Raw genomic sequence first — 288,358 nt, 5'->3', positions numbered from 1 at the left:
AACGGTTATTTCAACTCTGATTTTGATGATTTTTTACAGCTACACTCCTTGACCCTATATGAATACAATGACTGCATTCGATCGTCAATTTAAAATATTTACACTAGTGGATACCACAAAATCTTATGTTATATTTAATAAAAGTATAAATAAACTCTTGATTGTTAGTGAATATATTGTTTTGATGGCATACGCATTCTACGAAACTAGTTTCAACGATCCAACCGTCAAATTTGTTTGTTTACACTTCGAGATCATATACGCCAAAAATCGGAAAAAATAAACATTCAGAGATTAAGTAATAGGACAAAACTTTTCGACGGTTATAAACGAAAAATCACGATTTAACGGTTATTTCAACTCTGATTTTGATGATTTTTTACAGCTACACTCCTTGACCCTATATGAATACAATGAACCAATTCGATCGTCAATTTAAAATATTTACACTAGTTATATTTAATAAAAGTATAAATAAACTCTTAATTGTTAGTGAATATATTGTTTTGATGGCATACGCATTCTACAAAACTAATTTCAACGATCGAACCGTCAAACTTGTTTGTTTACACATCGAGATCATATACGCCAAAAATCGGAAAAAACAATAAATCAGAGATTAAGTAACGGGACAAAATATTTCGACGGTTATAAACGAAAAATCAAGATTTAACGGTTATTTTAACTCCGATTTTGATGATTTTTTACAGCTACACTCCTTGACCCTATATGAATACAATGACTCAATTTGATCTTCAATTTAAAATATTTACACTAGTGGATACCACAAAATCTTATGTTGTATTTAATGAAAGTATAAATAAAACAGGGTCGTCTATTGTGAAGTAAAGATGACGGTTTTTTAAAAAAAAAGGGTCGTCTATTGTGAAGTAAAGATGACGCTTTTTTTTAAAAAAGGTCGTTTATTGTGAAGTAAAAATAACGGTTTTTTAAAAAAAGAGTCGCCTATTATGAAGTAAAGACGACCCTTTTTATATAAAAATGGTCGTCTATTATATGTAAAGACAACTCTTTTTATATGAAAATTAAAAAGGGTTGTCTATTATGAAGTAAAGACGAACCTTTTTATATGAAAATGGTCGTCTATTATGAAGTAAAGACGACCCTTTTTGTATAAAAAGGGTCGTCTATTATATGTTAAGATGAAGGTTTTTTTTTTAAAGCGTCGTCTTTTAAAACACGCTAAAAAATGGCCGCTTAAGTGAATTCGCGCTCGACAAATTTTCAAATTTTCACCCGTCTTTGAAAACCTTATCTCTCATTAACAAGCGTCGTCTTTTAAAACATGCTAAAAAAAGGCTACTTAAGTGAATTCGCGCGCGACAAATTTTCAGATTTTCCCCCGTCTCTGAAAACCTTATCTCTCCCTCCTTGAAATCCTCCTGCACTCTATAAACACCCTCATGAAACTCTCTACAAAATCATCAAAAAATCGATATCAATGAAGGAGTTGAGAGATTGAGGTCTTCGCAGATTCATAAGATGTAGAGGGAGGTTCTGTATTTGAGAATCAAAGCTGGTTGAAAGGTTTGATTTGAAAGATCTCGACCTTCACTTTTTTCAAAGAAGATCTCGCTCTCAGGCACTCAACTCGCTCATCAAACTCATCGACTCGATCTAGAAAGACTTATGGAAATCGGTCTATATATATATATATGTTTGTTCATGTATTGTGCTAATTTCGTGGGATTTAAGTGAGTTTCTCATTTGGGTTTTTTATAAATATGCACAGCCGTCCCACAAGGCCTTCGTAATCAAGAAGAAGCTGACGAAGAAGATGAGGCAAAACATACCCATCCCTCACTAGATCCGTTTGTTTTTGGACCGACAACATCATCAGGTCCAAAATACTTTTTGTTTTTGTTGTTTACTTTAATTATTTTGGAATTTCATTGTTAATTTTCTGAATCTCTGATTTTTCATTTGTTATGGTGCCACCACAAGAACAGGTTATGGTGCCACCACAAGAACAGGTACTTTGCCAATTATGCCAATTGTGTTCTGCTGTCATTCTAGAGCTGCATAGATCTTTTTGCTAAGGTTACTGTTGCGTAGATACAGCTGCACCAAAATGGATTCAGTTGCATCCTCAACTTGTGATACTCGCAAGTGCACGAACCGTTGGTAGTTTAGCGTATGTAAGTGCGAGGTCGATTCCACAGGGATTGGTGATTGAATTATCCAATTTAGTTTCCCTACACAAAATAGAAACAAAAACAAAGAACATAAAACAAGGAAGAAAGAAATAAGTAACTCAAGCAAATAAGTTCCCAAGTTCAATTTAGATTAATGGATTGATTCTAGCTAAAGTATGATTAAGCCATGGTGTGTGGTCATAACCTTGTGTTCCTAATTCCCTAATTTGATCATTTGTTGTCTAACCTAAAATTAAGCATTAGGAACCCATTAAGCATAGAAGAACAATTTAAACAACCAAGCATGTATCTAATCCCTGTTGTCGAATGTCCATACATACTCTTCCTATTCATAGTTCAATTCGAATTAAAGTATGGTGTCTACTCTTAATTCAAACCAAGATAGCTAACATGCAAGCCTAAATGGTGATCAATCATTCAAACTAGCATATTAACTTATAAGCATAATGAATAAGAACAAAAATCATAATTGAAACTTGGAAACTAATCAAACTTGAAACTAAAGAAAAGAATTTACATAACAATGAAAATTAAAGTAGAACTTGGAAAGACTTAAAGGAAAATTTCAGCACAAAGATCTCATTATAACAATTGAAAACTAGAAAGAGAAACTAAGAGAATTTGAGGGAGAGAAGGGAAGGGAGCTCTAGAGAAGTGTTTGAGAGCTCCCCCCCTTGGGGTGTGTTTACAAGCTTAGAGAACTTCCCTATTTATAGGCCTAGGGGAAGTGAAAATCTGAATTCAATATGGCTAATGCATACAACACTTGTTTTATAAAATCTGAAATGGTTGATGCACTTGTATTAGAAAATCTAAATTGGGTGATGCACTTGTATTAGAAAATCTTGAATTGGTTGATGCACTTCACCAATAGATCCCACCAGCAGCCCTAGCTCATCTTCATGTCACCATGACCAAGCTTCCAACCAGAAATGATAGCTCATACCTAGCTCACCATGACCAAGCATCCAACCAGCACATGCTGAGGTTAGCATGACCAGCAACTTTAAGGGCTTACAACTTGGGCTTCTCTTAATCAAATTAGGACTTTAAACACTCACACTTGAAGTTTAGAATGTCTTCTTTCCAGCCATATATCATTTGGGCCAATCCAAGGTCGGAGGAGGAAGTTAAGGCCAAAACAAATTGCTAACTCATTTTGCGCGCTGATAAAATCCATCATGAGCATGGCTCTGTGTTTGCTAGGTAACAGACTCCATATTTATCCAATGGGGCTGAATTTTGGATATGTTATAGTACACACCCATTGGAACAACCTTTATGAAGAATTCTGCCTCATCCGAGCTGTGTAGGTTGCTGAAACAAAGCTTGCAATATGACCTACGGAACTGGACTGGCAGGGGGCTGTAGCCAAAATGAGTTTGTCTTTTAAGCTCTTCATCCATTCATCCAAATTAGGCCTTAACATGCTTGAATTGCATGAATTATGCTCTCTTGCTCTATTTGCCTACAAAAAACACAAAGGGAGGCAAATAACTTAGAAATCTAAGAAACTAAGCAAAAGAAGTAAGTAAATAGGGCATGTATATGTATGAAATTATGAGCTTAACAGTTACTGCTAAACAAGTTTATGTTTAAGAGTATTGGGGTCTCTTTCGTGCAGGTCTTTCCTTTTCCGACACCAACAACTTGGAAAATGTGCAAGAAGGCAGAGCTAAGTCAACCCAAGAACAAATTGATGAAGTTAAAATCAAATTAGTAGAATTTGTGAGCTCCGTTATTTCTAATTATAGGTAGGAAGTATGTATGTAATAGAATAAAGATTGGTTGACTATGTAATAACTATTGACTCTTCAAAAAACTAAAGATAATAAAACGATGGTTTTATTGGAAAAACCGTCATCTGTACATGACCTCTTTTAACACCATAACGTCTTTTTATATACAATCAACGACGGTTTTACTAAAAAATCGTTGTCTTAGAGTTAATAGACGACAATATTTCAAGAAATCGTCGTCTTCACATTTAATAGATGATGGCTTTTTAACAAAACTGACGTCTTTGGATATAATAAAACATAGTTCTTTACTTAATAATAGACGACCCTTTTTATAAAAAAACCGTCGTCTTTACATATAATAGACGACCCTTTTTATATGAAAAGGGTCGTCTTTACTTCATAATAGACGACCATTTTCATATAAAAAGGGTTGTCTTTACTTCATAATAGACGACCCTTTTTATAAAAAAACCGTCGTCTTTACATATAATAGACGATGGTTTTTTTATAAAAAGGGTCGTCTTTACATATAATAGACGACGGTTTTTATATAAAAAGGGTCGTCTTTACTTCATAATAGACGACCATTTTCATATAAAAGGGTCGTCTTTACTTCATAATAGACGACGGTTTTGAGTAAAAGCGTCGTCTATTTACATATAATAGACGACGGTTTTGAGTAAAAGCGTCGTCTTTACAAATAATAGACGACGGAGATTTACCGTCGTGGTTTTATGCATCAAAAGATGTCGCTCGATTTCACGACAGTTGAAAAACCGAATACATGACGGTGGATTACCGTCGTCTATTTCAATTTTTGTAGTAGTGACCCCTTGTGGGTTCCGAAACCATCGTTGTTCCTAGCAAGAGCAGGACTCATTTGCCATACATGGGATACATGAACTTTTTCCTCAAGCAATAATTGTAGCTATCCTTATGGAATGGTAGATAATGGGTTTTCAACCCTTTGTGCAGGTCAAATATAGATTGGTAAGCTACACAACCCACCTTAGAATGACTCTCGATGTGTCGCAAGTATGAGAATGTATCCTGGGTATCCTCAAAGGTATAAAAGATACTTTTCATTTTGTAGGCGAATCAAATTTGTAATCAATTATCAAATGAAATTTTTTAATATATATGCATGATTAAGGAAATGAGTACAAACTAAATTTTATGCTTTAAGGGTTTTTGTTATTTAGGGTGGGACACACACATACACAGAGAGAGAGAGAGAGAGAGAGAGAGAGAGAGAGAGAGAGAGAGAGAGAGAGAGAGATCAAATGGGTAAGAATTAGAAATTGCGGCATTGTAAGTGGAAGAGACACAAAAATAGCGAATACGACTAGCTATCTATGAGACAATAAGCAAAACAGTGAGAAGTTAAGTGAAAGATTTTTCATGTGTTTGACTACAAATTAGAAATCTTATCTTGAAAAAATGGGAAGTCTAAATTAAATGTTGTTTTATGTTTACATATTGCATAACCCATTTTTCTTTTTGTGTAAAAGTACTAGAAAATGGAGGTACATGATTTATGCATAAGAAATGACAACTTATTAGTTACACTACGATCAAACGTAAGAAACATGAACAAACTAATTGAGCAATGAATAACTAGTAATTAAATACATGAGAAAAATTCCAAATAGAGCAGAAGCTAAAGTGTCAAATTAAACTTCTGCATAGAAATCAAATTAGAATGATCTACATATTGAGCTGATATGAAACAAGAGTTGTTATCTAGTCTTATGGCTTATATCCAAAACTTTGGTATGATAACTATTTGATTAAATCTAATAGGTGAAATTAAGTTAGGCTTAAATTACAAATCAGATTAAACAACCACCCACAACTCGTTTTGATCACCTAACTAGTGCGCCACTGTCAATTTACACAAAAATTTCGAAATTGAAATGAAAATTCATGACAAAATAGAGCATTCATGCAACAAAATAGAAAAACATACTCTAAGGACCAGCCGGTTATGCTTGGTATTTAGAGGAAAAAGTCTCCATGCAAAGCTTGATGATAATGGAATTGCAAGTCCCAAAAAGTGTACCTAAAACCAAGCTCGGAGACTACAAACTTACTGATGATGAGGAAATTCAAGAAGCACTTAATGGCTTTTTTGCACTAAAACTTCCCTAATCAACCGATTACCAAAAATTCCAGAAATAGTATGTGAGGTATAGGCATTACTAAACTGTGTACTTGAAGCTATGTTTTACCAATGATAATTTCCCTTCATTATATCATTATGTCCTGAAAACAAACTTTGTTTCACTGGATTTTAACTACACAAAACATGGAAGATGTAGCGACTTTAGTGGCCTTTGGTGTTTAACATGAAGGTCTTGTTGGAAAAGTTGTGAGTGTCACTAGTAGTGTTGAACATAGTAACAATAAAATTGATGATGGGAATGATTAGGGCTCCCCAAATGGGACCGAAAACTAGCCAAACTTGACCGATCGGTCTGGTTTGGTTTGGTTTTTTATTTTTTATTTAATTTTCTCAATTATAAACCGAACCAACCAGGCCAATTTGATCCGATTCACAGTTTGAAAAATGCCAAACAGTCGGTTCATTGGAATCGAAGTAGCTTGCATTAATGGTTAAATATCCAGACATGTGTAGGCTAGGGAGTTCGAACCTCAAACCTCTGTATGGAACTACAAGAAACAACAAGTCAGTTTGTGATATTATTACATAACAAATATATATAAATGCTTTCAAGCATAACGAAATTTTAAATAAATAAAAAATCATAACTAATAGGGCTTTAACCCTAACACCCTTATACCACATTCGTCCGGATTGTTTCAACCCATATAGTGAACGTCTCAACTTAATGGAGTACATGTTCCGTGATTTAGTGTTTGATTCTGTCAACATGAGTACTTCTGGGACTTTCATATAAATATTAGCGTCGAACTCCCCATACAAGTATGCAGTAACAACGTCCATAAGACGCATGTCAAGTTTTTCTGAAACTGCAAGACTTATTAAATAACGGAACGTAATTGCATCCATAACAGGAGAATATGTTTCTTCATAATCAATCCCAGGCCTTTGAGAAAAACCTTGCGCAATGAGTCGTGCCTTATACCTTGCAATCTCATTTTTCTCATTACGCTTTCTTGTGAACACCCATTTATATCCCACAGGTTTTACACCTTGTGGTGTTTGAACCACAAGTCCGAATACACCACGTTTTTCTAAGGAATTTAACTCAACTTGGATTGCGTCTTTCCACTTTGGCCAATCATACCTCCCTTTACATTCATCAATAGATCGTGGTTCAATATCTTCATGACCTTTTATAATTTCAGCAGCTACTGCGAAAGAAAAAATATCATCGATAACCATTTCACTACGGTCCCATAATTCATCATTGCATGCGAAATTTACAGAATTTTCTGTATTAGGTATCTTTTCCTCTTCAATGGCTTGTGTGTTTTCAATGACACTTTCATTCTCCGGATGAATTGTAGATTCAAGGTGAATCTCTTTCCCAATAATATATTCATTAGCGTTTTCATTGGGATTGGGATATGCTTTCAACTTTCGCTTTCTAGGAGCTGAGTCCTTGGAACCAATGGGTCTACCTCGCTTCAGGCGTGCAGTAGATGATGCATTTGCTGCAACATTGGTTAATCCGATTGGGATATCAATCCTTGCTGGTGTATTTGCTATAGGTATATGTGATTTTTTCACTTTTTCTGTATCAGTGAATACATCAGGCATTTGATTAACAATTTGCTGAAGGTGGACAATTTTTCGTACTTCATTTTCACTTTGAGTTGTACAAGGGTCAAGATGAGACATAATGGATATGTTCCAACCCAATTCCCGCCGTTCTTCAAGAATGGTCTTTTCTCCCCCTAACGGCGGGAAGAATGTCTCATCATAGTGACAATTTGTAAAACGTGCTGTAAAAGTATCTCCTGTCATAGGTTCGAGATAGCGAATGATAGTTGGTGAATCAAAACCAATGTAAATTCCCAATCGACGTTGAGGACCCATTTTAGTGCGTTGTTGGGGTGCAATTGGCACATAAACTGCACAACCAAAAACCCTTAAATGTGATATATTGGGTTGTCTCCCAAAGGCAAGTTATAAAGGGGAGAATTGGTGGTGGGTAATGGGCCTCAAGCGAACTAAGGATGCTCCATGTAAAATTGCATGTCCCCAAGCAGAAATTGGCAACTTTGTCTTCAACAGCAAAGTGCGAGCAATAAGCTGGAGACGCTTAATAAAAGCTTCAGCTAATCCATTTTGAGTATGGACATGGGGAACTGGGTGCTCAACATCAATCCCAAGTGACATGCAATAGGCATCAAAAGTTTGGGAGGTAAACTCACCAGCGTTACCAAGTCGAATTGACTTTATTGGATAATCAGGGAATTGTGCTCGTAATTTAATTGTTTGTGCCTAAGAAATCACGGCCATGAGCTGGCCGAAGGAGCGCCTTTTCTCGGCCCTGGCACTTCCTCGTAAAACTGAAACGCAGCGTTTCAACAGGGTGCTTTGCCTTCCTGAAGACAAAAGAAAAATGCTAAGGCATGATCATCTCGGCCTCGAGTGCAGGCCGAGACCGAGCAAAATCACGGCCAAAGGCATTAAAGGCGAATCATCACGTGACAACAGGGTCCCAGGCTTCATTTAATGAAGTAGTGCCTCTGTTTATTGCAGCAAACCCACTGACCACGAATAAGCATTTAATGCACGAGGGAAGGTGGGAAGTGATTGAAGTCAGGATTTGGTGATGAGGATCAGAGTGATTAGACGTAGACATTTTCACAAGAATTCTGGCAGCTTGAGATATTAGGTCACCAGCTATCAAGGCCATAAATGCGTCTCCATGGCTAGAAGCGCAGAGTCCATGATCGGGGCGGCGGCCGAGATTCACCAGGATTTATGGGGTCACACCACCATACTTCACGATCCCAAATGTAGATTGGACTACCCACTTGCTCTAATCAGGCTCCACCATACATATTTTCAGCCTCGATTACTCCTCCAGGAACTCTTCCTGTAAATACAAGGCTCAAGCTACATTCAAAGGGTTCAAACACCAAACCAAAGCCTCCCACGGAGCAACTTATTTTTTCCTGTAATGCACTTTCAATATCTTTACTTGCTTTCCTAGGAGTAGTGTTAGACTGTAAGGAAAATTCATTCATCAATATATCATACGACCCTTGATTTTCAAGGCGCCGGAGCACCATCCTTGTTGTTCGTTCACTCACCCCATATATCATACGACCGTCGCTCCCCGAGCAACGCGTCGGAGCACCGCCCAAAACCCACCACCAACACCATCACTCAACGGCCTTGTAGTTCAGGCCGTGAACCTAACAGCCGAGACTAGTTCCTCTCTCGGCTACAATCGTTTGATTAGAAGACGAGTTCAAACAGGCGCACCACTTATCCATCATACACTCATCAACATCTCGACGCACGGTAGACCGTGCTGGCACGCCCGCGCACAACCGCACCGCACCCAAAAGCAGGAAGCCGCGTGTCAACGCATATCCCCTCGACTCGGAACTCCAGGCCGTGAGATTTGCGCGGCAGACATTAATTATTTGAGCAAGGAGCCTAGCAAAAGCAACATTACGAGTTGACAATAGGCAAACGTGTGACCATCTTGTAGATGCATCAATTAAAACCATAAAATAACGAAATGGTCCACAAGATGGGTGAATTGGCCCACAAATATCCCCTTGAATTCTCTGTAAGAAAGATGGACATTCAAAGTCAAGTTTTGACGGAGAAGGTCTGATGATCAATTTCCCTTGGGAGCAAGCTTTGCAAGACTGGTCAATGGACAAAGTACTATGGTAAGGTTTTAAAGGATGTCCATTTGAATTTGAAATAATCCTACGCATCATTGTGGATCCAGGATGCCCAAGACGATCATGCCAAAGCATGAAGGTCGTTGGGTCAATGAACTTCTGGTTCATGATAGCATGGACTTCAACTGCTTTGATGGTTGTATAATACAATCCAGAAGAGAAAGCAGGAAGTGTTTCCAATATATGCCTTTGGCTGTTGATATTGGTGGTAATGCAAAGATACTCCACATTATGATCATTTCTAGTTTCAATATGGTACCCGTTCATTCGAATGTCTTTAAAGCTGAGTAAATTTCTTTTCGATCTCAGAGAGTACAAAGCATTATCAATGGAGAATTGAGTCCCATTGGGTAACAAAATTTGAGCTCTTCCAGAACCGTCAATTAGGTTTGCAGAACCTAGTATGGTAGTTACCTTTGCTTTTGATAAATGTAAATTGTCAAAATATTTTTTATCTCGAAGAATTGTGTGCGTAGTTGCACTATCCGCAGGACAAATATCTTCGTCATTTCTCCCAAGATGAGAGGATCCATGATTGTTTTCCATGCCTTCAAATTTATAAGAAAATATATATGTATTAAAATGTTATTCGAAGAAAAATAATAATAATAATAATAATAAGTAAATAAATAAAATCAAATGAAGTCTTTAATTTGATTTTATTCAATGAAAAATATCCAAACTAACATGTGAAAAAGGGAAAAGAAAAAAAACAGGAATTAAACTTAGCTCAAACAACATAAAGTGAAAAAAAAATTTCAACAAAATTAATTGGGGAGCATCCCATCATTAATCATAGGATCAAAAGATTTGCCATCAGTACCAACAAAGAAGTCTGAAATATCAAGGTGAGTTGCATGCACTGGTTCTAACTCTGTTGGATCAGCATCCATCCAATATGTTTCAACCTTTTTTCCTTTGCCCTTGATTGAGGCTTGGTAAAGATCAACCAAATGTTTTGGTGTGCGGCATACACGTGCCTAATGCCCATTTGTACCACACCTATGACATGCTCCCTCAATCACCCTGTCATCTGAAGGTTGGGAGCCATTTTCCTTGTCTTGTTTGTTCCACTTCTGGTGGTTATGAGATGCTTGGGTATTTCTTGGACCCAAGCGGTGGCTATTACTATGTTGGACTTGACCATTACGGGTACTCCTACCACGACCACGTCCTCGATGACGGTCGCCATGTGATGAGGTAACATATGCCTCATGAGATGGTGCCAAGGCAGCATTCACTTCATGGAATGGTGCAGATCCAGTTGGACGGGACTGATGGTTCTGCATCAGAAGATCATTATTCTGTTCAGCTAGAAGTAGACAAGATATGAGGTCTAAATACTTCTGGAAACCTCGCTCTCGATATTGTTGTTGCAAAACCACATTGGAGGCATGAAATGTGATGAAAGTTTTCTCCAATAGGTTTGCATAAGTTATATTCTCTCCACAAAGTCGTAACTTGGAGCTAATTCTGAACAAAGCAGAATTATAGTCAGCCACTGATTTGAAATCTTGTAAACACAAGGGCATCCAGTCATGGCGAGCCTTAGGAAGAATAACTGTCCTCTGATGGTCATATCTTTCCTTGAGATTTCCCCAAAGGGCCAACAGATCCTTGACAGTAAGGTATTCACACTTCAATTCTTCATGGATGTGGCGTCTGAGAAAAATCATGGCTTTCGCTCGATCCACAGAGGATGCCTCATTGCCATCCTTAATGGTTTCCCCTAGGTTCATAGCCTCAAGATGAACCTCATTGATCCATGAAAGGTAGTTCTTTCCAGATATGTCAAGTGCAACAAATTCGAGATTTGCCAAGTTCGACATTTTCTATATAAAAGAAAATGGAATGTGTTAGAGCTGAAGAAAAATTGTTGATATAGTAAACATAAATATAATCACCAAAACTTCTGGTTTGGGATGTTTAGACAATTAGATTGAGGAACTTCATGCCTTCAATTATTTTGAATCACAGAAACTTAGGTTTTGATTTGATAAAAGAACTTCAGGTCCTTATCTATTATGAGGATCGAGGAACTTCAGGCCCTGATCTCTTGTTAATAAACAAAAATAAAAAACTCATCATAACATATTGTGTTTAAATAAGATAAAAATAAAAACTTAAAAGGAGAAAAGAAAGAAAGAAAGATAATAATAATAATTGCATACTACTCGTGTTATTAGCTACAACATGCATGCAACCAAGTTTTCAATGAATAGTGGTCATATAACAATAACAACAATAAAAAAAACTACATGTTCATGCATTCTTTGGAGGATACTCTTGGCAATTTAAATCATGTCAAAAACATGATTTCACAAAAAAAAACAGCCATCATCGAATTTTGTATATAAAAGAATATATATATATATATGGATGAACTAAGCTATAGAGAATAACATTACCAAGAGCTTTCGTGCTGATAACGTGTTGTGAAACTAGGGAATTTGTAGGGAGAAATAAGAGGAAGAAAGAGAAAGTATAATTTGCTCAAATCAACTTATCTTTCATTCATATTTGGTGCCACTATATATAGGGGTAGAGAGACCTAAATCACCTACCACCCATAGGTTACAAATACATTGGTAGGTTACAAATACATAATGATGGATATTATGATAGGTTAATGTTGCGTCGATTCAGCTGCATCCTCAACTTGTGATACTCGCAAGTGCACGAGTCGTTCAGTAGTATAGCATATGTAAGTGTGAGGTTGATTCCACAGGGATTGGTGATTGAATAATCCAATTTAGTTTTCCTACACAAAACAGAAAAAACAAGAAAGAAAATAAATAAAACAAGAAAGAAAGAAAAGAAAATAACTCAAGCAGATAAGTTCCCAAGTTCAATTAGATTAACGGATTGATTCTAGTTAAAGTATGATTAAGCCATGGTGTTTGGTCCTAACCTTGTATTCCTAATTCCCTAATTTGATCATCTGTTGTCTAACCTAAACTAAGCATTAGGAATCCATTAAGCATAGAAGAACATTTTAAACAACCCAGTATGTATCTAATCCCTGTTGTCGAATGTCCATACATACTCTTCCTATTCATAGTTCAATTCGAATTAAAGCATGGTGTCTACTCTTAATTCAAACCAAGATAGCTAACATGCAAGCCTAAATGGTGATCAATTATTCAAACTAGCAAATTAACTTATAAGCATAATGAATAAGAACAAAAACCATAATTGAAACTTGGAAACTAATCAAACTTGAAACTAAAGAAAAGAATTTACATAACAATGAAAAGTAAAGTGGAACTAAGAAAAACTTAAGGAGAATTTCAGCACAAAGATTTCATTACAACAATTGAAAACTAGAAAGAGAAACTAAGAAAATTTGAGGGAGAGAAGGGAGGGGAGCTCTAGAGAAGTGTTTGAGAGCTCCCCCCTTTGGGGGTGTTTTATGAAGCTTGAAGACTTCTCTATTTATAGGGCTAAGAGGGAGAAACATCATGATGAATTCCAACACCACCATTCCTCTTTTAATACAATCCATAACTCCCACTTCATCTTGTCTATGTTAGTGTGGTTGGAATCAATTCCATCCCATACTTCTTTTGCTGCACCTCAAGCTTTCTTCACATGGGTTTTCAAAGGTGTTCAATTGTGGCTGCCTTTCGCTACCAACCCATGTGGGTTTTCTTTTGGTTGCTGGAAAAAACGATTCTTCCGAACCAGGCTTGGTGTAGGAAGGCCTGAGGTTTCAATATGTATCCAATAAGGCTCAAATTTGGATATTTCATAATAGACACCCATAGGAATAACCTTTATGAAGAATGTATTCCCATCTGAGTAGTACAAGTGTACGTTTTGGGCCTTGCAAGTTGACTGCTGAAAATAGACTAGAATTGACAATGCATTGCAGTCAGCTTGTGGGCTTGTTTTGGGCTTGATCTTCCCTCCTACAAAATCTGGAAAAATCTGGATCTTCAAACCCTTTGAATTATATTTCCAAGCATATGCAGCCCAACTCAAGAAAAAATCGGAAAGACCTTCAAATGTCATTTTTGGCCCAGTAACGCAGATGCTGCCGAATTTGACCTTAAGCTGCCAAAACTTGCATAACTTCCTCTAGGAGACTCGGAATCATGAAACGTAAAATGCTCCAAAAACTAGATTTCTGTATCTTTCTAATGATATAGGGATCAGCATCTGGTTCATCCTGAGCAAGTACAGTTTAATTCGTGAAATTGACTTATCTGCAGACACCATTTTGAGCTAACTTGTCTCCAAAATGCATTTAATGAGTCTCAAGCTTATTACACTGAAATAAACACAAAATTTATTAAAAGCACAAGTTTAACTCAAAAACATAATCAAATCATAAGTTAGAATGGTACAAAATGATATATAAATATGCACCGATCAGTTAATAGTGGCTGTTATTGTGGGCATCCATAACCTATAAACCCATAACGTATGAATTTATAACAATATATATATATATGTATGTATGTATGTATTATATCTATCTTATTCTATTTTTATTTGTATATTCATTAGTAAAATGATTCTTGAATGGGTAGTTAGGTGTCAACAAGGCATGCTAGTAGCCTTATCATGACAAGACCCGCCCCGACATCCAACTGATGCCAGGCCCACTTACTAACGATATAGCCTCTTTTCCAAAACAAGGAAAAGAGGGACGAGACTTTCTGCCAAAATTTCGACAGAGTCTCCCCTGAAATACGGATTATACCAAGTTTTTCAACATGACAAAAATGCAGTTAATAATCTCCAAACATCAACATGCACAAAGTACGTTACACACTACAAACAAACAGGCTTCCGGCCTCATAACCAAACATTTTCTAAAACATTCTAGCATTTGAACTCATTTGTAAATTCATACACCCATAGCACTTAATGTAATAGCAATCAGAGAAGATCTTTCTTCTTCCAAAATTCATTTCCCCACTTAGAACTAGGCCTGTAAAACGGGCCGGGCCGGGCCAGCCCGGCCCTAAGAGGTGTGAGCCCAGGCCCTAACTAGTAACGGGCCTTTTCAGCCCTAAGGAATTATCGGGCCGGGCCGGGCCAGCCCTATATCAAATATACAAAGCCCAGGCCCTACCCATGGGCCTAACATTTTCGGGCTTATGATCGTGCCAATGAGTCGGGCCTATTTAGCCCTATAAAATGGGCCATTATTTTATGCTTTATTAAACTCCATTTGTTTCTATGTTTGAAAACTTCATCCATAATTATATAATAACAACAATACATTGAAATTTTGAAATAATGTTGAAACAAAATTGAAATAGACTACAAAACAATAAAAATGAAAATATTTATTCTGCATCTTGGACAAACCACTCAGGCCATTCTTGTTCATCTTGTACAATCATTTTCTTCTTGACTTTCTTTTTTTCTTGTTTAATCCAATCACTTCCACAAATGCACGCTTCAACACTATTTGGAGCCAAACTTGCTCGATGGTCACTTATAACACGTCCACCTTTGCTAAAAGCTGATTCAGAAGCAACTGAAGACACCGAAATGGTTAAAATATCACGGGCTATGGTGGAAAGCACAGGGTAATTTTTTTGCTGTGATTTCCACCATGCCAAAATATTTAAAGGATTATTTTCATCATCATCCATTTCTGTGTGTGAATCAAGATAGCGTGATAATTCATTAGATGAAAAATTGCTTGTGTAGAGTTCATTAAAGGAATCTCAATACGCTGGCTTTGAGTAGAGTCCATTTTAAAATTTCTAATTAACAAGAAAATTCGAACAGCACAAGCACAAGTTGAAAACAGATATTTAAATAGAGATCAAATACCAAGGGAAATCAACTAATATGCTTCAATAAATTGTATATAAAATACCGCAAACTTGAGGAACTGCATAAGTGTGAGAGACGAGAGTCCCCCGAAGTCTTGCTCCTTCTGTCGTATGAGAGGCCACAGCCTAGATGAATGCAAAGCCAGACCTGTGCTAAATAAAGGCAAAGAACCTTTGCAGGATGATACTACGAACCCTAATGGAGCCAAGGAGAAAGCAGTTGCAGGCCAGGGTGAGACTTCGAAAGCTGCTGAGAGTGTAAAGCCAAGCCAGTCTCTGGATGACCAAAAAATTCTCTGGTTTGAAAGAAAGATAGCTACTCCATCTTAAAGAAAGAAAAGTTATATTAGATAGCCGTTTCTTTGTCAGCTTTCAATCAACCAAAGAATTTTTTTGATGAGACAAAGCAAAGCATGCTTTCAACTTTCAAGGAAGAAAGTTGCCGACAAAGCATGCATGAACTTTCTATTTTTTAATGAGACAAAGCATGCTTTAACTTTCAACAAAGAAAGTTGTCGACAGAATAATATTAATATTACATATAATATAATTATATTAATTAAATTAAATAATTATAGTCGGGCCGGGCCGGGTTTTTAAAGGGCTTAAAAATAAGGCCCAAGCCCTGCTCATTAGACTTCGGGCCGGGCCAAGCCCGCCCATTACTTCGGGCCGGGTAAGCCCATGCATTAAAAAATAGGGCCGAGTTCGGGCCAGCCCATCGGGCCCGGGCTTTTTTTACAGGCCTACTTAGAACAATACAAGCACAGCTCAAACAGTTTATTTTGCGGCTGCACCTAGGTTAAACCCCAGATTACCTACGTGCCCTTTTGTGAGGGATCAAGCCACACGTAGTTCTTAAAACAATAATCACGATTTCAGATGATATACAATTATTTAAAGTAAAACCAATGATTAATTTTAGATTCATCTACGACTTCAAATCCGAAAAGGCACACACTGAACACATTAAAAATTCCTTCCCTTATGTCAGTTCACCCCGCAACCATACCCTATCCAAGGCGTATGTTGCCGAACAACACTTTCCAATCCATGACTTAAACATTCATATGATAGTTTGGCTATGACAAGTCCTACACAGGAATCGTTTGGCTAAACCACACGGAGGAATCCTCAATAATCGTGTGGCCAGGGATAAGCCGTCCAACCGGGGGACTAAGCTCACCAGCACGCACAACAGAATCCTCTATACTCGTGCGCCTGTGACAAGTCCTACGCGTGCATACTACCCCACTAAGGGTCTACGAAACATCCCCGTCAAGGGTGCCCAAGTTCCGATCATATCCAAACCATAACCATAGTTTCCAAGTATTCATTATCCATCCATTCCAATATCAGTATCCAAAGAGGGAGGGGGGGGGGGGGGGGGGGGGGGGTTACTTGAGATGTCGTGTCATCGCCAAGCTCCAAAATCTATTTTCATTGACTACTATATAATAAAGATAATGTTCTCAAAATCCAATTTCCAAAACAAATCGTTTCCATATAAGCATAAATATATATAATAAAATAATACCCGTACTTCCTTTTTTAACACCATATTAAAACCATAATCAAGAAAGACATCAAGACTAAATGAGCCCATTTGAATTTATAAATATTCAAAACACTATTCACATACCTAGGAAATATACAACCTCTAAAAATCCCATCAGACAAGATAATAAGATCCAAAACACCATAATTCCTTATAAATAATATTAATAGCACCAATAATAATAGTAATATTAATAAGCATTCCCATAATCACATATTCCATCCTCAGAATTCACTAGATCGAATTAGATCACCCATGACTTCCAACATCCATTCTCAAACCAATTCCACATACATATAATATGCCAATAAGCAAACCAGACTTCATAACCCTTATTATTCACTTTCCAAGTCGACCTTTTAAAACCCGCACCGATATCCAATGTACTCACAACCCAAACACATAGACATATATTTGAGTGTAAACATTTAATCGGCATTTAATTAGGCCCATATTGACACCACACCCCTCTATCAACCATAAGTGAATTATAATATCCATCATCATAGTAATAATAATAATAATAATAATAATATAAACGGAAAGTCTCGTATCGCATGATAACGGCCGAAATTGAACCAATAACCCGCCTTTATAACCTCATTAACCAAAATACCCATTACCAAACAAATCAATTTTCCACCGATATCACTACTACACCCAATATCACCACCAAAACCAAATCAAGTTTCCAACAATGCACCCTAGCCCATACTTCCTAGAAACTTAATGTGTACACACAACCTTGGAAAAGTCCTAAAGCCATTCTAGTACCTTTACAAAGGATGAGATGGTCTCAAAAGACCCGTGGTCGACAGTTGGTCAAACTTCTCATTTTTGGTCAACCGGGCCCACAGGGCCCATGACCTCCGATTTCCGATTCGAAAGTTTCTATAGGTTCCACAAGGTTATACATGTCTTGCAAGTTTGGTCTGAATCGAACGGTCGGATTGCTCGCGATCGGACGGTTACCATTTAACCTAATCTTCGAATCATTGAATCAGGGCATCCGGGGCTCAAATTCACGATCTGCGAATTCATACACAATCCTAGAGATGCCTGGATCAACATATTTGAAAATGGAGTCAATCCAACTGTTCGAACATATCGAACCCGAATAATGCCAAATATGCGTAATCCGATCGACAGTAAGACGATAACCAAATTCAAATCCGAGCATACCGTCGTGCTCGAGACGACATAGGGAACATTTTAGGACAAAAAGGGTCACCCAAATAGTGCCCACGCTCTGCCGGCGAGTGGGTGCCCAGAAAAATTCTGACGATCGGCAAATCTCCAAACCGGCCCTGTCAAAAACGGCAGTTGGCTGCGGTGGTTATTCGCCAAAGAATGGCCAACCTGTTCGTGCTATTGGGGGGGGGGGGGGGGCGGCGTCGGGGGAGAAGAGAGAGAGAGAGAGAGAGAGAGAGAGTGAGAGAAAGAGAGAGAGAAAAAGAATCTGGTTTTGGGTTTTTAAAAATTGAACTTCAAAATATTTACATTTGTGCCACTGCACTTCCGTTGATCATAACTTCTTTGTTACAGCTCCACTTTGAGCCCACTATGTGTCTACCAACTGGTATCGACACACTCTATGCAATGATGCTATTTAATTCCCAAAAATCCTACCAGATTAAAAAGTGACCAATATGACCCTATCTCAAGGACAAAATTGTTATTTCATAATTTAAATAAATTTAACAATTTAATGAATAATTAAAATTGGGGTTGGGGTGTTACATGTCAACTCACCATGAAGAATTTAGAATAGATTTGGAATCACAACATGTCTATAGGTAAAACTTTCTTATCTACAAGACCATAATATATATATATATATATATATATATACTTTACTTGGGTAAAAAGTACATAAACCACCAATGGTAGGCGACCTATCTTTTATACATATAAGTTATATTATATTTGAATTAAGATTTAGTAGCAAGAAAAGTTGGAGTAACTTTTTACTACTAGTTGGCATCAGTTAAGCATAAGGTGGCAAGTTAGTTTTCATTTTATTGACACCTGCACCCATATGCAAGTATTAAAACATTAAATAGAGTAGATATTCTTCCTTGGAGGATAAGTAGGCAAGTTCTCCTTTTTGTTTAAACTTATCCATAGTTGTTGCCAATTCTCAGCACTAGTAGGAACCGACATTCTCTAAGTATAAATAGGTCCCTCTATTATTGTTGAAAACACTAGATAACAACCTTGTGTAAGATTAGAGGTTGCACACAAGAAGGAGAGAAAGAGAAAGAGAGAGTGGTAATAATATTCTTGGAGGAGTTTGAGGTAGGGGTTTTTTGGTGGTCTTTACGGGGATTGATTTAATTAAATTATGTGAGCACTATATTATGCATGATATTATAATTTGATGGATGTTCTTGATATTATAATGTTCTTGATATTGGGTGTTTACGGGTTGTTAATTATTTAATTAATGTTGGCATGATTATATGTACATTGGTGATATTGAAATGATTACATTATTTTTATGAGATATGTGAAAAAGAACTATATCATGTCATGGAAATTATTTGGAGTTCTTGGATTGAGAAAATAATGGTGGAAAAGAGGGTGATGTGAGTGATCTTTTGTGTAGTTAAGTCTAACTCTTGGTAGGTACCAGGTCTCAAGGATCCCAATGTGCACGTGGTTTTTATTAGGTGATTCGAGACTGGCGACAGGGAGTTAGACAAGATGACTAACAAAAGGAGAATTATGGGATGATTGAGATGGGTGTTAGTTCATATAAATGGGCATTCAGGATCAAGTGGTATTATGGGACGTGCAAGTCTGCTTGTCCAGTTATATGAATTAATGGGAGTAGATGAAGAGCATTCATGCATTAATATTATTAATGTGATATTTGGCTATGTGATTGCATATTACTTAATTTAGTTATATCAATCTACTGTGGTAAGGTCTCATGTCCCAACTGAGCGGTGGTTGCTCACCCCTCACCCTGTTTAATTTTTTAGATGAATTAGTGGGCAAGAAAAGTACTAAACCAGTTGAGGCTGAATTAGATGAGAGTGATAGAGCTTTATTTATTAATTGTAAAGTTGTAAGATTTTGGAGCTATTTTTATAAGAGAAGTTTATTTTAAACCCTGTTTTAGCTTTCTTTTTATTTTATTTTACTTTTATTTTCTCACGCACCGAGTGTGGGGTTTCCACCGACCCCTGGGTCCGAGCCGTGACAGGCCCCTGATAATTGCCCATTGAGCTTGAAGGATTCCAAAGGCTCTTTCAACATCCTTCCTATAAGCCTCTTATTTTTTGGCAAAGAGTCTTTTTTGGAGTATCGGGTTGGGAAATCTTCTTCACCAATGTGGCCCAACGAGGGTAGATCCCATCAGCCAAGTAATAACCCATATTGTATACATTTCCATTGACAACATATTGGATTTGGGGAGCCACTCCATTGACTACATCATTGAACATTGGGGAACGAGCTAAGATATTGATATCATTGTTGGATCTGGCAGCTCCAAAAAAGGCATGCCATATCTAAGTGTCATACGACGCCACAACCTCTAGAACGACAGTTAGCTTATGCTTGTGGCCGGTAAACTGGCCTGCCCAAGCAGTGGGGCAATTCTTCCATTCTCAATACATGCAATCAAGACTGCCAAACATGCTTGGTAATCCTCTGTGATTAGCCTTGTGCAAGAGCTTGTAAAGGTCGGCTGGATTTGTAGATTGGAGGTACCATTGGTTATACAAGGTTTCAATAGCAGAACAAAACTTCCGTAAACATTCAAGGGCTGTAGATTCACCCAATCTACAGTACTCGTCAGTGGAGTCTGCCGAGCCCCCATATGCAAGCATTCGAAAGACGGCCGTTAGCTTATGTTATGGAGATTGAAGGAGATTGTGTGTTTGATTGGGTAGAATAATTCCTCTTAAATAGACAAAAGGATAAGGAGGAAGAAAGGAAATAATGGCAAGATGACAAAATGAAAACCCATTTTCATGTCTGATCATAATTGAATGAAAATGGGAAAAGATAGAGAAAGATAAGGGAATCCAATAAAGGGAGATGGACAAAGATGAGCAATAGTTTAGAACATAATTGAAACATGACAATACTAGATGGGAAAGGGTTCAGAAAATAATTAAAGAAGACAATGGGAGGTGGGCATGAGTTCAGAGCATTATTGAATCCAATGAAGTAAAAGTAAAAGTAAAAAACCAATATACCCAAAGTCTATGAAATAAAATGTTGTAGTCATTTTTTTTAAGTGAAATTATAAAATGTTTTGGATTTTTAATTTTTTTAGGTTAAAATGTTCAGAAGATTAAATCACGAATGTTGAAACAAAAATAATGTCAAGAAAAATTAACAACAAAAAAAAAATAGAGAAAAACCATTCTTAACCAATTTAATAAATTTGAGGACTCAAATTATGAGTCTACATGGTTGGAGGATAAAACATTTTGAGTCCGGGCAATAAATGAATAGTTGTATATTAGAGGGTGGAAATTTGAGTTAAGCCCCAACATGGTTGGAGATGGCCTAAAATGGTCCAAGTTCAAGTAAAAAATTGAATTGCATAGGTATTTGGATGAGGAAAGACTAGATAGAAAGCAAGACATAGATGTTCTTTCTTTGTGGCAAATGGAGCATGTTCATTTGCTGATACTTTCACATTTAGCTCGTAAAGTGTTAAAAATTCCTATTTCTATGGTTGCATCAGAATCCAATTTTAGTATTGGTGGAAGAGTACTAAATCAATACCATAGTTCATTACTGCCCGAAACTTTTCAAGTTTTGTTGTGTACTCGTGATTGGCCTTTTGGCAAGGGAGATAATATTTATATAATTTAAAACTAGTATTTTATTTTATGTTTTTTTAATTATGTGCATACTTTGTAACTTTTGTTTTTTCAATGCTTAGCTACAAAGGAAGGGAGTGCCACAGTGGAAAGTCTTATTGACTATATCTTCAAACTTACTTATGAATATACTAGATCAAGACAATGCTCCAACAGTATTTCTCTTGATGATTGATGATTAATTGATATTTTATCAATAATTTTATACTTTCTCATCTATGGTTTTTTTTTTCTACCAAGAAAATAGCACAATTGGTGAAATATTGAAGTTTGGGTCATGTTTATAGATGCTACTTCATACTTGTTCTTTTTCTCCATGAGCTTTTGTTATCTCAAGCTTAATGTTTGTGTTTAAATGTTTAATACATTTTATCAACAATTTTAGCTTTTCTTCGGAATGGTCATTATTGATCTTTTTAGGCATGTATTTCTTAGAGATTTTTTATTTCAAGATTTAAACTTCATTTTTATATTGTCCAATATGATGTGTTTGCATTTCACAATTTGTTCACAAATATATTTTATTTTCCAAATTGGTGAATCGGGTCATGTAGGCTAAAACAAATGAAACATGTTATGTAGGTTAAAGCAACCCACTATTCTTAAGGGGTAAAACGAGTCATGTCTTGTCATTTGTTATTTTAACAGGTCGTGTTCGTGTTATACCCATTAAGAAAAGCTGGTTGAAACAAATACAACAAACACGATCCGTTTGTCATGTCTACGTTGGACATAGCAAAAGACATAGAGGAAACAACGCTAAACCAACTTTAAAAAAGTTACCCACCCCTTTTGCCTCCACCACCATCTGCTTAAACATACTAGTCATTAAAAACTTCTTAACTGCAACACAAGTATTTCGCAGCTCTATAATGTATTAGTCATTCATAGATTCGATCAAATTAACTCGCCCCTCCATCCTTAATACTCATTGACTTGCTACTATGAATGTCACGCCCCTAAACGAGGTTCTTAAAGTTGTCATATGTCCTAAGGCTCAAAATAGTACAACATCTAATCCTAAGACATTGTATTTCCATGCCACTTAAAATACACAAGATTTTTTTTGTAAAAATAAGAAATTGAATTTAGTAAATCATAGTACAAGTAGGCAACATAAGTTTGAATACATTAAGGACAAAAAGAAAAAAATATATATATACATTCCAACATCCGCGAATAGAGTCAACAAATAGATGATGAGTTGATAAGTAACAAGCAGCGCTCGTCCTGCCTTCAATGCATATTCTTTATATATGCTTCACCGTTGCTCAAATAAAGTAGATCACTCGAGTTCATCTCCCCCACCGCCGCCGCCCCCCCCCCCCCCCCCCCCCCCCCCCGCGAAAACACCCACCCCTCGGAGGATCACCCCAGATAGGTTTGGAAATAGCATATAATGATATATATATCGGTTAGGATTTGGGGACACACATTTTTGTCACATCTCGACACACTTCTTTATTAACCATTAAATTAAAGTGCTTTTAATGGCTGAGATTGCGTCTATAATACATTATTATTTTCTTTTCTAAACAATTAATACACGTCTTGGAGTTAACGTTTTAAACTTTAAAAAATTTCTTTCTCTCTTCAATATATATCATCTTTGTTCCTCAAGGCCACTCTGCCCGTCCTCCCCCAAACACACTTCATCTTCTTCTCTAAGTAAACTCTCTTCACTCCATAAAATTTCCCTTAAATTTCAATATGGTGATTCATTATGTGGCTCACAAACGATTTTGTGTTGTTAACACTTCAAGTCTTTAAGAAAAAAAAAACAAAGAGAAACTTGGAGTCTTTGTTTATGTACGTAGGGGAAGAAGATTGGAAATCTTAAAAATTCACTATCTCATCTAGCTCTACATACAAGTTTCTATTTTTTTTCTTTCCTTTTAGCTACTCTTTTTGTTTAGATTTTGACAAATCTCATTTATCTAAAAAAATTAGTTAATGTACTGGGTTTCTCCTTGTTTTGATTAAAGTTGCATTCAATGGTCTCATAGTCACTCTTCGACTCAATTAAGGGATGATGTGAGAGCCGTTCAGCAGGTATTGGCCTAACAGATAATTGTCCACTGACCACCTAAACTTGGTCATGAATCATGATCATGAACAATATAATCAAATCACAAATATGAGAGTTTAAACATGTCGAGTTTGATTTTAAAATTGTTTCAGATTTTTCGGTGGGTGGGTTCCGAAGACAAAGAGGTGAAAGAGAAGGAAGAGTGAGAGAGAAAGAAGTGATGAGATTATTGTCATTTTCTTCATCTTCAATATCTGGTACTTAATTTATTCATAATTTTAGCTTTCTTTTTCGAATTAGAGGTTTAGAAGAAGGGAGGGTGAGGAGATAGAGTTTATAAAGAAAGAGAACAATGGGGAGTGCAAAAGAGGAAGACTATGTCTTGTTTAATGTGCAATGAGTTAATGCTATTAATAAAATAGTGAAATCATTTTGTTGTCAGATACATTTCAACCGTTGGATGGTAGCATACCTAAAGGTTGAGAAAGTGTGTCAAAATGTGTGATTTTTTGTGTGTCCCCTGATGCCACACTTTTTGACACACTTGTCCATCCAATTAGGGCATTAGATATTGAAGATGAGCAAAATGACAAGGAATCTGAATACATCTTCAAAGCAATTTATATATTAAAGACGAACAAAATGACATAAATTTCAGCATTTCTCCATCACCCTTCTTTCTCCTTCCCCTCTTTGCTGTCGTAACCCATCAGAAAATCCCGAAGCAATTTTAAACCCGAATTGTGCATGTCCAAAGACTCATTGTTTTAATTTGATTGTATGGTTCATGACCACAAAAAGAAATGATTTCATAGTCTTTGCCAGTTATGGATTGAAGACTTGTGGAAAGAAGAGAGAAAAATGAGATAGAGCAGAGAAAGAAAGTGAGAAATAAGGTAGCCCTATAGAGTACTTGTAGAATTCTATGTAAAATTATCTCTTGTAATTATCTGCATTATCTTTCCAAAGTTCTAGTTGTATATGATCTCTTGTATTGCCTCATTATATAATTAATATATCACTACATCATGCATATCTCTAAATCATGGAGGTAGTTTTATATCTTCACTCTTTGTTGCTATTCTTTTATCATATGGGCTCACAAGCCAATAACAATGGTATTCTGGTGGTGGTGGGGAAAGGCTACGGTCGGATAGGGGGAGGACCCTGGTCCGGGAGGGGGAGAAGGGTGTGCAGTTGTTGGGTTTTTTATTTTCATTTCTTCTGGTTTCTAAAGTGTTTTTAAGAGAAATAAAAAAGGGAAGGTGTGGGTGATGGCCGTAGAGAAGGGAACGGTGGGGACAAAGAAACCATAGCGAAGCTGCCATGAGAAGGAAGACAATGAAGAAGGGATGAATAAAATAATTTAATAAATTAAAAGAGAGAGAGAGAGAGAGAGAGAGAGAGAGAGAGAGAGAGAGAGAGAGAAAGAGTTCACATAATTAAATATATTTGTGTTTTCAATAAACTTTTAATAAAATAATAAAATAAATACATTCCTCTTAAATGTTGAATGATTTTCAACCCTTAGATGATGATTCATCCAAAAGTTAAAAATGTTATGTGTCCCCGATCCTGACCCTATTATATATATATATATATAAGAAAATGATGCACACCAAAAAACAATGTTGTGTCTTCAAAACGAAATATATGGGATACACCAACATTGTTATCTTGTATTGAGATGTGTGTATATGAACATTTAAACAGGAACATACATTACCTCAACCTCACAATGAACAAATAAGCAAACTTTCACTCAAGTTTTGTTATTGTAGCCCATATTCTTGAAATCCAAAACTCCTTAAAATGATATGTCCTGTTAGAATCAATGACTCTAAGCATTGACAAAAATCTCACTAGCTGACATATTGGAAAAAGGGTAAGTGGACGAGAATGAAAGAATATAACTATAGGGGAGATTAATGTCATTTGACAATTATTATTATTATTATTTCTGTCACAAGCCTATCTCTTAGCAACATATTATCTACTTTGGGCCTCGCACGAACAGATTTGTTCTTGGGCCCTCAAGCCCAAAACACGTCTTACTAAGGGAGATGAATTCTGCACATATAAGGCACTTTACTTAACCTCACTTAAACAATGTAGGACTGTGGCACCACTCCGGGTAGTCACAATCCACCCCCTTGGAGGCCTGACGTCCTCGTTGGCACACTTTTAGTTGGGTCAAGAACTAATATCAAATTGTCACAGCCTACTATCTTAGATTTTGTCGCTTTGGACCCTACCCGCATAAATTTTTTCTTGGGCCCTCAAGCCAAAAACGGGTCTTACTAAACGAGATCAACTCTACACATAAGGCACTTTACCTAACTTCACCCAATTAATGTGAGATTGTGGCACCACTTTTGATCGTCACAATATCAAATTTTAAAAGGTTGATAAACTTTATTTTATTTGCTTGTATATGTGACATTAATGAATACACACGGTGCAACATAAAAGTCAAATAAAGAGAAAAAAGGGTCCACATTCGCAGCGTAAGCAAGAAGAAGAACTGAAAAAGGTGAAGAGAAGATCGAGGTAGGAGTTACATTTTTTTTTTGGGTTACTTTGCTATTTTTATTTAGATTTTGTTTTAATTGTTTTAAAAGTTAATAAATTCTATATTGTTTTCTTTTTATGTTGTATTAATAAATCCAAATAACATAGAAGAGAAGTCCAAATAAGAATTAAAAAAAAGGACCGACATTTAACGGTCAGACTGACAGATGATCTAACAGCTATTGATTTTGGAAAATGATAGATAAAATTTGTAATTTAATAAAAATTAAATTATAATCAATTAAAAATAAGCCCCACAATCTTTCTTCCTTCCTTTGTGAAAATAGACCTTACATGGAGAGAGCTTAACACAATAAGAATTTTTGACATCATATAACGATTGTTACTTACTTGTGTAGTGTTGCAGGCGCGCGCAAGGATAGAGTCAACATGCATTGAGACATCATAATTATTTAATTTATTCAATTTCTTATTTTTATAAACCCCAAGATATTTAAAAATAAATAAATGTCTTGAAAGAGCTTTGTTGTGTAGTCTCTGAAAATAAAACACAAGAAAGGTCTCAAAATTACAAATAGGCAAAATAGCATGGAGTGCCACGTGTCCACTGTCTGCTGCATTTCAATTTTTAATTTGATTTTGTGCCTACAAAGCATATATCCCACTTCCACAGCGTTTCACTATTGGACAAAACTCTCGTTAGTTGGGTTCACTCCATACACTCTTGCTCCCCTGCCTGCCTGCCCACGCTTATTTGTGTAGACATCTCTACACACACCAAAAAGAAAATTAAAATATTACAATAAAAATAAATAAAACTCCCACATTAATTATAAGTGCTAATAATACAAGTATTATTACCCTCATTAAAATCCTCCTACTTATTTCAGAAAATCTAACACAATGAATTTAATATGCTTATTATTAGAGCTTTTTTAAATACAAATGATAGTTTAAATTATAAGAATGATGACGTTTCTCACACACACAATACCAAAGTGTGGTGGAAGTTCGACTTTGAGACCAATGTCTACGTGTCAAGGCCCTTTTTTACTAGACTAAACTCAGTTAGTTATTAAATTTTGATTTTAAAAGACTAAAAAATTACTATCATTATGAAGAAATTAATAAACAATTTGAATTATTAATTGGTTGCATACAAGTGGACCAAACAAATTGGGAAGTCCATAATGAACCCATGAGGGCGCAGGCAGAGGACTGTCTACCAAGGGAGAAAAAAAGAATTAAATTTTGGGTACAATAAATAATATAAAAAAAAATGAATTTTGGGAATTTTTGGTTTTTGCAGAAAGCCAGAAACCTCTCTCTCTCTCTCAACTGCGCTTTTTGAGTTTTGTTTGTCTCTCTGCAAATTGGATGCATTGAACAAATAGATACAGTGGGTAGGTGTATTTGTACAAGTGTGCTTCTGCTGATGATTTCAACCTCCACACTCAAAACACACAACAATCTCTCAACCCCAAATTCTTCCTTCGATTCAGATCGGACTGTTAAAAGTGAGTGCTTTCTTTCTCTCTGATTCTCTTGCTTTTCCATTTCTCTTAGATACGGACCTCTCACTCATTCTTCTTCTTCTCTGTTTTTTCTATTTTTAATTTGTTGCAAGTTTTTTTTTTCTCTGAGGAAAACATTCTTGCATTTGGAAGTTGGGTCAGTGATGTTTTTTCTAATTATTAAAAATAGATATTTTGTGAAAAAGACTGATTTTTTTGTTGCATGCAAATCTAAGCTTTTGGATTTGGGTTTTTTTCTTTATTTTTGCGGTGAGGTAATGTTGTTACTTTTTGGTCCTGTCCTGTTTGAGGAAATAATGTAATTTTATTTTTCATGCTTCATTGTGTTGCTCTTTGATTTTCTCTTTGATTTTCTGGGAAAATGGGATTTTGGGTTTTTGTTCTTCAGAGTTTGATTGTGGGTTTAGGGTCTGAAAGCATTGGCTCAAATAGAGGCTGTAGAAGTCCTTTAATCACTTGCATGCAAGAGACTAAACTTCCTTGACCCTTGTTCACATCCTTTCTGGCTATTCCTTTTGTTTTATTTTCTATTGTATATATGTATATTTGGTTAGATTTAGGCTTCAATAGCTTATAGCATCTGATTTATTAGTCTTGTTATTGTTTAAATATTTTTTTTTCTCTGGATATATGGGTTCATTATTGTCGAGTTGAATTTGCAAGTTGGTAATCTGTTGATTTTTGTTTTTTTTTTCAAAGAAATTGGACTATTCTTATACATTCAAGCGATTTTAAGCTGTAATTTTATGGGTATTATTTTTGCCCTTTTTTAATTATAAATTGGTATCCTTCTTTTTAATTGCAGCTTATGTATCTACCCTTTGCATGCCTACATGTTCTGTTGTCTGGAATTGATGAATCATTCTAACCCCCATTCAAATCTATATGTGCATGCTTCAGTGTTGGTTTGCAAGTCAAGTTGATATCTACTAACCATCATTCTCATTCTTCTTTTAGTTACTTTTGGTATTCGTAGCATGCATGGTCTTGTTCAATACTGGAGAATTCTATGTTTGAAATTTCAATGTTTTCTTGTTAGGTTTCTGATTTTTGGGTCTGAGTTTGAAGATTGCCTGGAGTGGTTATAAGGCTGAACTATGGTATGGGTTGATATATTTGGTAATAGGCCTTCTGTAATCACAATTTCTTATTGAGATTTGGTGAATGGGGATACAGACAATGGGTTCTCAAGGTGGGGCTGATGGTAATTGCAAACAGTCGCAGTTCCAGCCTTTGGCACGACAAAACTCAATTTACAGTCTCACGCTCGATGAGGTACAAAATCAGTTAGGTGACTTGGGGAAGCCACTCAGCAGCATGAACCTTGACGAGCTTCTAAAAAATGTATGGAGTGCTGAGGCCAACCAGACCATGGGTATGGACATTGAAGGCACTACACTGGTCAATCAAGCTACACTGCAGCGTCAGGCAAGCCTGTCATTAACTAGTGCATTGAGCAAGAAGACAGTTGATGAGGTTTGGAGAGATATTCAACAAAGCAAAAATAATGAGGAAAAGAAATCTCAAGAACGACAACGTACTTTGGGAGAGATGACCTTAGAGGATTTCTTGGTAAAAGCGGGAGTTGTTGCTGAAGCTGAAGCATCTTCAGACAAAAAGTGTTCTGCTCCTCTAGCCGTGGTTGATGCGAATGTGGCATCTCAGTTTCCACAAGGTCAGTGGCTGCAGTACCAACAACCACAATATCAGCATCCACAACAAAGTATGATGGGGGTATACATGCCAAGCCAACCTATACCACCACCACTGCACATAGGGGCTGGTGCTATAATGGAAGTGCCGTATCCTGACAACCAAGTTGCGTTGCCTTCACCCTTAATGGGTACATTGTCAGATACACAGACACCTGGGAGGAAAAGGGGCAACCCAGAGGACATAGTTGAGAAGACCGTTGAACGGAGACAGAAAAGAATGATAAAGAACCGAGAATCTGCTGCTCGTTCACGAGCACGAAAGCAGGTCAATTTTCATTTCTTTCGGTTGGTTTATAAATCCACCGCAAGGTTTTCTTTTGCAAAATAGCTGAAAATAGAAAACTGTAACAGGCTTATACAAATGAACTGGAGAACAAAGTTTCACGTCTAGAGGAGGAAAATGAAAGGCTAAGGAAACAGAAGGTTAGGGTTTCTTTTAATATGATGTCTTTTTGTATTTGTTTCATTTGATTTCCCCAGTACACCTTGCATTGTTGAATGATATTTGTAGTTGGGTTTGATACAACTGCAATGAGTAAAACTCTTTTTTTCCCCATCATTAGAAAAGAGATAATTGTAGTTGGCTTTATTTTCTTTCATTTGGTATTAGGCAGTTATTTGTACTGCAGTAGATTTATTTTGTTTTCAGATACAAGCCTGTTGCAGGTAACTGAGACATGCACACACAGGCATCACTCACATAATTTTGTGACAATTAGAACTGTGGTTCAGATGGAGGATTATTATATTTCTTGAATTTGGATACTGCTGGGATCTGATTGATCTGATACGTCATTGGTTCTGGAAAAATATAGATGTAGTAGAGATTCTTGTATAAATGCTTTAGTCGGTAACTTGGTAGATTGAGTTTGCTAAAATCACGGATTGGGTCTTGGATGGTGGAAAAGCATGATCTGTTTTTCGTAGTAGAAAATTCTATAGAAGGAATAAAGGATGCTAAGGGGCGTTATCCGAACACTCAAGCAGTATACAACAAATTTAAAAAATTAAAACAAAAACATAACTCATGAAAGAAAAGGAAACAGGGAGAGCATTAATTGTTCATTCACAAATACAATCTTATAAGCTGCATTCTTGCCCCCCTTAAGGAGTGTTTTGTACCTTGAATAGCTGTACTATTCCTTTCCCGTCATAAACATTACAAGATGCATGGAGGGGTCATTCAGCAAATTACTTATTAACATTTTGTTTTGTTTTGGTTTTTTGTTTTCTGGGTGAAGTTGCCATGCCATCCTGCAAGTAATCTCCAAACTTGTCTGCTGCTTGATGTCATTGCCAGTAACACAACTTATCACCTGTGGTACATATTGCTAAGCATATGGGCTTGTAATAGTGCCAGTGAGTCAACTCAATTCACACACAACGGTCATTCCCTAAGTTTGAGGTTGGAAGTTAGAATATGGTCTACCAGGATATTATGTTATCAGTAGCTCTAGATTTATTAGTGCGTAACACCATACTAACAAAACAAAAACAGCTCAATAAATGAAAGTAAAATTGTATGTATGCCATAAGAAAGTGATCGTAAAGCTTATGTTGAGATAGTGGACAAAAATGTTTCACCGATTTGCTTGCATTACAATATATAAGGTCTGCATTGATGCTTTAAGGAATCTGACTTTAGTTGGGTCTACACAAAGAATGATAATGTGGTGTTGTAAAAGATGTTGGACATAATGTGAATTGTGCTTTTTCCCTTCTTTTTGGGGGCGAGTTTTGTGTTTGTTTAGAACCTAATGCACCGTTTCCTGGTTCCCAGAAAAGAGTAGAATCCCAATTCTGTTCTGGGACCTACCAGATTGTGATTATGATCCTTTCTATTCAATAGGCCAACACAGTCTCGTGATCTCAGGAATGAAACTTCATATCAAGGTGATATTTGACCATGGGTTTTGATAATGCCCTTGACATATGTTCAAAGTTAAAGGAATCTTTCCTTGTTAGATGCTAAGGCTAAGCAAATCTGATTCTACTACCAGTCCCTCCACTGGTTGGGGTGCTATGAAATAAGTCTTTCACACTGAAGCATGACTTTACATAACCCACCATATGGAATACCGCACAGTATTCCTTAGTAGAGCAACCATATGCAGTTACCATGTGTGCACAGATTGGGTTTAGAGTTGTGTCGGAAATTTTTATGTATGTTTAAGGAGGAACTGTGAGGGTCCTAGGCTGAGAGTTGTTTTAAAAGTTCTTTTGGTACTCTTACTAGAACATCTCAATGTACCTGTTCAGGTTTGATAATTTGAGATAGCATGTACTCATTAATTTACATTTACATGTATAAAATCACTAAATAAGACAATAAATGGACTCCGAGGTATAAATTCTAAATATTAATGGAATTTGATGATATTCGACTTGAGGACAAAAAAAAAACATATGTAATAGTGCATGTAACAAAACATACAACAATTATTATAGTACTTAGTTTGAATATAAAAGAAACGGGATTTGGTTTGTTTGTATTATGAACTTTAAAAGAATTAATTCCTTAAAAGAAATAAAGTAAATAGCAGAAAACTCATATCAGCCAACCTAAGCCGGTACTAGTTGGTATTTGCCTGTCCTACAGACTAGCACATGTGATAAAATGAAAAACAGTTTGGTATGCCAAATGGATTTGACAAGGATGGTGCCCACTCCTGTTTCCTTTTAAACCAGCATGTACAGGTCGGGATAGCTGATACATTACATTATTGGCAATGATCGGTTGGGCGTTTAAGCTTTTCTATTATATAACCTCAAAGGGGCTGGGCCTTATTCCTTTTGAGACTCTTTTACATGTGTCTATAAGGTAGCTAACTTATTCAAATTTTCCAATAAAAAATAAGAGTTTGATTTAAATGTAACCACCCAGTAAAAGCTAATCTACTAATTAATTTTATATTTTAAAAATATAGGAGCCATCACACATGGACGTACTGCATGTTGTGAGGCTAGTAACAAGGATAACCAATACAATTTTGTATGGCAATTGCCTGTAGATGATGTGTTTTTCAGAGTAAAGAGGATGTTTCTCAAGCAGTGTTAATTCTAAAAGGAAATACCATTTCTTAAGGCAGTTATTTTATGAATGAAGAGGATTTTCCTGGTGGATTCTCATGAGCAGTTTTGTAAGGATTTTCACTCAAGGATAGTTATGAACAGTTTTATAAGGAGCTTTATTAGTAGAGACCTAAAGTTTTTAGTTTGTCAGGGATTAGTATTAAGGAGACTAGTGTCTTTGAATGCCGTAGATGAGGTTTGAGCTGTGCTTAGATACATTATCAGGCTTTAGCTCCGGATAATTTCCCTGTGGCTATTTAAATTGGAGTTGTGTCACAGATGATGTCAGGAACTTCTATTGGTACCCTACAGTTTGTAACTAGACCCACCTACTTTTTTGTAAACTCCAAAACCCAAGTTTATACTTTGAACACTTTTTTAATTTAAAAAAAAAAAGAACTGAAAAAAATGAAGTTACTTTGGGCCTTGCCTGCTACTCCTGCTGGCTCTAGTGCCAGTGTGCCTCCCGGGTGACAGGTCCCCTCTCCCCCTGACTCCTCTCCCTCTCTTCCCCTGCAACCCTAATGCTTTTGTTGCGGGGGACAGGAGTTGGGGTTGAGGGGACTCACAGCCAGGCTGGCTTACTGGCAGGGAATACTCTTCTTTTAATTTTTCTTTCTGTTTCTTATTTTCTTTTTTTAAAATTTTATTCAAAGGGTAAAATGGGAAGTTTTGGGAAAAAATTAGGTGTGTGGGTAAACTGTAGTGTACCTATAGAATTTCCCATCATGTTATGACTATGTTATTGCCAATGTTATGTTTATATTCTACATGCTTTGAAGACTTCTGATTTGGATTAGTAATTTAGAGTTTTAGCCTTCCAAGTTTAGTTGGTAGGGTGTATAATGTTCATACTATTAGTGCCACCTGAAAGATTAGAATAGTTTCTTGCCCCCCGAATTCTTTTGTTGTTGACAATAAGATATTCCTTTCAGTTATAATTGCTAACGAATGTTTGGGTTTTTGGACAAGATTGACAGTGTCATGATTATCAGGAAAGTGGTGATAGATTGTGTAGTGCCGTGTGGAACTTGTGAATATCGTTTTGAATGATGCTAGACTGAAAATGAATTCATATTGGGTGTTGTTTTCAAGTTTCCTTTAGGTTTGGGGAATGGGTGTTAGTATTTGGCATCGCTATATGTCTAGTGATATCCCTTTGAGGAGCACCTGTTTCTCTTTAAGTTTGGCTAATAACAAGATTGCATTTCTAAGTTCTTATGGGTTCTAACTTTTAACAGGATTGCATCATAGTTTCTGAAAGGTTTAGGGTTTCAAAGTTCTTCTTGAAGTGGCATATCAATGATTGATCGGGCACCAGTTTATAATTTCTCAATATGTCTGAATACCCATATATTCAGGGGTCGTGGTGTACCTGTTGTCAGAACTGCAGCTCATTCTGACGTGTTAGTTTCTTCTCAGAAAAAAATTATTATAATAAATTGTTGCTTAGCTGTCCCGGTTTATAATTTTCATTGGTAGTTTGGACTCCATTATCTTCTGCTTTTGTTCTGCAGGATCCACTTCCTCCTTTAGTGAGTTACCTTCACCTTTTATTGATGTTTCATTTTATTTTTCAAAGCCGGTGACTGTGTAGAAGACTTCTTACCTAGTTTGTTTGACTTTGCATGATATTGAGATAACAGCATGATTAAATAATCATTTTCTGTCTTGTGTGATTTGGGTCTAAAAGCTATTTGGATTAGCTACTAAAGATATCTTATTTATATCGCATGTGTTGCCGTTGCAGGAGCTAGAGAAGGTGTTGCCAAGTGCACCACCTCCCGAGCCAAAGTATCAGCTTCGTAGAACGACGTCAGCTCCATTCTAAAATTTGTATCTATATGCATCAGCTGCTTGTGCTTTGCTTATATCCCTGTGATGAGGTTTTCCTTTTATTCACTTCTTTGTGACATCAGTCGCATTAGGAATTTTCATGGGACCATTGTGTAATCTCACTATTGTCTGTAAGACTTGTCCAGAAAATTTTAGCGTTGCGTTTTTTCAACATTTGTTCAGTTTATGCTCTTTCTGCATGCTGCAAATCATGCCACCATTTAGATCTAGTTCATGCTCGCTTCTTAAAACAATATAACTCAACTAAAATCTAAATAGCAGATGAACCTTTCAGGCGAGAAATTTTTATTTTTATTTTTTGTCTCCTGCTGTACGAGTGATGAAAGTGATACATTACCGTTTGGAGCCTAGGATTGGATTTTATTGGATAACTCAATAGATTTAAGGTTTCATCACCGTTTGGAGCCTAGGATTGAATTTTATTGGATAACTCAATAGATTTAAGGCATGTTGACGGAAGAAATGAAGAAACTTTGTTAAAGGTAGAACATGAATTACTCATGAAAAAAGCATATCTCATTCAATCTAGAACATGGTAGGATATATCAACAACTTATATTTTATCCTTTCTCATCCTCAAAATTAAAAATCCTCTACCTTCATTTCCTCCTCTAATATATCTTGAATCAAGTGAGTTATCTAATCTAATCCAATCCTAGGCACTGAACAAGCCGAATAGTTTAATAACAAACCAGACAATGTGATGATATTTTAATTCTACTTCTTAAGTGACATGGATGTTACAAGGCAGAAACAACTTACATCTACTCTGTGCAGGGCTCATCACTTGTGATTTTGCACTCCATATTAAAGGGGGAAATTCGGATTCTTAGGTTTTTAAGAATCCTCTTGGCCTAGTATGAAATAAAAAAGCTCAAACTCATCAACAAAGTCATAAGGATGCAATCTGGTATCAACTTTTTGGTTCTGCACGAGGAAGTTCAGAACGGGACCTGGTTTTATGACCACTTTAGTGGATACATCTGCATTTTCAAGCAAGGATAGTGATTAGCTTGGCAGTAGAATGACAAAAGTAAACCACGTCTTCTGTCTCTTAGAAACTTAACCGTGTTCAGAGGCAGACACCCTTGGATGGCTCGGAAACTTGAATGGAAACCCTGGTAGCTTGACATAACTTCTCCCAACTCTATGAAGTTCATTGGATTCTATAGAAAAGAGACTGCCGGATTGTATGGAAGAAAGAGTAGTGGACAAAGATAATACATTGTTGGCCCTTTCTTTGACAACTTAAGCTTTTGGGGTTAGCGGTTGTCTAACATGGTATCAGAGCCTTTCTTTTCAAGTGGTCCTCAGTTCGACTCATGATGTATAAGTCCCACATCGGAGATATACAATATAGTTCAAATATAGTGAAACATCACACCTAGAGATCCATTGAGCTTAACCTCACCCAAAGTATTATCTTTTTGTTTTTTCACAAACGGAGACTCATGTCCAAACTCTTCTGGTTCTTCCTATCACCACAAAAACACAAACAGAGAAACTCAAAGATCTCATGACCACGACGAAATGAAATTGATTTAATTCCTTCTTCTAAAGTCAAAATCAAAATGGCATTTTAATTTTGCTTTAGCTTTAGATTTAATACTTCTCTTTTCTAAGAATGAGATAACTTTGAACGGAAATTGAACCCAAATCGGGAGAAGGACCATAATTCCAACGGTACTTGTCCCCTGTTGGTTGTTATGTTCTTTTGGATAGTTGAGATATTGGTGAAGTGTAAAACTATTGAAAAAGAAAATAAGCATCCACAATAGTAGATGGAGGAAATTGAAAAATAGAGGCAGCAGTATCAGTATGTGGGTATTTTTTGTTCAGGAAGCAATGATTATTTTTGCCTTTGTCACAAAGACAATCTACTCAAATCAAAATTGTATTTGTATTTTTGTTTTCATATCTGAATTCTGTTTTGACAACATTTTGCATACTATCATATAAGGATTAATTCTTAAAAACAGAAATCATCAATACATGATTTCTGAAATGTTTCAGCTTTAGATAATTTCAACTACAAAAGATATACACGCTAGTGAAATTCCTATTCAAATCCGTAAACTCAAAACAGTTGGTTCACAAAAACTTCATATGCTATTATGAAGTCATCCACCATGGGATATGAAATTGAAACCAAATCTTCAGCAGAAGAACATGGAGTTGATCACATTAGCATGAAGCCGGGGTAACTCGGGCACGGCCACACCACCAGCAACAGTCACACCACCACCATGGCTTGAGGAAGTCTCAGACATATCATCAAACTTGATGAACTGTGAAATCTGAGCGGCAGCTAGATGGGCGTAGCAGATTGGAGCAACTGCAGCAAAGAGAAAACGGCAAAGGTAAACACTAAAAAAACAGAGCAAAAAAATAAAAATAAAGACTAAAGATGTGACTTAAAAAATCAACTTTTACTCTTTAAATGTCAAGCCATTTATAACTCTACAATTGTTCAGACAGCGATTTCAAATAGGGTATGATTTTCTATACAGAAAATAGGCTGTCAAGTGACAAATCATATTACTAGTGCAGCTACAAAAAATTCAAGCAGGCTCATGGCATCAGTATAAGTGTAGAAAGTAGCAAGAATGAAATCATAATTTATTGGCTTCCTAAGGGCCCGTTTGATAACCATTTCAACATTAGTTGTTAGTTTTCATTTTTCATTTTTTGTGCTAGATTATAGAGGAAAAAGAAGAAGAATGAAAGTGAGAATGAGAGTGAAGATGAGATTGAGATGGAAGATGAGAGGGGAAGATGGGAGGGAGGGGTAACAAAAGTGAAAACAAAATATAAAACTCATCCTCTCTCAATCTCATCCTCACTCTCATTTTCCTCTATACTCTTGCATAAAAAATAAAAACTAAAAACTAAAAATGAAATGGTTATCAAACGGGCCCTAAATTTTTCTAAGCAGTCTATAAGTTGAAGTCAATTACATAACGGACTACAAATCAGGATTATGTATATTACCTACAGAGATGGCTGTAGTGCTCCTTTGGTACCTGTACAGAATTCAAAGCAAGGTTGTCAGGTTTGAATTTCACTCCAATAACCTATTTTTCCCCAGGTATTTGGATCTTGGGACGTAGTTGACTATTCCTCTCTTTTTACTTACTAAATCTGAAAGACGAGTATACTACTTACACATAAGATAGAGAATGAACAAGTTCTTGCAAATCATCTGCTGAAAACCCAAGTTCATCGTAGAGAACATGATAATGAGTAGGTCGAGTAGTCCCCTACATAAACAATCCAAAGTCGGTTGAATTTCCATTCAAAGTAGCTCAATAAGATAATACCGTCTAAAACAATTCAGCAGGCATGACAATGTCCAAGCACTTAAGACTTAAGTATTTCTTTATTCCTTTCCTTAATAAACAACATATCTTCAACAAAAAAGCAACAGGTTTTGGTTTAGAATACTCACAATCATCCCAGCATGAGAACACAAGTAGAAATCATTGTTCTTGGGATGGCAAACTTTGTTGTCAATAATTGTGCCTGAGTTTAAGTAATCAAAAGATAAACATGATTTAGAAACAGAAGCACAGTTTTATGTTCTTTTCTATTCTGAAAATTTAACTGATGGTAAAATGACTAACCAGCTGGCACATTTTCAGTAGAACTAGTCTGGAAAAATTTTGTATGATGATTCTTCTGAGCAACAATAACCGTGAACTTTGGAGACCAGCTCTCATCAAGGAATTTGCAGGCCTGCAAAACATAAAAAACCCCCACAAAAGTACAGTTAGAGATTTACCCTTACAATAAAGCATATAGAAAGTAAAATGTAGATTGGCCACCTGAATAATCTGATCCAGTTCCACATTCAAGACTTGGTTGAACTGTGATTCACTCACTCCATCCCTAAATAAGAGAAAAAACAAGAGATAGGAAAATCAACAAGGGTTACGCATGATCTCACATACTTTGCAAAACTATGATAAATGATACAATACAACGTTGTTAATCACTGAAACCAGTTGTTTTTAGTGTATAAATTCTTCTATTTGTTGAAAAAATATATCACATTGACTAGCCTGTTTCAAACTACATAGCAAAAAATCAGTAAGATGTTGACAAAATGGTATAGAAAAGAATACACAGCCATATCAATACTGTTGGGTGTGAAACACTAGCCTTTCAAGATATGAGATTAATAACAAACTGCAGATCGTTAAGATATTTTAGCTTAAACTCATCAATGAAAAACTCAAGATCACTTCCTTTTTTTTTTCTTTTTACTGAAAAAAGAAAGATAGTACTGGGAGCTAATTACATCGACAGAAGGGCCAACATATAGATTGTATTCTAAAGCTTTTAAGTAACCGTATATATGCGGCTCATTGATCTAATAAAAAAGGGCCAATGTATGACATTCTAATAATTTGCGTAATTTACACATAAAACATTCAAAGAGTTCAAAATGAATTTTATAACTCTAACGCAAGTACCGTATTGAATATATTAGTAATACCACACCTGAAAATAATTATCTGATCAGGCTTCCTGCTATTTGAAGTAGCATAAAAGTCTAGCAACAATTCCCTGCAAAGAGCACATACGTTAAATGTCGCAGAATTGTTAATAATTACATAACAGAAAAAGGGATGCAATATATAAGAGTTTCAGAGTACATGTAAGTGGCGAGAGGAGTCAACCTGATTATGCCCGCATCTTCTTTATCTGATACAGGCTTGAACAGAGAAGCAATCATTTCTACTTTTGGCGATTGAGTACGAACAGCAGCTCGGTACCGAGAAATCAAGGGCCAGTTCCTGGAACTCACCACCTACAAAACATAGAACATGATATAGCAGCAACTCCCACGGTGACCGAGTATGGAGTAAAATTTATGGAAAATAACATGTTTACGAAATGTTCAGTTTAAGGGACTAGTGTTACCGCTGCAATAGAAGGTACATCTGAACGCCCAGGTGAGCCGTGTGACACATCCATTCCCAAAATCAGAGTGGGGCACTTAGAAACCAAAGGTATAGAAGGCGAATGCTCCACTTGTAGCAAGGAATTCATTCCACCCAGCTACACAAGTGCAGACAAAACAAGGGAAGACCAAAATCAATGCATGAAACGTTAAACACAAATAGTAGACAACACAAGACAATTTCCACAAATGATATTATTGTAACTGAAACATACCTTTGCATTGATTTTCAGGAGCACATTTGTGATGTACTGATCATTAAGTTTTGCAGGAGCAATGCACTGTGTTACAATCCCAAGCTCAGAAAGATTTCTCCTTTTCCATGGACCTGGAGAGTTTGGAGATTTGTCAACACATACATCCTCAACATAAAGTGTGGATAAAAATAATAGAGGAAAAGAATCATGAGCTGACCATATATGTCAGAATTCTTCCTCTCTGGAAGAATACACAACAGAAGCTGTGGTGGTCCTGGAAGTTTGGACTTTATGTATTCAATCATCTTGTCCACTCTAACAGGAGCTGGGTCACGTCTGTTCTGGTTGTTCTCTTCAAATACAAAAAATGGATCATTTATGACCTACAATAAAGAATTTTCTTTTAGAATAACAAATAATCAAATGCATAGATGTACATTATAGAAGTAGCTTTTTTTCTCTATAATTCAGAGAGAGAGTAATCTCACAATTCCTTTCATCTCTCCACACTTCAACATATTATTGACCAGGTACCGAGTGTCACAGCGAGCAGAGAAATTGACAATAGCCCAGCGCTCTATTTTCACAGGTTGTATCAATTTCTACACATAGGTAATTGAGTTAAATTCAACATAAAAAATTCAAAGCTTGATGCCAGTGAAACAGAAAATACTTAAGAAGAACAGCACCTTGTTGTTAAAATTCCAACGCCCGTTCCGAGGGAAAAAATCTTGTCCCTCGCCAACTTTTAGCTGCAGGAAAGGATCAATATACAGAGAAAATGAGAACACGCGAATTTCTACAGAACCAAAGAAACTAACCAGATCAATTAAGAAGCAACCAAAAAGGACTATGACGATGTTTTACCTTTGGGGCTGACAAAACACGGCCTTCAACCTGCACAAAGTCAGCACCGATTGATATTCCAGATGAACGAAGCATCAGGTCAGCATCATATTTACTAGTCTTCAGTGCCTGAGAGAATCAAAAATTTGAGGTGTCAGTAAGTTTAAGAGGCAAAGATAAAACTACATCAAATAAACGGCATAACTTACATCACGCAGAACTGACATCCGCTCTTGGGGCTTTTGCCGAGACTTCTCCACTAGCGAAGCCCTTTGCATACTGGATAAAGCTTTGGTATAGCGTTGCAATGAAATCAAGTTGCAGAGCTACAGGAGCAAAGAAGAATGAAAAAGAAAATTCTAATATTAACCTAAACAATAAATTATTGACGTAATTGTATCACCTCAAGTGGAAAGTAAGATGGACTCTTTGGTTTCCCAACATTGATGCATGGAAAATCTGCTGAATCGCGCACTGGTAAGTGTTTATATTGAGCAAAATAATTAGAAACCGTGATTTCCTCTCCATCACCATCCTGTCCTTTCTTTGTTTTCAGAAAGAACCTAGACACAAATGTAGAGTGGTAAGATCATTGCAAAGAAGCACTAATAGATTATATCAGAAAGCAGAAAATGAGATGACAGTTTAAGTCTACTTCTTAGATTGCATAGATATTATAAGGCCGAAATAAATTACCTCTGCTCCTTGCATGGTTTGTCACTCAATCCAGTGATTTTGTACTCCATCTTAGAGGAATAGGTCGTTATTCTTAGATTCTTTAGCATCCTTTTAGCCTAGTATAAAATGAAAAAGCTCAGATCATCTGCGATGCACAACCAATGTAATGTCAAAATTGAAGGAAACCACAATTACCTTAATCCAATCAATCTGGTAAGGAGTCTTAACATTTTGGTTCTCCATGAGGAAGTTGAGAACAGGACCAGGTTTCACGATCATTGTAGTAGATACATCTGCATGAAGACAAGGACAGTGATTAACTTGGCAGTAGAATCCCGAAATAAACAAGCCTTCTATTTCTTAGCAACTTACCCATGTTCAGAGACAGACCCCCTTGGGTAGCTCGAAAGCTTGAATGGAAACCCCTGCAGCCTAATACACCTGCTCCCAACTCTGCGAAGTTCCTCGGATTGTTATGGAAGAAAGACTGTCGGACAAGGAGACAACCCCTGCAGACAAAAAGTGTATGATGCGCCAAATAAGAGTGGACTGCCTGAGGAAAGATACAACAGTCAAATACTTACTGCTTTGCTGCATTCTGCCTTAGTATGATATCAAGAACCCTCACTGCTTCCTGAAAATTCTCTGAGTCCTGACCTCGTAATGCATTTACAATTGCTTGCATTGGGATTTTAGTAGCAAAATTGACCTGCACCTTTAAAGTTTTGGATTGAAATTGTTTCTTAACTCTCTTCATATCCCCCGCACTCTCACCTGGGTTGGAACTACCTCCAGGGCTCCCAGTCCTCCTATATATGTGTGCGAAATAGCCAATGTGATTAGCAAATACGAGAAAGCAAGGAAAATTTATTATGAACCCCAGGATAGTACCTGGTTGATGAGATGTCATCCAATACGACCAAGAAATCGAGTCTGTTACGAGGAAGAGGGCCAACAGTAAACAAGCTTTTCTCTCCATCATAAGCAAATTCTTTATGTTCCAGCTCCGAGCCATATGTTTCTTTAACTTTGTCAAGAACTTTTCTGCCAATGCCTTTTCCATCAACTGGGGTTCCATCCTCATAAAGCATCGCAATCTGTATGTATCATCATTTAGCACCAAATATTATTATACAAACATCTATTCCTGCAAATGATAGGGCAAGAGAAAGAGCAGGGAAATTACACTATAATGGAAGAAGTATCCATCAGACTTGTTCACTGCAACTTTGAAATGGTTGGTTAGAAGTGGAATCCTTTGCCCTTTAGATCCAATACCAGGCCTTGCCATGGGAACACGCTTTGGAGTAGATGCTTTTTTAATTAAGTCGAAAGATTTTTCTTCTGCTACAATGGGGACAACATTTGGAGGGATAATGGGTGGTGGAGGAGGAAGTCCATCGCCTTCGGGATTTGAAGACTCCATTTCTTACGACCTACTCAACCACAAGAGTCATAAATAACGTAGTTAGGTAAAATGCATGCAACGTAAAAGAGATTATAAAATCGTCAAACTTGGAAACCATTATCTCTAGCAAATTAAACAACTTTGCAAATCGCCACATTATGCTTTAGTTAGGCTGCAAGTTTACTACTAGAGGTACCATTTACCACTTAGGATGAATTGGATGAAAAGCACTAAATATTTAATATCATATTGTATAGAATTGGAAAGAAAAGAACACAAGAACGAATACAATCAACGCAAGCAAAGCAGGAAGAAAATGATGATTCCAACCATTTATTATATATATATGCAGAAATATATACCACCATAACTATAAATATGATCTTGGGACCAACATAACACCTAACACTTAGGCACTAAAATTAACAAATCGCAATTCAATTCCATCAAAGTGTCTTTGCTACATAAAACTGCTATATAATGTGAAAAAAATGTAAGTTCTGGCCTATATAACTTATTCAATACATCACAACTTTCTAAGATGCAGAAGATAATAGGAAAGTAGTTGACAGATCTTATTTCTCCAATTATATAACCTCAACAAGTTATATGAAGAAACTAGGAGGTAAATTCTGAATTGTACCAATAGTTAAAAGTTAAACCAGCCTTTATAGAAATGATGCTACTAGTAATACATAATAATCTGCTTTTAAAGGGATATCCAAGAAAGGAAGGGAAAAACAAAAGGTTAGAGAATCAGGAAATAGGGCTATATTTGACCACCATTTCACATGGCATATTGACAGTAAAATTTTATTATAAAAAAAACAATAAAAATAGGAAAACTGTTAATGCTTACGGCTTCTTAAATGGGTACAGTAAATTGTTAAATACAATTCCTAAAAGAAACACTGGAATTTATTTTATTTGTTAAACAAAAATCAATGGCATGCTCAGTCGTTAACAAATATATAAAAGCTAAAAATATTCTGCCATCAAAACAGAGCATAAAGAAAAAGGACAGGAAAACAGAAATAACCCATCTATCAAATCTAAACCAAACCAAAAGTAAATAGTGCATTTTAAGGAAGAAAAGAAAAGAAACATATATATGGGGTTTTTTAATCCAATAAAAAATGTCATCAAGGGGAAAAACTAAAACACAGTCACCAAGAACAATAGTATTATAGAAACAGTAGTTAAGCACAAGCTATAATAAATAAAATAAAATCCAATGAAAGCATGAAAATCGCAGTATTGAAAACAACACTCAAATAGAATTCTGTAAACAACATCCAAACAAACTGTTGCAGAAAAGCACTTTAGAAATTTGTACTGTAACACAAATATAAAAAGATTAAGAAAAGGACCTTTCTATTTGCTGACAGAAAGATCTTATTACAAAAGAAAAAAATAAACCAGGAAACCTAGCAACAGCTGCTGCCGGAAAAAAATTGCATTGTGGAAGATGGCATAAATTTTGAACGACACCTGCTTTCGGATGCCAAAGTTTACAAAGCAAAATACCCAACCAAAAAAAAAAAGGCCCAAGCAAAAACAGATATATTTATATCGGCACACACATGCAAACACGCAAATATGCACTCTTTGTACTCCTACCTAGTCGTCAGAAACCAAAAGGCAAACCTACCCACTAGTAACACCAGCGTCAGAGTTCCAAAAATGGCGGTCAAAGAAGAAAAAAATTAAACGGAGAGAGAGAAAAGACATGTGAGAGCTGTACCACCAAAAATGTGAAAACCCACAAACACAGAAGAGGAAACAAAAGACAAATCCACAAACGCAGAATAGGAAAATCCAAGAAAGCGAAGCAACCCACCACAAAAACAATGTCTGGCTTTCACGAATCAAGCATAGATAATAAAGACCTGCAAGACTATAAAATAGTAACAATAACCACAACTTTAAAAACCCAAAAGAAATTTTTAAAAAATGAGAGAAAAACTGAAAAGCAAATCCGATTCTTCAGAAACCAAAATCTAACACACAAACACAGGCTCACAAAATTAAAGCAAGTAAAAACAAGCCTCATAGCTCTAAACAAAGGCTCCTTCACGTAGTAAACGGACAAACAAAATCAAACAAAACGAATCGACCCACTACTCAAACAGAACATCAGAGCTCTAAAAATAGCTGTAAGCATATATACTGATCAGAAGCCAAACACAGCAGGAAAAAAAATGGCGAGAGAGAGAGAGAGAGAGGGAGACCTGTGAAAACCCAAAAGAATTTTTTTTTTTTTTAATGAGAGAAACTCAAAAGCAAATCCCATTCTTCAGAAACCAAAATCTAACACACAAGCACAGGCTCACAAAATCAAAAGAAGCTAAAACGACCCACTACTAAAACAAGCCTCGTAGCTTTAAAACAATGGCGCTTTCACGTAGTAAACGGACGAACAAAATCAAACAAAGCATCAGGGCTCTAAAACTAGCTTTTTTCACGTATGGTTAGCAGAATATACTGATCAGAGGCCAAACCCAGCAGCAAAAACAAAAAATGGCAAGAAAGAAGAGGAGAGAGAGAGAGACCTGTGAGGCTTTGAGAGCACACAGCAGCACCACACCAAGAGAGAAAAACTCAAAAACCCAAAACGCAAAGGCAAAATCCCAGAGCGCCTTAGGGTTTTTCGTTCTTCTTTTGGTGGTGGGTTTTGGGTTTTTGATTAGGAAATATTGTACGGTATTTATATACAAATGGAATCCCAACGGTGTAGGCAAACGAGCGAGAGAGAGAGAGGGTATCAGCAAAAGGCTGCTGCTTGCTTGCTTGCCTGCCTTTCCTGCTGCGTTTTTCTTGTGACGCGGTAGCTGTACGGACGCGAAAGGCCAGTAATATAATGACGCGTGTCTGCTGCGCCCTCGGATGCCCCAGCTCCTAAATTCTAGTTTCCGGTCTTGACCCTGCCCTTTCAATTTTATTCCAAGTTTTGTCTCCTTAACGACGTTATGACGCGGTTAAGCAGCTCTCCGGTTTTGTCCTCATCCTCATTTCTTGAGAAAGGAGCAACAATTTTCCTTCTAGAAATAAAATGTAAATGGATATAATATTTAAAATTCCAAACTTTTATTACGAGATTTTTTTTTTTTGAGAATCAAATCATTCTGTTTGTCCTAACAAAGTTTAATTAATTTTCTTGTTAAAAGTTTAATTAGGTTTTTGGTTGCATGTTTGTGAGGATTGAACTTATGAAACTTTCCTTTAATGAAGAGCAATAATGGATGCGGGCTTGTTTTAAATGTTGAGTTTAGGCAGAAGATCCGGATCCATTCTAATTTTATTGTTCTTAGAGTTTGATTTTTCCACTAAATCTTTGATAAATCAAACAATTAAAGACATGGAATGGAAGAAATCCATGACAATAAGGAAAACGTGAAGAAGAAAAAAAATCTAAATTTGAATCTTTTATTTTAAATTTATGTGTACAAGTACAATAACATAGTGCTTTTAGTGTAAGTGGCACTATAACACCATCCCAATCGAGAAATGGTCGACCACAGTATCAACTATCCATAACAGCCCACTACACTAAATTGAAAGGGCTCTGGGATGAACTTTGCGGTGGTGCCGTGAAGGAGATCATGGAGTTTGTGGAGCAAGAAAAGATTATACAATATCTAATGGAAGTCGTTGATGCATTCATGATAGAAATTCAGTTCATGCCATGAATGTGAGTCGAGACCGTGATAATAAAACGAACATGTCACATGATCACCATATTGTTTCATCATATTTTCTCCCATCTTTTGTATTTTCCAAGATATTGCAACGAAGAAGATGATTGGATCAGGGAAGGAGCGTGATGGCTTGTACTACCTTGTTCCCAGCACATCGACGTATGAAATTCAAGTAAGAAACACAGGGTCTATTGTAAGCACCCAATTTTAGTGTATTGTCAAACAAATTAGAGCCGGCAATGGAGCTAAATTGACCTCTATGCATGTGGATGGTTTGCTAAACTTGGAATGATTTTTCAACATTCTTGCCCTAATACCTCCCAACAAAATGGAGTCGTAATGCAAAAGCATCGCGGCAGCTTACTCAATGTTGGACGTGCTCTATAATAATGCTATTCTTACCACATTTGTATACTACATTCTCATATCACCTTATGTGATAGATGAGGTGGACAGCCACATCAATTAAAATTAATTTAATATTTCCATCTTGAGAATCATTCATTATTTATAAATTAAAAAAATGTTCTTAGTTAATGAAAACAAAAACAAAATGAGATTGTTGGCGCTAAATCTTGAATAGATAGAGATGAGTGCAACTTACAAGTGGGATGGACGATCAAGAGATCGATTGGGTGTTGGATGCCGATTCTTCCTGTCCTTGGATGCTGATCCTGAATAGAAGATAAGCGAAGCTCGTAAAGTCTATGGAACCGGTGTGGAACCAGCCTAAGACCCTCCGATGCTCGAGTAAGATTGTTTTTAAGAGCTCTTGCTGTTGACTATATAGTAGTATAAAAGTCAAGCTGAAAAGTCTTACCCCTGTATTGTAGTGAAGGGGCTTATTTATAGGAGGCATCTTGTATGATCTTAGTACTCATTTCCGATGTGGGACTCGTGGGAGGGCCCTATGAGGTTGACACGAGTATTTAGATATTTCTGGCAGGTGCTTCGAGGCTAATTCTGTAGAATCGGTATGGGATACTGATTGTAGGCTGTGTTGGGCCTGTAGCGGCTGTATGTGGCTTTGAGACAATGCCATCGGTAGCCGATGCCGATTGTTCGAGGCCTTGGGTACTTGGGTGAGCTGAAGTGATCCACGTGTCGTTGTATGAGTGGAGGGTCAGATATGGTACAAACAGTAGTCCCCCAAGTTACCGATTGAGAAGCTTCTCGGTTGGGGACTTGAATCTGTCCTCGGCATTCTGATCCGGACTCGATGGTCTCAATGCTGCCGATGGTGGTATGTAGTCCCCCAAGTGCCCGAGCGAGTGAGCTTGGAAAAGGAAACGGCACGAATGATGATAAGGTGCCGAAGGCATCGCTTCTGCCGAATGATGACAGGGTACCGAAGGCTCCACTCCTGCCTAATGATGACAGGGTCCCGAAGGCATCGCTCGTGTCAAATGCTGACGGGGTGCCGTAGGCAACGCTCGCGTCGTATGGCTATTGCCGATGGCTAATTGTCTTCAGCACATGGGTGCCCAACATGGTGGATTAGCGGAGCTTTGTGGTTGTTTGAGCATGGGTGGTGCCGAACGGCAGCTGGATTTGCTAATGATGATTTCATCCTTGACTTGGGTCTTTGGGTGCCTTGAAGGAATCACTGACATGGATGCCGATCAGTAATTGTCATCTTCAATATGCATGTTGGGCTTGGGTGCCGTTTGGTTCCCTTTGAAAGATTTTCCAAGCAATGAGTGTAGAATGCAAAAAGACACGGTAGCAATCAAAAGCTTCCAAACGACAGATAAAGGGCCAAGTCCCCCAGTGGGTCGATAGGGAAAGGCTACCGAACGGTATGAAGGTGGTCTCTTTAAGCCTCTTGGGTGCCGTGAGCAATCTCATGGTTTGGCCAGTCAATTTGTTTGGAGGATGCGGTGCCGATGGCTACCTTGGAGTTTTCCATTCTGTGCTTTGCCATTCAGCCTTAGTGTGAGGCATGTGGGATTGCCGAACGGTTGGGTGTCTAGAGCAATTCATCGGCATGGTGTACACAGCCAGAGGCATTGATTCTGTACAAGTGCATGGACTTCGATAGCCATGGGAGATTTTATTGCTCCGGTGGGATGACTTGCCATAAGAAATTCAGTCAAGTTGAGTTGGTGCTGAACGACATGATGCCGATCCCTTGACTCATTGTCCACTGCATGGGTATTCCATTGAATTGCCGAATGGCAATTGACAGCTCATGGTGTGGTGGGGATGCACGTGGGCATCCGTTAGATTGGAATAGATTTCTGCTCCGTTTGCCATGCAACGTGACAGCCATATTTGGTTTGAACGGAAGCTGCTCCCACAGTCATGGAAGCCATGCGAAGCGAGGTGCCGAACGGTAAGGGCTCATGATTTGAATGTGTCTGGAGTTCATTTAATGGCTTGACAAATTTTGGTAGAGAAGAGAACCAGTGCCGAACGGTAGTTTGATGTGCGAGCCGTGAACGGGGGCTTTCATCCTGTGGGGCACCGATCGGAAGCTACCGAGCATTGGATTTCCGATCAGCTAGAGGTCTAGGAATATCAGTTGGTTCAATTCTTTCCTACCGAACGGTAGGATGATTTGTCCCATTGGGAAGGTGGCTTCCTGGTGACATGCCCAGCATTACCGTTCGACAAAATTTTCTGCTCCTTGCGCCATGTGCATCATGACAGCCATATTTGGTTTAGAAGGTGGCTGCTCCCACAGCGTGGAAGCCATGCGAAGCGGGATGCCGAACAGTAAGGTCTTGCGATTTGAAGACGCACAGTGCACTTCGAGGGGTTGAATATTGACATGCGCTACAGGAGCTATTTATTTGCCGTTCAGAATCTTTGACCAAGTGGATGTCTTGAGAAAGCTATTGGCATGGCTACCGTTCGGTAGCTAGTTGGGGGCATGTAGATGGTGGTTTCACTCTTGGTCACGCAAGCCATGCAAGCCATGCAAATTGAGTCACTTTCTGATTGGCTTTTCCTATATAGCCAATAGGACAAAATAGTATTAAAATAAGAAGAATTGAAGGTGACTGGGTCACCGATTGAGCCCATGGTTTATGTCAGCCACTTGAATAATATATGGAATTATTGAATCCCATGCTTATAAATATATTAAAGTATAAGATAAGAAAATGTGTTTTTATCTCTTGGAAATAATGCACGTGGCTTTTCTTGACCCCAAGAATAATAAGTTTCTCCAATAATGCTTTCCAAGGAATATGCCGAACGGTAAGGCATGTCAAGAAAAGATAGGGTGGCCCATGTGTTTCTTCTTCTTCTTAATATTATATTGCAAGGATTTATCTTCTACATGTCGCTGCTTTAGCATTCATGGTTGCTCCAGCATGGTAAGGCTGGTGGCCGAAGGCTGATGGCGCCGTAATGGAGAACTGTCTCTTGGAAGGTGCCGTTCGGCATGGCTGAAGACTGATGGCTGATGCCGAAGGTTGATGGTGCCGAAGGCTGATCCCGATGGCCGAAGGCTGATGGCGCCGTAATGGAGAAGTGTCTCTTGGAATGTGCCGTTCGGCATGGCTGAAGGCTGATGGCTGATGCCGAAGGTTGATGCCAATGGCCGAATGCTGAATCATTGAGGGGATGTGAAGACATCGCACACGCCGAATGATGCAAAGGGTGTCGAAGGCCGATGGCAAATGGCAGATGGCAGATGCCGAATCATTGGGGGGATGTGAAGACATCGCACGCGCCGGATGATGCAAGGGCGCCGAAGGCCGAAGGCAGATACCGAATCATTGGGGGGATGTGAAGACATCGCACGCGCCGAATGATGCAAGGGCGCCGAAGGCCGAAGGCAGATACCGGATCATTGGGGGGATGTGAAGACATCGCACGCGCCGAATGATGCAAGGGCGCCGAAGGCCGAAGGCAGATACCGAATCATTGGGGGGATGTGAAGACATCGCACGCGCCGAATGATGCAAGGGCGCCGAAGGCCGATTGTAGATACCGGATCATTGGGGGGATGTGAAGACATCGCACGCGCCGAATGATGCAAGGGCGCCGAAGGCCGAAGGCAGATGCCGGATCATTGGGGGGATGTGAAGACATCGCACGCGCCGAATGATGCAGGGGCGCCGAAGGCCGAAGGCAGATACCGAATCATTGGGGGGATGTGAAGACATCGTACGCGCCGAATGATGCAAGGGCGCCGAAGGCCGAAGGCAGATGCCGAATCATTGGGGGGATGTGAAGACATCGCACGCGCCGAATGATGCAAGGGCGCCGAAGGCCGATTATAGGAGGTGCCGAGGGCATGGCTCAAAAGGGTGCCGAGAGCACTCGTGAAGGAGAACGACATAGCGTTTTGTGTCGTTTCCCACAGACGGCGCCAATCTGTTGGCGCTAAATCTTGAATAGATAGAGATGAGTGCAACTTACAAGTGGGATGGACGATCAAGAGATCGATTGGGTGTTGGATGCCGATTATTCCTGTCCTTGGATGCTGATCCTGAATAGAAGATAAGCGAAGCTCGTAAAGTCTATGGAACCGGTGTGGAACCAGCCTAAGACCCTCCGATGCTCGAGTAAGATTGTTTTTAAGAGCTCTTGCTGTTGACTATATAGTAGTATAAAAGTCAAGCTGAAAAGTCTTACCCCTGTATTGTAGTGAAGGGGCTTATTTATAGGAGGCATCTTGTATGATCTTAGTACTCATTTCCGATGTGGGACTCGTGGGAGGGCCCTATGAGGTTGACACGACTATTTAGATATTTCTGGCAGGTGCTTCGAGGCTAATTCTGTAGAATCGGTATGGGATACTGATTGTAGGCTGTGTTGGGCCTGTAGCGGCTGTATGTGGCTTTGAGACAATGCCATCCGTAGCCAATGCCGATTGTTCGAGGCCTTGGGTACTTGGGTGAGCTGAAGTGATCCACGTGTCGTTGTATGAGTGGAGGGTCAGATATGGTACAAACAGAGATCATGACTAATTTTCATGAGACACAAGCGTAAATATTTTATTTTTCTAAATACTAAAATAAAAAATAAAATAAAAACTAAATGGCACACACGTGGCAAGGAGTTGGTGTAGATTAAAGGCCAAAGAAATTAGGGAGGGAGAGAGACCCTGTAAGACTGTGAAAGGGAAAATACTACCACAATTGTGAAAGGCCCCAAAACCAAAACACCTGCTGCGTCACGTGCCTCTGGTGTTACTTGCGTAATAAGGTAAGAGTATCTGAATAGGCGTGATGCTACAAATGTCATGTCCAGTAGTCTACTGCCGCGTGTCTCTCCTGCCCGTTTGCTTCCCCAACAACCTGTATTCTAGCTTCCCATTTTTAACCCTACTTTTTAATCCTATTGGCTGGCTCTGCCACTGTACCTACGTTTACTGTTCAGCTGCGTTTCCATTATTAAAATATTTTAATTTGCCTTATTTTCGAAGGATCTGGATCTTTGAATTTCTCTGTTAGTATCTATTTACTTTTGTTCTGAATATACCAACTCAAGGAGAAGCAATGTTGATTTGATAGGTCACATAGGATAAAAGCCCCTCCAATGGAAGTAGCAGCCCATGTAGCAAATTTAAAAATTAGAATCATAACATGTAAGTTACTTCATAGTAAATTGTTACAAAAAAAATTATGATTTTCCTCTTTTCGTAAAAGCCAAAAACAAAATCCTTATATATAAACCAAATTGAAAATTTTTTAAGGTAAAGCAAAACTAAAGAAGCAAATAATAGATAACATGAACATATTTAGTTTTTAACATGTAGTTTTTGAATGCTTATCTATCTTTCATACTAGTATTTTATATAACGGCCCCTTAACCTTATATTAACTGGTGGACCTACACATGAGTAAGGAGGAGTAGCTACACCTCTCGTTGCCGAAAAATCCTTTGGGGTGGCCGGAATTTGCCCATATGTTGTGCCCATCATGTTGATTAAATATCTGAAAGAGACTTTGTAATATTCAATTTGATTTCTGCTTCACATAAAATTGTTGTCTCCTAAAATTCTCTTAATGGTGTATTTCTATTTATTAAATATCCATGAGCTTTAATCCCCCTTATTTGGCATCTTCCTTTCTTAGTTTCTCAACTTATAATTTAATTTTGTTTTATGCAGATGTCATGTTTGTTTATTCGAAGTTTCTCTCTTCCCTGTCGACAAATGTAGATGGGTTCATGGACTCCTTGAACTTGAATTTCCCTCACATACTTTTAGCTATTTAAATGTTGCCTCTCTCCTGAAAAATTCTTGAGTCCACCGGTGCTAATAATTCTATCTCTGCCCCTGATTGGAGGGACAAAGTTTTACACTATAGCAAATGTTAGTATCAAAGTGCCACAAAGGTTAACAAATGACACTTTTAAAGAAAACATTTGCTTCCTCCATTGGAGATGCTCTGAGGGCTAAAACCTTAACAAAATACCCTCTTTTTTTTCCTTCACTTTTTTTCTCCAATTTAGATTCAGACAATTCTCTACGCCATGGCCTCCCTTCTTCTCCATTTTTACAGCGAATCTTGTTCCTTCATTCTTCTCCATTTTTACTTCAGACAACATAATTTATTTTCTCTCACAAAACCCAACAACTCATCTCAGTTTAATCACTTTTATTCTCCATAAAGACCAGACTTTATCATTTGGGTAGAAAAAGAGAGTCAAATTTGTGAGGGCAACAAAATCTCAAAATAGAATAGTGACATCAAGTATGGCTGAGAAGAAAATTAAAAACACATCGGCTTCATTCGTAATTTGAGCAAGACAATTGCGAAGGCCCACACACAATTTAAAAGCACAAGAGATGTTAGATGGGGTTGAGATTCAACAAAACCATTAGATGTTGGAATCTTATTATAGTAAGTCTGAAAATCGAAACCTTAACGCCATCTACAATAATGCAAAACTCATCAACCATGGGCTAAATTTTTTTTGTTGCCACATTTGGCTCTTTAGCCCTCCAATTAGGCCAAATTTTTTTGTGGGCCCAGCACATGTACTTTTCAAGAAGAGAAAGTACCACGTATGTGCAAGAGTACGAAACATCTTGTGCAACTGCAAATCCAACAGCCAATATTAAAGGTGCGTTGATGTCATTGATGATGTCAACTAGCCATTAGGTTTTTTATTTTATTTTTAATAACCTTTTTAAATGTTTTTAAATTCAATATATATATATATATATATATACAGAGAGCTTCCATTGAGGGATCCCTCAAATAAGCTTATTTGAGGGACACTCCTTGTAGGCCATACTCCGGATTATATTTCACTAATTCAAACTGTCTATTTTGTAGATACTCATTCAAAGATCATCTCTACAAAAAATCACTTGAATCCGATATCATTTGACCACTCAATTGTGTTATTGAAATTTGAGTACTTTCTTGATGCACCGTTGTTCGTTGATTTTGTAGGACACAATTGAATATCGAAACGGTTTCCGATTTGTCTAATTTTTTGTAAGGATGATCTATGAATGAAGACCTAAAAAATAGATGGTTTGGATCATTGAGAAAAAAATTGTAGGGTACCCTAAAGGGCGTCCCTCAAATAAAATTATTTGAGGGATCCCTCAATAGAAGGGGACTGTATATATATATATAATTGGTTTATGATCGTTGGAGGTCAGAACCATTGATTGAAAAATTATTTTTTATTGAAAACCTTTTTAAATGTTTTAAATTCATTTTGTTTAAAAAATTATATAAATTAAAAAATATTATCTCTAAATCGTAGTTTAATTAAATTAAACAATACATAGTTGTGAGTGTTGTACCATAATTTTTCTCAAAATAATAAAATATGAAGGGCCCTAAAATAGCCATGCATAGCTAGAGATGGAAAAATTTTGCCCTGCACTATTCTTTAAAAAATTAATATTTTGGGGGCTAAATTTTTAGTCATAGACTACATTTAGCCTTATGACTGGAGATGACCTGGAAAATGTGGAAGGGAAACGTAGCTAGTATTTCCCATCATATTTTCAAACACATCCCAGTTGTTATTAACATAATAATTACTTCACCATTCCATTCTTAAACTCAATTAGAAACCGTGTCAGTTTGTTAATAAATATCCATGAGCTTTAATCCCCCTTATTTGGCATCTTCCTTAGTTTCTCAACTTATAATTTAATTTTGTTTTATGCAGATATCACGTTTGTTTATTCAAAGTTTCTCTCTTCCCTGTTGACAAATATAGATGGGTTCATGGACTCCTTGCACTTGGATTTCTCTCACATACTTTTAGCTATTTAAATGTTGCCTCTCTCCTGAAAAATTCTTGAGTCCACCGATGCTTATAATTCTATCTCTACCCCTGATTGGAGGGACAAAGTTTTACACTATAGCAAATGTTAGTACCAAAGTGCCACAAAGGTTAACAAATGACACGTTTAAAGAAAACATTTGCTTCCTCCATTGGAGATGCTCTAAGGGCTAAAACCTTAACAACATACCCTTTTTTTTTTCCTTCACTTGTTTTCTCCAATTTAGATTCAGACAATTCTCTACGCCCATGGCCTCTCTTCTTCTCCATTTTTACTTTAGACAACATAATTTATTTTCTCTCACAAAACCCAACAACCCATCTCAGTTTAATCACTTTTATTCTCCATAAAGACCAGACTTTATCATTTGGGTAGAAAAAGAGAGTCAAATTTGTGAGGGCAACAAAATCTCAAAATAGAATAGTGACATCAAGTATGGCTTAGACGAAAATTAAAAACACATCGGCTTCATTCATAATTTTTTTTTAAATGACGAGCAAGGCAATTGCGAAGGCCCACACACAATTTAAAAGTACAAGAGAGGTTAGATGGGGTTGAGATTCAACAAAACCATTAGATGTTGGAATCTTATTATAGCAAGTCTGAAAATCGAAACCTTAACGCCATTTGCCACATTTGGCTCTTTAGCCCTCCAATTAGGCCAAATGTAGCATAGCTTAGGCCTAGACATTGTGGGCCTAGCACATGTACTTTTCAAAAAGAGAAAGTACCACGTATGTGCAAGAGTACGAAACATCTTGTGCAACTGCAAATTCAACAGCCAATATTAAAGGTGCGTTGACATCATCGATGATGTCAGCTAGCTGTTAGGTTGTTTATTTTATTTTTAATAACCTTTTTAAATGTTTTTAAATTCAAATTTTTTAATATATATATTTTAATTGGTTTATAATCGTTGGAGGTCAAAACCATTGATTGAAAAGTTATTTTTTATTTAAAACCTTTTTAAATGTTTTAAATTCATTTTGTTTAAAAAATTATATAAATTAAAAAATATTGTCTCTAAATCGTAGTTTAATTAAATTAAAAAATACATAGTTGTGGAATATATGAGTGTTGTACCATAATTTTTCTCAAAATAATAAAATATGAAGGGCCCTAAAATAGCCATGCATGGTTGGAGATGGAAAAATTTAACCTTGCACTATTCTTTAAAAAATTAATATTTTGAAGGGCTAAATTTTTAATCGTGGACTACATTTAGCCTTGTAACTGGAGATGGCCTGAAAAATGTGGAAGGGAACGTAGCTAGTATTTCCCATAATATTTTCAAACACATCCCAGTTGTTATTAACATAATAATTACTTCACCATTCCATTCTTAAACTCAATTAGAAACCGTGTCAGTTTGTTATTTACTAAAGTTATAATAAGCTTTGTATTTCGACCAACAACAACAAAAAGTTATGAGCTTGTAGCTCAAGGGAGTGCGTGTCGATTGAGGATTTTTTTTTCTTCTTCATTTTATAATTAGGAAAGAGAGCATGGATCGAGTTGTGTCTCATGAAAACAGGACTTATGTTCTTTTTTTATTTTTTAATCTTTTAAATATGAAAATTGTTAATTTACTATATTATCCTTATATAATAACTAATTTAATTTCTTAATATTTTCATTACTTGACATTTGAATGTTTCATCATTCTCTTATGCCTTTATATATATATATATATATATATATATAGATATCAACTAATACTTCAAGCTTCTACATCAAAATTTTGAAATAATAATTTGAGATTATATAAATGTAAAGGACAATTGATCATTTGATCCAATCGCATTAAGTCCAAAAAATGCACCCACAAAACATACATTGAAGAGAATGCTACTTTACCAACCAAAACAGAACTATACTTGTTGTACGCCTTTTGCCACACATGCTTTATGGATTTTATGCCATCCTTAGGAGAAATACTTTTATGAAACGGGAATACCACTATTTTGCTATTCTCGACCAATAACGCTATGACACATAAATGTCCGACATTGGAGAAACCAAAAGGTTCCACATGCTTTATAGGCATGAAACCTTAACACTAATTAAATAAGGATTGGTGGGCTAATGGGCTTGGATGGTTGGCTTGCTTGATTAATAATAATATTTAAATAATCAAGACTTGGGCCTTGGGCCTTGGGGCTCTACTTACTTTGTATTTACATATTCATACAATTTTCATATCTATTGTTGTCTACAATTTATAATCTGTGTATTAACATAGTGATCCTATAATATGAGTTATTTACTGATTTTTCCTAACACGTGACACACACTTCCACATGTCATAGCATTATTGGCCACGGATAGCGCTATCTCTGTTGCAACTAAGTTTTTCTCCATGCGCTCAGGCTTTATGGAAAGCAATGATTATTATTTTAGCCCTTACCCTAAAGAAAACCTACTCAAATCAAAACTATATCTGTATTTTTGTTTTCATATCTGAAATATTTTGACAACATTTTACACACCAGATATTGTGATTAGGATTAATTCTTAGACATGGATATACGTACCATCATAAGGCCAAATATTAGTTCTTAGAAACATATATGAAATTGAAGCCAAATCTTCAACAAAAGTACATGGAATTGATCACATTTGGAGCAAGCCTGGGTAACTCAGGCACGGCCGCACTACCAGCAACAGTCACACCACCAGCATGGCTTGAGGAAGTCTCAGACATATCATCAAACTTGATGAACTGTGAAATCTGGGCTGCAGCAAGATGGGCGTAGCAGATTGGAGCAACTGCAATATACAGAAAACGGCAAACTCTCAAGAATCTCCAAAAAACACAATGCAAAGAAACAGGGCAAAAGAGGAAAAATATAGACTAAAGAGACGTAACTTCAAAAACCAACTTTTAATGTTTAATTTTCTTCCAATTTATTGACCTTTTGTTCAGACAACTACAAGCTCACTACAAGAAAGAGGGTGTGACGTGACTAGCAAGAAAAATAAATCATAATTTATTGGTTCCCAAATTTTTCTAAGTGATCCATAAGTTGAAAGACAAATCAGACTACAAAACAGGATCCTACCTACAGATACAGCTGTAGTGCTCCTTTGGTACCTGTACAAAATTCAAAGTACGGCGTCAGGTTTGAAAATCATGCATAAATAAACAGAGCCCATTCTTATCCAGGTAGACGTATTTGTACAGATTTTCCTTACTACATGTGAAAGATGAGTATACTTACACATATGAAAGCGAATGAACAAGTTCTTGCACGTTATCGGCTGAAAAGCCAAGTTCATCATATAGAACATGATAATGAGCAGGCCGAGTAGTCCCCTACATAAACAATCCAAAGTCGGTTGAATTTCAGTCTAAAACAATAGACGCAACCATTTTGCTTATTCATTTCCTTCAAAAGCAATAACATCTCAAAAACATGGAGAAACGTATCCAAAAAAAAAGCAACAGGCTTTGGTTTAGAATACTCACAATCATCCCAGCATGAGCACACAAGTAGAAATCATTGTTCTTGGGATGGCAAACTTTGTTGTCGATAATCGTCCCTAAGTGTAAGTAATCAAAAGATAAGCGTGATTTCGAAACAGAAGCACAGTTTTTCTTTTCTATTCTGAACATTTAGCTGGTGGTAAAATGACTAACCAGGTGGCACATTTTCAGGAGATCTAGTCTGGAAAAATTTTGTATGATGATTCTTCTGAGCAACAATAACCATGAACTTAGGAGACCAGCTCTCATCAAGGAATTTGCACGCCTGCAAAACAGAAAACACCTCACAAAGTACAGTTAGAAATTTTCTCTTACAGATAAAGCAAGTAGAAAACAAAATGTAGATTGGCCACAAGAAAACCTGAATAATCTGATCCAGTTCCACATTCAAGACTTGGTTGAACTGTGATTCACTCACGCCATCCCTAAATAAGAGAAAATCCAAGTAATAGGAAGATCAACAATCGTTTGTATGAACGCTAAACCTTGGCAAAACTAAAGTGCTTTGATACAACATTTTGCAAAACTAGAGTAATTTGATACAACATTGTTAATCATTGAAACCAGTAGTTTGTTAGTTTATAAATTCTTCTTCTACTTGATGAAAAACATATCACATTGACTAGCCTGTTTCAAACTAAAAAGGAAAATATCAATAAGATGCTGACAAAATGGTATAGAAAAAAGGCATACAAAACCATATCCATACTATTATCATTTCAAGATATGAGATTAATAACAAACCGCAGATTGTTAAGGATTAAATGCATGTTTTAGCTTACAGTCACCAATAAAAAAACTCTAGATCACTTTTTTCTTCTCTCTTGTTACTGGATGTCGTGGGAGAATGCAAAATAGGAAGAAAAAAAAACACATAACAGTGGGAGCTAGTTACATCACGAAAAGATGAAATTATAAACTTATTTACTAAGTGTATTCTAAACCTTGTAAGTAAAGATCAAACATAATGAACTTGTTTATATGTGGCTCATTGATCTAATAATGTATGAAATTTAAAATACATGTGCTGTATTACTAATGCGCTTGTTCATATGTGGCTCATTTTAGTACTCTATTGAATATATTAGTAATAGTTAACCTGAAAATAATTATCTGATCAGGCTTCCTGCCCTTTGAAGAACCATAAAAGTCTTTTAACAGTTCCCTGAAAAGAGCACATATGTTACAAAATTGTGTGAAACAAAACAAAGAGGTAACTTTTAATAATATGACAGAAAAATGGATGCATAAAAATCAAAGTGGCAGAGTATATGTAAGTGTCGAGAGGAGCCAACCTGATTATGCCCTCATCATCTTTATCTGATACAGGCTTGAACAGAGAAGCAATCATTTCTACTCTTGGTGATTGAGTACGAACTGCAGCTCGATAATGAGAAATTGAGGGCCAGTTCCTGGAACTCACCACCTGCAAAATTCCCAAGTATATCATACAAATACAAAGAACATGATAAAGCAGCAATTCTCACGGTGTGTGGAGTAAAATTTATAAAAAGACCATGATTACGAAATGTTCAGTTTAGGGGAGAAATGTTACTGCTGCAATAGAAGGCACATCTGACCGCCCAGGTGAGCCATGTGACACATCCATTCCCAAAATCAGAGTGGGGCACTTAGAAACCAAGTGTATAGAAGGAGAATGCTCAACTGTTAGCAAGGAATTCATTCCACCCAACTGCACAAGTGCAGACAAAAGGGAAGACCAAAATCAATGCATGAAACGTAAAACACAAATAGTAGCACAAGACAATTTCCACAAATGATATTATTGTAAAAAAAAAAAAACATACCTTTGCATTGATTTTCAGGAGCACATTTGTGATGTACTGATCATTCAGTTTTGTAGGAGCAATGCACTGTGTTACAATCCCAAGCTCAGAAAGATTTTTCCTTTTCCATGGACCTAGAGAGTTTGGAGAATTCTCAACACATATACATCCTCAACATAAAGTGTAGAAAAAAATAATAGTGGAAAAGAATCATGAGCTGACCATATATGTCAGAATTCTTCTTCTCTGGAAGAATACACAACAGAAGCTGTGGTTCTGGTTTGGAAGAAATGTCGTCAATCATCTTTTCCACTCTAACATGAGCTGGGTAACGTCTATTCTGGTAATTCTCTTCAAATACGAACAATGGATCTTCTATGGTCTGCAATAAAGAATTTACTTTTAGAATAACAAATAATCAAATCAAAAGACTTACATTATAGAAGTAGCTTTTGTTCTCTATAGTTTAGTAAATCTCACAATTCCTTTCATCTCTGCACACTTTAACATACTATTGACGAGGTACCGAATGTCGCAGCGAGCAGAGAAGTTGACAATAGCCCAGTGCCTTATTTTCACAGGTTCTACCAATGTCTACACACAGGTATTGAGTAAAGTTCAACATAAAATTTTCAAAGCTATACGCCGGTGAAACAGAAAATACTTGAAAAGAACAGCACCTTGTTATTGAAATTCCAACGCCCATTCCGAGGGAAAAATTCCTGTCCATTGCCAACTTGTAGCTGCAAGAAAGTATCAATAAACAGAGAAAATGAAAACAAACCAATTTCTACTGCACGGTCTGCACCCAAAAAACTAGCCAGATCAACTAAGAAGGGACAAAAAAGGACTATGAAGATGTTTTACCTTTGGGGCTGGCAAAACACGGCCTTCAACCTGCAAAAATTCAGCACCAATTGATATTCCAGATGAACGAAGCATCAGGTCAGCATCATATTTACTAGTCTTCAGTGCCTGAGAGGATCAACATTTGAGGTGTCAGTAGGTTTTAGACGCAAAGATAAAACTAAATCACATAGAGGGCATAACTTACATTACGCAGAACTGTCATCTGCTCTTGGGGGTTCTTCCTAGACTGCTCAACTAGCAAAGCCCGTTGCGTACTGGATAAAGCTTTTGTATAGCGTTGCAGTGAAACCAAGTCACAGAACTGCAAGGGCAAAGAAGAATGAAAAAGAAAAATTCTAATATTAACCTTAACAAAAAATTTAAAAAGAAAATTCATCACCTCAACTGGAAAGTAAGACGGCCTCTTTGGTTTCCCAACATTGATGCATGGAAAATCTGCTGACTCGCGCACTGGTAAGTGTTTATAGACAGCAAAATAATCGAAAACCGTAATTTCCTCTCCATCACCATCCTGCCCGTTTTTTGTTTTCAGAAAGAACCTAGACACAAATGTAGAGTGGTAAGATTATTGCAAAGCAGTACTTCTTAGATGGCATGATTCTTATAAGGCAGATATTAATTACCTCTGCTCTTTGCATGGTTTTTCACTCAATCCAGTGATTCTGTACTCCATGTTAGAGGGATGGGCCGTGATTCTTAGATTTTTTAGCATCCTCTTGGCCTAGTATAAAATAAAAAAGCTCAGATCATGACCGTTGCACAACCAATGTAATGTCCAAATTGAAGGAAACCACGATTACCTTAATCCAATCAATCTGATCATTACTCTTAACATTTTGGTTCTCCGAGAGGAAGTCGAGAACACGACCAGGTTTCACGATCATTGTGGTGGATACATCTGCATTAAAACAAGGACAGTGATGAACTTGGCAGTAGAATCACAAAACAAACAAGCCTTCTATTTCTTAGAAACTTACCCATGTTCAGAGACAGACCCCCTTGGGTAGCTCGAAAACTTGAGTGGAAACCACTGCAGCTTTGTACACCTCCTCCCAACCTTTTGAAGCTCTGATTGTTATGGAAGAAAGACTGTCGGACAAGGAGACAACCCCTGCAGACAAACAGAATATGATGCACCTAATAAAAAAGTGGACTGCCAGAGGAAAGATACAACAGTGAAATACTTACTGCTTTGCTGCATTCTGCCTTAGTATGATATCAAGTACCCTCACTGCTTCCTGAAAATGCTCCGAGTCCTGACCTCGTAATGCATTCACAATTGCTTGCATTGGGATTTTAGTAGCAAAGTTGATCTGCACCTTTAATGTTTTGGATTGATACTGCTTCTTAACTCTCTTCCTATCCCCTGCACTATCAGTTAGGTTGGAACTGCCTACGGCGCTCGAAGTCCTCCTATAGGTGTGTGCAAATAGCCAATATCAAATATAAGAGCAAGGGATATTCATTATCAACCACATGATAGTACCTGATTGATGAGATGTCATCCAATACGATCACGAAATCGAGTCTGTTACGAGGCAGAGAGCCAACTGTAAACAAGCTTTTTTCTCCATCATAAGCAAATTCTTTATGTCCCAGCTCCGAGCCATATGTTTCTTTAACTTTGTCAAGAACTTTTCGTCCAATGCCTTTCTCACCAACTGGGGTTCCATCCTCATAAAGCATATCAATCTGTATCATCATAATAACACCAATACAATGATACAAACATCACTATTCCTGCAAATGATAGGGCAAGAGAGAGAGAGTACAGGGAATTACACTATAATGGAAGAAATATCCATCAGACTTGTTCACTCCCACTTTGAAATGGTTAGTTAGAAGTGGAATCCTTTGCCCTTTAGATCCAATACCGGGCCTTGCCATAGGAACACGTTTTGGATTTTATGCTTTCTTCATTAATTCGAGACGTTTTTCTTCGGATACAATGGGGGCAACATTTGGAGGGACAATGGCCGGAGGAGGAGGAAGTGCAACTCCTTCTGGATTTGAAGACTCCATTTCCTAATACCTGCTCAACTACAAGAGTCATAAATAACGTCATCAGTTAAAACTTTGCCAAACTTGGAAACAATAATCTCGAGCACACCAACTTTGCCAATCTCCACATTATGCTTTAGTCAGGGAGCAATAAATACTTAACATAAGATGATGCTATTAATACATCATAAGCTGCTTTCAAAGGTAAATGTAAGAAATGAAGGGAAAAACGAAAGGTTAGAGAACCAAGAAGTAGGCTATATCTGACCAACATTTCATAGCGGACACTACTAGAAAATTGAGTAGAAGCCACTGTTTTCTTAGTCACTGCATCTAAATGGTGGCCATTGCTGATGTAATAGCCACAATTACTGTACATCTGTGACACCAAACACATGGCCCCGGGGGACTGTAAAAATGCCAGAGTTGTAGTAGAGCCTATTGACAGTCAATTGTTAAATACAAATAGGATAACTGTTATAACAAAAATGGGTGCATGCAATTTTTTTATTTTTATACTAGCGATATTCTACTTTAATCTAACTACGGGGAGGGGGATTCGAATTCGGGTGCAAAGTGGGGAGCATATCCTCTCTAGCCAACTTGGCTAAGCCCATGTTTGCGAGTGCATGCAATTGTTAAATACAAGCCTTTAAAGAAACACAGGAAGCTATTTAATTATTCAACAAGAATCAATGACATTGACAGGCTCAGTAGACTACATATATAAAGGCTAAAAATGTTCTGCGGTCAAAACAGAGCATAAAGAACACGGAAAGGAAAAAGGAAATAACTCATCTAATCAAATTTAAGCCACAGCAAAAGTGCATCGTGCATTTTTAAAGAAAAAAAAAACATATATAATTGGGGCTTCTGAATCCAAAGAAACGGGATCTTTAGGGGAAAATCTATGGTATTAATTAAGATTTGGACGCTTTCAACTTAAATAGTTTACACACAAAGTCACTTAGTTTTTTACTTCAAACAAAAACCCAAATCCCATATTTCATTTTCCCTTTAAAATCCCTTTTTTAGCCTTTTTTTTATAGTCTTTTTATTTTTTTGCCATCACCTTTTTTATAGTGTAAATTATTCTAATTTACGGGAAATGGAACTCAAACTTGCTTGCAATTTACGAGGGAAAAGTTAAATTTTCTGAAAAAACGAACCAGAAAACCTACTAACAGCTGCTGCTGAGGAGCAACAAAAAACAATTGCATTATGAAGATCTTGAACGACACAGCTGCTTTCGGATGCCAAGAAAATAAAGCAAAAATACAAAAAGTACAAATAGAAAAAAACAAAAACAAAGCCCAAGTTAAATAATTTTATTGAGGGACACCCTTTAGGGTTCCCTACGAATTTTTTTCAACGATTCAAATGATCTATTTTTTAAGTCTACATTCATAGACCATTTTTGCAAAAATTTAGACAATTCGGAAACTATTTGTGTCCTACAAAATCAATGAACACGGTTCTTCAAGAAAGTACTAAAATTTTAATAACTCAATTGAATGGTCAAATAATATCTAATTCAAGTGATTTTTTATAGAGGTGATCTTTGAATGATTATCTAAAAAATAGACGGTTTGGATTAGCGAAATACAATGCGGTGAGCCCTACAAAGATGATCCTCAAATAAGCTTATTTGAAGAATATTTGATGGAAGATATATATTATATATATATACACACATACAACACGCAAAATATGATCTCTGTATACTCAGATCTAGTTGTCAGAAACCAAACAGGAAACCTAGATGCACAGACCAAGAAGGCAAAGGCAAACCGACCCACTAGTAACACCAGCGTCAGAGCTCTAAAACAATGGCGGTCGCAGAAGAAAAAAAATAAAAAGAGACCTGTGAGAGTTGTACAACCAAAACTGTGAAAACCCAAGACCCAGCGCCATTTGTCAGAAGTGAAAGACAAACCCACAAACATAGAACAGGAAAATCCAAGAAACCGAAGCAACTCACCGAAAAAGCAATGCCTGGCTAAGGCTTTCACGTATCAAGCATAGACAATAAAGACCTATGAGACTATAAAATAGTAACAATTACCACAAATTTATGAAAACCCAAAGAAATTTAGAAAAAAAATGGTTTTTTTTTTCTTTAAAACAGAGAGAAGATAGTGATGACCATCACAAGTGTGAAAAAACTAAAAAGAAAATCCCATGCTTCAGAAACCAAAATCTTTTCTTTTTTTCTTTTTTTTTGGGTAAGAAACCAAAAATCTAGAACAATGGCTGGCTCTTTCATGTGTAGTAGACGGACTAACAAAATGAAAAAAAACAAATCGACCCATTACTCAAAACAAAGCATCATAGCTTTAAAACTTTATCTTTTCACGTATGGTAAGCATATAATGATCAGAGGCCAAACTGAACAGAAAAAAAAATAGAGAAAGAGAGAGAGAGAGACCTATGAGGCTTTGAGAGCACAAAACAGCACCCAAAAGAGAAAACTCAAAAACCCAGAACACAAAAGCAAATCCCAGAACTCCTAAAGATATATAATTTTCTTTCTTTTTTGGGTGTGAATTTGGTGAAGTCTTTTTTATTACGCGGTATTAAAAATGGAATCCCTACTACCTGCTCTTGTTGCATTTGCTCTCTCTCTCTCTCTCTCTCCGCGGTAACTGTACGGACGCAAGGAAAGAAGGGCATGTCCAGTAGTGTAGTGACACGTGTCGCGGTCCCCTCAGCTGCCCATCCCCTTAAATTCTAGTTTCCGGTTTTGACCGCTTTTCAATTCTATTACCACCTTTGTCTGCTTAACGACGTTATGACGAGGTTCATCCTCATTTTTTGAGAAAAGGAGCAAAATATTAAAACATTTCTTTTTTCTTCATGTTTTTTCTTGGGGGTAAATTTAATTTTATCATTTTTATTGGAAAACAGGAATACTAGTTAGAGCATCTCCAACCGATATATCAAATTACGACATAGATATGAAATGACAAAAACTGAAGATTAAAGTTACTCCAACCGAGTAGTCAAATTCTACACGGATGTGAAGGCTAGAAGAGATATGTCAATAATATATCAAAAAGCTTGATGTCAAATATTAATTTAATATTTTTTTAGTCATGGTCCCCACTATCATTTACTCTTTTTTAAAATTTTATGCATTATATAGGCCCCATTTGCTTTTAAAAATATAATAAAATAAGGAAAATGCTTAACAACCTTCTCTCTAACCTTCTTTTTTGGATCTTTTATCTTCTTCTCATGCTATGTATCACTTTCTTTATACTAAAACAATATCATTAATGCATAGCTTTTGTTTTCCAAGATTACCCTTAATAAATATATTGACTTTCATATTACCTTTAATTTATCTAAATTTCTTTTACAAATTGAAAAAATAAAAATAGAAATTAATAAAATAATATTTTGTTTTACCCACCAGCCCCAGCCATACGCCCCATCTCCATCTTTCAAAATATGTTGCTTCTCTTGCCAGCCACCCGTCACTACGTAACATCTTCCTCCCGCCCCTTGTGGCTGGGTTGTTTTTTCAATGTTTTCATATTTCCTTTTTAATGTTTTAATTATTAATATCCTAAAACTGATTTTTTTAATTTTTTTTAATTGAACTTTGAATTTTTTGTAGGAACTGAGGGGGTATTTTATATCATTCAAAATTTGAAATGCTACCAAACTACAAAAGGGTTATCTACTAATGTTTCGGAAATTCATATTGTCAAAATTTTGTGTTTGTTAAATGATTAAACTTTTTTTAAAATAATTTTTTTTTTTTTAATAGTAATCAAAAGAAAGTTATAATACATTCAATAAAGGTAATTTTGGAAAACAATTGCTATGCACTAATGACATTGTTTTAAGTGTAAAGAAAGTGACACATAGCGTGAGGAAAAGGGAGAAAGTCCAAAAGAGAAGGTTAGTGAAAAGGTTGCTAGCATTCTCCATAAAATAATATGGTATTTGGCATTTCGGGTGGAGTTAAATTTTTTCCAAAGTGTCAAATTGTCACATAAGCCATCAAATTCAAATTTAACATTTTGCATTTAACATCTCCCTTGGAGATACTCTTATAAGTTTTACATAAATTTGTATCTTTTCTTAAATTTCAAAGAGACGGATCAATAGCTCATTACTAATAACATCGATATTATCCACAATTTAACCATCTACAAAGCTCAGTAAGTGTAGGGTTTTATCACAAAAGGCCCTGATACTATTAGACTCGGTGTTTTGTATTTATTTGGGTTTGTTTGATTGTTTGATTTGGGTTGGCCCACCACTAGTAACACCGATATTGTCCCCAACTTAACCACATGTTTAGTAATTGTGAGAATTTATTTGAAAGGCCTCTATAGTATTATTAAGAGTGGAACCATTCATTATATGTTGTAATTTATTTGATCAAGTTCTCAATATGGGAATTTATACTCTGCAACACGCTCCCTCACGTGGGACCACTACATAGTGGGCCACACGTGGAGCCACGTCTACATCGGAGTCAAACATTAAAGTCCAACTAGGGTTGATTTTTGGACGGATCGAAATCAGGGGATTCCAATTCCATTCCAAAAAAATTCGAAATTTCTACTTCCATTCCAATTTGGAAAACTCAGAATTTTCGGAAAACTTTGGAATTTACCTATTTCATATATTTATTTGGAAAATTTAGGAAAATCATAGAAAATTTTAAACATAAAATAATTTTGACTAGATACTTTATCATCCATTTCGACAAGATATTACTAATATCAGCATGTGATCAAAATCTGGTTTGTTCTTTTTGATCGGAAATTGGATTTATTTATTTTTTTAAAAGGTGCTTCTTATTAAGAAATAAATATGAAAACCCTAAAAGAAGGCATCACACAAGTGTTTTATCAAACCAAACCAAAAATATGAGAACCGTGGGTGCTCCTGTCTACTTTTCTTTCAAACTCTCTTAGGCTCCGTTTGGATGAGGGAAAATAATTTGGAATTTAACTAAAAGTCGGGAATTTAAGAGGAGAAATTGACAATTCCCTTGTTTGGCAACTTAAGTGCGGAATTTATTATGACACATAGAAAAAATCGTGAAAATTGAGGCATCAAATTCCTGAGTTTAATTTCCACCAAAATAGGCGTCATTTCACAATTTCCATAGTGCGGGAATTCATATTTTCCAGTGCGCCAAAACTTATATAAAAAAAAAAGCACCAAACTTTTCATTAAAAAAAAAAAAAAAACTGCCCCAAACTTAAAAAAAATACAGGGCCAAAAACCTATGATAAAACCCTGGAAAACAGAGATTGCGAGTCTTGTCGCTTAAAGGCATCATAAAAAAGCTACGAGCCAGAGAAGTAAGGAGAAGGAGTTCTTCTTAAAGGTAAATATATTAAAAGCTATTTTTTTTCTTTTCTGTTTAAAAAAAAAATACTTATAAGATTTTTATTTAACTTTGATTATTTATTTGGTAGTCTCATGATGATAGTAGAGGTTTTCGATTTAAAGTTATAGAAAATTGGGATGATATAATAGATTTGTGTGGCAAAGATAGAGCTATTGGAGATGGCTCTGAAACGGGTGCATGTGCAATTGAGGTTATGACTCCTACTAATGAAGTTGATCATGTTGACTTGGATGGTGTTACAAAAGATTTAGAAGATATTCATGTTATTGATGATATTTCACCAACCTCAACAAATGGTCAAAAGAGAAGAAATCATGCATCAAGTTCTTCTAATATTCTTCCTACAAAGAAAAGAGGTGATGTCAAAGATGTTACTGTTGATTCAATTGCTAGAATGGTTTTATCATTTGAAGAGTTTATCCGTGCTGATACTAAGAACCTTGATCTAGTAGAGGTATATGTTAAGCAGTACCATGTCTTAGTGAAAATGAACAACTCAAAGCATGTGCTTGGCTGATAAAAAATGACAAACAATTTCAGATGTTGAAGGCATATGTTGCTGATGTTTATTGCACGTAGGGAGTGATTTGGTTTACTAATATACTCTGTTTATTTAAGTTGAGTTATTTAGTTCATCAAACGATAAGTTATTTTATACTTCGAGGAATACCTTCTATGTCGGTTATTAGTTTTTTTTTCTTTTGAAATATTTAATTTCTGTGTCAATTACAATTTACATGAGCTATCCAAACATTGAAATTTTCAATTTCTGTCATTTACAAAATTCGATAGACATAAATCCAAATACTGAAATCTTCAATTGCCAGAAATTGAAATGACGGAAATCTAAATTCCGTCATTTTACAATTCTATGTAATTTGCAATTCCTTCATCCAAACGGAGGGTTAGGGTTTGTGTTGGGAGTGATTCTGGAAATGCCAATAATCACTTTTATAGATAATCACTTCTCCAAATAATCACTTTAAGTGATTTTATAAAGAATCACATGGGAGGTGTTTCTCCCCAAATCACTTAAAATCACTAAAAGTTATTTTTTTTAAAAAAAATAAGCACGAGGGAAATGCTTCTTCCTATAAGTGATTCTGGCTTTTTTAGATTTTTTTTTTTTTTAGACGAAGGCCTATCTAGAATCACTCCCAAACGAGCCCTTAATTAATAGCTAACTTCGAACAATCTTTGGAAGGCATTATACATGTGCTTTCACACTTTCGTTAGGTTTTTCTAATGTATTTTTTGGGGCACCATTGTCGAGTTTATTTGTGAGAATTGGGCCCAACAAATTGGTGGTTTCATAGAGAGCCAATCATGCTTAAGAAAGAATCGTTTTTAACTATGATCAGCTCTACAACCACTTGATGGAAATCTATCAATTTTCATGTGAAAAATGAATTTTTTAGATTTATTAAATAATATTTGTAATCAATGCTATTTGTCAAATAAAAAATAATTTTCTATTTTATTACTGTGATTGGTAGAAATTGATCATGGACATAACTAGGAGTGCTTAACTAGGAAACGGGTCATCTCTGCGTTTAATAATAGTGCGCAAACCTATTTAATGTGCACACTAATTAAACATGTATTAGGTTTTTATATTGTACACTAATAAAAGGCTAGATAGATAGAGAATTATCATGATCCCCTTTCTGTCTATATCATCATGGATCAAGATACACATGTTGTGTGTTGAATTTTGGCATTAAGTCCTTGCTAAAATCATGAAGTTCGTGATCTTTGTTATGATTGAGTCTAATGGGTCAACTTAATATTATACTTACATGTGATATCAGAGGATAGTTGAGAACTCTCATAATTTTCCATTACGCATTATAGAGGATAGTTGAGAACTCTCATAATTTTCCATTACGCATTATACAGTTTGATTTATTAAATTGATCGAACCTTAAAAATTTTGATTTCTTGGTTATGAATAATCGATAATATGTTTTCACTTTGGGTATTGATTGGTATACGTTACGTAGGCTCGGCAATTAAAAGATGTAATATAAGCCCTTATAATCATTCGTATTATTGCATCTTTTTTTAAATGTGGGACTTTACAATAAGCCATCATTAGGACACCCCAGTATATCTTGCCCGTTACTCCACTGGGGAATGAGTAGCCATGAAGGGGTTAAGTAGAGGAAGTGCATCCCTTTCGGGATGAATTGTTTCATTAACAAGTTAACGGCCCAAATAAATTATTAATTAAATCCATGTATATATTATTCATCCATATTACTTATATATACAGGAAAACACAAAAGAGTAGCTACCAAATTAGTGGGATCATTTCCGGCGCAGCTTTCTTAATACATATGCCTTCCATGTATATGCATCCATATATACTATAAAAACATTTTCTTTAAATCTACACCATGTATATAATAATATAATATCATATACAAACATCCCTTATATTTATATCAACCTAGTTACTTACTGCATGCATGTATCATCAAGACTACAAATACCCGACAATGTTCAAGTTTTCTCCATCAACAACCTCTTAATTCCTACAGCTTCTTCTCATTCCAACAACATTCAACTTCACTTGCTACCATCGACATCATCGTTTTACTTCTCTCTCTCTCTCTCTCTCTCTCTCTCTCTCTCTCTCTCTCTCTCTCTCTCAAACAGAAAAGAAAAGAAAAGAAAAGGAGAAAATGGCTGAGGTTACAAGTTGTTTTAGCAGCGTAGCACTACTCATGATCCTATATATCTTACACCAATCATGTGTTGCTGAGAGTACATTAATTTACAGTGTCCTAAGCTTTGGAGCTAAACCTAATGGTGTAATAGATTCTACCCAAGCTTTTCTAGATGCATGGACTGCAGCATGTGCCTCCTCTGATTCAACCACTATACATGTACCCAAAGGGAGGTATTTGCTTCGCAATGCTATGGTTTTTAAAGGCGATAACTGCAAAAGCACAGATATTACTTTTCGGATTGATGGAACATTGATAGCTTCGTCGGATTACCAAATCCTTGGCCAAGCTAGCAACTGGCTAAGCTTCGAAGGAGTTACTGGTGTCTCCATAATCGGAGGTGCCCTTGATGCTAAGGGTACCGCCTTATGGGCATGCAAGTTAGCTGGAAGCACCGATTGCCCCAAAGGAGGAGCCACGGTTAGTAATTTACGCTTTCTTGTCGATCAAGTGAAATCTTGTTTAAATTTGTTGTCTAACTTACCCTACCAGTCTCTTCGTGTTCTATTGTTCCTAAATTCTGACATTTTTGTTCCCACCGATACGCAGAGTCTGAGTTTTACAAACTCCAAAAACATTAACATCAATGGACTAATGTCATTGAACAGCCAGATGTTCCACATTGTGATAAACGGCTGCCAAGATGTTCGCATCCAAGGGGTCAAAGTCAGTGCAGCAGGCAATAGCCCAAACACTGATGGCATCCATGTCCAATTGTCAAGAAATGTTGCAATTTTCAACACATCCATCAAAACTGGAGATGACTGTGTCTCGATTGGCCCCGGAACAAAGAACTTGTGGATCGAGCAAATAACTTGTGGTCCTGGCCATGGCATTAGGTCAGATTTTATAGCTCTTGCATTGCATTGCATTGCAATGCTTATATATGAAGTTTTATTATAGTTGGCTTATGCATACATGGGTGTGGTGAGTGCAGTATAGGGAGTTTGGCCAAAGACTTGGAAGAGGAAGGGGTCCAAAATGTGACAGTGAAAAATGCAATTTTCAAGGGCACTCAAAATGGTTTGAGGATTAAGTCTTGGGCGAGGCCGAGCAACGGGTTTGTTGAAGGTGTTCAATTCCTTGATGTCCTAATGTTTAATGTCCAAAATCCTATTGTAATAGACCAAAACTACTGCCCGCACAGCATCAACTGCCCCGCTCAGGTAATAAATTTATAATCGCAATATAGTAATTGAGCATGTACTTATCATAAAGATATGTCTTGACTAAATGTCTCATGCACATTTCATATTGTTCCAATATTATAGGTGTCGGGTGTGAAAATCAGTGATGTCGTGTACCAGAACATTCAAGGAACATCAGCTTCAGCAGTTGCAATAAAATTTGATTGTAGCGCAACAAACCCGTGCAGTGGAATAAGACTCGAAAACGTGAGTTTAACCTTCAGGAATCAAAAGGTTCAGTCACATTGTGCCAATGCAAATGGAAAGATTGTTGGCACTGCTCAAGCAAATAGTTGTTTGTAATACTGAGGCATGAAATACACGTACATATGCTCTACACACATAATGCTAGCGAGTATAGGTGCATTAATATTCTTTTTGTTGTATTTCTATTATAAAAGCAGGAATGTTATGTACATAAATATTTTTCTGAAATGAGAACTCAATTATATTTTTCTGAAATGAATTCAATACATTGGAAATCACTTCATTTTTTCCCCTGGATTTTTAATATGGATGGTTTAATTTACTTAGATTAACTATTTGGTTTAAACTTGTCTGCAAAAGCTAGTACACTCCACAAAAATCCCCTCATCTAAGTCATAAAATGAAAACGAAAACAATAACCGAAAATCATTGTACGAGAAAACCAACCTCCTTTGTAATAGAATTAATCATTTAGTCAGACCCTGATTCCAAGTTTAAGCCTGATTTCATATTCCATTCTTTCTAGTAAGTGGTTGTCGCTTGCTTACATGGAATGGAAATTAAAACAATAGCTAAATTATTGCTTTCTAGTAAGTAGTTGTTGGTTACAGATATACATTTTGAGGGTTAGAAATTAAAACAAAAGGTTTATTTAATAAGATTTCAAAAAACGCAAATTGTTGTTTTCCATCTATCTTTGGTTTACTTCTTATCAATCCCCTGAACTCAAGCTTGAAAAGCTCCAGCAGCACAAATCAAACCATCCATAATGTCACCCCATGCACACATGCGACTAAGAATCACATGAAGAGAAGCAACTTGGAATACAATTATATTACCTGAAGTGAAAGCTCTCTTGTGGGAATAATAACAAGTGCCTATAAAAGTCCTTTTGGAGCCAACTTTTTCTTCTTCCTCCCCCTTTTCTTCAAGCATCTTCATAGGCTATTCTCCTTCCTCCAACAAGCATTGCAAAATGGGCAAACCAAAGGCTAGTTTCTTCCCAGACCCTGTTTCCACAGCACCACCAACATACTGTCACATGAAACAATTATAATAACCATCAAACCTCCTGTCATATGAAACAATTATATAACCATCAAACCAAATATAATCATGACCTGTCCAAAGCCTTACATGAAAACCTTAATCAACCATCCCTCGATGAGAAGCAGCAGGCATACAAGCTTTATGGATTTGCGCAGCATAATATTCAACTTCACCAAACTAAGTTAACATTGTAAAACAGTTCTCTAATATCCACAATCATTAATACAGTTAATAAATATACATGAAGTGATGTTGGCAGTAACCTTGGATTCAAATTACCACCAATTCATCAACATATTGAGGGCCAATCCACTGATGTGTTCATTTTTTTTGTTATATAATCATACCAACTCAGAGAATAATCTTTGTTTGGGCAACATACACATATACAAACTATTTGAAGCTTTCTAGCTCATCAGATTATCAACAACGTCACACCAAAAAATACAAGTCACCTAATTAACTGTGAAAGAAAATTCTGCCATCAAACAAATAAAATAACATATGATTAACTGTACACAGTATGCATTGCTGGACAATACCAAGAAATAAGGGTAATTTGTCAGCATGAAAAAGTAATTGAACAAAAATAAGAAAGCACTTCCAAACTTTTGACCCTCACTGATTCACTGGCTTTTGATATTGTGAAGTAGTTGCAGAGCAGCAATTGGAAAACATAACCTAAGAGCATTAGCAATACTATTTTGATGCCAATAGAAAAAGAATTCTCTTTACATATCTCCACTCATAGATCAATTAACCTCCAGAATAACTCTTTCCATTATCATAAGACTTCATTCAGACATTACAAATGGATTAAGAGTTTGGTTTCATCTGAGAAGCAAATGCATCTTCCATATCTTCGCTGTTGCAAAACCCTCAAATAGGAAACTTGCAGCTGTAGAAGGTAATTGGTTTAGGGCAATGGGAATCGCAATGCACCATAAATGGCTTTTCTTTTCTATGTGCAGATACATTAGTGAATCTAATTTACCCTCATATTCACTTCTTAGCTCTCCTCTATTTACGTCAGAGCAGCAAGAATCTTGCAGTAAATCATCCCAGTTCATATTGAACTTCTCTTGGAACTTCAATCAACTCCTGCCCATTTTTTAAATGCCTCAACATATTTAAGTCGTTTTCTTTGAGCTTCAGTTCTGGCCTCTGATGCCTTTAAATTCCTATAAAGATTCTTATGAAGTTTTGCAAACTCACTCCTGTACAACCACTTGTCAGTGCACATACCATGTTCCTTCATAAAGTCAATGACCTCCATCACTCTCTCAAAGTAGCTACCACGAAGAAAGTTCAGCAGTAAATACTCATAGAGATCTCTGCTTACCACCAAATTTCCACTCTCCATATTCCTCTTAATGTCCCCCCACAAGATCGTGATAGTACGAAACATTCCCAGAGAAGAATACCCATATAACAGATAGGTCAATGTTTGCTCAGTGGGTTGAATTTTCATCTCTTGCATTCTTCTGTACGTCTTCAAAGCATCATCCATCATTTTGGCCTTGCAGAAAAAGTTGATGGAAGAATTGAACTGGTAAACAACAGAAGGGATTTCCTTATGCTCATCTCTCATTTCCTGAACCAGAGCATTTGCCAAATCTGATTTACTAGTCGAGCTTGAAATATTTGTACACGTGGCACTTATATCTAGTATTGGTTGACATTTGGAGACAACCACCTTATCAGATAAATTCGGAAGCAAACCAGCCTTTCTTATTTGTTTAAGCAAAGCCTTTGCTTCCCGAAACATCTTTCCTCTGTAATAAGCTTCCAAGAGTGACATAAAAGGTAGTAAGGCCCATGGGAGCCCCAGCTGCATCCATGTCATCCAAAAGGTCATGAGCAGTTTCCAGCCAACCTAAATGAATGCAAGCATCAATTACATCAGAACACAAATCAGATCCTCTTAATGAACATAACTCCTTTTGTATTTTAAGTAACAGTTCTGAAAGCTTACAAGTATCCCCGCCCTTTTTGTATCCATTTATGAGCTTGGCCAGAGCCCTGTTACTAAGGACAAGTTTCCCATTCCAATAAAGAACAAGCTCTTGTTTACCCTCTATTTTGAGGACAGAATTGTTCTGCAACAGCTCAGGCAAAATCTGCATATTCAACCCAGACTTGAGATTATGAGATCCAATTGGAACAAGATAAGACCTCTGTGAAATCTTTCTCTATCTTTGAATAGAAAGAGACTCATGGTAGTCACACATTTGTAAGACAAGCTCAGTGGCTGCCTCAATGTCATTATACTTGAAATGCAAGCTCAACAAACTATCATAGAACTGCCGATAATGTCGCATCAACGGAGCTGAAACTTGATCAATGTGACTTTTATATTTCTTTATCTCGTCTCTCTGACCATTCAGCTCATGGATCTGGGCAATAATGATAATAGAGTGCACATCAGCAACAACTCCTGTTTGAGGCATCAATTCCATTATCTGTTGGCCTTTGAATGATAATTTAAACCTCACACAAGCATCAAGGACAAGGTTAAAAATCATTGTATCTGGTTGCATCAGCTTTGCATGGTCGCTCTTGTTTACACTTGAGCGTTGGAAACAATGACAAATCTGAACTAAGAAATTGGATGCAAGTAGTGTCCCAACCTCAGTCTTTACCATATGCAGTACAACCAAGCACAATACATTCATGGCGGGCAAGTTCTGTTTGTCCTAGTATTCTAAGAATCATTGTAGCAGGTTTAGGCATTTGACTTCGCGCTAAGGAGAGGGAGAGCTTTGCCAAGACATCAGACTGTAGTAAGTCTGATCGCTCTTTCAAAATTACCAAGACTATATCACATGCTTTTAGTAGCCAGTGAGGGTCAGACGAATAGCAAAGTTCAGTGATTAGCTTACGGATAACAAAATCCTCAGGAAACCCATGCAGCCTTTTAAAATCAATAAAGGACTCCCATGCTTCATTCACTTGGTGTTCCTTTAAGGCTTTTTCGAGCCTTTTCAACACAACTGCTTGAGAGGAACCTTCCCAGCATAGCCTTTCAGGCTGAATGCTAGCACAAAAATCTCGGGTAGATGAAATTTGATGCTGTTCATATCTTACAGTTGATACCACAGGCTTTTCATATCTTATACTCAGAACTGATTCTCTGTCATAATTTGATATTAAGGCTGTCCTCCGAATAGCTGAAGCCACACAAAAACACAAAGGACACCTCTTGATGAAGCGGTTATGCATTAGAACCTCTTTTGTCACTATTAGGGCCATAGATATATCATCATAACAATGAAAAAAACACCAAGAAAAGATAATCACCATGACATACCACTGCTAAACTTTGGGCTAGGTGAAAAAACATGCAGCATACTCATTTATGTGAGCCATAAACAGAAACCGATATTTGCTAAGACAATTCCTTGAGGATCCAGCATGATCTCCTTATGCCCACATGCCCAACTAATAATATCTGCCAACAGAACCTGACTGAATCAAATGCACAAAGTAACACACACACACACACAAACACACACATGAGAAAATAAACTGAAACCAAAGCCAGCCAGGTAATCATACCACAACGACTACAATCAATTGCGAACTGGGTCTCACAAAACCAGTTCCCCGTTTTTTCATAGGACTGGCTTGGACAGGACTAACTATGAGAACTGTCTAGGATAGGCTTGGCTTGGACTAAGTTATGTCCTATGTTTGATGGGGCGCTGGGCTAAGGGGGGCTAAGGGGCTGGATAGTCAAACACTATCCCGTGTTTGGAACAATTCAGGACAGGACTATAATTCTAAACAATGAAAAATAATCATTTCAAACATTAATATATATTTTTTTTTTGTTCTCAAATACGCATCATCAAAAATCACAAACTTAACTAAATAGTACAGCCATAAAAACTATATTTAGGCTTAAATGAATATTACAGCCAGTTTTTCAATTAAAACTTTATAAATATTATAAAGTTACCTCACTAGACACTGTAATTCATGTCTCGTAAAGCCTCACTACATACATCAAACTAATGTAATTACACACAAGGAAAGAAAAAAAAAGGCAAACTGAAAATGTAAAATAAAAAATACATGTAACATAGGCAGAGTTCTTTGAAAGGAAAATCTAAGTTTGGAATTGACCCACATAATATAGATTACCACTAAGCCGAACTAAATTAGTACACCAAAACTATAAAAAAAAAAGAAAAAAAGAAAAGCAGAAACAAGCCAGCAGATTTTGAAATTAACACTACAAGCAGTCTTGGCTGAAAAACCAATCTAGACAAAGAAAAGGGTACCTCAGATTTTGGCTGCCGCTCCTCTTCAGAGAAGAAAAAAACACAAATTGGAAAACATTAAAAAGCAAAATCAGTGAAACAGAGAAACAAAGAGAAGTGGTTTTCGAGTGTTGGCTTACCATCACACTTGGATTTGAAGAAGAGTTCTGGAAGCTGTTCAAAGCTTGCGTTTTTCTTCTTTTCCCTCTCCTCTGAAAGATTTCCTAAATAATTCTAACAGGTTTTTTGTTTTGTGATACAACAAAGAGAGAATGAACAAAAGTTCTTAAGCTCCTGACATGGTGCCCACTGCACACAAAAATGTCATTTCCATTAGTGAGAATGTTAAGATAAAACAGGTCTTAAAAACCAAAACACGCTCTGGTCCAAGGATGCACACGTATTTTGATGAATGTAAAAGGACAAGAATTCACAAAAACCCCGCGCCGCCAACCCCCCCCCCCCTCCTCCTCCTCCTCCTCCTCCTCCTCCTCCTCCTCCTCCTCCTCTTGTCTATAAGTAAAAGCTTTTTACTTGAATTAGAAGTAGAATTTAACAAACCAATGGCACATCAGTCCATGCATTATGCTCCCAAATGAAATTCAATTCTGTGTCAACAAAATCTACAAAATTCAATGCTTCTAACAAGGAACATCTAAACATTATATAAAAAAAGAAAGTAACCTTGTTAACCAATATGTACATAATTATTCTACATCTTCTAATTGCATGCCTTTTCATGTCAACTTCATCAGCATGTCATAGAAAATGACAGGGCGAAAAACGCCAAGCACAAAACCAACAGTAATAATTCAAGACTCTACCAAGACAGATATTTTATCAGGAAGTTAGAGGCATCGCATAGACCAACATTATGGCCGTTCTTCTTAATACAGCATCCAACAACAAGTGTTACAAAACTCAACACCAAATTAATACAACAATGGAAAAGTATAAAGACCACTCAACATTCCAAAGATATCATCTATCAATATTTTAAAAAAATAATAAGAATTATTCTGCTTAATGTTAGTACTCAATCAAAAACTGAAAACCTATGAATGAAAACAGGGACACTTAATTTTAGTTAGCTACAAAAAAAGCTATTCCCCCCAAAATATAAAACAAAAAAAATAAAAAAATGTAAGGAGCTATGTGTTTAACCTCCTAATGTAGCAGCCCCAAATTAGCTCCAAAAAGAATAATTTTTCACGAGCAAATAAAGTTGCGAGGTGTGCTTATTTTCATTCATAATGTGCTGAATAACTACTCATTTGTATGGAACACAATTTATTTTGGTTATGCTATCTTTTAATATGTTCTTATCATTTCGTAAGTTTTTCTTTTTGGTTTTCAAGCTATTATGTTTTTCGAGTTCTGTTCTCAGTAATGTTGTACAAATATAGTCTTTATATACGTAGGTAGATAGGTATGTATGCATATATGCTGTAGCAGTTTAGGTGGGATCGTAGGGAGATGAACCTCATGCAATGAGTGCCAAACAAACTGGAGACCTTGTTGTTTTGCTTAAATCCTTTTTAATTACTTGTTTCTGTTTTCTTTCATTTCAAACCCTTTCAATTACTTGGATAATTATAGTGGCGAGGCTGTTATTTTTGGGGTTCTCATAACTCATCCACAACTTTTGTATCAGTGATGTCTCTCCTTTCAATAATGATTTTGGGGTAGTCATGGCTGGTAATATATTATAGCCTCTTTTCATGTTCTGTAGTTATTTTTATTATAAAGGTTTGATTATGGCTGCTTGTTTACTTATCATATTGTCTGGCTAGCTTCATATTGGTCTGTTTCCTGAGATTTATTTAGAATTGAGCTTCATAAGGTTTTGGGTTTCTGGATTGTCAGAGAGCACCTTTGCTTCTATGAAATCTGTAGCTAGTAATTTCAACTTACACCCAAGTGGGGTCAATTTGTTTAGCTTTAATGCCAATGTAAATCTGTTAAGTTATTTGGCTAGAAAGATATAATTGTGTCAAACGAGAAATTAGGAACATAGAAAAGGTATAATGCGGATCTTATTGGTTAACAAAATTGGCGGGCTGGGTCTTCTTGCAAGGTCGCAACATCAAACTAAATCAAGGCAGCGAACCCAAAATTCACAAAAACCAAACAAACACATGTATAGAAAAATTAAAACTTGGAACCCACAACAAACAATACTCACAAACATATATAGAAATCCAGATAAAACAGAAAAACTAATAAAATTACCTTCTTCAAGCAGCTATGGTCTGACTGAGGAAAGAGAGGAATTTGAAGGAGAACTGAGTTATGAAGATAGATGGGTGGTGAAATGAGTTTTCACAGGAGGGAGATGACTGGCGACGCTGGAGGGGCTGGGTGGCGAACAGAACAGACCTTGTAATCTTGGCTATCAGACGATGGAAGTTTAAGGGGGAATGAGTGCGAGAGAGGAGGGAGCTCAGTGAGCCGGGTTCAGATTTAAAAATGAATTTTTTGGAGGGTATAAAGGGTCATTTATATGAAGGGTAATTTAGTATTTTTCATGTTGAAAAATGGGTATTTGCTCTCTCAGATTTCACCCTTCCTCTCTCTCTCCCCTCTGAGAAGGGATCCATCATGTCCCTTCGTGTTTTTTGTATAATTTTTTGACACGTGTTCAACAATTTAACCCTAACATAACATTGTTAATTTGAATAAATTAGAAAAATAAAAACTAAACATTAAAAGAATGCCTCGTTTGGGATTGCTTTTTTTCGCCAAAAACCTGCTTCACTTTAAAGTTAAGCAGTTTAAGGTGTTTGGTAAAAAGAAAATATCCTAATTATTGACAGCAGCTTTTAAAAGCAGGCTCTGGGTTGCTTTTCAAAGCTGCTTTTAAAATAAACAAAGATGAACATTTAATGAATTTTTTTAATTCCCAAAATACCATCATTCATTTTAAAAAATGACACCACCTCCACTTCCACATCCAACTCCACCACTTGCACCACCACATTCACTACCTCCACAACCATCACCACCACCACCACCACCACCATACCCTCCTCCTCCTCATCCTCCACTACCACCACCACAACCACCACCTCCAAATCCACCACCTCCTCCAAAACCTCCAAATCCACCACCACCACCACTACATCCTCCTCCTCCTCATCCTCTGTCACCACCCCCACCACCACCTCCTCCTCCTCCAAAACCTCCAAATCCACCACCACCTCCACCACCTTCATCCCCACCACCACCAACTCCACCTTCATCATCACCACCACCTCCACTCCATCACTACAACTACCACCACATGATTAGTACATAACATTTTTAACATCATGTCTATTTTAGTCATTATTCACAATTACAACAATTTTATATTAAAATTTACCAAACGTTTTTTACACTACTTTTTGTACTAACAGCACTTTAAAAATATTGTTTACCAAACATGGAGCTGCTTTACTTTACAGCTAATTATTTTCAAAGCACAGCATAAGCAACTTTTTTTAAAAGTGACAGCAATCCCAAACTGGGCCTAAATATAACCAACCAGCCACCAGTCTAAGCGCCCACCACCTCACCCGCCACAACCCCCTTGTCCTCTTTACTGCATACTAGCCCTTTCCCCCGAGTCTCTCTCAATCTCCTATCTATTGCAACCTCACAGGTCTCACATCTTGGAAGGCTTAGGGAAAATGTTAGGATATTGCAATCCTTATTAAAGCAATTTGTGGGTTGATCTTCCCCATTGGACCCTTCACAAAGCCATCACTCTTTGAAGAAAAGTGGTACCTCGCCTCCCTCCTTCGCGTGGCCATGAATTCCGGTTTAAGAGTTTAGAAAGTACTTATCTCCCATACTATACAATCAATAATTAATTACACTAGAGGAAAATTAGAAACCCTAAAACCTCCCTTTTCTTGAGATCAACGGTGAAAATTATGTCATCAAATCCAATTTCTCCAATTCCACTCAAAATATCAAAGGAAAAAGTGGTGAATTTTTCGGACTTTAGAGAAGGTGGAAGGGTTGAGTGCGAAGTTGATCTGATAGACAAGTCCCATCTTTGTGATTTCTTTAATAGCATCGATGTTCAAGTGCTCTATCATCAGCTCCAACGAGCTTGACATAGGGGAGGAGGAGGGGATAAGGTTGGCCGACAATGAGGAGGAGAGGCAAATCCCGTCGGTCAGATGGATGTTGGTGGCTGTCAGGAGTTGGGTTGGCTGTTGAGATTAGCAGCTGCTAGGTTATTTTTGTTTGTTTTGTTTTTTCATTTCAATATTAAGTTTTATTTTAAAGTTTTATTCAAGTTTGTTGATGGAACGTACCATCACTATGAGCCGAGCCCATTAGAAGACCACGCGACCTTGTACATATCGACCCGACCCCAGGTTGCGACCAGTGATCGGTTGTTTTCTCCCCGACCCGATCACTGTGACTTACAAATATCTGTTTTACAAATGCATTAATTGGGACAACCTGGCAAAGAGTAAGATCGAGTAAATGCACCGCCCACTCTTGACCATGTGTTGTCTTGCCCTTCAAACTCCATGAAAAACAAGTTAATGATAGGAAGAGAGCATTCAATACACTTCCCATCCCTGATATCCTGCCACTTCATCCTCTGACCCCTGTCAAGGATATAGGTGAAACAAAAGCACAACATTAAATGAAACTCAGTCAGGAAGATAGAGGAGGATGATCTCATTTAATGTCAAGATCTTTATGACCATTCTCCTCCTATAAATACCCCCCACCAATCTCTGGACAAAGGTAATAACTATTCTAAATAGAAAAGACCCCATTTCCATTATCTTCAAACTGGAACAATACCTAACTTAGCCATCGGAGAGGGTTCAACTGGGACTAACCCCAGTCTGCCCAACCTTTGACCTTGTTCTATGTGCGCAGGTTTACCTCCAGGTTCATACACCAATCAGTGTAGGATCAGCCCAAGCTACCTACTAGAAGGGAAATCCAAGGGATCAACATTGCACATAGCTCCCTTTCTTGACCACTCGGATCGGCTCCTGAAAATCGGTTCTCAACTCAGGCCAACGGTCCGCCAGCAACTGGTTAGGTTCTTGTCAAGGAATATGGACATCTTTGCCTGGTCCCACGAGGATATGCGCGGGATCAGCCCCGACATAATCACCCACCGCTTCAGCATTGACCTGCAACACCGGCCTGTCCGTCAGAAACGTCGGGCATACGACGTTGTCCGGTACGCAGCAATGAAGATAGAGGTCGACAAGTTACAGAAAAACAACTTCATCCGCCCGGTGGACTACCTTAGATGGCTATCCAACGCCGTTATGGTTAGGAAGACGGAGGATAAATGGCGGATGTGTGTGGATTTCACAAATCTCAACAAAGCCTGCCCCAAAGATAGTTTCCCCCTACCAAGAATAGACCAGCTGGTTGACGCCACAGCAAGACACGAGTTGCTAAGCTTCATGGATGCATACTCCGGGTATAATCAAATTCGTATGCACCCAGCCGACCAAGAAAGTACCTCTTTCATCACCGACCGCGGCACATACTGCTATCAGGTCATGCCATTTAGGCTCAAGAACGTCGAGGCAACATACCAGCGACTGGTCAACAGAATGTTCGCTGACCAGATAGGCAAAAGCATGGAAGTTTATGTCGACGATATGCTCGTCAAAAGCGTCCTAGCCGACCAACATGTCACCGACTTGGAAGCCACATTCGCCATCCTAAGGGCGTACGACATGAAACTGAATCCAGCAAAGTGTGTGTTCGGGGTCGGCTCAGGCAAATTTTTATGTTTTCTCGTCAGCCACAGAGGCATTGAAGCCAACCCAGAAAAAATTCAGGCTCTTATCGGCATGGCCCAACCCAGAACGAGGAAAGAAGTCCAAAGCCTGACAGGACGCGTTGCCGCATTAAACCGGTTTATTTCCAAGGCCACTGACCGTTGCCTCCCCTTTTTTAAGGCACTTAAGGGAAATAAGAAGATAGTCGATCGGACACACGAGTGCGCAGCAGCTTTTGAGAGCTTAAAGATACACCTGGGACAAGCTCCGATCTTGTCCAAACCTGAGGTCGGCGATATCCTATCCCTATATTTGTCAGTCTCTTCGTCCACAGTCAGCTCGGTGCTCACCCGAGACCAGGACAGCATGCAGCACCCAGTTTATTATGTTAGCAAGGCATTACTCGAGGCGGAGACCCAATACCCAGAAATTGAAAAACTAGCCCTCGCCCTGATAACCTCGACTCGGAAGTTACGCCCATATTTTCAAGCTCACTCTATCTAGGTCCTCACCGACCAACCACTGCACTTGGTCTTAAGGAAACCAGAAACCTCAGGGCGCCTTATCAAGTGGTCAGTAGAACTAGGTGAGTTCGATATCACCTACCAGCCGCGCACGGCTCTGAAAGCACAGGCCATCGCTGACTTCATCTCCGAATTTACCATCCGAGAACAAAATCTTGTAATGCCGCGAACATCGGAACCGGTTCATATTCCAGCACGGCTCGGCACGGGCGTTGTCCTAACCACAAACCCGACCAGACCACGGTGGACCTTATTTGTCGATGGTGCTTCCAACTTACAAGGATGTGGTGCATGCCTAGTGTTGGTATCTTCGGGCGGCGTCACTATAGAATACGCTCTCCGGTTCCGATTCCGAGCGTCGAACAATGAGGCAGAATACGAGGCGCTCCTTGTAGGACTACGTCTGGCGAAAGAGCTGGGGCTGAGCACATCAGTATTCATAGTTATTCCCAACTGGTCGTTAATCAAGTCACGGACGAATACCAAACTCGGGAGCGGCACATAACCGCCTATGTTTGCAAGGTCAAGGAACTCCTCTCGCATTTCCTCTCACACTCGATCACCCAGATCCCTCGCACTCAGAACACCCGAGCCGATGCCTTGGCTCGCCTAGCCTCGGCCCTCGATACCGAGCTCACTAGAAGCATTCCGATCGAGTACCTAGCCGAGAAGAGTATCGACCAAACAGAGTGCACCACCATGGCGGTTGACGAATTACCAAATTGGATGACCCCTATATGGGCATTCCTCACTAATGGCACGCTCCCCCAGGATAAGGTCCAGGCTCGACATATTAAAACCAGGGCCACACGCTATACTATCATAAGTCAGAAGCTGTACAAACGAGGTCATTCCCTATCCCTCCTCCTTTGTATTACCCCCAAGAAGGGACTTGAGGCTCTCTAAGAAATTCATGAGGGTATATGTGGTGACCATGCCGCGGCTCAGTCCATGACGAACAAGGTGGTCCGGCGAGGGTACTTTTGGCCGACCATGGGTACCGACGCCAAACGCCTCGCTACATCTTGTCGCCCTTGCCAATATTTCGCCAATATACCTCACCAGCCGCCCGAGCGACTTACTACCATGACCAGCCCTTGGCCATTCGCCCAGTGGGGGCTAGATTTGATTGGACCAATGCCAAAAGGAAAGGGACAGACAACCCACGCGGTTGTCGTTGTCGATTATTTCACAAAATGGGCAGAGGCAGAACCATTGGCCACCATCATGGCTGCAAAAGTGCAAAGCTTCGTCTGGAAAAATATAATATGTCGTTTTGGCATTCCCCACACCATCATTACAGATAATGGAAGGCAGTTTGATTGCACGAAGTTTCAGGACTTCTGCCCGGGCCTCAAAATTAACCTCCAATACTCCTCCCCAGCCCACCCGCAAGCCAATGGTTAAGTAGAGGCTATAAATAAACTCATCAAGCGCACTCTTAAAAAGAAGTTGGGAGCTAAGAAGGGAGCTTGGTCGGAACTCTTACCAGAGGTTCTATGAGCATATAACTGCACCGAGCGCACATCTACAGGAGAAACCCCATATTCTCTCGCATTCGGCACTGAGGCAGTCATTCCCATCGAGGTCGGCATACCTACACATAGGATCACCCACTACATGCCCGAGCAGAATGTCGAACAGCTCCACCTTAGCATGGATCTGCTAGAAGAGCATCGACTCCGCGCAGCACTTCATCTCGCCACATATCAACAACGAACGGCTCGGTACTATGACCAGCACGTTCGCGAGCGTACTTTTCGCCCTGGTGATTTAGTTCTCCGGAAGATACTGCTGGGAACCAGAGATCGGACCGCTGGCACACTAGGGGCTAATTGGGAATGGCCTTATCAAGTCCTCGATGTTGCCCGACCATGCCCATATCGGCTCGCCGAACTGAACGGCAAGAAATTGCCTCATCCATGGAACGTCGAGCACCTCAGGAAATACTATCCTTAGGTGCCACAACCACCTATTTTGTCATGTATCGCCTATTAGTATACTCCCCCGAGCATTAGCACGGTATCGAAACCACCCCAGCTAGTGATGTGCTCGGCTAGGCGTCTTTTTGTAACCAAACCTTTTGAAGTTATTACATTCCCTTGTTTATTTAAAAGCCTTGTTTGTTGTGAGTACTTTGTTCATTTATTTTTGTAGTTTCTCAGGTTACCTCTGGTCGGCTCTGCTTACACCAACCGCGCACATGCATGATTACACAAAGTTCAGAAGCGGTAAAAATAACAAAAGTACCTTCAAAGTAAATTAATAAAAACCAAAACCAAAGTTTAAAACAAAGTACAAAACGGTTGAGCACGTACACCATACACTGAGCCCATCATAGGTTCAAATATTTTAAACAAACTGCTTGTATTGCCCACAAAACCAAGTACAAAAAGTACACCTAAACCTATCAAACGCTATCAGGGACGGCCGTCACCGCCTCATGAGCCTCGGCTGAAATGGTCAGAACAGACACTACGGCGATACCACTCTCACTCTGGCTCGGGGGCTCGGCTACTTGAATCACCGGCTCGGAACCAGAGCCCACCACTGCATCAGCCCTCCCATCCTGATCGGCTCCAGCATCGGCTTCACCCACTTCACCGCCGAGAAAACCCCAGTCGAGGGATGGATGCTTCTCCCCAACCTTTTCGATTAAGTCGAAGTATCCCTCAACTCGCTGTGCAGCCAGTTTCTCTTGGTACTCATCCGACCCTACATAGTCCTTCACTGCATCATCATAGCAACACTTCAGCTCTGATGCAAACGCCTCCATCTTGCAATTGGCCTCACCTAGTTCCTCTTGAGACTTGGACAGTTCTGCGCCTAGGCTACGCTTGTCTGCAGTCAGCTTATTCAACAATGACAGAAGCTCGGCGTTCTTCCTCATCTCTGCGTCTAGCCGACACTGTACCAGCGATAGCTCCTCCTCCACCTTGGTCTTCTCCCCAATGGTCCTGTTCAGCTCAGCAAGAGTCACGGCCTGCTCATCCCTCTTGCCTCGGTCAAAATCTCGATGAGCAGCAACATTTTGAGCGATGACGAAAAGCTTGAAGGTAGCCTGCATCAAGACGGTAAAAATGACATCTCTGCAGGCCTACAAACAAACTAGGAAGAGGTCAGAACACGTTACCTTCAGTTGGTCCTCCAGAGCCGACATGGTCATACCGCTATAGCCCATCTCCTCAGTAAACATGCTCTCCACCACCTCCACCTTCAATACCCGCTTCGCTGCTTCTTGATAGGACCGGAGTGCTAGCTCACCATCCACCCAAGGCTCCAGTGGGCCAGTTATAGGGTCCACACTTACCCTCTTACCCGACTCAGGAACTGTCGAGCTCACTGGTCGCTTACCCATGTCCCGTCTCGGCTCACCCTCGGCACGCCGTTTTCCCATATCCCGGTTCGGCTCATCCTCAGCTCGCCTCTTCTACCCTGCTCGGCCAGGCGAAGCAACCACATTGGCACCTTGGCTTCTAGCCATAGACATATGAGGCGACCCTCCTGCCCGAGGCAGATGTGATCCCCCAGCCGACCCGCTCACCATTTCCTTCGCCATCTTCATCATCCTTGCTTGCATAGCGGGGTCGTTTCTGTTTGGCCTCATCCATGGGCACACAAATAAAGTTAGTCACCACTTCGTCGCCCCTAACCGTACGCAAATGGAAGAGCAGTTAGTTACCTATTGAGTCGCTTAACCCTTCACTCACTAAAAGAATGTCCGCCGCTCTCTCGGTGCTTGGCAAACGCAAGCACTACCTCAACCTGCTCCTGCTCGGTAGCAGACAGATCGGCTCGCTCCAATTCTACTGCATTAGTCATGTGTTAGCTGTCTTCCAAAAAAGTAATAATATATCTATATAGTAAGGTACATATGTATAAAGTACGACAGGGACAGAGAGAAGAAGGGGCACGCAAAAAAAAAAAAAAAAAAAAAACCCCCTAAGGAAGGAGATCCGACACACCAACCAGACCTGGCGTTCTGAACCGCCTCTGCACTCTGGGTTGCCTCGGCTTGGAACCTTCCGGGAACTCCCACGCCCCCGAGGCGTAGAACCAGTGTGGTTTCCATGTCTTTTGGGATGAGGGGTTGCTCTCTATCATTTTCCCCACTGCACTCTGAAGGTAGCAGAAGCCGGCCTGATACGGACTCCTCTTCAGTAGGAAGCAATGCAACATTTGATTTACGGTCGACTCTGACCCATGCACCCGTCGCCACAACACCTGGACGCTTACCATAGTCCTGTACACATTGGGGTTCATCTGATGGGGGGCCACACCAAGCCGAGCAATCCACTCCTGCAAGAATGGAGAGAGTGGTAGCCGAACCCCTTGCTTCAACATATCAACACACAATGTCACCCAGCCAAGGGGGGGTGTGCTCGGGTTCTCATTCCTGGTCGGTGCTCGGAGTCTCACACTACTTGGAATGCCATATTCCTCTCTTAACTGTTGATCGGTTCATAATTGTATATCATTTTGTACCCTTCTAGCTTATGATTTGGTTATGTTTTTGAGTTAAACTTGTGCTTTTAATCCTTTTTGTGTTTATCTTTCAGTTCATTGAGCTTTAGGTAATAATGATGGCTTTAGAGAGCATAATTCATGCAATTCAAGCATGTTAAGGCCTAATTTGGATGAATGGATGAAGAGCTTAAAGACAAACTCATTTTGGCTACAGCCCCCTGCCAGTCCAGTTCCGTAGGTCATATTGCAAGCTTTGTTTCAACAACCTACATAGCTCGAATGAGGCCACATTCTTCATGAAAGTTGTTCCAATTGGTGTGTACTATAACATATCCAAAATTCAGCCCCATTGGATAAATCTGGAGTCCGTTACCTAGCAAACACAGAACCATGCTCAGGATGGATCTTATCAGCGCGGAAAATGAGTTAGCAATTTGTTTTGGCCTTAACTTCCTCCTCCGACTTTGGATTGGCCCAAATAACATATGGCTGGAAATAAGACATTCTGAACTTCAATTTCGAGTGCTTAAAGTCCTAATTTGATTAAGAGAAGCCCAAGTTGTAAGCCCTTGAAGTTGCTGGTCATGCTGACCTCAGCATGTGCTGGTTGGATGCTTGGTCATGGTGAGCTAGGTATGAGCTATCATTTCTGGTTGGAAGCTTGGTCATGGTGACATGAAGATGAGCTAGGGCTGCTGGTGGGATCTATTGGTGAAGTGCATCAACCAATTCAAGATTTTCTAATACAAGTGCATCACCCAATTTAGATTTTCTAATACAAGTGCATCAACCATTTCAGATTTTATAAAACAAGTGTTGTATGCATTAGCCATATTGAATTCAGATTTTCACTTCCCTTAGGCCTATAAATAGGGAGGTTCTCTAAGCTTGTAAACACACCCCAAGGGGGGGGGAGCTCTCAAACACTTCTCTAGAGCTCCCTTCCCTTCTCTCCCTCAAATTCTCTTAGTTTTCCTTTCTAGTTTTCAATTGTTATAATGAGATCTTTGTGCTAAAATTCTCCTTAAGTTTTTCTTAGTTCCACTTTACTTTTCATTATGTAAATTCTTTTCTTTAGTTTCAAGTTTGATTAGTTTCCAAGTTTCAATTATGGTTTTTGTTCTTATTCATTATGCTTATAAGTTAATATGCTAGTTTGAATGATTGATCACCATTTAGGCTTGCATGTTAGCTATCTTGGTTTGAATTAAGAGTATACACCATGCTTTAATTCGAATTGAACTATGAATAGGAAGAGTATGTATGGACATTCGACAACAGGGATTAGATACATACTTGGTTGTTTAAATTGTTCTTCTATGCTTAATGGGTTCCTAATGCTTAATTTTAGGTTAGACAACAAATGATCAAATTAGGGAATTAGGAACACAAGGTTATGACCACACACCATGGCTTAATCATACTTTAGCTAGAATCAATCCATTAATCTAATTGAACTTGGGAACTTATTTGCTTGAGGTATTTCCTTTTTCTTGTTTTATTTATTTCCTTTTTTTTCATTTCTGTTTTGTGTAGGAGAAATGAATGGGATCATTCAATCACCAATCCTCGTGGGATCGACCTCGCACTTACATACGCTATACTACCGAACGGCTCGTGCACTTGCGAGTATCACAAGTTGAGGATGCAACTGAATCCATTTTGGTGCAGCTGTATCTACACAACAAGTTTTTGGCGCCGTTGCCGGGGATTGGCAACATAGTTTGGTTCTATTTCTTTTCCCTACTTGTTTTATTTTTATTTTTCATTTTCATTTTTTTCTAGACAATTTCAAGTTTTAAAGTTAATGACGTTAATGGACAAGTTGTGTTTGTAGTCCAACAGAAAAGGACAATTGCCCAACAAGCAAGAGAACTGGGTTTAAGTCCCAGCTTACACAACCCATTGGCGCTTGTTGCTTTGAAGCATGGAATTGGATGTGTGTTGATTTTCCTTTTCATTTTAGTTTTTATTTCCTAATCCTTTTAATTCCATTTCAAGTTTGCGTGTTTGTTTTAGCAATTGATGACAGCTTAATAAAAATGGAGAGAGATGGCAACTTCAAAGATAGGAAGTGTGGAGTAGTGGGAGAAGTCGCGACCTCCAAGTGCATCACACTCGACCTAATCGCTTCAAGAGGGAGCATTTCAATCCTTTCTCTTTACTTGTTATTATTTTAAATTTCTGTTTCTTTTTTTTATAAAAATTTAAAAAAAATAAAAAATTTAAAAATTTAAAAAGATTTTTCATATGAGCTGACTTATGGTAACTCCAGTGAGCACTTCCGTCAATACAGTGTCTAGGAGTTCTTTAGGCGACACCTTCGGTGTCTAAGAAGTTTGGGTTTTAAGCGGGACCATTGTGACCCCTCCAACCTTCCCGGATCCCCTGGCTGTGTTTTCTGAGGCCCTTAACTGGTCATCCGTGAGTTGCTTATATATTCATTTTTATTTTATTTTTTTCTTTCTAAACCTTCTTCTTAACTTTTCCCCTTATCATTTACATGTTCTCAATCATCTTTACTTTGCTTTAACATTGAGGACAATGTTTCATTTAAGTTTAGGGGTGCTGGAAAGTTTTTAGCTTTTGTGTTTGTGTCTGAAAACGTAGGCTTCTTCATTGCTACAATTTTTTTTTTCTGCTACTGTTTTGAAAGTTTGGTCCACGTTGTGTTCTTCATTTTTTCATGCTGAATCCAACGACATAAAAAACGTTAAATTTGACCAAGTGGTTTGAAAGTTACATGTCAAAACAGATTATATGTTGAAATTGAGCAAAACAGCAATTTGAAACCTCACGTTTTTCTTTCTGTTTCTTTTCTTTGAGTCATTTTCAGTTTTCCTTCCCACACCAATGATAAATCATGAGTCTAACTTCTAATATGGCTCTTAGGAATTTGATAAGCATTGTGTTAGGTCTGAATCTTATTCTTTTGCTAGCTAAGTCTCACATAATTATGCTTGAGCTTTCTATGCACTTTAGCCATGATTATACAACTCTTGCATGTCTTACCCAATTGTATGCATTTTTGCTTGTGTGATTCACTGGAATGTTAAGTTATAACTAAGATATGATTTAGGCCATCTTTGTTAAGCCTATTTCTTTTTCCTCCATCAACCCATACAATACATATTCCATTGTAAACCCTTTTGTGCCCAAACACTTAGCCATTTCTTTCTATCACCTTATCATCCATTAAACATCCTACCATCTAGGGGACATGTAGAGTATGATTGTATTTCAGATTGTATTCAAGGCAATAAATGAGCTAAAGAAAAAAAAAATCAAAAGAAAAAGAGAAAAGAAGTGTGGCCAAGTCACGACCCTAGGGTGATATAAGGAGAAATAAAGGTGATCTAGGGTAAAGAGCCGCAAAATTGGGCCAAATATTATACAAAGTGTGTAAATGTCAAAATCAAATTGTGAAGTGATTCAATTGCAAAATATGGTGTTGTGAGCTTTTCAATTTTTGTGCCTTACATTTCAAATGTCAATAATCTTGTTTACATGTCATGCTCTACTTTGTTCTTTAGACCTTGTGTTTCCATAACCATTCTTTGTCTAACCATTATCATAACCCCATTACATCCATAAGTAAAGTCCTATTGATCTTGGTTTAGCTTGGCAAACTTGTGTTCATTCTTGCAGGAATTCATATCGTTGTTTGAGAAGCATGAGTTGTATCTTCATGGCTACTTCACACACACACCTTGAGCATGATTTTTGTGAGATTGTGGTAGCACTTGAATAATGTTTAGAACTTCCTTAGTGCTTGTTTTGTTCCTTGTTGAGCCATGTCTATGAAGTTTAACATTTTTGTCCGGTTGGAAGGTTAACGTTTTTGTATTTTGTTTTGTTTTGTTTTGCTTAAGGACTAACAAATCTAATAAGTTTTCTAACCATTTTGTTTTGTAGAGTTAGAAAAACGTTTGTGGGTATCGTATCTGTTAAACCCTCAGGAGACACAACTCCTCCTACTAGGGACGCCTAGAGGTTTAAAGGCTTGTTGCATACGCTCAATGCAATCGAGTTACCTACGAAAGTGGTCTAGTTAAACTTCTTGTTTTGTTTTTCTTGTTGTTTTGCTCGAGGACTAGCAAAATCTAGGTTTGGGGGTATTTGATCGGTTCATAATTGTATATCATTTTGTACCCTTCTAGCTTATGATTTGGTTATGTTTTTGAGTTAAACTTGTGCTTTTAATCCTTTTTGTGTTTATCTTTCAGTTCATTGAGCTTTAGGTAATAATGATGGCTTTAGAGAGCATAATTCATGCAATTCAAGCATGTTAAGGCCTAATTTGGATGAATGGATGAAGAGCTTAAAGACAAACTCATTTTGGCTACAGCCCCCTGCCAGTCCAGTTCCGTAGGTCATATTGCAAGCTTTGTTTCAACAACCTACATAGCTCGAATGAGGCCACATTCTTCATGAAAGTTGTTCCAATTGGTGTGTACTATAACATATCCAAAATTCAGCCTCATTGGATAAATCTGGAGTCCGTTACCTAGCAAACACAGAACCATGCTCAGGATGGATCTTATCAGCGCGGAAAATGAGTTAGCAATTTGTTTTGGCCTTAACTTCCTCCTCCGACCTTGGATTGGCCCAAATAACATATGGCTGGAAATAAGACATTCTGAACTTCAATTTCGAGTGCTTAAAGTCCTAATTTGATTAAGAGAAGCCCAAGTTGTAAGCCCTTGAAGTTGCTGGTCATGCTGACCTCAGCATGTGCTGGTTGGATGCTTGGTCATGGTGAGCTAGGTATGAGCTATCATTTCTGGTTGGAAGCTTGGTCATGGTGACATGAAGATGAGCTAGGGCTGCTGGTGGGATCTATTGGTGAAGTGCATCAACCAATTCAAGATTTTCTAATACAAGTGCATCACCCAATTTAGATTTTCTAATACAAGTGCATCAACCATTTCAGATTTTATAAAACAAGTGTTGTATGCATTAGCCATATTGAATTCAGATTTTCACTTCCCTTAGGCCTATAAATAGGGAGGTTCTCTAAGCTTGTAAACACACCCCAAGGGGGGGGAGCTCTCAAACACTTCTCTAGAGCTCCCTTCCCTTCTCTCCCTCAAATTCTCTTAGTTTTCCTTTCTAGTTTTCAATTGTTATAATGAGATCTTTGTGCTAAAATTCTCCTTAAGTTTTTCTTAGTTCCACTTTACTTTTCATTATGTAAATTCTTTTCTTTAGTTTCAAGTTTGATTAGTTTCCAAGTTTCAATTATGGTTTTTGTTCTTATTCATTATGCTTATAAGTTAATATGCTAGTTTGAATGATTGATCACCATTTAGGCTTGCATGTTAGCTATCTTGGTTTGAATTAAGAGTATACACCATGCTTTAATTCGAATTGAACTATGAATAGGAAGAGTATGTATGGACATTCGACAACAGGGATTAGATACATACTTGGTTGTTTAAATTGTTCTTCTATGCTTAATGGGTTCCTAATGCTTAATTTTAGGTTAGACAACAAATGATCAAATTAGGGAATTAGGAACACAAGGTTATGACCACACACCATGGCTTAATCATACTTTAGCTAGAATCAATCCATTAATCTAATTGAACTTGGGAACTTATTTGCTTGAGGTATTTCCTTTTTCTTGTTTTATTTATTTCCTTTTTTTTCATTTCTGTTTTGTGTAGGAGAAATGAATGGGATCATTCAATCACCAATCCTCGTGGGATCGACCTCGCACTTACATACGCTATACTACCGAACGGCTCGTGCACTTGCGAGTATCACAAGTTGAGGATGCAACTGAATCCATTTTGGTGCAGCTGTATCTACACAACAACTGTCGTAACTTTTGTCGGGTCATTGTGCTCGGATACTCATCAGACGACCACCCATCCGCGATCTCTTCTAAACCCCCATGACTGCCTACCCCGCCACTAGAACCAGGTACAGCCACTGTGACTACCTCTCTGACTCCTCCCTCACCTCCTACATTGCCTTGCTCGGCACCTCCTACATCGCTTTGGTCAGCAGTACCTACTTCTTGCTCAGCAGTACTTACTTCGCCTCGGTTGCCCTCCCCCACTCGACGATACTCAAATCCCCCACCAAGACCAATGGGCATGTCTTCCCCCATCTGGTCGACTGCCTCATACATCTGTTCCACCACATCATCCTCCCTGTCACCCCTAAAAACCGACCCACTACTCCGCGTCTCTTGCGAATCAGACATGTCAGATCGGCTTGACATCGTTCCACTGATTCCACTTCAAACACAACCAGGTGGGGCCACAGTTGGAATCTAAGAATCAAACCATACCAAAAACAAGGAAAAAATCGACGAACACTAAAACTAGACCTAGAGAAAACCAACCCCAAAAAATAAATTCTGAGAAAGAAAGAAGGATGAAGAAGGAAAGCAGAGAAAGAAGAAGGAACACAGAACTTACCAGGAATTATGCTCGCCAGAAAGAAAACAAATGACACAAACTCGTTCCTTCACAAAAAAAACTCGCTCAGAGCTTTCGCACGGCAGTAATGGCAGAAAAATGGATGCTGCAACTTCCCCTTCCATTTATATCAAACCACCCGATCATCCTGACCATACGTTTTTTAGCACTTCGCCACGATGCCTACACATGCTCACACCACACGAGCCGTCAGGTGAAGCGACGGCAAGATGGAGCGACGCGACCCTTCGACAAGCCCACTGACAGGGGCCATTAAATGCACTCATGGACAGCCAATCGACAGCCGCCACGCCACTCCTACTCAAGTGTCTCCAAAAATTCAAAAACCCTGGCGCCTCCAAGGAGCTTGCTCGGTTACGGAATTGGGGGCTATACGACCCAATCCGAAAGGAAATAAGAAGAATGAACATAGGCTCGGCTCATCTGAAAAAGATAAACTCCCCAACCAAAATCGGCTCCTTCAGCTGAGGAGTTGGGGGGCTACTGTTGATGGAACGTAACATCACTATGAGCCGAGCCCATTAGAAGACCACGCGACCTTGTACATACCGACCCGACCCCAGGTTGCGACCAGTGATCGGTTGTCTTGTCACCGACCCGATCACTGTGACTTACAAATATCTGTTTTACAAAGGCATTAATTGGGACAACCTGGCAAAGAGTAAGATCGAGTAAATGCACCGCCCACTCTTGACCAGGTGTCGTCTTGCCCTTCAAACTCCATGTAAAAACAAGTTAATGATAGGAAGAGAGCATTCAATACACTTCCCATCCCTGATATCCTTCCACTTCATCCTCTGACCCCTGTCAAGGATATAGGTGAAACAAAAGCACAACATTAAATGAAACTCAGTCAGGAAGATAAAGGAGGATGATCTCATTTAATGTCAAGATCTTTATGACCATTCTCCTCCTATAAATACCCCCCACCAATCTCTGGACAAAGGTAATAACTATTCTAAATAGAAAAGACCCCATTTCCATTATCTTCAAACTGGAACAATACCTAACTTAGCCATCGGAGAGGGTTCAACTGGGACTTACCCCAATCTGCCCAACCTTTGAACTTGTTCTATGTGCGCAGGTTTACCTCCAGGTTCATACACCAATCAGTGTAGGATCAGCCTAGGCTACCTACTAGAAGGGAAATCCAAGGGGTCAACAAAGTTGACAATGTTAGACCATCTCCAACCATGTTAGGGCTAAACTCAAATTTTCACCCTCCAAAATACAACTATTCATGTATTTTTAGGACTCAAATTTTTTTTCCCTCCAACCTTGCAGACTCATAATTTGAGTCCGCAACTTTATTAAATTGTTTAAGAATGATTAACCCCTAAAAAATTAAAATTCCAAAACATAATAGAATTTCACTTAAAAATAAAAACAAGTACAACACCATAGTATGCCCGGAATAAGTTTTGGGGTTGGATCTGACTTAGATTAATTATAAATATTAATTTGACCGTTGGATTTAAATTTGAGCCATTGTATGTGAAATTTTACCGTTGAGATTGCCTAAAATGAATCAGAATCGTTGATTTTATAGCTGTTGGAATATATAAATAAATAAATAAATAAATAACAGCATAACATTTGAAGTGAAAAACTAGCCGTTGGTGCGCAATAAAGGAATGGCAATATGCTTTTCCCACTTGTCAGCGGGCCCCGCATCAATTGCCCATCACGTGGGTTTCTAGCACTCAATAAAAAAATAAAAATTAAAGCAGATTTTGGGCCCACAAATTTATCAGTCCATGCAGAAAGTAGACTGGAATTCTAGTCCAGTTTTGAGATTTCTCAAATTTTCACCTCCCAAAATACATGGGTTGGAGAAGCTTTTTGAAGGCTAAACTCAAAATTTGAGTTTCCACCCCTTGGGTTGGAGATGGTCTTATGTTGGGGTTAAGTATAGACACGTGTCAAAAAATTATACATGGGACACAAAGGGACATGGAAAATGAAGACAGCGGATCCCGTCCCCTCTTCTATGTAGCTCTCTTTTGATGGGCGTGGTCTGGTTTGGTTCGGTTTCTACTTTACACTGGAATTGGAATCAATACTATTCAACCCTTACGGTTTGGTTTGGTTTAGGTGAAAAAAAATTGAGATAACTATAAAGAAACCCATTTTTAGCTATAGAAGCATAGAGAAACCCTACATGAAATTGACTTTATAAACACACCCTATCCTACATGAAATAGACTTTAGGCCATCTCCAATCATAGGGCTGTGGGGACTTTTTTCTTCCGGCAGCTACAAATGGGCTGGGCTGCTGTAAAGAGCAAAATGGCTGAAATTTCCCCCTTGTGTCTGAGTTCAAAGATCATACCCCAAAATGTTTCGAAAGGGTTGTAAAGCCTTAGGAAACACCTTGGTTACCTTCACCAACAAAAATAATGGCTGCTTACAGATAAATTCTTGGCTTGGCATGAGAAGCTTATGGCATGGGAGCAAAATCGACATGAGTTTAGCACCGAAGAGAAAATTATGCGTACTTGGGGGAAAATGGGAGTGTTAAGGTAAGAAAGGGAAGGTTTGCAAGATGATTTGGCTGAGAAAGGAGGGAGAGAAAGGGATGGGTGGCTTGATTGTTTCTTCCGGCAGCTTGACAAAGACTCTGTCAAGTGTTGGAACAATCTTCCAGAAGAATAAAAATGGGGGAGATGGGCAAGCAAAGCACGAAATTACTGAGTTTTGCAGGTGAGAGAGGAAGCTTGCTCTCCAGATGTGTGTTGTTATGATGGGTAGGAAATGCCTCTTTTTATAGGCGCTGGAAGCTACCATTTTCCAAGAAACCCTAATGGCTTCTATTCAATTTGGCCAAGTCTTTTCCTTCCTTTCTCCCCTCATCCCTTCAATCATCCTATTTTGGTGAAATCCACTCTGCCCAATCCCACAAAATCAGGGATTTTTGGGAGCTCAAGGCCCTTTCCCGCAGCTGCCTCAGTGGAGAACTTCTATTTTCAGCCATCCTTCTTCCTTCTTTTCTCCCCTCTTCTATGGCTAGATCTGATGGGGGGAAAGAAATGGGTATGTACACTGGTTTGAAGGGTGTTTTGCTCAAGTATCCCTTGGTTTTTTGGATGTTTTTGCTTGAAACTTGTTCCCCCCTCCCAGCAGCTCTGCATAGTGGACCTCTAGACTTCCCTTCATGGCTTCTATTTTTTCAGTAAGGGGCTGAGGCTTTTGCTACTTCTCATTTCTAATTGTATGGGCCTTCTAAGATAATGGGTTGGTTTGTCAAAATAAATGGGCTAACCTCAACAAGTGTTGGCCTATTTTTTATTGAGGTGTTGGGCTAATTTGGTTAAGCTAATGGGCTATTTCAGTTGGGCTTTTTGGTTGGGATATTTTCTCTTTGTGCTCACCCACATGTTTGGGCCTAAGAAATGGGCCTGAGTTCCGAGGCTCCCAAGCAACCCCGGGACTTCCATTTCTTGGCCCATCAATGGGCCTCATGTCAACTTATTACCATCCATACCACAACCCACTCAAGCAAGCCTCAGGCATCTTGCATGGCTTGGGCCCACTTAAGATTGTAGCGTGGCGTGTTGCTTATTTGCTTGGTGTGGCATGTGTGCAAGCGCATATGACGAACTTTCGCGTGCCCAAATCTGGTTTCTTCTCGGTAAGGTATTGCATTGGGCCGATAATTTATTTGGGGCGAACCATGGATTTTTTGGGCCTCAACAAGGGCTAAATGTAGTCCAGGGCTAAAAATTTAGCCCTCCAAAATATTAATTTTTTAAAGAATAGTGCAGGGCTAAATTTTTCCATCTCTAGCCATGCAGGGCTATATTTTAGGGTCCTTCATATTTTATTATGTTGAGAAAAACTATAGTATAACACTAATACATTCCACAACTACATATTGTTTAATTTAATTAAACTACTATTTAGAGACAATATTCCATATATGACACATATACGTTGATAAGAACAAGATTTCTGATAAGATTTTGTGTCCACGTGGCACGTCTTATCCTGAAGGAGTCTTAATAATTTTCGGGCTATGATTTTCGAGTGACACATGTTGGTTTGGAAATAACTATCCAGATTTCAGATTAGATTTTTGTTGACGTGGCACCTCTTATCTTCATCTTCATATGTCAATAAATGGAGTGTTTTCGATTCAATATCTCACAACTTCATCTCATACCTTTGTAATTCCTATATTTTTCTACACTTTTTCAACCAATTCTACAATGGATTCCAATTGGGGTTCAAGTTCCAACTTGAATTCCAAATGGGAGGAGCGTAGATACCAAATGATGGGAGAAGATGAAGAAGATGATGCTTGAATGCGCACAAATACACAACTTGCGGCTACTGCAGCAACATTATGGACTTAGGAGCAAATACAACAACAAGGCCCGTGGGGTGGCTCCGTTGTTGGTCGCAGTAACAAATGCAGGGGACGAGCTCTTGGACATAAAAAATTAATGATGGACTACTTTGTCCCAAATCCTGCTACACTCCTGAGGACTTCAAACGTCGATTCCGGATGAGGCGTCATGTTTTCCTTCGTTTGGTAAATGATATCCCAAATGTCAACCCCTACTTCAGACAGACAACTGATGTCATCGGTAATCTCAGTTTCTCACCCCACCAAAAGCTTACGAGTGCACTCTGAATGTTGGCATATGCAAGCTCAGCAGATCAAATCCATGAATCCATGAATCCATGAATCCATGAGGATGTCTGAGTCAAATCGATGAATCCGGTGGTTTTGATGGCTCGATGTCATAGGTTGCAGCTCGGATAGATGTGCTTCTTCCATATGCTAGCACAACTCTCATGGTTTCTGAAAATTGAAGAATTGATGATGTCTTCTATAGACTCTATGTATTTTTGTGAGATACGTTCCCAAAGCCCAGTGCTTTTTTGGTTAGTACCCACAATGCTATCTTCAGAGACTTTTATGAAAGCCTTGCAAAGATGTTCATCTTTCACTCGTGACCAATTTCGTCCCTTCAAAGTCCGGGACATTTTTCAAACAAGAAAGAGTGTGGAGAGTATTTGACAACAAGAAAGAGTGTAAAGAAAATAAATTTGTAGGAAATGAGTGTAGAAAATATTTGACAACAAGAAAGAGTGTGGAAAGTTGTGAATAAGTAGAGAATGTGATAGAATTTGTAAGAAATGTGGAATGAAAGGAGTGGGAGAGGTGTTTATAGACAAATTTTAGGTTTTTATTATTATTATTTTTTAAATAAAGCCAACAAAGGTAATTTATAAATAAATAAAATAAAATAAAAAGATGGGTTTCAGAGGTCTCCAATAGTCATGATCAATAATTTTTTATAATTTTTTTTAAACAACACTTGAAAACACCACATTTATTTTTAAAAAAGAATAAAGAAAAAAAGTGACAATGGGTTTCAATGGACTGACCTCAACGGTCATGACCATTAATATTTTATACTTTTGTCTTCAAGAACATGAATTGAAATAGAGGTTGTTAAAAAAAAAATTATATATATATCCAGCTATGACATTAGCTTGCTTTACTGTTGGCTGTTAAAACGCAAATACATGGGGCCCACAAAAATTTGGCCTAGGCCAAAGCTGAGCTATATGTGGCCCAGTTGGAGGGCTAAAGGGCCAAATATGGCCCTCCAAATTTGACCAAAATTTTGTTTAGCCCATGGCTAGAGATGAGTTTTGCATTATTTTAGGGCTATATTTGGAATATAGCCCATGGCTGGAGATGGCCTTATAAATACACCCAATTATTGCAAGCTATCTTCTTTTGGGTTTACTTAATATCTGATTTTCGATTTTACCCTTTGGTGTTGAATTCATATTGAAAAACCCAAAGCGAGCATATGACCTCTCTGACATGTTCTCTCCCCACCACCAACTCTCAACACTAAACTCCCAAGTTCCCAACCCTTTCTCTCTCTTTTCAAGCCTCAAACCCTCAAAACCCCCAAATTGTCTATGATTGAACAAAACGAAAATGCAAGCAGTTTCGGCGTTGTCTTTGTCTCAGAGCTTCAATTCGTACTATTCAAAGAAAGAATTTGAATACGTGCACCTCTTTGCAAATTTCAGCTCCAAGCTCATAGTTGTTGGTTCCGATAGCAATTTTGAATTCAATGACCCTAAAACTGCAGTTTTAGATAACGAGAAGGAGAAGCCAGAAATGGAAACGAACGAAGGTGTTCATAACATTGATGCCGGTGGTGATTGCGAGAAGAATGAAGATGAAGATGATTTCTCTTTCACCTGCGCCAACCTCGACGAATCGCTAATTTCTGCAGACGATATATTCCAAAATGGCCAGATCCGTCCGGTTGTTCCTGATTTTCAACCGGGATCTCTTGTTTGCCAATGTCGACGACGGCGATTCTTCTAGAGCCAGATGTTGCATACCGTACATCTGGAGACATGTGCAAGGTACAAACCTTCAACCTCCAAACTCATTCTTAATCTTATTGTGCTCTCAAATGTCAAATTGGCTAGTTGAAACCGTATAGTCTTGATCTTCTATTGTTATCCAATTTCTTGAATTGAATTGGAAGTGATCTGTTCAAACATCTTCAACTACATTGTTGCCTAGAATTTCTTTTTTCTTCCTTTGCTCTAATTGTTGACTCTATCATAGCTTTTGGTTCCTCTTTTGAGCACTTACCGATACGAGGGAGATGAAATCAATGTGCCCTTGGCAAAGAAAGAGGCTAAGATACTTCATGAAAAAATCTCAGGCAAAGCCTGTGATGATGTGGAGCTCATCAGGATCCTTTCTACCAAGAGTAAAGCACAACTGAATGCAACCTTGAATTACTACAACAATGAGTTTGGCAATGCCATTAACAAGAATTTGAAGGCTAATAAAGATGATGAGTTCCTCCAGTTACTGAGGCAAACAATTACAAGCTTGACCGCCCCTGAAAAAAATTTGAGAATGTTCTGCACCTGGCTATCAACAACCTTGTGTTATTTGTGTTTGGCTTGTGAACGTTTTAAATTCAACGATTTAGTTTGTATGGCTTAGGTTAGAGATCTGAACATGTTAACTTTTATGTTGTGGTTTATGATTGTTTCAATATAGAAGGAAATTAATTTATTTATTCTTTAGTCATCGTTAGTTTTTTAGTTAAAAGTTTGAGAATATTAGGGGTTTTTGATTTAGTTGTTCTCTTATTGCTTCAAAACATTGTAGCTTATCTGCTTATGGATCTCTTGGTTTTGATTTCACATTAGTGTTTTGATTAGTGCTTTGGGTATTTGTTTCATTTTAATGATAATGATAGTGACAATGAATGTCAATTGGGTATTTGAGTTTCTCATACTATCAGAAGTTTGCTATTCATGTTTGCCTATTAAAAGAGATGTGTTAAAACGTTTGTAAGTTGAATATAAGAAGGGTTTTTTTTAATGTTTATGTCGCATGCATGCTTTTCAAATTTCTTTATATAAAGTATTTGGTGTTCATGTCTCTTGCTGAATTGATGTGGAAAAGCTATGTAGAGAATAAGTTTTTTCAATAATGTTTTTGTTTGAATTGAATTTCATTTGGCTCATTATGTCATGCTTTGTTGGTAGGCTCTTGACAAGATTAGATTTGAGAGTTTGGCTGACAAGAGCAAGCTCAATGGTCAGCCAGAGCTCTTCATCCACTTCATCCCCGACAAAAACAACAATACCTTGACTATTATTGACTGTGGTATTGGAATGACCAAAGCTGGTAAGTTGATTTATAGTATACAATTTGTTATATGTAAGTAGTATGAACAGTTGTTAACTTTCATTAAGTGGTATGAACAGCTATTATACAATTCATACCTTGCAACTAAGTTGATTTCTATGACATAGTATTAACAGTGTACTTCTATGACATAGTATTAACAGATTTTTAGTAACAAAGCATGCTCTATATATAGTTGTGTACTTGAAGTTTATGATATGCAGAATGTGATTTTTACTAGGAAGATAGTTCTGTGACATAGTACTAATAGTGTAATTTTTTTTTTTCTTGTAGAGGTATTTCCTTTTGCCTTTGTGATTGTTTCTAGTGAAACTATGGACAATTGAAACTTCAACACTTATAGGAACTTCAGTGTTGGTTTTTTTTTTTTTTTTTTGGTTGAGTTTTTTGTGTTGTCTTGTTTTAAGTTAATTAGTGGCAGTCATGTAATTTATAGGAACTTCAACACTTATTTCTTATGTAGTAAATGGTTTTTGGGTATGTTTCTAAAGTGCATTCCATGTGAGGTTTTTGTTTGTTTGTTTATTTATTTTTATAATTTCAACCCCTATTTTGGGTATATTACTAAAGCTTCCAAAAAATTTATGAAATCAGCCTGTTCAGTTTGAACCGGTTCTGGTGTGGTTTTCAGTTTTTTCGGCTTTGCACTGGATTTTTTATTATATATTTTTCTAATTCTTTATATATACTAGCCTCTTTGCACGCGCTTTCGCGCCTGCAAGAGGTTTTTTTTTTAAAAATTTAAATTTATTTTAGAATTAAAAAAGATAATGGGTAGTTGTGTTCCATAAAAATAGGATCCATTATCTGATTTTTCTTTTAATTTTAATTTTTTTTAAATATGAAAAAGTGTGAATTTACCATATTATCCTCATTTAATTAATAATTTCAATTCTTAACGTTTGCATTAACTAAGGGCATTTTCTGGTATTTTGAATGTTTCACCATTCTCTGCATTTTGCTTTATATATATAGATATATATAAATTTCAACTAAAATTTTATTTTTTGGGTTTTGAAAATTCACAAATGATCTAATTTCATGCAAAGAGAGATGATTGGCCTTAGAAAAGAAATGTGCTTTGAAGTTGGGCTTGAGGAAATATTAGTTATGGGATTAGAAATTTAGCATTGGACTTAAATAATTTTAAAATAAAAAAACACGCAATCGGTTTGGTTCGGTCTGGTTTTGAAAGGTGTGAAACTAGCATCGGAATCGGTTTGAATCGATTTGGTCCGGTTTGGTGCGGGTTTGTTGTCTTTTTAGTCAACACTGTATTTTTTCAGTTTTTTCCATCCGGTGCGACTCGGTGTTCCAATTTTTCGATTTGAATTCTCACCCCTACTCTTTTCTCCATAGCTCTCCCTTTGTCTCATCTCTGTAGTTACCAACAATTTTTTTTATTCCATTGCATGTGTCTTCTGTTTCTTTTGTTTGACAAAAGATTTCCTTGGGAACTGGTGGGGAGGAGGCTTCTTTGTTTGCAATGTACATATTCAAAATGTAAGTTCGCATCAATACTTGTAAATTCTTGTACGTTTTGATTATAACTTCTTTTCAGGAAGCTAGTGCAGCAATCTCAGGATGAGCTGACGTTTATGGGAAACTTAAATTTGAGAGTGGGATTCACAGAGTTCAGGTTTCCTTCATGCCTGTTCAACGCATTACTTGGTAGTTGCCCTCGGAAACTACCGACTCTTTCATTTTTGCAACGTCAGATTTAGTCATTTTTAATCTTACCACCAATATACAACTTCAATTCGATCTTACTTTATGATGTTGGACACGTACTCATCAAAGTGATCATGTTTGGTGAGGGGTTTATAAAGCATCAGTTTACCGTAAGTTCTTTTGATGGATTGGCTCTTGTTTTGACACCTCTCTCTCTCTCTCTCTCTCTCTCTCTCTCTCAATGCAATTGCGATTGGGTTAGAGTTCATAACAGGTACTGTTCACATATTTTCCAAATTAGGGTTTACAAAATTTATCCTAATTTACACGAGTAGATAGATAACAATTAAACATGGCCTAGGTTATAGATTAATCTTATAGGCATATATTAAGGATTTAAAAGTGAAATTATCATAATTCCAAAAAAATATGTTAAGAAATCAGATTATTCATTAAACGAGGATAATATAGTAAATTAATATTTTTTATATTTAAAACATTTAAATTAAAAAAAACAACTAGATTCATTTTCTCTTTTTTAGTACTAAAATGAAGAAACTAATTTGACAGAAAATAATTGACTTCGATTATAAAGAAAGAACCCCACGCGAGACTTAAAAGGGAGACCTCTAGGTAGAGAGAGAGCAGTAGGAAACGTTGCCTGCCAGGCTGCCACTTGCATATAGGATAGGACTCCTGAAATGATGGTGTGGACCGTGGTGGACTAGAGTAGAATGATTTTTAAACAATACGCAAGCGAGAGGTAAAATTCTTTCGGAAAAAAAGTTGAATTATTTGAACATGAAAAAGTTGAATCTCACCAACAGGAGTTGGTCCAAGTGGAAGAGGCTTGGATCCTTTAAACAAAAGGTCCTGGGTTCTATCCCAGGCGCTTACGAATAGATACTATTATAGATATTTGTAAACAAACATGGAGATACTATTATAGATATTTATAAAAATACCCAATCCGAGACATGTATTTATAAAAATACCCAAGCACTATTTAAACATAGAAACATACCCAAAATGGGTTTTGGTTATGTGTGTAATGATGGATTTTGGGTATGTTTATAAATGGGTTTTGAGTGTGTGTAATGATGAGTTTTGGGTATATTTATAAAGTGTTTTGGGTGTTGGGTATTTTTATAATTTCAGCCCCCATTTTGGGTATTTTAGTGAAACTCCCATAATATTATGAGGTTTTTTTTTTCATAAGGTTAGTTGGATTTTACCCCTTTGCAATGTCATACCTAATGTTATTCATTTGCTGCAATGGAAGACTTTCGTCAAACAATCTGCAAACTATTTCATCAGAAGATGATGTCGATGATGAATAAGGACCCAATCTCTGAGGCACGTGCGGTTGCTGGAGAGGATTGTGGTTGGAGTTGTGAGATATTAATGGATAGGGGCGTTTCATTGATTTTAGAGACCCTGGGTAGAAATAAAAATTGACGCCTTTTATGTTCAACATTTACCTCATTTTAAACAAAAATTAAAATAATAAGTTTCAAGCTTATATGCTAAATTTGTTAGTTTATGTAAAATTGGCCCACTGTATGAAAAATAAGGAAAAAAGCCCCCCCTCCCCCCCCTCTCCTTTTTTTAAAAAGAATAAAGCATAAAATGCTTTTTTTCTTTTTTCTTTTTTCTACTATAACTCTTGGCTAAAAAGTTTTAAAGAAAGCCCTATTTTTTTAGGGTCCCTATGTTGCTGCCCAGTCCACACACCCTGTAGCCCGAGCATGTTGGAAAAGGAGGGGGGGACTTCTATGGTGCAGAATATCATTACAATAATTCATAAAATAAAAAAATGTTATATTACAATAACTCACACATAAAAATAAAAAGTAAATAAACCTACAAATGAAACTTCTAAGAGAAAATAGGAAAAAACAATTTATATGCACATATATCTACGTAATTGAACGAAATCATAGATATTACCAAAGTTACATATATAAAACATGAAATAATTATTTCTCTGTACGTGTCTCACCATTAGGTTCTTCGATTTGTGCTGACTTTTAAAAATGTGGTTTGTGAAAAGATGTATTCTCTTCTGACAAAAAAACACAAAAACAAAAAAACAAATATCGAATTCGTCTTCTACCTTATGAAGGCGATTGTCGTTTAGCGTATTGATTGACGTGACAATAGAAAAATATAAATTGTCCTTCAATCTTTCAGGGTATCGTATTGGGTTTTCGCCACGTGAACGAAAGCTCAGTCGAACAGTAGCGAGTCCCGCAAGTGTTGCAATCCGATTTGTGTTTCTCTTTCTTTCTTTGTCGTATCAAAACAGTTCCTTGTACGGCGTATTTTATTTCTTAAAATGGATTGGCCGTTTCATTGGATTTTGATTCAAATCCCACAAGTTTTCTCACATTTAATTATGGTCACATTTTCCTCGCTGGCTTTTTTTGTCGACCGGCTTCAATGATTATGGTTTCTACTGACGCATGCAATGATGCCAATCACAAGGCAAAGCAGCCAAAGCCAAGTGAGAATTATTAACCATCAATAATATTTTGTGCTTTTCATGTGAGAACCCTGACGCGTAGAAAAACAAAAACCAGAAAAATAAACCAGATTTCATCTCCTCAGTCATCTTCTGAGCCAAACTCAAACCAGAAAATTAAAAACAGAGCCATTTTTGGGTTCCTGGGTTCAAAGCAAATCATCAAAACATGGCTGAGGAGAGCAGAGAGGCGCTGCTGAAGAAGGTTTACTATGAGAACTGCCCTGGCTGTAAGGTTGAACAGCGTAAAGAGTCGCAAAGAGGGTTGCCCATTAAAATGCTTGTCTCTATATGGCTTGTTGTTCTTTCAGCTGGTAAGCCCTTCTGTGATTTTATATAATGTAATGTTGTTCTTGAGCAGAATCCAATTGGGTTGTCAGATTCTTGTTCATGGTGTTGTGTTTCACTTCCATTGTTGTTCTTCTGCATGCTGTGGCATGTACGTATGGATGAGTTTAAAACTCATTGATTTGTGGGAGTTTCGATTACGAAAAGATGGATGCTCAGAAAGTTCACCACATTATTTGAAAGTAGTTTCAGTGTTTCATAGGAGAAACTAATCTTAGAATTGATGTTTCTAGATTAAAAACTTGAAAAAGAAATCAGGACTATGTTGTGTTTGTGTGAGTTTTAAGTGCCTGATGCATTCAGATTGCTGACAAGAATATATCTGCGGTTTTACAATAAGTTACTGTGGAGAATTTGAAATTAAAGAAAGCTGGTTTTTTTTGTTTTCCATTTCTAATGGATTTTAGATTCAATACTTCATACAAGACTTTCTGAATTTAATTGATTCAGGGCAATCAATTGTTCATATGTTGCCATATAAGAGGGTAGCTTGAAACTTGTATGCGGAATTGTGATCTGTTCTTATACTTTAATTGGTTTGTCATTTCTGTGAATTATTTATATCTCCACTGTAGAATAGTTGCTTTGTGAAGTTGGTATACTGTAGCACTGTCAGTCTTTTTTATGATTTTTCACTTTGCTATGTCTTCTAATCTAATTCAAATGTTTTAACCCTGATCTGTTGTTCTGTGGTAATTTTCAGCACTGCCGATATCGTCTCTCTTTCCGTTTCTTTACTTTATGGTGAGTGTATACTTTCTCAAGAGTGTTGTTACTTTACTTGTATTTCTAATGAAATGGAAAGAGGATGAATATTGGTTGTTTGTTTAGATATAATAATGATTCATACAAAAATGGTCTTATTTTATTGCAGAGGATTTATTTACTGTAAACACATTGACTGACTTGTCAGATTTACTCCTCAGATTTAGATTTACTTGGGGGATGATTTGTTCCTCAGATTTAGATCTAATTACAGGATCTAGGTTTGATGCTGCAGAATATTTAGGGGAACATAAAAACATTGACTGGACATGGCATATTTTTATCCTCCTGCCTGTTGGTCTCTCATGCATATATAACCTTTAGCCTTTAGGTTCTCTAAATTTCTACAATCATCATTGCTACCTTAATAAGATTCCTTTTTGTTTGTGTTTTTAAAAATTCTGGCCAATAACCTGCATAACCTCAGTTTTTAAAGGATTCATTTGTGTGATTCCCTAATGGGAAGAAATTAAGCATATGCTTAAGGAGATTTACAACAAATCGAAAGCCTTGCAAACTTTGTTAACCGCAAGAACTGATGAAGAAGTAGAATGCTTTGCCACCTACCAAGCACTTCTGTTACTATTCAATTGGAGCTTCAAATACAGTTGGACAGTCTAATAAGACCTTGAACTTTGAAACAAACACAGTTTAGAAATCATCTCTGACGAACAACCTTCCCTGAAGTAGTGGTTCCATTTTTAATTCCAATCCCATCTGTACTAGAGTTTGAGTTACCCCTGATTTCATTTTCTTTGTTATGTTAAATGGATCTTAGGTTACTATTCTCATTATTGTTAAACTTAGAGTATCTAGCTCGAGACCAATTGGTAATGAGTGGAGAGGCCAAGATATCGTATTGTTGTGCAAGGCTTCATATACTCAATTTTAGATTTAAAAATCTCTGTTAGTCCCACATTGCATGGGGTACCGAACGATTGGAGAATGTAGTATATGAGCTCATGGGCACTATGAGGAGAGGCCTGGGATGTTATACATTCTTGGCACAGCTGGATATGCCTGATGTGAGATTTTATAATGTCAACAGTTATCTTTCACAATAAATTCATACTTGTCATGGGATATATGGGAATCTGATGCACTTAACTAAATGTTCTGTAAGAAAATAAAAAATGTCTTCCCTTGTTGTCCTGCTTTCGCCCTTTGAATTCTACTTGATATTTCAAGATTCCAATAGAGAAGTTGGATTGACTATTCTTTGCAGATCAGAGATTTGCATATTGCTAAAAGAGAGGAAGACATTGGCTACTATGCGGGTTATGTAGGTGAGTTCATTTTCAGTACTTACCTTTCTTAGAGATAGATTCAGTTATTCATCACATTTTAGTTTCTTGGCAAGTGTTCTTTACAAACTTCCTTATATTGTGAAGGGGCTTCATTTATGATTGGCAGAGTTTTGACATCAATTTTTTGGGGAGTGGTGGCTGATCGCTACGGTCGCAAACCTGTCATAATAATAGGGATTGCTGCAGTGTTAGTAACTTTTATTCTGCAATTGAGTTTCAGTTTGATACTTTGGCAATGAAGGTTTTCTGTTTGCTTCAACATACTTACAAATTATTTTGAATATTTATTGGCTCAGGGTTATTTTCAACACTCTATTTGGACTCAGTGTAAATTTTTGGATGGCCATTTCTACACGCTTTCTTCTTGGATGTTTGAATGGTTTACTTGGACCGATAAAGGTATCATATTGTTCCATATATGATTATTAACCATGTATGTCAAGTCAAGGTTACTTTACATGTATGATTTAACTGCATGACCAGGCATACGCAAGTGAAGCATTTCGAGAAGAACACCAAGCTTTAGGCATGTCAACAGTAAGCTCACATTGTCCTCTTGTCTTCTACAACTTCTTTTAAGTGTACTACATCATTTGAGAGTTATCATCTGTTTTCAGGTTAGTGTGGCCTGGGGTATCGGGTTGATCATTGGCCCAGCTTTGGGAGGTTTCTTGGCCCAGGTAATTCTACTTCTTGTACTTTTATTCTAGGAACTACACTTCCGAGAATCTCTCGATGAATGTTTATTTGTCTTGCTAATTGTTTACTATGTTCTTTCGTGTGTACAAATTTTGGTTCACTTGTTTTGTACTGAACCTATTCCATGATGAAATCCGTTTAAGAAGTTGTTTGCTGTGGAAAGTATTATCCTACATCAGAAAAGGAAGCTTTGCATTAGTGGTTTAAAAGATCTTGGGCCTCTCCACCGATTGCCAATTGGTTTCGGGTTGGATGCTCACATTCTAAGATGGTCACAATCAGAATTACATATGTACAACAGATTCAATTCAATAGTAATAACATCTGCTGTAAAGAAGGGTAAAAGAAAAATAGCAAAAATACATGTACAGTCCAGAAATCACATCAGTTTGAGATTTTGAGAAAAGGATTCAGAAACATAAATGAATACAAATCACAACTGAACATGTTTTAATTCCACCTATTAAAACAATGACTCAGGTAGCAGAACCATGGAATCTTGGATTTGATAAAGAGAATATGCTTTTAGAAGTTTGAGGCGTATTAACCAAAATTAGAATCATCACTCGTTACAAGCTTATACCACAGAACAAACAGAGTTATTTAACTTAAGAAGCATAAAGAAGATTAAAACAAAACTTCTCCAAGAATCTCAGCGCATTAGTGTTGGAAAACACTCTAAAATCCATGCTGCCTAATTTCTGTTTTGGTTTGTTTTCTGCTGACAGAACCTTGAGAAATGAAACCTTTGTGTTGGGTGAAAAAAGAGAGGAGGATATATGATATCTCTCTAGAGTATGTGCTGCATACAAATATGAAGCTCCCACCTCCTGAGAAGGTGTGAGATGGTACCTAAGAGCATGAGGTGTCACTGACACTTAGGAAATAATTTTAAGGCTTTGAGCAAGCATGAGGTGGACTAAGATCTAGAATTAATTCTAAGGACTGTCCATTAACTAACAAGAAACAAATGAAGTTCTTGAAATTGACACCTACTGGGATTTGAACAGTTATCCCCAGTTTGCTTACTCACATTAGCAACAAGCCACATATTCTGTTCTGAATTAGTACAGGGGTTGGGGTTTTCGAAGGTTGGTTCTTGAAAGAGTAGGTTAAATTAAAGAGTACAAATTAATGAAAATCATGAGGTAGCAGATGATTTTAGTATTTGTTCTCTCTCTCTCTCTCTCTCTCTTGTCCTTTTGTTTAAGCAAATGTTTCTTTACAATGTTTTATGCAGCCAGCGGACAAGTATCCAAACATATTTTCCCAAAACTCCATATTTGGGAGGTAAGTTTGGCTAGTTGATTTAAGTATGCTGCAGTGAGATTGTCAAATTTCAGAATTTTTCTAATTATTTCTTTATTGCACTATGATGTTCTAAAATCTGAAACTTTGATGTAGGTTTCCGTACTTCTTGCCTTGCCTATGTATATCGCTTTTTGCATTTGGAGTATGCATTGCTTCTTTCTGGCTTCCGGTACATATCTTAGTATATTCCTTTATGTTGATGAATCTCTTTTGAAATGTTAAATATTGACCAGTGTATTTTTTTCTCATGGTTGTTTTTGTACCTTCTCAACCCTATTTTGTCATCACTTAACCTCCATGAAATTCAGAATACAGTCCTCCATTACATCTAAAGGCAGTTACAGAATGAACAATATTTGTAATCCAATATCCTTGGAAAGGAATTTATCATTATAATCATGTATCCTTGTAATCCTATATTTTATACTAGCTTTCTTAGCCTTAACTTTTTATTTTAATTTAACTTCTTGAGGCTCTCCCAAGAACAGAGAAATTAGTAACACTTGGGTCATCTTTAGCACATTTGTACGTTAAGGACCTTTTGAAACTCCAAGTATTAACAGAAAATTTCTATATCTGGTTGGTTGCAGGAAACTTTACACAAGCACAATGGAAATACTAGATTGCATGATGATTCTTTTGAAGCTCTAGAAACTGCATCCTATGGGTCTTTTGCAAATGAAGGAAAACAAAAAACTGAAGAACAGATACCTAAAGAAAACCTCTTCAAGAATTGGCCCTTAATGTCAGCAATCATTGTTTATTGTGTTTACTCACTTCATGACATGGCTTATACAGAGGTAACTTCATAACTTTTACCTGTTGGAAAAGTATAGTATTGTTCACAGAATCGGTTTTTTTTCCTCTGCTCTCTTTCTTTGAAATGGTTCTTCTCATTGGTTTTGGTAGATTAAAAGTGCTTGAATGGTTTAAGACATTTTGTACAATGCATTTCTTACTCCTTCACTTACTCATTTATTCTTCTTCCCCTGTCCCCATTCTTATTGATCTCTAATTACCAAAGTGAGACTTTTTTCTTTTGCCCAAAAAATCAGATATTTTCATTATGGGCCGTGAGTCCTCGAAAGCTTGGGGGTTTGAGCTTTTCAACTGAGAATGTTGGTGAAGTTCTTGCAATTTCAGGTACTATTTGATATTTCCATCTGCTTCTATTCTTTCCTTCGTTTAAAGGACTCAATTTTTTTTAACATAAAACAGGCATGTCAAGATACAAAGAAATAAAGACGAATGGCACCTAAGATTCTAGGTCCAGGCATCTTTTTGGCCATTTTAAATTTAGATGAGTAGAGTTATCACTTCATAGTTTTGGTTTCTGCAGTTCTTTTCAAAATTTTCTGACATTGTCACTGGTATCGGGGGTGCAGTCCCCTTCTTTCTTATGCATACATATACATACACATACATGATACGTCCACATATACTATACATGATGCATTAAGTTCACTCAAAGGATAGAGCATTTGATACAGTTTCAATTTCTGATTTATTTAAATAACTCTACACATGCTCAATAATCGCTGACGATTTTATCAACTTGTAGGTTTTGGTCTTTTTGTGTTCCAAATCACCCTATACCCATTTGTGGAAAGGCTTCTTGGTCCTGTAATGATTGCTCGCATTGGAGGGGTAATTTTTCAGCTCCTGCTCCATTTGCATTGTTGTAGCTTCTGCATTTTTTTTTCTTGATAAATGTCTTTCGACGTAATGCCTACTGACCTATACTGTTCTTTACCTTTGTGGTTTTTTTTTTTGGCACATGATTCCCATATGCAGATTATCACAATACCTCTGCTGTCAAGTTACCCGTTTATAGCAATGTTATCGGGGTTCTCCCTCTACCTGATGTTAAATATTGTATCTGTGCTGAAGAATGTCTTATCTGTAAGTGCAGACATGACTTTATATCTCATTTCAACTAACACACTTGTATGCATCCTTGCGTTACAAAGACTTGGTGAACTACTAGTCCACCATCATCTTGATACAAATCTCATTAAAAACAAAACCAAACTACAACTCTGTCATCTTAACTGAAAAAAGTAAAAAGAAAATAACTATATCTACTCCACAGCAGCTCACCGATTTGATAAAATAGGTGACCGATATGAATTGTCCTGATTATATTGCTAGTGACCATGTTCTCATCTTGACAATTGACTGAATTATTTCTACAATTTGCTTTAAGTAGACATAGGCATGGATGATTCAAAGATCGCTTCTAAGAAACCACGTTATTTGAAAGTCAATGACAATGGCCAACTATGGGTCTACAAAGCTGAACAACCACATAAGCGAAAACGATTTTCGTGCAGCCTGCTTACTTGTGTGTGTAGTAGGGTGCTCAAGAATCTTGTTTTCGTTTACTTTTTATGTTTTGTTACTAGATACTTAAGCATCTCAGGTTTTGTCCATTGTAAAGTGCTTCAACATTGAGCAATTGAAGTAGCTTACAAGAGTTTCTCTATGGATGGAAGCCTCTATAGTTGCTCTGCAGCTGCATTTGACAGTATATGCTTACCATTAGCTTTTCTGAGAATCTATGGTTTGTGCTCTAACTTTTGAAGTTTTTTTGTACAATCAGATCACAATTGTAACTGGAATGTTCATTCTCCAAAACAAAGCTGTGGTAATTTTATTCTCAAATTAACTACTTAAATTTTTTCCCCTTCTCTAAGTCATGATATTCTTGCTCTTCAACTAGAGATTGTGCCATAACTTGACCATGATTTAACAACAGGACCAAAGACAAAGAGGTGCCGCGAATGGAATTTCTATGACGGCAATGTCTCTGTTCAAGGCAATCGGTCCAGCTGGTGGTGGTGCACTGTAAGTTTAGCTTATTCCAACTGGGAGCTGAAGTGATTTTGTTATATATATATATGATGTTTCTTGTTTCTGAATTATTACACAAAAAACACTACAGATTTTGCGTTTCATATAGTTTCGAGATTACTACAGATGAATTTTGAATAAATCAGATAACACAAGCTTACAGCATTACTTTCTTACATTGATTTATGCTTTGAAAATCATATCAGATTTAAATTACATGATCTTGTAGTAATACATTTATAAAAATTTCTCATCTTATGTGAATCATGATTTCGGCTCAACAGGTTTTCTTGGGCGCAAACGCGTCTGGATGCTGCCATCCTACCTGGTATCATACTCAACCAACTTTTCATCCTGGATTTTTGTTAGATAGCTTTGCTCACTTAGGCATTTGTTACAGTTTTATAAATTTTTACCATTATTACTTGGTGGCTCAAAAAGAGTAATAAATTAGGAGAAATCAAACACTTAAAATTTAGTTAGTTCATATTTCTATATATTTTTATTTTAGATCGAAATGAAACGAAAAAGAAAGAAATTAAAAGAAAAGGGAAGATGGTTTTTAGATGATGATAGGCTAAGTACATGTTTTCTGAAACTGATATAATGCACAAGATGAAGAGTGGTAGCATCAGATATTGACCATTTCTAGGTCATAAACTGACCGAAGAAGAAAATAATAAAGTTAATGGAAGAGGGAAAAGAAAGAGTTCAAATTTTCATTATTATTTGTTTTCAAATTCTTTATTTCTACATTTTTTTTCTTCCAAAAATTATATGTTTCATTCATTGATTATGCATGTGGATGCGTTGGACTTCATTTAGTTCCTTTTCAATTTGCTTCAATATTTGTTTGGTATTTCATATTGTACCTTGTATCTCAAACGAAACCGATAATAATAGAATTATGCTTGGCTCCTGAAAGAAGAGGAGCAACTCCTCCTGAAATGAACGTGTGGCCTAATTGTGCATTATTTTTCATTGTTTGGACAAGTGTCCATTTCCATTTAGCCACGTGTTCATTTGAGGAGGAATTCCTCGTCTTTCAGGAGTCTAGCTTTCCTCTAAATAATTGACCCTTCATACCAAATTGGTAATTACATTGCCAAATTTACTTACAGCTTGTAATGTAAGGCTTAGAAAGTTTACCACTTCCATATCGTTTTGCAGGTAGCCAGATGATTTTCTTCATCTTGAATGTGGTGGAGGCAATCGCAGTTTTGATGACATTCAAGCCGTTTCTCACTCTACGTCATGAACATAGATAAAGATGAAAATGCAACTCTATAGCATATTACAAATACATCTGTAGCAACTCTATCCATTTATTAGGGAGATAATTTTCCTATTATTTCCCACTATTCAAAGGAAAGAAAGAAATATGGGCATTTTTGTTTTAGGGGATCGAATAGTCTTTTTAGGAAAACATTTAAAGCATATTACAAATTACAATTCAGGGAAAGTATCTGGTTGCAATTCAGGGATTGAAGGCTAAAGTGATGCATCGTTGTGTTGTGTTTTGAGCTTGACGATTGTGCTTAACTATGTTGGAGAAATTATTATATGGTACTAGAATACAGCTACGATTTTAATTGTGTGTTTACTAATCAGGAATTAAATTTCAGCTATGGAGGATTTCTGTATTTACTTCACATTAAGGAATTAAAAAGTAAGTGGGGCTCACACAAAATTAGAAATTGAATTCTTGATTTTGGAGGAATTAAATTCTTAAGTGGAAGGTGGTATTCTAATTCTTGGAAAACTAACCCGTTAGGAATTCATCTTTTTTACCCATTATATCCTCACACAATTTTAAAATTTTAAAATTTGTTATTTACTTTAACCAAACAATGAGGACATTTTAGTAATTAGGACCACTCCTACCCAAATTCCATATGGTTTAGTAAACAACTTCAATATGAATTCAGAATCTAATTCTCTTCAATCCAACTCCTCCTCAATTTAATTTATCCTCAATTTAATTCCTCATAATCTAATTACGAATTAGTAAACATGCCATAAATGCGTTTAGGTTTGGACATTCTTTCAGACCAAGGATTGTGTGGATTTGGAATGTGGGCCTTATGTTGTTAATCCAAATTCATGGATCAGGCATCAGGCTTTGCCTTTGTAGCTTTTCGGCCTTCGCCTTGGGCTGCTTCGTTACAGTATTTTGTTGAGCCGGAAACCAAAAGTGATGACGTCCAGCATAAATTGCGGACCACCAAATACAAAAGGCGTCGATAAATTGCGGACCCCATTCAGAAAGTTTTGATAAATTGAGGACCACCACGATATACAAAATGTTCTGATAAATTTTGGACCACCACATACAAAAAGATTTGATTTTGTTCAGTGAGGAAAAAGGAAATAAGAAGGGAAAAACACGGAAATGGGATAAGGAAGAAGAAGAAGTATGAAAGGCTGCAAGGTTGTGGTAGTGAGATTTTCAGGTGATGGGTGTGAAGTAGAAGAGAAACTAGAAAGATTTGTTATCCTGTCTTGCACCTAATGAACTTCAAAGGAATGCAACAATACTAAATTACAAATAAACGGAGGGACATAGAGGCTCAGTTCTAAGTACGGTCTTAAATTTCGATGGTTCGGAAATATCAATAGGTTAAAAATAAGGAAACAATGTGACCTAGAAAATGTGTACTAATTGATAAAAAGAGAATTAAACACATCATAATCTTTTATTTACAATGATTTACTATGTTCTCAAGGATGATTACGCCTATTTCCCCCACTAGATATTGTACATGTTATTATGTTATTTAATAATTGAAAAATAATTAATTATGTAGACCAGATTAATTTTTCAAGGACAATAAGTAGTAAAATATTTTTTAAAAATAGCAGTAAAATTGGAGATTAAATAAGAGCACAAATAAAGTTACCTTAAGATTATAAGTAATTAATCAATAAATAAAAAAGGAACTAAAGATAATAATAAGTTAATAACAATTTTCTAGATGATTAAAGAAGAACAAAAATAAAATTATCTACAATGAAAACTAAAAAATTAGACATAAACATTTCTTTGAGGGGGGTTGTGAAAAATTCCAAAAACGTAATAGCATCTCATTCTGTAACAAAACATACATATACTGAACCAATGTGCTGAACTTGATCTACCAAGATCAAGCCACAGAGTTTCACGACCTTACTTGCTAGGATGACATTATAATGATGAAAGAAGTCATCCTTGATACTCCTTATATAAATCTTAATATACTTTTTTTTTGGTAAAGAAAAGTTTAGGGGGAGACGGGACTCGAACCTAGCTCTTACTATCAAAGAGAATATTACTTACCAACTCAACGAATCCTCGTTATCAATCTTCACATGTGTAATGGAAAGTGATTTTTTTGTAGTATCAATTGCATGGATACCCGTCCAAAAATAAAATTACATAGACACCTTTATTCACTGTTTAATTCTTGTTTTCACCTCTATCCTCTGTCCTTTTACTTTCCACCACCCATCCACAGTAACTCTTCAAAACACGCGCGAGTCATGACAATCTCTTCAGAATTAGATCTACACACAGCACGCAACAACAGAAGAGAAAACCCAAAACTAAAAGCCCCTTCTTCTTCTTCTCTCTCTTCTCTCTCCTCTCCTCTCTTCTGCTGCTTCATGCAATTGAACTCAGTCCAATTACTCACCAATTAATGCCCCAAATTCAAGACCCTAATCTCCATCGCATTGGCAACTGCAAAATCCTAACTCCACCAATCATCAGCAGCAATGGAGCAGCTGAAGACCATAGGGCGAGAGCTTGCGATGGGTTCTCAAGGCGGCTTCGGCCAATCCAAGGAGTTCCTGGACCTCGTCAAGTCCATCGGCGAAGCTCGATCCAAGGCCGAAGAAGAGCGCATCGTCCTCCTCGAGATCGAAACCCTAAAACGACGTCTCTCCGAGCCTGAAATCCCCAAGCGCAAGATGAAGGAGTACATCATCCGCCTCGTCTACGTCGAAATGCTCGGCCACGATGGCTCCTTCGCCTACATCCACGCCGTCAAGATGACCCACGACGACAATCTCTTGCTTAAACGCACCGGTTACCTCGCCGTTTCGCTCTTCCTCAGCGACGATCACGATTTGATCATCTTGATCGTAAACACCATCCAGAAGGATCTCAAGTCTGACAATTACCTTGTCGTTTGTGCCGCCCTCAATGCCGTATGCAAGCTCATCAACGACGAGACTGTGCCTGCCGTTTTGCCCCAGGTCGTGGACCTCCTCGCCCATCCCAAGGAGGCTGTCAGGAAGAAGGCCATCATGGCGCTTCACCGCTTTTATCAGAAATCACCATCTTCTGTTTCGCATCTGGTCTCCAATTTCAGGAAGCGCCTTTGTGATAACGATCCGGGAGTCATGGGTGCCACGCTCTGCCCGTTGTTTGACCTCATTACAATCGATGTGAATTCTTATAAGGATTTGGTGGTCAGCTTTGTCAGCATTCTCAAACAGGTCGCCGAGCGCAGGTTACCCAAGACCTACGATTACCATCAGTTGCCGGCGCCCTTTATTCAGGTTTTACTTACTTTCAACAAAGTTGAGCTTATTATTAATGTGGGAAGTTTTTGGCATGATAGAGGAATTGAAATAATGAGCTTTGTTTGTTTTTTTGTAACGTAATGTAGTAACTGAATTAGTTTGATACTGCAGATTAGATTGTTGAAGATCTTGGCATTGTTGGGGAGTGGTGATAAGCAATCGAGTGAGAAGATGTATATGGTAGTCGGCGATATTTTTAGGAAGTGCGATTCTACCAGTAATATAGGAAATGCTGTCCTTTATGAGTGTATTTGTTGCGTTTCTGCCATATATCCAAATCCTAAGTTGTTAGAGCAGGCTGCTCAAGTCATCTCAAGATTTTTGAAGGTTTGAAGTTTTTGTATTTTTCAGTGTAATTTTCTGCAAATTATAGTCTGCATGTAGATTATTTGGAGAGTTAAACACCAATTCCTTGTTGTATATTTGGTCGACAGAGTGACAGTCATAATTTGAAATATATGGGCATCGATGCCCTTGGTCGACTGATAAAGATTAGTCCAGAGATAGCAGAGCAACACCAACTAGCCGTCATTGATTGCTTAGAGGTGAAAGAATTCTGTTGGGTTTGATGGATTGGTTTCAAATCATGCTTTAAACTTTTAATTTAGATGAAGTTTGATGTGCATGATGCAGGACCCAGATGATACTCTGAAGCGAAAAACATTTGAACTATTGTACAAGATGACCAAGTCCTCCAATGTGGAAGTGATTGTGGATCGTATGATTGATTACATGATTAGCATTAATGATAACCATTACAAAACATATATAGCTTCTAGATGTGTGGAGCTTGCGGAGCAATTTGCACCAAGTAATCAATGGTTTATCCAGGTAAGAGTAATACATGTTGCCTTTTATATTCTAGTTATCACGGGAGTATTTTGTTACTGCTTATTAAACACCGATGTTATCCATGCCTGATATTCCTTCTCTGCAGACCATGAATAAAGTCTTTGAACATGCGGGAGATTTGGTAAATGTTAAGGTGGCACATAACTTGATGAAGTTGATTGCTGAGGGATTTGGAGAGGATGATGATTCTGCAGATAGTCAGTTGAGATCATCTGCGGTATGTAACTTTAATTTTGCACCTTATGTTTATAACTGTTTTATTCAATGTCATTAAAAAGTTGCTATTTCAGTTATTATATGGTTAAAAATGTTATCACATGGCCCCTAAATTTTTGTGCGATTTCAAAGGTTCCTGTTGAACTTTTGATGAATGTCTCCCTTAAATTTTTGGACTCCTCAAATAGTCCCATCCATTAACTTAGACCATCAACAATTGATGGTAAAATCATGGACATATCATGTTAGGAGGAGGAGTTGCCACGTCAAAGAATTTGACACATAACTTACAGGTGTCACTTGTTCTAGTTAGTTGTAAAATTTGTAAGTTACTCTCAAGCCATTTCATGCATATAACGTTTGAGACCTCAGAGGTAGATTTTTCCTAGGGTTTTGGTTTACCTCATTGCAAATAGAAGCATTTCTTATTACTGCTATGTTTGTTGTTTGTGATGAAAATCATTTTGATGTCGCAAAATTGCTAAGGCTTTTCATTCTTTTTGCCATTGAGTTCAACATTCCCTGATAAATTCAGCATAGGAGATATAATGCTGCATTCACCTTTTTATAGTACTGCTATTTGTGTAACATTTGAGGATTATATTCTAGTAGTATGTTTACAACATTTTGTGCATTGCTTGCTTCTGCACTATGTCTTAAACCATTTCCTTGCTTCCCCTGTTTCTGCATGTTAAAGAACTAAACTTCTTTATGTGCAGGTGGAGTCATATTTGCGTATAATTGGTGAGCCAAAGCTTCCATCTGTATTTCTTCAGGTACATTCTGTCCTCTCAGTTCTTTTCTTTATGTAGAAAATTTTGGAAGAATATTCCTGTTGATATCTGAATTTTAGTTGTGATCTCAGGTCATTTGTTGGGTTTTGGGGGAATATGGAACTGCTGATGGAAAATATTCTGCTTCCTATATCACTGGGAAGTTATGTGATGTGGCAGAGGCGTATTCAAATGATGAATCCGTTAAGGTATCCCTCAAACTCAGTTTTTTGTAACTAGAGGTTCATTATCTGCATTTGTAATTTTTTAGGGTTTGATTTGAAGAAATTTTCCATGCTTCTTAAATTTGGTAATGAGGTCATGGTATAATTGTATTAAACGAGATACAATTTAATTATATCTACAATTAAAAATGCATATAAAGCTAGAATCCGAATAAAAATAATGGGAGTGCAAATCATAATTTGAAAAAATGTTTTCTTAAGAATTGGGATTAAAAGGTAATTTGAAGTACAAATTTACTTTGATTAGAATAAGCAGGGTCCCTGTGTAGTTATAGAAACATGAGAGCTTTTGGAAAGAATAAAGAAGAGAGCACGGGGCACACAATTTTTATTTTCCATTTGCTTAAGAAACAAACAACCACAAATTTTGTATTTTATGAGTATTTCATAGGTTTAAAATTTTCTTCTCTCAATTTTATATTTGGTTATCTATTCATAAAAAGAGCACCGTTTGTATTTGTGTATATATTTGTATCTTACTTGTTGAAACTGAAGTGAGTCTGTTCTTCTCATACAGGCTTATGCAGTTACAGCAATCATGAAAATATATGCCTTTGAAATTTCAGCTCAGAGAAAAGTGGATATCCTACCTGAGGTGCATATAATGAACTTTAATACTTTGACAACAATATCAATTTGCATGCATTAATCGTCTGCATAGATTTGAACACCTTTCGATGGCAATCTTGCTTTTGTAGCATAATGTGGAATTTCATTTATTTTAATCTTGTCTTTATTATTTTTGGTTACCATTTTTTATTTTATTTTCGATTAAATAGGTCAAATAGGATGATCCCATCTCTCTTTTCCCAAGTGATGGTTTGCTAATAGCAAGGTACAAACTAGTTTTCTGTAGCACAGTACTTGGCTATCAAGGTGCCATCTTCTAGAACTTTGTTGCTGTAGGGGTTGTTAAAGCTATGGAAGTTACTGTTTTACCCTCACTGGGCTAGGGTGATAAAAAATTGCTCCATGTTTGTTCAGTATAGTGCTAATTTTTGCATTTGTATCTGAGGTTGAATCAGTTGTTTTCCTACGAGTGGTTTTTTTCTTTTAGTTTCCTGCTAAAAATAATGCATTATGATTAGTAATTATGCTCATAATTTTAAGAGTTCTACTGGTATTTATGCCATTTTATTTTGCTTTCCCTGAGAGAAGATAAGATTTGTTAACTTGCAGATCTTTGACTGAAAATTAAGTTGAAAGATTGAAAGTTCAAATCTCACCGTACAGTTTGCACACTAGATTGAACATGCATCCCTTTATAGATTAGCATCAGTCATGACTGGAATGAATTTATTCTTTCCAAATGATGGAAATTGCATTGTCTGTAAATATGCTTTTAGTAGTGGGTTGAATTTCTCTAAAGAGCATAGCTAAATCTGAATAAGATGTAATGATTAACATGGATTCTGATAGATTAGTGGCAGTGCAGAATTCTCCTAGTAGTTTGGGAAATCGTTTAAGCTACTGTTCAATTCACTCAAGGTGGAATGAGTGTGTTTGCTATTTTTGCTTTTTCACCTGTTCAGAGCTTAGCTTTAGGGTTTAGGGTTAAGTTTTCCTGTTTGGTGGGCCTTCAAATCATCCATTTAGTGCTTAGGGTATTGGGTTTAGTTCTCAGGTTATCGGCTACCATTCACAATAGTTAAACCATAAACTCCAAAGCGCTAACAAGCGATTCTACATCCTAAAGTAACAAATTGTTTTGAAACAAAAATTAAAGATGTAAAATGAAAACAGAAAGGAGACTTGAAAACAAAACGGACTGAGCAGCTGCTCAAGCCGCTTTCACAAAATTCAACATCAGCTCTAGCAGAATGATGTTGAACTGTAGATGATCCGTTCTGGAATGGTTGACTAATGTATGTATGTATGCATGTAGTTTCCTAATCTTTTTATGATTGAAGGCTTAGTCAGCTAGAAGTTAAATCAGAGTTGAAATGTTCTTTTAAGTGGTTGGTGGTGTGGCTCTTTTGAAATAGTTTCTATAAGAAAGAAGCATAGTACAATTTTACTTTATACAATGGTTAATGCTAGTTAAGGGAGAAATGTGCTTGATAACATTCAGATATTATGTGCAGGATTTGTAATGTGCACGTAAAACTGTGTGCATGTGTGTGTCAATGATCAGTGGCCCTAGCTTTGAGGTCCAGAGCTCTATAGTTGCATGATGAATGTTTAATGCTTATTTAAGGTTGAAGTTTTCTGGACACCATTATAATGTTGACATTCATCTAATCAATGATTAGCTATAATGTTGTCATTTTCATTTTGTTTTGGCCTGTCATGGAAGTATATATCAATTGATAAAAATCTTTCTTCCCTTGCAGTGTCAATCTTTGGTGGAAGAATTGTCAGCTTCTCACTCAACAGATCTGCAGCAGCGTGCATATGAATTGCAAGCTGTCATTAGCTTAGATGCTCCTGCAGTTGAGAGTATTATGCCGTCAGATGCAAGTTGTGAAGACATTGAGGTCATATTTAAATGCATTATCTACTCGTACCCTTCTTTTTTTTGCTTCTCCTTTAAAGTATTAAGAACTATAGTAGTTCTGCATTTCTCTTTTCCTTGTTATTTGGTGGTTGTTGGTTACTGTCTGAACCTCCTGTTTTCTAATGGTAAAGTCTAATGGTTGTTTAACCTTGTGATTGCATTAAGTTTGGTGACCCTTTTATTGTTATATGCCAAACGATATACTGTAACTTTAATTTTCTCTGGTTTTTTATATTATAAAATGTATCTTTTGGAAAGCATGAGATATATCAAATAGAATCCTTGATGAATATAAATTAGGTATAAGGAAAGTGAACTAATGTATGTCTCATTAAAAAATGTAGTTGCCTTGCAAATTGTTCTAATAGGACGTACCACTTTTCCACACTGTGATTATGTAATTTCTCATATGGATACATTATCTTTGATACAACATAATTCAGTTTTTCAGATCGTGATTGTGTTTGTGTTTCACAGATACGTTATTATGAATCATGACACAACATTAAATATTTTTAAAAGTGTATGGATCCAGAAGAATATTTTCCAAAATAGAAATACTATGACAAAGGAACATGTATCCTGACCGACCGTGAATGCGGAAGGAATAGCTTTGCTTGCTTCCTTGTCAAATATGCCCTATCCGTACTACTTATGGGATGAAGTTTGAGAAAAAGTAAGGGCCCATATCTGACAATTACAAGGGCATTAGTGATATTTTTTAAATACTGAGCACTCAGCCCCTATAAATAGGCAAGCAAATCATTAAATGAAGGACTTTTTTTGGTCCAAAAGAAAAAGGCCATTGTAAATGTTGACTGAAAAATAATCTGACTAGATACCTTACTCTGTTTAAGTAGAAAGATGTCGTGTATTGTTTGGTTAATGCTGTTCTTGACCTTCCAATATTTTATTTGGTAAATTTTGAAAATGTGCTATGAATGTATATATGTATACAGTTATCAACTGCACAGGTTTTAATAGGGTCAGTAAATTATTGCTTTCCCTTTTATCATTCTCGTGTATGTATGCATGCATGGATCAATGTGAAGATAATAATCTTCATGTCCCAATTGTGATAATGTCAATTATCATTATTAAATTGTACATGGGTTTCTGAAGCCTTATTATTGCTTGACACTTAGTATGTATGCTCGTGCTGGAGGCACTAATTGTAGATTTCCTTGTAAAAAAAATATACAGAGATTGCTTTATTGTAGTGTTGGCTCATATAAACATGATGATATAGATCTTGTGGTTTAGATCGAGAAAAATTTGGAATCAGTTTATGAATGATTAAAATTGCTTATTTGACCAACATGCATCATATTATACTGGCGAAACTTAATTTATGTAGCTGCCATTGGTTGGTATACCTGGATGTTAATCAAGTGATTCTAATTGGTATAACACGACATGCTTTAATTAGTTTCCCGACTTCTTCGTCCCTGGTCATTGCATCTTATTTCTTCCCTTTAGTTATAAGTTGCTCTTTTCATGGATTTTGCAATTGTATTTCTCTAATATGTTTGAAAACCATGATTTTGGATCATGCGGAAACCATTGATTTATTTATTTCTGGAATAAGATTATTTTGTGTAATATTAATATTCATCTTCTCTTGCAGATTGATAAAAGCCTTTCATTCCTCAATGGCTATGTCCAGCGAGCACTAGAGAAAGGTGCTCAGCCCTATATTCCTGAGAATGAGCGCTCTGGAATGTTAAATATCAGCAACTTCAGTAACCAAGATCAGCATGAAGCTTTAACCCATGGTCTTAGGTTTGAGGCATATGAGCTTCCAAAGCCAGCAGTGCCATCAAGAATTCCTCCAGCTGCAGTTGCATCCTCAACCGAGCTTGTTCCAGTTCCTGAACCATCTTATGCTAGGGAAAACCGCCAGCCTGCATCATTACCACCTGTGTCAGATGCAGGATCATCGGAACTTAAGTTACGACTAGATGGTGTTCAAAGAAAATGGGGCAGGCCAACATATTCCTCCCCAGCATTGTCAATCTCAAATTCCTCTAGTTCTAGTTCCCAGAAATCACCGAATGGGGTCACACAAATAGATAGCGTGAGCACTTCAAATTCAAAAGCACGTGATACTTATGAGTCAAGGAGGCCCCAGGTTGAAATTTCTCCAGAAAAGCAGAAGCTTGCCAGTTCACTGTTTGGGGGATCATCAAAAACCGAGAGGAGGCCATCTTCTGCCAACCATAAGGTGTCTAAGGTGAATATCCATGCTTCAGAGAAGCCCCAGGTACCAAAGGCAGCAGCTGTACACACTGAAGTTAATCATGAACCTGCTCCAGACTTGCTCGATTTGGGTGATTCAACTAGTAGTACTGCTTCCACTGTAGATCCTTTCAAGCAGTTAGAAGGGCTTCTTGATCAAACTGAAGTTGCATTAACTGCAAATCATGGTGCAGCTGGTGCTGCTAAGACACCTGATATTGTGGGATTATATGCAGATACATCTCTCAGCGGGCTTAGTAGCAGTGTTGGCGACCCTTCGCCGACCAATAGGGATGAGTTTAATCTTGCATCTGAGTTATCAAATGCTACAAGAACTGCTCAAAGTGGGGTAACACAATTGAATAAGGGTCCTAGCCCAAAAGATTCCTTGGAAAAAGATGCACTTGTAAGGCAGATGGGTGTGACCCCAACAAGTCCGAATCCTAACTTGTTTAAAGATTTGCTTGGCTAAAACTGTTCAGAATGGCAAACTTTCGATCATGATTATTCGAGATTGTTTGCTTTGTGGTATGTGCATGGTCTTTCGGTGTGGCTGGCTATATGATAAGAAATACAACTCAATTCAAAGAATTTTCAAGACCACCATGCAGAGCTGTAAAGGCACCATACACCAAGAATGGTGGCAAAAATGAGGTATAGGCGTTTGTATTTGTTGGACAGTGGCTTATGTAGGAATATAACCAAGTTGATGATGCTTGAATATGTTGGTTTGAGCCATTTCAATGCGGAGCTTTTTCTTTGCGGCAATGTGGGCAGTTTTGCAGCGCTCCACAGACACATGGTTCTGCCCTGCATATTTGCCTACATTTACACTGCTGTGTGCCTCTCTCTTGTTATAATAATGCTGTATGAAGTGAATTTTTGTTTGGGTTGTTGGGACATTTATCCCTGTTTGTCATAAGTTTTACTTGGTGTTAGTTCACATTGTAAGTTGTTATCTTTTTTACTATGAGATGCCCCTTGTAATGTTTGGTGGATAAAATTGGACATTCGACACCTACAGTAGCTATCCGGTCATGCAATGAGAATTATAATGCTCTTTGTGAACAAAGAAAGAAGTTATAATTCCTGGCGTCTTTTTCTTAGTTTCTAAAGCCAAATTCTTTTTGGGTAATGGAGCCATTGGAGATGTTAGCTGTCCCAGGGCTGTTCAAACAGCAACTGGTATTCAAAGAACCAATCAAAGAACCAATCAAAGAACCAAAATCTATTCGCAAACTAGACAGGAGTTCGAAAACAACATAATATGCACGACACTCTTGCTGCTCATCAAGCTTTTCATTTCATGTCCTTGTTGCAGGATTATCAAAAAATCTTGAACAAAAATACCAGCAACATCACTAGTACAATGAGACAATCTTTCAACAAAAATATGTTGGGCATATTTGGGTGCATGTTTACAGTTAATGTCTGATTTTCAACAAAACTTGATTGGAAACTATGAAATAGACAAAGTACATGTGTGGAATGAAAGCATTAGATAAATCCAGCTTGCAACCAGTTTTGTTCATCTGCGGATAAATGCTGGATGCATCAATTGAGAAGAAAGGTATTGCCTTACGCAACTTAAAATGGAATCTCAGAAACTGCTGGCGCCTCAACACACCTCTTGATTACCAGACCATTGCCTGGAAATTTGGTTCGTATCGACAGCTGAACCTGGGGCTTACATAAACCACTTTGGAACTTCATTGCCTGAAAATTTAATATCGAATGTTGAGTGCTAAGAAAAATGATTTAACCCAAAACAAAAAGAAAAAAAAATTCACACCCTGAATACTACAACATATACCCCGGAGATGCACAACAAAATTTGAATTGAACACAAAACGCAGATATATGAGCAGAAAATGCAAAGATATCATTCAACATTTAATGGATTTACATACTTTGGCTCCTCGTTAAGATCAGTGTGCCTCCTCTTTGGGTGATCCGCCTCTCCTCTTTGAGCTTCATGATCACCAACGTCGACGACGTTAGCACGATGATCATCATCAAGTGCCATGAAATCTGATAATCGAGGCCTCTTGCCAAGACTAGTCTCTGATGCTGAAGGCAAGGAAAGCAATTCGTAGTCTTGGTGTTGATCATCATGAATATCATCGTCCACTGCCATCGCATCAGGCAACAACCACTGCCTTTGCCCACTATCAACTGTGACATCAGCAACTTGGTGGCCTAATAGGTGGACCCCGCAGAGGATTTTAACGGGTGTGGGCATCCCATAGAACTCAAATATAATTTGACACATATTACCCTGCTGCAACCGCGTCAGTTCTTCCCCCACACGTAATGGAATAGAGTGATGCTCATGAGTTCGTACCTTGCTCAGATTCAATAATGGAATACACTCAAAAGCCACATGAGTTTCCTTTGGGAACATACCCGTCAATTGGACCATTTTTCTATCAATATGAACATATGCGTCAAGTTGGACCATTTTTCTATCACCAAATAACTTTCCTTTCTTAACGTCTGAGTTTCCTTTAATAACAACACATAGAACCAATCTTAACGTCTCCCAATCTAAATTTGGAGGAATTTCAAAACAAACTTCACATCGAGCAACCCTAGAAGTGTATTCGTCTTTAACTAGTGTTGCATCTTTACAACAGCTGAACCACTTTGGTACTTCATCGCCCGGAAGAGTAATATAAAATTGAGAATGCGGATAAGAAGATACCTACAATAGAATTGGTTACAACAATCATCATCTTAACCATATAACATAGAGGGAGAGACACAGAGACACAGAGAGAGAAGAGACAGAAACCTGATCCAGAAAATAATTTTCTGTGATGTCATAGCCACGTAGTCTAGCGCAATTGGTCAAAGTCAGCACCCTATTCTCATCTGCCGATGATAGTGGCAGTTTTGGAATTTTTTCCAATGATGTGCAATTATCCAGGTATACCCTATCTACGCTTGGTGGAAGCACTTCTTGTGGAATTTCTAGAAGACTCTTGCAATCACGCAATAAAAGCGTGTACAAGCCCACAAATTTGCTAATGCATTCCGGAAGCGTGACAAAATTGATTCCAGATAGATCAAGTACTCGTAATGTGGACCAGCAATAAAGCAGCCGTAAATCAAGCCCAGTAAGATTGAAGCATCCACTAAGATTCAATGAATGAAGCCTAGTAAGATATGAAATTGATAGAGGCAATTCTCTTATGCCACTTCCATGCATATGCAATGTCCGTAGTGATTCCATCTCGACTTCCATTTCTGGGAAACTCTCAAGCCTTTTACAACTGCTTAGAATAAGTGTTTCTAAGGATTTCAATCTAAGTCTTGTTGCAAACCTCGTAAGCCTAACACAATTTTCAAGATTCAATTCAACCAGTTTATCAAGGCGTCCAACAGAATCATCAACCTCAACCAAATGTGTACAGTCACTTAGAATCAAGTACTCTATGTTTGGGATTCCGGATAAGTCTGGGATTTTTTCTAAGAATTGACAACCCCTCAAATTCAAAGATGTCAAGTTTGGCAAATGCTGTGAGACAAGAACACAAAAACAGGAAATAATTAATCACACGCTTCAAAAGACAAAAACTTAGAAAATAATTTTCGTTTTTTTTTCCTTCTGAAATTAACAACTGTATTTGAAATTATATATAATAGATGAAAATAATTTCAAATACATACCTTAAATCCCTCCAATTGTCTGATATGACTGCGAGACATTTTGAACTTAACAAGATGATTTCCTTGAAAATTGGGTGGCAAAATTGTAACTGATATCCATCCCAATTAATCCATCTTAACACGTTGGGCAGATAGTTAATGTCCCCACATAGAGATGCATTATGGTTTATGAAAATTTGAAGATTCACCATATTACGGAAGCATTCTGGATTCAAAATTATCTCAGCTGGTTCTGGAAGCTTCACCATGATGCCTTTAATATTTCTTGTTCCCTAAGATGGAAAAGCATTAATTAGGAAATGAAGTCATTGTACAAACCAAAATGCAAGCACATTTTGTTAAGAAAATTATAGGTTACATAAGGTATTCTTTCTTGTCAAATTGAATATAATAACATATATTATACTTACTGCTTTATTTTCTGTTAGAACTCGCTTGACATCCTTGTAAAACCACAATCTACTACGCTGGCCAGGATCATTGGGGGATTCTTTGTGAACTATATCCTTGCCCAGGTTTGCTAGCAAGTCGTGCATTAAAATCCTATAATTCCATTCAATAGTTATCAATGCCTTATCAACGAATTCTTCAATGAATTTTTGGGGTACTATTTGTAGCACATAGTCCTTATATTCACCGTTGAAGAAACATGCAATGTCGAGAAAATATTCTTTTGCGCGATGATCCAAGGCATCATAACTTTTTTGAAGTATTCTTTCAATATGAGTATAAGGTTCTCCTTCGTAATCATCTAATATAACTTGCCAACGTCGTATATCTATACCATGAAGATGAGAACCTAAAATTCTTAGAGCTAGTGGAAGGCCATCAGCAAAAGTTATTGCACGTTGTGCGAGTTCCAAATAATCTTTTTGAGGTTCACTTCTTCCGAATGCATGCCAACTAAAAAGCTCAAGAGCTTGGTTGCAATCTAACTTCTTCACTTCGTATATCAACTCAATTTCACGATTGTTTAGCAATCTCCTATTTTTTGTAGTAATGATTACTCTACTACCCTCACCAAACCAATCATCTCCAGCCAAGTTTTCTAACTGCTCCAATTGGTCCACATCGTCAAGAATTAATAAAATCTTTTTATGCCTCAGCCGTTCTTTTATAACACCGATTCCTTCATCAACATTGCCAATTTTCAAATTTTTGCCTAGAATCTTATCAAGAAGAGTCTCCTGTAGCTGGACTAAGCTTCCTTCTCTGACATTTGGCAAGAAACAACTTCCTTCAAACTCATGGGCAATTGCATTCCTTATAGCTTTTGCAATTGTTGTCTTGCCTATTCCGGATGTCCCCCATATCCCAACCATGCGATGACCATTCCCACCAACATCTAAAAGCTTTTTCACATCTTGTACATGAGACTGAATTCCAACTGGGTACTTGGCCACATTCCAATATGTGGGTACTCGGCTTAAGATTCCATCAACAATGTTGTTGATAAATGTAGCTTCATAACTGCCAGTTTAACCAAATTAGACACATTTAATGAATCAAATTTAAACATCCAACCACTACAGTTGTATATTCTTATAAAAGAATATTTTTCTTTAATAAGTAACAATTAAATGTAACCAAAGTAAAAAAGAAAAAGAAATTAAGTTAACTTGAAAAAGATAGATAACCCTGAAATATAGAATCAAGACACTAAATTAAACATAATGCCCTACAGCTATCGAAAATATAAATTTTATTATAAAAAAGAAAAAGAAAAAAGATCTTCTCCCTACAATTTTATATTTTTACAAAAGGATACTTTTCTTTAATAATGAGTAACAATTAAATGTGTAACAAACAGTAATGAGAAAGAAGAGAGAAAAAATTAAACTTGAAAATGATAAAGATAGAAACATACTCTCCCTCCTTGAAATGCCATCCAGACAAATTTGCTGCTTCCTTAAGAGCTCTCCTCCATTTGAGCACTTTCTCCTTGTCATCCTTGAATTTGCATTCATGGTGAACAAATGCATCACCATAACTACTTCTTTGGTGTCGTACATTTGAGGGATCCACCTTGTAAAAAATGGGCAAAACTATTTGTTGGTTTGATTGTTTACATTGAAGGATCTTGACAAGTTCATCCAAGCACCACCTCGAAGATGCATAGTTTTCAGAGAATACAATGAGAGAAATTCTTGATTCTTCAATTGCTTTGACAAGGGCTGGTGATATTTCTTCTCCTCTTACAAGCTCTCCATCATCAATGAAGGTGTAGATGCCCTTATCACACAAGGCCTTGTATAAATGATTTGTAAAATTGGTGCGTGTATCCTCACCTCTAAAACTCAAAAACACTTCATATGAAAAAGAAGAAGAAGAAGAAAAGACTGGTTGAGTTTTCATAGGGGGCAGATCTGAAGGAAGTTGAGGTTTCCCAAAACCAATTGGCAATGGAGAATTGAAGAAGAAGCAGAGAGAATCTTATCTGATTTTGTATTGATTTTCTTTCTTAATAAAACGATACAGTAAGAACTAATAAGCTTATATGCATGACAAATAGCTTAAGGCTTAAACAAACTCAACAAACTCACGTGCTCTCCATGTGCCAAACTTAACTAACTTGTACTTTCATCAAGATCAACTAAAGAGAAGCTCAAAGAATTTGGTATGGTAGTGGCACCCTGCTTAGATTTAAGAGTTCTTCACGAAGCAGTTTCCTACCACCTTCCATGCGGACGTGATTAAGTTAATGGAGTGAGGAACTTTCGTTTCAACTTCAAGTCAACAAACGCTGAATTTTCTTTTCATATTGACGCGGTCTTTAATTAGTGAAGCATCTATCGGTAAGGAACCTTCAAGGCAACTTCCCCGTCTTTTTTTCCCAGATGTGTTTTTTTTTTTTTGTTCTAAACCATGAGGTGGTTCTGGATGGGCCCCAATTATGGGTGGCACCTTTAAGCCCAGACTAATCCCCACTCACACCGGGTCGGCCCGTAAGGGGTAAAGTGTTGGCCAAAGTGGTGACTCCGTACGAGAGCGATCGAACCCCTGACCTCTCTTAAGGAATGAGAGTGCCGAACCACTCACACCAACCACCTTGGTTTCCCAGATGTGTTTTCTTTCATACATGATGGAACGTCTACTTTTTGACTAAGACCTCCTCACTATTATTAAGGCTGGTTTGTGTCTTTTTTTCTTTCAGTACATGGGTATGGTACCTTCGATGGAAAATGTATTCTCTCTCACAACGGGGCTCTATGTTTGGGACTTTATATTTGAAGCTCTAAATTTTTTATGTTTTAATTTAGTTTACGTGTTAATGTTTTTTTTATATATTTTTTAATTGAGTTATTTACACTAACACTCTTGAGGTTTTTGGCATTTTCACAAAATTCCCTGGGGTTTCAAAAATTACACAAACATACCTTAAGATTTTAAATTGTTTTCACAAAACTCATTTTTATTAATTTTTGGGTTAATTTCAATTTAGTTCTCTGAACTCTTACCCTTCAAGCATGTTTGTCCATGCACTCTCAATTTTAACAATCATGTACCCCAATCGTTTTAATTTTTTGCAATATGGTTTCGGCTATCAAAATTTCCCTTAATTGTCTATGTGGCAGGCATGGTCCCACCTTTTAATGTCAATTAAAGGGTATTTTCGATCAATTGGTGTCTTCCACAAGTACTTTTGTTAAAAACAACTATGACACATTTTTTTGCAAGTTTGAGTAGGAAGGCACCAATTGTCCAAAAATACCCTTCAATTGTCAAAATTAACCCTTAATCTGCATTACTAAAATTGAGCCATTGTGGTTTGTAAATGGCACAAAAATTCAAAGAAGACCCCTCTCTTCTAAGTGCATGTCCAAGGGTAGGGTGGGCTCTGTGGGTTTGGTATGTTTCAATTTTTTTTTTTTTCCGGATTTGTAGTTTTTTAATTTTAAATTGAATTTGTAATGTCTATTTAACATTTTGGAATATTAAATACTTCTGTATTAATATATATTTTTTGTACACGTGGCAAACCACATCAATTATCAAGTGGGCTCAACATGTGCCTTGTGAGCATACTTAACAGATTTTTTGACTATGTTAACCAATGTGTCAAAATGAGACAAAATTCTAATATGTAGGGTAAAGTGAGACAAATTGAGTTTTAGGGGCAAAGTGAGACTCAAATTAAGTTTAAGAGGTATATCAATAATTAAGCAAAAAAAAAAGGGCACCATGTAGATCACCCTGTGAAGTATGTGATATAAACTAATTATAAAATGTTAAAATAAATCTGATCACAGCTAGGAGTATTTTCATACAATCAAAACCAAAAGGGCTGTAAGTACCAAATCAAGTAGAAATTTTAGTGCCTTTGCTACAATATATGGTAGAACAAGAAACACATTCAAAGCAAAGGCATATCAATGTCTTTAAGCAGTGCCTAATTACTTAGTAACATGATTGTTAGAAATTGAACAGCCTAGTCTTGTGATGAAAGTCTTCGAAGTGCATGTGAGAGCCATAGTAGTAAAGGGTAAGGATTGATTGTCGGTGGCTGCTTTTTGATTATTGCTGTAAATTTAGTGGACCCCGCCTTCCATATTGCATGGCTTTATGATCCATCACATCCCTGAAAACACGACTTCCTGCTCTCCATGTGTACATGTGCATCGCATGCATGCATGGTCTCATCTCTTATGGATCGATTGATCTGATGGGTGGGTCCATGGAGCTAGTACTCGATCCACTGGTGGTCCCCCACCTCTGCATCCATAATCCTGTTTTATGCCCTTTTTGGATTATGGGGCTCCATATCCCATGCTCTGGCATAAGTCTCTCGATCTAGCTTAACTATTTGGGTTGGTGGAGACTATTGATGATATATTTTGCTGGGTGATCCTTCAATTAGTACATTATTCCTATATTAGTAATTTGTTTTCAAGAAGTAAAGGAATCCTTTACATCAAAAGAAAAAGGGCAACTTAGTAGTCTTTCACAACTCAATTGCTTTTCTTTTCACCTGTCCGTTTTTTCTAAGAAAAAAGAAAACAAAAACCACCCTGCCTAGAAATGATGTGAAAATTCACACGAAAATATACACATTGAATCCACACGGAGGAAAATGTTGAAAAGATTCTTTGCAAAGGCCCTTATGATAAAAAAAAAATGACGAAAAATTAGCTTTGCGTTTAGATAGTCTACACGAGTTTTAGTGAAGAAACTTCATTGCAACTACAAGTGATCGAACGGTGATATTTCCTTTACTTTTCATTCTTTATTTTTTGGCTTATTATCACAAAAGGTCCCTAAGGTTTACGAAACTATCAGATTGCATCCTTAATATTTTTTTGTGTCACTTATGGTCCTCAAGGTTAGTATGTGTGATCACAAATGGTCCTTGCCGTTAGGTTCCGTCAAAAACTCCGTTAGTTTGCTGACGTGGCATATATACATATCACAAAACATCCCTGAGGTTAACACATCTATCACAAATGGTCCCTGCAAATTTTTTTAATTTTTTAATTTAAAATTCATAAAATTTTGTTTTTGTTTTTTATAATATTTAAAAATATATATTGTATTTTAAATACATATGATACTATATTTTTGAAGATGAGGGCTCCACATATATGCCACACCAACAAACTAATGAAGTTTTTTTTTAAAAATAATCTAAAATTCAAAAAATTTAAAAATGAAAAAACCATTTATATAAGGATTTTAACCTTGAGGACCATTTATAAACCCTAAACCCTTGATTTTTTTCATTTTTAAATTTTATGAATTTTAAATTAATTTTTAAAAACTCCATTAGTTTGTTGATGTGACATATATGTGGAGCCCACATCTAAAATAATATAGTGTCATGTGTATTTAAAATACAATGTATATTTTAAAATAATTTAAAATTCATAAGATTTAAAAAAGAAAACCAAAATTTTATGAATTTTAAATGAAAAAAATTTAAAAAATTTGCAAGGACCATTTGTGATAGATGTGTAAACCTCAGGGATGTTTTGTGATATATATATATATATGCCACATCAGCAAACTAACGGAGTTTTTGACGGAACCTAACGGCAGGGACCATTTGTGATTACACATACTAACCTTGAGGACCACTAATGACACAAAAAAACATTAAGGATGCAATCTGATAGTTTCCTAAACCTTAGGGACCTTTTGTGATAATAAGCCTTATTTTTTTGATTGAAATGCAGCGATTTGACAAGCATTACCTTTACTTTCTCTTTTGACCGACATTACCTTTAATTTTTCTTTTTGTTACGGAATTTTGTAGTTTTAATGGGTGTCCTCCCTTCCCACTTTAATAATTCATCGAGTGAGCTAGTAGGGAGCACGGTAATGATTTTATGGCATTTAAATTCTCTGTGTCAAAAAAAGTAAAGGAATAAAGTTAGTTACAGAAGAAAAAAAGGATGGTTGAAACTCTTGAAACTCATTGGGCCTGCCTGGAGAAAAAGCTGTCATTCCATTTGTGTTGGTGACTTGCTTGTGACTTCAACATATCATACTCACCGAATTACAAATTTTTAATGGGTGGACTAGTTAAAATTATTAGCTTAAAATTTAATGGTAATTTTATTTTTGATACTTTAAGTTTCTATAGTCTTTTTAGAAATAAAAGCGTATATTAAATCATATAAACTACATTAGTTTGTCAATGAAGTCTAGCCCAGTGAAAAAGGGTGACTTGCAAACCAGTGGTCTCAGATTTAAATCCTCATGAGACCTTGCAAGGTGTGTATGTGTGAGAAGTCCCCCTCCCCTTATAGTTACTATTACTTTTATTATTATTATTTTTAAAAAAAAACACGCTATATTGGTTCGTTTCTTTTGGTTCATTTCAAAAAAAATAAATTCTTTTTCAACTCCACCCTTGTACTCGCCCATTTAGATGGTTGGTGACCACCTTTTTTTTATATAAATAAAAAATAAAAAATTTGACCAACGGCTACTTCCTTAATTTTTTTGTTAATTGTTTGTAATTTTTTTTAAAATCTGTTTTACATTTGAAGTCTATGAAATAAAAAGTTGATTTCTAATCTTGTCCAAATTTTGACTTTTTTTATTGTTGAAATGTTCACACCAAAAAAAAAAAAAGGACTAACATAACATAAATATAGCAAAATAAAAGTTGAACTGAAATCTCCTCAACAACTTTATTGATAAATTTTGTAGACAAGGCCCTTTCTTATCTAAGTTTACTATTTCTAAAACCACTTTCTTTTTTAATACAATTTGTAGTTTAAGGAAGAGGGATTTCTCATATATACACACACTACTTTGATGATATGGGAATTCGAACTGGAGACCTTTGGTTTGCAAATTAAGGCTCTTTTTCACTGAGCTAGATTCCTTTGTCTTAAAACCACTTTTTTAGACAAAGTTTAAGGAGAAATTGAAAAAACAAATTTCTTTTGTTTCTTTTCACTTTTGCTCAAATGATTATAGGGATATTTTAGTAACAATATTTCATTTCATTGTATGAAGAACTTTCGGTGCAAGTACAACTACAAAGCGGTCAAACTCAAATGGTGATATTTCTTTTGTCACCACGCGCATTCTTTGAAATGATGGTCTTTCGGTGCAAGTGCAAAGACAATGTGGTCTAATGGCAATGTTGACGACTCTATCTCTATGGTATTTAGTTATAGACTAATAAGCCGAAGCAGTTTCTTTGTAATGCGATGGTACCTACAACGTGTTGAAGTGAAGGGTGAGGAACCTTCAAGGCAACTTCTCGTCTTTTTTCCAGATGAGCTTTCTTTCAAGCTTCCCTTTTCTTTTTCTTTTTGTCATGGAATTCGCATATTTCAGAGATTTTGGAATTGTAATGGGTCCTCCCCTTCCCACTTGTACAGTTCATCTGGTTGAGCTAATAGTAGAGGCTACAATCGCATCATCACTTCTCATAATACTTCATAGGCCATATGTCAATGCATCATAAATTATTCCGCGTAATATGGTTGAAGATTCTTTCATCAACAACGCCATTCTACTGATAATACTTATATTTGATTTAATCATTTTCCTGTTGATATGGACTTCATAATTAATAACTTTGATTTATATAGTTTTCAGATCCGTCGCGGATTTTGGTTGAAACTTTTACTTCTTAAAAAAAAAAAAAATTAATTATTCTGAGTATTTTTTTTGAGTATCTTCTTGACTATATAGTGTATTCGTCAATGATCTATATTTTCATTAGAGCATCCGCAATGGCTGTTCAATAATTTAATACAATATTAGTTTAATAAATTAAATTATTTTGGCATCTATTAAATTGAATTACAGTTATTCTTGCAATGATACAGTTCAATAGCTTCAGTTTATTGTCATGTGGGTCTCATGATTAGCCTATTGGAATTCAATAGAGGGTTCATCACATTATAGCACTCTCTATTGCAATTGCATCTATTGCAATGAACTAAATCACACTATTGAAGTTGATGTAAACATTTTATTTGGAATTGATGAATGAATGGGTCAAAACAAAATCTAAGACCTGCATAGATGAAAACAAATGCAAATCTGGCAATTTTCATTCTATTCTAAGTACAATAAAGAATTCAGAAAACTGTAGTGAAACTTTTAGTTAAAGGAAATTTTTTAAAAAATGTAAGAGTAGGAAGAGGCCTAATTCTTTACTTTTGCCCTGGACCATAAAAAACTCAGGCCGGTCCTACAAAACATTCTTCAGTTTTTACAAGCAAGTTTTTCAAAGTTTAAATCCTGATATCTTTTTATTTTTATATTTCTAGTAATTTGAGAATTGTTTGTTGCATAACAAACATTAGAATTCACTAGACAATTTTCTAAAGGAACAACTCTTCACAAAATGATCATGCATTAGAGCTGAAACAAATTTTCAAACGTTCACATTCATCACGATGTCGGCATATAAAATATATGGGTGACTGAAACAGTAAAAGTATTTGAACTTCCATAGTCATATTTCCAAATCTGAGTTCCATAACTCCACTCCTACTTGAATGAGGACAACAGAAACACATGAAGCTAGGAGAGAGGGAAAGAGAACATACGCAGGAGGGCAGCAATGGACCCATGAATTTTTCAGCGGATGTGCAATTCTTAAAAGCTAAAAGCTATAAAATTTAAAAAAAAAAAAAAAAAACTAAATATCCTAATCATTTAAACAATACTAATGTTATTCATAATTAATTGAAAAAATAACATTACAATTAACCTACAATTGTTGCCGACGAGGTTTCATATATCATGAAAACGTCGCATTATATTTGCATTACTAATACAAGAAAAACCTCTTTCTCAATGTAAACAACCAAGCTATCACTCAACCATTGATTCCTTATAGTCAAGGGGTATTCCTTTGATTTGTCATCCTTTCACAGCTGAAGATCTAGTCGGAAGACGATTCTTCTTGGTTTTGCCGTCCATTATCTAGCGTGCTTTCTTGCTAAGAGAGACAACGATCAAGTCATTCTTAATGGCGAGAAACCATCTTCAGACCGTCATTTGGGTCAACTAGTAATGCTTACTTACCTTCTTGACTTTAGTGTGGGTTAAAATGAGGCTTGTTGAGATATGGGCTTCTAAAGGAATTTTGTCAATTCTCGGCCCAAATATGAGAAAACCATTTTTAGTTTGAAAGGAAGAGATTGGGTCTGGGCTACATGCAGCTTTATTTAAAGAATAAACCAAATTTGGTCCATTTCCAAATATGGTACAAACATAGCCATTGCTCCATGAGTAGTGGGGTTTCTACAGAGGCGTAAGAAGGTGCAGTTGCACCTGCCCTTGCCAGAAAAAGCAATGGTGGTGGCTGGGTTTGCCCCTTTGATATGTGTTGAAGGTGCCCACCACCTGTTTTAGAGAATGCCTCAACAATGTCTTATATTTGGCTGCTACACTGTTGTGCTTTGCAGGCGCAGCGCACTTAATTTTTTTTATTTAAAAACATGGCCAAAAAGCCTTAGTCTTTACTCCACGCCAGGCCACAAAATCTGCAATCAAATTAATCCATGTACGAATACAATAACATTCCAAGTTCAACGGCAGAGAGGATTTAGAGCAAGTTTGGGATTGCTGTTACTTTAAAAAAAGTTGCTTCTACTGTGGTTTGAAAATAATTATCTGTAAAGTAAAGCAGCTACATGTTTGGTAAACAATATTTTTAAAGTGTTGTTAGTACAAAAAAACAGTGTAAAAACTGTTTGGTAAATTTTAATATAAAAATGTTGTGACTGTGAATAATGATTAAAATAGATTGTTGAAAGTGTTATGCACTAATCATGTGGTGGTAATAGTGGTGGTGGAGAGGACCTCCCCCCCCCAAGGTAGAGCGGCGCAGAGAGAAAGTTTAGTTAGGGTTTTCTTACTTTGTTCTCCTCTTGGCCTTTCAAAATCTATGAAGTATCAATATAGGTGCTGTTGATTGAAACTTGTGGAAACAAGACAAAGATCTTCCATCATATGGTATTGTGGGATCGTGAGTTCCATGATAGGTAGGAAGTTTTTTATTAGGGTAATTTCTGGAATTGATATCTTCTTCGGTTTTCATTATATTTCCTTGAGAGTACTAATGGGTTTTCAGTGTCTTTTATTTGATTTAGACCATCCGTTTGTTTTTATTGAATCAGCCAACATCTTTGGTTATCTTTTTTATCCACAGTGCCTACCTGCTTAGTGTAATTTGTGCTTCGTGATTTTGACAATCACTTTTTTATCCCTTTTAGATTGCTGTTGATTGCCTAAGAACTGTGTCAGATGTATCTGTTTTTCAGCAAATCCAGAAATCCTTGGAGCGCATCCATTACACAGGGCTAAATACTATACCTGTCTTTTTTTTTTTTGGATGTCTTATGTGTTCATGTCAGGAACAGAGAAATATTCAAACACACACACACACATTTCAAAGTACGAAGATAAAATTTGATGTTTATCAAAACAGATAGTTACAAGCGTGAGTAATTTAATTGTGTTTCAATTCTGTTAAACGTGCAATGTTGTCTCCCTAGGCTAGGTTCCTTCTATATATGGACATTAAGCTTAGAAGGTCTGGTAATTTCGTGGTGCACCATTTGCAACAGCTCCAGGGAAGAGAAGGGCTTTTACAACAGGAACATGAAAAGATCACTTGCAATCAATTGGGAAGAATGAAGGAAAAAGAAGAAACATTAAGCCGGATATGCATGGAACTCTGTAACAATGAAGGAAAAACAAGAAACATTAAGCCAAATACACGAGTTTTACATTTAACTTTTCTTAAATATATATTTCCACAAAACACAACCACTAATGATGAGCACATAATTATTACAAGTTTTATCCCTAAATATATATTTGTTAGTGCTGTAATTTATTTGATTTTGAGCTATTTAGGCTAAAGATTGGTTTTTATAAATTTGGGCATTATGCTAATAAAAGTATTGGAAATTAAAATTACTACTTTTTCTTTGTAGGCTCTTGGTGAGATTTGCAGCAAGTTAAAGTGCAGCAATTACTATTGGATTTTGAAAAGAAGAGTGAAGTGCCGCACCAAAACATAAAGGAAAGGACAAGAAGAAATGAATGCACCAGTCAAAGGAAATGAAGGGTGGCTGCTGCAAATGGAAAGAAAGTTTGTGTTTTACCTAGCATATGGTGTCATGGCATACGCAACTCATTTGTTGAAAGAACAAATAAACAAATGAAAGCTAATAGGTAAATGGCAGCAAGAAGATCAGCACTTGCCAAAGAAGATTTATCAAAGGAAGAAGTGGTGATGGCATTGATATAAATAAAACAAAAGCATTGAAGATTTGGAGGGTGTTGCCGGCACTAGAGGAAAATAAACAAGGGAAGCAAAATGGTGATTGGCTTGGTGGCAAGGTGGAGAAGTTATTTATTCAAATGAAGTTGGAATTATCTACTCTCATTCTCCTATAAATAGAAGGAGCTACGGCATTGTAAAAACACACCCAAGCTCCACAACTCTTGAGCTTTCTCTCTTCCCTCCATCTTTCTAAGTTTTAATTTCTGTTTTTAGTTTAATTTTATTATGGGGAACTAACTCCCTAGCTAAGGCTAGGGAGAAAGCTTTTAATATAAGTGTGTAATTGTTATTAGTTTGATCCAAACTTATGCTTTAATGTGAATTTGTAGTTTTTGTTCAAATGAAATTTGTAGTTTTCTTTTTAATTAATTGATGAATGTTTGATAATCTATTTCATGGGTTCAATCATGTTTTTCCCATTGTGTAGTAAAAACTTTCATGCTTTTAAAAGAGAAGAGAATTACCAAAGATTAATAGAATTTTGGTGAAGTTTATTTTTTGATAGTTTGTTGCCAATGGTACAAGTTATGCTTAGAATACTTCTAAAGGAAATTAAAAATGGCTTTAATTATTTTGAACAACTACAAAGGAAAATATTTTGTGGATCAAATTATTAAGAGTTGCATGCTTATGTTAAAAGTGGAAACCCAATGCCTTAGTGTTTTAATCAATTAAATTTTCTCTAAATCAAATCTTGCATAAATCTACCTCTCAATCATAATTGTTCTTTTTCATCTCTGTTATTTTCTTTACACTGCTTTCTGTGGATACGACACTCGGACTTCCGAGCTACACTGCTAAACGACACCTCCCTTGGGTTTTGCAAAGTGGTGCGAACAAATTGGCGCCGTTGCCGGGGAGCGGCTTGTCAAAGAGTACAGAGATCCCCTTGGTCAGAGGTTTGCTGGTTATGTGAAATTCTTCACATATGGTACACTCTTTCCAACTTTCATCTTATTGTTAATATATATTTTTTTTTTTAATTTTTTGTTTTATTTTGTTTTTGTTTTTGTTTATTTATTTATTTACTTTATGCGATCTAGAGATCATCTAGGAAGATTTGTCAAAAAGTCTGCAACTGTTAATTCTGCTTCAACTTCTTCAACTGAAATATCCAACGAATCTGAAAGCATGGCAGAAATTGCGAATAATGAACAAGAAATTGCGAATAATGAACGAGAGATTAATGCTCAGATTGAGAATAATGAAATTCCCATAAGAGAAGAAGTAGTTGCACCTAGAACTTTAGAGACATTTTTGCATCCCACTCGTGCACCAAATCCTTCATGCATCATGTTTCCACCTAACATGCCAAATTATGATTTCAAACCTGGAATGATTCAATTACTACCTATTTTTCATGGCATGGAAAGTGAAAATCCTTATGTGCATGTTAGAGAATTTGAAGAAGCAATAGGCACTTTTTACAATGTTCAACTTGATAGGATTAATTTCATAAGGTTGAAATTTTTTCCTTTTTCCTTAAAAGAAAAAGCCAAAGGTTGGTTGTATTCATTAAGGGCTAGGTCCATAGGTTCATGGGGGGAAATGACTCAAGCATTTTTTAACAAATATTTTCCTAATCACAAGACAATTGCTCTTAAGAAAAGAATCTCAAATTTCTCTCAAAAGGAAAATGAAACTTTGTATCAAACTTGGGAAAAATTTAAAGAGCTTTTGAATTTGTGTCCACACCATGGCTTTGAAAACTGGCGTCTTGCTAGTTATATCTATGAGGGACTTCTCCCTCGTGATCGCCAATTTGTTGAGTCAATGTGTAATGGAAATTTTATGCAAAAAGACCCTGATGATGCCCTAGAATTTTTGGATGAAATTGCTGAAAAAGCTCATCAATGGACTGTCCCCAGTCTAGTTGAGACCACTGATCGTTCAAGAATTGCCACATCTTCTACTAATAAAGGAATTTATCAATTAAAAGAAGAAGATGATTGGAAATTAAAATTTGAGGTTTTGACTAAAGAGATAGCTGCTTTGAAAACGGAAAAATCAAATTTGCCTCAACCTGTTTTTCAAGCTGATGTTAATCAAGTATGTGATTCTTGTTATGAGATTGGTCATACTGTTAAAAATTGTCCAATTTTTCAGGAAATGAAAGGAGCTTATGAGGAGCGTTGTGCTGCTGTTGGAAACTTCAAACAACAATATTCTCCTTTTTCCAACACTTACAATCCAGCAACAAGGAATCATCCAAACTTTCGTTGGAGCAATGATTCACAACCTCAGGTAAGTGATAGAAATTCTTTCAATCATCAATTTCCTACAACTAACGCATTTAATGCCAGACCCTCTTTGAGTGATACTCTTCAAGCATTTATGCAGGAACAGCAGAAGCAAAATCAAAGGTATGATACCTTGTTTGGTCAAATGGTTGAAGAAAATAAAGAAATTAAAAGCCAAATTTCTAAATTGACAAATTCTTTTGCAATAAATGAAAAAGGAAAATTTCCTTCTCAAACTCAACCAAATCCAAAGAATGTTAATTCGTGTGAAACCTCAATTGAACATGCTAAGTCTGTCATTGCTCTTAGAAGTGGTAAAATAATTGATAACACACCTTCACCGAAGGAAGTTGAAAAATCTAAGAATAATGATAAACTTAACATGTCCAACTTGAATGAATCAAATGAATATCATTTTCCTGCTCCTTTTCCTCAAGCTTTAAATCCTCCAAAGAAATTGAATCAAAATTCTGAAATTTTGGATGTTTTTAAAGAAGTTAAAGTTAATATTCCTTTGTTAGATGCTATTAAACAGATCCCTTCTTATGCTAAATTTTTAAAAGATCTGTGCACTTTTAAAAGAAAGCATCAGGTGAAGAAAACTGCATTTTTGACTGAACATGTGAGTGCATTGTTGCAACATAAGGTCCCTCCTAAATACAAAGATCCAGGAAGTCCTACTCTTTCATGTGTAATTGGAAAAAATTACATCAATTGTGCTTTGCTTGATTTGGGGGCTAGTGTAAATTTATTGCCATATTCAGTATATTTGCAGTTAGGTCTTGGTGAATTGAAGCCCACCACAATGAAGTTGCAACTTGCTGATCGTTCTGTACGAGTACCAAGAGGGGTAATTGAGGATGTATTGGTCCAAGTGGACAAATTTTACTACCCTGTTGACTTTGTTGTTTTGGATACACAACCTATTTTGCATTCTGAAAATGAAATTCCTGTCATTTTAGGACGTCCATTTCTTGCTACATGTGACGCACACATTAGTTGCAGAAGTGGGGTAATGAAACTCAGTTTTGGTAACATGACACTGGAAATTAACATTTTTAATGTTTTCAGGCGACCTTATGAAGATGATGAATGTGCAGTGGTGAACTTGATTGAAGCTCTTGTGCAAGATCAATTTGAGAAGACCAGTATTTCTAAACCTCTAGAGCCCCTTTTATTGAATTCTAAAGAATCTGAATTACTTGAGGATCCGGAAATTACTTATCTTAATTCATTGTTTAATTCCTTGCAGGTTGATAAATGGACACCAAGGTTTGAGAAGCTTCCACCTCGGAAGGAAAAGACATTGCCATCAAATGTGGAAGTTCCTAAGCTGGAATTGAAGCCTTTACCCACAGGACTTAAACATGCATTCTTGGGGTCCAACAACACTTTTCCAGTGGTAATATCTTCTAAACTTGACTCTTTGCAAGAAGGTAAGTTACTTAATGTGTTGAATTCTCACAGATCTGCCATTGGTTGGACTCTTGCTGACATTAAGGGAATTAGTCCTCTTGTTTGTACTCATAAAATATTTTTAGAGGATGAAGCCAAGTCTTCCAGGGAGGCACAACGTAGGTTAAACCCAATCATGAAAGATGTTGTTAAAACTGAGGTGTTGAAATTAATAGATGCAGGTATTATTTACTCCATCTCTGATAGTAAATGGGTAAGTCCTACTCAAGTTGTACCTAAGAAATCTGGCATAACTGTGGTTGAAAATGATAAAAATGAATTGATACCTACTAGAGTTGTTTCAAGTTGGCGCATGTGCATTGATTATAGAAAGCTAAATTCTGCAACTAGAAAAGACCATTTCCCTTTACCTTTTATTGATCAAATCTTAGAAAGGGTAGCCGGTCATGAATTTTATTGCTTCTTAGATGGATACTCAGGTTATTATCAAATTGAAATTGCCATTGAAGATCAAGAAAAAACTACTTTTACATGTCCTTTTGGTACTTTTGCTTTTCGTAGAATGCCTTTCGGATTATGTAATGCTCCTGCTACTTTTCAAAGATGCATGATCAGTATTTTCAGTGATATGGTTGAGCAATTTCTTGAAGTTTTCATGGATGATATATCTGTTTTTGGTGATTCTTTTGATAATTGCTTGAGTAATTTGGAAAAAGTATTGGTTCGATGCCAGGAGAAAAACTTTGTTTTAAATTGGGAGAAATGTCATTTTATGGTTTCTTCTGGAATTGTTCTTGGTCATATTGTTTCTTCTAAAGGAATTGAAGTGGATAAAGCTAAAATTGAATTAATTTCAAAATTGCCAGTTCCAAAAACTGTTAAAGATGTCAGATCATTTTTAGGTCATGCTGGTTTTTATAGGAGATTTATTCAGAATTTTAGTGCAATATCTAGACCCTTGTGTAATCTCCTATTAAAAGACAGTGTATTTGAGTGGTCTGATTCATGTCAAAAGGCTTTTGAGAAATTAATTGAAATGCTCACATATGCTCCAATTATGCAACCACCCAACTGGACTTTACCTTTTGAAATTATGTGTGATGCCAGTGATTTTGCGGTTGGAGCTGTTTTGGGGCAAAGAAAGGATAAGAAGCCACATGTCATCCATTATGCAAGCAGAACCTTGAACAGTGCTCAGATGAATTATTCTACAACTGAAAAAGAACTCCTTGCTGTGGTATTTGCTTTGGATAAGTTTCGTTCTTATATAGTTGGATCACCTATTGTTATTTTCACTGACCATGCAGCTTTAAAATACCTTTTTGAAAAGAAAGATGCTAAAGCTCGACTGATTAGGTGGATCCTACTACTTCAAGAATTTGACATCACAATCAAAGACAAAAAGGGAGTAGAAAATGTAGTGGCTGATCATTTGTCTAGATTGAGTTTTAAGGAGTCCATTGAAACATTGCCAATTAATGATTCTTTTCCAGATGAGCAATTATTTGCTATTTCAGAATTACCTTGGTTTGCTAACATTGTTAATTTTCTTGCTACAGGTAAATTTCCATCTGATTGGACTGCTCAAGACAAGAGGAAATTTCTTACAGAGGTTCGAAATTTCTTTTGGGATGACCCCTATCTGTTTAAATACTGCCCTGATCAGATCATTAGGAGGTGTGTGCCTGATAATGAAATCCATGCAGTAATTTCTTTTTGTCATAATGAAGCATGTGGCGGTCATTTTTCTGTAAAGAAAACCGCTGCAAAAATTTTGCAGTGTGGATTTTATTGGCCTACGCTTTTTAAAGACACTAATTCTTTTTGTCGAACTTGTGACCGTTGTCAAAAGTTAGGGGCAATTACCCGTAGAAATATGATGCCTTTGAACCCAATTTTGGTAATTGAAATATTTGATTGTTGGGGCATTGATTTTATGGGTCCATTTCCTATTTCTTTTGGATATCTTTATATCTTGGTTGGTATTGATTATGTTTCCAAATGGGTTGAGGCTGTTCCTTGTCGACATAATGATCATAAAACTGTTTTGCGGTTTTTAAAAGAAAACATTTTCTCAAGATTTGGAACACCTCGAGCTATAATAAGTGATGGGGGGAAACACTTTTGCAATAAACCTTTTGAGGCTTTAATGAAAAAATATGGTGTCACTCATAAAGTTGCTACCCCATATCACCCACAAACAAGCGGTCAAGTTGAACTTGCTAATCGAGAAATAAAACAAATTTTGGAAAAAACTGTGAGTCCTAACCGTAAAGATTGGTCTTTGAGATTAACTGATGCTTTATGGGCATACCGTACAGCATACAAATCCCCCATAGGGATGTCACCGTATAGACTTGTCTACGGTAAGGCTTGTCATTTACCAGTTGAACTTGAACATAAGGCATATTGGGCAATTAAAATGTTTAATTTTGGTTTAAATGATGCAAGTTCGAATAGGAAGCTTCAGTTGAATGAGTTGGCAGAATTAAGGAATGATGCTTATGAAAACTCTCGAATTTACAAAGAGAAAATGAAGGTTTTTCATGATAGAAATATTTTGAGGAAAAACTTTGAACCATCACAGAAAGTTCTCTTATATAATTCAAGATTGCATATTTTTCCTGGTAAACTGCGTTCCAGATGGACAGGTCCATTTGTGGTCACAAAAGTTTTTCCTTTTGGAGCAGTAGAGATTGAGGATCCAAAGAATGGTAATGTTTTTAAAGTTAATGGTCAACGTCTTAAACCATTTTTGGAGAATTTTGTTTTGCAGGATGACACGATTCACTTGGAGAATCCTGTTTATCAAGATTGAATTTTCAGACTATCTTTACTTGGTATCATGCTCGACCTAATCGCTTCAAGGGGGAGCATTCCAATCCTTTCTCTTTACTTATTTTGTTATTATTTTAAGTTGTTTTTTTTTATAATTAAAATAATATGAGTTGACTTTTGGTAACTCCAGTGAGCGTCTCTGTCAATATAGTGTCTAGGAGTTCTTTAGGCGACACTTTCGGTGTCTAAGAAGTTTGGGTTTTAAGCGGGACCATTGTGACCCCTCCAACCTTCCCGGAACCCCTGGCTGTCTTTTCTGAGGCCCTTAACTGATCATCCATGAGTTGCTTGTATACTTGTGTGATTAAGGGTTCCTGTTTCTTTTGTTTGTTTGTTATTTGTTTTGTAATTGTATTTTCTATTTATTTTGTATTTTAATTCTTTTTTTATTTACTTTAATACCCTTCATTTGTTGTTATAACATTGCTTATTTCTAAGTTTTACACATTGAGGACAATGTTTCATTCAAGTTGGGGGGGAGTGGATTTAGTTATCACAATTTGTTTCTAAAATTTTCTCCTTAGAAAAAAAAAAAAAAAAAAAAAAAAAAAAAAAAAAAAACCTCTATGCTTGTTGTCATCGAAATATGTTTGCATTAAATTGAGATTTGATATTCATGCATGAGTTTAAAATTGAGAACACTTGAGCGATACGATAACTAATCCAGTCTTTAGTCTTTTTCATTTATTTCTACTTAATGAATGATTTATGAGCTAAGCTTTGAAAAATTCACACTCGCACTAATGCGCTTGAGAAGATAGAGTTTGAGATTGATTGTATTTTTCTTTGTTGTCTTAAAAAAAAAAAAAGAATAAAAAAAGAATAAAAAGAGAACTTTCGCTTAGTAACCGGGCCTCTTGCCTAATCAGTAGTGAGTGTTCTCGTCAAACCGTGAAGTTCTTAAAAAAAAAAAAAAAAAAAAAAAAAGCATGTGTGACTTGTTTAGCTTTGTAGCCTTTTTAACTCGAGTTATTAAGCTCATCGAGGTGTTTCAACACCTAATGCCTTAAAGCCCTTGTGTTTGAGAGTCATTGGCCTAACACTTGCTACATGGGTTAATTAGAAAGCTTAAGGGAGCTAAACATTGCACAGTCCACATAATAGCATGTATATATTTATTTTTTTTATTTTTTTAAAAAAATAATTATTAAAAAATAAAAATAAAAATCTAAGATAGCAAGGATGGTGTGATTATGATTGAATTTTTGTCTTCTCAACTGTGTTAGTTCACTTTACACCAAAGCAAGCAAATGAAAAGTTTATTAATTGTGATAAATGACTTTGACTTTAGACTGGAAGAACTTAAAGTTTTGGATTTGTGTTCGCTCTTTTAAATTTGTTCATGAATTGAGAATCTTAGTTTTTGAGCTTTAACATTCCTGATGATGATTTGACAGGAGAGTTACTTAAAATTTCAGATGTTTGTGGGTATCATCCCTGAAAACCCTCACGAGACTACAACTCGTCCACTAGGGCAACCTAGGGGTTTAAAGGCTTATTGCATACGCTAAATGCAATCGAGATCCCTACGAAAGTGGCTTAGTTAGTTTTCATTTATACTTAGTTTTTAATTTTAGTTTGCTCGAGGACTAGCAACTAACAGATGTATAAACACGAATATTAAACTTGAGCTCATTCACAAGATATACATCTACTTCAGAAGCTACCCCTGCAAATAATGAACAATTGAAAAAAAACAATAAAAGAAGAATCCCAGAAAGCTAAGAGAAGCGGACCTGAGGTATTAAGTTGCAATTGGTTGAGATCTTGAGGGACAGAGCAGGTAGCCTCTTGAATACTACACTCTTCTATATCTCCACTCACTATATATTTAACTCTAATCAAAGATGGATAAGCCACCAGTAAACTAATTCAATAGAACTATATATACAAGGAAAAGAAAAGTAGGCAGGTTCTAACAAAATACTAACAATAACAAGTTACCTGAAGCAGCCCATTAAACACAAAACAAAGATTCACGCAAGTCGCTGGTCCTGGGATGAGTAACCAAGATAATCTGCACACACAAACACATAACAAAGAGTAAGAAAGCAGCAGCGCATTAAGAATGAATCTAATTGTATGACAATTTGGTATACACAAACGCAACCACACATGTCCAAATTTCTAAGCTAAGCACAAATTCAAGTTCAAGAATGTAATTGAGTGACTGGAGAGGCCTTTCTTTCCGATCCTAAATCGCTAGATCTAATACTAGAAAATCGCCTACAGAAGCAGCAAATATTTCATATTCATATTCATATTTAATCAAACCACTTAAGGGGGTGTATTCAATTAAGATTTTAAAAGAGTTGAATGGAGTTATAAAGTTTATAGAGTTCAATGTAGTTCAATTGATTTCTATCAACTCCACATAGAGTTTGATTGAATTCCTAAATTGATTTTGATGGTGTTTGTTAGAGTTTTATCGTAGATTTTAAAAGACTTTATTAGAGCATCTCCAATCGATATGTCAAAAGTGCCACATAGATATTTAACAGCTAGAAATAACATCTCACATCACTCCAACCGAATTGTCAAAGCTGATGTGGAATGAAGGTTGGAGGTTCAGCTGTTATTTTTGACATCCCAAAAGCAAGATGTCAAATGAATATTTTATTATTTTTAAAGACAGATGGCTGTTACTTTCATTTATAATTTTCCTTATTTATTTTTTTTCTTCTTTATCTTTAATGATTTGACTGTTTCAATAATTATTTATTTAACATATCGGGTGGAGTGTAAAACTGTGTAAATATCAAATTGCCACATCAGCCATCAAATTTAAATTTGATGTTTAGTATTTGACATCTCCCTTGGAGATGCTCTTAGAGTTCTAAATATATTTTTTATTATTTTTTATTTTTTATTTGGTTTGTTTATCGTTTTTCTAGATTTTCAAAAGAGAAAAGTACCTTTACAACCAAATAAGAAAAGGGCATCCAAAGAAAATAAAAAAAGAAGGGCATCTAATTTGCTCAAATGTGCAACCAAATAAGGATTTATGTCTGCATGTTTATGAAAAATGCGCAAAAGTAAAAACATAAAAGTAATTTCAATACAAAAAAAATGATAAGTAACCTATAATTCTAAATGCATAAAAACGAATAAGTATCTGCTTCATTGCTCATCTTTGACTCCCGTCATTCATAGCATCTCTAATAGCATATTGCTCTCTTTCGAGGTCCATGGGTTATAAGGTGTTTTTCCTTTTCCTTGTTGTGAAAGCGTAGAAAAAGAGCAGAGATTTTGCAAACACGTTCAAGGACTGGAAAGCGTAGAGCATGTTCAAAGTTTCTAGGGTTCACATAAGATTTGTCAAAGCCTTTTGTATTTATACTTACCACTTTAATTTCTAACGAAATCGGGCAACTTATTAATTCATTCAAGATAAATTACTTTTTGAATACACCTAAATTTTGTTTGACTTTTAAAAAGTCATCATTGAATACACCTAGATTTCGATGTATTTTTTTTAATATCAATTGAAATCTGAATTGAATACACCCAAACTTTTACGAACTCTTTTAAAATCTGAATTGAATACACCCAAACTTCTAAACTCTTTTAAACTCTTTTAAACTCTTAATTGAATACACCCCCCTTAATTTCAAGATCTGAAAGTAAAAATAAAAAAATAAAAAAAGAGACGTAGAAAACTGAAAAAGCTAACCTTAATGCCAGAAGGGGATTCCATGAAAGTAAGCTTGTAGGTATTGGTGAGGAAGCTGTGGAAGGAACAGCCTTGGCCGGGCAGCTAAGGGACGCAGAGATTGGCCTTCAAGAACCCCCTCAACAAACCCTAACATCGACTGCATAGAGAGAGAGAGAGAGAGAGAGTGATGCTTAGGTTTTCGCGACAGAGGGAGAAAGAGAGTGGTGGTGGTTGTGGAGCGACGATGGAGAGAGAAACCGCTAAGAGAGGAAGGGAGCGCGAAGAGAGAGAAGAGTGAGGGTAATCAGTGAGCAATAAGTCGGCAATAAGTATCTATTTATATGAAGGTTAGCTTGGTACTTTCAAGTTTCAAAGTGATTATACGAGAATAGAGCTTTGCCAAAGTGACTATATGAGCCAATTCCCCTTTTTTCTTTTAGTTTCCTGCTAAAAATAATGCATTATTATTAATAATTATGCTCATAATTGTAAGGGCTCGTTTGGTACACAGGACTATCTTGGCATGGACTATGCTTAGGGACTGTCTTGGCTTGGCTTGGCTTGGCTTGGTCTAAGTTGGATAACACTTATCCTGCGTTTGGTGTACGCTTGGACTAGGACTAGGACTAGATTTTTTTTTTCTTCAAAACTATCTATATATATGTATATATGTATAAATACATGTATTATGTATGTGTACATATGTATTTTATAATATATATGTGACATGTATGTGTATATACATGTATATGTGTATATACATGTATATATGTATATGACAATATATATAATACATATATAATGTATATGTGTGTATATGTGTGTATATGTATACTATAATATATACATGGGTATAATATATATACACATATATGTATATATACGTGTATATATATATATGTATTATAATATATAATATATAATATATATTACATATATACACGTATGCTATTATTATAATATGTATATGTATATGGGTATATGGGTATTATAATAATAATATACATGTATATATGTATATGTATATTATATATATATTATATATGTATATATGTATGTATATATATACATATATACATATATGATATATTTATGTGTATATACATGTATATATGTACATTATAGTATATGTGTAAGTAAGTTTAATAATAATAATATATGTTATTAATTTTACAATATAATATATGTATTTTATACATTAGTGAGCATTGGGACTAGCTAATCCTCCCTTTTCACATGGGATTAGTAGTCCCCTCCTAAGGAGGTGTTTTTGGGGGGCCCGGTATTAGCAATCCCATCTAAGACTAGGATTAGATAAAACAAACATGGTACTAAATTTAGTCCAAGCCAGTCCAAGCCAATCCTGTATACCAAACGAGCCCTAAGAGTTCTACTGCCATTTATGCCACTTTATTTTGCTTTCCATGAGAGAAGAAAAGATTTATAAACTTGCAGATCTTTAATAAAAAATTAAGTTGAAAGATTGAAAGTTAAAATTTCATCACATAGTTCGCACACTGAATTGAAGAGGCATCTCTTTATAGATTATCATGTGTCACTACTGGTATGAATTTATTCTTCCCGAAAGATGGAAATTGCATTTTATGTATATATGATTTTAGTAGTGGGTTCAATTTCTCTAAAGACCAGAGCTAAATTTGAATAAGATGTTTAATCAAAAGATGTAATGATTAACATGGATTTTGATAGATGAGTGGCAGTGCATAATTTATGTTGAAATCCCGAGTATTTTGGGGAAAAAGGACTTGTTGCTAGAAATAACATACTTTAGTGACCAACAGATCTGCAGCAACGTGCATATGATTGCAATCATTAGCTTAGATGCTCCTGCAGTTGATAGTATTATGCCGTCGGACGCAAGTTGTGAAGACATTGAGGTCATATTTAATTGCATTTTCTAATATCATTCTTTTACTTCTCCTTTAAAGTATTAAGAACTAGTAGTTCTGCATTTCTCTTTTCCTTGCTATATTTGGTAGTTGTTGGCTTACTGTATGAATCTCCTTTTTTCTAATGGTAAAGTCTAATGGTTGTTTAACTTTGTTATATGCCAAACGATATATATATTTCCATGTGATGGACTTATGCTTTCTAAGGCAAATTTGAAATATACTGTAATTTTCATTTTCTTTGGGTTTTTTTTTACAAAAAGTATATTTTGGAAAGCATTTGTTGAGATATATCAAATAGAATCCTTGAAGAATATAAATGATAGATTTAAGGAAAGTGAACTAATGTATGTCTCATTAAAAAATGTAGTTGCCTTGTAGAGTGTTCTAATGCGACATCGTGATAATGTACCTTTCTCATATGGATACATTATCTTGAAGCAACATAATTTACTTTTTCAGATAGTGATTGTGTATGTTTCACAGATGCGTTATTATGAATCATGACGCAACATCAAATATTTTTAAATATGTATAGATCCAGAAGAATATTTTCCAAAATAAAAATACTATGTCAAATGAATTTGTATCCTAACCGTGAATGCTACCTGGCACGGAAGGACTAGCTTTGGTTACTTCCTAGTCAAATATGCGCTATCCGTCCTACTTATGGTATGAAGTACGAGTAAAAGTAAGGGCCCATATCTGACAATTGCAAGGGCATTAGTGATTTTTATAAATACTGAACAATCAGCACCTATAAATAAGCAAGCAAATCATTAAATGAGGGACTTTTTTTGGTCCAAAAGAAAAAGGCCATTGTAAATGTTGACTGAAAAATAATCTGAGAGGGCATCTGGGCAAAAAATTAATTTTGATAGATCAGTGATTTGTTTTAGTCCAAACACTGATCTAGTGATGCAATAGTTAATTTCTAGCATGATTGGGGTGAGTATTGTCCCCTGTCATGAGCGATACCTTGATTTACCTGCGATTACGAGGCGAAGCCGCTCTCAAATGTTTAAGCATGTACATGATATGTTATGGAGTAGACTTCATGGATGGAGTTCAAAGTTGCTTTCTTCGGCTGGGAAAGAGGTGCTCATCAAATCGGTGGCTCATGCACTTCCCACTTATACTATTAGGGTTTTCCAATTGCCGCAAGCCTTATGTTAGGATTTTTCGGTGATGATTGCCCGTTATTGGTGGGGGAAAGCAAGGAAATGCAGTATCCATTGGATGAGTTGGAGGAAACTTTGTAAGCCTAATTGCTTAAGGGGCTTGGATTCAAAAATTTTGAGGCTTCTAATAAAGTTGTGGTGGCGAAGCAAGCATGTAGACTCTTGGAGAATCTCGACTCCTTAGTTGCCTGTATTATGAGGGCAAGATATTTTCATGCGGGAGATTTCCTACATGCAGAGGCGAGGAATTGTCCTTCCTTAGTTTTTCGAGCTATAGTTTGGGGCAGACAAGTAATTGAGCAAGGTTTGGTGTGGCGAGTTAGTAATGGGCAGTCTATTAGGGTGTTCCTGCCAAAACATAGAGAATATTGAGAGTAGAGAGTGGAAAGTGTAGAGAGAATGAGAGTTGTAGAATATTTTCTGATTTTCACTTATTTTTCATTACTTACAATCAACACATATATATACAAGTTCCTAGGACATTAGTCAAGCCCCCCAAGTTAGGCAACCAACCAAGTTAGGCAACCAACCTAGTTAGGCAACCAAACTAATCCTCATTAATTGACTAAACATTGTAGGTGCCAAACTAATCCTCATTAATTGACTAAACATTGTAGGCTACCAACCATTGTAGGTGCCAAACTAATCCTCATTAATTGACTATTGCTAACACTCCCCCTCAAGTTGGTGCATAGATATCATCAATGACCAACTTGCCAAAAGAGAGACTGTCGTTATTAATATTTCCGCATCAAGCTTCTTCTTAATAGAATGTCGATCCACTTCAACATGCCCCCTCACGTGGGACCACTACATGGTGGGCTATACGTGGAGCAAAGGCCACATCGAAGTTAATCATTTCGGTCTGTCGGTGGCAACACCAAATCCAAGTGCAGCCGGTTGGTCGGTAGATCACATAAACCATGCGAACAAGGCAAAGGCAAAGCAAAGAACACAGAAACCCTGTGAACACGGCAAGGTAAGGTAAAGGACACAGAAACCCTGTGAACACGGCAAGGACACAACCAAACCCTAAAATAAGGAAAGGCACGTCAAGGTAAAACCAAACCCTAAAAAGAAAGGGTAAGGCAAGGTAAGGCAAATAAAGGCCAAGCAAAGGCAAGGTGGCAAGGCATGGCAAAGAAAGGTCAGATAGGGCAACAAAACCCTAAAGATAAGGCAAGGCACGACAAAGGCAAAGGCAAGGCAAACCAAACCCAAGAAAAGGCAAGGCAAACCAAACCCAAGAAAAGGCAAGGCAAACCAAACCCAAGCAAAGGCAAAGGCAACCAAACCCTAAAAAATAGGATAAGGCAAGGTAAAGCAAAGGCAAGGACAACGGGCATGACCACATCGGAAACACACTGGTAAAGGCAAGAACACGGTAGAAGCAACAACAACACTGTCCTCAACAAGAGACAACAACACTGGCAGCAGCAAGAGCAACACTGGTACCAGCAAGAGCAATATAAGGCACTGGCACCAGCAAGACAAGGCAGGGCAAACCCCTGAAGAGAAGGGGTCGATGGAGCCATATGATCAGTGGCACTGGCACTGGCACTAGTGAGAGAAATCTAAGACACTGGCACCAGCAAGAGTAATATAACTATCCCCAGCAACACTGTCCCCAACAAGAGTCATAACAAGTAGGAGCAACAACACTGTTAACAGCAAAGGGACACAAAAGGCAGCAGGTAGGAGCAACAACACTATTAACAGCAAAGGGACACAAAAGGCAGCAGCTGGCACTTGAGAAACAGAAGCTGACTGAAGCTCAGATGTAGAAGAATAAGTCATGGCAGATAGGTAACTGAATTGCAGGCAGCGGAATAGATGAGCAGCAGTGTCACTCCCCCTCAAATCCGACGACGTATGAGAGTCGAGATTTGGAGAAAGCAACACCGGTAATGACAATAAAGTTGCAGCACCCAAATAAAGTTGCATCTATCTCCCCCTCAAATCTGACACTAGTAGAGGGTCGAGATTTGGAAGAAGAGAAAATGAAATAATAGTAAAGAGACTCAAACATGCCAGTCTCGTGGTAGAAACAAATGCAAGGAAAGGTGGAATGGAGATGGGCATCCGACAACTGGAGAAAAGGAATAAAAGATGGAAAAGAGTCTGCAACCCAAACAGAAAGGAGGATTAAAAATGAATGAAGGTGGATGACGTGTATGCACACCTAGAGAGAAAGGGACAAATATTGTATAGATAGGGTAGGTGATGTTGACAAGTGTAAGAGGTGTTGAAACGGAAGAGGCATATGGTGCAAAACAAGTCCAATAAAATAAAGGGAAAAGGAAGCCAAGTTATTGGCGGGAAAGAGAAGAGGTAGCAAAGAAAAGATTTTCATATATATATATATAAGAGAGCTCGTTAGAGCTTAAGAGATGATGCAAACACCAGAGTGGCTATGCAAAGGGAACAGCAGCAGTAGTGTAGCTCGGCATGACAGAGACAAGGCCGAGTAGGAAAAGGCTCAGCGAGCGGTGACGAGGCTCGCGGAGGAAAGGAAATGGCTCGGTGAGCGATGACGAGGCTCACGGAGGAAAGAGATCATGGTGATCAAGGAACGTACTGCCCATAGGAAACAAATTAGGCCATCGTGGCCAAGGGACTTATTGCCCATACAGATAAAAGAGAGGAAATTTAATGGAAACAAGAGAATTTACAGCAACATGAAAAAACGCCAACGACTCTCAATTTGATAGAGGATCTTAAGGATTAGCCATTAGGCTCTGATACCATGCCAAAACATAGAGAATATTGAGAGTAGAGAGTGGAAAGTGTAGAGAGAATGAGAGTTGTAGAATATTTTCTGATTTTCACTTATTTTTCATTACTTACAATCAACACATATATATACAAGTTCCTAGGACATTAGTCAAGCCCCCCAAGTTAGGCAACCAACCAAGTTAGGCAACCAACCTAGTTAGGCAACCAAACTAATCCTCATTAATTGACTAAACATTGTAGGTGCCAAACTAATCCTCATTAATTGACTAAACATTGTAGGCTACCAACCATTGTAGGTGCCAAACTAATCCTCATTAATTGACTATTGCTAACAGTTCCTAGATCAATGGATCCCTAAACCTTTTACCTTCAAGCCTGTCCTCAACAAAGGGCTTCCTCAACATGCAACTGTATCGAATTTGATAACGCCTACTGGGGGATGGGATACGTCTCTAATTGATCAAGTTTTTTGTGACAAGGATAAGGAGGCTATCTTGAATATACCCCTTTCTTCCATGGTTCAGAGAAGTGACAGACAGTTTTGGTTTTTTGAGAAGAATGGTACGTATTATGTGAAAACGGACTATCGGATTGCTTTGCGGCTGTGCAATTTATGTGACGAAGGGGAAGGAAGTTCATAGGATATAGGAGCTCAGATGGCGTTTTGGAAGAGATTGTGGATGTTGGAGATTTCGAATAAAATCAAATTATTTTTGTGGCGTGCTGCGTTCGATATTCTTCCGACTGTAGTTAATTTATTTACGTGGAAAGTGTTTTCTTCTCCGCTATGCTCTAGGTGTGGTAGGGAAGGGGAGATTACTATGCATGCTTTCTGGTAGTGCAAGGGTAATAAACAGTTTTGGCAATTGTTTTCATATTGGCATAGAGTGAAGGTGGCGGGTAGCTCCTTTGCAGACTTTTTGGAGAGGGCTGCCAATGTTTTAACTGGTTTGGAGTTTGAGTCTTTTGTATGTAGTTGTTGGAAAGTATGATAGTTACAGAACTCCTATATCCATGGTATACCTCAAGCTTCTGTGGAGGAGGCTGCAAATCAGGTAAGGGACTTATATGCACAATATACATAATGCAATGTGAAGACAAAAGCTAATCCGGTGGCGTAGCAGGCGAAGAGGAGTGGGCAATTTGGTTTGTGATTGCCATGACGAGTTTCGTTGGGGTTTTGCGGTTGTTGGCTCGAATGGTTCCGACATTTTGGGAACTAAGTTGGCGGCTATGTGTAGCAGGCTACTTTTGGCAGCTGCTAAAGGTATGGTTTATTTAACTGTCACTTTTGATCCACAAGAAGCTGTGAATATGATTAATGGCACTTAAGGGTGGTTGAATATTGTGGGTAATCTAGATGTTACTGGTGTAGTTGGGTAATGCAAAAGTGGTTTATCAGCCTTGTGAAGTTACAGTGTGGCTCATGATATGTCTCAATTGGGATTGAGGGAAGGCAATCAATTTGAGGTGGGTTCGATATGGATTCAACCTTTACTAGGAAAAGATGGACAAGGGGTTAGTTTTAATATGTATTGCGGTGATGTAGTACTCTTTTTCTTTACCCGGATTTCCTTCATTGGGGATTTTTATGGATTAAAGTGGGGACCTCTAGCTGTATTGATGTTGCTTCTATATGAATTAAAGTTCTCATTTTGATAAAATAAAAATAAATAAAAAACCCAAAACTAATAGCCCCTTCTTCTTCTCTCTCTCCTCTCTCCTCTCCTTCTGCTGCTTCATGCAACTGAACTCAGTCCAATTACTCACCAATTAATGCCCCAAATTCAGAACCCTAATCTCCATTGCATTGGCAACTGCAAAATCCTAACTCCACTAATCATCAGCAGCAATGGAGCAGCTGAAGGCCATAGGGCGAGAGCTTGCGATGGGCTCTCAAGGCGGCTTCGGCCAATCCAAGGAGTTCATGGACCTCGTCAAGTCCATCGGCGAAGCTCGATCCAAGGCTGAAGAAGAGCGCATCGTCCTCCTCGAGATCGAAACCCTAAAACCACGTCTCTCCGAGCCGAAATCCCCAAGCGCAAGATGAAGGAGTACATCATCCGCCTCGTCTACGTCGAAATGCTCGGCCATGACGGCTCCTTCGCCTACATCCACGCCGTCAAGATGACCCATGACGACAATCTCTTGCTCTCAAACGCACCGGTTACCTCGCGTTTCGCTCTTCCTCAGCGACGATCACGATTTGATCATCTTGATCGTCAACACCATCCAGAAGGATCTCAAGTCGGACAATTACCTTGTCGTTTGCAAGCTCATCAACGACAAGACTGTGCCTGCCTTTTTGCGCTTCACCGCTTTTATTAGAATCTCCGGTCCGTCATCGGTTTCGCATCTGGTCTCGAATTTCCGGAAGCGGCTTTGTGGTAACGATCCGGGAGTCATGGGTGTAACGTAATGTAGTAACTGAATTAGTTTGATAAGGCAGATTAGATTGTTGAAGATCTTGGTATTGATAAGCAATTCTGTGAGAAGATGCATATGGTAGTCGGCGATATTTTTAGGAAGTGCGATTCTACCAGTAATATAGGAAATGCTGTACTTTATGAGTGTATTTGTAGCGTTTCTGCCATATATCCAAATCCTAAGTTGTTAGAACAGGCTGCTCAAGTCATCTCAAGATTTTTGAAGGTTTGAAGTTTTTGTATTTTTCAGTGTAATTTTCTGCAAATTATAGTCTGCATGTAGATTATTTGGAGAGTTAAACACCAATTCCTTGTTGTATATTTGGTCGACAGAGTGACAGTCATAATTTGAAATATATGGGCATCGATGCCCTTGGTCGACTAATAAAGATTAGTCCAGAGATAGCAGAGCAATAAATATATGGGCACTGATTGCTTAGAGGTGAGAGAATTCTGTTGGGTTTGATGGATTGGTTTCAAATCATGCTTTAAACTTTTAATTTAGATGAAGTTTGATGTGCATGATGCAGGACCCAGATGATACTCTGAAGCGAAAAACATTTGAACTATTGTACAAGATGACCAAGTCCTCCAATGTGGAAGTGATTGTGGATCGTATGATGGATTGCATGATTAGCATTAATGATAACCATTACAATACATATATAGCTTCTAGATGTGTGGAGCTTTCGGAGCCATTTGCACCAAGTAGTCCAGGTAAGAGTAATACATGTTGCCTTTTATATTCTAGTTATCATGGGAGTATTTTGTTATTGCTTATTAAACACCCGATGTCATCCATGCCTGATATTCCTTCTCTGCAGACCATGAATAAAGTCTTTGAACATGTGGGAGATTTGGTAAATGTCAAGGTGGCACATAACTTGATAAAGTTGATTGCTGAGGGATTTGGAGAGGATGATGATTCTGCAGATAGTCAGTGGAGATCATCTGCGGTATGTAACTTTAATTTTGCGTTATGTTTATAACTGTTTTATTCAATGTCATTTAAAAGTTGCTATTTCAGTTATTATATGGTTAAAAATGTTATAGCATGCCCCCTAAATTTTTGTGCGATTTCAAAAGTTCCTGTTGAATTTTTGATCAATGTCTCTTTTTGGACTCCTCAAATAGTCCCATCCATTAACTTAGACCATCAACAATTGATGGTAAAATCATGGACATATCATGTTAGGAGGATGAGTTGCCACGTCAAAGAATTTGACACATAAATCACAGGTGTCACTTGTTCTAGTTAGTTATAAAATTATGTAAGTTACTCTCAAGCCATTTCATGCATATAACGTTTGAGACCTCAGAGGTGAATTTTTCCTAGGGTTTTGGTTTACCTCATTGCGAATAGAAGCATTACTTATTACTGCTATGTTTGTTGTTTGTGATGGAAAACATTTTGATGTTGCAAAATTACTAAGGCTTTTCATTCTTTTTGCCATTGAGTTCAACATTCCCTGATAAATTCAGCATAGGAGATATAATTCTGCATTCACCTTTTTATAGTACTGCTATTTGTGTAACATTTGAGGATTATGTTCTAGTAGTATGTTTACAACATTTTGTGCATTGCTTGCTTCTGCACTATGTCTTAAACCATTTCCTTGCTTTCCCTGTTTCTGCATGTTAAAGAATTAAACTTCTTTATGTGCAGGTGGAGTCATATTTGCGTATACTTGGTGAGCCAAACCTTCCATCTGTATTTCTTCAGGTCCATTCTGTCCTCTCAGTTCTTTTCTTTATGTAGAAATTTTTGGAAGAATATTCCTGTTGATATCTGAAATTTAGTTGTGATCTCAGGTCATTTGTTGGGTTTTGGGGGAATATGGAACTGCTGATGGAAAATATTCTGCTTCCTATATCACTGGGAAGTTATGTGATGTGGCAGAGGCGTATTCAAATGATGAATCCGTCAAGGTATCCCTCAAACTCAGTTTTTTGTAGCTAGATGTTCATTATCTGCATTTGTAATTTTTTAGGGTTTGATTTGAAGAAATTTTCCATGCTTCTTAAATTTGGTAATGAGGTCAGGGTATAATTGTATTAAACGAGACACAATTTAATTATATCTACTGTTAAAAATGCATATAAAGCTAGAATCCGAATGAAAATAATGGGAGTGCAAATCGTAATTTAAAAAAATATTTTCTTAAGAATTGGGACTAAAAGGTAATTTGAAGTACAAATTTACTTTGTTTAGAATAAGCAGGGTCTCTGTGTAGTTATAGAAACATGAGAGCTTATGGAAAGAATAAAGAAGAGAACGCAGGGCACACAATTTTTATTTTCCATTTGCTTAAGAAGTAAACAACCATAAATTTCGTATTTTATGAGTATTTCATAGGTTTAAAATTTTCTTCTCTCATTTTTATATTTGGTTATCTATTCATAAAAAAAGCACCATTTGTATTTGTGTGTATATTTGTATCTTACTTGTTGAAACTGAAGTGAGTCTGTTCTTCTCATACAGGCTTATGCGGTTATAGCAATCATGAAAATATATGCCTTTGAAATTTCAGCTCAAAGAAAAGTGGATATCCTACTTGAGGTGCATATAATGAACTTTAATACTTTGACAACAATATCAATTTGCATGCATTAATCGTCTGCATAGATTTGAACCCCTTTCCACGGCAATCTTGCTTTTGTAGCATAATGTGGAATTTCACTTTATTTATTTTAATCTTGTCTTTATTATTTTTGGTTACCATTTTTTTATTTATTTTAGATTAAATAGGTCATATAGGATGATCCCATCTCTCTTTTCCTAAGTGGTGGTTTGCTAATAGCGAGGTACAAACTAGTTTTCTGTAGCACAGTACTTGGCAATCAAGGTGCCATCTTCTAGAACTTTGCTGCTATAGGGGTTGTTAAAGCCATGGAAGTTACTGGTTTACCCTCTCTGGGCTAGGGTGATAAAAAATTGCTCCATGTTTGTTCAGTGTAGTCCCAATTTTTGCATTTGTATCTGAGGTTGAATCAGTTGTTTTCCTACAAGTAGTTTTTTTCTTTTAGTTTCCTGCTAAAAATAATGCATTATGATTAGTACTTATGCTCATAATTGTAAGAGCTCTACTGGTATTTATGCCATTTTATTTTGCTTTCCCCGAGAGAAGATAAGATTTTTTAACTTGCAGATCTTTGACTGAAAATTTAGTTGAAAGATTGAAAGTTCAAATCTCACCGTACAGTTTGCACACTAGATTGAACAGGCATCTCTTTATAGATTAGCATCAGTCATGACTGGAATGAATTTATTCTTCCCGAATGATGGAAATTGCATTGTATGTAAATATGCTTTTAGTAGTGGGTTGAATTTCTCTAAAGAGCAGAGCTAAATCTGAATAAGATGTTTAATCAAAAGATGTAATGATTAACATGGATTTTGATAGATGAGTGGCAGTGCAGAATTCTCCTAGTAGTTTGGGAAAAAAGGACTTGTATACATTTAGAATCTGGTTTAGTAGTGGACATCTGCATTGCGGATGTCATCAAATCTACGTTCATTTAAGCTGCTGTTCAATTCACTCAAGCTGGAATGAGCGTGTTTGCTATTTTTGCTTTTTCACCTGTTCAGAGCTTAGCTTTAGGGTTTAGGGTTAAGTTTTCCTGTTTGGTGGGCCTTCTTTTCATCCATGTCATGCTTAGGGTATCGGCTACCATTCACAATAGTTAAACCATAAACTCTAAAGCGCTAACAAGTGATTCTACATCCTAAAGTAACAAATTGTTTTGAAACAAAAATTAAAGATGTAAAATGAAAACAGAAAGGAGACTTGAAAACAAAACGGACTGAGCAGCTGCTCAAGCCGCTTTCCCAAAATTCAACATCAGCTCTAGCAGAATGACGTGTGCACTGTAGATCATCCGCACTTGAATGGTTGACTATATGTATGTATGTATGCATGTAGTTTCCAAATCTTTTAATGATTGAAGGCTTAGTCAGCAAGAAGTTGAATCAGAGTTGAAATGTTATTTTATAATTGATGTTCTGTTTTTGTCATAATTTTTTTTTTACCATGGGGTACTCTATTTGTTTTAAGAATTTTTGATCTGATGGCTGGACCAGGAAAAGTTTTAAGATGAATTGTCAAAAGATGTTTTAGGGTTGTATTGATTTTTGAATTTTCGGACTTAGCTGAATGTGTATGATATAATTGTTGCTAGAAATAACATATGTTTACCTATTTAGTGACCAAGCGGAGGATAGCACTAAGTGGTTGGTGGTGGGGCTTTTTTGAAATAGTTTCTATAAGAAAGAAACATAGTACAACTTTACTTTATACAATGGTTAATGCTAGTAAGGGAGAAATATGCTGGATAACATTCAGATATTATGTGCAGGTTTTGAAATGTGTACGTAAAAATGTGTGCATGTGTGTGTCAATGATCAGTGGCCCTTGCTTTGAGGTCCAGAGCTCTATAGTTGCATGATGAATGTTTAATGCTTTTTTTAAGTTGAAGTTTTCTGGACACCGTTATAATGTTGACATTCATCTAATCAATGATTAGCTATAATGTTGTCATTTTCATTTTGTTTTGGCCTGTCATGGAAATCTTTCTTCCATGACAGGCCAAAACAATCTTTCTTTCATTTTGTTTTTTTAAGTTGAAGTATATATCGATTGATAAAAATCTTTCTTCCCTTGCAGTGTCAATCTTTGGTGGAAGAATTGTCGGCTTCTCACTTAACAGATCTGCAGCGGCGTGCATATGAATTGCAAGCTGTCATTAGCTTTGATGCTCCTGCAGTTGAGAGTATTATGCCATCAGACGCAAGTTTTGAAGACATTGAGGTCATATTTAATTGCGTTACTCGTACCCTTCTATTTTTTTGCTTCTCCTTTAAAGTATTAACTTTAATTTTCTCTTCTTTTTCTTATAAAATTTTTTATTTTTTAATTTACGAAATGTATCTTTTGGAAAGCATTTGTTGAGATATATCAAATAGAATCCTTGAAAATTGTTCTAATAGAATCCTTGAAAGTCCCTCAGCATGAAGCTTTACCCCATAGTCTTAGGTTTGAGGCATATGAGCTTCCAAAGCCAGTGCCATCAAGAGTTGCTCCAGCTGCAGTTGCATCCTCAACCGAGCTTGTTCCAGTTCCTGAGCCATCTTATGCTAGGGAGATCCGCCAGCCTGCATCATTGCCACCTGTGTCAGATGCAGGATCATCGGAACTTAAGTTACGACTAGATGGTGTTCAAAGAAAATGGGGTAGGCCAACATATTCCTCCCCAGCATTGTCGATCTCAAATTCCTCTAGTTCTAGTTCCCAGAAATCAGCGAATGGGGTCACACAAATAGATAGCGTGAGCACTTCAAATTCAAAAGCACGTGATACTAATGAGTCAAGGAGGCCCCAGGTTGAAATTTCTCCAGAAAAGCAGAAGCTTGCCAGTTCACTGTTTGGGGGATCATCAAAAACCGAGAGGAGGCCATCTTCTGCCAACCATAAGTTGTCTAAGGCGAATATCCATGCTTCAGAGAAGCCCCAGGTCAGCAGCTGTACACACTGAAGTTATCCATGCTCCAGACTTGCTCGATTTGGGTGACTCAACTAGTAGTACTGCTTCCACTGTAGATCCTTTCAAGCAGTTAGAAGGGCTTCTTGATCAAACTGAAGTTGCATTAACTGCAAATCATGGTGCAGCTGGTGCTGCTAAGACACCTGATATTATGGGATTATATGCAGATACATCTCTTAGCGGGCTTAGTAGCAGTGTTGGCGACCCTTTGCCGACCAATAGGGATGAGTTTAATCTTGCATCTGAGTTATCAAATGCTACAAGAGCTGCTCAAAGTGGGGTAACACAATTGAATAAGGGTCCTAACCCTAAAGATTCCTTGGAAAAGGATGCACTTGTAAGGCAGATGGGTGTGACCCCAACAAGTCAGAATCCCAACTTGTTTAAAGATTTGCTGGGCTAAAACTGTTCAGAATGGCAAACTTTCAATCATGATTATTCGAGATTGTTTGCTTTATGGTATGTGCATTTGGTGTGGCTGGCTATATGATAGGAAATACAACTCAATTCAAACAAGTTTCAAGGCCACCATGCAGAGCTGTAAAGGCACCATACACCAAGAATGGTGGCAAAAATGAGGTATAGGCTTTTGTATTTGTTGGACAGTGGCTTGTGTAGGAATATAACCAAGTTGGTGTTGCTTGAATATGTTGGTTTGAGCCATTTCAATGAGGAGCTTTTTCTTTGCGGCAATGTGGGCGGTTTTGCAGTGCTCCACGGACACATGGTTCTGCCACGCATATTTGCCTACATTTACACTGCTGTGTGCCTCTCTCTTGTTATAATAATGCTGTATGAAGTGAATTTTTGTTTTTGTGTTGTAGGGACATTTATTCCTGTTTGTCATAAGTTTTACTTGGTGTCAGTTCACATTATAAGTTGTAGTTATCTTTTTGACTATGAGATGCCCCTTGTAATTTTTGGTGGATAAAATTGGACATTCGACATCTACAGTAGCTATCCGGTCATGCAATGACAATAATAATGCGCTTTCGTGAACAAAGAAAGAAGTTATAATTCCTAGCGTCTTTTTCTTAATTTCTAAAGCCAAATTCTTTTTGGGTAATGGAGCCATTGGAGATGTTAGCTCTACCAGGGCTGTTCAAACAGCAACTGGTATTCAAAGGACCAAAATCTATTCGCAACTGGTATTCAAAGAACCAAAATCTATTCGCAAACTAGACAGGAGTTCGAGAACAACATAATATGCATGACACTATGCTGCTCATCAAGCTTTTCATTTCGTTGTCTTGGTGTTGATCCTCATGAATATCATCCGGCTCCATGGAAAAGTAATCATCATCAAGTGCCAACCAAGGCCTCTTGCCAAGACTAGTCACTGATGCTGAAGGCAAGGAAAGAAATTCGTTGTCTTGGTGTTGATCATCATTAATATCATCGTCCACTGCCATCGCATCAGGCAACCACTGCATTCGCCCATGATCAGCAACCTGGTGGCCTAATAGGTGGACCCCGCAGAGGATTTTAACGGGTGTGGGCATTCTATAGAACTCAAATATAATTTGACACATATTACCCTGCTGCAACTGCGTCAGTTCTTCCCCCACACCTAACTCGCTCCGATTCAATAATGGAATACAGTTGAGAGCCACATGAGTTTCCGTTGCCTCCACAAATATCGATTGGACCATTTTTCTATTGATATGAACACGTGTCTTTGCCCCGCCGAGATGAACATATGCGTTTCCTTTATTAACAACGCATAGAACCAATCTTAACGTCTCCCAATCTAAATTTGGAGGAATTTCAAAACTAACTTCACATCGACCATTGCATCCAAAGGAACGTTCAACTAGTGTTACATCTTTACAATAGCTGAACCACTTTGGTACTTCATCGCCTGGAAGAGTAATTTGAAATTGAGAATGCGGAGAAGATACCTACAATAGAATTGGTTACAACAATCATCATCTTAACTATATAACATAGAGGGAGAGACAAAGAGAGACACAGAGAGAGAAGAGACAGAAACCTGATCCAGAAAAATATTTTCTGTGATGTCATAGCCACGTAGTCTAACGCACTTGATCAAACTCAGTTCCTTATCCTCAACCTCCGATGATAGTGGCAGTTTTGGAAATTTTTCCAATGATGTGCAGTTATCCAGGAATACCCGACCTACTCTTGGTGGAAGCACTTCTTGTGGAATTTCTAGAAGACTCTTGCAATCACGCAAGTAAAGCACCTCCAAGCTCACAAATTTGCTAATGCATTCCGGAAGCGTGACAAAATTGGTTCCAGATAGATTAAGTTCTCGTAATGTGGACCAGCAATAAAGAGGGTTGGGAAGTGGAAATGAGATGTTTGAATTAGTTGAAAGCTGCTGTAATTCTGGGGAACTCTCAAGCCTTTTGCAATCCCTAAGATCAAGTACTTCAAGAGACTTCAATCTAAGTGTTGGAAACCTTGTAAGATTGAAGCATCCAGCAAGATCCAAACGTCGAAGCTCAGTAAGATATGCAATTGATAGAGGCAATTCTCTTATGCCACTTCGTTGCATATACAATTCCCGTAGTGATTCCATCTCGACTTCTATTTCTGGGAAACTCTCAAGCCTTTTACAACCCCATAGAATAAGTGTTTCTAAGGATTTCAATCTAAGTCTTGTTCCAAACCTCCTAAGCTTAACGCATTCATCAAGATATAATACAAGTAGTTTATCAAGGAGTCCAACAGAATCATCAATCTCAACCAAACGTCTACAGTCACTTAGAATCAAGTACTTTATGTTTGGGATTCCGGATAAGTCTGGGATTTTTTCTAAGAATTGACAACCCCTCAAATTCATAGATGTCAGGTTTGGCAAATGCTGTGCGACAAGAACACAAAAACAGGAAATAATTAATCACACGCTTCGAAAGACAAAAACTTAGAAAACAATTTTCGTTTTTTTCCTTCTAAAATTATATATAATAAATGAAAATAATTTCAAATACATACCTTGAATCCCTCCAATTGTCTGATATGACTGCGAGACATATTGAACACAACAAGAGGATTTCCTTGAAAATTGGGTGGCAAAGATTGTAACTGACATATACCCCAATCAATAAATCTTAACGCGTTGGGCAGATAGTTAATGTGCCCGCATAGAGATGCATTACGGTTTATGAAAATTTCAAGATTTATCATATTACGGAAGCATTCTGGATTCAAAGTTATCTCAGCTTCTGGAAGCTTCACCATGATGCCTTTAATATTTCTTGTTCCCTAAGATGGAAAAGCATTAACATTAAAAAACGAAGTCATATTTCAAACCAAAATGCAAGCACATTTTGTTAAGAAAAATATAGGTAACATAAGGTATTCTTTCTTGTCAAATTGAATATAATAACATATGTGATACTTACTGTACTTTCTGTTAGAACTTGTTTGACATCCTCGTAAAACCACAATCTACTACGCTGGCCGGGATCATTGGGGGATTCTTTGTGAACTATATCCTTGCCCAAGTTTGCTAGCAAGTCGTGCATTAAAATCTTATCATCCCATTCAATAGTTATCATTGCCTTATCAACGAGTTCTTCAATGCAATTTGTGGGTACTATTTGTAGCACATAGTCCTTATTTTCACCCTTGAAGAAACATGCAATGTCGAGAAAAACTTCTTTTGTGTAATCATCCAAGGCATCATAACTTTTTTTAAGTATTTCTTGAATACTTATATATGGTTCTCCTTCATAACTATCTCGCCAACGATCTTTGCCTTCATTACGAAGATGAGAACCTAAAAGTGTTAGAACTAGTGGAATGCCTTCAGCATACTCTATTGCACATTGTGCGAGTCCCAAATAATCCTTTGGAGTTTTGTTGGTTCCGAAGGCATTCAAACTGAAAAGCTCAAGAGCTTGGTTGCCATATAACTTTTGGACCACGTATATCGAATTAATTCCATGACGTTTTAGCAATTCGATATCTTGTGTAGTTGTAATGACTCTACTTCCCTCACCAAACCAACCAACTCCAGCCAAATTGTCTAATTGCTTCAATTGATTCACATCATCAAGAATTAAGAGAATTTTTTTATGCCTCAACCATTCTTTTATAACACCAATTCCTTCATCAACACTCTGAATTTTCAATTTTCTGCCTAGAATTTTATGAAGAAGAGTCTCCTGTAGCTTAATTAAGCCTCCATGTGGCATTGAATTTTCTCTAACATTTTCCAAGAAACAACTTCCTTCAAACTTATGGGCAATTTCATTCCATATAGCTTTTGCAATTGTTGTCTTGCCTATTCCAGATGTCCCCCATATCCCAACCATGCCACGATCATTCCCACCAACATCTAAAAGCTTTTTCACATCTTGTACATGGGACTGAATTCCAACTGGGTGCTTGGCCACATTCCAATATGTGCGTCTCAGTACTCGGCTTAAGATTTCATACCTGCCACTTTAACCAAATTAGACACATTTAATGAATCAGATTTAAACATCCAACCACGCAAAAGAACACAACATACTAATGTTCATTTATACTTGTATGCCTTTTGAAGAGATTAATATATGGATTTTGAACTTTATCCTTACAGCTATCGAAAATACAAAAGTACCCAAGAAAATAAATCATCTCCCTACAATCGTATATTTTTACAAAAGAATACTTTTTTTTTCATGAGTAACACTTAAATGTAACCAACGTCAAAAAGAAAAAGAAATTAAATTAACTTGAAAAAGATAGATAACCCTGAAATATAGAATCAAGACACTAAATTAAACATAATGCCCTACAGCTATCGAAAATATAAAAATATAAAATAAAGATCTTCTCCCTACAATTTTATATTTTCAATCTAAGTGTTGCAAACCTTGTAAGATTGAAGCATCCACGAAGATCCAATACTCGAAGCCCAGTAAGATATGCAATTGATGGAGGCAATTCTCTTTTGCCACTTCCACACATATACAATCCCCGTAGTGATTCCTTCTCGACTTCTATTTCTGGGAATCTCTCAAGCCTTTCGCAATTTCTAAGATCAAGTTCTTCAAGGGATTTCAATCTAAGTGTTGCAATCCTTGTAAGATTGAAGCATCCACTAAGATCCAATTGTCGAAGCCCAGTAAGATATTCAATTGATGGAGGCAATTCTCCTACACCACTTCCGTCCATACGCAATATCCGTAGTGATTCCATCTCGACTTCTATTTCTGGGAAACTCTCAAGCCTTTTGCAATCCCTAAGATCAAGGTTTTCAAGAGATTTCAATCTAAGTGTTGCAAACCTTGTAAGATTGAAGCATCGACGAAGATTCAATTCTCGAAGCCCAGTAAGATATGCAATTGATGGAGGCAATTCTCTTATGCCACTTTCTTCCATATTCAATGTCCGTAGTGATTCCATCTCGACTTCTATTTCTGGGAAACTCTCAAACATTTTGCAATAACTAAGATCAAGTTTTTCAAGAGATTTCAATCTAAGGGTTGCAAACCTTGTAAGATTGAAGCATCCACTAAGATCCAATTGTCGAAGCCCAGTAAGATATTCAATTGATGGAGGCAATTCTCGTATGCCACTTCCGTCCATGCGCAATATCCGTAGTGATTCCATCTCGACTTCTATTTCTGGGAAACTCTCAAGCCTTTTGCAATCCCTAAGATCAAGGTTTTCAAGAGATTTCAATCTAAGTGTTGCAAACCTTGTAAGATTGAAGCATCCGCGAAGATTCAATATTCGAAGCCCAGTAAGATATGTAATTGATGGAGGCAATTCTCTTATGCCACTTCCACACATATACAATCCCCGTAGTGATTCCTTCTCGACTTCTATTTCTGGGAATCTCTCAAGCCTTTCGCAATTTCTAAGATCAAGTTCTTCAAGAGATTTCAATCTAAGTGTTGCAATCCTTGTAAGATTGAAGCATCCACTAAGATCCAATTGTCGAAGCCTAGTAAGATATTCAATTGATGAAGGCAATTCTCCTACGCCACTTCCGTCCATACGCAATATCCGCAGTGATTCCATCTCGACTTCTATTTCTGGGAAACTCTCAAGCCTTTTGCAATCCCTAAGATCAAGGTTTTCAAGAGATTTCAATCTAAGTGTTGCAAACCTTGTAAGATTGAAGCATCGACGAAGATTCAATTCTCGAAGCCCAGTAAGATATGCAATTGATGGAGGCAATTCTCTTATGCCACTTTCTTCCATATTCAATGTCCGTAGTGATTCCATCTCGACTTCTATTTCTGGGAAACTCTCAAGCATTTTGCAATAACTAAGATCAAGTTTTTCAAGAGATTTCAATCTAAGTGTTGCAAACCTTGTAAGATTGAAGCATCCACTAAGATCCAATTGTCGAAGCCCAGTAAGATATTCAATTGATGGAGGCAATTCTCCTATGCCACTTCCGTCCATACGCAATATCCGTAGTGATTCCATCTCGACTTCTATTTCTGGGAAACTCTCAAGCCTTTTGCAATCACTTAGATAAAGTGTTTCTAAGGATTTCAATCTAAGTCTTGTTGCAAACCTTGTAAGATTGAAGCATCGACGAAGATCCAATACTCGAAGCCCAGTAAAATATGCAATTGATGGAGGTAATTCTCTTATGCCACTTTCTTCCATATTCAATGTCCATAGTGATTCCATCTCGACTTCTATTTCTGGGAAACTCTCAAGCATTTTGCAATAACTAAGGTCAAGTTTTTCAAGAGATTTCAATCTAAGTGTGGAGAACCTTGTAAGATTGAAGCATCCACTAAGATCCAATTGCCGAAGCCCAGTAAGATATTCAATTGATGGAGGCAACTCTCTTATGCCACTTCCGTCCATACGCAATATCCATAGTGATTCCATCTCGACTTCTATTTTTGGGAAACTTTCAAGCCTTTTGCAATCACGTAGATTAAGTGTTTCTAAGGATTTCAATCTAAGTCTTGTTGCAAACCTTGTAAGATTGAAGCATCCACTAAGATCCAATTGCCGAAGCCCAGTAAGATATTCAATTGATGGAGGCAATTCTCTTATGCCACTTCTGTCCATACGCAATATCCGTAGTGATTCCATCTCGACTTCTATTTTTGGGAAACTTTCAAGCCTTTTGCAATCACGTAGATCAAGTGTTTCTAAGGATTTCAATTTAAGTCTTGTTGCAAACCTCGTAAGCCTAACACATCCTTCAAGATTCAATTGAACAAGTTTATCAAGGCATCCAACAGAATCATCAACCTCAACCAAACTTGTACACCGACTTAGATTCAAGTACTTTATGTTTGGGATTCCGGATAAGTCAGGAATTTTTTCTAAGAATTGACAACCACTTAAATCCATAGATGTTAGCTTTAGCATATTCTGTGACACAAAAACATAAAATAGGAAATTATCAAATCACACCCTTAAAAAAACAACTTTAGATTTTTTTTTTCTTCTTGAAAACAGATAATAATACATAAGTAATTAATTTAAATTGGTACCTTCAATTTCCCCAATCGTTTGATACTACCGCCAGGCATATTGAAGTCAGCAAGATGTACTTGATGAAACTCGGATGGCAAAGATTGTAACTGACATCTATAACCCCCCCAATCAATCAACCTCAACTCGTTGGGCAGATATTCAACGTCACCAGAGAGAAATACATTACGATTTATGAAAATTTCAAGATTTCTCATCCCAACAAAGCATTTTGAATGCAAGCGTATCTCATCTGGTTTGGAAAACTTCAGCATGATGCCCTTAATTTTTGTTGTTCCCTGAGATGGAAAACTATTAATATCAAGAAACCAAGTCGTTTTTCAAACCAAATGCTAATACACTTTGTTCTTGTCGAAATGAGTATAAGAACATATATTATACTTACACTATTTTCCACCGTTAGAACATGGTAAACATCCTCAAGTGACCACAATCTACTACGCTCACCAGGATTATTGGGGCATTCTTCATGAACTATATCCTTGCCCAGTTTTTCTAGTAAGTCATGCATCCGAATCCTACCATAGTCAATAGTTATCATTGCCTTCTCAATCAGTACTTCAATACAATCTCGGGAGACCTTGTTCTTAGAATTGCTTACTATTTGTAGCACATAGTCCTTCGTTTCACCCTTGAAGAAACATGCAATGTCTAGAAAAACTTGTTGCACTGAATTATCTAATGCATCATAACTTTTTTGAAGTATTTTTTGAATACCCGTGTAAGGTTGTCCTTCATAACTATCTAATATATATCGCCAACGATGTATTCCTTTATTACGAAGATGGGAACCTAAAAGTGTTATAGCTAGTGGAAGGCCTTGAGCATAGGCTATTGCTCGTTGTGCGAGTTCCAAATAATCATTTGGAGGTTTACTTTTTCCGAAGGCATTCAAACTGAAAAGCTCAAGAGCTTTGTCGTCATATAACATTTGGACCTTGTATATCAAAACAATTCCATGACGTTCTAGCAATCCCCTATCTTGTGTAGTTGTAATGACTCTACTTCCCTCACCAAACCAACCAACTCCAGCCAAATTGTCTAATTGCTCCAATTCATTCACATCATCAAGAATTAAGAGAATTTTTTTATGTCTCAACCGTTCTTTTATAACACCAATTCCTTCAGCAACACTATGAATTTTCAACTTTTTGCCTAGATACTTATGAAGAAGGGTCTTCTGTAGCTGGATTAAGCCTCCATGTGTTATTGACTTTTCTCTAACATTTTCCAAGAAACAACTTCCTTCAAACTTATCTGCAATTGCATTCCATATAGCGTTTGCAATTGTTGTCTTGCCTATTCCAGATGTCCCCCATATCCCAACCATGCAACGACCATTCCCACCAACATCTAAAAGCCTTTCCACATCTTGTACACGAGATTTAATTCCAACTGGGTGTGTGGCCACATTCAAAGATGTGCGGCTCAGTACTTTGCTGAAGATTTCATCAATAATGTTGTTGATAAATGTAGCTTCATACCTGCCAGTTTAACCAAATTAGACACATTTAAATATCCAACCACACAAAAGAACACAGCATACTGATGTACGTAACTAAAAAAGAAAAAAAGATGTAATAGTTGTTTAACCACAAACCTAATGTTATGTATCATTTATACTTGTATGCCTTTTGAAGAGATTAATATATATGGATTTTGAACTTTCTCCTTACAGCTATCGAAAATACAAAAGTGTTAACGAAAGGGAAAATAGAGAGAGAATTAAGAAGAAGATGAACCTTTCTGTATTATTTCTCAGATTACTCTACTATACAGAGAGTTAAGCTTTATAAGGCTCTAACTGATTACAACAGCTTACTAACTAATCTAACGTCAGTCAATGACTAAGTGACACTTGTCAGTCAATGACTAAGTGACACTTGTCACAATCCTAGCTCTACATACTCTAACATCCCCCCGCAAGATCATGGGTGGAGAATCCAACCATGAGATTGGAACAATGCTTAAACCAAAGAAGCAGAAAAAGCGTTGAATTTTGCTATAGTCGAAGCAGAGTAGGCTTTTTTTTTTTTTTTTCCTTGTGTTTGGAGCACCAATCCAAAGCTTGAGACATAAGAGTACTGCTATAGTGAGCTGCATGTATTGCATATAACCCAGCAAAGAGTACCAACTCTATTCCAAATCAATGATGTAATCAGACCCCCACATCGAGATAGAGATAGAAGAAGAGAAGAGAGAAATTCTAGAAAGAGATAGAAGAAGAGGAGAGGGAAGTTCTAGAAAGAGATAGAAGAAGAGAATAGGGAAATTCTTGTTCCCTGAGAATTTAGAGAAATGAGATAGAAAGCAAGAAGAAGTGGGAAATTCTTTTGTTCCCTGAAGATTGTAGAAAGAAGATAGAAAAGAGGAGGAATTAATAAATTCTTTGGTTCCCTTAGAGACTGTAGAAAGGAGTTTGTTCCCTTTGAGATTGGAGAAACAGATAGAAGAGAACGAGATATGAGAAATTATTTGTTCCTTGAGATAAGAAGAAAGAGATAGAAGAGAATGAAATGGGAAATTCTTTGTCCCCTGAGATAAGAAGAGTGAGAGAAGAGAATTGTGACAGAACAATGGTGATGTATTCAAGAACATGAAGTTGATTTTATAGCAAGCAAAGGTGAATAGAAAGCTTGAATCTTTGACTATAGGTATTCTCCAATTATTGAAATCAGAGAGATAGAGGATGAACAATAGACATACCCAACCAAAAGAACATCCATAGGACCCAAATAGCAGAATTGCAGTGGAAGAGAGAGTTGCAATAAGCAGCTGCATCAAGGCACAATCGTGCATCTTCCATACTTGATAAGCATCAATCTCAACACCTTCAATATCTAAATCTTTATCAAAATGTGCAGGACATTTCCTTGAACCATCCACAAAACCCAAGAGGCCACGACCTTCAAGAAGAAGATTCATTTGGAAATGCCAAGTCCAATAATTTGTATCATCAAGCTTGACTGTCACAGATGTATGTAGAAACAGTAGGAATGAGAGTTGCAATCGGAGATTGAACAAGTTGAAGTTGAGTAGGAGTCACCATCCTGTAGTCACCATCTTGTTGAACAACAGAAAGAAAGAAAGAGTTGCAAAGAACAGTCGATGAGGCAATAGAGCGAACATGTAGTAGGCAAAGCGTAGAGAACAATTCTTGGCACTATCGTGAAGAAAGAAAAGCCAAAGAACCAGAAGCAAGAGAACAAATATGAGTAGAGATTGGAAGGGGGAAGCAGAAAAGCTCGGAATTGATCAAGTACATTGAAAATTCCCAAAACCGAGTATCAATTGAGTATTATCCCAAAATCAGTAACAAACCCCAATTGAGACGTCCTCGAATCAAATATGAGACTGAAAAATCCCAAATAACTAGAAACACTAAAGGCAGTTTGATGAAATTGATAATTCAAGAATGAAGTGGAAGAATCAGATATAGACGTCGATTTCCATGAAGTTCTAGAAAAGAATGTCAAGGCATAGAAAGCGGAAGCAGAAGAACGCAGGATCGATCCATGGCTCTTGATACCATGTTAACGAAAGGGAAAATAGAGAGAGAATTAAGAAGAAGATGAACCTTTCTGTATTATTTCTCAGATTACTCTACTATACAGAGAGTTAAGCTTTATAAGGCTCTAACTGATTACAACAGCTTACTAACTAATCTAACATCAGTCAATGACTAAGTGACACTTGTCACAATCCTAGCTCTACATACTCCAACAAAAAGTACCCAAGAAAATAAATAATCTCCCTACAGTTGTATATTTTTACAAAAGAATACTTTTCTTTAATGAGTAAGAATTAAATGTAACCCAAGTAAAAAAGAAAAAGAAATTAAGTTAACTTGAAAAGATAGATAACCCTGAAATATAGAATCAAGACACTAAATTAAACATAATGCCCTACAATTTTATATTTTTACAAAAAAAAAATATAAAATATAAAAAAGATCTTCTCCCTACAATTTTATATTTTTACAAAAGGATACTTTTCTTTAATAATGAGTAACAATTCAATGTGTAAGTAGGGAAAGAAGAGAGAAAAAAATTAAATTTGAAAATGATAAACATATAAACATACTCTCCCTCGTTGAAATGCGATCCAGACAAATTTGCTGCTTCCGTAAGAGCTTTCCTCCATTTGCTTTGAATAAGCACTTTCTCCTTGTCATCCTTGAATTTGCTTTCAATAAGGCCATCAAATGCATCACCAAATTTACTTGTTTGGTTTCGCACATGAGATGGATCCACCTTGTAAAAAATGGGCAAAACTATTTGTTGCTTTGATTGTTTACATCGAAGGATCTCAACAAGTTCATCCAAACACCACCTCGAAGATGCATAGTTTTCAGAGAATACAATGACAGAAATTCTTGAGTCTTCAATTGCTTTGACAAGGACTGGCTTTATTTCTTCTCCTCTTGGAAGCTCATCATCATCAATGAAGGTGTGGATCCCTTTACCAACCAGAGCATTGCGCAAATGATCTATAAAAGTGGTGCGTGTATCCGCGCCTCTAAAACTCAGAAAGACATCATATGGAGAAGAAGAAGAAGGAGAAGAAGAGTCTGGTTGAGTGGTCATAGGAGGCAGATAAAACTGAAGAGAAGCTCAAAGAATTGGGTATGGCAGTGGCGCTCTGGTTAGATTGATGAGGCTTGACGAAGCAGTTTCCTACCACCTTAAATGTGGACATGATTAAGTTAAAGGTGTGAGGAACTTTCTTTTTTTATATTTTTGTCTCTTTAGGTGTGAGGAACTTCGGTTTCATGCTGAATTTTCTTTAATATACTGACGCGGTCTTTAATTCAGAGCATCTACTTAAATTTTAACTAAAAATATATAAAAGTTATTAAATTATAAAGACCCACTAACAGCTCCTAAATAGTTACAACTTATTACTAAATAGCACAAATGGGCCTACATTGGCAGCTACAAAAGTGGTCAAACGCTGAAATTTCTTGTTTCACTGACGCGCTTTCTTTCAATACAAAAGTAAAAGTGGGTAAGGAACCTTCAAGGCAACTTCTCGTCTTTTCTCAAGATCTGCTTTCTTTCAATACATGATAAAACGTTTACTTTTTGACTAGTAAATGAGGCTCTATGTCTGGACTTCACATTTGAGGCCCTAAATTTTTTATGTTGTAATTTAGCTTACGTACTAATTTTTCTTTTTTTTCTTTTATTTTCTGTAAATGTATTTGGTGGAGAAGAAATGTGGCGGGTATTTATAAGAAAAACTGGGTTGAAAAACTTGAAATAAATCAATAAATCAATAAGCGTTGGGCTAAAAAAAAATCCCCCGAAAACACAGCCGGCTGAAATAAAAGGGAAGCACTAAAAGAAAAAATACCTAAAGTTACCGTTCCATTTTAAAAAAAATACAACAACATGATGGAACTGAGAAATGGATGGTCTTTAATTCAGCGAAGAATATAATATTGTATAGTTGAAACTTTTTCTTCTTGAGCAGCACTTTCCTTTTTTCTTTTTGTCATGGAATTTGGTTGTATCCCATATTTTAGAGATTTTGGAATTGTAATGGGTCCTCCCCTTCCCACTTGTACAGTTCATCTGGTTGAGCTAATAGTAGAGGGAACATGTAATGATTCTTTTGGGTATTGAACTCTTTTTTGCAGGAAAAAGAAAAGAAAAGAGATAAGTAATCTAAGTTTGCCAGTATATTGTTTGAACTATTTTGGCATCTATTAAATTGAATTGCGGTTTTACTTACAATGGTACAGTTCAATAGCTTCAGTTTATTGGCATGTGGGTCTCATAGTTAGCCTATTGCAATTCAATAGAGAGTTCATCACATACAGAGCTGGCCCTGGCTTAGGGCGACCAGGGCCACAGCCCGGGGCCAAAATACAATGGGGCGCAAATTTTTCATAGAAAAAGGAAAAAAAAAAGAAGAGAAAAAAGAGAGAAGAAACTAAATAGACACTCAACATTAAGTCATGCGTTGGAAACCAAAACCATTTCTCCTCCTTTCCAATAAAAAGTCAAATGAACATAATAATAATTTAAGAATTGATAACCTGTTTAGCAAAATCAAAGTGATTGATTCGTCAATTTGTGGGTTTCAATCAGCAATCAAAGCCAAAGTGAAAAAAATACTTTTAAAAAGGAACTGGTATTTCTTCTATCTTTTTTTTTCAGTCGAAATGGTATTTCTTTTATGGGTCTTGGCCATCTTGAAGAGAGCACAATTGAATGAAAGGTTGTGCTACTTGAAATTTTGCAATTTGGATTTTTGAAGAGGTATCAAAACTTTCCTTTGTTTTTTCTCATTCTTTTCCTCTTTTTCTTTTTTTTTTTGTCTGAACCACGAGATGGTCCTGAATGGGCCCCAACTATGGGTGGCACCTTTAAGCCTTAACCACAACCCAGACTAATCCCCGCTCACAACGGATTGGCCCGTAAGGGGTAAAGTGCTGGCCAAAGTGGTGACTCCATACGAGAGCAGGGATCGAACCCCTGACCTCTCTTAAGGAATGAGAGTGCCGAACCACTCACACTAACCACCTTGGTTCGACAATTTTACTCACTCACTATCTTCTTCATGTTAATAAATTAACCACCATATTCTGTCAATATGTTTTGTTAGTTTTCTTAACTTTTTTATATTTTAAGTTGATTTGAATGTTTTTATTTTATTTTATACAAGCATTGAATGTTTAGAGGATGAGAACTGAATGTTTAGTTTAGTTTTATGTGATTATATTTGAAGGGAAAAATATGTTCAAAATCCAGATGTTATATTGTTCTCTGTTTATTAGTTAAATTATTAGAGTTGAACATTTCATGCTTGAGTGTGATTGATCATATTTTTAGTTGCTTTATTGCTATTGCCTCTAACTTGTTGTGGTGATTGTTTAGATTTTTATTGTCATTAGTTCTATTTAATATAAAATTTAGAACTCTAGAAATCTTAAAAAGAAAAATAAGACATAGCTCAAAGTCTAAAAAAGATCTTTAGAAAAATATTTTCTTAAAAAAATCAATGCTTAGTTTATTATATAAAAAAAAACTACAGTTTCAGTTATTAATGTGTGTACATGGACGCACTTTAGATTTTCGCCTTAGGCCTTTGAGAGCTCAGGACCAGCTCTGATCACATAGCACTCTCTATTGCAATGAACTAAATCACACAATTGCAAGTGCCACTTTACTATTTTAGTTCAATTTCATACAATAAAATTGAATTGATCTTAACCATTGCAGATGGTCTTATGAACCCAATTGTCCGAAGTTAGTGAAAAACACTTGAGTACATGGCGGACTTTGTGTATGGCTAGTAGGGGTCCCCACTTCTTATGGTATATAATCATGACTTTTTTATTTAAAGAAAATAAATTATCCCCGATAAAGAGAAAAATTAACAACAAAACATATTTCATGTTTTGGTATACATAATATTTGTATCTTTGTAATACTTATATCCTTCCCCTATGGTTTTTAATATTATATATTTGTATGTGCATATAAACTGTTTTTACTGTTTTCTCTTAGATTAGAGGTTTCAATTACCTTTTATTTTTGTGTTTGGGTTAAATAGAATTTTGTTTATTTATCTACTAGCCTCTCCGCATGCGCTTCCGCGCCTGCGAGAGGCTTTAAAAAGAAGAAAAAAAAATTTAGAATTAAAAAAGATAATGGGTGGTTGTGTTCCATAAAAAGAGGATCCATTATCAGATTTTTCTTTTAATTTTAATTTTTTTGTAATATGAAAAAGTGTGAATTTACCATATTATCCTCATTTAATTAATAATTTCAATTCTTAATGTTTGCATTAACCAAGGGCATTTTCTGGTATTTTGAATGTTTCACCATTCTCTGCCTTTTGCTTTATATATATAGATATATATAAAGCAAAAAACAGAGAATAGTGAAACATTCAAAATACCAAAAAATACCCTTGGTTAATGCAAACATTAAGAATTGAAATTATTAATTAAATGAGGATAATATGGTAAATTCACACTTTTTCATATCAAAAAAATTAAAATTAAAAGAAAAATCAGATAATGGATCCTATTTTTATGGAACACAATTACCCATTATCTTTTTTAATTCTAAAATAAATTTAATTTTTTTTAATAAAAAAAAGCATCTCGTAGGCACAGAAGCCCGTGCAAAGAGGTTAGTAAAAATAAAAACAAATGTTTATATCCGTTATTGTCATGTAAGTTTGGCCTTGGATCCATCGTTGGTTGATACAATTAACATAGATTTATTTTGAGATATTTTTAATAAATAAAAAAACAAAAGAATATATAAGAAAATAGAGAAATTTGACTAGATTAATAAATAAAAAAGGTAATGATTTCCCCACTCCAATTTTATCCACTTACACTTATTTTTTAGTTATAAAATGAAGTGTAAGTGGATAAAATTGGAGTGGGGAAAGAAGAAGAGACTGGTTGAGTAGTCATAGATAGGAGGCAGATAATTAAAAGTAAAAGAGAAGCTCAAAGAATTGGGCATGGCAGTGGCGCTCTGGTTAGATTTATGAGGGGTTGACGAAGCAGTTTCCTACCACCTTCCATGTGGAGGAGCTTTCGTTTTAACTTCAAAGTCATCAAACGCTAATTTATTTATTTTGACAGAGACGCGGTCTTTAATTTATTGAAGCATCTATGGGTGAGAGGCACGGCCTTTTACCTTTTCTTTGCTGAATAAATTGCTTTAATATAGTGCACATGGCCAGTATTGCTAAATAGGACAAATGGGTGATATTTCCAAAGATTTTGTTTTTTTGTCTAAAAATAAAAAATTGAAAGAATACTGAAACGAGTTTTATGGTTTGTTTTTTCTTAAACTGGTCTAAAGCAGCAATGTTGACGACTATCTCTATGGTATTTAGTTATAGTCAATTGAAGCAGTTTCTTTGTAATGCGAAGGTACCTACAATTTGTTGAAGTAAAGGGTAAGGAACCTTCAAGGCAACTTCTCGTCTTTTTTTCCCAGATGTGTTTTCTTCCAATACAGGATGGAACGTCTACTTTTTGACTAAGACCTCTACACTATTATTAAGGCTGGTTTGTATCTTTTTTTTCTTTCAGTACACATATGGTACCTTCGATGGAAAATGTATTCTCTCTCACAACGGGGCTCTATGTCCGGGACTTTATATTTGAGGCTCTAAATTTTTTATGTTGTAATTTCGTTTACGTGTTAATGTTCTTTTTTATTCTTTTGTTGAGTTATTTACATTCAGTGGCGGATCAGTGTAAAGGGCAGGGTGAGTGCCCGCACATCAAAAGTTTTTATTATTATTTAAAAACCTATATATGTTATAAGGGCAGCCTAAGTTTAAAAGCTAACTAACCCAATATATCCACGTTGCCCATCCAACTTCAAAGTGGTCCCAGCTTTTGTCTTTTCTCTTTTGGCACACCAGTTTTTCTCTCTTCTATTCTATAGACCCGACAACAACAGCATCCCTTTTCCCTCTCTATTTTATGCATCTTCCTATTATATTGGCTAGACAGTGGGCAACTTAGCAAAATCTTGTCCTCTCCTTTCTACAACAACAAGTAATTTATAATTCTCTCATTTTCTATATATCTTCAATTATAGTTTTAATTTAAAATTTAATATTCTAGGGTTTACTTAGAGATTGAATTATAATTTTGTGATTTTGTTGAAATTAATTAGGGCTTTGATTTTAGGAATTTTGTTGAGATGTTTCAATGTTTGATTTGTTCTTTGTTGATATTGTTGAGATGCTATTATTATTAGAATTTGTTTAATTTTTTGTTGGTATGTTTGATTTAAATTATTTATTTTACATGTTATTCATAGGTTATCTTTGATTATGTCGAATCACAATCGGAATCCCAAGAGAACAAAAAACTTGTTCTCTCTTTTTATGTCGGATCACAATCGAAATCCCCCCTGACTAAGTGTATCTTTTTCTGATTATTAATGAAATTCACTCGTACCGTCGAGTTTAGTATGTAAGTTCAGCCCAATCGGCTTTCCAATCCTGGATCCGCCACGGTACCCATTGAGCTTTTTGGCCCTTTCACAAAACTCCCTGGAGTTTCAGAAATTACATAAACACCCCTCAAGATTTTAAATTGTTTTTACAAAACTCATTTTTATTAATTTTTGAGTTAATTTCAATTTAGTACCATGAACTCTCACTTTAGAGCATATTTGTCCTTGCACTCTCAATTTTAACAATCATGTACCCTAATCTTTTTAATTTTTTGTAATATGGTTTCCACCATCAAAATTTCCCTTAATTGTCTACGTGGCACGCATGGGTCTCCCCTTTTTGCTGCTTTCAATGTCAATTGAAGGGTATTTTTGATCAATTGGTGTCTTCCGCAATTACTTTTGTTAAAAAAACTATGACACATTTTTTTTTGCAAGTTTGAGCGAGAAGGCACCAATTGTCCAAAAATACCCTTCAATTGTCCCTTTTTTGAAAGTTTAAGCGGGAAGGCACCAATTCCGCATGTACTTTTGTCAAAATTAACCCTTAATCTGCATTACTAAAATTGAGCCATTGTGGTTTTGTAAGTGGCACAAAAATTCAAAGAAGACCCGGAGGCAGACAAGTCTCTTCCAAGTGCATGTCCTAGGGTGGGCTATGTGGGTTTGGTATGTTTCAATTTTTTTTCCGGATTTTTAGTCCCACCGTTTACTATTATTTGCAATTGATATAAACTGCTATATAAAAAATAATAATTACAGAGTTGCTTTCATGTCATGTGGGTTCTGACTCTCACTTCATTTGGACCTTCATATGTGTTTTCTGAGTTGTTTATCTCAGCAACAGAAGGAACCATATTATCTCAGCAACATTAGCACGTCTTTTTCATCTTCATTTTCAAACCCCAAGTGGGAACTCACTTTTCCTAGCCCCCCTTCCACCTTCAAGGGTACGAACTTTCAAGGCAACTTCTTATCTTTAACCGAACTCGCTTTCTTTCATTACATGATAAATATGTATTTTGTTTAAGATTTTGAGCCTCTATATAATAATCATGCATTTACCTGTATTTCGTTACATTTAAATTGTTCTAATAATAGGCCAAAAGTCACTTTTGGTCCTTGTAGTTTCAATTTCGTCAATTTTGACCCTGTAGTTTCATATTTGTAGCAATTCAAGGACAAGTTAGTATTTCTGTCAATTTCTTTAACGATACAAGGGGCAATTTTGTCAACCCAAAACCCTTGAGCATAAAAGCTTGTCTGAAATTCTCCCCATTTCATATTTGGGTTTGAAATTCAACCACTAATCCCAATTTTTGAAGAACCCTAAACCCAAATGACCAATTTCAAGTCTCAATATGAAATTAGGGACGTTTCAGTTGAGCTTTTATACTAAAGGATTTTGGGTTGAAAAAATTGCCCATTGCACCATAAAAGAAATTGACAGAAATATTAACTTGTCCTTGAATTGCTACAAATATGAAACTACATGGTCAAAATTGACGAAATCTTCTAAGTGCATGTGAGAGCCATAATAGTAAAGCGTAAGGAAAAGAACCTTCAATGTTGTCTTTGATAGTGATACATCCTTTCTGACGCGCAAAAGCTTTTTTTCATTAGTTCATGATGATGTTTTTTTCTTTTTGACTAACATCTCTTCACAATTGTTTAACCTTCATTGATTGGATTCACCTCATGAAGAGAAATTTCGTTTGTACCTTCAAGCGTAAGGAGTCGGTAACTTTTTGTCTTTGACGGTGACACACGCTTTTTGCTACATGATAAATAGGTACATTATGAAAAAGTAGGTACTCAGAAAACATATATATATATATATATATAGGGAGGTGTCTTTGTAAGAGAGAAATAGGTACATTATTCCTATATAATAACTTCGTTTTCAAGAAGTAAAGGAATCCTTTACATCAAAATAAAAAGGGCAACTTAGTAGTCTTTCACAAGTCAATTGCTTTTCTTTTCACCTATCCGTTTTTTCCACGAAAAAGGAAAACAAAAACCACCTTGCCAAGAAATGATGTGAAAATTCATATGACAATATACACAACGAATCCACATGGCGGAAAAATGTTGAAAAATTCTTTGTGAAGGCCCTTATGATTAAAAGTAGGCAAAATGTCATTTTTGATTCCTGTAGTTTGCCACTTTTACCACTTTGATCCTTGTCATTTCAATTTGGTCAATTTTGTCCTTGTGGTTTCAATTTGAAACAATTCAAGGACAATTCTCAATTTCTGTCAATTTCTTTTAACTTCTGTTAGTTGTGGATGGGCAATTTGGTCAATAAATTATTAAATTAATTAATTCCTTTTAAAAATAAAAATTATTGTCCTAAAAATAAAACCTCTCTCTTTCGTTCTCCCAACCCAACGCCTTTCCCAACAGTAACCACCCAACCCCAATGCCCACACAGAGTCCCCCGCCAGCCACCACCTCCATATAACCCAACCACCACCCCAGCAACCAAAGCCCGCCCAACCCCAAACAACTCTGATGATGCAAACCAATGCTTGTTTTCAATTGGCTTAACTAAGACTAGAGAGGCAGGGAAGGGAAGGGAAGGACTGGGGTCTGGGTAGATTTTTTTACTGTTTTATTTTATATTGTATTTTAAAGTTTTTTAGTGGGTGGGTTCCACAGTGAATTGGGCTTTGGTATTCTAATAATTTGTGGACTGAATTGCCCCTCTACAAGTTACAGAAGTTAAAAAAAATTGACAAAAATTGAAAATTGTCCTTAAACTGCTTCAAATTGAAACGACAGGGACCAAAGTGGTAAAAGTGGAAAATTACAGGGACCAAAAGTGACTTTTTCCCTTAAAAATATGATGGAAAATTAGCTTTACGTTTAGATAGTCTACACGAGTTTTGGTGAAGAAATTTCATTGCTAGGAGGGAACAAGGTAATGATTTTGTGGGCATTTAAATTATTTGTGCCAAAAAAGGTAAAGGAATAAAGTTAGTTACAGAAGAAAAAAGGGAAATAGCCTAAAATGCCACCGGTTTTTAAGTTTTAAGTGGAAATATCACCCATCCCCAAAAATTTTGCAAATACCACCTATAAAATATATTTAGTGTCCAGTTATTGCCCACATAACACTTTTCTGAACTTTAGTTCTCTCTAAGCTCTCTATTTGTTCTCTCTCTCTCTCTCTCTCTCTCTCTCTCTCTCTCTCTCTCTACCCCAACTCTCCTTCTCTTTTCGTGCAGAATTATCCCTCTCACGCAGGTCCTCTCATGCAGCTTTGTCTCGCTAGCGCTCTTTGGTCTGAATTGTCCCCATCTCTTTGTTCTGAATCTGGAAACCCCTCATCGACCCCATCTTCTAGGTATGTCTTCTAAATAACGTAAGGTCGCAGCTGCTTGCAACCTTGAAGCTGTACTCCATTGCTGACCTCCAATAGGAGTTCTTGATGGTCATTTTCTTAATATCTGTGGGATTCTATGAAATAGGTTTTATTTTGATTGCTTGGGTTGCTGTGAAATTGGTTTTATTTGAATTGCTTTGGGTAATGTTTTTGAATCTTGATGCTCATCCGTCTGGGTTTTTACCAAATGCATTTAGATTGCTCAGGATATGTGAATCTTGAAACTTGGGATTTTCCATTTGATGTTTTAGATTTGTATAGTGTAATTGTGATGATACATTGTTCAGTGCTGTGATATTGATGTTTTATTGCTGTTGTGTTGTTGTTATATTACTGTTGTATTGTTTTTGTATTGCTATTGTATTGCCTGGTTATTGTGGTTGTATTGCTGGTGTGGCTTCAAATATGCTAATAAAATGTTGTTTTGTCATGGTTAGAAATGGAGACAATTGTTATTCTGGTTTGCTACAATGGAAAATGGGTAATCTCAAAGAAGATGTGCAAATACGAAGGGGGTGACTCAAAAGGCTTAATAGTACCACGAACCATCACATTTGTTGAACTGTTGGATCTTGTGCATCAGATTGGTAATACAAACATGGAAGACAAGGTTTGTTTAAAGTTCTCAGTTTTGATGGCCTTGAATGAGTGGAAGCACATAAAGATTGAGGACGATGATGATGTGAATTTTTTTATGAAGTACAATTGTGAGGTAACACCTTTAAAACTAGCCCCCTTACTCGTGAGTATAGAAGATAAAGGACTGACAAATGATGTAGTTGATAGTATGCATATGACGACAAATAGTAGTTGGATGGGTCAGTCTTCAGTTGCCATTGTTGACAGCAATGAAGTAATTCGGAATAATACAAATGTCGCTTATGTGGGAGGTGATATTGGGACAGATTTTATGGACATGATTGATTTTTGCGAGGTGGAGGAGATGCATGGTCGTGATAATGGTACTGAAACAAATGAAGTGTCAGTGTACTCTGCCCCTCCTATTTTGGGCCGCTTGGACACATCAGTCCAGTTGCCAATAATGCGTTTAGGAGGAGAATCTGAACCCACTCGTGAACATCATTTGAGTGAAATGAGTGAACATAACTAGTACAATGTGGCTAGTGTAAATGCTAGAGAAGCATATTTGGACAGAGAGTATTTACGAAGTGATTGGAATCGGCAAATTAAAATTGGGCAAATTTTCTCTAGTAAGGGAGCCTTGTTGACCAACTTACGGTTCAGGGCATTGAGAGGCCACTTTCAATTTAAGGTGCAAATCTTTTGCACAAAGAGGTTGCTTGTGGTTTGTTATCAACGTCCATGCCCATGTCGGGTCCGAGCATCGAGAATTGGAGAATACAACTTCATGATTATGAGGTGTACAACTGTCCATGAATGTGATTTGAGGTTCGTAAATGACAACCATCGTCAAGCAACCGCATCACTTGTAGTCACTTCATTGAAAAGGAATTTGAAGGATTGTCGGACAATATACAGACCAAGTGACATAATGAGAGATGTGAAACACAACTTTGGTTTGACCATTCATTATTCGAAAGCTTGGAAAGCGAGGGAGTTAGCTCTAATGTCCATTAGAGGATCAGCCAAGGAGGCATATTATATCCTTCCAGCCTATTGCTATGAATTGGAGCATATGAATCCCAGCACAAAGACACGCATCCATACTGATGAGAATAATCACTTTGTGTATTTTTTTATGGCAGTTGGCGCATGTATTAGAGGGTTTCGTTCTTCCATGCGCCCAGTGATAGCCGTGGATGCCACTCATTTAAAATCCAAGTATAAGGGTGTTATGTTTGTAGCTAATGCATTCGATGGTAATCGAAATATATATCCTCTTGCTTTTGGGATCGGGGATTTGGAGGCAGATGCATCATGGCATTGGTTTTTCACTAAACTTCATGAAGCCATTGGTGAGTGTCCCAATCTTGTTATCATTTCTGATCGCAATGTTAGCATAGAGAATGTGTGGAACAAAGTTTTTACAACAGCGCAACATGGCATATGCTTTTATCATATGAAGGGGAACATGAAACGCACTTGCAAGTTGAAAAAGCGTGATGAAATACTGATGCACTTTGAGCAGGCTGCGAAATCTTATTCAATTGCTGAATTTGATTGTCATTTTCGCAAGATCAAGAGGAAGGAATACGTTGCTCAATATCTTCAACAAGCAGGGTTACATAAGTGGTCTAGAGCTCACATGGATGGACGCCGCTACAATGTTATGACGACAAATATTGCGGAGTCAATAAACTCAGTCCTTAGGTTTGCAAGGATGCTGCCAATAGTTCATTTGATAGGGGAAATTATTAATCTTCTTGTGAAATGGTTCACCGAACGTCGTGAGTTGGCTTTGAAATGCACAACAACATTGTGCCCCAATTTTGGCGAGAAGAAGTTGAGGAATAGGTTGGATGATGCTTCAAGGATGAATGTGGTTAAACTAAATAATGTACAGTATAATGTTGTGGACGGTGATATGGACGGCCTCGTACATATGACGAACAACAGTTGTAGTTGCAGGAAGTTTCAGCTTGAGCAACTACCTTGCAAGCATGTCGTTGCAGTTTGCCGCTTCTTGAACCTAAATGTATACTCCAAGGCTTCTCGATATTACACTCGAAATACTTGGTTGAATGCTTATTCGGATAGCATCTACCCGGTACAGCCTCAGGGAATGTGGGTTATTCTTGAAGATGTTCGAAGTCGAGTTGTGCTACCTCCCATGGCGAAGGTCATGCCTGAAATGTAACTTCATTAGAATCCACAATATTAAAGTCCTTAGAATGCAATTATTACGCAATTACCGTGACACTCCTACTACACCTTCTTTTGTCATTACAAATTCAGACGATGCATGGGGCAAATGTGGGGCAAATACAAGGTGAAATCTCCTACGTGTTTGACTGGATATAGTTGCTGAAGAAGCATTACAACTGTTAACCCCAACAGATTCCTCATGTCTTTCCAAGAACACCCTTGAATTGATGCAATGTGCCCAAGCCAATCCCAATGCTGGACTCACTCATCTGCCTGATGTATGCATCGACTCCAAGTTTCCCAACCTCACCTCATTGATTCCATGATGTGGCACGATAAAATCCACCACTTGGTTGGTGACAACCACCGCTACCCCAAACCTATTTGCTAAAGCCTTCAATGTCCCTGATATCTTGAAAAACATTTCAGACCGTCGTTTCAAATCTGCCGGTGTTGCCTCATATTGTGATCGGAACAATGCAGCAATGGAATTAATAACAATGAGCTTGATAGGTAATCGAATGTGATCAATGACAATAAATGCTTGTATGCCTTGAAGGACATGGATGAGTTGTTCAGCATCATGAACGCCATGAACATATATGTCTTCCAATGCCTCCAACCCTATTAAGTTGGGGTATGATGCATGATAAAGGTTTGCTAGTTGTTGCAATCGACGAAATGAGAAGCTGAATTATGTGAATATGTAAAGGGAGGAGCCCCCTAGTCCGCCATGTGAGGGTGGGAGCTGAGCTCTTACCGTTAGTTGGAGACAAAGTTGCGTCTTCCCGGAACCGCTCTACCCTACCAATTCTGTTATGGAGTTGCAGGGTATCCCACCGCCCAAGCAGCCATCAAGTATTGGGCATCCGATGGATAATTTAGGGGTTGAAAGAGGAAGTAGCATGAGGTTTTGTGGTGTCATGTTTCTATAATTGAGGGGGGATGTGATGGTGATGCCGGTGCAAGGCATGAATTGTATATATAGAGTCCATATTGAAGGTGTGTAATGTAGGCCATGTGTCCTTTCATGGATGTATACTTCATCAGAGTCCACCTCAAATATTTTTTATTTTTTATTTTTGTATTTTTTGTTCTGTTTTAATTTTTTGTGTGTTTGTGGACCAAAAAATAAACAAAAAATTTTGATGATGACCTACTGCAATATTATCCTATTGTAACTCTATTGTCCTCTTATTGTGACTCTATTGCGCTCTTATTGATATTATATTGCCATTATCCGTATGTGTATTGTCCAGTTATTGCCGCTATAATCGTTTGAACTGGACAGGGATAAAGAAACTGTATACGCACAAATACAAAAAGAGGCTTCATAATTCCATCACATCCAAGTCCAAAACTTACATAATACAACAAGAGGCCACCTCATAGTTACATAATACAAGAAGAAGGCACCTCATAGTTCCATTCTACAGGTTGTTTCCACTACATTTGAAAGTCATATTAAAGTACCAAAAGTTTCCTGCTGTTCACACATTCGGAGTTGCATCTTCTTCAATTGCGGCGACTGCGACCCAAGAAATTCATGACCCCGGCCACAGTGATGTTCTCCCAGTTTCGTTCTGGATCCGCTATTTTTGCAAACTTGCGAAATAGTTCGAATCCGGTTTCCACTTGTTTTTGCTCCAACTGGGCCATTTTGTTACCTTCATTGAATAACATAACTGCAGTGGCAGGGGCAATTTCAATTTTTGCTTTCATACCCTTTATATGTAGGAGATGCATACGCGCATGATAACGAGACCGAATTGTGCGATTTTTTATGACATCCCACCTAGCTTGGCCCTCCACAATTTTTGAAACTATGTCTGCATGGAGATTTTTCCAAAACATTGTATTGCCTCGACATTGCTGCAGGCCATGGACCAAGTCTGCACTTAGTGAATTTGCTGACTTGGTTGGTGTTTCAGTCTCCCTTCCTTCAGTAATTGAAAGCGTTGAGTTTGGTGTGAGGTTAGGGTCCATGGTTTTGGATATTTATTGTGGGGTGGTGGATGACTTAATTGGACAAAACTGGGACTTAATGCGATGTGAGTGAAATGAGTGGGGAAGGTAATGGCTATAATGGCTGCAAGCAGGAGTTCATGTGATGGAAGTTTTCTGTTGATGGAGCTGGGATGAAGTTTTAGATAGGGAGGTATTAATGAGCTGGAGTAAATGATTCAGAAATTGGCGGGACAGATTGGAGGGAGTAATTGGCGGGACGGATTGGGGGGAGTAATTGGCGGGATTCTCTGGCGGGAGTTATTGGGCCGGAGTTATTACCTATATACTGTATGAATATTTTCCTATATTTGTATTTTGGAATTTCTGAATTTGGTAATTTTCCAATTTTATAATTTAAAGAATTTGCATAATTATGCTACTTTGCCTAATTTACTGACAAATTAAAATTGTCCAATACGGTAATTTTCCTATTTCCCATTTCTGCCATTTCAATTCATTTCCAAATTTCCAATTTTTCAATTTTAATTTTTTTTTTCCAATTTTCTCCTTTTCTAATTTTCTATATCGTATTTGCCGAATTTCCTTTTTCCTATGTTCCTATTTCTATGTGGCAATTTTCGTATTTTACCAAATTTTGATATTTTCCTATATTTGTCAGTTGTAATTTCCCAATTTATTGGTTTTCCCAATCTTCGTTTCCAAATTTCCAAATTTCCTATTTCGTAATTGCCTAATATTCTTTTTCCTATGTTCCAGTTTCCTATGTGGCAATTTTTGACTTTTCCCAAATGTTGACAATTTTCCTATATTTATAATTTGGAAATTCCCAATAAGGTATTTTTCCCATTTTCCGATTTTCCAATTTGGTTTTTTTTTCTTCACAATTACAAAAATTGCTTAGTTATGTAGTCCATGTATTGCCTGAAATGCACAATTTCCAATTTCCCATTAAGGTTTGGCTTTTTTTATTTGTAATCCAATTTTGTTATTGTTATTCTAAACCTGTAAATTACAGCCAAAGAGTAAATGGTGCACAGTGCACTCCCATCAAATTAATGGACCAACTACATACCCAATTTTGTCATATCTATAGTTGTCACTAACTGCTAACTCATTCAATACAATATAAATTAGACAAGTTCCTATATATAACAGAAGCATTGGCACCATCTTGAAGTCAAGTTTGGGAAAGGTTATTATTCTCAACTTACTAGAGACTGGCCATATTCTTGTTTTCAAGTTTTTAGAAGTAAAAAGTAGAGACTGAATGTACTTTCGAATATTTGTTTTTTGCAGACTGCAGCTGTCAATTGTCCCACCGATACTTCATCATGTCGGATGTACGCCCTCCAAACGACCATGTCAGTTACCCGGGAGACCAGCCATGGCATGTGCCGTTCCCATCTCCACCTCTGACTCCAAATCACGATCCCACTTCATCCAGAAGTGAGGCTGAGAGTAATGATCCACTTGACCAAATCTCTGCAGTGAAGCACGAGCTCCAATATTTTTGTAAGGCAACAGATTGGTGGGAGACCAAATGTGATGTTCATGGCCAAGTGATGGGAAACTTGGCCAACAAGTTGAACAGAGCATATGCTGGAGAAGTCAAGCAAACTCTAAAAGCAATAAGTCGGAGCAAAGAGTTAGAGTCCCTTAAGTTAAAATTGGAAGAGACAAAGAAAAATGTTGTCCAACAATTCAGAAAATCTGAAGAATATAACCATGAAATGGTTGACTGTTTCAACAACGGCTTCGAGATCTTCCGAGATTATGCTTCGGTCGTCTCACCAGACTACAATTGGAGCGAAATTGATATAGCTGGTGTCTGGCAGGTGCTCAATACGGGTGGAGAGGGAATGACTCATCATAGTCTCGTGCATGCAGCGAGGAAGAAGGCCAAAGACATGGATCTCTTGATGGACCTCTAAAAATTAGCATTTACTCGGGTTTGTGCAGCTAGGTAAGGGTGACTGCTGGTTGGGTTGATGTTGTGGCAGGTGAGGTGATGTGAAAGTATTGGCTTCATTTTCCATTTGCGGGATAGTATTGTTAGGGTTCGGGGTAGTTTTATTTTGCATGTCCAACGTGAAGGTTGTCTGAACTGGATGTCTATGTATTGTATGTAAAATGACCTACTATTGCTATCATATTATATGTATATTGTCTTAATAGTGCTATCATATTGTATATATTGTATCATATTGTGACCCTATTGTATTTATATAGATCAAATATTGCCACCCTATAGCATATATATTGCGCTTATATTGCTATATTATTCCGTGTATGTTAATCTACTATTGAAAGTCTATTTTATGTATATTGACTATGCCTCTGAAGGGGTTTAGGATTTAGGGCCTACGTCTTTGGAAAAGAAGAAGAAGACGAGAAAAACAATGTGCCTTTCAAAAATAGGCATTCAGATGCATCATAATTAGACCATAACATGTTTTATGAACTAATTTTTAAAAACAATAAGTATAAAAATATATATATATATTTTTAAAAAGATGGTACGACTAAATATGAAAATATGCAAATTATTCTTAGTCATCATATATGTACTTGTTGGATTCATAATTGACATAAATTAATGTCCTAATCATCCAATTAGAAACTAGTAATGAGCAAAGAAAAGTAAAAGATATTAAACAAAACAACAAACCCAAAATAAACACAAACAGCAATGTGTAGCACCCCTTTATCACAAGTTTATCGCTACTGTATCACCATGGTAACATAAGTTTGACACGTTTTAGGCGATAGCCCTTGAAAATAGAGTTGAAAACTCAAGAAATCTGAAACAGCACGTGATGGGCGACCGGTCGCCAGATTCAAGCGACTGGTCGCTTTTTGGCAGATTCGTAATTGACCGGTCGCCAGAAGAATTTTGCTCCAGACTTCGACTTTGCCAAAAAATGACCTGTCGCTTGCTTTGAGCGACCGGTCGCTTTTAGGCAGAGTCTTTGGCGACCGGTCACTGCCTAATCTGTCTGCGACGCTTGTATCCTTTATGCGACCCAATTTTCACAACTCATATATCTAGCAGTTCGAAATAGCTCAACTTAACACTCTAAAGATAAGGATGCTAATCAAAATGTATACTCCAAAACAAAAGCCCAATTTGAAAACCGAATGAGAAGTACATCCGTAGTGGTATTGATTATACGTACAACCCAATTTCGTTTCACAAAATCAAAAAGCATGCATATTCGTAGTCAAAATTGAGTACAATTTATTTGCCAAGTCTACAAAATTGATACAGGTTATGTGCCATGAAAGGCAACTAGCCACTGTCATCGACTGTACAATATTACATATGACTGAAATGCACAACATGGCCGCGGACCCTGTACATGATTTAACGTTGCTACATAGCATAACTAAACCAATTAGCTCTTTCAAAGTGGAAGGAGCACCATATAAAGTAGCTCCACCGGAGCTTCCATGTTTGCATATTCATAGTAAGGTTCGAATTTTCCAATTAAATTCTGACTGAATGGGCAACTGATAAGTGAAGACTTAATTCAATTGACAAACATTATCACTTGTACCTTATATATACGCCTCCCCCCTCAAAGCCTCTATTGCAAGCTTCAGTCGGTAATAGGTGATCTTCGTTGGGTCAACTTTATCCAAAGAAATGCCGGCAGTGAGATGCTCGATGAATTTGAATGTCATTATTCCGCAAGGCGCACTGTTGGGCCAATAAGTTCAGAAATTAGAATTGCACTTATTTACAATACCGATAAACTTCACTACATTAACATAGGTTACTTACCCATCACATTGTTGCGGTACATCTCCAATGCTGCAAATTGTGAATGGCGTACACTTGGACATCTGCATCCCCTTTTGCTTCACCTCTTCAATCTCAGAAGTGTCATAAAAGTGCATATCATACAGCACTTGTGCAAGAGTGTTGGTAATCGGCTCAAGATATTTAACCAACTTGGATCGTGAGGTAAAAGCAATATAAGGGTCATACACAGTTGCAGTATGTCTCACGAAGTCCATTTCTACAGCCACCCAATGGCACTCTCGAAGATTATACGGGAAATACACCTTCCGGACTTTGGTCCATGGTTGCGCATACCCATGTTGCCATGTACCGTGCACAAAGTGATGTATCTTTTGTACGTAGTTGGGTGGAAGGTCAACGGTTTTTTGAGCAGCTGCTTTCTTCGATACTCGTTTCTTTGCAAGCGGTTTGACCGGCTCTAAAAATTGCTGCAAATATTGAATTGCAGGCACATTACATAATGACGAAAAGATGATAGAGAAGCAGTGATTTGTAAAATGTTCAAATTTTTACATGCAAACAACAATCTGAAGTTGTCCAGTGGGTTCCAAATACCAAAGGATGAGTGATAAGCACATAATTATTACAATTTCTATCCCTAAATATATATTTGTTAGTGCATTAATTTATGTTATTTTGAGCTTTTAGGCTAAAGTTTGATTTTTATAAGTTTAGACATTATGCTAATAAAAATATTGGAAATTAAATAACTACTTTCTCTTAGTAGGTTCTTGGTCAGATTGGCAACAAGCAAGAACAAGGAAAGAAGAATGGTGGAGACTAGATGGCGTTGAACATATGGAAGTTGGGATTAAACAAATAAATGAATGAAGAAGTGGTAATGACATTGATATAAATAAAACAAAATGCATAAGGCACAAAGGAAAGAGAAGGAATTTAATTGTCAAAAAGATGAGATGTGCCACCCAGCAGATAAAAAGAAGTTCAGCAAAGCCAAAGAAATAGAAGAAAATGAGAGAGAAACCGTGGGGATTGGCTTCCAAGGGATGAATCATTGTTAGTGGTCAGTCAACTTAAAATAAACTATACATCTTTACTTCCTTAAGGTGCTGCACTCAACCAAAAGAAATGGAATTGAATAACAAAAGCAATGGAAGTGGTACGTGTGCATCAATTGATGATAAGATCAGAGATGGGCTGGCGGCAATGAGCAATTCCAATCATCCATAAATAAGAGGTCTTTACTGCAGCTTCAGACACGAAGCTCCTCAAACTCTATGAGCTCTCTCCTTCCTCCATTTCTTTTATAGTCTTAATTTATGTTTTAGTTTTTATGGGGAACTAACTCCCTAGCTAAGGCTAGGGAGAAAGCTTTTAATATAAGTGTGTAATTTTTATTAGTTTGATCCAAACTTAAGCTTTAATGTGAATTTGTAGTTTTTGTTCAAATGGAATTTGTAATTTTCTTTTTAATTAATTGATGAATGTTTGATAATCTATTTCATGGGTTCAATCATGTTTTTCCCATTGTGTAGTAAAAACTTTCATGCTTTTAAAAGAGAAGAGAATTACTAAAGATTAATAGAATTTCGATGAAGTTTATTTTTTGATAGTTTGTTGCCAATGGTACAAGTTATGCTTAGAATACTTCTAAAGGAAATTAAAAAGAGCTTTAATTATTTTGAACAACTACAATGGAAAATATTTTGTGGATCAAATTATTAAGAGTTGCATGCTTATGTTAAAAGTGGAACCCCAATGCCTTAGTGTTTTAATCAATTAAATTTTCTCTAAATCAAATCTTGCATAAATCAACCTCTCAATCACACTTGTTCTTTTTCATCTCTGTTATTTTCTTTACACTGCTCTCTGTGGATACGACACTCGGACTTCCGAGCTACACTGCTATACGACACCTCCCTTGGGTTTTGCAAAGTGGTGCGAACAATGAGAGAGCTGTCTTTTCCGTACGAAAAATGTCGCCATGTCAAGGTGCTGAAAGTTTACGTAAATAATATGACCGCAATTTTGTAATACAAATGTACACATAACAAAGGTGAGAAAACAATGGAATTATCCTAATGAATATGCAAGGGTTCAAATTCTTACCCTCGAGGTAACCCATTCGGTATCATGTATAAGTTTGTAAAAAAAATCTGCGCCAACAGAACTTTGTTCGAGTTGCACCTCCGCACTACAATAGCCAAACTTCCAACGGTGAATTTTGTAATCATGTAATAATTCGAACATTTTATAATATGAAAAATACATACATGTCTATTAACATGAATTTTGGATTTTAAAGGTAAAAATCCTCACCTTAAATCGGTTTTCCAGGTAGTGCAAAATTGTATTACTGCCTTGACTTCGTGAATGGGTAGGGATTTTGTTGGATCAAAACATGGCTGGGTTGGCTCCGCATCCGACATAGTCATCGGCCTCTTCTTCCTCAAGGGATCGGTAAATGGACTCAACAATGTAGTGGCCGATTGCTTCTTTCTGCATCCTTTACCTTCCATATCTTCTTTGTCAACAGTGTTGCAACATTCCTCAATCGTTTCATCACCAGCCACAGTAACATTGGGTATGATGGGAGGAGTCATCTAACCTCCCAATGCCATAATGTCCCCCTTTTTCCAATCCTCTAACAAACATAACAGTTTTTTGCAAATTACTCTGCACTCGTCCACCTCCTTCGGAGCAGGAAGCTTCTCAACTTCTGGCTGCTGAGCTTCTTGCTGCACTTATATATCAGGTAGTGAAGCGGCCTTTGCTGCCTCTTGGCCTTCTGTGGCAGTGAAGGCTTTAGCTCCATAACCGGGGACTTCTGCAGCTGTTTCTGCCTGTTCAGTGGTCGGAGCAATATTTTCAGGCACGGGCGACATGTCATTGTCACCTCTTTTGTTCATATGAGGACAACCGACTTCGTCATGCCCTTCCCCTTCCCTAGGTTCATTCAACCCATTATATCGTGTTTTCAACTCCTCTATCTCCATCTTAATGTAGTGTTCTAATGAAGCAAGGGTCCTGCTCAAATCGTCCACAGCCTTTTTATTTTTTTTGACACTCCTTCTCATGCTTGGAAGACTCCTTCTGTGCCATTTCTTCCAAGTCATGCACTCTCTTTCTCAGCGCTCGATTTTCACTGCCTAACTTTGCCAACTCACGTTTGAAAGTATGTAACTTAGTGGATGACAGTTTACCCTGCATTCAGTTATAATGCAACTGTTACAATAGGTACAAAATATAACCCACATATTGCTAATGTATTGCTACTGTATTATGTTGTGTAGATTCAGCTGCACCAAAATGGATTAAACTGCATCCTCAACTTGTGATACTCGCAAGTGCACGAGCCGTTCGGTAGTATAGCATATGTAAGTGCGAGGTCGATCCCACGAGGATTGGTGATTGAATGATCCCATTCATTTCTCCTACACAAAACAGAAATGAAAAAGAAGGGAAATAAATAAAACAAGGAAGAAAGAAAATAACTAACTCAAGCAGATAAGTTCCCAAGTTCAATTAGATTAACGGATTGATTCTAGCTAATGTATGATTAAGCCATGGTGTGTGGTCATAACCTTGTGTTCCTAATTCCCTAATTTGATCATTTGTTGTCTAACCTAAAATTAAGCATTAGGAACCCATTAAGCATAGAAGAACAATTTAAACAACCAAGCATGTATCTAATCCCTGTTGTCGAATGTCCATACATACTCTTCCTATTCATAGTTCAATTCGAATTAAAGCATGGTGTCTACTCTTAATTCAAACCAAGATAGCTAACATGCAAGCCTAAATGGTGATCAATCATTCAAACTAGCATATTAACTTATAAGCATAATGAATAAGAACATGAACCATAATTGAAACTTGGAAACTAATCAAACTTGAGACTAAAGAAAAGAATTTACATAATGAAAAGTAAAGTGGAACTAAGAAAAACTTAAGGAGAATTTCAGCACAAAGATCTCATTATAACAATTGAAAACTAGAAAGAGAAACTAAGAGAATTTGAGGGAGAGAAGGGAAGGGAGCTCTAGAGAAGTGTTTGAGAGCTCCCCCCCTTGGGGTGTGTTTACAAGCTTGGGAAACCTCACTATATATAGGCCTAAGGAAGCTGAAAATCTGAATTAAGTATGGCTAATGCATACAACACTTGTTTTATAAAATTTGAAATGGTTGATGCACTTCACTAATGCATACAACACTTGCATTATAAAATCTGAAATGGTTGATGCACTTCACTAATAAATCCCACCAGCAGCCCTAGCTCATCTTCTTGTCACCATGACCAAGCTTCCAACCAGAAATAATAGCTCATCCTGAGGTCAGCATGACCAGCAACTTCAAGGGCTTACGAATTGGGCTTCCCTTAAGCAAATTAAGACTTTAAGCACTCAAACTTGAAGTTCAGAATGTCTTCTTTCCAGCCATATATCATTTGGGCCAATCCAAGGTCGGAGGAGGAAGTTAAGGCCAAAACAAATTGCTAACTCATTTTGCGCGCTGATAAAATCCATCCTGAGCATGGCTCTGTGTTTGCTAGGTAACAGACTCCACAATTCTCCAATGGGGCTGAATTTCAAATATGTTATAGTATACACCCATTGGAACAACTTTCATGAAGAATGTGGCCTCATCCGAGTTATGTAGGTTGCTGAAACAAAGCTTGCAATATGACCTACGAAACTGGGCTGGCAGGGGACTGTAGCCAAAATTGAGTTTGTCTTTAAGCTCTTCATCCATTCATCCAAATTAGGCCCTAACATGCATGGATTGCATCATTTACTATCCAAAGCCATCATTATTACCTAAAGCTCAATGAACTGAAAGATAAACAAAAAAAGGATTAAAAGCACAAGTTTAACTCAAAAACATAACCAAATCATAAGCTAGAAGGGTACAAAATGATATACAATTATGAACCGATCAAATACCCCCAAACCTAGATTTTGCTAGTCCTCGAGCAAAACAACACAAAACAAAGTTAAAAACAAAACAAGAAGTTAACTAGACCACTTTCGTAGGTAACTCGATTGCATTGAGCGAATGCAACAAGCCTTTAAACCTCTAGGCATCCCTAGTAGGAGGAGTTGTGTCTCCTGAGGGTTTAACAGTTACGATACCCACAAACGTTTTTCTAACTCTACAAAACAAAATGGTTAGAAAACTTATTAGATTTGTTAGTTCTTAAGCAAAACCAAAACCAAAAACAAACATAAAAATAAAAACAAAACACAAAACACAAAAAAACAAAAAAACAAAAAAAACAAAAAAAAATCAAAATAAAAACTCAAAACAATCTTTCCGAACATTTTGTGAAGAGAAATGACTCATGCACATGACTTAAACGTTTTGACAATAAAAGCTCAATTTTAGACATTATTCACAAAGCGGCAAAGTTCAAAACATAATATGCTCAAAGTGTAGTAGTGTGATAGCCAAATGCAACAAATTCCCCAATCTTAGTTTCCACACAATTTCAAAAATCATACCAAGCACAAATGCAACTTCAAATCTCACCAAAGTTGTCCTCTCACAAATGAATCACTCAGAAGAGGGCTACAATGCAACACTCAGTTATAGACATGGGATTAGAGTTAAATCATAAGGTACTTAACTCAAAAATAGGAAGATGAAGAACTTGCATTAATATGATCTCAAGAAGGAGGCCAAACACTTAAAAGTAGAAAAATGAATGCAATTCAACCACATGACATTTAAGATCAATTTAGGTTTTTAGCATAGGTTGTAATGGGGCCAAGGGTGTAAGGTGAGTAAGAAATGAAGGGTATGGATAATACAAAGTCCAAGGAACTCAAAATGTAAGAACATAAAATAATTGTTTACAAGACTTCGAATCATCACGATTAGATTTTTTTTTCTTTTACAAGATCAAAACTCCTTATACCTTCATTTACATTGATTCAAACTCCTTTCCAAACACCAAATTATTTTGAAGGCCCAAAAATGAATTTTCAAACAACCGCCACTTAATCACAACTTTCTCTTTTCTTTCACCAATTGTGTGATTTTTTTTATTTTTTTATTTTATGTAATATCCCTTCCCAAACTTAGCTTGAAAAACACATCCGAATTAGAGCTCATGAATTCCTTAGAAAGGTAAATATTTGTTTTTCGGGCTAAGGCGAGGAAATATAATTGGTAAAATGAAAGAAAAGGTTTACATGTAGGCTCAAAATGGTAAACAATGGAAAATCATGCTTAAGCATGCATAAGGTTAGCTTGAAAGGCACAAACGATCCAAAGAAGGCCTTAATATCACTTCTTTAAATGTCATGAAATCAAATTGCATAAGAATGAATGACTTTTAAGTGTTCAACCAAATCAATGAATAATGAGATCAAACAACAACTTTGATGACAAGAAAATAAGAGTATGTGTATAACACTCATGAAATGAAGCACAAGGCTCAAAAGCTCACATTATATGGTTATATAAGTCTAATTTATGCTTGATACAATTCTTTGGGTCATGCAAATCCTTTAATTGGAAAATTATGAAACAAATGGCAAGTGCAAAGAAGGTTTCGAACATATCATGCTAGAACGATGCCAAATTAATCAATTAATTAAATTTTTTTTTTACAATAAAAATTTACAAGGAAAAAAAAAAATTAAAAAAAATTCAATTTTCATTTCAGTCATGCAAACATTTATCACAATCTCATCAAATGTGTTCGGAAAGTGAATAAAATCAAAATCAAAATCAAAATCAAAATTAAAGCAAGACTTAACAAAATAAAATAAAAATAAAAACAAGCAAATAAAAAAATTAAATTAAATTAAATTAAGGAAAAACCAATTTTACATGCTAAACTCCAATACCCCCAAACCTAGAAATGAACATTGCCCTCAATGTTTAAAAATTAGGAACAAGCAATGTCATAACAAGAAATGAAAGGTACTAAAGTAAATATAAAAAAAAAAAAAAAAAAAAAAACACAAATAAAATAAAATAATTACAAAAAAAAAAATTACAAAACAAACAAACAAATAAACAAAAAAGAAAAAAAATGAAACAGTAAAACACTCGAAACAGAAAGCCCTAAACAGACAAAACAGTAAGCCCTAAACAGACAGTCTTACGTAAACCAAAACCCAAACAATTGAAAGCCCAACCCAAAAGAAAGTTAACCCACCTTGAAACCTAACAACGGTGAAAACCTAACCCACAATGAAATCTGAAGCCCACACGTTTGTTATTATTATTATTATTATTATTATTTAAATAAAATGAAACTTGAATTGGGAGCGCAAAGGCGGGATTTCTGAAAAGAAAGTGTGTGGTCCCTGATGCCTTGGTTCCTGGGAAGTCACGGGTGAAAGGGGTGAGGGACGTGTCGCTGCGCAGAAGCAGCTGTCACATCCCCCAAGCCAGAATTATTGGCTTCTTGGGTGAAGCGGGACGACTTTTTCACTAGAAGGTGGTGAAAGGTGAAAATGCAATTAAGGGGGGTTGGGAAACGGGTGCGGCGACATATAGAGATAAGCCGTAAGGGCCGCACAGAACTCAGAACCGCAATGGCTAGGGTTAGCAAAAACTAAGTCTATAAAAGGTAAAAAGAAAGGGTAAAAAAAAACACAAACTCAGAAACACACAAAAGAGAAAAGAAAGAAAGAAGAAAAGAGAGTGAGAAATCAAATGGCCTCTAACTACCCATTTTCGTTGGATCTCAACCTAGCTCCACCGACTCAGACACGAGGCCAAGCAGCGGCACCAGTATGGATGCCCTACTTTGCTTCCGCACGGGGGCCTGTGACAGTAACTGACTCAATACTCCTAGACAACGATGTTGCCATTGGAGTGGCTAGAAATTTAGTGACTCCTAAAGATATACGTGTTCTGGGGACAAGGGATGACAACCGGGTCGTGAGCGATGCCCTGGCACTGAGCGTGCAGAGTACAGCAACAGTCGCAAGTTTGGGTCATCGCCTACTTGCGAAGTCCCATGAGGTAGAGGTGCTGAAAGGTCAGTTGGCGGCAGAGCGAAGTATGGTTGAGGAGTGTCAGACTGCTATAAAAAGCTTGAAAAGGGAGAGGTCAAGGATAGTGGAGGTGAATCGACACCAGCTAGAAGTATTGCGGGACGAGAATAAAAACCTATCAAAAATGGTAGAGTTGTACTCTCGCGACATGCGAAAACAGCTGGAGGATCTAGACCGACCGGGTAAACGCAAACAAGCAGATCGCGAGAGTAGTTACGCTCAAGCTAAGATTGCGATCTTTGGGAGCTCAAGTGATGAGCCCCAAGAAGCTGTGCGTGAAGCCCCGGAAGAGGACAGCCAGAGGGCCAAACTCAAAGCTTCAATGGTCGAGACACTAAGCACCAAGAAGAAATGATTTCCTACTGCATTATTGTTGTTTTTATTTTATTTTGTTGTTTTTGTATTTTCGTTATTTTGTTTCGGAAATAAAAGAGTAAGGTTGCAGAAAGAAAAAGAAAAAGAAAAAGAAAACACACTTCCCAACTAAAATAAAACAAAGACGACAAACGGAAAAGAAAACACATTTCCCTAACTAAAATAAGACAAAGATGATAGCCGAAAGGGAAAAGCAAAAACACAAAGCTCTAGAAAATGAAAGTAACGGGCAAAAACATTAAACACCAGAAAACACGGAAAAAAGAAAAGTAAAGTAAAATTAAAGGTGCTCCCCCTTGAAGCGATTAGGTCGAGCATGCCCGGGAAATCTGAAATGGTGTTGGCTCTCTCTCATCAGCGTATGTCTATTTAAACCACACCTCTGCAAGCGGATGATACCCAGCATTTCTTCCTGCAAACTCAAGGAAAAACATCAAAAAATTCAGAAGCAAAACAAATGGCATCCTCATGCACTCACCTTGATGATCTCAACCTTGAGCTCTCACTTGCACCACCGAATGCCCAGACAAGGGCTCCTCCAAACACTGTCTTTCCAAACTCTTCATATCATCACGGCACGGCCTCAAACTTTGCTGAGGCAATACCGAACTTTTCTGAGGCACTGTCGAACAGAGCAGTGCTGCAAGGAGGCATGATTAGCAGCAAGCTCACTCCGACAGATCATCTGCATGTGGCACAGAGGTCTGATAAGGCAGCGGTAGAGGAGTCCCACAATTTAACTGTGCTCCACGCGGTCTCCGCTACCAATTTGGGCATGCGATTACTGGCGAGGACAAGGGAGTGTGCCGCGATGAGCGAGGAAATAGCTTCCTTGAAGGCTATGGTTGCGGACTTGCAGAAGCGGCTCTACTGTGCCAATCAGCACGTGGAAGCACTGCAGAGGAAAAATGAGGACCATGTCGAGCTGCTGCAGATTCTGCAAGTAAGAGAAAATAGAGGCAAGCCATGATGATGATGAAGATGATGAAGAAGAAGAAGAAGAAGAAGAAGTTTTTTTGTTTTGTTTTGTTTTGTTTTTGTTTTTAATGCAGCGTTTGAAATAAAAATGTGTTTTAACACTCAGAAATAAACTAACTAACCATACCACGTAAATAAATAAATAAACTAACTTAACAAAACAAAAACAAAGACTATACAGAAAAGAAAACAAAGAAAATAAATAAATAAATAAAACTTAATTTAAAAACACACGAATATAGTCACCAATTTTGCAGGTGGTTCTTTTAAAACCAAAACTCCAGAAGAAACGTACGAACTCTTTGAGGAGATAGCAATGGAGACCCAACATACGGATACAAGAGGTAAACGTGTTATTAGTGGTTCTAATGATGCTTCTAGTGTGCAGATTTCAAAACTGGAACAAAAGCTAGATGCTCTTCTTGCATTAAACTCAAGAAGCCCTCCGAAGGAAGTGTGTAGCATTTGTGAATCTCATGACCATGCTACCACAGCTTGTCCACTTGGGGCTGGATACCCAGAATTTGTGCAAGAGCAAGCTAAGTTGGTAAATTCCTACAACCAAGGTCCAAGAAATGATCCATACTCTCAAAGTTATAATCCAGGTTGGAGAAATCATCCAAACTTTTCATGGAGAAATACCCAGAATCAAGCAAATCCCCCTTCATTCCAAAGGCCACAACAATCATCATCATCATTGGAAGATATAGTGAAGCAGATGGCAATCAACCAATCCAATTTTCAGCAAACTACACAAGCTGCCATCTCCAAATTGGAAGTCCAATTAGGCCAAATAGCTGCTGAAATAACTCAAAGAGTGCCTGGGAAATGGCCAAGCCAAACTGAGATCAATCCAAAGAACCCAGAAGCCAAGGCCATTCATGTGCTCAGATCAGGTAAGATCATTGATAATAAAGATAATTCTAATCTTTCAAATGATGTTGTGATTGTAGAAGATAAAGACGAGGAGACCATGGCCACGGAAGGAGAACAACTCAAAACTTCTCAATCTGCTCCTAAGGCCAAATCAGATTCTCAGAAATCCGATCAATTCCAATTGCATAAAAGGGATGACAAATTTGTGCCACCACATCTTCAAGAAGATAGATACGTGCCACCCGCTCCATATGTTCCACAGATTCCATTTCCAGGCCGTCTTAAGAAAGCAAAGCAAGATAAGGCTTTTAAAGAGATTTATGATATTTTGAGTAAAGTTAATATCAATTTGCCTTTGCTTGATCTTATTGAACAGATTCCTGCATATGGAAAATTCATCAAGGACTTGAAAACTCACAAGCTCAATTTCGCTCCAAATGAAGGAGTAAAGCTCGACCAGAATGTAAGTGCTGTATTGCAAAGGAAGATTCCACCAAAACTAGATGATCCTGGCAGCTTTGACATTCCCATTAACATTGGAGGCAAGAAGGTTAGAAGAGCCATGTTGGACTTGGGAGCAAGCATCAATGTTTTGCCATATTCAGTTTATCAAGAGCTTGGCTTAGAAGGGATGAAGAAGACTTCAATGCGACTTGAACTAGCTGATCATTCTATAAAATATCCAAAAGGTATTGTAGAAGATATTCTAGTTCAAGTTAATACACTAATTCTCCCTGCTGATTTTGTAGTGATGGACATGGAAGACAATCCAAATGGAGATCGTGTTGATCCCATTCTCCTAGGCAGGCCATTCATGGCCACTGCAGACACAATCATCAAAGTGAAAGATAGCACCCTCTCCATGACTGTTTTGGGTGAAACTATTGAATTTAAAATGCTTAATGCTCTATCTCAACCTTCGATCTCTCTTGATTCTTGCTTTTCAATTGATGTTGTGGATCATGAGGTTTCTTCCAAAATTTTGTAGAGAAAGTCTAATGATGCTCTAGAAGCTGTCTTAACACAAGAAGAGGAAGATCTTTGTGAACCGGAGTTCCAAGAAGTGGTGGCTGCCTTAGAAGTGTTTCCGCCATACCCACCATCCTTTAGGCCACCAATCGAGCCTCTTGGACCATCATCCACGAAATTGGAGCCATCCATTGTCATCCCACCAAAGCTAGAACTTAAACCTCTTCCCAATAATCTTAAATATACATATTTGGGTGCTAACGAAACTCTCCCTGTTATAATTGCTGCAGGTCTCTCCTGACATGAAGAAGAGAGCTTAATTAAAGTTCTAAAAGAGCATAAAACAGCCATTGGGTGGACCATAGCAGACATCAAAGGAATTAGTCCAAGCATGTGCATGCACAGGATTTTAATGGAAGAAGACAGCAAACCATCTCGTGATGCCCAAAGGAGGCTAAATCCCAACATGAAAGAGGTGGTTAGAGCTGAAGTTTTAAAGCTACTCGATGTAGGAATCATCTACCCAATTTCAGATTCTAAGTGGGTGAGCCCTGTGCAAGTTGTTCCAAAGAAGTCCGGAATCACCGTTGTGAAGAATGAGAAGAATGAGCTAGTTCCTACACGAACTGTCACTGGTTGGAGAGTTTGCATTGATTACAGGAAGTTGAACACATCCACTAGAAAATATCATTTCCCCTTACCTTTTATTGATCAAATGCTTGAACGTTTATCTGGCCATGCTTACTATTGTTTTCTTGATGGTTTTTCAGGTTATAATCAAATTCCCATTGCTCCGGAAGACCAAGAGAAAACCACATTCACATGCCCATTTGGTACGTTTGCTTATAGAAGGATGCCATTCGGTTTGTGCAATGCCCCAGCAACTTTCCAAAGATGCATGATGTCAATCTTTTCAGATATGGTGGAACGATTCATTGAGGTATTTATGGATGATTTTTCAGTTTTTGGTTCCTCTTTTGATAATTGTCTTCACCACTTGTCTCTAGTGCTTAAAAGATGCCAGGAAACAAATCTGATTTTGAATTGGGAGAAGTGTCACTTCATGGTGAGACAAGGCATTGTACTAGGCCATGTGATTTCAAGCAAGGGAATAGAAGTGGATAAAGCCAAGATCGATCTCATCTCAAATCTTCCACCCCCTACCTCTGTTAAAGGAATTAGAAGCTTTCTAGGTCATGCTGGATTCTATAGAAGGTTCATCAAAAATTTCTCAAGCATTACAAGGCCATTGTGTAATCTCCTTGCTAAGGATGCTGTTTTTGAGTTTAATGAAGCTTGCATGGAAGCTTTTTCTACCTTGAAGAGGGAGCTAACTTCAGCCCCTATTATCATAGCTCCGGATTGGTCTTTACCATTTGAAATAATGTGTGATGCCTCTGACTTTGCTATTGGTGCAGTTTTAGGTCAAAAGAAGAACAAGCTGCCCCATGTGATTCATTATGCTAGCCGGACCTTGAATGATGCTCAAATCAATTACTCCACAACAGAGAAGGAGTTACTTGCTGTGGTTTTTGCTTTAGAAAAATTTCGTTCTTACCTTGTTGGTTCTAAAGTAATTGTTTATTCTGACCATGCAGCTCTTAGATACTTGCTCACTAAGAAGGATGCCAAACCACGCTTGATTAGATGGATTCTCTTGCTGCAAGAATTCGATTTGGAGATTCAAGATAAGAAGGGATGTGAGAATGTGGTAGCTGATCATTTGAGCAGAATTGTGGTTGAAGAAAAAGGAGCAGCTATGCTACCCTTGAATGAGACTTTCCCTGATGAACAACTATATGCTGCCCAAGTCAGAGAGCCATGGTATGCTGATTTTGTTAATTATCTTGCTTGTGGTGTTCTTAGAAATGATCTAACTTCTCAGGACAAGAAGAAGTTCTTTTCCATGGTGAAACATTATGTCTGGGATGAACCTTTCTTATTCAAGCATTGCCCGGATCAACTCATCAGAAGATGTGTTCCAGAAGAAGAGCAAGAAAGCATACTTAGGCATAGCCACGAATTGGCTTGTGGAGGTCACTTTGGAGCTAAGAAAACAGAACTTAAAATTCTGCAATCTGGTTTCTTTTGGCCCACTCTATTCAAAGATGCGTTTAATTTTTGTGTTAAGTGTGATAGGTGTGTTAAGCTCATAATTTCATACATATACATGCCCTATTTACTTACTTCTTTTGCTTAGTTTCTTAGATTTCTAAGTTATTTGTCTCCCTTTGTGTGTTTTGTAGGCAAATAGAGCAAGAGAGCATAATTCATGCAATTCAAGCATGTTAAGGCCTAATTTGGATGAAGGGAAGAAGAGCTTAAAGACAAACTCAATTTTGGCTACAGCCCCCTGCCAGTCCAGTTTCGTAGGTCATATTGCAAGCTTTGTTTCAGCAACCTACATAGCTCGGATGAGGCAACATTCTTCATGAAAGTTGTTTCAATGGGTGTGTACTATAACATATCCACAATTCAGCCCCATTGGATAAATATGGAGTCTGTTACCTAGCAAACACAGAGCCATGCTCAGGATGGATTTTATCAGCGCGCAAAATGAGTTAGCAATTTGTTTTGGCCTTAACTTCCTCCTCCGACCTTGGATTGGCCCAAATGATATACGGCTGGAAAGAAGACATTCTGAACTTCAAGTTTGAGTGCTTAAAGTCTTAATTTGCTTAAGGGAAGCCCAATTCGTAAGCCCTTGAAGTTTCTGGTCATGCTGACCTCAGGATGAGCTATGGTTTCTGGTTGGAAGCTTGGTCATGGTGAGCTAGGCATGAGCTATTGTAGCTGGTTGGAAGCTTGGTCATGGTGACATGAAGATGAGCTAGGGCTGCTGGTGGGATCTATTGGTGAAGTGCATCAACCAATTCAAATTTTCTAATACAAGTGCATCAACCATTTCAGATTTTATAAAACAAGTGTTGTATGCATTAGCCATATTGAATTCAGATTTTTCACTTCCTTAGGCCTATAAATAGGGAGGTTCTCTAAGCTTGTAAACACACCCCAAGGGGGGGAGCTCTCAAACACTTCTCTAGAGCTCCCTTCCCTTCTCTCCCTCAAATTCTCTTAGTTTTGCTTTCTAGTTCTCAATTCTAGCTTTCTTTAATGTTTTCTTAGTTGTAATTTATTTTTCTTGTAATGTACATTCTTTCTTAAGTATTCAAGTTTAATTAGTTTCCAAGTTTCAATTATGGTTTTTGTTCTTATTCATTATGCTTATAAGTTAATATGCTAGTTTGAATGATTGATCACCATTTAGGCTTGCATGTTAGCTATCTTGGTTTGAATTAAGAGTATACACCATGCTTTAATTCGAATTGAACTATGAATAGGAAGAGTATGTATGGACATTCGACAACAGGGATTAGATACATGCTTGGTTGTTTAAAATGTTCTTCTATGCTTAATGGGTTCCTAATGCTTAATTTTAGGTTAGACAACAAATGATCAAATTAGGGAATTAGGAACACAAGGTTATGACCACACACCATGGCTTAATCATACTTTAGCTAGAATCAATCCATTAATCTAAATTGAACTTGGGAACTTATTTGCTTGAGTTACTTTCTTATTTTCTTCCTTCTTTCATGTTCTTTGTTTTTGTTTCTGTTTTGTGTAGGAAAACTGAATTGGATCATTCAATCACCAATCCCTGTGGAATCGACCTCGCACTTACATACGCTAAACTACCAACGGTTCGTGCACTTGCGAGTATCACAAGTTGAGGATGCAGCTTAATCCATTTTGGGGCAGCTGAATCTACGCAACAAGGTGCCAAAGGATGGGGAACATAAATCGCAGGAATGAAATGCCATTGAATAACATACTTGTTGTGGAGCTCTTCGATGTGTGGGGTATTGATTTCATGGGACCATTCCCATCTTCCTTTGGTTATACTTACATACTTGTTGCTGTTGATTATGTGTCTAAATGGGTGGAAGCCATAGCCACCAAAACCAATGATTATAAGGTGGTGCTGAAGTTCTTGAAGGATAATATTTTCACAAGGTTTGGTACTCCAAGGGCTGTCATTAGTGATGGAGGCAGCCACTTCTGTAACAAGCCATTCGAAGCACTCATGAAAAAGTACAACATCACCCATCGAGTCTCTACACCATATCATCCGCAAACTTCTGGTCAAGTGGAAATAAGCAATAGAGAAATTAAGCACATCCTGGAGAAGGTGGTGAACAATACAAGGAAAGATTGGGCAGCCAAGCTCAATGATGCATTATGGGCTTATAGGACTGCATATAAGACTCCCATTGGAATGAGCCCTTATCGTCTTGTGTTTGGGAAAGCTTGTCACCTGCCAATGGAGCTTGAACACAATGCTTTTTGGGCCATCAAGAAGTTGAATTTTGATCTAGACAAGGCAGGCCATGCAAGAAAGTTTCAGCTCAATGAATTGGAAGAAATTAGACATGAGTCTTATGAGAATGCAAAGCTTTACAAAGAACGAACCAAGAGTTACCATGACAGAAACATTCAACGGAAAGAGTTCTCCAAAGGTATGTCAGTTCTTTTGTTTAACTCACGTTTGCGTCTCTTTCCAGGAAAATTGAAGTCTAGATGGCAAGGCCCATTCACCGTGGTCAATGTTTCTCCCTATGGAGCTGTGGAGATTCAAAACCCTAAAGATGGCTCGACTTTCAAAGTAAATGGACAACGTTTAAAGCCATTCTATGAGGGAGTTTCAGCTGGCATCCAAACTGGCCATGTGGTAGATCAACTTCCCTTCGTACCATCAACTTAGCTGATTGCACAATGTCTTGCCAAGACAGTAACTAAGGCGCTTCTTGGGAGGCAACCCATGTGTTCAAGAAGAAGGTGCTTGGTAGCAATCGACCTAATCGCATCAAGGGGAAGCATTTCAATCCTTTCTCTTTACTTGTTTTGTTTTTATTTTAGTCATTTTAAGTTTCTGTTCCTTTTTATAAATAAATAAATATAAAAATTAAAAAAATAAAAAATTTCTTATAAGCTAACTTTTGGTAACCCCAGTGAGCACCTCCGTCAATACAGTATCTAGGAGTTCTTTAGGCGACACCTTCGGTGTCTAAGAAGTTTGGGTTTTAAGCGGGACCATTGTGACCCCTCCAACCTTCCCGGATCCCCTCACTGTGTTTTCTGAGGCCCTTAACTGGTCATCCATGAGTTGCTTATATATTCATTTTTTTTATTTATTTATTTTTTTCTCTAAACCTTTTTCTTAACTTTTCCCTTTATCATTTACTTGTTCTCAATCATCTTTACTTTGCTTTAACATTGAGGACAATGTTTAATTCAGGTCTGGGGGGAAGGGTTTCAAATTTCATTCATTTGTGTTTCAATTTTCGTTCATTTGTCACTAATTTTTTTTTCTTTTCTAAATGTCATACAATCGATGCTATGGAGCTGCCATTGAGGTTTTCATATCAGAATTTTGCACTTCACAAAGCTTTGGCTCTTAGAATTCTGGTGGCTAAAGTACCATGCTCAAATTCTTGAAGGAAAATAGTGGAGACTACCCTAGTGAGCTATATCGAGCCTAATTGCTTTCTTGAGAGGGTTTAAAGTGTTCTATTTCTCATCCATACTTATTTTCTTCAATTCACTCTAATTGATCTCATCATTTCATTTTGATCGAATACTAAGGATGATTCTCTTTTGCAGATATCATATGCTTGCTCTCATTCATGAATGAACTCATTGAAGTGATGCTAGGCTATGTGTGTATAACCATTCTATATGCTTTCTTTTCACCCTACCCATATGTGTGTTCCATTAGCCCTCTTGAAGCCAAACACTCAAAGCCTTTTCTTTTATCACCCTCATCATTTTCCCTACCTTTGTATCTCAATATGAGATACTTAACCTCTTGTAGCCATACCCTATAACTTAGAAATATACCAAGGTGTGCCAAGATAAAGTTTGATGCAAGGAAGTTGCTGCCGTGTACCTAAATGAAATTTGGTGTGAGTCTGTGCAATAAAGTTAAAGAAGTTGCAAATCAAATCAGCAAAGATGAAAGTGTTTCAATATGATCTAAGTGCGAAAAATAAAGTCTATGCCAGGTGATACCATGAAGTTTGCTGCCATGCCAATCTAAATCAATGATGCCTTGCAGATTAATGAAGCATGCAACCTTGGTATGTTCTTAAGTTATTTGTTTTTCCTTCCAATTCTTCCATTTCCCCTAAACCTTAGCCTTTCATTACAACATTGTGAAAGACCTAGCTGATCGTTGAGGATGTATTCATGGGTGCTGGTAAGTATGTGTGTATCTCTATTCTTAGTATTTAATTCCTTTCATGAGATCTAACCAAATTTGTGCTTCTATTTCATACACTCACTTATGCTTTCTTGAGAGAATTAAAACATAGGTTCTGAGTGATTGAGTGTTATCTGTGAGAATTAGAGTCGAAGCATGTTCTCTATTCAAGGTTTGAGTATGCTTGCTTTGAAACTGTGTGCCTTTGAGCTATAGCTTCCACTTGTACACACTGATTGATGACCTATCTTGGCAACTCTATGGTGTTGGAGGTATGACTAAAGTTTTCTTTCATTCTCATTAGTTGATTTCAAAGTTGTTTTTCTAACCATTTTGTTTTGTAGAGTTAGAAAAACGTTTGTGGGTATCGTATCTGTTAAACCCTCAGGAGACACAACTCCTCCTACTAGGGATGTCTAGAGGTTTAAAGGCTTGTTGCATACGCTCAATGCAATCGAGTTACCTACGAAAGTGGTCTAGTTAGTTTAGTTTTTAACTTTGTTTTGTGTTGTTTTGCTCGAGGACTAGCAAAATCTAGGTTTGGGGGTATTTGATCGGTTCATAATTGTATATCATTTTGTACCCTTCTAGCTTATGATTTGGTTATGTTTTTGAGTTAAACTTGTGCTTTTAATCCTTTTTGTGTTTATCTTTCAGCTTTAGGTAACAATGATGGCTTTGGATATGAAATGATGTAATCCATGTGTGTTAAAGCCTGATTTGGATAAAGGGATGAAGAGCTTAAAAGACAAACTCATTTTGGCTACAGCCCCCTGCCAGTCCAGTTCCGTAGGTCATATTGCAAGCTTTTGTTCAGCAACCTACACAGCTCGGATGAGGCAGCATTCTTCATGACAGTTGTTCCAATGGGTGTTTACTATTACATATCCAAAATTCAGCCCCATTGGATAAATATGGAGTCTGTTACCTAGCAAACACAGAGCCATGCTCAGGATGGATTTTATCAGCGCGCAAAATGAGTTAGCAATTTGTTTTGGCCTTAACTTCCTCCTCCGACCTTGGATTGGCCCAAATGATATATGGCTGGAAAGAAGACATTCTGAACTTCAATTTTGAGTGCTTAAAGTCTTAATTTGCTTAAGGGAAGCCCAATTCGTAAGCCCTTGAAGTTGCTGGTCATGCTGACCTCAGGATGAGCTATTGTTTCTGGTTGGAAGCTTGGTCATGGTGAGCTAGGCATGAGCTATTGAGCTGGTTGGAAGCTTGGTCATGGTGACATGAAGATGAGCTAGGGCTGCTGGTGGGATTTATTGGTGAAGTGCATCAACCAATTCAGATTTTATAATGCAAGTGTTGTATGCATTAGTGAAGTGCATCAACCAATTCATCTTTTATAATGCAAGTGTTGTATGCATTAGCCATATTGAATTCAGATTTATCACTCCCCTCTCCCTATAAATACCACATCCATTCCACATTCAAGACACAACAAATCCTGGGATTCACAACCCCACAATTCACTCCAACCATCCTCAAACACTCTCAAAATCCCAAACACTCCAACAATCACCAAAACAACTCCAGCAAACCTCTCTTCCATTTCCCTACGAATTTCATCTTCCTTAGCCATCACCACTCACTCAAACTCATCCCAAATCACCTCCATATCCTTCATACATCTTTCTAGAAGTGGGGAAGCTCTTGGAGAAGCATTAGAAGTGGAGAAGCACTTGGAGAAGCCTTGGACACCACAAGAACTTCAGAAAAAGGGTTTTTCTACTCTTATTGCATTCATTATGTTTTCTCATTTCTGTTCAAGTCTCTTTTCCATTATGAGTAGCTAAATCCATAACTAGGGCTTCGATGTAACCTAACATGAATATTCTGGGTTTATAAGTTTGGAGTTTCAAGTTTGATTCATGATTCATGTTCTTATTCATTATACTTATAAGTTAACATGCTTGTTTGAATGATTGATCACCATTAGAACTTGTTTGTTAACTATCTTGGTTTGAATTAAGAGTATACACCATGCTTTAATTCGAATTGAACTATGAATAGGAAGAGTATGTATGGACATTCGACAACAGGGATTAGATACATACTTGGTTGTTTAAAATGTTCTTCTATGCTTAATGGGTTCCTAATGCTTAATTTTAGGTTAGACAACAAATGATCAAATTAGGGAATTAGGAACACAAGGTTAGGACCAAACACCATGGCCTAATCATACTTTAGCTAGAATCAATCTTTGAATCTGAATTAGACTTGTTACTTGAATCTTTATAACCCAGAATCGAATTGTTATGGTGATTCGAATGCCCTAGTCTCAAAATCTGTTTTCTAACTCTTAAAACCACTCTTTGTTACATTTGTTTACTTGTTTTTGTTTGAAATTTCATTTTGCTTCTTTTGTTCAACAATCACAACCACTCTTGTTTTAAATTCTGTTTTAGACATAACCTCCTACTTTCTTGAATTTGGGAATCTAAGTACATAACTAGTTTTAACTTCTCAGTCTTCGTGGGTACGACCTCGTACTTGTCTTGCTATACTACTAATTGCCCCGTACAATTGCGAGTTAACATAATATTAACATCGACTGCACAGAGAGAGAGAGAGAGAGAGAGATGCTTAGGTTTTCTCGACAGAGGGAGAAAGAGAGGGGTGGTGGTCATGGAGCGACAATGGAGAGAGAAAGCACTGAGAGAGGAAGAGAGCGCGAAGAGAGAGCTGCGGGGTAGAGAGAAGAGTGAGGGCAATCAGTGGGCAATAAGTATCTATTTAGATGAAGGGCAGCTTGGTACTTTCAAGTATCAAAGTGATTATATCAGACTAAAGTTTGTAAAGTGATTATATGAGAATAGGGCATTGCCAAAGTGACTATATGAGCCAATTTCCCTTTTTTCTTTTAGTTTCCTGCTAAAAATAATGCATTATTATTAGTAATTATGCTCATAATTGTAAGAGGTCTACTGCCATTTATGCCACTTTATTTTGCTTTCAATGAGAGAAGATAAGATTTATTAACTTACAGATCTTTAATTGAAAATTAAGTTGAAAGATTGAAAGTTAAAATTTCATCACACAGTTCGCACAGTAGATTAAAGAGGCATCTCTTTATAGATTATCATGTGTCATTACTAGTATGAATTTTGCATTTTATGTATATACGCTTTTAGTTGTGGGTTTAATTTCTTTGAAGACCAGAGCTAAATTTGAATAAGATGTTTAATCAAAAGATGTAATGATTAACATGGATTTTGATAGATAAGTGGCAATGCAGAATTTATGTTGAAATCCCTAGTAGCATGGGAAAAAGGACTTGTAACATGGACATCTGCATTGCGGCTGTTTAATTCACTCAAGTTGGAATGTGCGTGGATGTTATTTTTGCTTTTTCATCCGTTCAGCAGCCCCTGCTTTGAGGTGTATGTAAAATGTGTGCGTGTGTGTCAATGAATTACTTAGAAATGGACTTTTCTTGATATTTTTTAATTTGGTGTGGTCTGGTTTTTATGTTATGCAATTGAATTACTTAGAAATGGACTTTTCTTGATATTTTTTTTGTTCAATTTCGGTGGTGTTGTTTTGAGATTTAAACTGTGGCTACTTTATTGTGTTTTGAGTTCGTTTATGAATGTATTAGAGTGATAGCTTCTCTTTAGCTGAAAACCTGGTTGCATTATTTTGATGATAATAGATATTGCATTGTTGTCTGCTTGATGCTCCTGTCTCTTTCTAAAATTTGCCTAAGGGCATCAGGATAGGGCCTTAATAGGTTCATGCTTTCCCATTTTTTCTCCTTGACGCAATTTAGCACTGAGAGGAAATATGTCAAAGATGCCATTTTAGTTGTGTACATGAATTATAATTGATTGGCCCAGGTTGGTGCCCTTTACGCCCCAGCTTTCTCATTGAATTACTGTTTTTTACATAGTAAGTATATGTACACTTATCAGATATTATTTTAGAATTCTCGTAAAATTACAACAAAAAAAAGGTGCTAGGTTTGTATATGATGGAATGAACGGTGTGATCATTAGCAATGTGCATGTGCTGGCAGGTTGTTATGAGTGTGTAGAGTAATTGTTTGGTGTTTGGGTGTGCTAGTTTTTTTTGGTGTGAGAAATGGTACTGTTATCAATTTTATATTTATATACATTGTGTGATACGTTATGTTTTCAGCATTTCTGACATTGCCTATTCCATTGTCAATGATGATGTTTCACTCCCAGCTGCGAAAATGTCCTGAAATAGAATACATGAACTTCAGTAGGATGACCAAATAACATGTCTTGAAATGTTGCAAACAAAATTTTAGTTTAAACCAGTTCCTGGTTGTTAGGTTATTTCTAAACCAATATCATGTGCATTCTTTCAACAGCAACTTAGGGGAATATGTGTATATAGTAGATTAAGTGAAGAATACATAGAGAAGTCAGAAGAGAGATTTCTGTTTCAATAAGATTAACCTTCTAGTTAATTATGGATGCCTAAGTAAACTTTGCTAGTGTAAGTATGAAAAACTTGATGAGAAATGCATATACATAAAAATACTAACTAGGAGAACCGCTTTGATATTCTTCATTGTTAAAAAAACTTCAAGCTCACCATGCTCCTGCAGATTCAAAAAGACACCTAATAGATCATTTGATGTGTCCTTGCCTGTAGTCTCGGCTTCCTCCTTGCGGGCTTTATGCTCTTTGACAATGTGGTCAAGTATCATGTCAATTTTCCTATTTTGCAAGGTCTTTATGTGATTCAAATTGTTGAAAATCTTACTAGTTGCAGTAATGTAGTTTTTGGTTTTTAATTGTTTTGGGATGTTGTTTACTAGGTGTTGCATTGCATTTCATAATTTGATTTTTTGATTTTATTGGTTTTGGTTTTGAATTGCATTGCATTTTATAATTTCCTTGGCCTTCAACCTCACCAATTTGAAGAGTAGAGGCTACCCAGATGAGGAATTGGGTGGGCAAGAGAAGCGTAGAACTAGCCAAGAGCAAGGGAACTCAAAATTGGACTTTTGGAAGCTGCATTGCAATTTTTTTCATTTAATTAGAATTGGATTTTTGCTCTTTCCTTGGCCTTCAACCTCACCAATTTGAAGAGTAAAGGCCACCCAAATGAGGAATTGGGTGGGCAAGAGAAAAGTAGAACTACCCAAGAGCAAGGGAACTCAAAATTGGGTGGAGTTTTACTATTATTTGCAATTGATATAAACTGCTATATAAAAAAATAATAATTACAGAGTTGCTTTCATGTCATGTGGGTTCTGACCCGCATGTGCTTCATCTGGACATTCATATGTATTTTCTGAGTTGTTTATCTCAACAACAGAAGAAACCATATTATCTCAGCAACATTAACACGGTCTTTTTCATCTTCATTTTCAAACCCCAAGTGGGAACTCACTTTTCCTAGCTTGCTTCCACCTTAAAGGGTACGAACCTTCAGGTTAACTTCTTATCTTTAACTACATGATAAATAGGTATCTTGTTCAAGATTTTGAGCATGTGCATAATAATCATGCATTTACCCGCATTTCGTTACATTTAAATCTTTCTAATAATATAAAGACCTATAATATGACATGTCAAACTCCAAATAAATGTTATTCTCCCTTAACACTGTTAAGTCCAAATAATATTTTTAAAATAACAAAGTTTGCCATGGATTTTAACCCTTGCCTTGACCTCTGCTTTCCTGATGAAGATAAGAACCCAAAAGTGTCAAAGTTTGTGGAAACTTGAGAAAATGTATATTCATATTGTCATAGACTAGTTGGAACTCTTTTTTTGGTTTACCAGCCCTCACCATATATATATTAATATTATCAAGATTTGTGAGGTTAAAATTTTGTATATAGATATTGTAATCTCAATGGGGTCTTCTATGTCTCCCTATCCCTTATTCCCATTGACTATAATGGTATTTTTTTATACCTCAACGCAGTTTGTCTTATGCTATCGACTGCAGAGAGAGAGAGAGAGAGAGAGAGTGATGCTTAGGTTTCTTTCAACAGCAACTTAGGGGAATATGTGTATATAGTAGATTAAGTGAAGAATACATAGAGAAGTCATAAGAGAGATTTCTGTTTCAATAAGATTAACCTTCTAGTTAATTATGGATGCCTAAGTAAACTTTGCTAGTGTAAGTATGAAAAACTTGATGAGAAATGCATATACATAAAAATACTAACTAGGAGAACCGCTTTGATATTCTTCATTGTTAAAAAAACTTCAAGCTCACCATGCTCCTGCAGATTCAAAAAGACACCTAATATATCATTTGATGTGTCCTTGCCTGTAGTCTCGGCTTCCTCCTTGCGGGCTTTATGCTCTTTGACAATGTGGTCAAGTATCATGTCAATTTTCCTATTTTGCAAGGTCTTTATGTGATTCAAATTGTTGAAAATCTTACTAGTTGCAGTAATGTAGTTTTTGGTTTTTAATTGTTTTGGGATGTTGTTTACTAGGTGTTGCATTGCATTTCATAATTTGATTTTTTGATTTTATTGGTTTTGGTTTTGCATTGCATTGCATTTTATAATTTCCTTGGCCTTCAACCTCACCAATTTGAAGAGTATAGGCTACCCAGATGAGGAATTGGGTGAGCAAGAGAAGAGTAGAACTAGCCAAGAGCAAGGGAACTCAAAATTGGACTTTTGGAAACTGCATTGCAATTTTTTTCATTTAATTACAATTGGATTTTCGCTCTTTCCTTGGCCTTCAACCTCACCAATTTGAAGAGTAAAGGCCACCCAAATGAGGAATTGGGTGGGCAAGAGAAAAGTAGAACTACCCAAGAGCAAGGGAACTCAAAATTGGACTCGTGGAAACTGCATTGCAGTTTTCATTTAATTACAATTGGATTTTTGCTCTTTCCTTGGCCTTCAACCTCACCAATTTGAAGAGTAAAGGCTACCCAGATGGGGATGACCCACCCAATTCACCTAATCTATATTCTTAGCCCCTCTTCTGAAAACTTTTGCAGCCCCGCTTTGGGGGAGGAGGCCTTTGTTCCTCCTCCCCTCTCCTCTCCTCCTTCCCACTTCTTCCTTCTCCTTTTTTTTTCTCTCTCTCTCTCTCTCTCTTCTGTGAGAGTCCTCTCTCTCCTCTGTGAGAGTTTTTCCTCTCCTCTGTGAGAGTTTATGTTATTTTTCTGTTTGCTTGTTTTTGCTCCTTACCTATCTGAATCTTCTCTCCAACTCCTTCCCATCCCTCTGATCTCACCCAAGTTCTCCTCTTCCCCTTTTCCCGTGTTTGACTTTCTTTATCTTTTCATGTTCACCCTCATCTTAAATTTCCCTAAATTTTACCCAAATTTGGAAAACCCTCTGTCTTCCCCATCCATAAATGTTGTTCTTCAGTCTACACTTCTCACCTCTACATCCCTTGCCCCTTCTCTGTTATGGTGTCCTCCACACATTCCCTCCGGCTGTGTCCCGACCCGATATCTCAACCACCAGCCACTACTCCTCGGCTCCATGGTTGAGGATGCTTCAAAAGTGCTCTTTGCACTAGCTTCTAGGATTATGGTAGCGCTCTTTGCGTGGGTGGTTTGTCCACCACCATTCTCCGTTCTAAGCAATGGTTTGTCTGGTTACTGGTTACCCATCTCTGGTGGTTGTGGATTTGCGACAGCAGCATGGCATGAGGAGAGTGGCGACTGTAGCTTCTCAAATTTAGGGTTCTTCCTTTGTGTTTGTATTGGGCTAGATGTATGTTTAGGGTTTTCTTTTATGTGGTTTTTTTTATTTCTGTTGGGCTGAGGCCTTGTACTCTTAGTGTTGGGCTGGTTTTTATTTTTCCTTTTCTGACTGTGTAATCCCTTTCATATTTATGGAATGAATTACCTTGACCAAAAAACAAAAAAAAAAGGCTACCCAGATGAGGAATTGGGTGGGCAAGAGAAGAGTAGAACTACCCAAGAGCAAGGGAACTCAAAATTGGACTTTCAGAAACTGCATTACAGTTGGATTTTTGCTCTTTCCTTGGCCTTCAACATCATCCTTGTAAGTTTTTGCTCCTCTCTCTCTCTCTCTCTCTTTCTCTCTCTCTCTTTCATTCTCTATAGATTGGTTGTTGAGAAATTAGTAGAGAAGGAATTGATGCATAATTTGGTATGTATATTCTTGATCAAATTCTTATTTGAATTTTCTGGTTATTTTTTGCTTTTTATAAGTTGACTTTTCAACTCTTTGATGTAATTTTTATTCTTTACTTTGGCTTTTTTTATTTTATTTTATCATATTTGAGTTTGAGGTGCTATTTGGTTAGAGATTTTTGTATTATTACTTTCATCATGGTTTTGACTTTTACTTCCTCACTTATTAGTAGGTGCATTTGTGCCCCGACTCCGCAGTTTCCCATACTCTGCAATGCAATTTTTGCTTCTATAAAATTAATTTTTGTTTTTGTTGCTAGTTTCGTTTTTGTTTTTGTTTTTTGCTCCGAAACTGAACTAGTTACCTGATTGGAGTTCCAGAAGTGTAGAGCGGGTTCTTCACGACATATTCCACATACAAGTTGTAAATGTACTTTAAAGATTCACGCAAGTCGCTGGTCCTGGGATGAGTAATTAAGATAATCTGCACGCACAAACACAAAACAAAGAGTAAGAAAGCAGCAGCACATTAAGAATGAATCTGATTGTATGACAATTTGGTATACACAAACACAACCACACATGTCCAAATTTCTAAGCAAAGCACAAATTCAAGTTCAAGAATGTAATTGAGTGAGAGGAGAGGCCTTTCTTTCCGATCCTAAATCGCTAGATCTAATTCTAGAAATTTGCCAACAGAAGCAGCAAATATTTCATATTCATATTCATATTCAATCAAACCATAATTCTTAATTTCAAGATCTGAAAGTAAAAATAAAAAAATAAAAAAATAAAAAAAAGAGACGTAGAAAACTGAAAAAGCTAACCTTAATGCCAGAAGGGGATTCCATGAAAGTAAGCTTGTAGGTATTGGTGCGGAAGCTGTGGAAGGAACAGCCTTGGCCGGGCAGCTGAAGGACGCAGAGATTGGCCTTCAAGAACCCCCTCAACAAACCCTAACATCGACTGCAGAGAGAGAGAGAGAGAGAGAGAGAGAGAGAGAGAGAGAGAGAGAATGATGCTTAGGTTTTCTCGACAGAGGGAGAAAGAGAGTGGTGGTGGACGATGGAGAGAGAAAGCGCTGAGAAAGGAAGAAAGCGTGAAGAGAGAGCTGCGCGAGAGAGAGAAGAGTGAGGGCAATCAGTGGGCAATAAGTCGGCAATAAATATCTATTTATATGAAGGGTAGCTTGGTACTTTCAAGTTTCAAAGTGATTATATAAGATTAAAGTTTGTAAAGTAATTAATTATAGGGAAATTGACATAGATAGTCACTAAAGATAAACCTTAATAAAAAATAATCACTTTATAAAACTTAACCACATATACTCACTTTCTAACTTGAAAGTACCAAGTTACCCTCCATATAAATACTTAATATTTACCTTTTATCTCCTCTCAAAAATTCATTTCTGATCTAAACCCAACTCTCTAGCTCTTCTCTCCTCTGTCGCACGTAGAGCATCTGAGACCAGCACCTTAATTCAAGAGGAGACCACGCCCACCTCTCAAAAGCCTACACAAAGGAGAAACAAAAGGAATAGAAAAGGGCGCATCAACAACAGCAACCCGCCAGACCCATTGCCACCAGGTGCTCTCTTCTGATCCATTGTCACTTTGTTTTTGTAATTTTGAGTTCTAAGATATTTTTCCCCTTCTTCAATACTCAGGAATCATTTTGCAAAATAACACAAAAAATAAAAATCAAATCTTGATTCTCTAGATAGAAATAGGTTAGTTATGTAAGTTTTTGCTTCAATTTTGAATTGTAGGGGTTTGGCTTCTAATCCTGTTTGTTTGAAAGGAAAGGAGATAAGTTTCTGGAAAAAATTTCACGAACAAATAATTTGCAATATGAGAGTAAAAGGACAGTTTTTTATGTAGTTCATTTTGTTTTGAATTTTGAAATAGGTTTCATATCTCATGTTATACACCATACAAGTTCACTAGTTCTGTATCAGTTTCATTGCTTTTGGCTTTTTGAACACTCCTGAGAGTGCACTAGTAAGGGTGATGAAGAATTTTATAGGTTGCTTCAAGACTAGTGCGTGGCTTTGTTTTGTAATTGCCAATATATATGCCAATAAATTTGATGGTATGCAACCCTTGTTTGTAATTTTGAGTTTTAAGCTATTTGTCTCATTCTTCAATACCCATAAAGCATTGTGCCCAAAATAACACGAAACATAAAAATCATATCTTAATTTTGTCTAGCCTATAAATTGGTTAGTTAGGTCAGTTTTCCCCTCAATTTAGATGCTTAAGTGTGAAATTTTAAGTCTTTGAATTGGATTTGATTGACATTCTGGGTTAGGTTAGTTTTTCTAAGAACTTTAGTTTTCTGTTTTGATTTCCAATTTGGAAATGTAAAGAAATGAGTATACTTTATGATGAGGATGCAAATAGATTGATTTATTGATGTTATTTGCAGAAATGGATACTGTTGGAATATTGGTATTCTACAACGGAAGCTGGGTTCACAATGATAACATTGAAAGTTATGAAGGTGGCGAGGCTAAAGGCATAATAGTATCACGAAACATAACCTTTTCTGAGCTTGTTGACCGCATTTATAAGATCACGAATGCAGATCACAATAAATACATTGTCACACTGAAGTTTTCTGTTCCTCTATCATCATCTGCCTATAAGCACCTAAAGGTTGAAGACAATGATGACGTTCAATATTTTCTGAGGTACAACACGGATGTTATGAGCTCTAAAGTAACCCCTTTATTAGCAACCCTCAAAATTATAGAAGGACATGGTATTCAAGGCTGCAATGGCATTGTAAGCATTGGGAGTAGCAATGCTCCCTCCGCAGTTGTTGTGAGAGATAGGAATGAGGTAATTGGGGATAGCGGAACTGAAAATGGTGTAACTGGTTTTAATTGGAAAGATTGGGTTGAAGATGTTAATTTTGAATGTGCTGAAAACATAGTCGCAGATTTTTGTGTACCTAGCAATGAAGAGGAAGCGTACTCTACGCCAAACGTGCATCCACATCGAGAAAGCAATTTCCAAGCCTCCACAGTGCAGGTTACACAAGTGCAATCTAAAACTCCGCAACGATCAAGTTGGACTGAAATGCATACAAGTCGGGTTCATTTGGTACATGGTAAGAGTGTGGAAGATATTGATTATGGTGGAGGTCTTTCTTGCATAAATTGGGAAGCAAATTTTAAGGTTGGACGAGTTTTTCCAAATAAGCTTGCCCTTATAAAAACCTTATGTTTAGCAGCAGTCAGAGGCCACTTTCGATTTAGAATAGTCCAATCTGGGAAACGTAGATTGTGTGTTCGTTGTTGGCAACTTCCTTGCCCTTGGCAACTTCGGGCATATAAAGTTGGATTACATGAGTTTAGGGTTGTTAAATACGATCCATTTCATGAATGTGATCTAAGGTATCTTAGTAGTCACCATCGTCAAGCTAGTACTGGATTGTTGTCCGACTCTGTGAAACGCAGATTTAAGGATTCCCGCACCATTTATACTGCAGGTGATATCATCAAAGATGTGCGAGAAAATTTTGGTGTGACCATAAGCTACTCCAAAGCTTGGAGAAGCCGAGAGTTAGCTTTAAAGATAATTAGAGGGTCTGCAGAAGAGTCATATGCTATTCTCCCTTCCTATTGTTATGAATTGGAGCGTACAAATCCTGGAACTTTGACATACATTGAGACTGATGCAGCCAACCACTTTTTATATTTTTTTATGTCAATTGGTGCATGCATAAGAGGATTTAAGTCCTCAATGCGTCCTGTGATTGCTGTTGATGCTACCCATTTGAAGTGCAAGTACAAAGGTGTTTTGTTTGTTGCCACTGCATTTGACGGAAATCGTAATATATATCCTCTTGCCTTTGGAATTGGAGATTTGGAGACGGATGCAGCTTGGGAGTGGTTTTTCACAAAACTACATTGTGCAATTGGTGATTGCTCGAATCTCGTTGTCATATCTGATCGAAATCTTAGCATAGAAAATGGGTTGAAAAGAGTTTTTCCTGAGGCAGCACATGGTATTTGCTTTTATCACTTGAAAGGCAATATGAAAGCCTCATTTAAGTTGAAGAAGCGGGATCCGATATTGGGGTTTTTTGTGCGGGCAGCCAAGTCTTACCGTCTAGCAGAGTTCAATCGGTATTTCTCCATGATAAACAATGAGCGAGTGCAAACTTATCTAGTACGTGCAGGGCTCCATAAGTGGTCTCGAGCCCATTGTGACGGACGACGATATAATGTCATGACAACTAATATTGCAGAGTCCATTAATTCAGTTCTTCGTTTTTCAAGGATGCTTCCGGTGGTACATTTGATCGAAGAAATTAGGAATATGCTTCAGAATTGGTTTTATCAACGTCGAGATTTATCAATGAAATGTAAATCTATGTTGTGCCCCGATTTAGGGGAAAAGAAGTTGAGGAAGAGATTAGACGCTGCTTCAAGGATGAATGTGGTTAAAATCAATGATGTGGAGTATAATGTGCTTGATGGTGATATGAACGGTCTCGTGCACTTGCAAAACCATAGTTGTACGTGTAGAAAGTTTGACTTAGAGCAACTCCCGTGCAAGCATGCTATTGCGGTATGTCGACACTTGAAATTGAACCCATACTCATTTGCCTCTTCGTATTACACTCGAGCTACATGGGCAGCTGCATATGCTGAATCCATTTATCCTGTACCACCTCAAGGGACATGGGTTATTCCCGAAAATGTCCAAAATGTAAATCTCCTCCCTCCTATTTCAAAGGTTATGCCGGGTCGTCGTAAGACACAAAAAATATCTTCTAAAGGAGAGGACTCACGAGAAAGAAAATGCTCAAGGTGCGGTGTGAAGGGCCACTATCGAAGTACATGCAAAGAAGCTATCCCCGTCACTAACAAGAAGAAGATCATTTAGATGTTACAATTGTTTAGTTTGTATGTCTCATTCCATTAAGTAGGGATCTTTGCTACCTAACTTTATGTACAATTTGTGATCCTAACATGTCGCTGTTTTTGTTTTTGGAAATAGGTATCCTTATAGGTACCCAATTGTATAGATCATGATGCAACTATTTGTAACATTTATTGAATGTGCATTTATGATGTTATGTGCATGATTGGTGTAGAAACGTAAAGTAGGTGGCTAGAAACTTAAATTGAATTGTGGTGCTATACAAGGGCAGTGGAATAAAGAGGCAATACTAAGAATTCATAGTCTTAGCTACAATTTGTTTGTCAAGACAGACATGAAGAAAAAAAGAAGAAGTGCTAAGACTGCAATAGAGCAGCGATAGGAACACAATAAAAGGGCAATAAGAAGGCAATACGTAAACCTGGAAGTCCAACTTCAGCTTTATAATTGTCAAGACAGAGGTGAAAAAAGAGTTAAGACAACAATAGAGGTACAATAGGAAAGCAATATAAGGGCAATAAGAAGGCAATACTTAAACTTGATTGAAATATGATGTGCAATCCTGGGAGCAGAATGTGCTGTGCAGAACAGTCAACTTGACAGAATATACTGTACTTCCTCAGAGCGAACCAGATGTTGAACCTTATATCTTTGGAAAGATACGGATGTTAGCTTTCTGTAGAATTTTACGGTTCGTGATTCGGACGTGTGTGGAGAGAGTTGTGGCCGTTTTAGTACAGACAGTTCGGGCAGAATGTGTTCTGCGGGTTTTGCAAAATAATCTTTTTGAAGTTCAATCCTTGGAGTTTAATTTGTGTCAATCACATTTGGGAAGTGTCTACAAGGATGTGGAGTTATTTTCTAAGGTCTGATCTTATTTTCTGAAAACACGTTACACTTTTTTCCAGTTTATTTATATGTTTGTGGTTTATTACACCTGTTGCAACCCATTTAATGTGAAATAAGTTAGACTGAGATATTTTAGAAGTTAACTTCTGATCGGTAAAATGTTGTAACAAATAGGTTAACAATCTTCTGTATTATTCTGAGTTCGCCAATATTTTCATGGACCAAGGAAAGAAGAAACCTAGAACACCTCAGGAGTAATTACCAAAGGGTTAAATTTGCATTGTTTAGTTTCTTCTCTGTCTAATGTAAATATTTATGTCAGCATGTCTATATTCTACTTTCTATTTTAAGTTGCCTAGTGAAACTATTTTTGTTTTTCAAACAAGAAGATGCTCAGGAGTTCCTTAGCTTCATTATGGATCAGATGCATGATGAATTACTTAAGCTTGAAGGACAGCCCTCGAGTATTAATGGGCTCAAATCATCTCTAGTATCTTCTGCAGAAGAAGATGAATGGGAGACGGTTGGCCCTAAGAATACATCTGTAGTAACCAGGACACAGAGTTTTGTTCCTTCAGAATTAAGCGATATTTTTGGAGGACAATTGATCTTGATCTTGGTTTTTCTTTCTTTTTTCTTGCAGAGGAAAGACGAACTTTTTTTAGAGAAGGGTGGGTGACTATCAAAGAGCATTATGTCAGGCCTCCAAGATGGTGGAAAGAATTTCATCTTCAAGATGGACGCAGACTTATAGTCATCAATTTGTTGCAACTTCCTCCAGCATTGTACTGAAATGCTGGATTTGAAATCAAAATTTTATTACTCTTCTTTGAGCCAGCAATTTGTATATTGTATTTCAAGGGATATATATAATGCCATAGTCTGACTGAAGTTGTATTAATTTATGCCGAGCCGTCCTTAGCTTGGGTTATCATTATCAGTATAGAATTTTGTATTTATAATTTAAAATTCCATTATAATAAGGTGGAAAATGTGAAATGTGCATCATATCTTAATCTCATCATTGTGTTTGCAAAATGATGCATGCCTCATCTACTTTCAGTGTCAACAATGTCTCCAATTTCGTAGGGTATGTATATCATTGGCAAGAAAAATGTAAGGGGAAATGTCTGATATAATCACTTTCTGTTTCTTTCTGCAGTTTTGTCTTGACAATTTCTGTTTCTTTCCCTTTTTTTTCAAATTGCACAAGAAAAAGAAAAGTCGCGCTCAACTTGTTTATTGTATTTTTATTGCTTTTTTCTTGCTTGTCTATTGTCACTTTATTGCTTGTTTATTGCTATTGTATTGTTTTTGTATTGCATGTTTGCTACCACTTCATAATTGTATTTTTATTGCTTGTCTATTGTCACTTTATTGCTTGTTTATTGCTATTGTATTGTTTTTGTATTGCATGTCTACTACCACTTCATAATCTATGTTCCATTACTTTCATATTGCTTTTGTATTGCTTTTTGGTTGGTTTTCTTAATTAATATAATTTGTTGCAGGGAAAGCAACTTTAAGTTTGATTTATAAAAAGGACGTAACGTCCTTAATGGAATCACATTCTTACAATAATCAATAATCAATAAAAAAGCAATAATGGAATCACATTCTTACACCAATAGCTGAACACAAATCAATCATGTTGAAGAGATACATATACGGTGCTTATTGTACCTTATTTATATGATAATGAATAATGATCTGGCATTTTCCTTTACAAAATAAACTTACGCTAGTGTTTTCTTTTACAAAATATCCTTACGCTAGTGTTCCTTCACAAGACAGACTTGAAAAAACAGGTGATAAGAAACAAATATAAGTGCAATAACCAGGCAATACCACAACACTAAAATGGCAATACGATGACAATACAAATGCAATAGGGGAGCAATACAATGGCAATACAAAAACTCCACATTCCCACTATAATTTCATTCCACATTCCCACTATATATTCATAATCTACAACATATTACAAAAAGGACACGACGTCCTTAATGGAATCATGTTTTACACTCCTACATCATCAAAATACCCTCGAGCAAGGAATGGGTGGAGAGGCTTCTGTAAAAATTGAGGATGTAAAAGATGTTCTTGACTTGAAGGTGGATTAGTTACTGGCCAAAGGCTTCTTAGGAAATTATTTTCCTTTCGCAACTCTCCAAGAGCTAATCCAGCCTGAGGGAAAAAACAGAGTCAGAGATACATAGGCATAACCAGTGACACTTGAGTACATTATGAATGCCAGAGAACTCAGATAAATCACCAACATAATTGTCCTTCGTAGATTAGGCCTAACTCTATCTCAGCACCTTAAATTTTGTTATTTGCAAATAGCAATTCTACTAAAACCACGTAAATGCAAAGTAATCGAGTAAACAAACGAAACCTTAGGCACTTTGCGAGTTCTCAATTCCTGCAGAAGCTGAACAAAAGGAGAATAGGATAGAAGAGCCTGTAGCGTTGCATTGAGAAAGCACAGATTCCCTGAATTGATTAAACCACGAGGCAACAAGACCGTAGAAACTGTAACAGGCCCATTCAAACACTTCTGTAGTTCCCCCTTTACCTTAGAAGCTGATAAATCATCAACACGACCATTCTGCTCTCTGTTCTGCAATTCCAGACTTGGAAATTGATTGGAGAGACCACCTTCGTTATTGAATAAAGGTAATGAAGCTGCATCAATATTATCCGTTGTCGCCTCTTTCACGCCATTACTATGGGCATAACCATTTTTATAATTATCAGTACATCCATTCTCTGTAGGAGTAGTTAAAGATGCTGGTAAACTATCATTTGCTGCTTTTACAGCCTCCACTTCATTCTGTTTATTACGTGAACTTAAAGGCTGAACTTTGCTGAGCCCCTTCACAGAATTTTGTGGTCTGCTTGATTCACCATTACATTCACCTGAAGATATTTTAGTACCAAAATATATAGACCCAAACTGCAATACATTCTTTTCCACAGGCTTTTCAGTCTTCCCAGGTGATTGCTTTTGCAGCAATGACCTGGTCTTGTCTTCAGAGAATGACCCAAAAACGATAAGCTGCAAACAAGGAATAACAACAAAATTTAGCAGGTTTTATAGCACAGCGAAGAGAAAAATCCCACGCCAATTAACATTAGTATTTCAAAATCACATAATTAACCATTAAGACTAGAACGGTGCAAAAGATGGAACCTACAAAGCATCGTCATCATTAAAAATTTCTGACTAAGCATGTTTCAGAAAATGTAGAGGTAGTTAAAATTGCTTTGAGGGAACAAAATCAGACTGGGAAGGAGTGAGATTATGCATGACAGAGAATGATAGAACAGGAAACATACAAGGTCGTTAAAAGTATAAAGAAAATAAACTGCATTTATTTAGGGAGCATAGTTGCACTACTTTTGGTTCAGAATGTTGGTGGTGATAATATTTAAAAAAAGGCAATGTTTAAGAAACGAACAGAACGAAAACAACATGTAATTGCATCCATGAGGAGAAAAGGCATGGAAGACTTACATCAGATTTATTTTGCGTGGGGCAACTGTTGCAACAAGGTCTTTGGTATTTGGCCGCTCCCTGGGTTCATATTGCAAACATCGTGAGGCAAGATCAAAAACCACAGTCGCTTGTTCAGTGGAAAAATTTCCCTCCGGGTGTGAATCCATTAAGAGAATAATGTTTTTTTTCCACGAATCATATCAAGAGCCTGCAACACAAACATAAATTATAAAGGAGATTCTGTAATCCAAAATCAGCCTACATAATTATTTATTAAAAACTAAAAGATCATGCATCCAAAGGGCCCCTTATTGCCGAGTACTAAAGACTTCCGAGTAAGAGGCATTTGAACAAACAACTCCTCTATTACCAATTTACCATACAGTGTATGGACTTCCGCATAACTCATTGGCAGAAGCACTGCACTTTAATTTTTACAGACCATGGGTCCATTCCAAACTGACTGAGTGGAGAACAAGGGCATGACATGTTAAAATACTCACATTAGTAGGAGGGATGTGTTTCCCACTGAGAAGATCCAAAAGGATAGTCCCAAAGCTGAAGATAACACTTTCCGGAGTCACCCTTCCTGCAGCATACACATATAGTTGGTAGGGAAGTCAAAGTAATTCATAAAGCCAAGAAGGACTCTTCATAAAACATAATCTCCATGCGGTGAAAATTATCACATTATATCATGTTATGGAGAAAAATAATTCTTACACAAACTAGCAAGGGCATTTCACAAAACTTTCAAAACAAAGACCAAGGCTTACCTGCTTCCAATAGTCTTACTCATTGCCTCACTATGTGTTCAGTTTACCATCTCAAGGTATCTCACATTACTATTTTTATTTAAAAACAGCCTTATGTCTGCTAACACAATCAAAAACCTTACATACTACAGAAACATCAAACTCAGTTATTGATGAGTACACTAATATGTTAACGCCACATAAATAAATAAATATCATAATAGTAGTTTCAATTATGTATTTATTGGCATGGAATTTTAAAAAATCTTCCAATTACATGATTCTCAATCTTCTTAATTCTTTTCAGCATAAAACTTAGTAACGACGTTCTGCCAACTCTTACGAAAACCTTAAGACATACCAATTTGCATCCAGCTAAATCAGAGAACTCACCCCCGTCTCTGGAACTTCTTGGAATTTGGATTTGGACCTTCCGAAGTCCATAGGCCCACCAAGCCCACCAGGTCCTCCGGGACCACCTCCCGCTAGCCGGAAAAGGAGGAACAATCCCGCAAAGGAGCAGAGGAGAAGAGAAAGACGTCGATTGAAGACATGAAAAGAGAGGGAACTGAGAGATTGTTAAAGGGAGAGAGCATTTAACGAAGAAACCCACTCTTCCACCTTCAAGAACCCCCTCAACAAACCCTAACATTGACTGCAGAGAGAGAACGAGAGAGTGCTGCTTAGGTTTTCGCGACAGAGGGAGAAAGAGAGTGGTGGTGGTCGATGGAGAGAGAAAGCGCTGAGAGAGGAAGCGAGAACCGTGAGAGAGAGCTGAGACAGAGAAGTGTTAGGTCGGCAATCAACGGCCAATAACTCCATAATAGATATGTTTTTATAGGGAGGGCATTTAGGTAATTTCACGTCCCCAAGTGATTATATCTGAATAGAATTTGTAACGTGATCATTTTTGAATACAATTTGTAAAAAGTGATTATATCTGTATATTTCCCTTAATTATATGAGAATAGGGCTTTGCCAAAGTGACTATACGAGCCAATTCCCCTTTTTTCTTTTAGTTTCCTGCTAAAAATAATGCATTATTACTAGTAATTATGCCACTTTATTTTGCTTTCCATGAGAAAATATAAGATTTATTAACTTGCAGATCTTTATGTTTACCCGTTTTGATTTGTTTCCGGTAATAATAGGGTAAAGTTCCCCATTAATTCAAAGACTATTGTTTGGTCAATAAATTAACTTTCTTTATGTGTTGAGCGTGCCACTGTTAGCAACTTTTTCAATTCTAACAGACTCGAGAGTAAAAATAACTTGCGCCCCAAGCTATTGACTTTGAACAAACGATTGTGAATTTGGGTGAGGAATATCTCCCAAGTAAGTTCTTTTCTATGCCTTAGACTGGTAAGGACTTTATAATTTTCCTCAATATAAAACCGGTAGTTTTGGCCAGAATAACTGATAACAGACTGAACTAATTCCAGGCAAAACTCCCCTTTTCAAGACTCAAAAAGGGAAAACTGACTATACAAAGACAAAAAGAGGGCTGTACTTCCATTTCTGGCTGGTAGTTGCCTCTGTTCTGGACTGGACTGGATGTTAAACAACTTCAGGTGCTGGACTCCGGCTGCAAATCGATACCAAAGCTTGATTTTGGTAGAGCTTTAATTCATTTCAAACCCTGGAAGGCTTTTGGATGGGCAGAACTGGGACTTCTCCAGTCTGAAAGGGACAGAAGTGGCTGGACTTGAGCTGGAGGCGTACTGTGGTACCTGTGCTGCTTAGTCAGGGCTCTCCATAAATTTGTTGAGTTTTTCGTTTTGAGAAAACTCAAATTCTGCTTGTCCTGGCTTTTGCTGAACCAAATTTGTAACGAGAGAAATCTCGTTATTGTTGACTTGTGAACTGAGATTCAAATCCGAAACAGTATTCTAACTGTCTTTGCTGGGAGAAAAAAGGATGATTCTGCAAGCTTGTTGAGAAGCTTTGGAATTGAAGTGCTTCAGACTCTAAGTCTGCTGGACTTAGTTTGAAGTTTTTGTGATTAAGTGATCATTTGAATGTTTTTCCTTTGACTGAGTTTTTTGGTTGTGTTGATTGATTGTCATTGTCTCTGTTCACCCTCTCTTGTATATATAAGAAATGTTCTTTGAGAGTGGGCGGCAAGTAAAAAGATCTTTTTTAATTTTTAATTGAAATAAACAGGGGTTCCATCCATTTTCTGGCAAGTAAACACTCAACGATCAGTTCCTGAAATGACTACTTCTCTGTTTTCTTTTGATGGGGTGCCATGCCCCTCTTTCATTTCAACTTCTTTATGAGAGTCTGAGAGTCTTTTGAGATAGTAAGTTCTCAATTTTTTGATCCCTGTTTCCCGCTTATCCCCTTTTCACAGAGGCAGAGTCTGCTTATTCCTTGAAAATGGTGTTTTCTCCGGAACATGAAATATCTTTTGAATAATTAAAACGGGATTTGATCTCCAGGCAGCTGAGTTTTTTCAGAGACGTTCTTCTTTTACACCTGCCCCTGTTCAATCTTTTATTTCAGCCGATTTTGTTGACTTCTCTAAGTCAGGGATCACGTGGGATTGTTTTAAAAAGACCAGTTGGGTTTAGTTTGCTCTGAGCCCAATTCTAGTTCTTCCGAGGCCCAAGTCTTTTTTCTGATTTCCACTGTTTCTGGGCCTTCGACGTTTTGGGCCGAGTTCTTTGTTTTGGCCTGTTTATTCGTTTAACGGGCTGGGCGCTTTTGATGGATTGAGGGTGCCAATTTTGGGCCAAAATAGGCGACTTTAGAAGAAATGATGTGGGCCTTTGCTTTTGAACTGGGCGTGCCAAATTTAAGCCCAAACACTTTAACCGAAAATTAAGTTGAAAGATTGAAAGTTAAAATTTCATCACACAGTTCGCACACTGGATTGAAGAGGCATCTCTTTATAGATTATCATGTGTCATTACTTATATGAATTTATTCTTCCCAAATGATGGAAATTGCATTTTATGTATATATGCTTTTAGTAGTGGGTTCAATTTCCCTAAAGACCATAGCTAAATTTGAATAAGATGTTTAATAAAAAGATGTAATGATTAACATGGATTTTGATAGATGAGTGGTAGTGCATAATTTATGTTGAAATCCCTAGTAGTTTGGGGAAAAAGGACTTGTTGCTAGAAATAACATACTGCAGCAGCGTGCATATGAATTGCAATCATTAGCTTAGATGCTCCTGCAGTTGATAGTATTATGTCGTCGGACGCAAGTTGTGAAGACATTGAGGTCATATTTAATTGCATTTTCTAATATCATTCTTTTACTTCTCCTTTAAAGTAGGAGTGGGCACGGTCCGGTTTCATCCTCAAACCACAGCTGAACCAATTAAAGTTTCACGGTCCGGTGTGGTTCGGTTTGAGCTAAAATCAAAATGAAAACCAAACCAAACCAAACCATTCATATCCGGTTTGGTGCGGTTTGGTTCGGCCGGTTTAGGCATAAAAGAAAACATCATTTTCTCCATGTAACCGAACATGTTCATTCTCAAGTTTCCTAATATCAAACACATAAAACATTCACTAATCATACAACCCAAAGAGGTAAAGTAAAAAACAGAAGAAAGAAAACAAGCTGCAAGCAATAATAATTATTACAGAACATGATTCTCAAAGAAATACAATCCTATTGTGCTTAATTATATAGTTATTACAAATCATGATTTAAAAAACAGTGAATCCTTCCAAACAGCAGCCCCATCAGATTCAACACAACATTCTGCACATCAAAACAGTAAAATAGAACTTCTCTCCCTCTGCTGATATTCTCATTCTGCAAATAAAAACAACAATAATGAGTTTCATAAGAGTATTGTATGACACAAGCTCTGTTTCTTAAGAATACTAGTCCAGCAACATAAACACATAGCAGATTACTCATTTTATCTCCTTATGGAACGTAGAGATGAATCTGAGCCCTACAATAACAAACCAACCCAAACTGAAGGCGAGTTACTGGACTAAAGAGGTCCACTCTGATGCATTAAGAGAAATAATAAATGCATTTCCTCTGGCATCAAATGAAAGCTGCATAGACTCTATTGAAACCCCAAAAACATTTGCACTGCAGTAGAATACAAGGATCAATAAAAAAAAAAACATAGGTGTATCCATTCCCAATTTTCACTACATTAAGGATCATGCCAAATCAACTAAAAAAGTCACATAAACAGGAACAAACAGGTAAAAATTGTTGAGTCCAAAGATTATTCTCTGCATAACATTTAGATATAGATTGCAGGCCTTAGTTGGAAAAAAAAAAAACATATTATCTTCACATCTTACTTGAAGCAGCACAAAGCACCAACTCGGTAACTCATAACAATTTGAAACATCTGTTAAAAATATGCATACCAACCAACAATTTCTAAGTACTAGAATAATTGGTGGAATAAAATAGAATAATTGATGGAATAAAGTAGAATAATTGGTGAACCTTTTGTGAAAGAAAAACTTACCCCATAGAAGAATCAAGTCCGCCAAATGCCCAGCAAGGAAAAGCAAAATAATGCAATATTCCCATCATCAATCCTTGCAGAACCTGGTGGAGAGGGAGAGGGAGAGGGAGAGGGAGATGTAGCAGAGAGATAGAGAGAGAGAGGGAGAGCTAGCAGAGAGAGATGGAGAAATAATGAGAGGGAGTTGCGGCTAGGGTTAAGAGACGAAGGAAGAAAGGAGATAGGAGATAGGAGAGAGGCTCTAAGAGAAATCTGAAGGAGAGAGAATGGTTAGATCTTAGATGTGTCCGTGAGTTGTAATTTTGGAGTCCAATCAAGTGTTGCTGGGTACATGGTACACTTCTAAATAACCACTCAAGTCTTGCCACATGTAAACTAAATTAAATAAATAATAAATTGATTTGTAATCGGTCCGGTTTGGTTTAGGACAGTTTTTAAAACTCTCAAACCGCAGCCGAACCAAACCAAACCGGTTCGGGTCGGTTTTTCAAACTGTTGACTTTTTCTTTAGTCAAAACCAAACCAAACCAATCCAATATAATCGGTTCGGCCGGATTGATGCCCACCCCTACTTTAAAGTATTAACAACTAGTAGTTCTGCATTTCTCTTTTCCTTGCTATATTTGGTGGTTGTCGGCTTATTGTCTGAATCTCCTTTTTTCTAATGGTAAAGTCTAATGGTTGTTTAACTTTGTTATATGCCAAACGATATATATATTTCCATGTGATGGACTTATGCTTTCTAAGGCAAATTTGAAATATACTGTAATTTTCATTTTCTTTGGTTTTTTTTTACAAAAAAGTATATTTTGAAAAGCATTTGTTGAGATATATCAAATAGAATCCTTGAAGAATATAAATTATAGGTTTAAGGAAAGTGAACTAATGTATGTCTCATTAAAAAATTAAAAAATGTAGTTGCCCTGTAGATTGTTCTAATGCGACATCGTGATAATGTACCTTTCTCATATGGATACATTATCTTGATGCAACATAATTTACTTTTTCAGATAGTGATTGTGTATGTTTCACAGTGACGGGTTTGGGAGTCCTTATCACTATAGGATTCTTAGATATTTAGGTTTGTTTTCTGTTTTGAATAAGTCCCTACTATGTAGGGAGACTTGTTTACTATTTTGACTCTTTCCTTATGCACGTTACCACGTTTCTGTTAGTGTGAATCGTGGGCTGTATTTCAGCTTTTTGTTAGTTCTTGTAAGGCTATATAATAGCCAAAGGTTGCTGTTCAATAATAAGTCATTCAATCCAGTTCTTGCGTGTGAGTTCTTTGCTTTCTTGTTCTCATTCTCAACAAACTGGTATCAGAGCTCCCACTGGGCCTGAGAAAAGGAAGCCGCAGCTTTTGAGTGATTTCAAAACACATAGAGAGAAAGATGACCACCGAAGGAAATTATGTGCAACCAGCCATTCCACGTTTTGATGGTCATTATGACCATTGGAGCATGCTCATGGAAAATTTTCTTCGGAGCAAAGAGTATTGGAGTCTGATTGAAACCGGTTACGAAGAGCCGGCAACAGGAACACGACCTCTATCAGAAGGGCAGCAGAAAGAGTTAGAAGCATTGAAGCTAAAGGACCTCAAGGCCAAGAACTATCTTTTCCAAGTGATAGATAGAACTATTTTGGAGACGATCTTGGAGAAGGATACATCAAAGAAGATTTGGGAATCCATGAAAAAGAAATATGAAGGCAATGCTAGAGTGAAGCGTTCAACTCTTCAAGCCTTGAGAAGAGACTTTGAGACTCTTGAAATGAAGGTTGGTGAAACAATTACTGATTATTTTGCTAGAGTCATGTCTGTAGCAAACAAGATGAGAGTGTATGGGGAGGCTATGACTGATGTTACGATTTGTGAGAAGATTCTTAGATCCCTCACCGACAAATTTAATTATATAGTTTGTTCGATTGAGGAGTCTAGGGATATGGATGCACTCACCATTGATGAGCTTCAAAGCTCGCTCATTGTGCATGAGCAAAAGTTTCACAGGAGCAGTGGCGTTGAGCAAGCTTTGAAGGTTGAGCAAGCTCTGAAGGTGACAACTGATGAAAGAGTTGGAGGCAGAGGTCGTGGAAGAAGCAATTACAGAGGAAGAGGTCGTGGAAGAGGAGGTCAGGCGTTCAACAAAGCTGAGGTGGAATGCTACAAGTGTCACAATCTTGGACACTTCCAGTATGAGTGTCCAAAGTGGGATAAAGAGGCCAATTACACAGAAGTGAATGAAGAGGATGAGATGCTTTTGATGCCATATGTTGAATCACATGAGGTAAAATGGACTGATGCATGGTTCCTTGACTCGGGGTGTTCCAATCATATGTGTGGAAATCGAGGTAAGTTCACAGATTTAGATGAGAGCTTTCTACATTCAGTTAAATTGGGAAATAATAGTAGGATGCATGTGGTTGGAAAGGGAAATGTGAAGCTGCTATTGAATGGAGTTAATCATGTTGTACATGAAGTGTATTATGTTCCAGAACTCAAAAATAATCTCTTGAGCATAGGACAACTTCAAGAAAGAGGCTTGGCAATATTGATTAAAGGGGGAGTCTGTAAAATCTTTCATCTGACGAAGGGCTAGATTATTCAGACTGTGATGAGTGTAAACAGAATGTTTATACTGCTAGCTCAGACTCCAGTCCATACAAATGCTCAGTCAGAAAGGTGTCTTTATACAAGCGCTCAAGATCTCTCTTACCTTTGGCATCGACGATATGGGCACTTGAGTTACAGAGGTTTAAGAACCTTGCAATACAAGAAGATGGTTCGTGGGCTTCCTCAGTTTCAAGCTTCGAACACAACATGCACGGATTGCATTTATGGTAAACAGCACTGAGACGACATACCGAAGATAAGTACATGGAGAGCAAATCAGCCGCTGGAGCTCATTCATGCAGACATTTGTGGACCTATTTCTCCTATATCCAATAGTGGCAAAAGGTACACATTATGTTTTATTGATGATTATAGTCGTAAATCATGGGTGTATCTGTTGACAGCAAAGTGTGAGGCACTGGATTGCTTCAAGCTTTTCAAAAAGATGGTGGAGAAAGAGATAGGACTGTTTGTCAAATGCCTGCGGACAGATAGAGGGGGCGAATTCACTTCACATGACTTCGATGATTTTTGCAAACGAAGTGGAATCAAGAGACAATTAACCACAGCATATACACCACAACAAAATGGCGTAGCGGAGAGGAAAAATCGAACCGTGATGAATATGGTCCGTTCCATGCTATTTGATAAGAAGATTCCAAAAACATTTTGGTCGGAAGCTGTGAATTGGACCTTCTATGTTCTGAATAGGTGCCCGACATTGGCCGTGAAGAATGTCACACCACAAGAAGCGTGGAGTGGAGTAAAGCCCTCAGTTGAGCATTTTCGTGTTTTTGGATGCCTAGCTCATGTTCACATTCCAGATGTAAGAAGAGGTAAATTAGATAATAAAAGTTTTCCTTGTGTTTTACTGGGAGTTAGTGAGGAGTCCAAGGGGTATAGATTGTTTGATCCTATAGCTAGAAGAATTGTTGTGAGTAGAGATGTTATTTTTGAGGAAGAAAAACAGTGGGATTGGGGAGTGAATTTTGAGGCGCAAATCTTGTTAAATATGGAGTGGGGAGAGAATGAAGAAAACAATGAGGGTGAAGAAAGGGTGAGTGAAAATAGAGGTGAAGATGGTAATGGTGATGGAGGGGAAAGAAGTGAGAGTGAGGGCAGTGAAGACGCACGGGGTAGAGAAGCAGGGAATTCTAATGGGCCTGGTGAGAATGAAGGGAGAGTGAGACGTCCTCCTCCTTATTTGAACGATTATGTTAGTGGAGAAGGCTTGAGTGAAGATGAAGCACACATGGCACAAGTTGTGGCAACTGAAGATCCTTTTCATTTTGAAGAAGCAGTGAGGAATGTGAAGTGGAGACAAGCTATGGACAGTGAGATCAACTCCATTGAAAAGAACAAGACATGGACATTAACTGAGCTGCCTGCTGGAGCTAAAAAGATCGGTGTCAAGTGGGTTTACAAGACCAAGTACAATGAGCATGGGGAGATTGACAAGCATAAGGCACGCTTGGTAGCCAAAGGCTACTCACAGAAGCATGGCATAGACCACACAGAGGTCTTTGCACTAGTGGCAAGAATGGATACGGTGAGAACAATCATTGCTTTGGCAGCACAAAATGGTTGGAAGATTTTTCAGTTGGATGTCAAGTCAGCATTCCTTCATGGAGAGCTAAGTGAAAATGTTTACGTTGAGCAACCAAGGGGTTACGAGAAGAAAGGCAAGGAGCATTTGGTCTACAAGCTACACAAGGCGTTGTACGGATTAAAACAAGCTCCACGAGCTTGGTTTAGTCGAATCGAAGCACATTTCATCAATGAAGGCTTCCAGAGGTGTGACAGTGAGCAAACTTTGTTTACAAAGAGGAACAGAGAAGGAAAGATTATCATTGTAAGTATCTATGTTGATGATTTAATTTTTACTGGTGATGATGAGGATATGATGTCTGAATTCAAGAGTTCTATGTTAAGAGAATTTGATATGTCTGATTTGGGAAGCTGATCGGTTCATAATTGTATATCATTTCGTACCCTTCTAGCTTATGATTTGGTTATGTTTTTTAGTTAAACTTGTGCTTTTAATCCTTTTTGTGTTTATGTTTCAGTTCATTGAGCTTTAGGTAACAATGATGACTTTGGATAGGAAATGATGCAATCCATGCATGTTAAGGCCTTATTTGGGTGAATGGAAGAAGAGCTTAAAGACAAACTCAATTTGGCTACAACTCCTTGCCAGCCCAGTTTCGTAGGTCAACTTCTTGGCCTTGGATGAGCATGCTATGGGGCTCGAATGAGGTGACGCTTTTCATGAAACTTGTTCCAATGGGTGTCTAGTACAACATATCCAAATTGCAGCCCAATTGGACATATGTGGAGTGCTTAGCCCGTCCAACACTCAACCTTGCTCAGCAGGATTTGCAGCTGCCAGCTTTTTTGCCATGTGCCTTACCCTAGCTATAACTGACTTTGTACCCAACATAATGAGTGAAGTAGGGAGGCATTCCAGCTATGAAATTCTAAAGGAGCAAGTTGGTACATGATGGAGCTATTAAAGAGAAAGCATGTACATGCATGTGAAGCAAAAGACAGAAATGAAATGAAATGAAGTCAATTCCAGTCTCTGTTCGGCAGCCAACTTGCAAGGCCCAAAACGCATACTTCTACTGCTCCGAGGGGAATACTTTCTTCATAGAATTTGTTCCAATGGGTGTCTAGTATAACATATCCAAATTTGAGCCCCATTGGATACATTTTGAAACCTCTGGCCGTTCTACACCAAGACTGGTTCAGAAAACTCGTTTTTGTTCAACAACCAAAAGAAGACCACATGGGTTGGCAGCAAAAGGCAGCCACAATTGAACACCTTTGAACCCATGTGAAGAAAGCTTGAGGTGCAACAAAAGAAGTATGGGATGAGATTGATTCCAACCACACTAACGTAGACAAGATGAAGTGTGAGTTATGGGTTGTATTAAAAGAGGAATGGTGGTGTTGGATTTCATCATGTTGTTCCTCCCTCTTAGCCCTATAAATAGAGAAGCCTTCAAGCTTCAAAATAGACCCCAAGGGGGGAGCTCTCAAACACTTCTCTAGAGCTCCCCTCCCTTCTCTCCCTCAAATTCTCTTAGTTTCTCTTTCTAGTTTTCAATTGTTGTAATGATATATTTGTGCTGAAATTCTACTTAAGTTTTTCTTTGTTCCACTTTACTTTTCATTGTTATGTAAATTCTTTTCTTTAGTTTCAAGTTTGATTAGTTTCCAAGTTTCAATTATGGTTTTTGTTCTTATTCATTATGCTTATAAGTTAATATGCTAGTTTGAATGATTGATCACCATTTAGGCTTGCATGTTAGCTATCTTGGTTTGAATTAAGAGTAGACACCATGCTTTAATTCGAATTGAACTATGAATAGGAAGAGTATGTATGGACATTCGACAACAGGGATTAGATACATGCTTGGTTGTTTAAATTGTTCTTCTATGCTTAATGGGTTCCTAATGCTTAATTTTAGGTTAGACAACAAATGATCAAATTAGGGAATTAGGAACACAAGGTTATGACCAAACACCATGGCTTAATCATACTTTAGCTAGAATCAATCCGTTAATCTAATTGAACTTGGGAACTTATCTGCTTGAGTTATTTTCTTTTCTTCCTTTCTTGTTTTATTTATTTTCTTTTTTCATTTCTATTTTGTGTAGGGGAAACAAATTGGATCATTCAATCACCAATCCTCGTGGGATCGACCTCGCACTTACATATGCTATACTACCAAACGGCTCGTGCACTTGCGAGTATCACAAGTTGAGGATGCAGTTCAAACCATTTTGGTGCAGCTGAATCGAAGCAACAGAAGCATGAGATTTTTCCTTGGCATCGAAGTACTTCAAAGAGCAGATGGTATCTTTATATGTCAAAAAAGGTATGCACTGGAAGTTCTGAAAAGATTTGGGATGTTGGACAGCAATGAGGTCAATAGTCCGATTGTTCCAGGTTTCAAGATCAGTAAAGATGAAGATGGGATCACTGTGGATGAGACGTACTTCAAGCAATTGGTGGGAAGCTTGATGTATCTTACCGCCACGAGACCAGACATGATGTTCGTCACCAGCCTCATAAGCAGGTATATGGCGAAACCAACTGAGCTTCATCTACAAGCTGCGAAGAGAGCTCTTCGATATCTAAAGGGGACTGTGAATTACGGCATTCATTACAAGAGAGGTGGAGATGGTAAATTGCTTGCTTTCACGGATAGCGATTATGCAGGAGATATGGAAGATAGTAAGAGTACAAGTGGCTATGTGTTCTTGCTAAGTTCGGGTGCTGTGTCATGGAGTTCAAAAAAACAGCCAATTGTTACACTATCTACTACAGAAGCCGAGTTTGTAGCAGCTGCAGTGTGTGTGTGTGTCAAGCAATTTGGATGAAAAGGATATTGAAGGAGCTCAGGCACATTGATGAGGTCTGTACTATTATCAAGTGTGATAATAGCTCAACCATTAAGCTTTCAAAGAATCCTGTGATGCATGGTCGCAGCAAACATATCGATGTAAGGTACCACTTCTTGAGGAATCTTTCAAAGGAGGGTTCGATTGCTTTGGTTCATTGTGGGAGTGATGATCAAGTGGCAGATGTAATGACCAAACCACTAAAGGTTGATGCTTTCCAGAAGCTTTGGAGTCTGTTGGGAGTTTGTGAGACTGCTGACGTCAACTAAATGCTTGATGGCAGTTAGTTGAAGAGAGGGAATGACGGGTTTGGGAGTCCTTATCACTATAGGATTCTTAGATATTTAGGTTTGTTTTCTGTTTTGAATAAGTCCCTACTATGTAGGGAGACTTGTTTACTGTTTTGACTCTTTCCTTATGCACGTTACCACGTTTCTGTTAGTGTGAATCGTGGGCTGTATTTCAGCTTTTTGTTAGTTCTTGTAAGGCTATATAATAGCCAAAGGTTGCTGTTCAATAATAAGTCATTCAATCCAGTTCTTGCGTGTGAGTTCTTTGCTTTCTTGTTCTCATTCTCAACACACAGATACGTTATTATGAATTATTATGAATCATGACGTTATTATGAATCATGACGCAACATCAAATATTTTTAAATATGTATAGATCCAGAATATGTATCCTAACCGTGAATGCTACCTGGCACGAAAGCACTGGCTCTGGTTACTTCCTAGCACTGGCTTTGGCTACCTGGCACACAAGCAAATCATTAAATGAGGGACTTTTTTTGGTCCAAAAGAAAAAGGCCATTGTAAATGTTGACTGAAAAATAATCTGACTAGATACCTTACTCTGTTTAAGTAGAAAGATGTCATGTACTGTTTGGTTAATGCTGTTATTGACCTTTCAATATTTTATTTAGTAAATTTGAAAATGTGCTACAGTTATCAACTGCACAGGTTTTAAATTATTGCTTTCCCTTGTTTTATCATTCTCATGTGTGTATGCATGCATGGATCAATGTGAAGATAATAATCTTCAGGTCCCAATTGTGATATTCTCAATTATCATTATTATTGCTTGACATGGGTTGTATCTTCAGGTCACAGATTGGGTTTTCATGATAGATTGGGCCGGGCTGAGTTAAGCCCAATGGGTCGGGGCGAAACGGGCATACTTCAATCGAAAAAAATCATAAACTTAATCATAAGGGCATTTTAGTCCAAATTTGAGATTAAACTCACTTAATTCCAATATTTTCACATCAAACCAAATTCATAAAACACCCAATAAAGTCACACAACTTAATAAGATTTTCCACAAAAATAATAAAATCAAGTATTATTTTTGAGGTTATTACATAATTATATATGTATACGGGCCTAACGGGCTAGGCTTTTGTGGGAGGGCCGGGCCAGGCTTTCTTGGGCTTAACCGGGCTGGGCTTCAAACACCCAAGCCCAAGCCTAGCCCAGCCCAAGGCAGGCCGGGTCATCTCAAAGCCCATAACAGGCCGGGCCGGGCCGGGCTTTTTTTCGATGGGCCCGGCCCCCATTGGCCCATGAGCTCGCAGGCCAAATGATGAGGCCTAGGTGTGGCGAGTTAGTAGTGGGCAGTCTATTTGGGTGTTCCTAGATCAATGGATCCCTAAACCTTTTACCTTCAAACCTGTTCTCAACAAAGGGCTTCCTCAACATGCAACTATATCGAATTTGATAACACCTACTGGGGGATGGGATACGTCTCTAATTGATCAAGTTTTTTGTGACAAGGATAAGGAGGCTATCTTGAATATACCCCTTTCTTCCATGGTTCAGAGAAGTGATAGATAGTTTTTATTTTTTGAGAAGAATAGTACGTATTTTGTGAAAACAGACTATCGGATTGCTTTGCGGTTGTGCAATTTATGTGACGTAGGGGAAGAGAAGGCAATCAATTTGAGGTGTGTCCGATATGGATTCAACCTTTACTAGGAAAAGATAGTGATGTGGTACTCTTTTAATTTAACTAAATTTCCTCCATTGGGGGTTTTTATGGTAATGTTTTAATGAAGCCACTTTGTAGCTCCTAGAAAAGTGAGGACCTCAGTTGTATTTGATGTTGCTTCTATATGAATTAAAGTTCTCATTTTGATAAAATAAAAATAAATAAAAAACCCAAAACTAATAGCCCCTTCTTCTCTCTGCTCTCCTATCTTCTGCTGTTTCATGCAACTGAACTCAGTCCAATTACTCACCAATTAATGCCCCAAATTCAGAACCCTAATCTCCATCGCATTGGCAACTGCAAAATCCTAACTCCACTAATCATCAGGAGCAATGGAGCAGCTGAAGACCATAGGGCGAGAGCTTGCGATGGGCTCTCAAGGCGGCTTCGGCCAATCCAAGGAGTTCATGGACCTCGTCAAGTCCATCGGCGAAGCTCAATCCAAGGCTGAAGAAGAGCGCATCGTCCTCCTCGCGATCGAAACCCTAAAACCACGTCTCTCCGAGCCCCGAAATCCCCATGCGCAAGATGAAGGAGTACATCATACGCCTCGTCTACGTCGAAATGCTCAGCCATGACGGCTCCTTCGCCTACATCCACGCCGTCAAGATGACCCATGACGACAATCTCTTGCTCTCAAACGCACCGGTTACCTCGCGTTCCGCCCTTCCTCAGCGACGATCACGATTTGATCATCTTGATCGTCAACACCATCCAGAAGGATCTCAAGTCGGACAATTACCTTGTCGTTTAGAAGCTCATCAACGACGAGACTGTGCCCGCCTTTTTGCCCCAGAAAGAAGGCCATCATGGCGCTTCACCGCTTTTGTCAGAATCTCCGGTCCGTCATCGGTTTCGCATCTGGTCTTGAATTCCGGAAGCGGCTTTGTGGTAACGATCCGGGAGTCATGGGTGCCACGCTCTGCCCCTTGTTCGATCTCATTACCGTCGATGTGAAGTCTTATAAGGATTTGGTGGTCAGCTTTGTCAGCATTCTCCAACAGGTCGCCGAGCGCAGGTTGCCAAAGACCCACGATTACCATCAGTTGCCGGCGCCCTTTATTAATGTGGGAAGTTTTTGGCATGATAGAGGAATTGAAATAATGAGCTTTTTTTTTTTATTAAGAAGGGGGGCAAAGCCCCAGGAAACAGACTACACACACAGGTCTAAACAGACCAATCTAGAATGAACAATTCCAAGCAAATCATCAACAAGATAAGCACTTAACCAACTAGGGGCATGCTCAAACACGCACAGCCCAAGATCCACTTGATAACTCCAATTAGCCAATTGGTCAGCAACACCATTCTTCTCACGAAAAACATGCTGAAGAGCACAACTGGGAACCTGCTGCATAAGGTCACAACAGCTCCTAACTAGAGTAGCTAAAGGATGCACAGTAAGCATAGAAGAATTCTGACAGAGATTGATTGCAGTAGCTGAGTCCATTTCAATGATGAGACAATTGATGCCTTCCTCAATTGCTAACTTCAAACCAAAGAAAAGACCCCATATCTCAGCCTCAAGAACTTGACCTTTTCCCAGATTAACAGCAAAACCACTTACCCAGTCACCAGAAGAGTCACGAATGACTCCCCCAGCACCAATGCAACCAGTAACACTTCTCCTTGAGCCATCCACATTCAGTTTGAACTGTCCAAGCCTAGAAGGCTCCCAGGCAACATGAATTTGAACTTTATTTACCCCTTTAGTGCGATTAGAAGCTGACTTAATCCACTCTTGGGCTGCCCCCCAAATAACTTGTCTAGGACTAGAGAGGACTGTATCCTCATTCTGGAAAATATACTTATTTCTCCAACACCATAAATGCCAGCAAGTAAACCCAAAAATAGTACTCCAAGGAACATCACCATTCCATTTCTCCGTAGAAAGCACATTGACCTTCATCCAAGGCTGAGCATCTAAAAGGAAAAAATTATGAGCATAGGCAGGGAGGATAGCATTCCACGTAGATCGAGCTCGCTCACAATCACGAAGAATGTGAAGAACAGTTTCAGTAGGCCAAGAACAAAGGCCACATGAAGGGTCAGAAGTTAACTGCCTTTGAACCCGCTGATCATTAGATAAAATTTTGCCTTGAGAAGCCAGCCACATAAAGTATTGTAGCTTAGGAGGAACATTTAAACTCCACAAGGATTTCCAACAAGAGTCAGGAAAAGAACAACCTTGAAAGAATAAACTGTTTACACCCAAATTAAACAGCCAATAAGGACAAGACACGTGGAGGAAACTGGGCTTGTTCAGAGGCACCCTCGGCACCCTACCTACCGATCTCTCCATTAGGGCAACGCCCTCTCCTGGGACACGTGGCACGCTCCCAAGCGACGCCCACAGTCCCACATCGAAATAATCAACAAAATGCACACCTCCCAAGAGCTATAAAAGGAGGCCAACTATCCCAAAATAGAGGTAATCAGAACTTACGGCATACAAGCCTATTGATCTGTCAGTTGAACTTTCTATTCCCGAACTTACTTAAGCATCGGAGAGCCTTCGGCCGGTACCACACCGGTGCCCTAGGTCTTACCGTGCGCTGGCTTTTATTGCAGATTGCACAGTCTACCGAAGCATCAAGTCTACCGAAGACACAAATTTACTAAGTTGACCCTCTAAGTCAAAGGACCACTTTTTGGCGTCAACAGTTTGGCGCCGTCTGTGGGAACTCGATAAAATCGACCCTTTATCCCGAACATATGGGGACCACTGAAAAAACTACGTTCGTACCACGAGAGGGGATGCCGTTCGGCATGCCAAGCGGGGTGAGCCCTGCGCCAGCCCCATACACACCGGCAACTAATCCCCCTGTGATCCAATCGGCCGAAAACGCGGAGCTTTTAGCCCAAGTCGTGTCCCTTCGGCAGGACATGGCTAGGATGCAAGAACACAATAATCTTCTCTCGACAAGAGTGGAAGAAACGCAACTGCTGTTAAACCAGCAGCAAACGCAGAACATGCCGACAGACCGATCGTCCGAAAGCCTACAGACTCCTCGTCGGCAGAAGAAGGGCAAGAAGGTGGCAAAGGCAACGCCTGCGCCGTCTAAACAATTGGTGGTCCCGGCACCCAAAAACAAGCCCCATGTACCGAAGAAGGTCTATTCCGATTGCCGACACAGGCTGCTGGAGCGAGAAGTCGAACGGCAGACCGAACGGCAGCAATCGCCGATCAGGATCAACGCCCGCTTGGACGACCCCCGACTGAAGAACATGGGAAGGAAGTCTCCGATACGGAGGATACAAGTCCTAGAATCCACGGCAGAGTCTGACCATGAGTACACTCCTTCCACCAACCGGTCATCTCCCTACCGTTCGGCAACCCCGACGAAGTTCTCGGAGGTTAACCCTGCCAGGTCCCAGCCGCGATCGGAGCATCAAACGGCGGAGGAGATACCGGACAGAGACCCAGTCATCCGCCTCCTCCTTCAAAGGGTACAGAAGATGGAGGACGATCGGACTCGTTCACAGGAGCCAGACTGGGGAAGGCTTCGGCCAGGACCCTTCACCGAGCGCATAAGGCACTCACGGCAGGATAGGGATGTGCAGCCCCTCCGCATCACCCCCTACACGGGGGTGGAGGATCCACTGACGCACCTTCATTCTTTTCAATCGGCAGTAGGGTGCCGAGGGCTAAGCGACGAAGGCCTTTGCCTTCTGTTCCCTTCCTCACTCACAGAAGCAGCTCTGAATTGGTTCTACCGTCTGGAACCAGGGACGGTCGACTCCTTCGACGAGCTGAAGCAAATCTTCCTGAACCACTTCATGATTCAGACAGACAGACTGTACTCTGCCGATGATCTGTATACCATCCGGCAGAGGGATGACGAACCATTGCGCGAGTATGCCGCACGATTCAGCCACGAGTACTCGAGATATCCGGATACCGACGACAGGGCAGCCTACGGCGCCTTCAAGAGTGGCCTACGGTCCTCACACTTTCGGTATCTGGTACACAGCAGCAATTGGCGTACGTATGATGAACTCATGAAGCAAGCGGCAATCCACGCCAAGGCTGAATACTTCAACTCAAGGGCCGAGCCCACGGCTCGGCAGAGCGAACCAGTACAGCGTCCCTCCACGGCGCAGGCATCGCCGTACGTACCACCAACCCAGACTGCGGCGTACTCTGAAAGTCACAAACGCAAAGATGCCGGAAGCTCCCAAAAGGGGCATTCCAAGAAAAACAAGAGCAGGTACGGCAGGGAAAACTACCGAGCCCCACTAACGGCACATAACCAAGGGATGGAGGTGTTCACCCTGCTCAACACCTCCTACGAAGCAGTGCTGATGAACGAGAACGAGATAATCCCGAAGCCAGCCTTCCGAAAGCCCAGTCGGCAGGACGGCAGGGATACAGGGAAATTCTGCCGATACCATCAGCAGAATAGCCACAACACCGAGGACTACATAAGCCTGCGAAAAATCGTTGAGCGGTTAATTCGGGAAGGCAAACTGGACCAATACATAGCCAGGCCTCAGCAGGCGCCAGTCCCGAACGCTAATCGGCAGATCAACATGATCAGCACCATCAGCGAAGGCCTAACCCTTGCCGGAGCATCTAACCGTTCGATAAGCAGCCGGCATACAAAGATGTCAGGGCGGCACAATATCCCCAAGCCCTCGGCATCGAAAGCAGCCGGCATACAAAGATGCCGAAGGTCAGGTGGGAACTGTTAAGCTCATAATTTCATACATATACATGCCCAATTTACTTACTTCTTTTGCTTAGTTCCTATAATTCTAAGTTATTTCCCTCCCTTTGTGTGTTTTGTAGGCCAATAGAGCAAGAGAGCATAATTCATGCAATTCAAGCATGTTAAGGCCTAATTTGGATGAATGGAAGAAGAGCTTAAAAGACAAACTCATTTTGGCTACAGCCCCCTGCCAGTCCAGTTCCGTAGGTCATATTGCAAGCTTTGTTTTAGCAACCTACACAGCTCGGATGAGGCAGCATTCTTCATGAAAGTTGTTCCAATGGGTGTGTACTATAACATATCCAAAATTCAGCCCCATTGGATAAATATGGAGTCTGTTACCTAGCAAACACAGAGCCATGCTCAGGATGGATTTTATCAGCGCGCAAAATGAGTTAGAAATTTGTTTTGGCCTTAACTTCCTCCTCCGACCTTGGATTGGCCCAAATGATATATGGCTGGAAAGAAGACATTCTGAACTTCAATTTCGAGTGCTTAAAGTCCTAATTTGATTAAGAGAAGCCCAAGTTGTAAGCCCTTGAAGTTTCTGGTTATGCTGACCTCAGCATGTGCTGGTTGGATGCTTGGTCATGGTGAGCTAGGTATGAGCTATCATTTCTGGTTGGAAGCTTGGTCATGGTGACATGAAGATGAGCTAGGGCTGCTGGTGGGATCTATTGGTGAAGTGCATCAACCAATTCAGATTTTATAATGCAAGTGTTGTATGCATTAGTGAAGTGCATCAACCAATTCATCTTTTATAATGCAAGTGTTGTATGCATTAGCCATATTGAATTCAGATTTGTCACTCCCCTCTCCCTATAAATACCACATCCATTCCACATTCAAGACACAACAAATCCTGAGATTCACAACCCTCACAATTCACTCCAACCATCCTCAAACACTCTCACAATCCCAAACACTCCAACAATCACCAAAACAACTCCAGCTTTCTTCTCTTCCATTTCCCTACGAATTTCATCTTCCTTAGCCATCACCACTCACTCAAACTCATCCCAAATCACCTCCATATCCTTCATACATCTTTCTAGAAGTGGGGAAGCTCTTGGAGAAGCATTAGAAGTGGAGAAGCACTTGGAGAAGCCTTGGACACCACAAGAACTTCAGAAAAAGGGTTCTTCTACTCTTATTGCATTCATTATGTTTTCTCATTTCTGTTCAAGTCTCTTTTCCATTATGAGTAGCTAAATCCATAACTAGGGCTTCGATGTAACCTAACATGAATATTCTGGGTTTATAAGTTTGGAGTTTCAAGTTTGATTCATGATTCATGTTCTTATTCATTATGCTTATAAGTTAACATGCTTGTTTGAATGATTGATCACCATTAGAACTTGTTTGTTAACTATCTTGGTTTGAATTAAGAGTATACACCATGCTTTAATTCGAATTGAACTATGAATAGGAAGAGTATGTATGGACATTCGACAACAGGGATTAGATACATACTTGGTTGTTTAAAATGTTCTTCTATGCTTAATGGGTTCCTAATGCTTAATTTTAGGTTAGACAACAAATGATCAAATTAGGGAATTAGGAACACAAGGTTAGGACCAAACACCATGGCCTAATCATACTTTAGCTAGAATCAATCTTTGAATCTGAATTAGACTTGTTACTTGAATCTTTATAACCCAGAATTGAATTGTTATGGTGATTCGAATGCCCTAGTCTCAAAATCTGTTTTCCAACTCTTAAAACCACTCTTTGTTACATTTGTTTACTTGTTTTTGTTTGCAATTTCATTTTGCTTCTTTTGTTCAACAATCACAACCACTCTTGTTTTAAATTCTGTTTTAGACATAACCTCCTACTTTCTTGAATTTGGTAATCTAAGTACATAACTAGTTTTAACTTCTCAGTCTTCGTGGGTACGACCTCGTACTTGTCTTGCTATACTACTAATTGCCCCGTACAATTGCGAGTTAACATAATATTAACAACAAATTTTGGCGCCGTTGCCGGGGACTGAACGAAAGTTCTTCCCTGGTTATGTGCCCAAGGTTACCCTATTCTTTTTAGTGTTTCTAATTAATCTAATTTTCTGTTTCAGGTAGTTTATGTCTAAAAATCCATTACTTGAACAAGTGAGGTCTTCGTTCCAACGTTCTAGATCTTTGAACGCAGGACCATCATTGCAACCCAGACGAGTGACCTCTGAAATTCAGAATCGTCTAGAAAGGGAGTTGTCAACTGCAAAAGAGCAAGCTCTTGCTACATTTACAAGTCTTGCTCTCCACACTGAACTTCCCGGTTCTTCACTTTCAAATTCGGAAGCAAGTTCAGACCAAGAAGAAGAAGAAATGATGGCTGCCATTGAGTTCATGGGAGAACTTGATATCCCAACAATTCCAGCATCTCCTTCAAGCATTTTGCTGCCCACTGTAGCTCGAAATTATGAGCTTAAATCTTCTCATCTTAATATGCTGCCTTCCTTTTATGGTTTACCTAATGAAGATCCATTGACTCATATAAAGGATATTTTTAATGTTGTGAGTTCTTTTCCCTTGACAGGTGTGACAGAAGATCAACTTCGAATGAGAGTGTTTCCATACACTTTAAAGGATAAGGCGAAGTATTGGTTGAATTCTTTGAAGCCTGGTTCACTCACTACATGGTCTGCCATTCAAAAGAAGTTCCTGGAAAAATACTTCTCCACGCAAAAGACCGACATGCTTAGGGACAAGATCTTGTTATTTGCACAGCAAGATGATGAATCGTTTTGTGAAGCATGGGAGAAATTCAATGGGTTGCTCAACCAATGTCCTCATCATGGGATTCCATTGAAGCTTCAAATGCGTATGTTTTATAAAGGACTAACCCCTTCTAGTCATAATATAGTCACCAATTTTGCAGGTGGTTCTTTTAAAACCAAAACTCCAGAAGAAACGTACGAACTCTTTGAGGAGATAGCAATGGAGACCCAACATACGGATACAAGAGGTAAACGTGTTATTAGTGGTTCTAATGATGCTTCTAGTATGCAGATTTCAAAACTGGAACAAAAGCTAGATGCTCTTCTTGCATTAAACTCAAGAAGCCCTCCGAAGGAAGTGTGTAGCATTTGTGAATCTCTTGACCATGCTACCACAGCTTGTCCACTTGGGGCTGGATATCCAGAATTTGTGCAAGAGCAAGCTAAGTTGGTAAATTCCTACAACCAAGGTCCAAGAAATGATCCATACTCTCAAAGTTATAATCCAGGTTGGAGGAATCATCCAAACTTTTCATGGAGAAATACCCAGAATCAAGCAAATCCCCCTTCATTCCAAAGGCCACAACAATCATCATCATCATTGGAAGATATAGTGAAGCAGATGGCAATCAACCAATCCAATTTTCAGCAAACTACACAAGCTGCCATCTCCAAATTGGAAGTCCAATTAGGCCAAATAGCTGCTGAAATAACTCAAAGAGTGCCTGGGAAATGGCCAAGCCAAACTGAGATTAATCCAAAGAACCCAGAAGCCAAGGCCATTCATGTGCTCAGATCAGGTAAGATCATTGATAATAAAGATGATTCTAATCTTTCAAATGATGTTGTGATTGTAGAAAATGAAGAGGAGGAGACCATGGCCACGGAAGGAGAACAACTCAAAACTTCTCAATCTGCTCCTAAGGCCAAATCAGATTCTCAGAAATCCGATCAATTCCAATTGCATAAAAGGGATGACAAATTTGTGCCACCACATCTTCAAGAAGATAGATACGTGCCACCCGCTCCATATGTTCCACAGATTCCATTTCCAGACCGTCTTAAGAAAGCAAAGCAAGATAAGGCTTTTAAAGAGATTTATGATATTTTGAGTAAAGTTAATATCAATTTGCCTTTGCTTGATCTTATTGAACAGATTCCTGCATATGGAAAATTCATCAAGGACTTGAAAACTCACAAGCTCAATTTCGCTCCAAATGAAGGAGTAAAGCTCGACCAGAATGTAAGTGCTGTATTGCAAAGGAAGCTTCCACCAAAACTAGATGATCCTGGCAGCTTTGACATTCCCATTAACATTGGAGGCAAGAAGGTTGGAAGAGCCATGTTGGACTTGGGAGCAAGCATCAATGTTTTGCCATATTCAGTTTATCAAGAGCTTGGCTTAGAAGGGATGAAGAAGACTTCAATGCGACTTGAACTAGCTGATCATTCTATAAAATATCCAAAAGGTATTGTAGAAGATATTCTAGTTCAAGTTAATACACTAATTCTCCCTGCTGATTTTGTAGTGATGGACATGGAAGACAATCCAAATGGAGATCGTGTTGATCCCATTCTCCTAGGCAGGCCATTCATGGCCACTGCAGACACAATCATCAAAGTGAAAGATAGCACTCTCTCCATGACTGTTTTGGGTGAAACTGTTGAATTTAAAATGCTTAATGCTCTATCTCAACCTTCTATCTCTCTTGATTCTTGCTTTTCAATTGATGTTGTGGATCATGAGGTTTCTTCCAAAATGTTGCAGAGAAAGTCTAATGATGCTCTAGAAGCTGTCTTAACACAAGAAGAGGAAGATCTTTGTGAACCGGAGTTCCAAGAAGTGGTGGCTGCCTTAGAAGTGTTTCCGCCATACCCACCATCCTTTAGGCCACCAATCGAGCCTCTTGGACCATCATCCACGAAATTGGAGCCATCCATTGTCATCCCACCAAAGCTAGAACTTAAACCTCTTCCCAATAATCTTAAATATACATATTTGGGTGCTAACGAAACTCTCCCTGTTATAATTGCTGCAGGTCTCTCCTCACATGAAGAAGAGAGCTTAATTAAAGTTCTAAAAGAGCATAAAACAGCCATTGGGTGGACCATAGCAGACATCAAAGGAATTAGTCCAAGCATGTGCATGCACCGGATTTTAATGGAAGAAGACAGCAAACCATCTCGTGATGCCCAAAGGAGGCTAAATCCCAACATGAAAGAGGTGGTTAGAGCTGAAGTTTTAAAGCTACTCGATGTAGGAATCATCTACCCAATTTCAGATTCTAAGTGGGTGAGCCCTGTGCAAGTTGTTCCAAAGAAGTCCGGAATCACCGTTGTGAAGAATGAGAAGAATGAGCTAGTTCCTACACGAACTGTCACTGGTTGGAGAGTTTGCATTGATTACAGGAAGTTGAACACATCCACTAGAAAAGATCATTTCCCCTTACCTTTTATTGATCAAATGCTTGAACGTTTATCTGGCCATGCTTACTATTGTTTTCTTGATGGTTTTTCAGGTTATAATCAAATTCCCATTGCTCCGGAAGACCAAGAGAAAACCACATTCACATGCCCATTTGGTACGTTTGCTTATAGAAGGATGCCATTCGGTTTATGCAATGCCCCAGCAACTTTCCAAAGATGCATGATGTCAATCTTTTCAGATATGGTGGAACGATTCATTGAGGTATTTATGGATGATTTTTCAGTTTTTGGTTCCTCTTTTGATAATTGTCTTCACCACTTGTCTCTAGTGCTTAAAAGATGCCAGGAAACAAATCTGATTTTGAATTGGGAGAAGTGTCACTTCATGGTGAGACAAGGCATTGTGCTAGGCCATGTGATTTCAAGCAAGGGAATCGAAGTGGATAAAGCCAAGATCGATCTCATCTCAAATCTTCCACCCCCTACCTCTGTTAAAGGAATTAGAAGCTTTCTAGGTCATGCTGGATTCTATAGAAGGTTCATCAAAAATTTCTCAAGCATTACAAGGCCATTGTGTAATCTCCTTGCTAAGGATGCTGTTTTTGAGTTTAATGAAGCTTGCATGGAAGCTTTTACTACCTTGAAGAGGGAGCTAACTTCAGCCCCTATTATCATAGCTCCGGATTGGTCTTTACCATTTGAAATAATGTGTGATGCCTCTGACTTTGCTATTGGTGCAGTTTTAGGTCAAAAGAAGAACAAGCTGCCCCATGTGATTCATTATGCTAGCCGGACCTTGAATGATGCTCAAATCAACTACTCCACAACAGAGAAGGAGTTGCTTGCTGTGGTTTTTGCTTTAGAAAAATTTCGTTCTTACCTTGTTGGTTCTAAAGTAATTGTTTATTCTGACCATGCAGCCCTTAGATACTTGCTCACTAAGAAGGATGCCAAACCACGCTTGATTAGATGGATTCTCTTGCTGCAATAATTCGATTTGGAGATTCGAGATAAGAAGGGATGTGAGAATGTGGTAGCTGATCATTTGAGCAGAATTGTGGTTGAAGAAAAAGGAGGAGCTGTGCTACCCTTGAATGAGACTTTCCCTGATGAACAACTATATGCTGCCCAAGTCAAAGAGCCATGGTATGCTGATTTTGTTAATTATCTTGCTTGTGGTGTTCTTAGAAATGATCTAACTTCTCAGGATAAGAAGAAGTTCTTTTCCATGGTGAAACATTATGTATGGGATGAACCTTTCTTATTCAAGCATTGCCCGGATCAACTCATCAGAAGATGTGTTCCAGAAGAAGAGCAAGAAAGCATACTTAGGCATAGCCACGAATTGGCCTGTGGAGGTCACTTTGGAGCTAAGAAAACAGCACTTAAAATTCTGCAATCTGGTTTCTTTTGGCCCACTCTATTTAAAGATGCATTTAATTTTTGTGTTAAGTGTGATAGGTGCCAAAGGATGGGGAACATAAGTCGCAGGAATGAAATGCCATTGAATAACATACTTGTTGTGGAGCTCTTCGATGTGTGGAGTATTGATTTCATGGGACCATTCCCATCTTCCTTTGGTTATACTTACATACTTGTTGCTGTTGATTATGTGTCTAAATGGGTGGAAGCCATAGCCACCAAAACCAATGATTATAAGGTGGTGCTGAAGTTCTTGAAGGATAATATTTTCACAAGGTTTGGTACTCCAAGGGCTGTCATTAGTGACGGAGGCAGCCACTTCTGTAACAAGCCATTCGAAGCACTCATGAAGAAGTACAACATCACCCATCGAGTCTCTACACCATATCATCCGCAAACTTCTGGTCAAGTGGAAATAAGCAATAGAGAAATTAAGCACATCCTGGAGAAGGTGGTGAACAATACAAGGAAAGATTGGGCAGCTAAGCTCAATGATTCATTATGGGCTTATAGGACTGCATATAAGACTCCCATTGGAATGAGCCCTTATCGTCTTGTGTTTGGGAAAGCTTGTCACCTGCCAATGGAGCTTGAACACAATGCTTTTTGGGCCATCAAGAAGTTAAATTTTGATCTAGACAAGGCAGGCCATGCAAGAAAGTTTCAGCTCAATGAATTGGAAGAAATTAGACATGAGTCTTATGAGAATGCAAAGCTTTACAAAGAACGAACCAAGAGTTACCATGACAGAAACATTCAACGGAAAGAGTTCTCCAAAGGTATGTCAGTTCTTTTGTTTAACTCACGTTTGCGTCTCTTTCCAGGAAAATTGAAGTCTAGATGGCAAGGCCCATTCACCGTGGTCAATGTTTCTCCCTATGGAGCTGTGGAGATTCAAAACCCTAAAGATGGCTCGACTTTCAAAGTAAATGGACAACGTTTAAAGCCATTCTATGAGGGAGTTTCAGCTGGCATCCAAACTGGCCATGTGGTAGATCAACTTCCCTTCGTACCATCAACTTAGCTGATTGCACAATGTCTTGCCAAGACAGTAACTAAGGCGCTTCTTGGGAGGCAACCCATGTGTTCAAGAAGAAGGTGCTTGGTAGCAATCGACCTAATCGCATCAAGGGGAAGCATTTCAATCCTTTCTCTTTACTTGTTTTGTTTTTATTTTTAAGTTTCTGTTCCTTTTTATAAATAAATAAATATAAAAATTAAAATAAAATTAAAAAAATAAAATAAAAATTCATATAAGCTAACTTTTGGTAACCCCAGTGAGCACCTCCGTCAATACAGTGTCTAGGAGTTCTTTAGGCGACACCTTCGGTGTCTAAGAAGTTTGGGTTTTAAGCGGGACCATTGTGACCCCTCCAACCTTCCCGGATCCCCTGGCTGTGTTTTCTGAGGCCCTTAACTGGTCATCCATGAGTTGCTTATATATTCATTTTTTATTTTTTAAACCTTCTTCTAAACTTTTCCCTTTATTATTTGTTTGTTCTCAATCATCTTTTGTATGCTTTCACATTGAGGACAATGTTTAATTCAGGTCTGGGGGGAAGGTTTTCAAATTTCATTCATTTGTGTTTTCAATTTTCGTTCTCTTGTCACTATTTTTTATTTTTTTATTTTTTTTATTTTTTTTTAAAGATTGTCATACAATCAATGCTATGGAGCTGCTATTTGAGGTTTTCATATCAGAATTTTGCACTTCACAAAGCTTTTGCTCTTAGAATTCTGGTGGCTAAAGTACCATGCTCAAATTCTTGAAGGAAAATAGTGGAGACTACCCTAGTGAGCTATATCGAGCCTAATTGCTTTCTTGAGAGGGTTGAAAGTGTTCTATTTCTCATCTATACTTATTTTCTTCAATTCACTCTAATTGATCTCATTATTCCATTTTGATTGAATACTAAGGATGATTCTCTTTTGCAGATATCATGTGCTTGCTCTCATTCATGAATGAACTCATTGAAGTGATGCTAGGCTATGTGTGCATAACCATTCTATGTGCTTTCTTTTCACCCTACCTATATGTGTGTTCCATCAACCCTCTTGAAGCCAAACACTTAAAGCCTTTTCTTCTATCACCCTCATCATTTCCCTACCTTTGTATCTCAATCTGAGATACTTGACCTATTGTAGCCATACCCTATAGCTTAGAAATATACCAAGGTGTGCCAAGATAAAGTTTGAAGCAAGGAAGTTGCAGCCATGTACCTAAATAAAGATGATGTGAATCTGTGCAATGAAGTTAATGAAGATGCAGATCAAATCAACGAAGATGAAAGTGTTTCGATTTGATCTAAGTGTGAAAAATAAAGTCTATGCCAGGAGATACCATGAAGTTTGCTGCCATGCCAATCTAAATCAATGATGCCTTGCAGATTAATGAAGCATGCAACCTTGGTATGTTCTTAAGTTATTTGTTTTTCCTTCCAATTCTTCCATTTCCCCTAAACCTTAGCCTTTCATTACAACATTGTGAAAGACCTAGCTGATCTTTGAGGATGTATTCATGGGTGCTGGTAAGTATGTGTGTATCTCTATTCTTAGTATTTAATTCCTTTCATGAGATCTAACCAAATTTGTGCTTCTATTTCATACACTCACTTATGCTTTCTTGAGAGAATTAAAACATAGGTTCTGAGTGATTGAGTGTTATCTGTGAGAATTAGAGTCGAAGCATGTTCTCTATTCAAGGTTTGAGTGTGCTTGCTTTGAAACTGTGTGCCTTTGAGCTATAGCTTCCACTTGTACACACTGATTGATGACCTATCTTGGCAACTCTATGGTGTTGGAGGTATGACTAAAACTTTCTTTCATTTTCATTAGTTGATTTCAAAGTTGTTTTTCTAACCATTTTGTTTTGTAGAGTTAGAAAAACGTTTGTGGGTATCGTATCTGTTAAACCCTCAGGAGACACAACTCCTCCTACTAGGGATGCCTAGAGGTTTAAAGGCTTGTTGCATACGCTCAATGCAATCGAGTTACCTACGAAAGTGGTCTAGTTAACTTCTTGTTTTGTTTTTATCTTTGTTTCTCTTTTGTTTTGCTCGAGGACTAGCAAAATCTAAGTTTGGGGGTGTGTTAAGCTCATAATTTCATACATATACATGCCCAATTTACTTACTTCTTTTGCTTAGTTCCTATAATTCTAAGTTATTTCCCTCCCTTTGTGTGTTTTGTAGGCCAATAGAGCAAGAGAGCATAATTCATGCAATTCAAGCATGTTAAGGCCTAATTTGGATGAATGGAAGAAGAGCTTAAAAGACAAACTCATTTTGGCTACAGCCCCCTGCCAGTCCAGTTCCGTAGGTCATATTGCAAGCTTTGTTTTAGCAACCTACACAGCTCGGATGAGGCAGCATTCTTCATGAAAGTTGTTCCAATGGGTGTGTACTATAACATATCCAAAATTCAGCCCCATTGGATAAATATGGAGTCTGTTACCTAGCAAACACAGAGCCATGCTCAGGATGGATTTTATCAGCGCGCAAAATGAGTTAGAAATTTGTTTTGGCCTTAACTTCCTCCTCCGACCTTGGATTGGCCCAAATGATATATGGCTGGAAAGAAGACATTCTGAACTTCAATTTCGAGTGCTTAAAGTCCTAATTTGATTAAGAGAAGCCCAAGTTGTAAGCCCTTGAAGTTTCTGGTTATGCTGACCTCAGCATGTGCTGGTTGGATGCTTGGTCATGGTGAGCTAGGTATGAGCTATCATTTCTGGTTGGAAGCTTGGTCATGGTGACATGAAGATGAGCTAGGGCTGCTGGTGGGATATATTGGTGAAGTGCATCAACCAATTCAGATTTTATAATGCAAGTGTTGTATGCATTAGTGAAGTGCATCAACCAATTCATCTTTTATAATGCAAGTGTTGTATGCATTAGCCATATTGAATTCAGATTTGTCACTCCCCTCTCCCTATAAATACCACATCCATTCCACATTCAAGACACAACAAATCCTGAGATTCACAACCCTCACAATTCACTCCAACCATCCTCAAACACTCTCACAATCCCAAACACTCCAACAATCACCAAAACAACTCCAGCTTTCTTCTCTTCCATTTCCCTACGAATTTCATCTTCCTTAGCCATCACCACTCACTCAAACTCATCCCAAATCACCTCCATATCCTTCATACATCTTTCTAGAAGTGGGGAAGCTCTTGGAGAAGCATTAGAAGTGGAGAAGCACTTGGAGAAGCCTTGGACACCACAAGAACTTCAGAAAAAGGGTTCTTCTACTCTTATTGCATTCATTATGTTTTCTCATTTCTGTTCAAGTCTCTTTTCCATTATGAGTAGCTAAATCCATAACTAGGGCTTCGATGTAACCTAACATGAATATTCTGGGTTTATAAGTTTGGAGTTTCAAGTTTGATTCATGATTCATGTTCTTATTCATTATGCTTATAAGTTAACATGCTTGTTTGAATGATTGATCACCATTAGAACTTGTTTGTTAACTATCTTGGTTTGAATTAAGAGTATACACCATGCTTTAATTCGAATTGAACTATGAATAGGAAGAGTATGTATGGACATTCGACAACAGGGATTAGATACATACTTGGTTGTTTAAAATGTTCTTCTATGCTTAATGGGTTCCTAATGCTTAATTTTAGGTTAGACAACAAATGATCAAATTAGGGAATTAGGAACACAAGGTTAGGACCAAACACCATGGCCTAATCATACTTTAGCTAGAATCAATCTTTGAATCTGAATTAGACTTGTTACTTGAATCTTTATAACCCAGAATTGAATTGTTATGGTGATTCGAATGCCCTAGTCTCAAAATCTGTTTTCCAACTCTTAAAACCACTCTTTGTTACATTTGTTTACTTGTTTTTGTTTGCAATTTCATTTTGCTTCTTTTGTTCAACAATCACAACCACTCTTGTTTTAAATTCTGTTTTAGACATAACCTCCTACTTTCTTGAATTTGGTAATCTAAGTACATAACTAGTTTTAACTTCTCAGTCTTCGTGGGTACGACCTCGTACTTGTCTTGCTATACTACTAATTGCCCCGTACAATTGCGAGTTAACATAATATTAACAACAGGAACCCATCACCTTCTCCGAAGAAGAAGAGGAAGGAATCATCTACCCACACAACGACCCTATGATCATCCGAGCCGACATTGCCGAGTTCGATGTCGGACGAATCCTGATCGACAATGGCAGTTCGGTAAACGTCATCTTCGCCGATGCATTCAAAGAACTCGGAATTGATGACAGCCAAGTCAATCGGCAACTCTCGCCTCTCCTTAGCTTTTCAGGAGACCTGGTCCAGCCAATCGGCAGTGTCAGCTTGCCAATCGCCTTCGGCACAGCACCACGAAGGACCATGGTCTACGACCAGTTCCTTGTGGTAGACTGTCCTACGGCGTACAACGTGATTGTCGGCCGAACGGCGCTAACGGCAATAAAGGCCCATTTGTCCCCCCACATGCTACTCATGAAGTTCCCAACCTGCTACGGCACGGGGGCAATCAGGGGCGATCAATTGAGCGCTCGGAGCTGCTACGCCACAGCGTTGAAATCGGCAGCTCCCCACAAGCAGAAGGAAGCCTTCACGGTCGCAGACTTGCCGAACGGCAATGAACCAGTGGACGATCCAAGGGAGGAAACGCCCACTCCAGTAGCACAACCTGCCGAAGATCTCGAAACGGTGGCGCTGGACAAGAATCAACCGGACCGGTGTGTGAGAATCGGTACCATGCTGAACGCCACCCTCCGTGCCGAATTCATCCAATTCCTTCGGCAGAACTCAGAAGTCTTTGCTTGGTCCTACAACGACATGCCAGGCATATCCCCTGACATCATCAGCCACAAACTGAGCATCTCGCCAGCATTCAAACCTATCAGGCAAAAGCGCCGATCCTATGATACCGAACGGTATGAGGCCATGAAGAACGAAGTGGACAAACTCATGACCATTGGCTTCATACGGGAAGCCATATACCCGGAATGGCTGGCGAACTCAGTCATGGTTCGGAAGGCGAAGGGCGGATGGCGAATGTGCCAGGACTACACCGACCTCAATAAGGCCTGTCCAAAGGATAGCTTCCCGTTGCCACGCATCTATCAGCTGGTTGACGCCACTGCCGGTCATGAACTGCTCAGCTTCATGGACGCATACTCTGGGTACAACCAGATCTTCATGCACCCTGCCGATAGCGAACACACGGCGTTCATAACTGACAAAGGCCTGTATTGCTATAACGTCATGCCGTTCGGCTTGAAGAATGCGGGGGCAACCTATCAGAGACTGGTCAACCGAATCTTCGCTGGGCAGATCGGTAGCACCATGGAGGTCTACGTAGATGACATGCTAGTAAAGAGCCGAACGGCAGGGGAGCATTTGAAAAACCTATCGCTCATGTTCGGCATCTTGAAGGATTACCGAATGAGACTCAACCCGACGAAGTGCGCCTTCGGCGTATCTTCCGGAAGATTCCTCGGTTTCATGATCAGCCAGAGGGGTATTGAGGCAAACCCCGATAAAATCAAAGCCATAATCAACATGGAGGTGCCGAAGACACAAAAGGACATCCAGAGCCTTACCGGACGAGTGGCAGCCCTCACTCGCTTCATCTCCAAAGCTACAGACAAATGTGCACCGTTCTTCAAAGCCTTGAAAGGGGGCAAACACCATATAGAGTGGACTGCCGAATGCGATAAGGCGTTTCAAGACTTGAAGGACTACATGGGCCGAGCACCGCTACTGTCGAAACCCCTTCCTGGAGAAACGCTCTCTCTATATCTGTCGGTATCCAGCACTGCCGTCAGCTCAGTACTGATACGGATCCCAGAGAAGGCAGAGCTGCCGATCTTCTACGTCAGTAAGGCCCTTCAGGGAGCAGAGTCTCGGTACCCCCCACTCGAGCAGCTGGCTTTAGCTCTGGTCGTTTCTGCCCGGCGGTTAAGGCCCTATTTTCAGGCCCACACCATCATCGTTCTGACCAACCAGCCCCTTCGGCAAGTTTTTCAAAAACCAGAAACATCCGGAAGGCTGGTGAAATGGGCGATCGAGCTAGGAGAATTCGACGTGCAGTTCAAACCTAGGCCTACCGAAAAGGGACAAGCCGTAGCAGACTTCATCGCTGAGCTGACACCTTCGGAGACTTCAGAAACTGAGTAAACCCCTCCACAGGAAGGCTTACCGAACGGTGATCGGTTCATAATTGTATATTATTTCTTACCCTTCTAGCTTATGATTTGGTTATGTTTTTGAGTTAAACTTGTGCTTTTAATCCTTTTTGTGTTTATCTTTCAGTTAATTGAGATTTAGGTAACAATGATGGCTTTGGAGAACATAATTCATGCAATTCAAGCATGTTAAGGCCTAATTTGGATGAATTGATGAAGAGCTTAAAGACAAATTCATTATGGCTACAGCCCCCTGCCAGTCCAGTTCCGTAGGTCATATTGCAAGCTTTGTTTCAGAAACCTACATAGCTCGGATGAGGCCACATTCTTCATGAAAGTTGCTCCAATTGGTGTGTACTATAACATATCCAAAATTCAGCCCCATTGGATAAATCTGGAGTCCGTTACCTAGCAAACACAGAACCATGCTCAGGATGGATCTTATCAGCGCGGAAAATGAGTTAGCAATTTGTTTCGGCCTTAACTTCTTCCTCCGACCTTGGATTGGCCCAAATAACATATGGCTGGAAAGAAGACATTCTGAACTTCAATTTAGAGTGCTTAAAGCCCTAATTTGATTAAGAGAAGCCCAAGTTGTAAGCCCTTGAAGTTGCTGGTCATGCTGACCTCAGCATGTGCTGGTTGGATGCTTGGTCATGGTGAGCTAGGTATGAGCTATCATTTCTGGTTGGAAGCTTGGTCATGGTGACATGAAGATGAGCTAGGGCTGCTGGTGGGATTTAGTGGTGAAGTGCATCAACCAATTCAAGATTTTCTAATACAAGTGCATCACCCATTTCAGATTTTCTAATACAAGTGCATCAACCATTTCAGATTTTATAATTCAAGTGTTGTATGCATTAGTCTTATTGAATTCTGATTTTCACTTCCCCTAGGCCTATAAATAGGGAAGTTCTCTAAGCTTGTAATAACACCCCAAGGGGGGGAGCTCTCAAGCACTTCTCTAGAGCTCCCTTCCCTTCTCTCCCTCAAATTCTCTTAGTTTCCCTTTGTAGTTCTCAATTGTTGTAATAAGATCATTCTATTAAATTTTCTTTGTACTAAATATCAAACACTTTTCCTTTCTCTTCTTCTAAATTCTTCAAATACTCTCTTCTCCAAACACTTCCCAAACACTTCTCCCATTTCCTTCATCAAATTCTCTAAAGCTTTCAAACACATGTTCTTCCAAAATCCTCAAAGTTCTCAAACATCTCTCTACTTCCCTTCTCTTCCAAAAGTCTCCATGTCTCAAACACTTCACAAACACATTTCTCTTCCTTCCCTAAGTTCTCAAATTCTCCAAGTTCACAAACATCCTCCAAGTTCTCAACCACTCTCTTCCAAATTCTCAAAGTTCCTAAACACTCTCTTCCAAAATCCACAAAGCTCTCAAAACACCTCTCTACTTTCTTCTCCAAATCCTCCAAGTTCTCAAACACTCTCTTCCAAATTCCCCATGTCTTAAACACATTCCCTTCCAAAATCCTCAAAGCTCTCAAACACATGTTCTTCCAAAATTCTCTAAAGTTCCCAAACACTTTCTTCTCCCTCCTCAAAGTTCTCAAACACTTCCTTTCTTCCTCAAAGTTCTCTTAGTTTCCTTAATGTTTTCTTAGTTGTAATTTATTTTTCTTGTAATGTACATTCTTTCTTAAGTATTCAAGTTTAATTAGTTTCCAAGTTTCAATTATGGTTTTTGTTCTTATTCATTATGCTTATAAGTTAATATGCTAGTTTGAATGATTGATCACCATTTAGGCTTGCATGTTAGCTATCTTGGTTTGAATTAAGAGTATACACCATGCTTTAATTCGAATTGAACTATGAATAGGAAGAGTATGTATGGACATTCGACAACAGGGATTAGATACATGCTTGGTTGTTTAAAATGTTCTTCTATGCTTAATGGGTTCCTAATGCTTAATTTTAGGTTAGACAACAAATGATCAAATTAGGGAATTAGGAACACAAGGTTATGACCACACACCATGGCTTAATCATACTTTAGCTAGAATCAATCCATTAATCTAATTGAACTTGGGAACTTATCTGCTTGAGTTAGTTATTTCTTTCTTCATTGTTTTATTTATTTCCTTTCTTTTTCATTTCTGTTTTGTGTAGGGAAACTAAATTGGATCATTCAATCACCAATCCTCGTGGGATCGACCTCGCACTTACATACGCTATACTACCAAACGGCTCGTGCACTTGCGAGTATCACAAGTTGAGGATGCAACTGAATCCATTTTGGTGCAGCTGTATCTACACAACAAACGGCAGTCGCCTCGACCAGTCAACTCCTTTCTGGATCCTGCATGTTGACGGTTCGGCAAACCAACAAGGATGCGGAGTAGGCCTGGTACTCACCACTCCCGATGGAGCCAAAATTGAATATGCCATCAGGTTTAGCTTCCGAACGTCCAACAACGAGGCCGAATACGAGGCACTTTTGGCTGGCCTACGGCTCGCCAGAAGCATGGGGGCAATTCAGATCAGCATCTACAGCGACTCGCAGCTAATTGTGAACCAGGTGACTGCCGACTTCGCAGCTAAAGACGCATCCATGACGGCATATCTTACGGCAGCACACCAACTGCTAAACAAGTTCCTGGCGTACGAGATCCGGCAGATACCAAGGAACGAGAACAGTCATGCCGACGCCCTCGCTAGACTGGCTTCGGCAATCAACGACAAAGTGGGTCGAAAGATCCCCGTCGAGATACTGGCCCTTCCGAGCACCGCCACTGCCGAGGTCTGCGCTGTAGAGTACAACGATACGTGGATGTCGCCTATTCACGCTTACCTAACGAACGGTACCCTCCCTACAGATAAGGCCAAGGCCAGACAGCTGCGCTACCGATCGACGAGGTACATTGTCATCAACGACATTCTGTACAAACGTGGCTACTCGACCCCCTACATGAAATGTATCACCGAAGAGCAGGGCGAGTATGTCCTTCGGGAGATCCACAGTGGTGTCTGCGGCGATCACTCCGGTTCTAAATCCCTGGCCCACAAAGCCTTTCGGCAGGGCTACTATTGGCCATCCATGCACAGGGATGCAATCGCAATGGTAAAGAAGTGCGACAAATGCCAGAGGTTCGGTAACATCCCGCACCTACCTGCCGAACCCCTCACGCCTATCGTAAGCCCATGGCCATTCGCCCAATGGGGACTCGATCTAATTGGACCAATGCCGCAAGGCAAAGGACAGGTCAAATACGCAATCGTGGCCGTGGACTACTTCACGAAATGGGTTGAGGCCGAAGCCTTAGCTACCATAACGGCAGCTAGAGTTGAAGAGTTTGTCTGGACCAACATCTGTTGCCGCTTCGGCATTCCCTACGCCATGATCACTGATAACGGCAGACAGTTCGACTCGGCGCTCTTCAGGCAGTTCTGCACTCGCCTCAAAATCAACCTGTTCTTCGCCTCGCCAGCTCACCCTCAATCGAACGGCCAGGTTGAGGCCGTAAATAAGATCATCAAGAAACTCTTGAAACGGCAACTCAACAGTGCCAAGGGCGCTTGGCCGGAGAAGCTTCCCGAAGCTCTGTGGGCCATACGGACATCCTACCGAACCTCCATAGGGGAAACTCCCTTCAGCCTTGCATTCGGCTCAGAAGCTGTTGTCCCAGTTGAGATCGGTGAGTCTTCTTACCGAACGGAAAGCTTCGAACCAAAGGCTAACGAGGCAGCACTCGCGTTAAGCCTGGATTTAATCGAAGAACGGCGAACGGTAGCCAACCTTCGGAATGAAGCTTACAAACAGCGCGTCTCTCGGTACTACGACTCAAGGGTCAAACCGCGTTCCTTCAGAATCGGGGACTGGGTCATGCGCAAGGTTTCGCTTGCAACCAAAAACCCAACGGAAGGAACCCTCGGACCTTCTTGGGAAGGACCTTACGAAGTCATCGGCATCCTACGTTCCGGTACTTACAGGCTCCGAGGCACAGATGGGAAAACCCTCGGTCACCCATGGAATGTGGACCATCTCAAGAGTTATTTTAAATAAAGCCCCCTAGCCAACGGCAGGGAAGAATTTGTATTTTTGCCTACGGCATATATAAATAAAATGAGATTATCCAGTCCCATATATTCGGAACGTAACATCCTAGCGGTATCCATTTTAAAAAAAAAAAATTGTTTCGGTAGGGCTCACCAAAATGAGCCACAGTAACATTGCCTACGGCAATTCAAAGTACACTACTACATGCCTACTACCGATTCCAACTTAGCTTGTCGATCTTTTCCAAGTTAATGCAGTATGTACGAGCCTACGGCAGTACAACGCCCTAGAATTGCCTACTAGAATTGCCTACGGTACTCTCATCGCGCAAGAACTACAAGGCTATACGGTATCCTAGACGTGCCCACGGCATTTCCATAGGCGAAAGGCTTTGTGGAACCTTGTTCCTACCGATGCTTTGGTTTGTATACCGAAGGTAAGGGCACTTTGGTTAAATCCAAGGCAAACCAACTCCTAAGTGGCCAACGGCCCAATCAGTAATTATCCTACAGTTATTAGCCTACGGCAGTAACAAGCATGGATAAGAATTCAAAGTGCAAATTAACAAAAACACAAGTCTGAAAAGACAAATTACTGATAAATTAAAAATGCCCTCGGCATTAGTATGTTCGGAAATTTTGCCAACGGCAATTAAAATACAAAAAATTACTATTGTAAAAATACAGCTCAAGCCTCGGCAGCACGCCCTCCCTGGTCTTCGGTAACCTCAACCGAGGCATCAACGGTCGCGTCAGGGGCATCCTCGGCATCCGGACCTTCGGCATCTTCAGGGGCATCTTCCCCCTCATATTCCTCGATCATCTCCTCTGTGATGCCTTCCGGTAGGGGAGGAGGATCGGCAGTAAAGTTCAGGTTCAGCTTCTGGCCCGGATTAAACCGCTTGAAACGGTAGATGAGGTCCGCCATTTTCGAAGCCACTTCATTGTCCACCAGAGAAGTGAACTCGGCGGATGAACGGTAGTCCCTGATCGCCCCTGTAACGGCAGCCTCAACCTCCGCCGCCTTAGTCCGCTCGGAAGCCTCCAACGCCGTCTGCACCACCAGTTTCGCCTCTTCAGCATCCTTGACCGCCCGCTCTGCGCCATCCAGAGCCTTGCGCATCTCGGCGAGCTTCGCCTCGTGCGCTTGGATCTGCCGTTCGGCAGCGTGCATGTCCTGCACGAGGTTGGCATGGTCCTGGAGTGCCTTGGCAGCGTCGGCAACCTTGGAACGGCCATCCTCGTACAGCCGTTTGGCGCGCTCGGCAGCGGTGATCGCCCTCCTCATGCACAGCCACATGTCCATCGACGCCTGAAAGGTTAAGCCACAAGTTAGTACCGAACGAAAAACAATAAACAGCGAGAACACAAGGGGAATCAGAGGTTACCGTGGCCTAGAGACGGAAGGCACGCCCCGCCTCTTCCCGAAGAGCCCTCTTCGGGAGCTCGTCGATTTCAGACAGGTCCATCTGCGAACCCAGGATCATGTGGTTCGCGAACTGAACTGTCTTGGATGGACAGGCAAGTGTCACCGCTTCGGCAGGGCCCTCCTCGTCCTCAACCGCGAAGATGGCCCTCTGGGAATCGGCAAGCCGGACCCGCTTGGGAGTCGAGGCTGCATCCAGGTCCACCGTCACGGGCCGTTTCCCGGACGCTTTGGACGAAGCGGCATCGGCACGGGCCGTTTCCTGGCTCGGAATGGGCGCCGGCTCGTTGACAGGCGCCCTTCTACCCATGGGCTCGGCATGGCGCTGCCTGTGCCGTTCGGAAGGGGGCTGCTCCTCAGAGACTGCCTCCGAGACCCTCTCCGCCGAGGCCTCAGGATGCCGTTTCTGCTTCTTCCCTTTCGAAAGCACTTGGAGGCGCCTCTTCGAGGTCTCCGACATCTTCTTGGCCTCGGCAGTCTTCCTGGCCTCTGACACTGCAGGAACGGTGGAGTTAAAAAAAAACAACAACAAAAAAAAACACACACACACAACTCAAGTGAACTTACTCTCGGCAGGGTTCACAAGACGGGCTCTGACGAGGTTCTCGGTAAATAGGAATTGTGGGTATTCCCTGTCACCGGCGGGGACTCTCAGCCGAACTCTGTCGATCTGCCGAAGCTCTGACTGTGTTGCCGATGGTTGCTTCAGTTTGCCTACAAAAATAACGAAAGAGGTTAATCCATTGAACCGAAAAAACTGATCTACCGATCGGCATGGTGGCAACCTACCGGCAATCTGAAAGGTAGTTGGGATATGGAAGCGAACGGGAACCCCAGAGAGGAGAACCCGCCGATTCCTCCAGGACTTCTGGGATGTTGGCACTGCCGTAAGAAAATGGCCCCTTTCGGAAGCCCTGAGACAGTTCGCCTGGACCCAGCCACCATGATCAGTACTCTTCGATTTGGTGATGCTGTACAGGTGGGAGAACTGTTCGTAGGAAGGCCCCTCCTCATCGGCAAGCCCGAATGCCGTTACTACCCCCATCAGAACAGCCCAGAAGTTCGGATTGAACTGCCCAGGGGCATATCCAATCTGGGCTAAGATTCGCTGAACTGGGGGCTGCAACGGTAGCCTAACGCCCTGCTGAAGGACGTCAGTGAAGAACGCAACTTCACCGTCCTGTGGATTGCTCAAAGATTCGGTAGGGCTTGGGATCCTCATCCCTACCGATTGGGGAATCTTGAACTCCTCCCTGATCCTCGCCAGCTCTCGGTAGGTCAACTTGTTGGGCGGCAGGTAGTCTACGTCAAAGAGCTGCTCTCTCGGTACACCCATCGGCACCCGAGGATTACCGCTGTTTACTATCGTCACCCTCGGCATGAAAGGTGACTCAGAAGGCTCTCCACGGCCTGAAGCGGAAGCCTCCGGAGGTTGACTGGAAGATGCCTCAGGTGTCCGAACGTTCTCTTCAGGTTCGGGATACGAGCCCAACCCAGCTTGACGACCGCTGCTATAAACGATCGCCAACGGTAGGGGCTGGCTAGTCATGAGCCCCTTACCGATCCCATGGGTAGGCGCAGGTCTGAACCTCTCGCCCACCACTTCCACCTCAGAACCGCTATCGCTATCGGTATCTTGGGGTGACTCTTCACTATCGGTAGTCTTCCCCCTATCTGGAGACTCCTCCTCAAAGGCGTTGGGCTCACTCTCGAATCCCGACTCGCTATCAGACATCTACAAAAGCAACGGAAGGAAACTAAGGGCCATGCACGGATCTATCCTACCGATGCCTACGTCTCTACCTATGGCAACTAGACTACCGAACCACATCCCACTTGCATAAAGTTCTAGTCTAGTTCAAACCATGGAAGGACGTATGCACAATGAAAAGAAGAAATGAAAATTGCAAAGTTACCGAACGGTACCTTGTGCGTTGGAAGTGAAAGGCTCAAGTCGCTTCTGGTACCGTTTGCTGTTGCCGGAAATCGCCTGTACTGCCGATTGCTCACGCCGGAAATCGCCTCTTTTACCGTTAGCTCTCGTCAGAAATCGCCTTGACAAAGCTCTCGCCTTACTCACAAATGCAAAGTGAGTTTTGCCTCAGAGACTCCCTCTATTTATAGGGCGAAAGTTGCAACGGTACTCCTCGAAATCCTAAACGACGCATTAATGGCGCTGCTCCGCGTGATAAGACACGCCATGTGTCGAGCGCTGAATGGGATCCCTGAGAGCACGCTGGGTACAGAAGACGAAGCGACATTCTGTCCCATCATTACCCCTCACTGTGCGCGAGGTCGCATGAGAAGATATCAAACTCGCCCAAGTTAACAGGGCATCGGCAAGAATCTCTCGGGACCCTTTAAACATACTATGACCTGCCGAACGGTAACCCTCGAAGTGGCGACTCTTGAGTTTCCGGGCAAGTCTTCGAAATCGATCGGCATCAGGACAAGGCCCCAGCGCGCCTCCCTGACAGACTACCGAACGGTAGATTAACCGAGTGATTACCGAAGGACATACAAGTCCCCGACCGTGAAATCTCGCTCGAGAACTTGGGGGACTCCTGTTTACACCCAAATTAAACAGCCAATAAGGACAAGACACGTGGAGGAAACTGGGCTTGTTCAGAGGCACCCTCGGCACCCTACCTACCGATCTCTCCATTAGGGCAACGCCCTCTCCTGGGACACGTGGCGCGCTCCCAAGCGACGCCCACAGTCCCACATCGAAATAATCAACAAAATGCACACCTCCCAAGAGCTATAAAAGGAGGCCAACTATCCCAAAATAGAGGTAATCAGAACTTACGGCATACAAGCCTATTGATCTGTCAGTTGAACTTTCTATTCCCGAACTTACTTAAGCATCGGAGAGCCTTCGGCCGGTACCACACCGGTGCCCTAGGTCTTACCGTGCGCTGGCTTTTATTGCAGATTGCACAGTCTACCGAAGCATCAAGTCTACCAAAGACACAAATTTACTAAGTTGACCCTCTAAGTCAAAGGACCACTTTTTGGCGTCAACATAAACTATAAGCAAATTTAACAGAAAAGTTGCCATTAGCACTAACCTTCCAAATCTGAGTATCAGGTAAAGAGCCCAAAAACCCCATAGGGACACTAATGACCTGTTGAACAAGGTCTTCACAAAGAACAACTCGCAACTTATCAATATCCCACCAACCATTTTTAGAAAAACTTGAAACAGAACATTTGCTATCATGAATGTCCCTTGAAATAATGAGCTTTGTTTGTTGTTTGTTGTAACGTAATGTAGTAACTGAATTAGTTTGATAATGCAGATTAGATTGTTGAAGATCTTGGCATTGATAAGCAATCCAGTGAGAAGATGCATATGGTAGTCGGGGATATTTTCAGGAAGTGCGATTCTACCAGTAATATAGGAAATGCTGTACTTTATGAGTGTATTTGTTGCGTTTCTGCCATATATCCAAATCCTAAGTTGTTAGAACAGGCTGCTCAAGTCATCTCAAGATTTTTGAAGGTTTGAAGTTTTTGTATTTTTCAGTGTAATTTTCTGCAAATTATGGTCTGCATGTAGATTATTTGGAGAGTTAAACACCAATTCCTTGTTGTATATTTGGTGGACAGAGTGACAGTCATAATTTGAAATATATGGGCATCGATGCCCTTGGTCGACTAATAAAGATTAGTCCAGAGATAGCAGAGCAACACCAACTAGCCGTCATTGATTGCTTAGAGGTGAAAGAATTCTGTTGGGTTTGATGGATTGGTTTCAAATCATGCTTTAAACTTTTAATTTAGATGAAGTTTGATGTGCATGATGCAGGACCCAGATGATACTCTGAAGCGAAAAACATTTGAACCAAGTAATGATAACCATTACAAAACATATATAGCTTCCAGATGTGTGGAGCTTTCAGTGCAATTTGCACCAAGTAATCAATGGTTTATCCAGGTAAGAGTAATACATGTTGCCTTTTATATTCTAGTTATCATGGGAGTATTTTGTTATTGCTTATTAAACACCTGATGTCATCCATGCCTGATATTCCTTCTCTGCAGACCATGAATAAAGTCTTTGAACATGCGGGAGATTTGGAAAATGTCAAGGTGGCACATAACTTGATGAAGTTGATTGCTGAGGGTTTTGGAGAGGATGATGATTCTGCAGATAGTCAGTTGAGATCATCTGCGGTATGTAACTTTAATTTTGCACCTTATGTTTATAACTGTTTTATTCAATGTCATTAAAAAGTTGCTATTTCAGTTATTATATGGTTAAAAATGTTATAGCATGCCCCCTAAATTTTTGTGCGATTTCAAAAGTTCCTGTTGAATTTTTAATCAATGTCTCTTTTTGGACTCCTCAAATAGTCCCATCCATTAACTTAGACCATCAACAATTGATGGTAAAATCATGGACATATCATGTTAGGAGGATGAGTTGCCACGTCAAAGAATTTGACACATAACTTACAGGTGTCACTTGTTCTAGTTAGTTATAAAATTATGTAAGTTACTCTCAAGCCATTTCATGCATATTACGTTTGAGACCTCAGAGGTGGATTTTTCCTAGGGTTTTGGTTTACCTCATTGGGAATAGAAGCATTACTTATTATCACTGGGAATAGATGCATTGCATGCTTCTGCACTATGTCTTAAACCATTTCCTTGCTTTCCCTGTTTCTGCATGTTAAAGAATTAAACTTCTTTATGTGCAGGTGGAGTCATATTTGCGTATAATTAGTGAGCCAAAGCTTCCATCTGTATTTCTTCAGGTACATTTAGTCCTCTCAGTTCTTTTCTTTATGTAGAAATTTTTGGAAGAACATTCCTATTGATATCTGAATTTTAGTTGTGATCTCAGGTCATTTGTTGGGTCTTGGGGGAATATGGAACTGCTGATGGAAAATATTCTGCTTCCTTTATCACTGGGAAGTTATGTGATGTGGCAGAGACATATTCAAATGATGAATGCGTCAAGGTATCCCTCAAACTCAGTTTCTTGTAACTAGAGGTTCATTATCTGCATTTGTAATTTTTTAGGTTTGATTTGAAGAAATTTTCCATGCTTCTTAAATTTGGTAATGAGGTCAGGGTATAATTGTATTAAACGAGATACAATTTAATTATATTTACTGTTAAAAATGCATATAAAGCTAGAATCCGAATAAAAATAATGGGAGTGCAAATCATAATGTAAAAAAAATATTTTCTTAAGAATTGGGATTAAAAGGTAATTTGAAGTACAAATTTACTTTGATTAGAATAAGCAGGGTCTCTGTGTAGTTATAGAAACATGAGAGCTTTTGGAAAGAATAAAGAAGAGAATGCAGGGCACACAATTTCGTATTTTATGAGTATTTCATAGGTTTAAAATTTTCTTCTCGCATTTTTATATTTGGTTATCTATTCATAAAAAAATGCACCATTTGTATTTGTGTGTATATTTGTATCTTACTTGTTGAAACTGAAGTGAGTCTGTTCTTCTCACAGCAATCATGAAAATATATGCCTTTGAAATTTCAGCTCAGAGAAAAGTGGATATCCTACCTGAGGTGCATATAATGAACTCTAATACAATGTTTACTTTGACAACAATATCAATTTGCATGCATTAATCGTCTGCATAGATTTGAACACCTTTCGATAGCAATCTTGCTTTTGTAGCATAATGTGGAATTTCAATTTATTTATTTTAATCTTGTGTTCATTATTTTTGGTTACCATTTTTTATTTTATTTTAGATTAAATAGGTCATATAGGATGATCCCATCTCCCTTTTCCCAAGTGATAGTTTGCTAATAGCGAGGTACAAACTAGTTTTCTCTAGCACAGTACTTGGCTATCAAGGTGCCATCTTCTAGAACTTTGCTGCTGTAGGGGTTGTTAAAGCCATGGAAGTTACTGTTTTACCCTCACTGGGCTAGGGTGATAAAAAAATTCTCCATGTTTGTTCAGTATAGTCCTAATTTTTGCATTTGTATCTGAGGTTGAATCAGTTGTTTTCCTACGAGTGGTTTTTTTCTTTTAGTCTCCTGCTAAAAATAATGCATTATGATTAGTAATTATGCTCATAATTGTAAGAGTTCTACTGGTATTTATGCCATTTTATTTTGCTTTCCTTGAGAGAAGATATGATTTGTTAACTTGCAGATCTTTGACTGAAAATTAAGTTGAAAGATTGAAAGTTCAAATCTCACCGTACAGTTTGCACACTAGATTGAACAGGCATCTCTTTATAGATTAGCATCAGTCATGACTGGAATGAATTTATTCTTCCCGAATGATGGAAATTGCATTGTATGTAAATATGCATTTAGTAGTGGGTTGAATTTCTCTAAAGAGCAGAGCTAAATCTGAATAAGATGTTCAATCAAAAGATGTAATGATTAACATGGATTTTGATAGATGAGTGGCAGTGCAGAATTCTCCTAGTAGTTTGGGAAAAAAGGACTTGTATACATTTAGAATCTGGTTTAGTAGTGGACATCTGCATTGCGGATGTCATCAAATCTACGTTCGTTTAAGCTGCTGTTCAATTCACTCAAGGTGGAATGAGCGTGTTTGCTATTTTTGCTTTTTCACCTGTTCAGAGATCAGCTTTAGGGTTTAGGGTTAAGTTTTCCTGTTTGGTGGTCCTTTTCATCCATGTCATGCTTAGGGTATTGGGTTTAGCTCTCAAGTTATCGGCTACCATTCACAATAGTTAAACCATAAACTCTAAAGCGCTAACAAGCGATTCTACACCCTAAGCAACAAATTGTTTTGAAACAAAAATTAAAGATGTGAAATGAAAACAGAAAGGAGACTTGAAAACAAAACGGACTGAGAAGCTGCTGAAGCCGCTTTCACAAAATTCAACATCAGCTCTAGCAGAATGACGTGTGCACTGTAGATCATCCGCTCTTGAATGGTTGACTATATGTATGTATGTATGCATGCATGTAGTTTCCTAATCTTTTATGTTTGAAGGCTTAGTCAGCAAGAAGTGGAAATGTTCTTTTATAATCAATGTTCTTTTTTCGTTATAATTTTTTTTTTTACCATGGGGTACTCTATTTGTTTTAAGAATTTTGATCTGATGGCTGGACCAGGAAAAGTTTTAAGATGAATTGTCAAAAGATGTTTTAGGATTGTATCGATTTTTGAATTGTTGGACATAGCTGAATGTGTATGATATAATTGACCAAGCGGAGGATAGCAGTAAGTGGTTGGTGGTGGGGCTCTTTTGAAATAGTTTCTATAAGAAAGGAACATAGTACAATTTTACTTTATACAATGGTTAATGCTAGTTAAGGGAGAAATATGATTGATAACATTCAGATATTATGTGCAGGATTTGAAATGTGTACGTAAAAATGATCAGTGGCCCTTGCCTTCAGGTCCAGAGCTCTATAGTTGCATGATGAATGTTTAATGCTTTTTTTAAGTTGAAGTTTTCTGGACACCATTATAATGTTGACATTCATCTAATCAATGATTAGCTATAATGTTGTCATTTTCATTTTGTTTTGGCCTGTCATGGAAGTTTATATCGATTGATAAAAATCTTTCTTCCCTTGCAGTGTCAATCTTTGGTGGAAGAATTGTCAGCTTCTCACTCAACAAATCTGCAGCAGCGTGCATTTGAATTGCAAGTTGTCATTAGCTTAGATGCTCCTGCAGTTGAGAGTATTATGCCGTCGGACGCAAGTTTTGAAGACATTGAGGTAATATTTAATTGCATTACTCGTACCCTTCGTTTTTTTTTTGCTTCTCCTTTAAAGTATTAAGAACTATAGTAGTTCTGCATTTCTCTTTTCCTTGTTATTTGGTGGTTGTTGGCTTACTGTCTGAACCTCCTGTTTTCTAATGGTAAAGTCTAATGGTTGTTTAACCTTGTGATTGCATTAAGTTTGGTGACCCTCTTATTGTTATATGCCAAACGATATACTGTAACTTTAATTTTCTCTGTTTTTTTTGAAGAAAATGAATCTTTTGGAAAGCATTTGTTGAGATATATCAAATAGAATCCTTGAAGAATATAAATTAGGTATAAGGAAAGGGAACTAATGTATGTCTCATTAAAAAATGTAGTTGCCTTGTAAATTGTTCTAATAGGACGTACCACTTTTCCACGTCGTGATAATGTACCTTTCTCATATGGATACAGTATCTTGATGCAACATAATTCAGTTTTTCAGAACATGATTGTGTTTGTGTTTCACAGATACGTTATTATGAATCATGGCACAACATTAAATATTTTTAAAACTGTATAGATCCAGAAGAATATTTTCCAAAATAGTTATCCTAACTGGCCGTGAATGCGGAAGGAATAGCTTTGCTTGCTTCCTTGTCAAATATGCCCTATCCGTACTACAATGGGATGAAGTTTGAGAAAAAGTAAGGGCCCATATCTGACAATTGCAAGGGCATTAGTGATATTTTTTAAATACTGAACAGTCAGCCCCTATAAATAGGGAAGCAAATCATTAAATGAGGGACTTTTTTTTGGGCCAAAAGAAAAAGGGCATTGTATATGTTGACTGAAAAATCGATTTATTTATTTATTTCTTGAATAAGATTATTTTGTGTAATATTAATATTCATCTTCTCTTGCAGATTGATAAAAGCCTTTCATTCCTCAATGGCTCTGTCCAGCAAGCCCTAGAGAAAGGTGCTCAGCCCTATATTCCTGAGAATGAGCGCTCTGGAATGTTAAATATCAGCAACTTCAGTAACCAAGATCAGCATGAAGCTTTACCCCATGGTCTTAGGTTTGAGGCATATGAGCTTCCAAAGCCAGCAGTGCCATCAAGAATTCCTCCAGCTGCAGTTGCATCCTCAACCGAGCTTGTTCCAGTTCCTGAACCATGAGATCCGCCAGCCTGCATCATTGCCACCTGTGTCAGATGCAGGATCATCGGAACTTAAGTGGTGTTCAAAGAAAATGGGGTAGGCCAACATACTCCTCTCAAGCGTTGTCGATCTCAAATTCCTCTAGTTCTAGTTCCCAGAAATCAGCGAATGGGGTCACACAAGCAGATAGCGTGAGCACTGCAAATTCAAAAGCACGTGATACTTATGAGTCAAGGAGGCCCCAGGTTGAAATTTCTCCAGAAAAGCAGAAGCTTGCCAGTTCACTGTTTAGGGGTTCATCAAAAACCGAGAGGAGGCCATTTTCTGCCAACCATAAGGTGTCTAAGGCAAATATCCTTGCTTCAGAGAAGCCCCAGGTACCAAAGGCAGCAGCTGTACACGCTGAAGTTAATCATGAACCTGCTCCAGACTTGCTCGATTTGGGTGACTCAACTAGTAGTACTGCTCCCACTGTATATCCTTTCAAGCAGTTAGAAGGGCTTCTTGATCAAACTGAAGTTGCATTAATTGCAAATCATGGTGCAGCTGGTGCTGCTAAGACACCTGATATTATGGGATTATATGCAGATACATCTCTCAGCGGGCTTAGTAGCAGTGTTGGCGACCCTTTGCCGACCAATAGGGATGAGTTTAATCTTGCATCTGAGTTATCAAATGCTACAAGAACTGCTGAAAGTGGGGTAACACAATTGAATAAGGGTCCTAACCCTCAAGATTCCTTGGAAAAGGATGCACTTGTAAGGCAGATGGGTGTGACCCCAACAAGTCAGAATCCCAACTTGTTTAAAGATTTGCTTGGCTAAAACTGTTCAGAATGGCAAACTTTCGATCATGATTGTTCGAGATTGTTTGCTTTGTATGTGAATGGTCTTTCGGTATGGCTGGCTATATGATAGGAAATACAACTCATTTCAAACAAGTTTCAAGGCCACCATGCACAGCTGTAAAGGCACCATACACCAAGAATGGTGGCAAAAATGAGGTATAGGCTTTTGTATTTGTTGGACAGTGGCTTATGTAGGAATATAACCAAGTTGGTGATGCTTGAATATGTTGGTTTGAGCCATTTCAATGCGGAGCTTTTTCTTTGCGGCAATGTGGGCGGTTTTGCAGCGCTCCACGGACACATGGTTCTGCCGTGCATATTTGTCTACATGTACACTGCTGTGTGCCTCTCTCTTGTTATAATAATGCTGTATGAAGTGAATTTTTGTTTGTGTTGTAGGGACATTTATTCCTGTTTGCCATAAGTTTTACTTGGTGTCAGTTCACATTGTAAGTTGTAGTTATCTTTTTGACTATGAGATGCCCCTTGTAATTTTTGGTGGATAAAATTGGACATTCGACATCTACAGTAGGACATTCGACATCTACAGTAGCTATCCGGTCATCCAATGAGAATTATAATGAGCTTTCGTGAACAAAGAAAGAAGTTATAATTCCTGCCGTCTTTTTCTTAGTTTCAAAAGCCAAAATTCTTTTTGGGTAATGGAGCCACTGGAGATGTTAGCTCTACCAGGGATGTTCAAACAGCAACTGGTATTCAAAGAACCAAGATCTATTCGCAAACTAGACAGGAGTTCGAAAACAACATAATATGCATGACACTATTGCTGCTCATCAAGCTTTTCATTCCATGCCCTTGCAGGATTATCAAAAAATCTTGAACTGTACCAGCAACGTGAGTTGCAGCAACTTGACATGATTTAGTCATGCTAGGATTCTTGTACCTTGCCAATACCAGCAACATTACTAGTGTAATTAGACAATCTTTCAACAAAAATATTTTGAGTGAGTTGCAGCAACTTGACATGATTTAGACATGCTAGGATTCTTGTACCTTGCCAATACCAGCAACATTACTAGTGTAATGAGACAATCTTTCAACAAAAATATTTTGGGCATATTTGGACGAAAGTTTAGAATTAATGTCTGATTTTCAACAAACCTTGATTGGAAATTATGAAAGCATAGATAAAGCATAGACAAAGCATATGTGTGGAATGAAAGCATAGATAAATCCGGCTTGCAACCAGTTTTGTTCATCTGCGGATAAATTCTGGATGCATCAATTGAGAAGAAAGGTATTGCCTTATGCAACTTAAAATGGAATCTCAGAAACTGCTGGCGCCTCAACACGCCTCTTGATTACCAGACCATTGCCTGGAAATTTGGTTCGTTTCGACAGCTGAACCTGGGGCTCACATAAATCACTTCGGAACTTCATTGCCTGAGAATTTAATATCAAACGTAGAGCGCTAAGAAAAAGGATTTAACCCAAAACAAAAAAAAACAAAAAACACCCTGAAAGCTACGAACATATACCCAAGAGATGCACAACAAAATATTGCTAAATTTGAATTGAACATAAAATGTTGATATATGACCAGAAAGTGCAAATATATCATTCAACATTTAATGGATTTACATACTTTGGCTCCTCGTTAAAATCAGTGTGCCTCCTCTTTGGGTGATTCGCCTCTCCTCTTTGAGCTTCATGATAACCAACGTCGACGACGTTAGCACGATGATCAACATCAAGTGCCATGAAATCTGATAACCGAGGCCTCTTGCCAAGACTAGTCTCTGATGCTGAAGGCAAGGAAAGCAATTCGTTGTCTTGGTGTTGATCATCATGAATATCATCGTCCACTGCCATCGCATCAGGCAACAACCACTGCCTTCGCCCAGGATCAACTGTGACATCAGCAACTTGGTGGCCTAATAGGTGGACCCCGCAGAGGATTTTAACGGGTGTGGGCATGTCATAGAACTCAAATATAATTTGACACATATTGCCCTGCTGCAACCACGTCAGTTCTTCCCCCACATGTAATGGAATAAGTTGATGAGCCTCATGAGTTCGTACGATGCTCAGATTCAATAATGTAATACACTCAAGAGCCACATGAGTTTCCTTTGGTTTCATATGTGTCAATTGGACCATTTTTCTATTGATATGAACATATGTGTCTGCCCTGCCTCTATCAACAGATAACTTTCCTTTATTAACAACACATAGAACCAATCTTAACGTCTCCCAATCTAAATTTGGAGGAATTTCAAAACAAACTTCACATCGAGCAACCCTAGAAGTGTATTCGTCTTTAACTAGTGTTGCTTCTTTACAGCAGCTGAACCACTTTGGTACTTCATCGCCTGGAAGAGTAATTTTAAATTGAGATTGCGGATGAGAAGATACCTACAATAGAATTGGTTACAACAATCATCATCTTAACCATGTAACATAGAGGGAGAGACAAGGAGAGAGAAGAGACAGAAACCTGATCCTTAGTTTGGTTGGAGGCTTCTTGCAGGTGGCGACGTTTAGAGCAGCTCTGCGACATCCGTGTGATGGCTAATTGCAGTTTGCTTTTAGTTTGTTTTCTTTGCTCGTCCTGTCTATCTGGGACTTTTTCCTTTGTTTGGTTTCGTTTTGGTGGCTGCTTTGGCTTGTTAATGAAATCCCACTTTCTGACCAAAAAAAAAAGAGAGACAGAAACTTGATCCAGAAAAACATTTTCTGTGATGTCACAGCCACGTAGTCTAACGCAATTGATCAAACTCAGATGCTTAAACTCAACCTCCGATGATAGTGGCAATTTTGGAACTTTTTCCAATGATGTGCAGTTATCCAGGAATACCCGACCTACTCTTGGTGGAAACACTTCTTGTGGAATTTCTAGAAGACTCTTGCAATCAAGCAAATAAAGCTCGTACAAGCTCACAAATTTTCTAATGCATTCTGGAAGTGTGACAAAATTGTTTCCAGATAGATTAAGTACTCGTAATGTGGACCAGCAATAAAGCAGCTGTAATTTTAGGGAAATCTCAAGCCTTGTACGATTGAAGCATCCACCAAGAATCAAATGTCTGAGCCCAGTAAGATATGCAATTGATAGAGGCAATTCTCTTATGCCACTTCCTGTCATATTCAATGCCCATAGTGATTTCATCTCGACTTCTATTTCTGGAAAACTCTCAAGCCTTTTACAACCCATTAGAAAAAGTTTTTTTAAGGATTTCAATCTAAGTCTTGTTCCAAACCTCGTAAGCTTAACGCATCCATCGAGACGTAATACAACAAGTTTATCAAGGAGTCCAACAGAATCATCAATCTCAACCAAATGTGTACAATCACTTAGAATCAAGTGCTCTATGTTTGGGATTCCGGATAAGTCTGGGATTTTTTCTAAGAATTGACAACCCCTCAAATTCAAAGATGTCAGGTTTGGCAAATGCTGTGAGACAAGAACACAAAAACAGGAAATAATTAATCACACGCTTCAAAAGACAAAAACTTAGAAAACAATTTTCGTTTTTTCCTTCTGAAATTAACAACTCTATTTGAAATTATATATAACAGATAAAAATAATTTCAAATGCATACCTTAAGTCTCTCCAATTGTCTGATATTACTGTGAGGCATATTGAACATAACAAGACGCTCTCCAAGAAAATTGGGTGGCAAAGATTGTAACTGATATCCACCACAATCAATCCATCTTAACGCGTTGGGCAGATAGTTAATGTGCCCACGTAGAGATGCATTACGGTTTATGAAAATTTGAAGATTTACCATATTACGGAAGCATTCTGGATTCAAGGTTATCTCAGTTGGTTCTGGAAGCTTCACCATGATGCCTTTAATATTTCTTGTTCCCTAAGATGGAAAAGCATTAATTAGGAAACGAAGGCATTGTACAAACCAAAATGCAAGCACATTTTGTTAAGAAAATTAAGGTAACATAAGGTATTCTTTCTTGTCAAATTGAATATAATAACATATGTGATACTTACTGTACTTTCAGTTAGAACTTGTTTGACATCCTCGTAAAACCACAATCTACTATGCTGGCCAGGATCATTGGGGGATTCTTTGCGAGCTATATCCTTGCCTAGGTTTGCTAGCAAGTCGTGCATTAAAATCCTACCCCATTCAATAGTTATCATTGCCTTGTCAACGAATTCTTCAATGAATTTTTGGGGTACTATTTGTAGCACATAGTCCTCATATTCACCCTTGAAGAAACATGCAATGTCGAGAAAATATTCTTTTGAAAGATGATGCAAGGCATCATAACTTTTTTGAAGTATTCTTTCAATATGGGTATAAGGTTCTCCTTCGTAACCATCTAATATAACTTGCCAACGTCGTATGTCTATACCACGAAGATGAGAACCTAAAATTGTTAGAGCTAGTGGAAGGCCATCAGCAAATGCTATTGCACGTTGTGCGAGTTCCAAATAATCTTCTGGAGGTTCACTTCTTCGGAATGCATGCCAACTGAAAAGCTCAAGAGCTTGGTTGTAATCTAACTTCTTCACCTCATATATCAACTCAATTTCACGATTCTCAAGCAATCTCCTATTTTTTGTAGTAATGATTACTCTACTACCCTCACCAAACCAATCATCTCCAGCCAATTTTTCCAACTGCTCCAATTGGTCCACATCGTCAAGAATTAAGAGAATCTTTTTATGCCTTAGCCGTTCTTTTATAATACCGATTCCTTCATCAACACTCTGAATTTTCCAATTTTTGCCTAGAATCTTATCGAGAAGAGTCTCCTGTAGCTGGACTAAGCTTCCTTCTGTAACATTTGGCAAGAAACAACCTCCTTGAAATTCGTGGGCAATTGCATTCCATATAGCTTTTGCAATTGTTGTCTTGCCTATTCCAGATGTCCCCCATATCCCAACCATGCGACGACCATTCCCACCAACATCTAAAAGCTTTTTCACATCTTGTACATGAGATTGAATTCCAACTGGGTGCTTGGCCACATTCCAATATGTGCATCTCAGTACTCGGCTTATGATTTCATCAACAATGTTGTTGATAAATGTAGCTTCATACCTGCCAGTTTAATCAATTTAATGAATCAGATTTAAACATCCAACCACGCAAAAGAACACAAATTTAATGAATCAGATTTATACTTATATGCCTTTTGAAGAGATTAATATATGGATTTTACACTTTCTCCTTATAGCTATCGAAAATACAAAAATACCCAAGAAAATAAATCCTCCCTACAGTTGTATATTTTTACAAAAGAATACTTTTCTTTAATGAGTAACAATTAAATGTAACCGAAGTAAAAAAAAGAAAAAGAAACTAAGTTAGCTTGAAAAATATAGGATCAAGACACTAAATTAAACATTATGCCCTACAGCTATTGAAAATACAAAAACACAAAAAAAATAATTTAAAATAAAGATCTTCTCCCTACAATTTAATATTTTTACAAAAAGATACTTTTCTTTAATAACGAGTAACAATTAAATGTGTAACAAATAGTAATGAGAAAGAAGAGAGAAAAAAAAAACTTGAAAAATGATAAAGATAGAAACATACTCTCCCTCCTTGAAATGCCATCCAGACAATTTTGCTGCTTTTTTAAGAGCTTTCCTCCATATGAGCACTTTCTCCTTGTCATTCTTGAATTTCCTTTCAATAAGGCCTCTAAATGCATCTCCAAATCTATTTTTTTGGTTTCCCACATCCGAAGGATCCACCTTGTAAAAGATGAGGAAAACTATTTGTTGGTTTGATTGTTTACATTGAAGGATCTTGACAAGTTCATCCAAGCACCACCTCGAAGATGCATAGTTTTCAGAGAATACAATGAGAGAAATTCTTGATTCTTCAATTGCTTTGACAAGGGCTGGCGATATTTCTTCTCCTCTTGTAAGCTCTCGATCAATGAAGGTGTAGATGCCCTTATCACACAAGGCCTTGTACAAATGATCTGTAAAATTGGTACGTGTATCCTCACCTCTAAAACTCAAAAACACATCATATGTCCATGATGAATCATGAGTGAAAGAAGAAGGAGAAGAAGAAGAAGAGATTGGTTGAGTGGTTGTAGGGGGTAGATCTGAAGGAAGTTGAGTTTCCACCCCAGAATCAATTGGCAATGGGGGAGTAACCCAACTCCCCATAAACCTCAATAAGAATTTGAAGAACATTGAAAAATTGAAGAAGAAGCAGAGAGAATCTTATCTGATTTTGTATTGTGATTTTCTTTCTTAATAAAACGATACAGTAAGAACTAAGCTTATATGCATGACAAATAGGGCTGAATTTTCTTTTCATACTGACACGGTCTTTAATTTACTAAACATCTATAGGTAAGGAACCTTCAAGGCAACTTCTCGTCTTTTTTTCCCAGATGTGTTTTCTTTCAATACATGATGGAACGTCTACTTTTTGACTAAGGTACCTCTTCACTATTATTAAGGCTGGTTTGTATCTCTTTTTCTTTCAGTACATGGTACCTTCGATGGAAAATGTATTCTTTCAGTAAAGGTTTTTTGTTTTAATTTAATTTACATCCTAATGTTCTTTTTTATTCTTTTATTGAGTTATTTAAACTAACACCTATTGAGCTTTTTGGCCCTTTCACATAACTCCCTTGAGTTTCAGAAATTACACAAACACTTTCAAGATTTTAAATTGTTTTCACAAAACTCTTTTTTATTAATTTTTGGGTTAATTTCAATTTAGTACCCTGAACTCTCACTCTTAAAATATGTTTGTCCTTGCACCCCCAATTTTAACACTCATGTACCCTAATCTTTTTAATTTTTTGCAATCTAGCTTCGACTGTTAAAATTTTCCTTAATTGTCTACATGACAGGCATGGGTCTCACCTTTTCGTTGCTTTTGAAAAAATTAAAGGGTATTTTCGATTAATTGGTGTCTTCCGCAAATACTATTGTTAAAAAAATTATGACACATTTTTTTTGCAAGTTTGAGCGAGAAGGCACCAATTCCGCATGTGCTTTTTGTCAAAATTAATCTGCATTACTAAAATTGAGCCATGACATATTGTAAGTGGCACAAAAATTCAAAGACGACCCCGAGGCAGACAAGTCTCTTCCAAGTGCATGTCCTAGGGTGGGCTGTGTGGGTTTGGTATGTGTCAAAAAAATTTCTTTTCCCACCTTTTACTATTATTTGCAATTGATATAAACTGCTATATAAAAAATAATAATTACAGAGTTGCTTTCATGTCATGTGGGTTCTGACCGATGAGAGGGTGCATGTGCTTCATTTCGACATTCATATGTGTTTTATGAGTTGTTTATCTCAGCAACAGAAGAAACCATATTATCTCAGCAACATTAACACGGTCTTTTTCATCTTCTTTTTCAAACCCCAAGTGGGAACTCACTTTTCCTAGCCCGTTTCCACCTTAAGGGTACGAACTGTAACTGGGGTGAAAAACGCCTTTAATTTTTCGACCCTTGTCCGGCACTTAAACTCCTCCTAAGTCAGCCTTCTCTTCACCTTCAAACTCGTGAGGCTTCAGAGCACACGCAACGGAATAAGTGACACCAACACTGTCACAAGTAAGACTTGCCACATGCAGGAAACTCTCATACACACATATACGGGAAAGTTCCCAATCTTCTATTCACAAATAGCAAAGGATTATAAGCTCTCACTTTTAGTTGGATTACCACATCACTTGGTATCTCAACCACACCTTCACAAGGTATTTATAAGCCCTACACTATGTAGATGACACCCCCATCTACTTAGGCAACCTTGCTAACTGTTAGATTAGCCATCTAGACTAGCATTCACAGGCCGCCACCTTGCAGCCCACTTCTGTCATGGGACAAATTTTCCTCCTTAAAAATCTCCCCACTCCTTGGAACATGCTGCCACTCTATAGTAACCGCCTACTCTTGCTCCAAGATCAGCCACAACTCGAGTTTTAAGCATATAGCAACTCTAGCCATGTCCAACCACCTATGGACTGCTTAAAAACCGTTTTGCCATGTCATAAACCCACTCCAGCACGTTTTCAGCCAACTACCACGTCCAGCCCACGATCTGTCTATGTGCGTTGCGCATTCTGGGCGCACGCTGGGCACCAGCGTAACTGCCTTTCGCTTCCAGACTTGCGCCAGTTTCTGTCGACATCTGTTGCGCATCCTGCATGCACGCTACGCATAGCTCCTGTCGACAGCTTTCCTCGGCATGTCTCGACATCTTCTCTCGGCATCTCTCGGCATCTGTCGATGGTACATGTCGACAGCTCTCGGTATCTATTGACAGCGCCCATTTGCATCTGTCGGCAGATTCTGTCGACATCCGTTGCGCAGCCTGCACACACGCTACGCGCATTACCTGTCGACAACTCCTGTGTACTGTTGTCGACAGCGCCAATGCCAACCCCACCAAGTCTGCTGTGCTGCCATGTCCTGGCTGCCAACTCTCAGGCCAAAGCACATGTCTCCTGACATTGCCTTACTTCACTAGTGCACCTTCCATGCACCTTTGGCTTGTCATGGCATGGTGCAAAACATCAAAACCATGCCATGGTCTATGCCAACTTGTAAGAGTCTTACACGAACCTTCAAGGTAACTTCTTATCTTTAACGGTAACTCTCTTACTTTGATTACATGATAAATAGGTATTTTGTTCAAGATTTTGAATGTCTGCATAATAATCATGCATTTACCCGCATTTTATTACATTTAAATCATTCTAATAATATAAAGATCTATAATATGACACGTCAAACTCTTAACACTGTTAAGTACAAATAATATTTTAAAAATAACAACGCTTGCCATGGATTTTAACCCTTGCCTTGATCTCTGCTTTCCTGATGAAGATAAGAAACCAAAAATGTCAGAGTTTGTGGAAACTTGAGAAAATGTATATTTATATTGTCATAGACTAGTTGGAACTCTTTCTTTTGTTTACCAGCTAGCCCTCACCATATATATTAATATTATCAAGATTTGTGAGGTTAAAATTTTCTATATAGATATTGTAATCTTAATGGGGTCTTCTATGTATCCCTATCCCTTTTTCCCATTGACTATTGAACGGTATTTTTTTATACGTCAACACAATTTCTGTCTTATTCTACGTACCTACACTACAGTGTGAATGTGTTGAAGTAAATGGTAAGGAACTTTCTCCTCTTGGGCGGTGATACCTACTCGGACAGTTGGTGTCAATTGCCCCCCATTGACCCTTTTCTTTTACCTACAAAACAGGCCAAATACAAACTAGACTGTACCTTTGCCGCACCATGTTTGTCTAAAGCAGCTTCACATGGTAGATCACCCTGTGAAGTATGTGATATAAACTAATTATAAAATGTTAAAATAAATCTGATCACAGCTAGGAGTATTTTCATACAATCAAAACCAAAAGGGCCATAAGTACCAAATCAAGTAGAAATTTTAGTGCCTTTGCTACAATATATGCTATAACAAGAAACACATTCAAAGCAAAGGCATATCAATGTCTTTAAGCAGTGCCTAATTACTGTGTAACATGATTTAACATGTTAGAAATTGAACAGCCACAAAAACAAAAAGAAGAGGCACACGCCTAGTCTTGTGATGAAAGTCTTCTAAGTGCATGTGAGAGCCATAAGAGTAAAAGGTAAGGAGAAGAACCTTTAATGTTGCCTTTGATAGTGATACTTCCTTTTGGACGCGCAAAAGCTTTCTTTCATCAACTCATGATAATGCTTTTTTCTTTTTGACTAACATCTATTAACAATTGTTTAGCCTTTCATTGACTGGATTCACCTCATCAAGAGAAATTTCGTTTGCACCTTCAAGCGTAAGGAATCAGTAACTTTTTATCTTTGACGGTGACATGCTTTTCAAGATGCCTTACTTTTTCTTTTGACAAGCTAACCTTTACTTTTTCTTTTGACCGGCATTACCTTTACTTTTTCTTTTTGTTATGGAATTTTGTAGTTTTAATGGGGGTCCTCCCTTCCCACTTTAATAGTTAGCTCATCGAGTGAGTAGGGAAAACGGTAATGATTTTGTGGGCATTTAAATTCTCTGTGTCGAAAAAAGTAATGATTTGTTTGTCTGAAACAACAAATGTGTTTGTTCTTTGTCGATTGATTCTTGCAATTGGTATTGGGATTTTCTATGAACTTGTTATGATTATATCATAGTCAGGTAGCATTGTTGATTTGCTATTTGCAATCGTATTGTGATTTTATTGCGGTTGTATTGTAGTGGTATTGCTTTTGTATTGCTATGGTATTGCTGTTATATTGATTTTTTTTGGTGTTTTATTGATATGTTACTGTAATTTAATAGGAATATATGTTGATATCATTTTTCTTTATCTGCTTGTGATTTGTGTAGGAGTTGAGATTATTCTTGGCTGAAGTATTATTTACGATCTCTCTCTCTCTCTCTCTCTCTCTCTCTCTGCTCTTCGTATTTTTCTCAACATTTATGTGTTAATTTAATGCCTGGTATTGTTTTGGAACCATAATCATTGTAATCTCATTGTTTCTTTAAAAGATTGCTGTGAAATTGTTACTCCATTTCCTTCTTTCCTTTGTTTTAAGATATTTTTGTTTAGAGAAAAAGAACTCTGTTTTTGTAAGGCACGATCATTGCAAAAAGATTTAGACACATGCATCTATTTGTAGTCACAAAAGTTGTCCTTCCCTGCCACTTTTTTTCTTTTAAATCCCTTATGCACTGTTTCCTTTCTTTCCTTATATTAATATCTTTTCACCATTTCCAAATAAACAAGAAAGGTCAGACATGTAGTGCAATTTTGTTACTTTGTGATTTTCATAAATCTTGTATTGATAGGTAATGGTTTTCCTTGTTACAAATTTATTTTTCTTCAATTTCTTGTATTGATAGGTATTGATAGGTAATGATTTTCTTTTTTATTTTTTATTTTTCTTTCACTTACCTATTAATTTATTTTTCTTCAATTTCATTGTACCTTAAAAGCTTTCCAATTTATTTATATGTTATTTATAATATTGTTTGGACCCAAATTTGGCACGCCCAGTCCAGAGATAAAGGCCCACATCATTGTTAGGTAGCCTGTTATGGACCTGAAATTAATACCTTCGGTCCATCAACGCGCCCAGCCCATTATCAAATAAACGGGCCAAAGCAATGCATTCGGCCCAAATATTGGAGGCCTGGAAGCAGTCAAAGTCAAGAGGAGACTTGGGCCTCGAAGAAACTCAAATTGGGCTTGAAACAAAACTGGACTCAACTGGTTTTAAATTAAAAGAAAAGGGACAGACTCACGTGATCCTCTGTTCTAAAGAAAAGTCAACAATTTCAACTGGAATTAATAAGGGAAGAACAGGGGCAGATATAAAGAAGAACGTCTCTGAAAAATCTCTGCTGCCAAGAGATCAAGTTCCGTTTTGTTTATTCAAAGATATTTTTCTGCTCCAAAGAGGGCACCATTTTCAAGGGATAAGCAGACTCTGTTTTTATGAAAAGGAGATAAGCGAGAAACAGGGAGTTGCTCAAAAACTGAGAACTTACCATCACAAGCTTCAGACTCTTGCAAAAGCAGTTGAATTGAAAGAAGGGTATGGAACCCCATCAAAATACAGGGAAATGATCACTTCAGGAACTGATTTTTGAGTGCTTACTTGCCAGAGA

At 37.8% G+C, this 288,358-nt stretch overlaps 15 protein-coding genes, 2 long non-coding RNA genes, 2 other non-coding genes and 8 pseudogenes across 31 annotated transcripts; 13 read left to right on the top strand and 14 right to left on the bottom strand.

Annotated features, from left to right (window-relative positions):
• Positions 1–10,761: 10,761 nt before the first annotated feature.
• On the bottom strand, positions 10,762–11,610 carry LOC110770145 (uncharacterized). The gene has a single exon (XM_021974230.2). The coding sequence runs from the start codon at positions 11,608–11,610 to the stop codon at positions 10,762–10,764; it is 849 nt and encodes a 282-aa protein (XP_021829922.2).
• Positions 11,611–27,825: 16,215 nt separating this feature from the next.
• AREB3 (ABA-responsive element binding protein 3) lies at positions 27,826–34,875 on the top strand. Of its 3 annotated transcripts, none has more exons than XR_015833814.1 (5): positions 27,826–28,062; positions 29,120–30,060; positions 30,147–30,218; positions 34,109–34,273; positions 34,618–34,875. XR_015833814.1 is itself a non-coding variant. In XM_088248960.1 (5 exons), exons 2-5 carry the CDS (start codon positions 29,178–29,180, stop codon positions 34,696–34,698), a joined length of 960 nt encoding a protein of 319 aa, XP_088105086.1. In that variant the 5' UTR covers positions 27,827–28,062; positions 29,120–29,177; the 3' UTR covers positions 34,699–34,875. The 3 variants fall into 3 exon arrangements, 2 of the variants coding, with proteins under 2 accessions (XP_088105086.1, XP_021829924.1); XM_088248960.1 differs by lacking the exon at positions 34,109–34,273 and having other exon boundaries at positions 27,827–28,062; positions 29,120–29,180; positions 29,257–30,060; XM_021974232.2 differs by lacking the exon at positions 34,109–34,273 and having other exon boundaries at positions 27,827–28,062.
• A 1,811-nt stretch (positions 34,876–36,686) lies between these two features.
• Positions 36,687–45,569, bottom strand: LOC110757873 (protein argonaute 4A-like). The gene is made up of 23 exons (XM_088247714.1): positions 45,372–45,569; positions 42,598–42,847; positions 42,303–42,508; positions 41,996–42,220; positions 41,784–41,920; positions 41,607–41,704; positions 41,430–41,527; positions 41,137–41,296; positions 40,943–41,059; positions 40,755–40,862; positions 40,577–40,639; positions 40,376–40,489; positions 40,105–40,270; positions 39,906–40,018; positions 39,651–39,788; positions 39,407–39,537; positions 39,228–39,293; positions 38,549–38,612; positions 38,348–38,459; positions 38,173–38,246; positions 37,890–37,984; positions 37,716–37,747; positions 36,687–37,059 (listed from the first exon to the last, which is right to left on the bottom strand). The coding sequence occupies exons 2-23, from the start codon at positions 42,835–42,837 to the stop codon at positions 36,881–36,883; spliced, it is 2,736 nt and encodes a 911-aa protein (XP_088103840.1). The 5' UTR covers positions 42,838–42,847; positions 45,372–45,569; the 3' UTR covers positions 36,687–36,880.
• Positions 45,570–57,214: 11,645 nt separating this feature from the next.
• Positions 57,215–65,462, bottom strand: LOC110757872 (protein argonaute 4A-like; annotated as a pseudogene). The gene is made up of 23 exons (XR_015834089.1): positions 65,309–65,462; positions 62,662–62,919; positions 62,366–62,571; positions 62,068–62,292; positions 61,857–61,990; positions 61,680–61,777; positions 61,503–61,600; positions 61,259–61,418; positions 61,064–61,180; positions 60,877–60,984; positions 60,690–60,752; positions 60,490–60,603; positions 60,232–60,391; positions 60,031–60,143; positions 59,778–59,915; positions 59,518–59,648; positions 59,322–59,387; positions 58,584–58,647; positions 58,376–58,487; positions 58,205–58,278; positions 57,957–58,051; positions 57,798–57,829; positions 57,215–57,504 (listed from the first exon to the last, which is right to left on the bottom strand). The product of XR_015834089.1 is annotated as a protein argonaute 4A-like (transcript).
• On the top strand, positions 63,218–68,839 carry LOC148296477 (uncharacterized; annotated as a pseudogene).
• A 2,144-nt stretch (positions 68,840–70,983) lies between these two features.
• LOC110747005 (polygalacturonase-like) lies at positions 70,984–72,482 on the top strand. Its single transcript, XM_021947219.2, has 4 exons — positions 70,984–71,412; positions 71,542–71,831; positions 71,930–72,158; positions 72,264–72,482. The coding sequence occupies exons 1-4, from the start codon at positions 70,990–70,992 to the stop codon at positions 72,480–72,482; spliced, it is 1,161 nt and encodes a 386-aa protein (XP_021802911.2). The 5' UTR covers positions 70,984–70,989.
• A 432-nt stretch (positions 72,483–72,914) lies between these two features.
• LOC110747130 (pentatricopeptide repeat-containing protein At4g17616 pseudogene) lies at positions 72,915–80,205 on the bottom strand (annotated as a pseudogene). The gene is made up of 4 exons (XR_015833451.1): positions 79,934–80,205; positions 77,842–78,010; positions 77,723–77,745; positions 72,915–76,887 (listed from the first exon to the last, which is right to left on the bottom strand). The product of XR_015833451.1 is annotated as a pentatricopeptide repeat-containing protein At4g17616 pseudogene (transcript).
• Positions 80,206–84,977: 4,772 nt separating this feature from the next.
• On the top strand, positions 84,978–85,943 carry LOC148296476 (uncharacterized). The gene is made up of 2 exons (XM_088248537.1): positions 84,978–85,386; positions 85,519–85,943. The coding sequence occupies exons 1-2, from the start codon at positions 84,978–84,980 to the stop codon at positions 85,941–85,943; spliced, it is 834 nt and encodes a 277-aa protein (XP_088104663.1).
• A 14,777-nt stretch (positions 85,944–100,720) lies between these two features.
• On the top strand, positions 100,721–104,473 carry LOC148296475 (heat shock protein 90-2-like). Of its 2 annotated transcripts, XM_088248353.1 has the most exons (4): positions 100,721–101,308; positions 102,458–102,599; positions 104,065–104,123; positions 104,182–104,473. In XM_088248353.1, exons 1-4 carry the CDS (start codon positions 101,243–101,245, stop codon positions 104,206–104,208), a joined length of 294 nt encoding a protein of 97 aa, XP_088104479.1. In that variant the 5' UTR covers positions 100,721–101,242; the 3' UTR covers positions 104,209–104,473. The 2 variants fall into 2 exon arrangements, 1 of the variants encoding a protein (XP_088104479.1); XR_015833664.1 differs by lacking the exon at positions 104,065–104,123.
• Positions 104,474–106,697: 2,224 nt separating this feature from the next.
• LOC110745783 (protein ZINC INDUCED FACILITATOR 1) lies at positions 106,698–115,690 on the top strand. 3 transcript variants are annotated; one of them, XM_021945921.2, is made up of 17 exons: positions 106,700–107,129; positions 107,867–107,907; positions 109,154–109,214; positions 109,320–109,422; positions 109,532–109,634; positions 109,719–109,772; positions 109,853–109,915; positions 111,175–111,224; positions 111,339–111,414; positions 111,836–112,045; positions 112,301–112,388; positions 112,807–112,892; positions 113,040–113,147; positions 113,848–113,892; positions 114,004–114,092; positions 114,383–114,426; positions 115,269–115,690. In XM_021945921.2, exons 1-17 carry the CDS (start codon positions 106,985–106,987, stop codon positions 115,364–115,366), a joined length of 1,464 nt encoding a protein of 487 aa, XP_021801613.2. In that variant the 5' UTR covers positions 106,700–106,984; the 3' UTR covers positions 115,367–115,690. The 3 variants fall into 3 exon arrangements, with proteins under 3 accessions (XP_088104477.1, XP_021801613.2, XP_088104478.1); XM_088248352.1 differs by lacking the exon at positions 106,700–107,129 and having other exon boundaries at positions 109,342–109,422; XM_088248351.1 differs by lacking the exons at positions 114,383–114,426; positions 115,269–115,690 and having other exon boundaries at positions 106,698–107,129; positions 114,004–114,096.
• Positions 115,691–117,652: 1,962 nt separating this feature from the next.
• On the top strand, positions 117,653–126,502 carry LOC110745785 (Adaptin family protein). Its single transcript, XM_088249385.1, has 10 exons — positions 117,653–118,640; positions 118,776–118,991; positions 119,099–119,209; positions 119,298–119,495; positions 119,602–119,733; positions 120,452–120,508; positions 120,598–120,714; positions 121,268–121,345; positions 123,084–123,227; positions 124,875–126,502. The coding sequence occupies exons 1-10, from the start codon at positions 117,852–117,854 to the stop codon at positions 125,955–125,957; spliced, it is 2,925 nt and encodes a 974-aa protein (XP_088105511.1). The 5' UTR covers positions 117,653–117,851; the 3' UTR covers positions 125,958–126,502.
• Positions 126,503–126,688: 186 nt separating this feature from the next.
• Positions 126,689–131,844, bottom strand: LOC110744844 (TMV resistance protein N-like; annotated as a pseudogene). Its single transcript, XR_015833988.1, has 6 exons — positions 131,025–131,844; positions 129,568–130,627; positions 129,158–129,429; positions 128,280–129,005; positions 127,396–128,189; positions 126,689–127,201 (listed from the first exon to the last, which is right to left on the bottom strand). The product of XR_015833988.1 is annotated as a TMV resistance protein N-like (transcript).
• An 8,178-nt stretch (positions 131,845–140,022) lies between these two features.
• Positions 140,023–151,293, bottom strand: LOC148296472 (uncharacterized). The gene is made up of 3 exons (XR_015833990.1): positions 151,095–151,293; positions 149,158–149,438; positions 140,023–140,312 (listed from the first exon to the last, which is right to left on the bottom strand). It is a non-coding gene; the product is annotated as an uncharacterized LOC148296472 (long non-coding RNA).
• Positions 142,524–142,630, bottom strand: LOC148296474 (small nucleolar RNA R71). The gene has a single exon (XR_015834212.1). It is a non-coding gene; the product is annotated as a small nucleolar RNA R71 (small nucleolar RNA).
• LOC148296473 (uncharacterized) lies at positions 143,550–147,364 on the top strand. The gene is made up of 4 exons (XM_088247902.1): positions 143,550–144,603; positions 146,143–146,278; positions 146,891–147,318; positions 147,360–147,364. Exons 1-4 carry the CDS (start codon positions 143,550–143,552, stop codon positions 147,362–147,364), a joined length of 1,623 nt encoding a protein of 540 aa, XP_088104028.1.
• A 7,244-nt stretch (positions 151,294–158,537) lies between the features above and the next one.
• Positions 158,538–165,826, top strand: LOC110744845 (AP-4 complex subunit epsilon-like; annotated as a pseudogene). Its single transcript, XR_015833989.1, has 9 exons — positions 158,538–159,555; positions 159,663–159,771; positions 159,860–160,040; positions 160,137–160,285; positions 160,996–161,052; positions 161,142–161,258; positions 161,812–161,889; positions 163,994–164,150; positions 164,269–165,826. The product of XR_015833989.1 is annotated as an AP-4 complex subunit epsilon-like (transcript).
• Positions 165,827–165,995: 169 nt separating this feature from the next.
• Positions 165,996–177,031, bottom strand: LOC110744841 (uncharacterized). Of its 2 annotated transcripts, none has more exons than XM_088249383.1 (8): positions 176,388–177,031; positions 172,690–173,788; positions 172,304–172,582; positions 169,702–172,181; positions 168,242–169,286; positions 167,832–168,101; positions 166,864–167,700; positions 165,996–166,771 (listed from the first exon to the last, which is right to left on the bottom strand). In XM_088249383.1, exons 1-8 carry the CDS (start codon positions 176,888–176,890, stop codon positions 166,049–166,051), a joined length of 7,236 nt encoding a protein of 2,411 aa, XP_088105509.1. In that variant the 5' UTR covers positions 176,891–177,031; the 3' UTR covers positions 165,996–166,048. The 2 variants fall into 2 exon arrangements, with proteins under 2 accessions (XP_088105509.1, XP_088105510.1); XM_088249384.1 differs by having other exon boundaries at positions 168,242–169,280.
• A 10,124-nt stretch (positions 177,032–187,155) lies between these two features.
• LOC148296471 (uncharacterized) lies at positions 187,156–188,421 on the top strand. Its single transcript, XM_088247901.1, has one exon. It carries the CDS (start codon positions 187,156–187,158, stop codon positions 188,419–188,421), a length of 1,266 nt encoding a protein of 421 aa, XP_088104027.1.
• A 51-nt stretch (positions 188,422–188,472) lies between these two features.
• Positions 188,473–189,354, bottom strand: LOC148296470 (DNA repair protein XRCC3 homolog pseudogene; annotated as a pseudogene).
• A 2,374-nt stretch (positions 189,355–191,728) lies between these two features.
• Positions 191,729–192,328, top strand: LOC148296469 (uncharacterized). The gene has a single exon (XM_088248213.1). It carries the CDS (start codon positions 191,729–191,731, stop codon positions 192,326–192,328), a length of 600 nt encoding a protein of 199 aa, XP_088104339.1.
• A 1,627-nt stretch (positions 192,329–193,955) lies between these two features.
• LOC148296468 (uncharacterized) lies at positions 193,956–196,766 on the bottom strand. Its single transcript, XM_088247900.1, has 3 exons — positions 196,521–196,766; positions 194,182–194,630; positions 193,956–194,097 (listed from the first exon to the last, which is right to left on the bottom strand). The coding sequence occupies exons 1-3, from the start codon at positions 196,764–196,766 to the stop codon at positions 193,956–193,958; spliced, it is 837 nt and encodes a 278-aa protein (XP_088104026.1).
• Positions 196,767–227,857: 31,091 nt separating this feature from the next.
• LOC148296467 (ubiquitin carboxyl-terminal hydrolase 24-like) lies at positions 227,858–228,543 on the bottom strand (annotated as a pseudogene).
• Positions 228,544–233,285: 4,742 nt separating this feature from the next.
• LOC110753600 (uncharacterized) lies at positions 233,286–234,522 on the bottom strand. The gene is made up of 2 exons (XR_015834044.1): positions 234,178–234,522; positions 233,286–233,492 (listed from the first exon to the last, which is right to left on the bottom strand). It is a non-coding gene; the product is annotated as an uncharacterized LOC110753600 (long non-coding RNA).
• Positions 234,523–250,592: 16,070 nt separating this feature from the next.
• LOC148296466 (small nucleolar RNA R71) lies at positions 250,593–250,699 on the bottom strand. The gene has a single exon (XR_015834161.1). It is a non-coding gene; the product is annotated as a small nucleolar RNA R71 (small nucleolar RNA).
• A 19,611-nt stretch (positions 250,700–270,310) lies between these two features.
• LOC148296465 (AP-4 complex subunit epsilon-like) lies at positions 270,311–272,399 on the top strand. The gene is made up of 6 exons (XM_088247850.1): positions 270,311–270,577; positions 270,685–270,795; positions 270,884–271,012; positions 271,120–271,251; positions 271,779–271,835; positions 271,925–272,399. The coding sequence occupies exons 1-6, from the start codon at positions 270,422–270,424 to the stop codon at positions 272,066–272,068; spliced, it is 729 nt and encodes a 242-aa protein (XP_088103976.1). The 5' UTR covers positions 270,311–270,421; the 3' UTR covers positions 272,069–272,399.
• A 156-nt stretch (positions 272,400–272,555) lies between these two features.
• Positions 272,556–276,971, top strand: LOC148296464 (AP-4 complex subunit epsilon-like; annotated as a pseudogene). Its single transcript, XR_015833435.1, has 3 exons — positions 272,556–272,615; positions 274,626–274,769; positions 275,665–276,971. The product of XR_015833435.1 is annotated as an AP-4 complex subunit epsilon-like (transcript).
• Positions 276,972–277,803: 832 nt separating this feature from the next.
• Positions 277,804–283,127, bottom strand: LOC110746060 (TMV resistance protein N-like). Of its 2 annotated transcripts, XM_088247795.1 has the most exons (6): positions 282,284–283,123; positions 280,723–281,782; positions 280,313–280,585; positions 279,207–280,163; positions 278,355–279,124; positions 277,804–278,152 (listed from the first exon to the last, which is right to left on the bottom strand). In XM_088247795.1, the coding sequence occupies exons 1-6, from the start codon at positions 282,895–282,897 to the stop codon at positions 278,146–278,148; spliced, it is 3,681 nt and encodes a 1,226-aa protein (XP_088103921.1). In that variant the 5' UTR covers positions 282,898–283,123; the 3' UTR covers positions 277,804–278,145. The 2 variants fall into 2 exon arrangements, with proteins under 2 accessions (XP_088103921.1, XP_021801951.2); XM_021946259.2 differs by lacking the exon at positions 277,804–278,152 and having other exon boundaries at positions 278,881–279,081; positions 282,284–283,127.
• Positions 283,128–288,358: the final 5,231 nt, after the last annotated feature.

This window comes from Prunus avium, chromosome 2, assembly GCF_965620075.1.
Source record: "Prunus avium chromosome 2, drPruAviu1.hap1.1, whole genome shotgun sequence".
NCBI classification, from domain to species: domain Eukaryota; kingdom Viridiplantae; phylum Streptophyta; class Magnoliopsida; order Rosales; family Rosaceae; genus Prunus; species Prunus avium.
The sequence above is the reverse complement of the archived record's forward strand: the minus strand, read 5'-3'. Positions and strand labels throughout refer to the sequence as shown.

Excerpts from the sequence above, each read along its gene's own strand:
- LOC110745785 (XM_088249385.1), top strand. The coding sequence starts at position 117,852 with ATGGAGCAGCTGAAGACCATAGGGCGAGAGCTTGCGATGGGTTCTCAA. Across the intron at positions 119,210-119,297 it reads CCGTCATTGATTGCTTAGAG|GACCCAGATGATACTCTGAA; the intron begins GTGAAAGAATTC and ends TGCATGATGCAG. Across the intron at positions 121,346-123,083 it reads AAGTGGATATCCTACCTGAG|TGTCAATCTTTGGTGGAAGA; the intron begins GTGCATATAATG and ends CTTCCCTTGCAG.
- LOC110747005 (XM_021947219.2), top strand. The coding sequence starts at position 70,990 with ATGATCCTATATATCTTACACCAATCATGTGTTGCTGAGAGTACATTA. Across the intron at positions 71,413-71,541 it reads GCCCCAAAGGAGGAGCCACG|AGTCTGAGTTTTACAAACTC; the intron begins GTTAGTAATTTA and ends ACCGATACGCAG. Across the intron at positions 71,832-71,929 it reads GGTCCTGGCCATGGCATTAG|TATAGGGAGTTTGGCCAAAG; the intron begins GTCAGATTTTAT and ends TGGTGAGTGCAG.
- LOC148296469 (XM_088248213.1), top strand. The coding sequence starts at position 191,729 with ATGTCGGATGTACGCCCTCCAAACGACCATGTCAGTTACCCGGGAGAC.
- LOC148296468 (XM_088247900.1), bottom strand. The coding sequence starts at position 196,766 with ATGACTCCTCCCATCATACCCAATGTTACTGTGGCTGGTGATGAAACG. Across the intron at positions 194,631-196,520 it reads CCATTCACGAAGTCAAGGCA|CAATTTTTAGAGCCGGTCAA; the intron begins GTAATACAATTT and ends CAATATTTGCAG. Across the intron at positions 194,098-194,181 it reads GTACCGCAACAATGTGATGG|TGCGCCTTGCGGAATAATGA; the intron begins GTAAGTAACCTA and ends TTGGCCCAACAG.
- LOC110744841 (XM_088249383.1), bottom strand. The coding sequence starts at position 176,890 with ATGACCACTCAACCAGACTCTTCTTCTCCTTCTTCTTCTTCTCCATAT. Across the intron at positions 169,287-169,701 it reads GGATGCTTCAATCTTACAAG|TGGCAGGTATGAAATCTTAA; the intron begins GTTTGCAACACT and ends ATTTGGTTAAAG. Across the intron at positions 168,102-168,241 it reads AAGTTCTAACAGAAAGTACA|GGAACAAGAAATATTAAAGG; the intron begins GTAAGTATCACA and ends TTTCCATCTTAG.
- LOC148296473 (XM_088247902.1), top strand. The coding sequence starts at position 143,550 with ATGTCCAACTTGAATGAATCAAATGAATATCATTTTCCTGCTCCTTTT. Across the intron at positions 144,604-146,142 it reads ACTTGACTCTTTGCAAGAAG|GTAAATTTCCATCTGATTGG; the intron begins GTAAGTTACTTA and ends TTCTTGCTACAG. Across the intron at positions 146,279-146,890 it reads AGGTGTGTGCCTGATAATGA|GGCATACCGTACAGCATACA; the intron begins AATCCATGCAGT and ends TGATGCTTTATG.
- LOC110770145 (XM_021974230.2), bottom strand. The coding sequence starts at position 11,610 with ATGTCGAACTTGGCAAATCTCGAATTTGTTGCACTTGACATATCTGGA.
- LOC110757873 (XM_088247714.1), bottom strand. The coding sequence starts at position 42,837 with ATGGAGTCTTCAAATCCCGAAGGCGATGGACTTCCTCCTCCACCACCC. Across the intron at positions 39,538-39,650 it reads ATGTACCTTCTATTGCAGCG|GTGGTGAGTTCCAGGAACTG; the intron begins GTAACACTAGTC and ends TATGTTTTGTAG. Across the intron at positions 37,748-37,889 it reads GTTCATTCTCTATCTTATGT|GTACCAAAGGAGCACTACAG; the intron begins GTAAGTAGTATA and ends AATTCTGTACAG.
- AREB3 (XM_021974232.2), top strand. The coding sequence starts at position 29,245 with ATGGGGATACAGACAATGGGTTCTCAAGGTGGGGCTGATGGTAATTGC. Across the intron at positions 30,061-30,146 it reads GTTCACGAGCACGAAAGCAG|GCTTATACAAATGAACTGGA; the intron begins GTCAATTTTCAT and ends AAACTGTAACAG. Across the intron at positions 30,219-34,617 it reads AAAGGCTAAGGAAACAGAAG|GAGCTAGAGAAGGTGTTGCC; the intron begins GTTAGGGTTTCT and ends TTGCCGTTGCAG.
- LOC148296476 (XM_088248537.1), top strand. The coding sequence starts at position 84,978 with ATGGGTACCGACGCCAAACGCCTCGCTACATCTTGTCGCCCTTGCCAA. Across the intron at positions 85,387-85,518 it reads AGCCCACCCGCAAGCCAATG|GAGAAACCCCATATTCTCTC; the intron begins GTTAAGTAGAGG and ends GCACATCTACAG.
- LOC148296471 (XM_088247901.1), top strand. The coding sequence starts at position 187,156 with ATGAGAGATGTGAAACACAACTTTGGTTTGACCATTCATTATTCGAAA.
- LOC110745783 (XM_021945921.2), top strand. The coding sequence starts at position 106,985 with ATGGCTGAGGAGAGCAGAGAGGCGCTGCTGAAGAAGGTTTACTATGAG. Across the intron at positions 109,215-109,319 it reads CTACTATGCGGGTTATGTAG|GGGCTTCATTTATGATTGGC; the intron begins GTGAGTTCATTT and ends TATATTGTGAAG. Across the intron at positions 112,389-112,806 it reads TGAAGTTCTTGCAATTTCAG|GTTTTGGTCTTTTTGTGTTC; the intron begins GTACTATTTGAT and ends ATCAACTTGTAG.
- LOC148296465 (XM_088247850.1), top strand. The coding sequence starts at position 270,422 with ATGCATATGGTAGTCGGGGATATTTTCAGGAAGTGCGATTCTACCAGT. Across the intron at positions 270,796-270,883 it reads CCGTCATTGATTGCTTAGAG|GACCCAGATGATACTCTGAA; the intron begins GTGAAAGAATTC and ends TGCATGATGCAG. Across the intron at positions 271,836-271,924 it reads TTCCATCTGTATTTCTTCAG|GTCATTTGTTGGGTCTTGGG; the intron begins GTACATTTAGTC and ends TTGTGATCTCAG.
- LOC148296475 (XM_088248353.1), top strand. The coding sequence starts at position 101,243 with ATGTCGACGACGGCGATTCTTCTAGAGCCAGATGTTGCATACCGTACA. Across the intron at positions 101,309-102,457 it reads CATCTGGAGACATGTGCAAG|GCTCTTGACAAGATTAGATT; the intron begins GTACAAACCTTC and ends CTTTGTTGGTAG. Across the intron at positions 102,600-104,064 it reads TATTGGAATGACCAAAGCTG|ATTTCCTTGGGAACTGGTGG; the intron begins GTAAGTTGATTT and ends GTTTGACAAAAG.
- LOC110746060 (XM_088247795.1), bottom strand. The coding sequence starts at position 282,897 with ATGTTCTTCAAATTCTTATTGAGGTTTATGGGGAGTTGGGTTACTCCC. Across the intron at positions 280,164-280,312 it reads GACAATTGGAGAGACTTAAG|CATTTGCCAAACCTGACATC; the intron begins GTATGCATTTGA and ends CTTGTCTCACAG. Across the intron at positions 279,125-279,206 it reads CCAACCAAACTAAGGATCAG|GTATCTTCTCATCCGCAATC; the intron begins GTTTCTGTCTCT and ends ATTCTATTGTAG.